Genomic DNA, 212,276 nt, shown 5'->3' on the forward strand with positions numbered 1-212,276 from the left:
CCTTAAAAGCCTTCCCTGTTTCAAGCAGGAGGGTTTGGGTACCTCGTGTGCATAAGGGCGTTTTGGCCAGTTCTTTCCCTGGCTTAAGAAAAGCACGCAGAGCAAAACAGCTTAATTATACAACCGCTGGGAATAAGTAAGATGTGTAGTGTGCGTGATTTAATGGCATACAAAAAATATCCTGCAGGCAGCTGACCTGGAGAGTGTAGGCGAGCACAATCTCGGAAGCTAAGGGCTACTTCCAAGGAATAGGGCTGTGACACTGGGGTAGGCAATGGGAAACCCCCTCTGAAGATCTCCTGCCTGACAGTCAATCTGACAATCTCCTAGCTATATTACACATATACCATAAAAAATACATAAAGTAATCTTACAGGTGGCATTGGGGAGATATATAAGATTCTGAGATTAGAAACTTGGTGGTATTTTCATATAATCTGTGTTCTGATTGGCGCAACTGGAGACTTCCTTTAAGCACTTTCCTTTCTGCATTCCCTCCAGAACTCCAGACTGTTAGGGCTTTCTTTTCTCTTTACATAATTCTTTTCTTAGTATTTTTCATTAGCCAATGCTCCAGTCCTGTAAATATTTAAATGCTGCCTACAAAACCTACTTCCTCAAGCAGAGAGAAATTACATGGATAGCAGATCCAGCATCTCGCATCAAATTATTAGACAGAAATCACCCAGGTGCTTTAGTCAAATCACAACAGTGTCTGCCTATATCTCCCAGAATCAACCATCCATCCTCTCTCTCTCTCCAGTCTGGAGCAAGATGTCCCATAGACGGAGGTCACTTCCAGGCCCATAGATGCTTGCGGAAGACCTACCTAGGAAGAGCCATTGAGATATCTACAGTTATTAATCCTGAAACGACAGTTTTAAGCATTTGTCATAGGCAATAATTCCTGCACGCAATAAACCAAAACCATAGATTTGACCCTCTTTATACATTCACAACAATACTGTTTCAGAGGTGGAACACACAGCCCTAACTTCAATGCATTTTGACTGAGAAGTAAATCCTACATAGTGTGATGGGGTTACTTATCATTATTTTATTTAGCAAGTGTGCATCAGACTGAAGCTTTAGGCTGCAAGCCTGCACACATTTATTTCAGAACAGGCCCCAAAGAACTCAGCTGCACTTCTTTGTAGATAAATATAAGATTGGGATCCTGGAACCAGCCAGTCAGATAATTTCAGCTGGAAAGTGTTCAAGAGTTCTTAAAAGTCCGGTTTAAATCAAAGAGGCAAAATTAATGACCTATGCACATGTATTTGAAAGTGAGTCATGCTGACTTTGATAAGATTGTCTCCTAATTAACTGAGCCCAGAATTGCAGCCTTGACATACAAAGCTACTGTTCAGAAAGAGGCTTGTCCTGCATTAACTCTTTCCATGACACAAAAAGGCTACTGAGAAATATTCTACTGCAGCCTGGTCCAAATTCAAATCTAAGGGACATTCCACACAAGGACCAATTTTGCTCAATGTTTGCAGTATGCAGAAATGCTATATTTAATAGTGAAATTTCATCATTCTGCATACCTTTATTTCTAGTGGAATATTGAAGTCCCAGTAGTGTTGTATCCATTATCCACAGGTTTCCGGTCTCGATGGAATTGCAACAAAGGAAGCAATATTTTTCTGCACTTCTTCCCGCTCCTGGCCGTCAATCCAACAGAACAGCCAATGAACTGTTGTGTTCATGCTCCCGAAAAGCCCCTTTCCCTTTAAAAACTGTTTTTTAAAACCCAAACACACCAGTTGCAACAAATATTTGTTCATTCATTGTCTCAGAAAGACCTTTTTTGCTGGCGTAGGAGCTGGCGCTTAATCGTTTACACGCTCTTCAAGTAAAAAAATCCCCCCCCATGGGTGCGATTTGTGGCCGAAATTACGGGCCGTGTCGAACGGGGCTGTATTGTGCTTGTGAACTTTAAAGACACTTGCAGTAGGGAGCTTTGTTTTACTGTTAAGCACTTCTGTGGAGGGACTTTAGCCGGAGAAGCCTCGCTCGTTCATTGTTTTCACCGGTCTAAGGGGGAAAAAATGGTGATCACGTCTCCGGAAGCTCGGGGGCGAGAGCAAGGGAGGGACATTCTACCGCTACATTGAGAATGCACATGTCTTTTTTGGATGTGTTGCAGGTTGTTCTCAAGAGTCTAGCTGCTTTTTAAGGGGGAATCCACTTTTCCGTATTTCCCAAAAAGCGCTACAACGAAGCAATTTTTGTGGGAGTGCTGCAGATTGTATACGTCATGCGGAACGTTGAATTAATAGCGTTTACCAAAGGTAAGACTTCTGCTTCATTTAAGTCGTGCGGAATGGCCCTATAGGTGCCTACCTCCTTGCTCAAATCCATGAGCTTAGAGCCACCTGAAACCTTGATACCTGAGGAAGTGTGTGTGCACACAAAAGCATACACCTTGAATAAATCATGGTTGCTCTTACAGGTGCCCCTGGACCCAAGCTTTGTTTCATCTAACACAACAATTTTATAGCCTTGGCCATGGTGTTTATTAGTAAAACAGTTTCTTGCTCAAAGCAAGAAAGGTCACAAGCAGAAAGCTCTAGAATTTTTGTTTCCTGCTTGTCAAAACTTGTGCTGTGATGAAGTATGTAGAAGAGCAGTGCTTTGCAGGCCAAAAGAAACATTTAATTCTTTACCTATTAAATCACAATAAAGAACCATGCACTAGAGAAGTGTAAATGAACACTAGCCTGCCCTCTGATTCCATTTGAACTCTGTGTCCCAAGTGGGATGCTATGCACATATACGTCAGAATCCTATGGATATTTACGATCTGTGAGACCCCCCCCCACGCACACACACAAACACACACGCGTAGGTGTGCAAATGATTTAAGCCACAGGAGACAATTCCCCTGACCTGGTATTTGCTTTGTGTTCCAGTGAAATAATTTTTCATGCCTGAGTTGCAGTTGATCAAATTAATTATTAACATTACAAAATAAATTCACACACAATAGTTTTACTTCTGCATCAACTGAGGCAGAGACAGAAAACCTTATGCAAAGGTCAGGTATTAGAAAAAGCACACCTGGGGACAAACCTTTGTTATGGATGGCTAGTTTGAGGGGGGAACACCTGTGTGTATTTGTACAATTGACCCCTGATGAAGATCTATTTGATCAAAACACGTTAGTTCAAGGTCAAAAAATTATTTGGCATTAATTTTGTACGCATTTAGATGTTTAATGTGAGCCAAATAGACACTCTTTTATGGCTTTTACACATTTGATATCCTATAATAAACAGTTCATATTTTTCTAAAACTGATTTATCCCTAACCTTTTTTGGTTCTCGTTAGAAAAAGCACACCTGGAGACAAATCTTTGTTATGCTGGCGAAGGCTGGTTGGAACAAACACCTGCACACACAGAGTAGTGATTAGATCAATTAACAGAAAGGCAGTCGCATTTAAGGCAAGTATTCATAAGGCAAAAGGGACGATGAGGTTGAAAAAGTGTACCTTTGGAGCCCTAATTTCTCCTCCTTCATAACTGAAAGGACCTTTTGCAAGCAACAGGGTGGTAAAACATAAGACTGTCCCACCTAGAAGTTCTCTGCATATTTTCTGAGCAGTAAGAAACCTAATCCAACTGCTTAGCCCTTATTTTCCTTTTGAAAGTCCAAGTATATAATGTCTACTTGGTTACCAGTGTCTACATCTTTGACCACTTCCTCAAAGAATTTAAAAAGGTTTGTAGATGTATTTATTAAAATAAGGCTCCAAGCTAGCTACACAACTCATACAGTATACAAAACTATAATATGGAAAAAATTAAATATTAGCCTTAATACAAAGTGCCGGCTAGTCAACACCTGTCTTCCCCATAACAAGCTATGGATGTAAAAGCTGGACCATGAAGAAAGAAGACAGGAGGAAAATAGATGCTTTTGAATTATGGTGTTGGAGATGAATGCTGTGAATACCATGGACAGCCAAAGTTACCAACAAGATAGTTTTAGAGAGGAGCAAGCCAACTATGTCATTAGAAGGCAAGATATTATGGCTAAAGCTCACTTACTTAGAATCATAGAATCATAGAGTTGGAAGGGGCCATGCAGGATCAGCCCAAAGCATCCTAAGTGTACTTCGGACACATCGTGTGATAAAACTCATTAGAAAAATAATTAATGCTCGGCGTGGTCAGCGGCAAAAGGAAACGTGGTCGCCAAAGGATCCGCTGGCTCGACACAATCAGAGCCGACACAGGGATGACCATGAACCAACTAAAAGAAGCAGTCATTGACAGAGATGTGTGGCGAAAACTTTCCTATAGGATCGCTGAGGGTCGGACACGACTGAACAGATTACATCATCATCAATCACGGCAGCCAAAAGGTTGGTAATGCGGGACTTCCTTATGCAGAAGCCATACTTATTTTTCCTCAGCAAGCTAACAATGCCAAACAATTCTAGTTTTGATTATAGTTTGTACTAATTTGCCTGGAACACAGTTGGCTGACTGGCCTGTAATTTCCTGGTTCCCCTCTAAATCCTTTAAAAAAATCAGCCTCTAGTCTTCCATGACAGCTGCTGGAATTTAGTGATAGGTAACTGTCTCACATTTGAATTCCTTAAGAACTCTTGGCTGTATGCCATCCGGACCTGGAGACTTATCAATTTTTAATTTCCCAAGTAGGTCTAGAACTTCATATCTGGTCACCTCAAGTTGGCTCAGTTCTTCAGACTCCCTTCCTGAAAAATAGGGGCTGTGGCATGGGTACAAACCCCTCAATATCCACGTAAAAAAGTCACTGAGATCCCATCACCTCCCCATCTTTCTTTAGCAATCCCTTCATTCCTTTGTCATCCAAAGGCCCCACTGCTTCTCTGGCTGGTTTCCTGCTCTGGATGTAATTCTTTGAAGTATATTGTTTGGCTTGATGTTTTTAGCAATCCACTCCTCAAAATCTCTTTTTGCATGTTAATTATTGACATGTATTTCTTTTATCAGAGCCTGTTGTCCCTTCTGTCCAATTAATTGGGACAGACCTTCTCCACTTCTTAAAAGTAGCTTATTTACTTTTTATGGCTTTCTTCCCTTGTGTTGTTAACCATGCAGGCTTTCTTTTAGAATTTGTTTATACCCTCCCTTTCTTCCCAATGGGGTTGCAAAGAAGCTCACACCATTCTCCTCCCCCTTTATTTTAGCATCACAACTCTGTGGAGTAAGTTAGGCTGGCCCAAGATCACTTAGTGAGCTTCACTGGAGATTCAAACCTGAGTCAGTCACTCTGAACTACTACTACACTATACTGATCTGGGGGTGAGCTAGCTGGCCAATGGGGTTTAGAATCAGGATGTAGTCTATTGTGCTCACTGAACTTGTATTGTTTTCTGAAATGGGATCCTCATTGGGGAGAAAAAATGAAGTAAAACAAATGCGTACACGCATATATGCACACTGACCCCTAAGTGTTCCTTGGAGCCCTGCAAAGTTTCCAAGATCAGACAGGGTCAGGTAATCAGATGAGGGTAGTATTGTAGTCATCTAACCTAGATGTCCTGAAAATATGGGTTAAGGAACAGCTGCAGCTGACATATCAGCCAAAATTGATTAAAAGTGCTATGTGCCACAGACAAAACCTGAGCCTCCAGCAACAGGTCTTAACCCAACCAATAGCTCTTTGAAGGGAAGTACCGCCCATCTTTAACAGGGGCGGTTTCTTCAATCCTTGACTGCTTGTTATTGACCTTCACCACGCCATTACTTTAAGAATTTTTCAGGGTTTCTACACAGTATAGAAAAGGAGTTAGGTTCCCTCTGCAGTTCAGGAGTATCAATGGGGATGCACTCCCCTTCAGTTTGGTTAGTCAGGGAGATCAGGGCTGTATCGGCCCCCACTCCAGAACGGGTCCCCATGATTTCTTTCTGCCATGTGCGTCAAAACATATGGCTATTTTAACAGTCTCCCATATGTCTGTTGCTTGGGCATCCCTGCCTAAGGGGCCGGTATGATGCATTGTAACAGCCCAACAGAAGAGGGGACTTTTGTCCGGCGCCGCCATTCATGCACAAATAAGGGAAAGGCAGCCCCTGCCCAAATCCTGTCTTCTGCACGACTTGGGCAGCTTTGCGTCCCGGTGGGCCCTGACCCGGCCATCGGAGGACCAGCCAGCCAGCCAGCGCCACGGCGGCTCTCCTCCAGCGGCCCTGCGCACCCCAGGCGGCCGGAGCCGCGCGAGATCCCCGGGTGGCGCGGCTGAGCGAGCGGCAGGGGGCGGCCTCCCGCAGCCAGTGGCGCCGGGGCCCTGCGCGCAGCAGCCCTATCCGCCGGGGCTCCCGGCTCCCGCCTCCTGGCTGCGCCCCTCCTTCGCCGCCTGTCCCCGCCTCTCCTCCCGGCCCCCTCGTTTCCTGCTGCTGGCGGAGGCCGAGGGAGAAGGTGGCGGTGGAGGCGGTGGACGGAGAGGAAAGCGCCCCGGAGACCGAGAGGCGGCCCGCGCCCCCCGCTTGCCCCCGCAGGACGTCCAGCGCCGCCGCCCCCGCCACCTCCTCCTCCTCCCGCGCCCGCCCGCCTCCCCTTTGGCTTTCTTTCCTCTGCCTGCCTCCCCGGCCACTTTCGCCTGCCTGCCAGCTTCCCTCCCTCCCTCCCTCCCCGGGACAATAGAGCAGGGAGATGTCCTCCTCCGGCGGCCACCAGCACAGCCAGAGCCGCGCCATCCCCACCAGGACGGTGCCCATCAGCGACTCGTCGCAGCTACCTCATGACTATTGCACCACGCCCGGGGGGACCCTCTTCTCCACCACGCCCGGAGGTAAACGGCAGAGGGGAGCGGGCCGGGCCGGGCCTGCTCGAGGCGCCCTCGCCCTGCGAGCCAGCGCGCCGGGGGGCAAGCGAGGGGCCGCGCAGCTGCAAGCGGGCCGCGGTCGGGGGCCTGGGGAGGGGGTCCCGGCTGGGGCGCAGCGGCGAAAGGCGCGTCTAGCAGGGAAGCGGCGCGCTGCGCCGTGGCTGGAGGCACGGCTCCTCGCAGGGCAGGCCCGCTGACCTCTGCGCGGCTGGCTCTCCCCGAGCGTGGCGCGCGCCCTGGGGCTCCTTGCGAGGGCAGCCCGCACCTTATGGCGAGCGCGCCAGGAAAGAAGCGCGCAACTTCCCTCGCCGTCGAAAAGGGGAAGCGGCCAGGGGGGTTACGTAAAAAGCCGAGGAAGTTCTCCTAGGGACACATGCTCGCTGGCGGGGAGGCCAGGCCTCTCTCGGGCACGGCGAGCGATTTGTAAACAAGGCCCCGGAGCCTCGAGGAGAAGCCCGTGACTGTTGCACAATAGGAGAGGCGAGGAGGCGCAGCGGTGGGAGGGGAGCCTTCGGCAGCTGCCGCTGCCGCTGCCGCCGCCGCGCCACGGAGGGAGGGAGGGAGGCCTTAGCGGCGCGGCCTCGGTGGGCGTGGAGGGTGCCGCTCCGTCGTGGCCCGGGAGGGAGAGGCCGCCCTTGGAGGCCTGGCGTCTCGCCCTGTCGGCGGCTCGTCGTCGTGAGTCTGTTAAGAACACGGAGAGGATGCGGAATGGCCTCGCTCTTGCTGTCCACGTAAAGGGATGTCACCAGGCTCTCTTGGCCACGCCACATCCGTCGCCCGAAATGCTGCCTGCAAGGGCGCTGGCGGAATGCTTGAGGCACGGTGGATCTGGTCTCGGAAGAACCCGCCCAGGGCCTGGGGATAGCATTTCGGTCAGGCAGGGGCTGCTTAGTTGGGCTGGCATTGCGGGTTGGTGTCTGAGGAACAGTGGCCTGTCCTTGCAGCCTCCAGACGCATGGAATTTTTTTTAAAGGTAGAAGTAGGCTCCATGTTGGTTTCCTACAGCACTCTAGAAAGAAAACCAATGTCTAGCGTTAGGAGCTTGCAGTTTCTGTTGTCCTTCAAATCTTACTTTTTTTTTTGTTGCCTCAAGCACAATGTCCAGTTGTTCTAAAAGAACACATTAACAGCCAGGTTTGCCTGCCGTACCTGCATTAATATGGAAGAGGATTGTGTATTATGCGTCCACACCATTTTCTTCACAGTTATACCTACTAACTTTTACTGCCATCTTGTCTTGGAAATCAATATGACTTGTATCTGTGCAGTTATACAGAAATATTCCACTTTTGTCAAATTTTGGGAGGCTCTTGGATTGCTAATATTTACCAGAAGAACTACTTAACTTTACCGTTGCCAACTTCTTTTACGTATTGCTAAAAACATGAGCTTCGTGTGAAGCTGCCAAAAAGTATTGATGACTTGTAACTTTCTTCTGTGAATAATGGATTTCCCTCATGAACCTCTTGCATTTTGTGCTACTCTTGTCTTTATTTGAAATTACAGGGGGAGAGGGGGGGCTCTTTTACTAGGACGCATACATTGTGTATTGGACTCAGACGTTGTTCTGCTGCTTTAGTCCAACACGGCGACCCACTTGAATTGGGGGGGGGGTGAGAAAAAACTGACCAAGAGCATAACTGGTGCATGGGGTCACATACAGAGAGAGAGAGAGAGAGAGAGAGAGAGAGAGAGATGGCACATGGCCCATCATACTTGACCTCTTTTCATTGCTGAAGAGGACCTTAAACGGATATCTGATTTGCCGTTTAGTTTTGTTTTGCACTTCAATATAGTTCTTTTCCAGAAGATAATCAATAGCCTTTTCATGTGACGATTGCTCAATCAGTGTTTTGTGAAACCCTGGAGTCTCTTGAAGTTCCTGGAAGGGTTTCCCAAATCGGTGGGAATTCATGAATTTTTATCTATTTTTAAAATATTTGCCAAACATCTAATCATGTGAGATGACCATATGTGGTCATGTCAACTTGCTTCTCCTCTCCCAAAATGGCAGATGATGGGCTTGGAGGAGGTGGGAAGGGGAGAGGCCCCAGGTGGGCATCTACACAGCTATGCTTCCCAGCCCTATCCTGCCTGATCACGCCACTTCTGGGGTTTCGTGAAGCCTGAGGAATGTTTCAACGGTAAAAAAGTTGAGAAAGGCTGCTATAATAGATAAGTAAAGGAGACAGAGTTTACGGAGGACAGAGTATCAGCCTGCTGCTTAGGGCTGCCAAGAGGAACTGCAGAGAGGCAAAAAGCAAAGAAACTTGGCAATGTTCAGCCTGGTTTCTCAGCTTATACAGAGTTCCTTCTGTCTTGTTAGGAAACAAGTATCATGCTTGGTCTGTTTTTGTTTTGTTTGAAAGCACTGAGTGTGCCTTCTTACCTGCCATGGACACTGGCATTCCGCCCAAGTCAATAGGGAGTTTACACTGCTGCCAAGAAGAAAAAGGCATGAGCATTCGTCCAAGAATTGACACTTCTGCTGAACCTTGCATTCAAAAGCAACTTCATAAAACATCTTGGGAGCTGCGCTGGCTGAACTCTTCAAAACTGAAGTGGAAGGCTTCTCCCAACTGAAGTATGTAGCTTGCCTGCCGTCTTACAAGAAGCAGGTCCTTGTTTCAAAAGGAGCTATGGTGCTTTCTGAAAGCAGCTAGGGAAAGGAATGGCATAGTTTCTCCTGCCTGCAGCCATCAGTTCCAGGAATATATATGGTTACAGATCATGCCTTTAATTCCTAATCACCACAGGGAGTCCTTACTCACTGTTTATTTACTCTTACGGCATAGTCCTCCGTATCACCTTGTTTTCAAGTTCAAAGGAACTATGTATTGCAGGCTCTTTATTTCCTTTGGATAGGAATTGCAAAACATAAAGCACCGTGTCTTGGTTTCCAGCTTCTGTATTTCCCAAGGCTGTCAAGATTAAGGAGTTGGTTTTGAGGCTGTTCCAGCACACAGAAATACTGAAAAGAGAATACTTAAAAAATCAAAGTATGTTTGTGGGATAGCGGTGCAAGGCTGAGATGCAGGCCATGAAATCAGAATCCTCCTTGTCATTAATTTGCATTGAATTTGGCATCTAGACCTTGCTGTCTTCAGGTATGAAGACTTTAGGTTTTAAAATTTTTGTTTTAACATATTTGTTGCCAAGTAGCCACCATTAGGTGAATAGTGAAAACGGAGTAAAATTGCACAGTACTGGGTAGCATGCTGTGTTCTGGCATTTGATCTAGAAACGTGGAATAAAAGAGTGCACAGATTTGATTTGAATATCCTGGATTTCATGGAGTTTTGCAGAGTAGCTGCCAAGGGGCTCACTGCCTTCCACCTGCTTATAGTCACCTGCTCATCTCTCTCCAGATACCAGCTATTAGTTAGGACCCTGTACTGAAGGGTTTCCCAACCAGTGTATCAGGTTACAGCAGTGTACCTCGAGATCCCTTCAGTTGTACCTTGGCATGATGGATTCCAAGATGGTGGCCACACGGAGCCGGCAGCCACTGCTGCCGCAGGACTGCTTCTTACCCTGTGGCTAGGGCATGTGGTTGGTGGGTCTTCTGGAGGGTGTTGGGGCTGTCTTGAATCGGGTGGTGGGATTTAAAAAGTTTTTTGTTTGCATATGGGGAATTGCAGGCAAAATGTGGTAGGGTGAGGAGATGGTGGGTGGTTTTTAATGTTTATTTGCATATTTTTTTATTTTTGCAAATATTTCATTTGCATATTTTTATTTTTGCATATGGGGCATGGCAGGGAGTGTGTCTGGCTGACCTTCTGTGGTACCTCGAAGCCAAAAAACATTCCAGGCATGCCTCTATGGTCAAAAGGTTGAAAGAGGCTTTATTGTTTCCAGAAGTATTATCCCACTGTGTATTTGCAGTTAGCTTAGTAAGCCCACCTCTCTGCAATTAAAAGGTATGTGGATGACAGACTGCTGTAGTTCGGTTTTGGGTGACACTTAGTGGTCTGTTGACTAGATGAAATAGACAAGACATTTATGCTATTGTCCAAACATTCAGTTTGCATACCCTGGATGAAAATTATTACCTGTCGTTTGAAAGCTTTCACTTAATTTCCGTTTATATCTGTAATTTAATGAGGTTCATGGCCAAAAGCATGATTATGGAACCGGTTCCTGTGCTCTCACTTATAGTAACAAATAACATATGACATAAAGGGAAACAAAAGCCCATCCTGGAAAACAGGTGAGAACCAGAAAGGTTAGGGATAAAAACCATATATAGAAAAATATAAACAATATAGATAGAATTAGAGATCAGAGTGTTTAAAAAAACACAAAAGAATACCATTATCTATTGGGTACATCTTATTATGGACATATCTATTTTTTGTATAACTGTGGATCTGTATATTGACCTCTGTGGAAAATCAGTATAATCAAAATGTGTTTGGTCTGAACTTGTTGACATTACTGGTGTATGCACCAAGATGTTGTATGTGTGTTCTATAAATGGTTTTATCCAGCCAAGACAGAGGTCCTCTGTCTGGGCTGGCATGTAGAGGGATGGGAAATACAGCTCCCAACACTTGATGGGGTACAATTAACACCAGTAGCAACTGTCAAAACTTTGGGCTTGATTTTGGACCCTTCCTTAACAATGGAGGCCAAAATAATGAAGACAGCCCGCCAGACAAGGCAGCTGGCACTGTAACACTCAAAGTTGGATCTAGCCAGAGTGATCCATGTGACAGTCAGCTTTAGATTAGACTTCTGCAATTCACTTTATGCAGGGCTGCCTTTGAGACTCATCCAAAGTGTAGTGGCATGAGTCCTGCCAGGGACTCAGAGTTATGGATCACGGGTACATGTTTAACACATTATATATATTAATTAGCACATCCGCATATATATATATAAATTAATTAGCACATCCGCTGCCATCCCCGACCCTCTCCCCTCCTCACCAGAGTTCCTGTCATTGGGGGCCCGGTGAGGAAGGGCCTGGGACCAGGAGCTGCAGCTGCAGCAGCCAAGAGCAAAGTGACTGCGGCGCCTCCCAACACTCCCTGTGGGGGGGGGGAGTGGGAGGTGCTTTGCGCCTCCTGACTGGCTAGAACTCCCAGGTTGCCATGGCCTGTCAGGGTGAGGGCCCAATCGGAAGGCGCTTCGTGAAGCATCTTCCAATTGGGCCATCACCCGGACAGGCCCTGCCCACTCTCCACCCCCAACAGCCTTAGCCAAATATGATACCGCTCCCCGAGCAGTTTAAAGATGGTGAGGGGAACTTAGTATAATGGAGCTGAAAAAATTCAGCATTTCCAAATATTTATGGAATCTGAATACCGTACTGGTATTAGGATTTGAGAATATCAGGAAATACCAATATTTTGGGGGTCAGCATACCCATCATGAAAAAATACTGTTTTGTTTAGGTTTGTTTTGGTTTTTTTGTTTTGTTTTGTTTTTTTTTTGCACATCCTGATCCTGATGGTAAATAAGTCTAAAATAGGTTTTCAAAGGCTCTCATTGCATGCCAGTCCTCAGTCACTTGGAGCTCTGTCGTGTCCTGAAAGAAACCAGCAAGGAACCAGTTCTCAATTAAGTTTGTAAAAGCTTCCGTGGCTGGGCTCTTTTAAATGATTGTTGCTTGCCAAAGATAACAACCAAACTGTCTTGCAGCATCTCTTGTCCTTAGTTTTTTGGTCCCTGCATTATTTGTGTCTCTTAGCTGTTGTGGTGCACAGCACACCTACATAATGTAATCTTAAGGGTGTGATGGGATGTAAAAAAACATTGCTTTATTTTGTTGGCCCAAGCCAAGCAGAGCTTTTAGGTCATAACAAAAGCCATAGTTTGGCTATTTATAGCACTTCAGCAGGCGTTCTGGTTGGTTGACTCTATAAGGGCAATGAAGGCTCAGGTGTGTGATTACAGACGAGCCAATCATGACAGAGACGAGCATTTCGGAGATCTGAGTTGAGAGAAATGATGAGTGGGAGTCAGAAGAACTCAGATGGAAAAGAAACAAATATCTCTGTTAAGAAGAGAAGTGGGGAGAGTGAAGAGACGGATCACTTCCTAACTTTTTCTGTCAGTATTTTTAGTCTTGATTCTGAAGTTCTGCAGTACTTATTCTCTTCTTCTTCCTCCCCCCCCTTTTTGCCTTACACAATAAAAATGAAAATTCTCCAGAATAATTTCCTTTCCTGTCCCTTACAGTCTAAAACTTTGTGCTTGCTTTGATTAAAACCAGACAAGATAACTTTCTTAAGCTGCAGTGATGCCACTCAGTTGAGTTAGAGCCAGCTTGGTGTATTGGTTAGGAGTGCCACTCCCCCATATGCAACCAGCTGGGCTCGCCACGGCACTGATAAAGCTGTTCTGACCAAGCAGTGATACCTGGGCTCTCTCAGACTCACCTCCCTCACAGGGTGTCTGTTGTGGGGAGAGGAAAGGGAAGGCAACTGTAAGCTGCTTTGAGAATCCTTCGGGTAGAGAAAAGTGGCATATACGAACCAACTCTTCTTAGGACAGCTGTTTTTATTCTGCAGTGCAATTAGATGGATATTCTCCTTTCAAGAGAAAGCTGAGCAGTAACCAAAAACACCTGCTTGTTTTGTTGGACCCCTGTTAACTATTGTTTTTGTTATGCTGTTTTGGGTACGTCCATGTTGCTAGGACACATTCCCATACAGAGAGGGAAGGTGCCACTCTATTGCACTTTTGAGCACTTGTGCAGGGGTGGTGAAGGAAGGTTACCAAGTTATGAAGAAGATTCCTCCATAGTCCTGACCCTTACTTTGTTCTTCAGTTTGATCCACCTTCTGGCCCTCAGTTTACGTATCCTGTTTCTGACTCTTGGTCTGCACCTCAAAGTCCTGGCCTTGACTCTGTGTCCCTTCTTCCTGTCACATTTGTTTGTTTGTTTTACAAAATTTACAACCTGTTGCTGTTATCTGGTATCTGGAGTCATACTAAGAAGTCCACAGAACCACTTTCTATAGTCCCTCTGGCATAGCTCTAGTAGAAAATAAAAATATCAGCAAATCGGATTGTCGCAGATCATGTGGAACATAATCTGTGAGAATCTGGCCCTCACTAGCAGCCACGGTGCCAGGAGCCACCCGAGGGATGAATGGGTGGTAGCTGGAGTTAACCAGCCAATGCCTAGAAGGTGCCAGGAAGGGAAGAGGTGGAAGAAGTGGACAACTATGTAGAATTACGATAGCCGGGGGAGCCAAGAGATGCAATGGAAGGAGCTGGCTGTGGCAGGCATGGAAGGATAGGAAGCAGCAATGTGTTCCTCTCCCCAGCTGATGCTCGCTGGCAGTCTTCAAGCAGCGGCTGGACAGTTACTTATCCTGGATGCTTTAGGCTGATCCTGCATTGAGCGGGTGGTTGGTCTACATGGCCCCTTCCAACTCTATGAGATCCAGTGTCAGAGAGGGGGCATTGGGCTTTGGAGAGCACCTCCCAAGTTCAAGTTGGCACGATCCTGTACCTTTCTCCTGAGCTGAAGAGAGAGCTGAATAATTGCCCCTGATTTTAAACAGTGCTTTGGAAGCAATTGAATTCAAAGTTCAATATGGTGACTGAGATTAGACCTTGCCGCTCTGTTATACAGTTGCATTGAGGGCAAACTTTGGGCCAGCTGCTAAGGTCAGCCTAATATTGTGGACCCCCGAGCATGTTGCCTCTGTACTAGGCTGTCCTACTGATGCTGAAACCAATGGCATCCTGAAAATAGTGGGAGGAAAAGTGTGTTTAGGGGTCCTCATCAGGCCACACGCCATACATACATGGTAGATTTCAGTGTCTTTGGAATACATTTTTGGGAAATCCGGCCTTGATCTGCAGCCAACTTAGTATTCATTAATTGCAAACAAAGCACTTGTTTTAAAAACAGCAAAAATGCATGGATGCAGAAATGAACGTCTTATGACTCCAGGCAGTTGGCTTACACACAGGTTTGTGCCTTACCTGACTGGTTGTGTTAAAACAAGTATTGTTTCTAACTTACACTAGAAGAGAGGAAAAAACCCTGCTGTGCCAATCACTCTTTCGTTCCCTTTTATCCTAGGTACCCGAATCATCTATGACCGCAAATTTCTGTTAGACCGCCGCAATTCTCCCATGGCTCAGACTCCTCCCTGCCACCTTCCAAATATCCCAGGAGTTACCAGCCCTGGAACTATGACTGAGGATTCCAAAGTGGAAGTAAACAATCTGAACAATCACGATGGGAAGCCTATCATAGGTAAGAGAAGATGGGTAGTAGCAGGACATATTTCTAGTGTAACTTTATCATGATAATTTGTGCTGTAGGATGCATCCATACAGATTGTTTACCTGCACGGAATGGGGGAAACCCCTGGATTTAAGAGGATTGTCCACATGATAGAGTCCTCATTCTTAGACTGTCTTGTGGCATTGCTGGAGATTTCCCTTTTAACTTGGAGAAAACCAAGACCTGTCTTTCTCTGGCTTAAAGGGGAACTGCAAGGTGGCACTTACATCTGGATGCTGTGCCCCTAGCCACCTTGAGAGTGGGGAGGAGCTAAGTTCTCCTTTTGGAACGGTATGGGGCAGCTTGATTCATTGTGCTGTTCACTTGCATACTCCCCCCCCCCCTTTAGCCATTTAGAGGAGTTTCCCACCCCCATTTCCCTGTTGATTTACACTGTGGGGTTGCAGTGAGGCTCAACAGAGAAGAGAAGGTGAGGGATTGGGGAACTTCTGAGCCATGGGGTTATCAAGTGTACTTCTGCCAAGACAAGATGGGGGGTGGAAGAAGCAGAGACTGCTCTGCTCATCCTGGAACCAATAGCCTTTATGAACCGCCTTCTCCCATATGAACCTACCTGTTTGCTGACCTAACCTGGATAGCCCAGGCAAGCCTGATCCCAACAGATCTCAGAGGCTAAGCAGGGTGGGCCCTGGCTAACACTTGGAAGGGCGACTCCCAAGGAATACTAGGGTCATGATGTGGGCACTGGCAAGCCACCTCTGACCATCTCTTGCCTGGCAGCCAGGCAATCTTAGGATCTCTTGGCTATACATGCCATATATATGATAAATAAAACTAACTTGCTTTCTCCAGTCTTCTTTAGAAACACCGCTTCATTTGCTCCCACCATCATAGGACAGTTTCACAGGGCCTGTAAAACAGAGTTGTTCCACCAGGCCTACGGCCTCCTTGCTCAAAACATCAGCCAAGCTATCACCATTCTGATAGATTCAAGTGGGTACCCGTGTTGGTCAGAAGTAGCACAACAAAAGCAGAGTCCAGTAGCACCTTTAAGACCAACAAAGATTTGTTCAAGGTGTGAGCTTTAGAGTGCAGGAAGAGTGCTTGCACTCGAAAGCTCAAGCCTTGAATAAATCTTTGTTGGTCTTAAAGGTGCTACTGGACTCTGCTTTTGTTGCATCACCATTCTGTGAACTTATCCTTACATCACCTTTCTCGCCAGAGGACAGATGATAGGGCGGCTACAAAATGATTTGACTTTCACGTATATTTTAATATTATGACTGTAATGAATGCCGTGTTGTTTTATTGTTATTGTGTATGTTGTTACCCACCCTGAGCCTTTAGGGAAGGGCAGGCTATTAATAAACTTTTATTATCCATCATCATTATCTCAAGAGAGACAGGTGGCAAACAGAGAACAGGCTTTCTGGTTTGTGGCACTAGAAATTTGGAACTCCTTCCGCATGGGAACTCCATCAGTGTTTTCTGCCAGCAAGTGCAGATTTCTTGTTTTGCTTGGTGCACTCCCAGTAACAGTTATTGGCCTTCCTCCCTGATACTGGTGTTTTTTTTTTTTTTTTGGGGGGGGGGTATTGGATTATTTTTAATTTTTAATTACTCGATATGTTGTAACGTTTACATGTCCTTTGCCATGGGGACCCTGATCTAGTGGAAAGGTGACATAAAATGTTTTAAACAGTGGTGCAGGAGAGCAGGTCCATGTGGCTGGTGTTTCTACCTGTTGCCGTGCCACCTTCTGTTGCTGCCACGGCAGAGGCTCATCTTCACACTCTCATCCGGAAGCAGACCTAATTATATAAAATTTCAATTTATGTGCTTCCAGATCTGCACCAAAGTTAGCTGCTTTTCCTGAAAGAGTAAGAGGTGGTGCTTGTTTGTCCCTGGTCTGTCTGTCTCTCTCTCTCTGGAGCAGGACAGTCACAGGTTTTTAGGGTAAATATGTGTGGCCTGTCTGAGTGTCTAGCAGGTGGGCTGAACAGAGCAACCTGGGAGTAGCCCAACCCTCTTTCCTGGCTTTCAAACTTGAGAAGGCAACTAGCATAATCACAGATGGCTTATAGTGACACTAGGGGCCAAGCCCGTTGCATTCAGGAATACAACGGGCGGTAGATGGGTGTGTGTGTGTATGGTAGAACTCTGTGGATGGCTTCTCCCTCGTCCCAGGATCTGGAAAGGCTGCAGGCAGCTGTTATGGAACTCACTGGCAGGAGCAGCTCTCACGCGGCAGGGATCGGCAGCCTCCAAGCCTCAGAAGGAAGTGGGAGAGGGTGGGCAGGGGTGAGGGATGGAAGGTGATTGGCTGGCTGCTGGAGAGACAGGCAAACCGGTTGGAGGAGGAGGCATTCAGGCCGGGACAGCCGCACCAAGTGGCACTTAAGCCATGAGACATGCTCCTCCTCCAGGGCCTTTCCAGAAATATTAAATGGAACAGATTTGTGCTTTCAATAGCCAGAGGGTTTGAAAAGGGATTTTGAAGTGGTGTATCTTGCTCACCTGGTGCAAATTCTGTGCCTGATGTGCCGCTTGAAACAGTTAAACATGATTGTGTGCAATGTTTGTCATCCAAAGGCTCTGTTCTGATACGTGTGTGTTTCCATACCAGGTGATGATGCTCAGTTTGAAATGGACATCTGATCTTCCTTGAAGGGTAACCATGGAGAGATAACCAACTCCTGACCACCTGCTCACACCTGATTTGGCCAACAGGATCAACAACTGAAGGATGGAAGAAGCAGAAGCTGTTTCCACTGGAATCCCCACTTCAGCTTTTGAAGTGCCAAAGGCTAAGAGGACTGTTCCCCCCTTTCCTTGACTCCCCCCCCCCCCCCAGCCATGCCATGCTATCCCTTATCCACTTTAACTTTCTTTTTTCTTTCTAAAGCCTCTCATCTCCCTGGTCTGTGACTGAAGCCCATGATAAATTGATATAGAGCTGAGGAATGAATCTTGGCTTCTCGCACTTTAGAGACAACCTACCAAATCATGCACACGCGAGGCCACACTCCCATCAATAATTGGATATTTATTGCAAGCCACACAAAAATAAGGGCCGTGAAACCCACCTGAAGGGGCATGGCACTGCTGCTGTTCTCTTCTCCTGCCTGTCAAGCCTAGTTCAGAAGCCAGTTGCTGTTTCTTTTACTGCCATGTGGAAAGCACTCGCATAAGGCCTGACCCTCATTCCTCCTGTTCGGTCAGTATATTCTTACAAATGGAAATGTGGCGAGGTTCTCCTTTTGCCCTCCTGCGTAATCAGTTCCTGTCTTGTTCCTTTGGTACGGAAGTACTTAATCTAGAAAGAGCTGTTGCGTGGTTTTACAACGTGCTGCTTCTTCCCAGGGAGTGCCTCCTGGAATATTCTGCTTACAAATGATTGTGCCCCCACTTCCAAACTTAATCCATCAGTATTAAAGGGGAACCTCGGCTTGTTCGGCTGTCATGCAGGGGTGTCATGGTTGATAGTCCTCTGTACTGCTCACTCTTGACCTGTCTTTAATTTTTTGCTGCTGTTACGTTTGCTGAATCCCTTGCAAGTCTACTATTGTGCCAAAAGGATTAATCGAAATAGCCTGGCTATGCTTGACTAGGAGGAGCTTGGCAAAAATCAGACGCTGTCGGGAAAGAGGCTTAGGGTACCATGATAATAGGTTATTGGGTGGCTGGGATGGGCAGAGCCGATTTCATGATGTGTGACTTCAGATAAACTAGTGGAAACAGTTCTCTGTAGCAAAACCATCCCTCTGCTACCTGATATATGCACGATTCTTGAATTCACACATTGTTGAATCAGCTAAGAGAGCCAATCGAGTCTCTTCAGAGCTGTGGCAATCAGAAAAGTGCTCTTAGTTGCCAAAGGCCTCTATTACTCCACTCATTTGGATTTCTCCCCTTCATATACTGACTATTTCTGAAGGGGGTGAACTTTTCCTCCTATTGACTGCTGCTAGCCTGGGGCTGACAGGATTGTTGCAGGAAGAAAGGACCCTTGTGATGGGAGCACTTAGCCCACCAGGCTGTCTTGTGTGGAGGGCAGTTGCTATGGGGAAAAAGTGGGCCGTTAGTATTCCACCGTAATTCATACCACCTGAGAAGCCAAACAGCATGAAACTGTTCTCTAGGGCTGCAGCGTTTTCTCTGTTGAATTGGTTAAATGAATGGATGAATGGGCATCTGATAAATCAGGCAATAGCTTTTGATGAGGAGGCGTTAGTTATTTTTTAACCCATGTACCTACAAATGCTGTAGGTGTTAGGCGTCCCCTTGGAACAGGGATGTCCACCCTTCTGTTCTTTCTCACACAGGGGACATGTGCTCCCCTTACAATTTCTAAAAGAATAATTGATTTGTTGATTTGAGCCCATGAAATTGGCAATGATTTCTTCTGTTAAGAGATGTTTCTGCCAGTTACCAAGTAGCCAGTCCCTGCCTCATATTACCTCATGAAGCTTCCGACAACGGAGATGATTCATGGGCTACTCATAAAGTGTGGTAGCCATTTTCCTGGGACTGAATCCCTCCCCCCCCCCCAGTGATGGTTGAAAAATGAGATAACGTGGGGGCAGGCAGATAATGTTGGGAACTTTGTCTCCACCCTGCAGGGCTGGAGGGAGATGTGGCCACTTAGGCCATGATGCTGTTGTTTAAAGGAAAGTAGCATGGCCTTGGACCCAGCTCTGGCAAATGGCTGCCACCTTGCCCTTGTCTCTTGGGGATTGGTCCCGAGACCAGCTTAGAGCGTGGGACCTCAGCTCAGTTCATTGACTCCCCTTCAGTCTCTGGCTCCTGAGGCAGAATTCTCATGACCATTGGCAATTTGATTTTGTAATTTTTTTTTTTTAAGGGAGGGCCACTACTCTGGTAAAATCATTTTGCTTTCTTTCTGCACGTGTGGTAGTTCAGAGGCAGGGACAGAGGAGGAAAACACAAAGCTGTTTGGGTCACTTTTTCTGTCCCCCCCCCCCTTTTGTTTTGTTCTTTTTGCCTCTACTAAAATGTGAATAATACGGAACTGCTTTGTAACTGTTGATCTCTCAGGAATAGGCTCTGTTTGCAGTGTTTCCGGGGGGGGGGAAGCAGCCCCGCTTCTGAGGTCGTGGTCAAAAAGCGGTTTTAAACTGTGATTCGTTGGAGGGGGCCACTCTTCTTAGGGCGGTGCCTGTGGGTTGTGGTTTGGGTCAGGATAATTCTGAAATGCAGTGCCAGTTCAGCCGGCAGTCACAACTGGCTGTGTTTCCATCATGTCTGCTTCCAAAGCACCAGCAGTGCTTTCTAGTGCCTCGCTCTCTAGTCCAGGGTTAGTTGACCTGTGGTCCTCCAGATGTTCATGGACTACAATCCCCATGAGCCCCTGCCAGCGTTTGCTGGCAGGGGCTCATGGGAATTGTAGTCCATGAACATCTGGAGGACCACAGGTTGACTGCCCCTGCTCTAGTCTGTTGAAGAGGCGGGACAGATACAGCTTTGCTCTACCGCACTGATGGCAGTGGAGGCCATGAACGAAACCAACTTGGAGGAGGAGGGCAGTGCTTCAGGTGTAGCTAACAGCCACTTCTCTCATCCTGGTAAAAGCATTTTTGAGTAGTTTTGGATTCGAGGGGTAACTTCAAAGCTATTTACCCCCACCCCTTCCAATATTTTAGCTGCTAAAAAGAGCCCCAACCCTTCCACCCCACAGGGACAAAATACAGCAAGATTTCCCACGTGCTGCTGTAATCTGTATCGCTGCTGCTTGTACTGGCTTGCTGTTGCCGCCATAGGCTGCGCTACAAACATGAGAGGGGTGTTCTGATAGACAAAGTGCTGACTTGGGACTTGGTAGATTCCTGTTCTTGCTCTGCTGCCAGTCTCCTAAGCAAGTCACTTACCGTGCCTCAGTTCTCCAGTCTGTAAAATGGGGGACGATAGAATCCTACCTCACAGGGTTGTTGTGAGGATACATTTTTGTTTTGTTTTGTTTTGTTTGTAAGGTACTCTTGATTAAAATAGGGATGAGTGCCATAAAGAAGCCAATCTTTGTTTTCTTTATAGAGTTGCAGGCTGGCTCAGTCACAACAAAAGCATCATTTGTACAGAGACTAATTTTGTAAAGGAGTGATAATTTTAATTGAGCAAAAAACAGTTAAGGGTCAGAAAGCTTAGCTCTGACTCATTCCTGTTGGAAGCTGAAAGATGGGGAAATTTCCTTCCTCCCCAGGGCAAACAACAATACAGGCTATTATGCCTTTCATCTGCACCATCCATTGCCCCGTTCCCCACCCACCCACCCATCCACATGCAACATCTGGGCTTGCATAAAGACATGAGCAGCTGTGGAACAGAAGGGAAGAGCTCTGGCAACACCTACTGCTGTTCACACTGATAGGTCAGTGGTTAAGAAAGCCGTTGGCCAAACTAGATCGTGAATTAGGGCTGTGGTCATCATGGGGACTTGCATTGAAACAGCACCTGTAAGTTCCCTGTGGCTGCAGGGCTGCAAGGACCCCATTTAGATTGGGACTGTAGCATGGGGGAGATTGGGAGGGTTCAGCCCGTGCTATTTTTCCAACCCTGGCAGTGGTGCCTACCCCTTTAGGGGTTAAGGACTGCCCAGGCATTGCATCAGGCAGCCACATGCTTAATGTCTAGTTTGACTCCACACAGGACATAGTGACTAAAGTACCTAAGGGAAGTAGGCTCTTTGGACTGGGTAAGAGGTCCAATTTGAACCACCTGGGCCATCTGTCCCCATTATGACAGTGTGCGTAAAATAATGCCAGCTAATACACACGTGAATGTCTCTAGTTCTACTTCTCTTGTTCCCTATGTCTGTTCAGTGCCTGCTACGTCCTATAATGTGACACAGAAACCATTCTGTGTGTGATCTCGACGTATCATCACCTTGCAATCTGCATTTCTGTGCTTCCAAGTCCTGCGCACTTGTATGTTGAACATCACCAGCAGTTGGGAGGGAGTGGACCACGCAAAGACTGTTTCTGCCAACTTATCAGCTGCGATTTGAACAATCAGAATGAAGCGGTTTGTGGTTTTAAGATGTCAATAGCAATGTAAGAGCAGAGATTTTTAAAATGTCCTTTCCTCTTATATCCCTGATTAATAAGGAATATGCTAATATATTTTTAAACATTTTTAGTATTTATTTACTGTTTGCAGTCGGGTTGCGCAATGGAAGCAGTTTGAAATCTGTTGGGACTGCGTCTTCTCTCATTCTCAGGCACCGTGCTATGTTGCAAAAGCTGCAGCACAACATTTTAATAATGTTTTAATAATATTAGTTATATTTACCTAGGGACTGCTTTGAACTCTGGTCTCAGGTTCAGTCCTTGGCTCCTGCAATTACATGGGTCAGACAAAAGGTGAATCAAATGACCCCCCTGTGAGACCCTGGGGAGCTGTCGCTACTTGCAGTAGAGACAGAACTGGCCTTAATAGATCTCCAGTCTGACTTGGTATGTGGCAGCTTTGCGTTATCAAAAAGGGAAGGGTGAGTTTGCCTGATGTCATAATTGAGACATGTGAGTATCTTCTTGAAATCTATTGTTTGTGGTCCAAGTTATCTTTCTGAAGTGGCTTTCCTGGGCTCAGAAAGCTTTTTGAACATGTTGGTGTTCCAAAAGCTGCCCAGAAGTTATTGCAGCAGTTATGTAACGCTTTAGGTTCTTGTTTTGGCTGGATGGAGAGAGAATGAGGCTTTTCCTACCTGCAGTCAAAACTAGGCAACTGTCACCTTCCAAATTCTGTAGGAGCATGTTTTGAAAACCGGCCTTTATTGCTTACAAAGGACATTGCTTTCAGCAGTTCAGCCTAGGATGGTGTTTTTTGAGATAGAGACACCTCCCCTCAAAAAACAACAGTCATTTTTAAAAGATTAAATCAGGGGGTTCAAGTTTATGGGCCCCCAAAGAGGATGCCCCCATCCTCCATTGTTTCCAGTGGAGGAAAAAACATTTAAATGGTAAAGGGAACAAAGTCTCTTTAAAATTTAAATGCCTCTTGCAAGTTGCAGTGCAAGTGATCTCCAAAGGCATTTAAATGTACTTCAGCTATCCAACGGCTTCATTTTGGCAGGCAAACAAAATATAAAAACTGGTATCCAGCTGAATTAATACCCCCAAAATACAGATAAGGTATTTTTCAGATATTTTCTGAGCTTGGAATAGTCTACTCTAATACACACCTCTAGTGTGGAAATGTATAACCAAGCCGGGTAGTAGACATTCTTGTGAGGCTACTAACTTTCCTAGAACTTGTCAGATTCGATTAGTATTATCAGGTAACACCCCAGCCCAGCCCTGTGCATGATCTTCTTCTTTCAGAAACCAATCCATTGAGCAAACGGCACAGGCCGCCATTTTAGTGGTGCTTGTTTTGAAATCATGTTTAATTCTTTTTTGATACGTAAGGAAAACTGCCCTTTGTGTCAAGGAGGGAACTTTATCAGTACAGCCAGCTGAAAGACAAACACAGCAGCTATCGCTTCCTCCTGTTCCTTTCTCTCCCCAGCACTGTCATTAATTGTGGGTATTAAATTACAGGCCTTTAAATTGTAAAAGGCCATTCAGTTTAAATTTAAAAAATGAAAATTGATGTGGGCCCCTGTGCATAAGGCACATGAATGCTCGGAAAAGGAGTTCGGTGTGTGGTTTAATTAGCCCCTTCCTTAAATATTGGTTATCATTCTTCCCCCTCCAGGGAGGGCAGTTCACTTTTGGGGGGAGGAGGTATGCACCTACAAATTAAATATCTTTTGTCCTGCAGGTCCTTGCTGCCTTGCCCTTTGGCGTTTCATGCAATTTGGGTAAAAGATAAAGTTGTTTTGGAAAGTGAAAAAGCATATTGGGGAGTCATGTAGCCATGATATGGCTTGTTCGTTTGTGGATGTAGCTGCTGCAGGAAATGTCTTTAGCCAGTGAACAAGGCCGAGAAAGAAAATTTATCCAAGTCCTGGCAATAGAGTCCTGCTGAGTTCAGCAGGCTCTTCTTGGGAAAGGCGCATTGGATTGCAGTTTAAACCCTTCGTCTGCTGCTCCTAATCTGCTTTGTGATTTTGAGTTTTGCACTTTAACAAGAGCCTAATGCACCACCAGTCCTTGGATAATCTTGAAACTGGGTGTCTGGAAAAGTTCATGGGCTGAAGTCTATTGCATCAGAACCTTCATCTTTCCCGTGACTTAGGCTAGCAGAATGGATTACAAACTTCTTATGGGAAAGTTGCACTTTCGGACTACGGTGCAATTTTGTTTTCTAGGAGATGCATTCAGGAGTGATCCCCAGCAGCTGCTTAAAAGGCTTGCTACTGGGTTTTGCTAGTTCTTGCACTGCAATGCCTTTACTTGAATTTCTGCCTGGGGTTGAATGAGTGGGGAAGGCCTCCTTCTGAAACCTGATAAAATAAAATAGAACTGTAATCAGCGGGGACAGCCTTCTGTTGTGTCTCTCTCAGAAAGAGACCGCCAGAGTTTTTGAATGACTGGCGTCTGATTTATCTTGCACTGTGCATGCTTGCTTTTTGAAAGCTCTTTTAGAGGCTGCCGCCAGAATTCCTCTACTTCAGGTCAGATTCAGTCATTAATGGATTTGTAGGACTGAGTTTTTCTACAGGCAGGCTTATGCAAGTTTAATCAGTTGACTGAATTATACAGGCCAAGGGACCTTATAGCCCAACAGATTCCCCCCCACCATCTTTATGATAGTAATTCTCCTCTAGAGTCACAGCCCTATGCACACTCATATCCAAATCAGAATCATTGAACACAGTGTGGATTACTCTGTACAGGCACAGGAGTACAGCAGGGGTGATCTGTGTTCTTGACTAGTTTAGTTCCCTAGACAGTGATTTGAGGGCAAGGCGGAGTTTGCTAGGCTGACCATCTTGTGGATGCCTAGACTGTGCTGCAATGTTCGGCACCATCTTGTAGTAAAGACTTCACAATTGTGGAAAAGATAAGATCAGGCACAGTTCAAGTATCATGTACAAAATCCAGATTTTTTTAAAGCTTAGACTATGCGTATTGAGTACAACTTTGAAACATTTCCCCCTTTTTCTTACTAGTGAAGTTCTGGGCAAACTTTTACTCAGTTTGATTCAGATTTGGTAGGCCTGCCTGGTGCAGTGGTATTGGCTCAGATTGGCCTGAAAGCCGCAGTGCCCTTCTGCTAGGAAGAAAGAAGGCTACCTTTCTTGCTACATTGGGTGACAAACTTGCTTTCATTCATGCTGAATGAGTGCAGCTGGCTGTTAGTTCATGTACAGGAATCAGAAGAACATTCTGGAAAGAAAAGGCACATTTTGCAAACGGTTGGTCTGATACTTTTTCAGCCTGTTGCCCAGAAGTACTTGGTTTTGTGATGTAGAGACTTGTTTCCATATTTTTGAGCTGCAAATGTGTAAAATAAGCTTTGTGAATGTTGGCACATTGCCTGCCTCACAGGCCTGTGTGAACGGCTTCATTTTGGCCACCCAACCAGCCAAATTTCTGGCTTTCTTGCCACTGAAATAAATTTGTGCCAGGAGGCTCTTTTCAGTTATTACACGCTGAAGTTTGTTTGTGACAAGCACAAATTTATTGTCATGCTTGCCTGTTCCTTCCCCTCACAAGCGGAGCACGGTTCCTGATTTCCAAAAGCTTCCAGTTAACTCAGATAAAACCATGGTCCAGTTTATCAAATGACACACGTTGGGAAGTCACAATTGGAGCTAGATTGAAGACTCCAAAATTAGGTAGTTACAACAGCGTTCTGTTTGCTTGTCGCAATCAAGTTTCTGTTTGATGTCTCAGGGCCACATTTTGTGTTCAGAACTCCATGGCTTTAAAGTCTTGTCTGTGCTTGTGTCTTTTTTTTTGCAATTGCAGGTGCAAATTGGTCTTGTCTAGGGGTTCTTTTTGTAGCCTAACATTTCAGGTCCTGAGTTTTCAATTAGCACAGTTGTTGGATCTTGACTAAAACTCTGATATTTGGACTTACTTTCTCTAAAAGAACTGTACAATTCACCAGAATAGTCTCTTTAAGCATCTTTTCATTCTCTTTTTTTCTTATGCACCTCTAGTTGGTGTCATCCGATCAGCTCTTGGAAATGGAAATTTGGTGATATCTAGCATAATATAATTGGAAAAGTGGACCACTATCCCCCCCCCCCCAAGGATAACTTTAGCTGAAAATTAGGGACAGTATTGGGAATATTTGTACTGGGAGTTTTTGTTTCTTGATACTTCGTTCTTCCTTCTTGAAATATATGCACAACACATTGCATCTCTTTCTGGGGCATAAATTCACACTAATAATGGTAACAGAATCGGTAATATTACAATGCTTTTAGTGGCAAATTTGCATTCTTCTGCTTGTGCTAGTAACACCTTCTGTATAGTTAATAATGATGGATGTATATATGTGGCCTTGAAATATGCCCAGCCTTATGCTGGAGAATCAAGATCCTTCCCCTTGGAGAGGACAGAAGCCGCATGGGGAATGCCCAGCCAAATCAGTGGTGGAATTTCACGTTCTGTCACCAAAGAGAGCCTGCCCAAAGCATCAGTGGTGGCCGTGCCGCCAGTGAAAGTGTTTCCAGGCCCAAAGAAAAAAACCCAGTTTTCTCACTATTGGCTGCTGAGTTGCAAATTGCTAGAGAGCTCCTCCCCCCTGTAAATCCATTAAGGGTCCCATTTTTTTAAACCATAAAGTGATACTGGCTTCCTTGAAAAATCCAAATTGGGAGAGGTCTCACATCAGTCCTCTTCTTACATTGGATCTCTTCAGGAAAGCTGGTACAATCTTCAGATCCGTGAGCAGCGCTGGATATTGGCAACTCTCGGTGTGCCATATGCTGTCTGCCACGCCCACTTTCCTACAGCTTCTGGAGCTTCTCACTATTAGTAATACTGTCCGTGATATTTCAAAAAATGGTCCCGTTTGCATTTTCAGTCCTTCTCCTTAGGTTTCAGGACAGTGTTAAACACGTTCTGTGTTAGTTTTGTTATCAGAATCTTTTGGCATCAAAGATGGAGTGGTTTTTGCAACTTCTGTCTCTTTCTGATTGGCTAAGACGGATGCCACCATGAATTTTAAACTTTATTCTTTCTCCCGGTGATCTGGGAGAACCAACCCTTGAGTTTTTAAAAATATAATTTGCTTAGTGATAAGGGGGGAAATCCCGATAGGCTTTTTGTAAGGGGTACCTCCCTTTAAACTAGGCTTATGCTCCTCCTTAACAAAGGGTGGGGTTTCGTTCTGTGCTGACCTTTAGATATGGCGGACCATAAAGTTCAGCCGTCACAGAAGAGGAACCCTCCATATGCAAATCCTGCGTGGTGATAAGCTGCTTGCCATTTGTCTAGACTTGATGCTGCACCCTGTGTGTGTCACAGTCATCTGGCAGGAAAAAAATCAGGTGACTGGAAAATGAGAGACTTCTAGTGTGGAGAGGGTGAGTGCAAAAACAAATAAGTATATGTATGTGGGTGGATGTTTATACACACACAAATATATATAAATATATATTTTAGAGAGAGAGAGAAAAAAATAAAAGCTATTGATTCTTCTCACGTGGGGAGAGATTATCTTCGGGCTGATGACTCGGTCTGTCCGCTTTAGCAGGCGGTCACATTTCACAAGGAAACCAAGCACAGCTTTACGACATCCAAGGAGAGTGCATCTGAAATGGAATGCCAGGAGGCGTGTACGGCAGAGACAAGATGTAGACATGGGGGCGTGAATCAGGCAAGATGGGGAGGGGGGATTAACGGGCACCTCAATCCCTGTAGACCTCAGGAATGGGGCTTTGGGAGCCCTCCTCCACCCTCCCCCTTGTGTCCGTCTGCATCAGTGCCTTTCTTCGTCTCGGACCGCAGAAGAACTATTTGTGACATCACGTGGCAGCCGCCTCTTGGGCCCATGTGGGCCTCCTGAGTCGAAATGTGGAGGCTGCTGCCAGGGAAATGACTGAATGTTCTTGTTTTAAAAAATGGTGAAAACTGTCCCCTTCCCGTTCATTGGTCCTTCACTTCCTTCCTCCCCCCTCCGTTTTTTTTTTTAATGTAATCATGTTTTGTTTTTTTTAAATGCAACAGAGGTGGTCTGAAGAATCCTCGGGCTTCTTCTGTAACATTCTGGTTTTTAACTGAAACAGGTGTTGGGAAAGCACTCTCGCCTATGGTTGCTGTTACAATGAGATCAATAAAGATCTTGATTATATCAAGGCTCAGTGTGTGGAGTTTTCTTCCTGAAAGGCTTCTGCTAATTGAGGATGTGGAGATAATGAATCATAGAGTTGGAAGGGACCTCCTGTGTCATCTAGTCCAACCCCCTGCACTATGCAGGACACTCACAACCCTATCGCTCATCCACTGTAACCCCCTTGAACCTTCACAGAATCAGCCTCTCCATCAGATGAGTTTTAATGTTGATATTAGGGCTACACGCTTTGGCACCGCCCCACCCCTCTGCTCGGGCTTCCATGATTGCAGGAGCAGCCGAAGCACGCAATCCTAGATTACAGTTGGGGTTGGGGACATCAATTCACGAACCACTTAACTTGTTTAAACTTGCATTCAAAGATGGTGTGCTGTTTAACTCCTTGCAAAATCTGTACGCCGGTCTGCTAAAGCACAGCGCATAAGCTCAGATCACCAGCAAAGAGAGAAATAGTAATTCAACCTACGGTTCTGCCTACAAGTTGCTTGGGTCCTGTTGACTTCAGTGTGGCTTCAGCAACTTGTACATGTAACTTCAGCCACAGTCATTTGAACCATGCGTACATGTGGCTGAGTGCATGGAATCCCGAGGATGACACCTGCGTGCAAACCTCCAGGAGTTGATTGTGTTTTTCGGTGAGAACAGTTCTGTTAACAAATGCCACAATAATGAAAGGGCCTAAGCAGGGGAAAGCAGTAAGGTTGCATGACATGGTGGAATCCATTCTGTTGTTAATATATGCTGCAGTCTGTTTGTCATAACTTCCTTTCTCTACAGAATCAATTTGAGGGATCTGGATGGAGATCTTTATCTATGCATAGCACCATTGCTGAATGACAACTTTCCCCCTAGACCCCACTTTATTTTTTCTTGGGCCTTGTCTGCTGGCTACAGAACTCATTTGCTTATCAAGTCTATAAATCAGCCTTAGTCAGCTTTGATGATAATGCAGTACAGAGGTCTCTGGTTTTCAGTTTACAAAAGGCTTAGGGCTTTTCCTTTGAAATGAGGGAGAGAAGCTGATTTTCACCCCACAGAAGGACTAAGCCAGTAATCACAAGACCCAAATGGAAAAAAAGACACGTCACAAAGGGATGCAGTAAGGAAGAGATTTAGGAAAGGTCTTCCCTCCTCTTGTATCAACAGATCCAGCCCTTCCTCTAGAACAGTGGTCCCCAACATTTTTATCACCGGGGACCGGTCAACGCTTGACAATTTTACTGAGGCCCGGGGGTGTAGTCTTTTGCCGAGGGACATTGCCACCGCCTGAGCCCCTGCTCCACTTGCTTTCCTGCCAGCATCCCTGACTTCCCGCTGCCCACTAGGGGGCACTGCCAGCAGCAGTTGCGCAGTGCCATGCTGAGGGGGAGCCCCAGCCATGGTGGCTACTGGAGAGCACCAAAGATGAGCCGGCGGCAGAGTGGCAGGGCAGCCCCCGAGGCAGCAGCCGGGGAGGAGGATGAGGAGGAGCCGCAGCCCGTTACTGACTGATCCACAGACCAGTACCAGTCTCCGGACCGGGGGTTGGGGACCACTGCTCTAGAGCAAACATTAAAAATTTTTGGACTGCTCTCAGAAATGTCGATAGCCTTTCCTGAACCAGTAGCTCTGAAAACATGGTCCACACACATCTCTGTAGAAGAGTTAGTTTTATACCCTGGTTTTCACTACTCAAGTCCCAAAGTGACTTTCCTCTCCCCACAACAGACACCCTGTGGGGTAGGTGGGGCTGGGAGAGCTCTGAGAACTGACTGGCCCAAGGTCACTCAGCTGGCTGCATGCAGAAAAGGAGTGGGGAATCAAACCCAGTTCTCCAGATTAAAGGCTGCTGCTCTTAACCACTACACCAAGCTGTAACTGTAAAAGAAGCCATGGCTGTCATGAGTTGCTGTGACCTGGATAACCCAGGCTAGCCAGATCTCATTTCTTTAAGCCAAGCATGGTCAGCCCTGGAGAGAATTTGAATGGGGGACCTCCAAGGAATTCTAGGTTGCTATGCAGAGGCAGAACATGGCGACCCACCTCTACATGCCTCAGCCCAGAAAACCCTATGAGGTCACGAAGACAGCTGAGACCGGTACTTCACACACACACACACACACACACACACACACACTGTCCTTGGACAAGAAGAGCAAAGAAAAAATAAAACCCAGGAGTACTTGGGAGTATCATGTGCATAAGACTCAGACAAGAAGTGTGCTTGCTTCTCAGACATAAAAAATGACCTTGCACCAGTCACAATTCTCTTTAGAGCTGTTTTCACAGAGCAGTTATCTCAGAGCTCTCCTAGCTGCACCTACCTCACAGGGTGTCTGTTGTGGGGAGAAGAAGGGAAAGGTATACGCTTCTTTGGGACTCCTTCGGGTTGTCAAAAGCAGGGTATAAAAAAACAAGCTCTTCTTTTTTCCTGTCTTCACCCCCCCCCCCTGCTATAAAGGAGCCTTGGAGAAAGGGAAGTTAAAGTCCCACATTCTGGCGTGCCTTGCTTGCAAGAAACCAGAGAGATCCCTCCCATCTAAGCCCATTCAGCTGTTTCCTTGGCTCAGCGTAAAAGGTTGCTCTCCACAGGCAAAGCTTGTACCCACGTAAGAATGACACACTGTGTGATAAGAACAAGTGAATCGGATGGTCCACGTGGAAAACTAAATACAGATTTCTGATTCACCAGTGACCAGCATCACCTGTACATCACCCCTCGGGGCATACCTGTTTTAATTCAACAGCTGCAAGAGCAACTGAGGGTTTGCATTGTGTGAAAAAGGTACCGCAGATTATCCTGCCTTGATACCATGTCGTATGCAGTGTTTTTCCATGGATGTACTTCACATCCCTGTGCCAATGACAGATATGCCCTTTATTTGCCCATTTTAAAAACACTGGGTCACATCCTGCCATTCTACTCTCAATGACTGGGTGGTGCATTCTGTTAATGCAAGTTATGCCTGGATGCAAAAAGCTCCTCTTTTGGTGGCACATGCCAAGCACTGCCAGGACATGTGTCTTGTCAACAGAATACCTCTCTAAGCTGAGTGCAGGTGATCGGGTGCAACCCTTTGTTTTCATTACTCTGTTTAAGGATTTCAACAGGAAACACTTTTGTCTGGAGCTTCTTTGTTTTCCACACCATTTTCAGAGACGTTCCCCTGCCAGATTCCAGACAGACTCGGAAAAGGTAACACAGTTTTGTAAGCCATGAAAATAAGGGTTTGTGGATCTAGAAAAAGAGAACATTGTAGCTTTTGGAAAGCCACTTTCCCCAACCAGTATGGAATCTGAGGAGATTTTCAAGGGGACGTCACATAGAGTGACAAGGAAGCAGATGTATGGTCCCTTCAGAAGGAAGTAAGCATTTCAGAATGTGTAGAAGATGGTGGCTGGCAACGGAGAAGGCAAGTTACACAAAGGTCAATGGCCTATGTCTGGCATTCCAAGAAAGGGAGGGGAGGCAACAGGGAGAATTAGAAAAAGTTCATAAGAAGTAGGTGATCTGATGCTAACAATATGCACACCCACCCACACTCTGGGAAGCCAGTTTAGAGTTACATAGTAGGAGCAGAAAAAGAAGTTAATAGCTCCAGGTCAGCACAGAAGAGTGGGTTTTTATATCTTCTCTACTCTAAAGATTCTCATAGCACCTTGCAATTGCCTTCCCTTTCTCTCCCCACAGCAGGCACTGTGGGAGGTGGGTGGGGCTGAGAGAGCTCTGAAAAAACTGACTGTTCCAAGGTCACCCAGCAGGCCTTGTGAGTCTCAAAGCAGCTGATAATTGCCTTCCCTTTCTCTCCCCACAACAGGCACCTTTCAAGGTAAGTGGGGTTGAGAGATTGTTGTGATAATTGTGACTGGCCCAAGGTCACCCAGCTGGATTCATGTGGAGGAGAAGTGGGGAATCACATTATCTCCTTTCTCTATATTTCTATAGATTTTTTTCCTTTTATCAATTGCCTCTATACATTTGCTTAAACAACTCTTGAATGAAAGCTGCTTACCAGTTGGCAAAGTGTGGAAGAGACTCTGCTTCAGGTTCAAGTGTGCATTTCAAGAACTCAGACCAACTATTCTGCTATCCAGTAGTTTAGCGAGGAAGCTAAATTTAGGGACAGATACGGTTTCATTCCCTGGAAATTCTCTATATGGAGAGTGGCCATCTTCTCTACACGTAGAACATGCCAGAGGAATAGTGATCGTATTTCCGAATGCACAGAAACTTAAAATACCTGTAACTTGCTAAATACAGTCGTGAGCCTTGGGGAAGAGGTGAAGTCTCCAGGTGGGGGCTTAGAGACCTCCCAGAATGATCACTACAGAGACCAGCTTCCCAGAAGAAAACAGCAGCTTTGGAGGGTGAATTGTAAACCCACCCTCCTCTGGCCCTACTCCCAAATCACTGGAAATTTCCCAACCTATGACTGGCAGCTCTAGGTACACCTGCCTCTCCATCCAAGGGGACTCGTGCACAAGACTCTCCAGTGTGAGTGAAATAGGTGGCCTGAGATTAACATAAATAAATGAATTTAATGATTAAGAAGAATAGGATTTTCTTGATCCTTTCTGCAGAAATCCAGGGTTTAGACTTGGAGGATCCTTCTGTTTGTGGAAGGGAAAGATACCTGTTGTTGTTTGAATCCCTAGCTGCTGTTAACGTACTGGAAGCTTTGTTATCTGCCTGTCACTTAGATGCTACATCATGACAAATTTATTTACTCAAAGCAAGCAAATCACATCGACTTTCTTCTCAGTGAATAACAGGCATGCCCCTCTGGGAAGCAATTGTTTGTTGAAAAGCTTCCCTTTCTTTTCTTTGAAGTTACTGTGGAAATAGGAGCAAATGCTAATTTTGAATTATCTGTTTTTTGCTGGCATCAGCAGCAAATGCAGTCTAAATGTGTACGATGCCTTGCCCTCAAAGCCAATTGGTTCTTGGCCAGTCTAAGAAGCTGAGATAAAAGAAGAAGAGTACGTTTTTATACCCTGCTTTTCTCTACCTTAAAGAGTCTCAAAGTAGCTTTTCCCTTCCTCTCCCCACAACAGGCCCCTTGAGAGGTAGATGGCGCTGAGAGAGCTTTGAGAGAACTGTGACTGGCCCGAGGTCACCGAGCAGGCCTCATGTGAAGGAGGAGTGTGGAATCAAACCCAGCCCCCTGCTCTTAACCACCAACACCACGCTTGCATAGCGTCATTATTTTCATGTATCTAAGATCAAGGCATTTATAGCCCACAAGAAATGGGCCAGATCGGTTCCTGACAGTTTTTCTAAAACATGGCAGATGTGATCAAGAAAGGACCCACGTTCAGAAGCCGTTCAGAAAAGGTTACCTCATGATGCAACGATTCTAGCTCTCCGGATGATTTAGGTCAGCTGTAGTGATCCTTGGAATCTGGTTACATCCAACTCACATTATTGCCTTCAGTCATGCGGATTGATTGCAGTTATAGATGAAACACTTTTGCTCATCCATAACGCTGCATTGAAGAGCTGGCTGCTTTCCATGCTGGAGTCAGCATGTTACTTTAACAACAGCTCCGTACGGATCAAAAGCACAAGAGCTGTCTTGTCAAATGACGTATCTTCTCTGCAGAAGTTGATCTTGCTTTATGGAGCATTTGTGTGTGTGTGTGTGGGGGGGGGGAGGCTTGGCTAACTTCTGCAGCTTTCTGAATGGCAGCCACATTCTTCTACTATCATATCTTCATGGTGGCTGAGACTTAGCCTTCCTTCTTCGTAGTAGAGTAAGCTTAGTGGTCGCAGTCCCACTGGTATGCAGCAAGAGGCAGGGATGCGTTCGGGGTCAAAATATTTTAGCAGACTCTGGAAAATAAATGTAAAAAGAGTCATATATTTTACAAAAGACAACCAGTCGGGGTTTCTCTGCCTTCAGAGTTTCATTAAGCGCTACTAAATGAAGGAGGGCTTAATTAAACGCTACCTAATGAAAGCCCCAGATTTAGGGAAAACAAGGCTTTAACGGGAACAGCGGAGCAACTTCTTTCTGCCACCGTGGACACAAGTTACATTCTCAATAAACACTCCCTGGAGCTTCCCATAAGGAGCAAAGCTGTGGAGATTGGGAGAAATTCTTGGATGTTTTTATACAATTTGCAGTAAAAAAAAATACATGTTCTGAGGTCGCTATACCTTCAGCACAACAAGGGCGCATGCATTCGACACAGAATATTTTTATACCTGTCTTTAAGAACAGAAGACATCACAGAAGGTGTACTGTTCAAAGGAAACATCACAGAATTATTCAGGTAAACACACAAATCACCGGGGAGAGAAGACAGAATTTCAAAAATCTGTCTCTCAACATATGAGCAAACCAGTGAGGAAAACCTCTCGTTGTGCCAACAGGAGGTACTCATTAGGAGACAAATATACTTAGTTTAAAAAGAAATGAAATGAAAACAAACCCAGAGGGTTCAGTTGGGCTGCCACATCCCCCCACTCCCCCAGGAAGGCCTGTTCTAGAAATAAATCAGTCAACCTTTTCACATAATGGACTCTCCAAGTCAGGCAAAGTTTCATTCTCTGCCTATTGTTCAGATGCTAAATTCACCAGAACCCTGCCAGGAACCACTATTGAGCATATGAGGGTACCTTATACCAAATCAAATCAATAGTCCATCCAATCAATATTGTCAAACACAGTCTCATCTGACAGAAATGCTGATTCTGTGAACAGGGGTCATTTATAAGGTAGTTAACTTTATGAACCTTTGATACTAATAGACCCAAATTATATGGCTTAAAATATAACGTATAAGGTATATAAAATATAAGAATTAGGAAGTGGGTTGAAGACTTTGTTTGTATCCCTGAAAAAAAAAATTAATAAATAAGTTTACTGAGGAAGTAAAATACGAAAACGAGGTTTAATACCTAGGAACTCATTCTGAATAATGGTTTTTGCCATCACCAGCTTGGAAATCTCTTTCTGTTGATTCTGTGAACTTAGGCAGATTATAAGTGGGTGGAAAGAAGGGACTGTATCTGAGCTTGGCTCTTGTGGTCCTTTCTTGAGTATCCAGGGAAATCCTGGATTTGGGGTCAGAAGGCAAATTTCCTCCAGACCAAACTGGCCAGGGATTATGGGGATTTTATTGTGGGGGGGGGCATCAACTGCATATGGAATTGGGGTATATATGGGTGGGCAAGTAGTTGTGAATTTCCTGCATTCTGCAGAGGGTTGGACTAGATGACCCTGGAGACTCCTTCCAACTCTATGATTTTACTCTGACCAATAGTGGCCTTCTTAGGTGATCAAAGTAGATCTGACATCTACTACCTAAGATCTTTTTTAGCTGGAGAGGCTAGTGTCTGGACCTGGGATTGGAACTGCCTCCTTGTTTTGTGGCTAGTTTCCACTGGAAGCCATTCTGTTGACTGCTCCTGTGCAGATACCTGAAAGCAATGTCTAGACAGAAGAGGTAGCTTTTTTGTATCATGATTTTCATTACCTGAAGGAGACTCAAAGTGGCTTACAATCTCCTACCCTTCCTCTCCCCACAACAGGCACCCTGTGAGGCAGGTAGGGCTGAGAGAGCTCTAAGTGACTGGTCCAAAGTCACCCAGACTGCATGTGGAGGAGTAGAGAATCAAACCTAGTGCTCCAGATTAGAGGCTGCTGCTCTTAACCACGACACCAACCACTAAAGCTATCCAAAGTACAGATCTCATTTGATTTGTACTTTTGGTTCTCTGGGAACAGCCTGGCTAGTAAGACTTTGATCATCCAACTGGCCTGTAATCGGTTCTGGGCAGGAATTCTCTACAAGGGTTAAAAAGAATTTCCTTGATTAGGAGGGAATAGGGATTGATAATCTTTTCCCTGGATAAAGGCTAAATGGAAGACATTCATGTCACCTTAAATTGAAAGGACAGCTAGCTACAGGATGTGGATTGTAAGTCTATTTGTATTTCTATAGGTGTTGGTGGCTGGGCCAGGGATCCCACGTTCTCCTTGTTTAGGTCAGTGAAAGAGTACAAAAGCCCTCAAAGCTGGAAGCAAAGTAAGCAGGTGGGTGGGGAACAGCACAGAGGGGTCCTTTCAGAGCCCTGCTCCCCAGAGTGGAGTTCACTCAGCCAGCAATGTGGATTGAGACAGCTGGGGCTGTCTGGTCAGGAGGCCTTGGAGGAGGTTTATTGGCTTCCCATAGACTTGTCTATCTTGGCAGGCGGATAAATTATCTCTGAATTCAACACTGCAAGGACCACCAAGAGCTGTAAGGAAGCCGGAAGGAACGTGCCAGAATGTGGTGAGCCGCAAGGATGACGGACTTTCTAATTGCCCAGTGGAGGGTCATGCCTGTCTGCTGTCTCTCTTGAAGCCGAGGCTGTAGTTGCTCCTTGCAGGCCTCGAAAGGAAGAGGGGAAAACCTGCACCAGCGTTCTTGGCTGGCTGGGGGAACTGCAGGGCTGAATAGGCTGCGTGTGGAGGCTGCGGTGGGGGGAAAGCAAGGAGCCTTTCCAAGGAAATATCTGGTGCTGCTGGGTATTCGCAACAGTGCTGCAGATCTGAGAACAGAGGCTGTGTGGCCTTGCCTCGAGTGAACAGCTGCAGAACTTAACGTGGATCTTGCTTAGTTATGTATTTGGACTTACTGCCTACAGGAAAGAAGAAGAAGAAGAGCTCAGGCTTATACCCCACTTTTCACTACCCACAGGAGTCTCACAGTGGCTTACAAACACCTCTCCCTCCCTGGGAGGTAGATGAGGCTGAGAGAGCTCTGACAGAAGAGCTCTAACAGGACTGTGACTAGCCCAAGGTCACCCAGCTGGCTGCCTGTGGAGGAGGAGTGGGCAATCAAGGCTGGCTGTCCAGATTAGAGTCCACCCCTCTTAAGGGAGCTGGCTCTCCAGATGGGCAACAGGAGAGAACCAGACTCTTCTGTTCATGCAATATTTAAAACGTTTCCATGGTATTTGTCTCTTCCCCCACCTTGGTGGCCATAAAGGTGATATTAACATTGTTGATATTGATGCCGAATGGCTAAAGGAAATCCCCTTGGAGAAGGCTAATACAATAGATGCTAGCACCACACCCCCATATCCATAACCTTTTCAGTGGGAGGAGAGGCTGTAGGTAAGATAAGGAGCTCAAAAGCTTTTCCAGTTGATGTGGTACTTAGAGTTAGTTAAAAAAAAACAACACCATTACTGTTTCTGAGTTTTTTAAACTAATCTGTCTACCCACAACCTTCGCCCAAGGCAGCAATCCTAAAAATACTTTCCTGGGAGAAAACCCCATTGAATAAAATGGGGCTTACTTCTGAGCACACAAGCTTAGATGGTTCCCCAAGTTACCAAAGGAAACTGTGAAAGGTTTTAAGTGTCAAGGGATGGAAACAGACAGGAATCCTTAAGGCCACTTGAGCACTACGCAGCAGTGTCAAACATTCAAAACAAAGTTATCCCAAGAAAGTAAAGCCACATGAAGCGGCCTCATACGGAACCACACTATCAATCCGTCAAGATCAGTATCCTCTACTCAGACTGGCAGCAGCTTTCCAGGGTCTCTGGCAGAGGTCTGTCACATCACCTACAAATCAATTTGCCGGGGACTGAACATGGGACCTTCTGCATGGCAAGCAGATGTTCTACCGCTACGCCACAGGTCCCTCCCAAACTACTCTGGACTTCTTCAAGCGCCATTAAGACAGGTACCAAAAGTAACTCAGCTGGGTTGGCTTATTCTTGCCAGTTGCCTATTCACAGAACTTCATTCAGGATGATTACAAGGGAAACATTAATCTGTATCTGCTCCATTCCACTCAGAATGAATCAGTTCTTTACACCGAGCTGAAACGGTTTAAGAAGTTGCCTCTGATAACTGCATTCAGCAAGAGATAGAGCCTCCCCATGAACAACTTAGCAGAGTCCCGAGTCCAGCTCTTTCTATTTATTGCAGGCAAAGTGGACATGCGCTTCGGGCCCCTGTCTGGGATAAGGAAGGAGAAAGACTACACAGGTTGGGACGGCTTGTAGGATGTAAAGAAAGGATGCAGAAGAAAGAAAAGACGTGCAAAAAAAAAAACGGAGGTTTTTATCTCTAGCTTTCAGTATTGTTATGAACTGGGGGAAGGGAATCCGACCATGGTTCATTCTGCAGGGATGGCAAAGTTTGAAAGTCAACCCTATCTCTTCTAGAACAAACCAAGCAAGGATGGGGAAGTCTCTGATGTGCTCTAGCAAGCTCTTGAAGAGGATTCCAAATTCTCATTTCTGTGCTTTCCCCCAAGTCTGTGTCAACAGAGTTTTAAATATGTTTAATTATTTGATATAAAATTCTATGTACGGCAAGTCTTGTGAATAAGAGAAAAATTAATATGACATCAGTGGAAGGATAGCAGCACTATATTCCTGTTAAAGCCAAAATAGGTAGTCTGCATTTTGACTCTTAATTCTGGCAGGGGTGAAAGCAAGCTGGAACAGGCTGGTACGGAGTACAGGTAGGAAAATGTCATCTTTCATCTTCTGATTTCAGCACCCCAAGAGATATAATAGAGGTGAGACTGCCAAAGTGGGCAAAGCTACCAAAGAATTGCAACAGATTCTTTGCAGAGATACTGGAACGGTTCCACAATAATCTCCCATAACAATCCCCTTATTAACATAAAACACAATCTGACTGTGGATTTAATTAGCACGGCAAAGACAGCTGCCATTATCTGCATATGACACTGTGTTTTATAAAGCTGAACTGATTGGCACAGAAAGAAATGCACTTCAGTTTAGTTTAGTGCATTTGATGTTTGGCATTGCTCTGATTTAATAGGCCGCTAGTATCCACCTCATGTGGCAAGTGCCGCTCATCCCTGGCAGATATTTTGGGCAGTGGCACCTACTCTTAATTTGGGAAGTGCCTAACTCAGCTGGGCACACTGGGACAGTTCCACAGACACAAGGACTACCTCACCTGGGCACACTCCCTTCCCTTTTCCCTTTGACTTTCCCTTGCTAGGGTTCTCTCGAGATCATCCTGAGCCTTCGGGGAGGGCGGTATATAAATCTAAATAAATAAATAAATAAATAAATAAATAAGGGCCCATATCCAGCCTGTGCTGAGGCAGCTGCATTGTCTACCAGTTAGCTTCTGGATCAGGTTCAAGGTTTTGGTTCTTACCTTTAAGTCCATCCACAGCCTGAGTCCCATATATATGAGGGACCGCTTGTCTCCTTATGCCCCCCGCAGGGCTCTTCACTCTGTGGGTTTGAATCTGCTGGTTGTCCCCAGTCCCCAAGGCCTTTTCAGTTCTGGCCCTGTCTAAGTGGAATGAGCTCCCAGAAGAGCTGAGGGCCCTGACAGAGCTGTCTCAGTTCCGCAGGGCCTGCAAGACTCTTCTGCCAGGCATTTGGTTGAGGTCAGGAGGTCAAGGAAGATCGGGTTCCTCTCTGCAGAAGCCTCACGTGCTGGACACCTGGGCAGGGACCTCTCCCGAGAGCGGTAGTGCGTTGTTGTCTTCGGGCATGGAGGGGGTGGCAGGAGGCTACAGACTGGTTTGTGCCATCAATATTGTTGTAGTTTTATGCCTTTTATGGATTTTATTGTAAACCGCCACTCCTGGCAGTGTCCAGGAGTGGTGGTTAATAAAAGCTAATATAAATAGATAAAAATAAGTGCTATTCTAAACCTCATCCAAGGGGGTAGTTTGTGCATCTTCCTTACTGAATGGCCAGTGCTTCCTGCCCTCAATATGAGCTTACCAGACACTTGCAAAGTGTGAGTATTATTCAATGGAGAATAGTTTCTGTTTGCTGCTCTCATTTTCACCACCACTAAGTCTATAACTGTGACTTGACACATTAGGGAAACAGAGAAAACTTTAATCTGTTTTTCACAAGTCCAGTATATTGAAGGTTAGTAAACAGGTCCACATTAAGTTAATGTATGCATACACACAGATTAAGGTAGTCATAGGCTTGTGCACATTGGAGAGTCATTTGCTTGGAAACGTGGCACAGCCTGTGGCACACCTTTGTCCCCTTCAAACCACCCAGTCAGCCAGCCCCCCCATTGATCAATTCCACTGTTATTCTCCCACCCCACAACAACAAGGAGCTCAAGCTAGTATAAGTGGTTCTGCCCATTTTAATCTGCACAACAACCCTGCAGTGTGGGTTAGTCCAAGAGAGAGAGGCCCGAGGTCATACAAGTGGGGAGGATTTGAACCTGGATCTCTTCATCCAGGACTCCAGTCTCCCAACCCCATAAGAACCCATTTTGCTGTAAAAAACCTCCACCTTTCCTATAAAAAAACAAAACCAGGAACCAATCCCTGGATAAATGTAGGATTTAAATCTCACGTTGACTATCACGTAGAAATCCCAGTGTACCCAGACAGGTGTCCACCCGCACGTGCAGGATGTACCCGCCTTCACTGCGAGGTGTGAACATGGCCCTACGACTCCTCGCACCCCCCATGCAGGCCGATGCTCCCCACGTGGCCAAGGGCACATCCCCTGCCGCGCTTCGTCCCAGCCCCGAAGGTGGTTTACTGTGTGGCTGCAGGCTCAGGATGATGTCTGCGCTGGGAAGGGCGTCCCAGGAGAGGCGGCACATCGCTTGTCCCTACCTGACCAGGTGCCGCTTCTGGGCCCAGCCCGGCTACCAGAAGGAGCAGGAATCTGCCCGGGCGCATGCTAGCCAGCCGGCTCTTCTGGCGGCAACTTCGCCTCTCCAGGCCCCGTTCTGAGAGGCGCATGAGCAGCGCCTTCCTGTGTGCGCCGCAAGAAAGCAGAAGCCCGGCAGAGGAGACTGCTGGCGACAGGGCGTCCCCTTGGCGGGCCTGCAACCAGCTGGGTGACCTTGGGCTTACCACAGCACTGATAGAGCTGTTCTAACCGAGCAATGATATCAGGACTCTCTCAGCCTCACCTCCCTCACAGAGTGTCTGTTGTGGGGAGAGGAAAGGGAAAACAATTGTAAGCCACTTTGAGACTCCTGGTTGAGAAAAGCAGCATATAAGAACCAACTTTTTTTCTAAGAGCCTTGCTATTTACTGTTTGTGTATACTGCTTTTCCTTTACTTACTCAAATTGTATCCTGACTGTATTTTGACCATTCTGTAATGTTTCTGGAATTGACATTTCAGCAACAATAGCACAACATTCTATCCAATTATGTTTTCCAGAGGGGGTGGGATCAATAGTCTCTGCACAACTAAAAAAGGAAATAAATGGAAATCATTAATATATTGTACAGACCCATTCATCCAGTTAAGTTCATTGGATGGGGGAAGGAGAAGGTAAGTCAGAGATGTGTTGTTCACCTCTATTGCCAAGCAGCACCTGAAGCAAGGCATGCTGGTAATGGAAAATAACTTTCCATGTGCTGTTTACAGCATGATAGACACGTCCTTAAAGACAAAAGCCTCTCCCAAGCAGCCACGTAGGGCCTTCTGCAGCAAAGGTTGGCATATTTCTGTCCTATATCTGGGATCCTCTGCAAAATAACTGAGTGTGTGTTTTCAATTCAGTACCCCCTTACTTGAGAGGATAATGAAGTGGTAAAATGGAAAGCACCACTTCAAAATGCAGGGGGTGCAAGCTTTGAATGTCCCTTTGCACGGAGAACGCCATGCAAACAAAGGAGAATGCAATTAAGGTTCTACCCCATGTCTTTGTTCACTGTGCTGATTTCTTTTTATTATTTTTACTGTTTGTGACAGTCTTCATTGGTAATCCACATGTCTCACTGACATCCAAGGTGGATAACACTGTTAACATTTTGCAATAAGAGCTGTATAAAACATCCAGCAGGGAATTTTTAACATGGAGGACTTGTCCAAAATGTGTCTCTCCATCTGCAGTTTGGACATCTATTCTTCTATCTACTTCTGCATGGCTGAACCAAATTGAACTCACTTTCTACTGAGAAAACTTGTACAGAACTGGGCTAGATTTTACACTTCTTTGTATTTGCTTCAGCAGTGGACACACTATCTGACAGAAACAGAATCCTTTTTACTTAATCACTCTGATCATCTGTACAGGATGTGCATAAGATTTTCAGTAAAAAAAAGGAAAAAGGAAAAAGATTCAAGCTGGCGATGGCAAAATGATTTATCCCAATGTTCAAAACAATTTCAAAATGGATTCCCAGGTATAATTCGTTTTCGATATCTTCATCAGTGATGTTCTAAATATAAATGTATAATATGTAACATTATATGTAATATATCCCCATATATCCCCATAATTCAATATAAGGATTAAAATAGCAAAAATAAAGATGGAAATACCTCAATATTGTTAATAACTCAATCTTCTCTAATTGTATTTTTATGGGTGGTGAAATTATAGAAAATATCCTACAAAGATAAATCATACATAGTATAAATCCTTATAAAATGTCACTAAAGGTTAATTCTAGTTAAATGGTGGATATTACCGGCTTAGTCTCTGATAATGCCTTGGTTTATGTAGTTCAGTCCCAAATTGGTCACATAATATCCAAATTTGTAAGGGTCTAATGAAATTCAACAAAAACAATATTAATGTCATATACCATAATGCCTATTAAATGTAAGATTATATATGTATATATTGCTGTTTTCTGAATTAAAATATTGTTTTAGATCAGCTTGTAGCATTTTATATCCTCATGTTTGCAAAGAGTGTGTGCAAAGTTCAAGCATAAATGCTGGGATACATCTTAGTTCCAATTACAATCTCTTGGACTAGACAAATTTGCTATACAGACAAATCGGCAAAGTTAGAAAACTCGGCCCAGTGTGTGAAATGCCTCTACAATACACTAAAATCTTGAACTGCTCAGTTACTGGCATCAGTTTTCTGCAGATCATTTCCAACACCTGATAGCTTCCATTTTAAAATTTAACTGTCTTGCTTATTAAATACAGCAGAACAGCAGCAGCCCTGTTAAAGAAGAGCGCAGTCACAATTCCTGTGTTGTACCTGGTAAATTCCATTCATTTTAATAGGATCTGCACATATAATCACATTTCGAACCAGGCCCCAAACCCGAACATCATAAATTATGAAATAATATTATATTATTCTCTCAATATTGCTTTATTGAGCAAAATGATGGCATCAGCTTGCATAGATTTATTTAGTCAGTCAGTCACTCCAGGAAAGTCCCTAAAGACAGGGACAGGTTTACAGTATCCTGGAGGGGCCACCTGATCCTCTCATCACCCGCTTTCACAACCCGTGAGGGTCAGAGGTCTAGAAGACATGTGGTCGGCCTCACAGAAGCTGGCACTCTGTCCACTTCAATCTGAGTAAGGCGCCTGAAACTGTCAAAAACAACCCCCAAGTCAGCCAAAGGGCTTTCAGTTCATTTCCTGTCTCAACATTTGTGGAGGACGCGACAGAGCACCAAGATGGCAGAAGATGGTCTGTATTGCCCCACTACGGACAAAGCCTGTTGCATTCAGGAATACAATGGGCGCTAGATTGGGGGTGGGGTGTCTTTTCCAGTGAGTCTTTGCTTGGTTGCCAACAACATATCCTTCACTAGTTCCTTAACTCAGCTAGTTCCCTTCTCAGTCTCCTCCTGATTTCTTGGTTGCTGTCTCCCTTTGGGTTGATAATTTCAAGCCAACCATGCTGATTTGATACAGGCAAATGTTTCCAAGTCAGTACTCCCAGACACAAAAGTCTGGCCTTTGAAGCATCTCCTATTCCAATAAAATAGAGGGAATCCAGGACTGGCTCTTTGCTTTGGGGGAAGAAGCAAGTGGTTGCCAAGCAACCTAACCAGCACGCACCATGGCACCTGGAGGGGGGGGGAATGGACATGGGGATGAACAACCATGCTCAGGAGTGCTTAGTAAAATATCTTGATGTTTACCATATTCAGGAATGGTCTAACTCTGAGTGAAGAGGGGGAGGAAGGTCTTAATGTGCAGATGATACAAATTAGGATGAATAGGTAATTTCTTAAAGGATGGAGATGAAATTTCTCCCAGATGTTGAAAAAATGGGCTCAGATGAATAAAATGAAATTTAATGAGGACAATGGATATATTTATATACTGCCCTCCCTTGTGGCTCAGGGTGGTTTGCATAGAACCGTTTTGGAACAGTGGGGAGGGGGGGTGTCACATTGAACAGGTGTCCAATTATTGTGCTATAGCCAGTCCTGTGGATTTAGGCACATGAGATTAGGAATCCAGGTGTAAATCAGGGTGGATTCCCACAACCGCCTTCTGCCTCTCATTTGCTTTGCATTTTTTCCATCTCACCCACTGAGCAGCAGATTCCTTTTTGGGTCTCAGTGTAACATTATGCCATGGGGTCTTTTAAATGTTTCTGGGAACCGTTTGGACCTGTTTCTGTTGGACGGATGGCGGTGAACGATCCAAATAAAACAACATCGTTTCTCCACAGGGCTTCTGCTCTCCCCTGCCTTTCTTTTCATCTTCATTGGGAAAGAAAGAAAGAAAGAAAGAAAGAAAGAAAGAAAGAAAGAAAGAAAGAAAGAAAGAAAGAAAGAAAGAAAGAAAGAAAACCAACCAGCGGTTGTGCCCTGGAGCAAGAGCAGTAGCTGAAAAGAGCCATCTGTCTGCCTGCCTGGGCTGGGAAACAGCTGCTGAAGCTGTGAACGAGCAGCCGGCTGCGCATGCCCCTCCGTCCCTCCCTCCCAGCCTGCCGGCGCTTTTGTGGGGTCCGTCGCAAGGCCGGCCCGGCCGCTTCCCACAGCCGAGAGAGCCGCGGGCGCGCTGTCGGGGTGCCGAGACCCGCGGGTGCCCGGGGAAGCCCTGCCGCCGGACCGCCTGCGCCAGAGGTGCCCGGAAGCATGCGGGGGAGCGGCTAGCAAGAGGTGGGATGCCGCGTTGCGGGGGAGCGGCTCTTCCGCCGGGAGGCTCTGCGGCGCACGCCCTTTGCACGGCTTCTGGCGAGCGGGCAGGAAGTGTGCGCCGGTCGGGGGGAGAGGGCGGGTGGGGCTCCGGGTCCCCGGGATCGCTGGCCTGGCTTAGAGGCGCCGGAGGGCAGGGAAGCTGCGGCGCGCGAAGAACTTGCCTTGCACGCCGGCGGCCGGCGCGCGTCCTTGCAGCCCGTCGGGGATGCCTGTTGACTCGTGAGTAACTTCCTCTGGCTCCCTTGGGACCTGCCTCTTGGTATCAGGGCTGAGACTGCAAGCCTTGCAGGGTGATCCGCTCTGGCGCACTTCCTGGGAAGCGGATCCCGTTCGTTTTAGCCGGCTTCGCTCCGAAGTCAGTGCGCATTGGACCGAGCTGTTAGAAGAACCGCCCTCGGTTGCGTCCTCCCCGTGCGAGGAGTCGCCAATAAACAAGGAACTATCTTTGTCCGCTCGTTGGGTAAAAGGCCAAGAAGATGGTTAAATTAGGCATCTGGAGTTACTTATAGAGGGGAAGGGGCAAATGTAGTCACTTGAGAGGTCCAGATCTAAGTGGGATAGAATCTGTGGCTTGGCTTTGCTTTAGTTTATTGTCAGTGGAAGGGCTCTGAGATACTTGATGAGTGCCTCTGAACGTGTACAGAGTGGCCCTCCTTTAACCTTGGGAAATGGCAGTTCAGTCTCTACAGGACAGGATTATTTATTTTATTACATTTTAATACTGCCCTCCCTTGCGACTCAGGGCAGTTTACAACATGGATTCACAGTTCACAGGTCTCATTGTAATGTTGGCACAGTGCAAAGAGGTTGAACTCTTGTGTTAACATTGTGGGCATTATAGACATTAACTATCTAACTGTATATAAGGAAACGCTTGCAGGATTGGGTGTCCGGACTTTGGGTTGCCTTGTGTTGTGTCTGATGGTTCTGGGGGGCTGTAATCAATTAGGAGAAAAGGCTTCCAGATAGGACATCTGGGCAGGCCGTTTCTAATTTTTGAAATCAAGCACTGCGGTAATGAAACTCCACCTGGCCACTGTTCCTAATTCTGTGTAGGTCTGGGTTGGACCATGAGCCTCACCGAAAGAGCTAATTCTGCTGCAGTTGGAATCCCAGGCAAGCCCATGACATGTAACTGGTGAAAAGAGGATATATACCATGGTTTAAAAGCAAACACACTCACACCCCTCCACACATACACAGCATTTCTATATGCCAGAGTGTGGCTACTTTCTAGAAATATAGTATTCCATGATTAAGAACCAAGTTTGAGCCCAGGGGCATCTACGAAGGTTATTTCTGGGTATAAACTATTGTGTGCATGCACCTCGAAGTTTATTAAGGAATATCAGTGATATATAGAGGAAATTGCTTAGAGGCTGTGCTCTGATATTATGTGCTCTGTCCAATTTTTCTGATTACTTGTCCAATTATTTTTCTGCAAGGACAAGATCATCCACAATGAATTTGTGTGTGTGTTTGGGGAGGAGGATGCCTTTCCCCAGTAGGTGAGACACTTTCTACCACAGTTCTCATTTATGACCTCCCCACTCCAGAAAATACACATCTTCCTAAAAATATCCTGAGGAAAAACATTCCCTTCCTTCCCAGGGGAGTAGCTGATAGAATCAGTACTCTCAAAACTAGAAGGAAAGTCTTTGCAGCCGGAGAAGGCGGTGTGCTTTTGGCTTCCATTAGGAAGGAATTATGTTTGCCTTGCATGAGGAGCAGTATTTAACATTTTAGAAGCTTTCCCTGCTAGGCTTGGCCAGCGACCAGACCACAGAGTACATTGACTATGTGGGCCTTCTGTAAATGCTGTCGGAATGTCCTTCATCTCCTTGCTGTGCCGCAAGACCTTTTGGAAATGGTTCTAATAACAACAAGCAGCTGAGTTGGTGCAGGCCGCGGTTGGTTTCCATGCTTTTGAACAGGATCTTGTTTTTGCACCCAGATGAGGAGTGACCAAGATGGCATCTTCTTATGTTTTCCCTCCCAATTCTTAAACAAGCCAAGAGCTATGTTCCACCCGACACGCTGCCTTTATTTCTGGCTGTTTCTGCCACTTTTAAAGTTCCCCGCAGGAAAGCTGGTATCCTGTCTAAAAGCACTTCCACAATTATTGAGGACAAGTCTGAATGATGGTTTTCTTGAATGGCTGCTGTTAATAGCTTGCCCTTTGGAAAAGTGATCTAGAAATGCTTCCAAGGAGTAGCTCTTGCACTGCACTGCACCTCAACTGTGGTTTTGTGCTGCTTCCTTCAGAACTTTTCCTATTTTAGGGGGGGGGGAGAAGTCATTGTGTGACTGCAATGCTTACCCAGAGATATATGCACCACTTCTGAGTTCTACATATCTAGAATCATCAGGACCAAGCAGGGGAGATCGTGGAAGGAGAATGATGGGAGGATAACATTGTGTGGGAACTTTGAAGAACCTGCTCCAGTTTTGAGACCTGGGGTAAAGCCAATTCTATGTGTAAAAGCAGCCAGGGGAGACAGCAGTGGACTGAAAGGATAAGTGGTCTGATGTGGCTGATGGCAGATGTTCTTAAGCATAGTTTAAATAGTTGTTTCAGCTGTCTAGGCTTCAAGTCTCTCCCAATTGTGGCAGGATTATACTTTATGGCATGTATCATCTATTTAATAGGAGGAGTGTGAATATGTGCTCGAGCTGAATGTGTCCCCTCCATTATAATGCTCACTCGAATGTATGATAATAAAATCAAGAGTCCAGTAGCACCTTTAAGACCAACAAAGATTTATTCAAGGCGTGAGCTTTCGAGTGCAAGCACAAGAAGTGTCTGACGAAGGGTGCTTGCACTCGAAAGCTCACGCCTTGAATAAATCTTTGTTGGTCTTAAAGGTGCTACTGGATTCTGATTTTATTGTGCTACTTCAGACCAACACGGCTACTCATTTGAATTGAATGTATGATGTCAAACTAAAATCACCCGCTTAACCGCACGTCATTAAAACCCATCACTGCAGGGTGCTACTTTTTCAGGAGTGTGAGTATTGAAGAAAGACACAGGAGGCGTGTCCCTCCACTTGCAGGGTCCATCCACATGTCCTTGCCATGTGGTCAGTGAACAGATGGCACAATAAAACTGGGAGCTCTCAGCAGGTCTTGTGGATCATCTGCTGTTTGCTTGCTTGGTTTGTTCTTTTGAAGCAGAAGTCTTTTGTATGTTCAGCTGCACAGTAAGAACAATCATGAGAAGGGCACAGTCGTAAACTTCTGAGGGTGCTGTAGAGAGCCTTATGGGATGCATGGGCTGTGACTTCCCTGAACCATGGTTGTTGCGGTTGTGAAAGATGGGTGTAATATCACAGGGACTAGATTGCCTGCCTTCTTCCGTGGAACCTATGGATGTCAACATATTAAATCTCACTGTGTAGTACAGTATCAGTATGGGGAAACATTTCTGAAGTATAAGCAGGAAGTGCCGTTGTTAGTAGAGAGTTTCTAGGCTTCCCTTTGTGCATCAGAGTTCTACTACAGTGGCTCCATCTTATGTAGACCGGAAAGAAGAGCCAGCTTGGTGTAGTGGTTAGGAGTGCGGACTTCTAATCTAGCGAGCCATGTTTGAGTCCCCACTCCCCCACATGCAGCCAGCTGGGTGACCTTGGCCTTTCCACAGTACTGATAAAGCTGTTCTGACCGAGTAGCGATATCAGGGCTCTCTCAGCCTCACCCCCCTCACAGGGTGTCTGTTGTGGGGAGAGGAAAGGGAAGGTGATTGTAAGCCACTTTGAGAATCCTTGTAGAGACAAGCGGCATCTAAGAACAAACTTTTCTTCTCTTCTATACACCCTGACCGGCCAGTCCTGGCAAGCTTGATCCCGTCTGATCTTGGAAGCTAAGTAGGGCTGATCTTGCCCAGTAGCTACATAGGAGACTTTCAAGGATTTGGATGGAGTTCCTCCAAGGAACATTAGGGGTCACGAAGCAGAGGAAGGCGATGGCAAATCACCTCTGAACTTCCCTTGGCTGGCTGCCAAGCAAGACTTCAAACCTCCTGGCTACACAACACCTGCCATGTGATATATAAATAGAGTTCTGTAAATTAGCATTGTGGAGGAACGATGGCCATAGACCTTGAGATAAATATATGTAGTTAATAAATCTCCAAACTGAGCCAATTAATAGTAACTTACAATTTAACAAACCAAAGGTATCTGCTTGGGAGAATGTTGAAAGGCATCTATGTTGAGGTTTAAATTAAAATAAAAGTGCGTTTTGATTTAAGGCTTTGGGTCACACCAATTAAAATGTTATTTGATCAGATAACGGCCTCCCATCACCTAAATGCCCAAATGCTACTGTATGGCACTGTCAGATTTGTATTATTAAAATGTTTCATTGATACAAACAAACAGTGTCCAGAGTTCCTGATCCGTCCAAGTCTTTCTGCAGAACGTATCCTGTACAGGGAGATTTGTGTCGGGCTGCACTGTATGAAGTAAGCCTTGATCACTTTCCCAAATTTTCCCAAGTCTAGTTGAGCCAGCACTGCTGCCACTAGGGTAGATTCTATTGACAACAGTGGTGGCATTTTGATGACTGTAACTATTGATTGGTTGGCTTTAGCACTGGGATTCCCAACCAGGGGTCCATGGGAGCTCCATAAGGGGTCCTCAGCCTTTCCCCTCCTGCCTTAATAGATTTGGCCACCTCTCCCCAGAAGTCTCAGTGGGTAGGCTATGGATGCAAAAATAAAAGAGGGCAAGTTGGTTGTGGTGTGGTATGAGGGGCGGGGGGTCTGGGCTGTTTTCTCAACTCCTGTCCTCCTTTCTGGTCTACATGAGATGGAGCCACTGTAGTAGTAGTAAAGGGGAGGGGAGCGGAAGGAGGACAAAGGATGTCATTTCTGGAGGCATGGCTGGGAGATGTGGCCAGCTGACGCTACTTCCGGGGGTCATCGAAGCCCAAAAATTCATTTCAGAGGCTCCTCCATGATAGAAAGGTTGAAAAAGGCTGCACTAGCAGGACACTTGAGCCTAGCCCCCTTCTTGGATGGAAAAGCCTTGGCAAAAGGCCCCATCACTGACCTTTAAAAAAGAAAAAGAGACCATTAAGAGAAGCTTCTCCCACCTGAGGTACCAGGCACCGGAGACTGGCCAGTGGCAGATACATGTACAGTGGCACAAACCACCATTAGTTGCAGAAGATTCAAAGGTTTAGGTGGTTCACAGCTGTTTCCCAGGTGCACAGGATTAACCTGGCCTAGACCTGACCTCTTGGAGTCTTTTACCTTTGTTGGTATCAAAGCCAGAAAGAGCTCAAGGAAGGGCCCCATTGCTGGTCTTAGAAAGAAGGTGGGGACCATTATGACAGGCCTCTTCTGCTTGAGGCTTCAGGTATCTGAGATTGCCACGGGCCTCCGTCTGTGTTGCCAGCTCCAAGACTTCAGGTCCTTCTGCAGCTGGCCCCCAACGACACTGAAAAAGCCCAGCAGAGCTCCAGAAGCTGAAAGTCAAACCTTCCCCCCCAGATACACAGAAGCAGTGGGATAAAGACATCCAACATGAACAAGAGGCTGATCCCAGCAGGGAGGACAGCACAGCAGAGCTGTTTCCCCTCCCTCTACCCCCTTTGAGGCCTGTCCCAGTGGATTTGGCAGCTCAGGAAAATGCCAACAGGGCTCGGGTTTCCCCCTTGCTTTTCCCACCCTCCCTCCACAGACTGGAGGACTCTCGTCTGGCCTGGGAATCCTCCAGTCTGTGCATATGCAACCAGGCATTGTGCTGACCTCTCCATGGCTAGGAGTACCTGGTCAAGTGGTGGCTGTGGCCAGTCTCATCCATAAGGACGCTGACGCCAGGGACAAGAGGACTCTTTGTGAGTGAGTTAAAATAGATGTGCTCTTTCTCCCTCAGCATCTGTGTCCGTCTTGGGTCTGAGAGTGAGGGAGCTCCTTTCATCTGTAGGATCTATGGCAACACATTCTGATAAAGAGTTGAGTGAGTGGTCAGAAAATTCTTCTAGGCCTTTCCATCTGGAACATTTCTGGAGATTTGAAAAGGTGCTTTTTCCTTTCTCTTAACTATGAATTGGATACAACAGAAAAACCTAGACCACTGGGTTCCATAGAGGTTTTAAGTGACCATCCAAATTTTTTGATTTCATGCTAAAGGCAGAATAGGCAGTTCCGTGCAATGTCCCTTACCTGCAGCCCCCGTTCCAGGATTAGGTATTCAGCATATTGAGAATCACTGAGTTCTGATTTTCCTTCCTGATTTTCCTTCCATCACCAGTCGTTGATCTGACTCCACACTGGTTCCAACTGCTTGAGGTGGTGGGGAAGGAGCTTTTGTATTTTAACCACCATTTTGATTCTATATAGTTTTGGGGATTTGTTTGCTGTAATATGATGTTTTAGATTTTGATTGAGGTTTGATGTATGGATGTTTTATCATATGTGTATTGTAAACTGCTGCGAGTCAACTGTGCTGCGAGCGGCAGTATAGAAATATAATCTATAAAATAATAAATAATAGAGTGGGGAAAGGTCTCCACGTTTCCAGCAGGCAACTGAGATCCCTCTGCTGGATGCCCCACTGAAGAGAAGAAACATTTAGGTAAGTTCCAATGTTTCATTCTGCTAAACCAGCCACTGCGATTTCCTGAAACATACCATATATTATAAGTAAATGTAAATCTGAGTCCAGTAGCATCTTTAAGACCAACAAAGATTTGTTCAAGGTGTGAGGTTTCATGTGCATGCACACAACATCTGAGGCCTTGAATAAATATTTGTTGCTTTTAAAGGTGCTATTGGATTAAAATTTTGTTGTGTTACATCAGACCAACGGGGCTACCCACTTGAATCTAATTAAATGTAGTTAGCTATTTGTGAATCCCGCGATTTGCCAGAAGAGGTCAGCATGAGACAGCTTTTTAAGATTGTTTAGGGGGATGGAATACCAAATCCAGTTGTTCTGATCTGATGAAATACGTAATACTGAAGAACAAAAAGCACTCCTGAGCTGGTTTGATAAGGACTCATAGGCAGACTCAAATATAAAATAGGTTTTGATACTTTAGGATGGGGAAACAGCACAATCAATTCAAATTAAGTATTGATTCTGCTGAAAGGGGTAGAGTTTGGGTAGAGTTTGGCTCTTCCTCCCACATCTTGCATGCTGCCTTTCTCCTTGGAATAACAGCAGTAATGAATTTTGCTGTCATTTAGACTGCTATCGGCTAATATATTCATATATGAATCCATGCTCCGACCTCGAGTGAGAGAAATAATCAGAAGTCATTCAGCACCTTAAAGATGATCCGATCTAGTGTGGCATCAGCTTTTGAGGACTAGAACATAAGGTGGTAAAGTCCCCCCAAATGGAGAAAACAAATACTGACTAGTGGGTCCACACTGTGCTTTGAGATATGGGCTGCCATTTTCAGGTTCCTAGGCAGCCCAGCGTAACCCATTGAGCTGAGAGTTGGGTGGCCTTTCATCGCTCTTATTCTATGGGGAGAGTTGATAAAGAGTGAAAACAGAGGAAGTGGGGCCAGCTGCCGAGGGTTTGTGTAGTGACTTTATCTGAGAAATTCTGTAGGTATACTTTTTGTGGGCACCCCCAGTGCTTAGAAAGTCACAGCTGCTTGGGTGGCCCTGGTGGCATTCTCTTTACCGCTCCTTAAGGCTCATAGCAGAATTTACATCCATCCTTGGGTAAGCTGAAACTTTCTGCCATTGGTCCCCACTTGTTATGTTTAATTTTAATGTCAAGATAAGCACAGTGACCATTCAAAAACTCCTGGTATTTGTTTCTAATGAAGAGATAATGAAGGGTGTTCCCCCCCCCCGAGGTATCTTCAGGCAAGGCCAACTCCTCCCCTTCCCCCAAAAAAGAAAACCCTCATAGACCGTTTACGCACTGGGAACTTCATTGCCCCAGCTCCTGTGCAGGAGCACAAATCGGGGGCAGATGAGTTGCACCGGGCCAAATGCTCCCCCCCTTGTGGATGCAGGAAGAGGTGGGGCAACCTGCCACGACAAAAACTCCAGCCTGTAGCCTGGCATGAAACATCCAGTGCGTAAACGGTCATATGGTATCTTTTAAGACAGTGGTCCCCAACCTTTCCGAGGCTGGGGACCGGCAGGGCATCGGGCCGCGCCCCCGCGGACCGCGCCCGTGCGGGCCACGCCCGCGGATCGGGCCGCGCCCGCGGATCGGGCCGCGCCCACGCCGCGCCCGCGGGCCACGCCCACGCCGCGCCCGCGGGCCACGCCCACGCCGCGCCCGCGGCCTGGGAAGTTTTTTACTGCGGGGGCGGGGCGGGGAGAGGGAGCCGCGGCCCGGCGCCATGGCCTTTGCGGCCCGGCACCGGGCCGCGGCCCGCAGGTTGGGGACCACTGTTTTAAGACAAACCAAAGTAACACTAAACAGTGTGCAAGCTTTGAGCCCCCAGAACTCTTCACCAGGATGATATTTTTCAAAGGAAGGGGAAGAAACATACAGCATTGAAGCTGTGTTATAAAAAAGTCCCCCTACCTTTAACATCCAACCTGATGAAAAGTTTTAGAGAACTGAAAACTTAGAACTCTATCATTTTGCTTTGTCCTAGTAAAAAGTACGAAGTAACTTTATTTGATTTTCCTTGGGCCAGTGTGACTACCTGTGACCTTTTCTAACTTGTGACCTTTCTGAACTTTTTTTACCATTGAAAACCCCCTAAAATGTTCTCCAGGCATCAAGAAACCCAAGAAGTGGTGCAATTGGATATGCTTGGAAAGCAGGCTCCTCATTGGCTGGGGGTGGGGTGGGGGTGTCACTGACATGACCATATATAGTCATATCACCCAATAAATGTTTAACACATTAAAAAAAATTCACTCCCACCCATTCAGGAAACCCTTCCAGGGCCGCCATGAAATCCCAGGGTTTCACGAAACCCTGGTTGAGCAAGCCTGTTGTAGGGTGCAGAAAGAATAATTACTAAGGGTCTCAACCCTATACATCTGGAAAGACATCCAATTTGGTAGGTAAGATTCCCCACCCCTCCCTGTCAGCTTGCTTTGCTTTCTCGAGTATGCTAAACATGCTAAATCAGTCATCGCAAGCTGGATCCCTAGAGAGTACAACTCTTCTCTCTGGGACCTAATGAAGGCTGAGGGTCACTTCCATGGAAACCCAAATGAATGTGAAAACTTGTGTAGGATGGTCATATGTCCCTTGCGGCAGAGGCCTTGTAAACACCATCTATGTGGTTTCCTTACAGAAATGGTTTCACAGAGCATAATTTTTTTGTGTTGAATTTTCCTCCTTTCCTTTCTTTTCATTAAGGATATTTAACTATGAGCCGTTTTCACTTTTCTATGCCTCTTCAGCTTCATAAATAGTAGTGAGACAAAAACAAGGGGGGGGCTGTGAGGAAATCTCTGTTGCTTGGAAACAGCCAGGCAACAGACGGTATTTCAAAAAACGTGGGGGGGGGGGGAGTAAAAACAATCAAGGCTCGACACCGTCGGGGTTAATGGCAGTGGCTGGGAAATGTGGGTTTCTTTCCTTTTAATTTTCCAAATTGTCGTGTGCCTACTGCTGTTCCAAAAATGTTAAAGATTGGATGTGCTTTAAAATTTTCTGCAAACTTCTACGCCTCTTGCATGTTTTTTTTAAATAAAAAAATTGATTAAATAATCTTGCTACATTTATTTTGCTGTAACGTTTCAGCTCTTTAATGCCTAAATATTGAATTCCTGTCCAAACCCACATGTTGAGAGGAGCGTTGTAAATCTTCTGACACCCACAGTAACATGCGTGCTTAGTGGAAAAATTGAGGCCTTTTGCTACTTACATTTTTGTGCACTATGGGAACATAGGATGCTTTTTTAGGTGCCTTCCCAAAATACCTGTGCTCTGTCTCCAGACCTCTCTCGGTCCTACACCATTTTCTTCCACCCAGTTTCTTCCTCATGTTGACAGAGTTTGAGGAGCAAGTGACATGACTGAGGCAGATGGTATGCCTGTGGCAGAAAATCCTCACACACAGCCCCTTATCTAGACTGTGAGCTTAAAAAAAGAGGTCAGACAAGAAGGGATGATTCACATAGTAAAGCCTTTTTGTCCCTAAAACTGGTAGATGTACTATGCACGCTTGGAGCTTCATTCTCAGGCAGGCATGGGCCTCATCAGGATCATAGTGTGCAGGGGAAGAGACTTAGCCCCCCCCCTCCAGTTTTCCATACCTAAAAGAGTCATGGGGAACCCCCATTTACTCCATTGGGAAAAATCAAATGTACTGTTGGCGAATGTAAATGTACCCAGCAGGGCAAACAGTGACTCTCCAAGGAGGAATGCATACGATACATGTAATTGGCCCCACACCATCTTTTATTATTGATTGACCAGAACATTGAAAGGAAGGTGTATATAGAAACACCACCATAGTACAACTGTATCTAACTGGGGCCTTCATTGATAGATATAGAGGCCCCTACAAGTCAAACCTAGGCCTGTGCCAGAGTTTCTACTGAGTCTTTTTCATTATTTAATATTAGGTACTATATTACTGGGGCCTGTGTATTTTACAGTTTATTTATGCTTATATGTATGCCTCACCATTGATGAAGACTGTGTGCTGAAATGCATTTAGTCTAGGCCACTTGGTCCTTGTTCGTGACTTTTAGCATTGATTTTGTAGTGAGGCTAATATGGGAGCCTCATAGTGTTCTTAGCTTTCTTGGTAAATAAATACATGTTTTTTTTTAAATAATATTTATTGGGTTAAGTAGTTTCTCCTCTTTTTCTCCTGACCTGAATTGGGCCTGGGAACTGAGGTTTGAGCACAGAGCTCCCAAATCTTGGTGGAGCATATTGTTGAGATAGGCAATGTCTGTCATACAAGGAAGAAGAGAAGAAGGCCCTGCAGGGGGCAGCAAGGTGACAATGAGACAGGATAGTGAGGTCAGCAGCGCCTTCTCCCAAGTGTCATTCTTTGTCTCCTGATTGCCACTCTTTGGGGGCGTTTCCTGCTTCTTCTTGAAAGCTACTGTTCAGGCTCTATCTCTCGGACGTGTGGTTAGACACTCCCCCTGTTTCGCCTCTGCACTATCAAATATATCAATTCCTGAATAAACCTTTACCTACTCTTCAATCAGGGTGTGCAACCTCACTGCCCTGCTAACACCTATGAGGACTTTGTAATGTGTGCCTTGGCCCTTGAGTCTTCGGCTGCTCCAAGGACGGAAAAGAGCCAGTTTGCTTTTTAATAGCCATGTAATATCCATGTCAGAGGAAAACAGTTTACCTATTACACAGCTGAAGAGCCTCTTGCGGCGCAGAGTGGTAAGGCAGCAGACATGCAGTCTGAAAGCTCTGCCCATGAGGCTGGGAGTTCGATCCCAGCAACCGGCTCAAGGTTGACTCAGCCTTCCATCCTTCTGAGGTCGGTGAAATGAGTACCCAGCTTGCTGGGGGGTAAACGGTAATGACTGGGGAAGGCACTGGCAAACCACCCCGTATTGAGTCTGCCATGAAAATGCTAGAGGACGTCACCCCAAGGGTCAGACATGACTCGGTGCTTGCACAGGGGATACCTTTACCTTTACCTTTTATTGCACTGCTGTAGGACTCCTTTCTAGAAGTGTGGCTACAATATCAGATGCACAGAATGTACTTCCCTCCCTACTAAGGGTCTGAGATAATGGTGGAGGAAGAGTGTCCGGTCTGAGTGATACCTGTCATTTCCAGCCTGACTGGAGCTGCTAGAGAAGCTAAGGATTAAATGAGGATCCCGGAAAAGAGATGAGAAGGCTGGGGGATTGAGCTAGTGGGACAGAAGCCCCCAAAAGATTGGGACTAGTGATGGACATTTGGTGGAGAGGAAATAGAGGAGCCTGTTTGCTTTCATTGACACATGGGACTTGAGGGGAAATGCAGGGAAGCAAGTCAACAATCTGGGGCTTGGAGGGAGATTGTCCACCAGAGAAAAACAGCCGTTTTTGCTACGTTTGCCAATCCTTGGCCCTGATTGGGGGTGGGAATCTCCTTTATCTACACAAGAATCTGTGCTGTTGCTTTTTCAGGCAAAGCGGAAAGACATTGCTTTTAGTTAACTTCCAATCACTATCAGTGAGATAGACAATCTCTCTTCCTGCACCCGCCATGCTCAGATGTTACTTAGCAGGGTTTTCTCAGCTCTTCCTATCCACTGGCAGGGAAACTAATGTCTTTATCTAGGACTGAAGTTAAAAAATAATGTCTGCTAGGAACACAAGAGAACTGCTGCTCCATTGTTCTCTTAGCTGAATATGCAGTGTGTTGCTTGGACATGTGTTGGTGTTCATGACTGGTCCCTCATCCTGGAAGCCAGCCCTGATTTGGGTCCTGGGCAGAACTTCTGTACGTATGTACAGTAATTCAGGTGAGGTTTGTTAGTTCCGTTTTTTCAACTGGAGCAGAGCAGGTGTCTGGTGAACACTATGAACCGCACCTCCATTGAGGGAGGCACTTGTGCTTAAGTGACCACGGAGGTCAAAACCTCTTCAGTAGCACAGTTGTGAGTTGGAGGGCTGGTTTTATTAGACTTGCTGTCTTTGGTTTTGCTGGGAAAACAGAAACATTGTAAAGCTTAATGGACAACGAGTTGAGCAAGGCCAAAGTCCAATTAATCCCTTTGGATCAGTTGTAAGGTGCAGATGAAGTCTGGTCATTATATCCATGGCCAACATGTTATGTTCAGATTTAAAGACCCGTCTTCAACCTTTACCATTTTCGGACACTGGCTGGGTTCTGTTTACATTCCTGCCTTCTAGCTCCTCTTGACTTTGAATATGCCGAACACTATTTTTCTTTCCCTTCGGCCTGATAGTATCCTATAAATATTTGGCTTCTGCTCGGCAGCTGTGGTGCAAGCTGACAGTGTTGTCAGAGGAAGGATAATATCTAAAGAGCATGTTTCGTTTATGTGCAGTTGACACTTTTCCAAATGCTTCCTCGGGCAAAGCATGTTGGCCATAAAAGTCTCTGAAGGGTCTTACCAATTCAACATCAGCTGCTTCCACTTTGTTTTTGGGAGTGAAAGAGTGAAATGATTTGGATTTGGGATGTGCACCTGAAATGCAAGGAGGTGAGAATGCTGTCGAAATAAGACTGCCTTCCTCTAGGTGTGCATTTGTGCTACACAGCATGGAAGTGAGCTTAGATCTGAAATTTGTGTAAATCTCTGCTTTACTCAAAAGCTCTTAGGCCACTGAAATTTAAAGCACTAATCTGTTTGGTTGGGATTATGGAATTGGTATGGCTTTTTCTGCCTACCAGTTTTCTGCTTTTCCCTAGTTATCCCCCATCCTAACTATATTTCTCGATTTAAGACTCTATGACTAGCCCTGCCACATGGATTCATGCTGTGGTTACTGACTTTGAAGCTAGTCTACTGTACTGTGACCTATATAGGTCTGCCCTTAATGTCAACTTGGCAATTCTCATTTAGTGCACAATGCTGTAGTTCTGTTACTATTGTGAGCTATGTGGAGAATGACAAGCGAAGACATGCTGTCGAATAGCTGGCTCCAACTGCTACACCAGGCCTAGCACCCCATTGCCAAATCTGAAATCACCAATGTGTTCGATGCCTGAGGGTAATGTCCTGCCATATACGAACAGGTGCACACTCTGATGCAATGGCCATCCCATTCCTACCTGAGGCATTCTAGTTATCTAGAGCTGTGGTCCCCAACCCCCGGTCCGGAGACCGGGACCGGTTCGTGGATCAGTCGGTACCATGCCGTGGTTCCTACTTGTCCTCCTCGCTTGCTGCCCTGCCACTCTGCCGCTGGCTCACCTTTGGTGCTTTCCGGCGGCCGCCATGGCTGGGGCTCCCCCTCGGCATGGCACTGAGCAGCTGCTGCTAGCAGCACCCCCCAGTGGGTGGCGGGAAGTTAGGGGCGCCGGCAGGAATGCAAATGGAGCAGGGGCTCGGGCAGCGGTGTCGACGTCCCTTGGCAAAAGACTACCCCCTGGGCCTCAGTAAAATTGTCAAGCATTGACCAGACCCTGGTGATAAAAAGGTTGGGGACCGCTGATCTAGCGAACAATATATTTGAACTGAGAGAGTTCAAAATTGCATTTCCAATTTTGAAGGGCTTGGAAGATTTAGCCCAGGACATTTGGCAGTAACCTGCTTCTATATACCCCACTTCAAAGATGGTTGAACACTTCTACAGGGTCAAAAGGGAACCTTTTAATTACATCTCCACACCCCTCCCCCCTCATGACTGAGGAGATACAACCCAAAGGAAGGCTGGCTACACCCACCAGTTGTGAGGGGGGAAATGTAGAAGTCTTGGGTAGAAAGATCTATTTTTCTTCTGCTCCACGATTTAAGATTGCAAATTACCAAACAATTATGGCTGGATGGACACCAGGATGTTTCTTTGGCAATGCATGATCCTGTCTATTGAATTGCTTCCAAACGATAGGTCTTTAGCACAGGTCTTACAAAACAAGACTATAAAGTTGTCAATGTGACAAACAAATACAGGAAAACACTCTGCAGATTCTGTCTTACATGCCATGGCCAGTTCAGTGGTCCTTAGGTGTCGTTCCTGATTGTGATCTACTGCCGTTCCATTAGAGATAAAGTGCAAGGTCGAGAATCGTCCATTTGAAGGTCCAACCCTGTTTTCAGTTAAGACTGACAAAACATTGTCAACTATAAAAAAAGAATAAGCAGACAGCAAAATTCCTGACTTCACAACAAGGACATCATAGAATAATCAGAAGCATTTATTGTGTCAACAATGGCATCCTTACCAGAGGGAGAACAGATACAATGATGCTCAACAGGGGTATTCCGTGTAGAAGTGTTATATTTCTGCTGGGTCAGAATGTCCATTCTACTAGAATGTTGGCTGTGTCTGCTGTATTCCATGATGGTGTTCCACTCCTGAAGATCTGCAGAGCTGTAATGTGGTCTTTGGCAGATACTTTTGTCTCTCACTGTGTGCTGGACCTCCAGGTTCAACAGGAAATGCAAGTGGAGAAGGCTGTCCTGTGTTTGCTCTTTAAGTGAATGGAGCATGCCTCGCCTCCTGTAGAATCCCCACGTGGGATTGCACAAAAGATGGATGACAAAACCCGTTCCTTATTGAGTATCTTCTCTGCAGGTACACATACCCTCCCTGCTGCACCACTACATGCTCTCTACTTTGGCATTGTTAGAGATACAGAGGTATTGCATAGGAACACGTGCTCCCTGTGCAAGAACAAAGGCTTTGACTTCAGCACACAGTGCCTCTCTGATGGTAGGCCTGTTCATGTTTCAATATGTGCCTGCTCAAAAGATACTTGATGAACAACAGTTACTAGTAAGTAACCCTGTTTTCTATCATGCAATCTTTCTGCATTTATGGTGTACCATGCCTTAGTAGACAGTTTTTTAAATTCTAAGATCTAATCCTATCACTAGACTTTTTTGTTGTTTTCTGAGTGTATAGTTTTTGATATTTTGTAATGCGCTTTGAGTCTCAATGAGAAAAGTGGGATATAAAGTCAAACAACTTTTGCCAAGCAAGTGAATTAGACATGCTTTTCACAATATTGCTTTTTGTGGTATTGTGTCCTGGAATGCTTATGGGCAGTATATGTGTGGCACAGTCTCAGAAGCGTCTTAGCCAGCCGTGTCAGTCACAGTCGGCAACATGGCTTCAGAAGGGAGGCTCCTTATATCCTGCTGATGCAAGCAAGATGCAAGCAACAACGACCCTTTCTAACCATCTGAAGCAAAGCACAATTAAAAGATGTTTTGTTGTTGTTGGAGAAGAATGGTCTTTCAGTTCCGAGAGGCAGAGAGAAGGAGCTGAAGCGTTAATTATTCAAAACTAGGAATAACAGGTTTGCATGTGGGGCAAGAATTCCTGTTTTTACCCAACTTTCCCTTAGAAGGTGGGGCCCTGTGTAGGTTTCCTTCCCCTATGATCCTGCTGTACATTGTAACCATTTAAGGCGGTAATTGAGAGGACTTTTAATAGAAAACAAGTCCCACCGAACAAGCATAGAATTGGCATGTATCAGTCAGCATTTTGCTCATATTTCTGTTTGCTCTCCATTGTAGTTGCTCAACACTTTGTTTTAAACATACAAACTTTCCTTTTCTATAGTTTTATTTCTTGAATATTAATTTTCCTTTTGAATGTTGATTTCAGAGGCAAGCAAGTTGCTTCTGGCAGGAACAAGGGATCTTTAACACACACGTTTTCTTTATTCTTCTAACCCAGTGGTTCTCAACCTTCCTAATGCTGCGACCCTTTAATACATTTCCTCATGTTGTGGTGACCCCCAACCATAAAATTATGCAAGTGTTCTTTCACAGAAATTAAACCAAAGCTGACCAATGGCATGAAGATCCATTGTTCATGATTGTATATAAATTGGTTTTTTTCCGGGGTTTCTCAGTTCAGCTTTGCTCTTGTCCCACCATGCCGATCTCGCTCTTTTCTGCTGCTCCAGACAGATGAACGTTCTATCCCGATCTACCCCGCAAGGCTGTTGTGTGGATGGTGACCCCCCCCTCCCCCAGCTAAGCTGCTTGTCCTCCCGCAACCCCTATGAAAGTGTTGTTCGACCTCCAACAGGTCCCGACCCCCAGGTTGAGAATCACTGGTCTAACTTCTTAAAAAAAGAAAGAAAAAAGGCATAGTCCTAGCTGCAATGTGGTGTAGAGGTTAAAAAGTGGTGTCTTCTCATCTGGAGAACAGAGTTTGACTCCCCACTCCTCCTCCACATGCAGTCAGCCAGATGATCTTAGGCTAGTTACAGTTCTCATAGGGCTGTTTTCTCAGAGCTCTCTCAGCCTCACCTATCTCACTGGGTGTCTGTTGTGAGGAGAGGGAGGAAAAGATGTTTGTAAGCTGCTCTGGGACTCCTTTGGGTAGCAAAAAGCAGAGTATAAAAAAAACAGCTCTTATTTTGTTTGCAACTGAAACTTGAGTAGGATGAATGGGAAAGTCCAACAGCAAACGCAACAATACCTCTGCAAGTAATCACCCCAGTTCACTGTTTTATCCGCAGGACCTTTCATCATGTTAAGGTGTGCCATTGGCCACTGTTCCCCTTCAGTGTGGTGCTGCTTTTTACCAAAAGCTTGGGAGGGAAGGCAGGGTGAGGATGAGGGAATGACCAGTTTGTGGGTGCTTTGTGCATGCAATGAAGTGGTGAAAAGGTGGGTACAAAGTATGGAGCACTTACACTTCCTAGTAATGTGCAGGGAACTGGCTTAATTCCTCCACTGTCAGAGGCACAAGTCACTCCTACGCCCCCCTCTTTCTTTCCCTTTGTGAAGCAGCTGAGTCAACATTCTGTCCCCCCTGCTGGGCGTCAGATACTCTCCTGCTGCTGGAATGGCTAACCCTTCATCTCCGTCCTATGGGCAGTGCAGAGGAGCTAGCGGCATTGTTGCCTGTTCCAGATCAGCACTTATCTACTTGCCACGTCCAGCAGAAGGCCAAGGAATCCTGAGAGGGGAGGAAATTTTATTTATGCGGCACAGATCGTGTTGGCATGGCTTCCGAGTCGCCCAGCAAGAAAGCCAGGTCTTTGAATGTGAATTTTGAGAATGCAAGAACAAAGTGAGGGAGAAGCCAAAGCAGCAAGGGATGAGTGAAGACAAGAGCAAGATGCATGCATTTGCAGCTTTGTATGTCAGTGCAATTAGGGGAGGGGGAGGGGAAGGAGGAAATCAGTATTGCCTTGTAGTTCGTCAGCAGCAAATAACCTCGAAGCCTTATAGAGCCACCCATTTTGTTGCCTTGTGCAAGCATAGAGAATCAGCCAGGCCTTCTGCCCCTGTTTGCGTATACATTGAGAAGAGCAGCAGGTGGGCTGTCACTCAGCCGCCAGAACGTATTCCTGCACGGCTGTGGCGCTTCCCTTATTGCTGCTTATGTTATAACTCCAGGTGCTCGGCTTGTGTTTCCTACCCTTGACCCTCTTAGTTTGCTGCCAGGATATTGGCCACATTTATATCTCCAACATCCTTTCTTCCTGTCATGTGATGGGAAGACATCAGTCACCTGACTTCCTGTCATATGCTTGCCGTGCACTGGTATGGAAGGGTTGAATATCACCAAAGGAGGGAACGATGCTAAGGATTGACAATGTTCTTATCACGCAGGAGCTCAAAGTGAGACTATGTAATACTCAGGTGGCTTGGATCCAGCCGTAAATTTGTGTGGATGGACTGGTTTTCATTAGGGCAGTGAGACCTCTTGGCCTCCTACCCCCACCATGCTTCAGCCCCAGATGATCCCTCATCATGATTGGGGGACAGGACTGCCAGGAACAGCATGAGGGGGTAGCTATGGCAAAGGGGGGTGGGATTAGTGAAATTCCCTCCCCTCTCTGCTCGTGGAACGTTTCCGGTCTAGATCTACTCTGCTGATTGGCCCAAGGTCACCCAGTGACTGTCATACCTAAGTGGGGATTTGAATCCAAGTCTCATCAATGCTGTGTGTGTGTAAATGCTCTTAAGTCATGGCCGACTTATGGCGGCCCAGTTTCCAAGGCAAGAGGTGGACAGAGGTTCTTTGCCCTTGCCTGCCTCTGCACAGGGGCCCTGGACTTCTTCACTGGTCTCCCATCCAAATACTAACCAGGGCTGACCCTGCTTAGCTTCTGAGAGAGGCTGAGCCAGGCCCATCCAGGTCAGTACCAGCGCTGGTCAGTGATCTGGGGAGGGAGAATTAAAATCACTGGGAGAGTGGAAACAGCTGCCGTGCCTTACAACCCTCTCCCCCCTTCCTCTTCCCTTCCAGTTTGGTCGATGCTGGGGCACCTCCTGAAGAGGGAATAAGTGTGAAAACCAGAGGCAGCAGCCAGGGGCCTCCCCATCACTCTTGCCGAGATTGTTAGAAGTTTCAGGCGTGCTGGAAGAAGCACGCCCAATGGTTGGTTTCTTGAGGAAGAAGGTCCTTCTCCTTTCCTCTTTTCCTGATCAGCTGTATGAAACCACCGTGTGCTTCTGGGGCTGTTTGGGTGCCCTGTGGTCTCCTAGCACGGGTGGCTCATTGGCCGGGAATCCCAAGCTTCCCATTGGCAGAGAAGCCCATGTAGCTGGCCCTCTTTAAAGTCCACCCCCACCTCCTCGGGCTCACAGACAGCGCAGGCTGTTCCTCTCGGAGGGTGTGAGCTGCTGCCGCTGCTGCCACTCCACTCGCCTGTTTTTCCTGGCAATCTCTAGGATTCTGTCTCTGCAGACAAAGTCCCACAGTCTTGGCTTTCTGCTGCCGGTTCCTCATTGATCGGCTGCTGTCCTGTCCCCCCCCCCCCCCCCGAAGATGGGTTTAACTGCTTAGCCGCTGAAGCACCAGCTGCAGGCTCTTGATGGATTGTCCTGAGAATTTGCAAGGCGAAAGGAGAACGCCCTCCTTTAAAATCACTGCGGTGGACTGCACGTCTCTGTCTTTCGCTGAAGCCCGGAAGGTTTGAAGATTTCCCCCCTTCTTCTGAACAGTGGAGAGGAACCTGGATGCCCTCCGCTGCTGCTCGAAATCAGGTACGGGAAGAGATCGGCTGACTCCTGCTGCGCTCTTCAGTTCTCACCCGCTGCCTGCCTCATTCTAGAATGGGAAAGTGAAAAGGGGAGGGGAAGAGGCACCTGTATTGCATCGTTTTTTTCCTAGCCTCCTTGTTACATTGGTCTTTCTTTGCTGTGGACTGGGTGGCTTTATTCTTTTATCTGATCCTTTCTGGAGGGGATTCTTCCATGCTTTGTTAGTGAGTCACACGTACTTGACCTTCTGCTTTAAGTTTAGGATTATGGAAGGTTTCCCTGTCTCACAGTCTTAGTTCTTAACTGTTACTCCAGTGCTTGTGTATATCATCTGCTGAGTACTGAGGATCCTGCTGGAAAGATATCAGTGCTGTAAAGTTGCAATTGCACTGCATACTTTAGAAAAAGAATTGGTTTTTATGCCCTCCCTTTTCACCATGCAAAGGAATCTCAAAGCGGCATACAATCGCCTCCCCTTCCTCTCCCCACAACAGACACCTATGAAATGAGTGGGGCTGAGAGAGCTCAGACAGAACTGCTCTGAGAACAGCTCTAACAGGACTGTGATTAGCCCAGGTCACCCAGCTGGCTACATGTGGAGGTGCAGGAAATCAAATCTGGCTCTCCAGATTAGAGACCTCCGCTCTTAACCACCACACCAAGCTGGCTTTTGCTGCATGAAAGTAACAATTTTTTTCCATGAATCTGGCTCCTGCTTTATGGGAATGGGGGTGGGAGGTGGGTGGAGCAGCTGGCCTATCAGTGCCTGGATGGTGAAAGTGTTATGCTTGAAAGGAGAAAAGTTGGCGTTGGTTCTTTGAAAAGAAAATAACAGCGCTTTAAACAAGCTAGAGCATGCTATATAAAACCGGTGGTGGGTATAAGGGGATTTAACCTATTTCCCCCCCTTGTTTTAAATGGAATGGGAAACATCCAGTCTGCAGTTGAGAGGGCCAACAGCTTTATTAAAGCGCTAAAATCTAGATGTTAAGCATTGTGCATATGCCCTAGTGGGCCATCGGGCCGCCTGTGCATTGCCCACACTACTTCTGAGGCTTGCAGAATAGATCTGCATTATGATTTTAAATGTGTCTGTTTGGAAGGGAATGCTGATGCCAGCAGAATGCCCTCCCAAGTGTGTTTTAGAACTGAAGCCTTAGTTGTATTTCTTGTGCAGCCAGATTAGGAAACTCCCTTGAAGCCAGTTCCTTGTTGGCCCTTGTCCCAAGCCTTTGTGCCTCTTCTGGCTTATTTTGAGGACTGCTTGGCTTCATCACTATGCTGCAGTTCTTCTGCTGCTTTTGCTGCTTAGGCTTGTGTTGTAGGGGCTATACTTTTTCATATATAAGATTTGCTGCTTTTGTTGTTCGGTTTGCCATCTTGAGACAGAAAGGTGAGGTGAACATAATTTTTTTTGCCACCTTTTGCATCCACCCTGTTTTTTCTTTCTCTGAATTTGCCTACCCCGCTTGAAATGTCTTTCTCAATGCAGTCCCATGCTGTGCTTCTCCACTGAGTTCAGTGTGCTTCAACTATTAGTGTAACCTGCATAGGCTTGCACTGTGAATAGTATATCTCAGGGGTCCTCAACCTTTTGGCACATGGGGGCCGCATTAGCATGTAGTGAGCAGAGTCATCTGAAACTCAACCTCTCAATGGCCACCTCTCACTACTTACTCCCTTATTTAGATATGTGTTTGGGAGGGATCGGAGAATTTAATAATACCGCCATGTTTTTGTTCTGTTTGATTTTATGGTATGACTTTTTATGTCCCTGTATGTTTTTAGTGGGGATAAGTTGTAACCCACCACAAGCTGTTCTTGGGAGTGGCGGGAAATAAATTGAAACAATAATAATAATAATAATAATAATAATAATAATAATAATAATAATAATAATAATAATAATAATAAATTATTAAGAGGGCCACATCTTAAACTAAAATGTAACACAATTATTAGCCTATTTAGATCAAAAGTAAACATTCATAGGTAAATGAAGAAATGTTAACTTTAATGCAGTCCATTTTGGAACAATATTTTACTGTGGAAACCTTTCATTTAGCTACACATGCTTACCCAGTCAGTGTGATTTTTGTGGCTATTTTCTGTTAGCCAAGGCATTGCTGTCCAAGTCAAGGTTTGTGACAGACACTCTTAAAATATCATGTAAATGTTCATCTGTAAGCCTTGACCTACACTTCAATTACATAATTTTCATCTTGGAAACGGTTTATTCACAGATGTGTTCGGTGCCAAAGACTGTGAACATATCTGCAGCAGATTTCTTTAGGTTGATAAATAGATCAGGTAGACCAGAATAGAAATCGAACAGACTCTTTTCTTTGTAAATGTCTCTGAGATTATTCCTGGCTTGCAAATCAATTAATTCTAACCGAAAAAGTTACTTGCATCTTCTGGTGCTGCTTCAAATGGGTTCTCAAACATTCTTATTTCCTTTCCAAACTTATGACAATCAGTGAATCTGTTCTGAAATTCCACCTGCAATAGTTTCAGTGCATTGATGTGTCTTTTAACATTGAATTGTAAATTCCCATCCTTCTCAAATTTTAGTCCATTGCAGCATGAGAAGTTTGAAAAGTTACCATCATTAACTTGCTCCACAAAAATGTTTAGTTTTGCTTCAGAAGATTTCAATTCAGTATACATGTCACATACAAGCTTTCCTTTCCCCTGCAACCTTGGATTCAATGTGTTCAGATGCTCAGTGATATCCTTTAAGAAAGCCAAATCAGAAATACATTCAGGGTCAGAAAGTGCTTCTTGACCTTTTCCTTTGTCCTTAAGAAAGACGTCAATTTCATGATGAAGACTGAAAAAACGTTTGAGGACTTTGCCTCTGCTAAGCCACCTTTCTGCATGGTACAATACATCCCCATATTCTGAATCTATCTCTGAGAGAAAATTTTGAAACTGACAATGAGCAAGGCCATGACACCTGATGTAATTAATGCTGTATACCAGTGGTCCTCAACCCCCGGTCCAGGGACCGGTACTGGTCCGTGGATCAGTTGGCACTGGTCTGCAACTCCTCCTTGTCCTCCTTCCGGCTGCTGCCTTGGGGGCTGCCCTGCCACTCTGCCACCGGCTCACCTTTGGTGCTCTCTGGCGGCTGCCATGGCTGGAGCTTCCCCTCGGCATGGCATTGCACAGCTGCTGCTGGCAGTGCCCCCCCAGCAGACGGCGGGAAGTCAGGGTCGCTGGCGGGAAAGTGGAGCAGGGGCTCAGGCGGCAGCGACATCCCTTGGCAAAAGACTACCCCCCGTCCGGGCCTCAGTAAAATTGTCAAGCATTGACTGGTTCCCGGTGATAAAAAGGTTGGAGACCACTGCTGTATACAACAATACGCATCATGCTTTCTCACTGAAGAAACTTTCTACATAAGAGTAGCTGATGGATGATGCAGTGAAATTGCATGGGGCTGCAGCATGTGAAGAAGAAGAATTGGTTTTTATACCCTGCTTTTCACAATTCAAAGGAATCTCAAAGCAGCTTACAATTGCTTTCCCTTCCCTTCCCCAGAGTTTGGGATACTTCTCTGGCTGCACGTGAAGGAGTGGGGAATCAAACCCAGTTCGCCAGATTAGAAGCCACTGTTTTTACCCTCTATAGCAAGCTGATGTCTTTGTTATGGATGGTGTCACCAGCTGTCTGAGCAGGTTAGCCATTCCCCCGTGTGTGAAACCAATTGTTTTGAATCTGTTTGAAAGCAGCGGAAAGAGTCTGTACGATCATACAATCCTAGCCTTGTTTTAGTAAGGTTACCACTTCTGCCAAATCTGTCTACATGATGTCACGCTCTCCTCATTGGCTGGATCACAATATAAAAAAGGATTTTTAAAACAGTCTAGTGAGGAAGAAGGGAAATTGACCACATGAATAAGTGAGGACAACCCCCCCCCTTTCTTGGCCTCCTTAAAAGCATTAATTTCCCCCTGAACATGTTCTTGTGTAGTAGGCTACAGCCCTGATTTGGCTAGCCCAGGCTAGCCCAATCTTGTCAATCTCAGATGCTAAGCAGGATCAGCCCTGGCTAGTATTTGGATGGGAGACTTCCCAAGAGTAGCAGGGTTGCTTTGCAAAGGAAGGCAATGGCAAACAATGTCTTGCCTTGAAAGCCCTATGGAGTCGCCATTTTTCACCACCAGCATGCTACAAAATCTAATACACTGGACATCGGAGAGATACTATAGAATCCATCCATTAGCTCTTGGTGTGTTATTGGAACCTCTTGCGTGGAGAGAATCCAAACTGAGGATTGTGGTGCATTTCTTATTTTAAAAATCTGACCAGCCTATTATGTGTGTGTGTATATAATATACAATGCGTTTGCTAGGTAAATTCAGATTTGTAACTATTGGCTGCAGAACATGGTTTGGGCTTTGGCTTAAAAAGCTACATTGATAGGACCTGTCATCTGTAATAAGAAAAATGAAGCCCCCATATGCAGGCACAGTATGCAGAAAGCTTGACAGCGATGTGAAAAAGAATTCGGTGTTACTACCCCAGTCATTTCTGACTCTGTCTTGCCTTAGTCCAGCTGCCTTTGAACACAGTTTGGGATACTTCTCTGACACCGATTTCCTCTTGGTCCAAAAGCAGTGGCAGACTGAATTCTGAATAAACAAACCTGGGGGAAACCCTGCAAACTTCTTTAAGTCAAGACACAGGCAAAGGAGCTTTAAAATGACTCTGAGATCAGCAAAAGAGGCTTTCACAAAGTCCTCCTTCCCTGTTGCACACTCTTAGTAACTTGTTTTCCTATGAAAAAGAATTTGCTTTCCTCTGTGAGCCAAGATAGAGGGACTGGAATGAGAGGCTGAGCTGCGGGAAGAGAGAAATCGGTGAAGCCCAGCAGCGTACTTTGGATGGCTCCTTGTGGCTCATGTAGGGAGCCCTTTAGCTCGCAGGGAAAAGGAGTCCTGCTTCTTATACTTCACAGCCATTCTCTCCTAAGGAAGAGGCGGATTTGTGGGGCCCGAGAGGCAAATGGGCCTCTTTGGTCTATTTTGCTGCAAAGCTGCTGCCAGCCTTCGTCTGCTTCCCACCCTTCAACTTGCAGCTCCTGAAGTCTGTATATAAATAGCTGTGCTGTAAAGGCTGTACCAGGGAGACTGCAAAAACAAGTCCAAAGTTGGGTATTGGGTTAAAAGCTGGGAGAGACCCTGAGGACCTTCCACTTGGTTCCTCCGTTGCGAGTGAGGCCGTCTGTGAAACCAGTGACTCTTTGGTCTGCATTGCCATTGATATGACCGTTCCCTGCGTTAAGGGATTGGGCTGGGGGGTGCTGTGTCCTGGTGCCTGTGGAACAAATGGCTTGTTTGCAGTAGACAGAACTAATTGCAAATGTGATCGGAAGGCAACCCCCCAAATAGCTGTGGTGTTCCAGCTTTCTGGACTCAGGAGCCAACCTGCATGGGGCTCACTGAGCCGCAAGCATGGAATAGAAAGTTGCACGCCATCATGTGATACCAAGTCCTAGATTATGAGCAGCAGACCCTGAGAGGTGGGAACAGGAAACGAAGGCTGAGTACCAGGGTATGAAGGGAAGCTAGAAGCAAGTCAAGGCTCAGAGCCAGGAAGGAGTTCTCTGTGCCGTTGAATAACCTCACCGCAGCATCTTGTGGCACCTCTGGGCACAGAAACAGAGAGGCCTCCTTGCTGCGCTGTTCTTCAAAAAAGCAGCACAGAAAATATGGTGGCTTTGAGGGGCCTCATGACCCAGCATGCCAGGGTGACGTCTGTGACCTACCTGAGGCTCCTGACTCACGGATTGAAGACCGGTTATAGAGATTGTATTAAAGTAAGTGGATGCTCCTAATGAGGGATATGTAATCGTATCCAGGTTACATACATACTAAAACCAGTAGGTTCAGGATGGACTAAAGCACAGAGAGTCATTAAAATGTGGAATTCGCTGCCAGAGGAAGTAGTGATGGCCACAGGAATAAACAGCTTTACAAGGGGATTAAATAGATTCATGGAGAACAAGTCTGTCAGTAGCTACTAGCCATAGTGATTGAAGGGAGTCTCCAAATTCAGAGGGATCCCAGAGCAAGGAGGCAACATCAGGGGTAGGCCTTGGCCTCTGTGCCCTCTTGTTGGCCCTCCAGAGGAACTGGTTGGCCACTGTGTGAGACAGGATGCTGGACTAGATGGACTATTGGTCTGATCCAGCAGGGCCCTTCTTACTTATTGCCTAACTACTGGTGCCTAGGTTGGTGTCAAGGGCCAGTCTGGGTGGGGAAGGCCAAGGGGGACTGCCTCTTTCCCACCCCACCCCACCTCGTATGCATTCAGAGGGGGAAAAATTGGGTAGAAAGCAACCCACCCAACCTATTTTGCTCTTCAGGAATCTGATTTGTCGAACCCTGCCCCCTTATAAACTGCTGTCCCTCTTAATTGCAACAATATGGAAAGATTACGAAGGCTTTATGCATTTGATCCTTGTTGCTTTTGGGATTCTCTAATTGGCAGGAAGACTGGTGGTTTTTGCTATGAATAGAACTAAAATCATAGTGTAGGGTTTCCAAATGTAAGTCCTTTTGTATGGTGAAGTCCTGTCTCCAGGCCAGGCCTTGTGCATGCCAATGTTTCATGTTATCTTAAGTGGTATTTAGCATTTGGGGGTTTGCATGGGTGTTTCCACTTACTCTGGGTCATAAACCTCATGTTGTTTCTTGCGTTCTTCCTTATTTTTGGCCTGGCCTTTTTTGGCATCTATACTGAGGGGTTTCTAATCCCAGGGGTGAGCAGCCCTTTGCAGCACTGGCTTGGCTATAGATGGCAATTTTATTATTTCTTATGTAGCATTATCGTTAGACATGGTGCATTACAGAATAACACGGAAGCGGAGAGAAGACGACTTTACAGGCATGTCAAGAAGGGAAAATGAAATAACTCTATCCTGTTCTGAGCTCACTGGAAGAATGTGGGGAGATTTAGGTTGCCAGTTATGGGTTGGGAAATACCTGATTTCTTTTGTGGGGGGTAGAACCTGGGGACCACAGGGTTTGGGGGAAGGGAGGAGTCCTCAGCATGGTATAATGCCATAGATCAGCCTTTCTCAACTCTTCTACCATTGAGAAACCCCTGAAACATTCACTAGGCTTTGAGAAACCCCAGAAGTGGTGCAATTGTTCAGAATATAGTTGGGAAGCATAGCTGTGTATATGTCCACCTGGGGTCCTTCCCAGCCCATCATTGACTGTTTTGGGAGGGGGTGGGTGGGTTGATATTGACCATATGGACATATCACCCAATAAACACATTTTAAATGTATAGAAAAATTAATTCACTTCCATCCATTCAGGAAACCCCAGGGTTTCACGAAGCCCTGGTTGAGAAAGCCTGCCATAGATTGTCTAGCATCCAAAGAAGCCATTTTCTGTAGGGGAATTGACCTTGGTTATTTGGAGGTCAATTGTAATTGCCAGAGATCTTCAGGTGCGGTGGCAGTCCTAAGGTGATCACAGCTTGCTATGTTATTTATTTATTTATTTATTTATTTATTTATTTATTTATTTATTTATTTATCATACTTCTATACCGCCCTCCCCGGAGGCTCAGGGCGGTTTACATTATAACAGAGACCATACATAAAACAGTCTGTAGAACATGTACATCAATAACCAACAATTGCAACCAAACACAACATAGTATAACAATAAACAATCATAATACAAACAGGTCCAGGGCTTGTTGATGGGATTCTGAGGGGGGTGGCTTATTGATTGAATTCTGAGGGGGGGGGTGGGGGGAGCAGGGGCCCTTGGTCGCTGTAGATTACATCTGGTCTCGGCCAAATGCCTGGTGGAGGAGCTCCTTTTTGCAGGCCCTGCGGAACTGTTTAAGCTCCGTCAGGGCCCTGATCTCCTCTGGGAGCTCGTTCCACCAGGTAGGGGCCAGAACAGAGAATGCTCTGGCCCTGGTCGAGACCAGAGGGACTTATTTAGGGCCAGGGATCCTTAGCTGATTGGAGGCAGTAGACCGTAGAGCTCTTTTGGGGGCATAGGCGGGGAGGCGGTCCCTCAGGTACACTGGGCCCTGAAAACACTGGGGGCCAAGCCCGTTGCATTCAGGAATACAACGGGCACTAGATTGAGGGTAGTGGTGCAAGAACTCTGTGGATGTCCTCTAGGTCCCTCCAGGACCTAGAAAGGCTGCAGGCTGGTGGCCCCCGGGAAGGGAAATCACTGGCAGGGATCTGCAGCCTCTGAGCCTCAGAGGGAAGTGGAAGGAGGAGGGGTGGTCTAGGGTGGTGGATGGATGGTGATTGGCTGGTCTCTGGACAGACAGGCAAGCCGATTGGAGGAGGAGGCGCTCAAGGGCGGGACAGCCACCCTGAATGGGTGTTAAGCGCAGATTGGCACTTAAGCCATGAGACATGCTCTTCCTCCAAGGCCTTACCAGAAATATATTATGTGAAACAGACGATACAGATACTTTTGAACGTTGGTGTCCTTTAATAACAGATTTATGACTCAGATCCCAATGTAACTCTAATACTGAGGGAAAAGAATTATCTCCTTGACATCCCCCGACCGAATGTTAGAACATCCAGGCAGTCCAAGTTCATTGCTCTCTTGTCCTTCCAAGTAGTGTTCTGTTTTCCCCTCTTGAGATCAAGGGTGTGTGTTCACCTTCAGAATGGCATCTCTCGCCTAAAATTGCCCCTCTCCCCACAGGATTTACAGCCCAGCCATTAAGTCACTTTTAAAATATGGAGTGATATATCTTTTCAGAACAGCATTTGAACGGATGCTTGGAGAAGCTACTGGAAATTGTGGCTTTAGAAATCCATTTGGCTAAGTGTTTGTTTCGCTGTTCATAACAATATCATAAATTTGAGGAAAAGAAATTTAATCTGCCCTCCTCCATGTAAACACACTGTAATTCTAATAAAGTGTGCAGATTCTTTTGGCTTTTGGCAAGCAGCTCTTTGCATATATTTGACGAAAATTATATCTGTTATGTCTAGTTTTCTACCATTTCTCCTTACACTGAAAACAGATGTTGTTCTACAGTGTTGTCTCAGTCGCTGAATGCCTCTGTTAATTTAGGCCTTGTTCCTGTGGTACCAGGAATTATTGTTAAAGAAGCCATTATGGGATTTTTTTTCTCTTTAAGCATTAGGATGTAGGGCAGTGGTCCCCAACCTTTTTATCACTGGGGACCACTCAACGCCGGGGACCACTCAACGCCTTTTACTGAGGCCCGGTGGGGGGGGGGGCTAGTTTACTCCTCTACTCTCAGCCACTGCCCTAGCACTCTCTGATCACTATGGTAATGTTTAAACATCCCTTCAAAATAAGATACAGACACGCCACAACAATGAAGTGTGTTGTAAAGGGCTGGGGGGGGGGATGAAGTAAAGGGCCGGGGGGGGGAGAAGGCGTCCTTTGGGGTCCACTTCCAATTAGTCGAAGGACCACATGTGGTCCGCAGCCCACAGGTTGGGGATCGCTAATGTAGGGGTTGAGTGGCATATTTCCCCTTGCTAGTGGGTTAGTGACATAGGCTGAAATAGGGTTACCAACTCTGGGTTCGGAAATACCTGGAGACTTAGGGGGGAGGAGTCAGGAGTGAGCAGGATTTGGGGTGGTCGAGGGACCTCATTGGAGTATAATGCTATGGACTCCATGTTCTAAAGCAGCCATTTTCTCCAGGGGAACTGATCTCTTTAGTCTGGAGATGAGCTTTAATTCCAGGGGATCCCCAGGTCCCACCTGGAGACTGGCATCCCTGGGCTGGAAGGTTTAAAGGGAAGAAATCTCAACTTGATTTCCTTAAAAAAATCTTTTGTTGTTGTTTTTGTTTAGCAGCTGTACAAAATTCCCGTTGTCCTGTGTTCAGGGTCAGGTTGCTCACATGTGTGCCTCAAAGAAATGAATATTTTTCTGGTTTCAGTGTGTACCTATATAAGGTGGGTCACCCACATTATGGTCTTGCTACTGTCAAAAAGACAAGTTGTCAGCCTGGCAGGCTTTGCCTTTGTGTTTCTACAATGGAAAAACCTCACTATCTATTGTACTATCTCCCTTGTCACTTAAATCCTTTCCTGCAGTTTTGGTGGTATAAACCAGTGGTCCCCAACCTTTTTGAGTCTGGGGACCAGCGGCAGCAGGGAGGGCGATTGCCCGACCGTGCATGCCGCGCATGTGCAGCTGCGCACACACATCATGCATTCGCAATGCCTGGCCGAAAGTGCGAATGTGGGACCTGGGAAGTTTTTTACTGCGGGGGGGGGGGGGAGAGGGAGCCGCGGGCCAGTGCCAGGGCCTTCACGGCCCGGTGGTTGGGGACCACTAGTATAAACTATATAGTGAAGAAGGGAGGGGAGAGAATAAGTGTCATATAAACTAGTAAGTGGCAAGTGAGCTGTCTAAGTGAAATGCCTGATAATTTGTTCAAAATCATTTTTATCATTTTGAACCACAAGGCAGCTTGAATGCAATGGCAGAAAGGCTGCAGATAAATGAATTGAATATATCCCTAGAATAAGAAATCATGGTTAAGAGCGGCAGCCAGCTGGGTGACCTTGGCCTGGTCCAGGCTTTCTCAACCAGGGTTTTGTGAAATCCTGGGGTTTCTTTATGGCCCTGGAAGGGTTTCCCAGGCGGTGGCAGCACAGTCAGTGGGGCTTGTGCTGGCCCTAACCAGCCTTTGCCTCAGCTATTATGTGGAATGTATTCCACATAATGGCTGAAAAGCTGCTTGTCGGAAAAATTTATTCTAAAATCAGATTTATATTCCACTACTCTCTTGACAAGTGAGCCTCAGTGTGGCTTACGTCAAGGTAATATAAAATTCAATTAATAGTCTCAAAAGCAGCAGCAACAACAATAATAATGGTAAACTATGGTATATAGTTTAAAGGGAACTATATAAAACTTGTATTGAACATGGTTGCAACCAACTACCCCAAAATAAAATTATCTGATGGAAACAATACAAGAATACCAGGCATTTGCAAATGATTAATTAAAAGCCTATTGGAAGAGCTCCATCATGCAAGCCCTTAGGAAATTAATAGACCTTTTGCCGGACACACACATCCTCTGATAACTCATTCTACCAAGATGGGGCCAATGCAGAGAAGGCCCTTGCCCAAGTCAGCCACTTGACGGCTGAGCACCACCGAAAGATTGTGCAATGAAGAATGTAGGCAATGTAACAGGATGTGGACCATTTAGGGATTTCAAGGTTAAAACCGGCACCTTGAATTTGATCTGGAAATTAATTGGCAGGCAGCATTCTCATCAGTTTGTTTTGGGCTATTCAGAGCCAGTTTGGTGTAGTGGTTAGGAGTGCGGACTTCTAAGCGACTGTAAGCCGCTTTGAGCCTCTTTTGGGTAGAGAAAAGTGACATATAAGAACCAACTCATCTTCTTCTTCATTGGCTACTTCTCTGTCTCTGTCTCTGTCTCTGTCTCTGTCTCTGTCTCTGTCTCTGTCTCTGTCTCTCAATAAGCTTTCGCTGATGCAGCATTCAGGTTGCCTTGTGTCATCTCAAACAAGTTGAGTTTTCCCAATGGCTTTGTATTCCATGTCCAGCAGTGAGTTGCTGGGTGGTGTATAGGGTTGCCGGTCTTCAGGTAAGGCTCAGAATTACAACTGATCTCCAAATGACAAAGATCTTTGGAGGGTGGACACTTCGGCGTTTTACTCTGCTGAGGTCCCTCCCAAAGCCCCAGCTCCAAAGTTCCAGGTGGCGGCTGGCCTCCCACTCATGTCCCTGCCGATGTGAACTGCACTTTGTCTGCCTGCAGCATGCCATTGTGGCTGCCACCTCTCACGCAGCTGCTTCAGGCCTGTTCCGGCATGGCACTGCTTGTCAGCGGCTTGAAGTTTCTGAGCTCATGCGCCTGAAAGGAATTACGAATTAAAATCTTCTGTGTATCGGAACCTCAGTCGCAGGATTGATTAATGTGCTGTAAAGTGATATGGTAACAAACATTCTAGGATCACGGGGAGATCTGACAGAGAGGTGTTGCAGATTGCAAATGCTCTCCTGCTGCACAGGATGTGTCTCTTGGCTGCGATCTGGTTTAACTAAACAGACTGCAAATGCTGCTGCCACGACTTGAGGGGAAAAACAGGAAGATGGAAGGGAATTGTTTCTCTCTCCCCCCTCCCACCCCCTGCGAGAACTGTATATCTCATGTTCCTTTCCTGCATGTATAAGGGGTGGTTTGTTTACTTCCATACCCACTCTTAATTTTCCTGAAGATTTTATCACTGCTTCTTGTGGTTTGTTAATTAATCCTCAAATCATAGAATCGTGGAGTTGGAAGGAGCCATATTGGCCATCTAGTCCAACCCCCTGCTCAGTGCAGGATCTGCCTAAAGCATCCATGACAAGTATCTGTCCTGCTGCAAAGACTGCCAGTGAGAATCTCTCATTCTAGTGAGAACCAACGTAGTATAGTTGTCAGAGTGTCAGACTAGGATCTGGGAGGCTGAGGTATAAATCCCACTCTGCCATCGAAGCTTGCTGGGTGACCGTAGGCAAGTTTAACATTCTCAGTCTAACCTACCTTACAGGGTTGTTGTGAACATGGAGGAGAGGAGACCAATGTAAGGTGCTTTGGTGTAAATGAAGTAAGAAAATAAGCAAACGAAACACAGTTCCTTGAAAATTACTGGGTTAAAGCCTCTGGAAGTCAACCTCAAGAAGATTGTAACTTTGTTTAGGATTGTCCTGGATCTCTCTCTGTCTTTTAAATATTGTGTTTTATAGATGAGGAAAACAAGCTTGGAAACGTAGAGTATTTATTATCTGGGTCTTGTCAGATCTTGGCTGCATGGGGAGGAACAGGCAATCAAACCTGGTTCTCCAGAGTGGAATCCACTGTTCATAACCACTACACCAGGGGTAGTTAAACTGCGGCCCTCCAGATGTCCATGGACTACAATTCCCATGAGCCCTTGCCAGCGAATGCAGGGGCAGTTTGACTACCCCTGCACTACACCATGCTGACTCTAAGAAAGGCATGCAGCCTCATTTTGGAACCCTGAGGCAGCATGAACGGCTGTGGCAACTCCCAGCTTATCAGTGAGGCTGCCATTGAAGCCAAGGGGTTCTCCTTGACTGCTGCGGACAGGGTTGTTCCAGTGCTGAAGCAACAGCGTAGCTCCTCCCACTCGCCTTCCCTCTGTCTCACCAGTTGCTTGCGGGCCAGATAAGAGCCCTGGAGGGGTCAATTCCACCCTCCAGGCCTGAAGTTTGACCCCACCTCTATGGCATTATTCTTATTAGCACTATTAACCTCATATGGTCACCAAGGCGGTTTACAGATTAAAATCAACAAATGTTGTCTTAAAACCAACACATAAATGCATCACTGAAAACCAGAGCTTTAAGAAGCACAGGAGACAAAAGCAACAGTGAAAACATTGAGGAGGGAGAAGGGCTCACTGGTGGAATGCCAGAATATAAAGGTCTTCAACAGGTAACCTTTCCTGGGAAAAGAGTTCCAGAGTTTGGAGCCCTTAGTGAGAAGCCAGGAACCTGAAGGTTGAGCAACAAAGTATATTAAAATTCATATACAAATATTATTAGGTGCACATTAAGAAGACTAAAAGCAACATTAAAACTGAAAAATCTGAGTCTGTGCAATATTGCACGTACAGTCGCAATGATTGCACATGGGGTGACCACAGACCAAAAGCTTTTCAACCAAGAGGACTTTCAGCAGTCGTCAAATAAAATGTATGCACACATATAATGCTACAACATTACAATAAGACCTGGTTGGTGGCATACGAATAATAAATGTGAGGCTAACAATTTTTAAAAAATGAAAAATTGTCATTTTCTTCTGGTTTACACATGTGGATGTACACTTTCAACAGTTTTGTAGGCACTGAACTCAAGAATCTCCATATCTTGCTTTCTGTAAGAAGAAAAACAGCCCTTCCTTGTTTTCCGCAATTTTGCATCTGTATTCAGAATTACTCCAGCTGCAAGCCCAGTTCTTTCCCCCAAAACTCTTGTCTCTCTTCCTTTTGTTTGTTCTTTGTTTGAGTTGCCCACCCTTGGCCTTATTCTATAGATCTTTGTTAGCCCACCAAAGTTCTTCAAAACAAGAAGTTCAAACTGGTGGCTGAAAGAGCCACAATAAAGTTCCGTGAAAAATCCTCTCTGCTGGAGAGAGCCTTTAAAGATACTCCTCTTTTGACATTGGACTGGAAAGGAACATATGGGGTGTTCTGTCCATTCACTAGGAAATTCCAGAGGACTGCCTTCTTGGAGAAGTCACTTCCTTCCTTGTTCTCTTAACCTCTGGCTGAAGTTTTCTTCCACAATAACATTTCCTTTTTTTTACGTCCACTTGCCATAATCCCCTTTTGCTCCAGCCTTCAGGTCACAAACAGATGTAACTCTGGATCTGCACACTGCCCTTTAGGACGGAAATGCCTTTTGTCCGCTTTGTATGGCTTCTTTTTCCTGTCACATTAGGCCAGGCTTTCCCCTGGAGAAGTTAGCTTTGATTTATTAATACTTAGTTGTTCTGGGAAAGCCCCATGTGGTGCCTCAGAGAGTGGGCCGTGTTGGTCAAACCTCCTGGTTTGTTTAAATTTCAGAAAGATGAAGATACTGAGCCTCATGAATAAAATCTAAAAATGCGGGCCTTGCTTGCTAAGGACTAAGCTTGGTCAGTCTTTGTATCCATTTCTGAGGGCACAGGACTTGACTCCAGAACTTTCTTGCTCTGTGTTCCAGTTTGGTGTAGTGGTTAGGAGTGCGGACTTCTAATCTGGCATGCCGGGTTCGATTCTGCGCTCCCCCACATGCAGCCAGCTGGGTGACCTTGGGCTCGTCACAGCACTGATAAAGCTGTTCTGACAGAGCAGTGATATCAGGGCTCTCTCAGCCTCACCCACCTCACAGGGTGTCTGGTGTGGAGAGAGGAATGGGAAGGCAACTGTAAGCCGCTTTGAGCCTCCTTTGGGTAGGGAAAAGCGGCATATAAGAACCAACTCTTCTTCTTCTTTCCTTTTCCAAAGCCAGGCCTAAGAAATTAGAACTTCCTCACCCCCCCCCCCCCTGAGAAGTGATCCACATATAGTCTTGCCAGCTCTGTGTTGGGAAATACCTGGAGACTTTGGGGGTGGAGCTAGGAGTGGGCAGGATTTAGGGCAGGGAAGGACCCCAGTGGAGTACAATGCTATGGGAAACTCCAGGGGAACGGATCTCTGTGGCCAGGAGATGAGCTGTAAAACCTAGGGATCCCCAGGTCCCACCTGGAGACTGGCATCCCCCTTCTCATCCCAAATGAGCTGCTCATGAATAGGTGTGTGGAACTGTAGTCCATGGACCCCATTCTCTTCTTCCCATGGAAAGACTACAAGATGTGTGTGACAAGAACTGGTCACGATGAATTATCTTCTTGGTCCCTCCCCCCCCCCCACAAATTACAACCATGTTGCATCTTAAAGAATGCCCGCCAGCCAATCTATAGGCCTGAAAAAGTTAATTGATACATTTTTTCCTGGGCCTGCACTACTTCAGCATTGAGGTGAAAGATTGCATCTTTAAATGCCCACCCCTCAAAAGAAAGAAACAAAAGCAAAACAGTGCCTGTGCATAGATACGGCAGACCTGTGGAAAGTTACTGCATTCCGTGCCTGATGGTTTCAGTGGGTAAAGGCTGGATTGCACAGGCCTGTACTGAGACATTTTCAGCGCCTGCAGCTTGAACTAGCACAGCCAGCTAATAATCTTGTAAGTTTGCAATGTTATATGATGCCTGTTAATAATCTCTCAAAAAGTTTGCAATGTTCTATGATGCCAGTTAATAACCTCTTTGAAGTCTGCAATGTTATATACAGAATAATCAGATCTGAGAAGATGCTCTTGTGTGGTGAATGTGTCTATGTGTCAAATAGTCCCCTCTCATATTAAATAGTCATTTCCTAGTGGGCTTTGTGCGCTCTTTTCCCTGCTAAAGGATAGGAAGGAGCTTAGTTAGCATTGGTGGGAAGGGATGGGCGGAAAATAATTTTTCCTGCCTGCAAGTTGCTGTCTGGCTCCCTTGTCATCTCCAGGCTTCCAGGGTATGGCTTGGACACAGACTTGTCACTCGGAAGACTTATTTGTGTTTAGCTCTTGGAGCGGTTGAGCAGTGCCTTATGGGCAATGATTCCCCCTCTTTCCCCCAGCCCTGAGAAGAAAGGAAGGCGAAGGGGATGCTTCTATCTAATGTGCACAGTCCTGGACAGATGCATCCTGCAGCTGTGGATCTCTTTCTCTTCCCTGGTAGACACACTGTCTATATTTAGCCCCATTGTTAGGTCTGGCTTTGATTCCCTGCCAAGCTCCCTACTTTGGTGGAATGTAAATTCAAGATGTGTGAATAATTGTGGCACTGGACAACTTGGGATAGGCATGAAGCCCCAATGGGAGGGGATTAGCAGGGAATCTTGCTATCTTGTTACCAGGAGTGGAGAATCCAAAAATGCAAAATCTAGCATTTGGGAATGCTTCTCTGTTTTGTTGTTGCTTCTCTGCATGTCTCCTGGAAGGGGGATTCTGAGGTGCGGCAGAATCGGGAGCCGTGGACAAGCCCTCCTTCCTCTTTCTACCTTTTTTGAAAGAAGAAGAAGAAGAAGAGTTGGTTCTTATATGCCGCTTTTCCCTACCCGAAGGAGGCTCAAAGCGGCTTACAGTCGCCTTCCCATTCCTCTCCCCACAACAGACACCCTGTGAGGTGGGTGAGGCTAAGAGAGCCCTGATATCACTGCTCGGTCAGAACAGTTTTATCAGTGCCGTGGCGAGCCCAAGGTCAGCCAGCTGGTTGCATGTGAGGGAGCGCAGAATCGAACCCGGCATGCCAGATTAGAAGTCCGCACTCCTAACCACTACACCAAACTGGCTTTTTGAAAGATATCTTATGAAAAGAGGGAACTGCCCATCAAGGCCTGCAAGGAAATGTACTGATAGAAATATCCCTGTACCAAGGGACAGCTCCTGCTTTGCAGGAGTGTGGAAGATGGCAGAATGAGTTAATAACAGTTCTGGGTTTTTGCATGGCTGTCTGCTGCTAGTATCATGCCCTGGGGAGGTGGGGGGTCTCTGGCCCCATGGCATTCCATATCTGTTGCCCACATCCTCTGTTGGACTCAGCCAGCCCCATGCCCCACTCCATGACTTGCACCAGTGCTTCAGTCACTTGCATTTTCTCCCGTGCCCCCTTTCATCCCACACTTCATTTGTTAGTGCTGGGTCAGGTAAGTGATTACCGCTGCAGAAGTGCAGATGTTAAGGCAATAACCAGTGGGAATTGCATCCCTTAAACAGATGCCATGTTTTGCCACGTAGATGACTTTCAAATGTAGAAACCCTTGATTCAAGCCCTCAAAGATCATCAAGCGGGCCCAGAGAATCCTTAAGGGAGGGGGAATCACCTCCAGAGTTTCTGTGTTGAATCAAAGACTTTGAGAATTTGTGGGTTTTTGTGTCACACTATTAAAGTATTTAGAAAGCAAGCTAACAAAATGGACATAAAAACCTGTGTGTTAAGAGCACAGGGAGAAAATCTAAAATGCGCTCTCTGACACTAAGTGATACATGTTCACCTCGTGAAATAATATGGTGGTATGTTCTGCACTGAGAAGTTCCGTGAAGAAAAAGGAAATTACCCTGAGAGTAGCAATTTGGGCACAGACAAAAGGCACATGTAAAATATAGAAAGGTCCTGAACTCTCTGTTCTATCTAACAGTCTTCTTGCTGCCCCCTTCAGGGTCTTTTCTTCTTAACTTTGTACACTGGGCATTGCATAATCCAACAAGTTCAGGCTGTACAATTCACTGCGACAGAATATGGTGATGTCCACTAACTTCATCCAATCTCTTCATAACAATATAATGATAATTTTTTATTTATTTCCCGGCCTTCCAATGCTCAGGATGGGTAATAATCTTAAGACATATACAAAGATTAAAATATAAAACTATTAAAACCATTTTCAGTTTATTATAATTCAAGGTCGCCCCCCCCCCCCACCGCCCCGGGCAACTAAAATCCCAAACAAGGATGGTTTGGCAGAAGCTGATCTTCCACTTCCTTCTCCCTTTCCCCCGACCCCCAAGCAGTGAGGTCAACATACTATAATAGATGTTATTTTTGGCCTCAACCATAAACCCGGTGGAATAGCTCCATTTTATAGGCCTTACAGAACTGATTTAGGTCCCACAGGACCATGATCTCTTCGAGGAGAACATTTCACTAGGCTGGTGTATATCTTGTGGACAGTGGGTGTTTCAAAACTTTCCAGCCATGTTGCATAAAGTTCCATGGTCAGAGTTGCTATACTGAAGGTCGCTGGACCCTTGGGGCAAACAGCAGAGAATGAGGGTGGGCTTTATGGAAGCTCCTGTAAAGTCTCTGGCTGTTCTTGGTGACTTAACAGTGCAATCTTATGCAGATTTCCACCCTCCTAACACCACAGGCATCCCTGGGCCTGCAACATGCATTGCATGTGGCTGTTTGAACTAAACCACCAAGGCAATTGTTTTGTGGGATCAGTCAGTCACACATTCCCTGCATTTGTGGCTGACAGCACCTCAGTCCTTCAGGGAGACTCACAAACCAGGCGATATGACGGCAACTGTTAGACACACAGGGAGTCACTTAGTACTTGCTCTGATCAAGAAGGCTGTCCTGCTTATGGTCATTGAAGAAGCCCTTCTGTGCAAGTGGCCATTGCAACATCATTTCCGAACAAATTTCATTTTGCATGGTGTGGGGTAAATGGCTTAAACTTGCTGTGTTACTGGAAACCATATATAATTTACAAAAACGTAAGCTCAGGCCTAATGCCGTGGCTCTGTAGCACAGGTTGCCATACATGTACACTGCCAAGGAGACGCGAACCTTTAATAAATTGTAAGCCATAATCTTGGGACATCTCATGAAGCAGCACAGTGACTGCACAAGCCATCTCCCCTTGGAGCTATGGTGCTAACTCCTGAATTGGAACAAGTTCAGAGCAATCACCAAGATCGCCCGCGGGATTTTGTGTCTGTTTTATATCTTTATCTGACTGATGGGGTTTAGATTAGTTTGGCTTTAGGCTTTTATTAATTTTGAAGGCCGGCTTTGCATTTTTAGAGTAACCGGAGAAAACACACAAGCGTGTCTGGTTTCTGATGAGAAGGCTGGAAGGCGACTGCTGATTCAGCAGCTGAGGTTACGGCTGATCCTTTATATTCGGAGAGCCCTAGCTTTTAAATCTTAGGCGTGGGGAGCAAAAGGGAACATCAAGAAAGAACTGCTTTATATTCCTTGTAGCAGCCTTCTTAAATCTGAGAATCTTTGTTCCAGTGACCGGTGTTTCATTTGCAAAAAGGGCACGTTTGTCTGAATTGACTTTTCTCATAGTCTTTGTTTCTTAGGGTGTTGCCTCCCTGCCTCCCCCACCCCGTTTCTACTTTTTTATCTTTCGCTCTCCCAGCTTGGCCATCTGCCTGCTCATCCTGCCTTTGTTAAATGTTGCTTTCTAAGAAAACAGCATAGAACACTGTCAGTCTCCCAAGAACTTAAGAAAAGTGGGTTAGGAAAGCAAGCAAGCCATTATCCACTTCCTGGCCATTTCCCCCTAAATTGCATTTCCATCTAATAATCTGCGTTCTCAAATATTGCCTTTCCGGACCTCAGCCAAGTTCTTCCTTATATTCTTAGCTAGAGGGCTTCCCCTCCTTGCCAGAACAGAACCCTTGGTTGCCCATGGGAAAGTACAGAAAAGAGGGTAGGGCACATTAAAATCCGGCAAGATTGACAGGCTTGGTACATGGATCGTTACAGAATTATTGACCAATCAGAGACTCCAGAGGTCAATAGAACTCCAAATACTGGCTTCCATTTTTAGCATTGTAATGTGAAGTTTTCTGCAGACCTGTGTCTTTGCCTCTTTGTTTGTTTACCACCTCTCCTGGACTAGCCAGCTCGTGACTGTTTACAATGATGAAACAATCATCAAATACAGTAAAACATAAAATTAGAGTCCAATAAGGGGGGAGGGACTCCGGGGAATGGTAGAGGACAGGAAGGCCTGGAGGATCATTGTCCATGGGGCCACGATGGGTCGGACACGACTTTGCAACTAACAACAAGAACAAGCGGGGAGGGGAGGCATTTCATAGATGGGATAATTTCTTGGCTTTCACATTTGGCTTGATGATAAGGAGAAAGTGAAAAAAGGACTTATTTAAAGTGTTCCATTGTAACATAGCAGCTAAAGCTTGGTGCATATTTACTACGATTAAGTTGCTTTTAGGGGTCCCAACAAGCAATAGTGCATCCTTAGTTGGTGCAAAGATAGTGTTGCTTTGCTTCCCTGATTCCCCTTTCCTTCTCCCCCATCCCTTGCAGAATAAAACTAGAAGTTTGGAAAGCCTTAAATCAAGCTTGTGACTTTTGCCTGACATGCAGAAATTAAATGCTGCGTTTGAGATTCGACAGCATTTGGCTTGGGAGGTCCCAAATTCATGCAGTTGTGGAGGCAATGGAAAAGAACTGGGATGCTTCCCCCTGATTTTCTTCTCTCCTCCCTACTGCAGAGGTTACACATTGGTTTCAGCACTTTTGCCTCCAGAGAAAATGCCAGGTTTCTCAGTCTCTTTCAGGGGGAAGCTAGGAAATACTAATGGGCCTTCTCCTATACAAATGTAAATGTGGCCCATTCATTCTTCTGTCTTCGATGGAGGACATTTGGCACTCTAAGCATGCTTGCTTTGCCATCTTCACTGAAAGCCGTCCCAGACAGCCCTACATAATTATAGCTTACCATGTTGGATTGACCGATCAGAAACCTGAATGAATGAAGCAGCATTATGCAGCAAAGCAATTCAGCCACAAGTCCATCTTCTCCAGCACAGCAAGTTGATGCCTAAAACCAGCTGCTAGTTGCTGCTAAATTTCCTGGTGATGATACGAGAGAGGCAGGCTTTTATGTTCTCATTTCCCATTGGCCTAATATGCCAATAAAGGCATTGCTGTTGTTGTATTAATCTTTCCTCAGTAGACTTGAACCTAATATGTTGTAAGAGCCAGTTTGGTGTAGTGGTTAGGAATGCGGACTTCTAATCTGGCATGCCAGGTTCGATTCTGCACTCCCCCACATGCAACCAGCTGGGTGACCTTGGGCTCGCCACGGCACCGATAAAACTGTTCTGACCGGGCAGTGATATCAGGGCTCTCTCAGCCTCACCCACCCCACAGGGTGTCTGTTGTGGGGAGAGGAATGGGAAGGCGACTGTAAGCCGCTTTGAGCCTCCTTTGGGTAGGGAAAAGCGGCATATAAGAACCAACTCTTCTTCTTCTTCTAAAACAACTGGTTCTCCCCCCCCCCCCCTTTAATAAAAGCTTTTTTGGACTTTTTTTTTGGGGGGGGGGAATATTCCACATGTCATATTCAGAAAATGTTTGTATAAAACCTGGTTTTATTTTTGTTTTAAGTCTTAAATAAAACAACCTATAGTTTTACAAACTTGTGGGACCTTAAAGTATCTATGGAAGTTTCCAATATTTCAAGGACTTAGGAGTGACAGTCATGTGTCTTTTTTCATCTCCCTCCTCCCCGTGTTGTTGGTTGCTAAAGATACGTGCTTGCTGTTATGAGCTCACTTCCATCCAATTAAATTGCTTTGGTCTTTGCTTTGCATAGTTACATGGAAAAATCCAATGGAAAATTGAGAGAGTCGGCTGCTTGACTTCCTGGCATTTATTGTATTCAGTGAGCTCAGATTGGACAGTTGATTGAGATGGGATCTTTCATAACTGTGTAATGATTTTGCATTTTATAATCTCAAATCTATGGACCAACATGACTGTCTACAGCAGGGGTAGTCAAACTGCGGCCCTCCAGATGTCCATGGACTACAATTCCCATGAGCCCCTGCCAGCAAATGCTGGCAGGGGCTCATGGGAATTGTAGTCCATGGACATCTGGAGGGTCGCAGTTTGACTACCTCTGGTCTACAGCATGGATTCCCAAACAGGGTTCTAAGGGGTTATGCTGTTGACGTCAATAGATGTCACCAGAGCCCACTTTCCCTATTGATCCACGGGCTTAGTCTCTTTCTTTGCAATGGAAATGGTAAATGATCAATTGATTGGCTGGCTCCCACATCTTACTTCTGTGTCCACTTCTCTGGAGGGCATGTCACCACTTCTGGGGCTTCCCGAAGCCTGAATAATTTTCAGAGGTCCCTCCACAATCAAAAGGTTGATCTACAGACTTTGTCGATATATATTTTGTTCACTCAGTGCTGTTCCCTGGGGGCACTGCCAGTAGAGGGTGAGGGGAAACAGAGAATTCAAAAATACTATCAAGGATTAGCTGGAGTGATAGTTTCAAAGGGGGAGCCATGTTGGTCTGAACCGGAATGGGTAGATTCTAATCCAGTAGCACTTTAGAGACCCACAAGATTTGTGGGCTATGGGCTTTTAAGAGTTCAAGCTCCCTTTGTCAGATGGAAGAGTGATATCCCATGATGGAGTCGTGTCTCTTGATGAATCCTTGAAAAAGTTGTGGTCCTTGAAAAAGATGCATTGGGCTACCTTTGTTGAAAGGTAGGGATAGAATTAGAGCCTCTTGTGGCGCAGAGTGGTAAGGCAGCAGTCTGAAAGCTTTGCCCATGAGGCTGGGAGTTCAATCCCAGCAGCCAGCTCAAGGTTGACTCAGCCTTCCATCCTTCCGAGGTCGGTTTTGAGTCTGCCATGAAAACGCTAGAGGGCGTCACCCCAAGGGTCAGACATGACTCGGTGCTTGCACAGGGGATACCTTTACCTTTACCTTTAGGAATAGAATTGCTAGCTCTGGGCTGGGAAATACCTGGAGATGCTGGGGGTGGAGCCTGAGAAGGGCGGGGTTTGAGGAGAGGAGGGACTTCAGGTGTAATGCCATAGAATCCACTTTCCAAATCAGCCATGTTCTCCTGGTGTATTGATCTATGTTGCCTGGAGATCAATTGTAGCAGCTGGCAATCTCTGTCTGCCACCTGATGGTTGGCAACCCTTGTTGGGGAAAGTCAGGGGTGTAGAATTGTGAGTTCCAAACAAAACACTGTTAACAATACAAATATGTTGCTTGGCAAGCTCTCTCTTTTTTCTAGACTCTAAGAAGCAACAGCAGCAGAAAAGGCCTATGGAAGAAAAGGCCTTTGTGAGAAAAGGGCCACTCTTCTGCCAGCTGCCCTTCTCACTGTTTCACAGATTATCTTCTCTGGAATGGTTTCCACAGAAATCTTCTGTTCCCTCAAGAAAGCACAAAACCTCACAGTGCTCCCTTCAGTTGTCAACTGCCAGCCATTTGATCATCCCAAGATGTCAGCCCCTCACAATCCACGGAGCTGCCAGCATAGGCTTTTGTGGTGTCATATATGTTTCCATCCTCCCTCTCTCCAGAGAACTTGGCCTTGAGAGCCAGCTTGGTATAGTGGTTAGGAGTGTGGACCTCTAATCTGGCAAACCGGGTTTGAATTATTGTGTGATATCTTAGAGTGCTTTTAATGCTCAATATTTCAAGATTCGGATTACCTCCGTGGTAGAGACGCTCTGATTGGCCAAAGATGGCCATGTGACAAGCTTGCCTTAAAGGAGAAGTCCCTAATTTCTTTCATCATCTGTCGGCCTTGGATTTTTTCTCACTCCTCTGCCTTCTTCGATCCTCTCCCCCCCGCATCCAAGAAAAGAAAGAGGCTTCCTGCTTGGCTCCTCTCCCCCCCCTTCAAGAAAAGAAAGAAAGAGCCTTGGCTCCCCCCCCTTCTAAACTAGCCTAACCACATGCAGAACTAGCCTAACCACTTTCCTGTTTCAATGGGGGGGGGGAGAGGAAGACCCGAGTTCAATTCGATCTGAATTCAACAGGGTTGACAATGGAATAAACAAAGTAAGTGCAGACTCTGCCCTGGGGACCCCCCAGAAGGGGCCATGTGACCCCCAGTGACGTCCCGACCCACAGGTTGAGAACCACTGCTTTATATTAACATATACTTCACAAGAGAGCACTCCCAGCATGCGCCATGGTGGGCCAGGCATTTAAGAAATCCCTTTCCCTCTTGAACCGGGTCCTTGTCAAAAGATGTGCAGTTGAGACTGTCACCAAAGGTGGCATCGTGCTCCCAGAGAAATAGCAAGGGAAGGTGCTGCAGGTCACCGTGGTGGTAGTTGGGTCAGGCTCTCAAGGAAAGGATGAGAAACCTCAGCCAGTTAGTGTGAAAGTTGGTGGGAAGGTGTTACTACCAGAATATGGTGGCACAAAGGTGGTATTGGGTGACAAGGACTATTTCGTCTTCCGAGATGGTGATATTCATGGGAAGTATGTCGACTGAATTGTTCCTGTTGCTGCAATATTATAAAGTTGTCATTCCACCAGTGTGCTCAAAGGACTCTTCCCTCCATCATCATGTAAATAATGTCCTTATTTTCTAATAAATATGAAGTATCTCAAATAACCATGTTGTATGACCTAAAAATAAATAAAAGTAAAAAAAAATTAAAAATCTGTAGCCCACTTTTCTCCCCTATGTAGACCTAAAGTGGTTCACAACGTCTTTTCCTTCTTCATTTTGTCTTCACAACAGCCCTCTGAATTATGTTAAACTGGGAGCAAGCAAGTAGCCCAAGGTCTCCTGGTGAGCTTCCACAGAAAAGTGGGGATCTGAACCTGGATCTTGCTGATCCAAGCTCGGCAGTCTAACCATTGCCCCATGAGGAGTGCAGAGTTGAGGAACAGCGATGCCAAAACTATCCTGTCAACTTCATAACTGAGAGGATTTGAATTTAGGTTTCCTGGTGCTTTGTTTGCAGTACCCTTGATAAAAAGGCAACCCTGACCTCTGCAAACAAAAAGTTCTGTGTCTCAGTTTTTAAAAAGATCCTACGCAGATGTAAACGTGGACCAAATAGTACTTACCAATTGAAAGAGAGAGGTCTGTTACAAAAGCAGAGTTGTCTCTAAATAGAATATGTCCCAGCTTTGCCTAAAGCTTCAGCTGTTGTTTTGAAGGGCATCGTATTTCTGTGTGAAGGAGTCCTCAGAATGCTTCCTGCAGCCATGTTTAACGTATTTCTGGTGTTTCACTTCTTAACAATGTTTGCTGTCTTAAGGCGTCCAGTACCCAGCTGTCTCCAGAAAGCTTTCTTAAGTCACGTCAAGGGAATTGTAGTCAAAAAAAGGCTGACAGCAGAAAGAAATTCTCTCCAGAGTTTTTAAAAGAAAATTTGTCTAATCCTCCACTGAATGGCCTTTGGTTATGTTACAGCACACTCCTTAACCAAGACGCGCCCTTCTAAACCCGTTGACTTCAATGGAGTTAGAAGGGTGTGACTCTGTTTAGGATTAAGCTTCTGGAATATTTGTGGCACTACTCCCCCCCCCCCCCCCCGAGTGGAAAAAGGCTTTTCTCTAGCATGAGATTTAGAACTTACTCTTTGCCTTGGAAGCATTTGGGTAGGTGTTTTGCCTCGTGGTCAGTGGAAAGAATGAGATACTTTTGTTCTATTTTCTTTAGAAAGCAGTTCAATACCTTTTATAATAAGGAACAAACTCATAGCAATTAACTAGAATTTCTCCACAACAGAAGTCGTCAGATCTCAACACGAGAACACCTTTTTGACAGAAGCATTTTAAGGTCTCCCTCCTTTCCAGCACATGCCATACACCAGACAGCCACTTTGCCTAGAACAGGAGAAAAAGTGGATTCTTTGCCACCTAGTTCTTATTTTCTCTTCTTTATCCCTGCCTGCCATTCACCTGGGAAAGAAGCACAGTTTGTCTTGCTCCGATGCCTCGTAGCTAGAATAGCTAATGTCCAGATAGGTTCTGAAGTTCATTGATTTCCATACCACAGATACCAGTTCAGAGAGTAGATTCTAGGGCAGGAGTGGCCAGACTGTGGCTCTCTGGATGTCCATGGACTACAATTACAGCAGCCGGAGCTCATGGTATTTGTAGTCCATGGACATCCAGAGAGCCACAGTTTGGCCACCCCTGTTCTATGGCATCTCATCCCCAGTGACTTCTTTCTCACAGGCACCACCCCCAAATCTCCATGAATTTCCTGTCAGAGTTGGCAACCGTACTCCCAGCTATTCTCAAAGTGCGCTGGAGAGGCCTTAATCTCCTTGTGAGACCCTGAGGCTCTTCAGAAAGATAGGAGGCCCTGGAAGCTCCTTGGCCAACATCCTTGCCATTTCCATTAAAGCACTACTGATGAGTACCACAGGGACAGTGCCCTAATGCCAGGGTAGTCAACCTGTGGTCCACCAGATGTTGGTGGACTACAATTCCCATGATCCCTTGCCAGCAAATGCTTGCAGGGGCTCATGGGAATTGTAGTTCATGAACATCTGGAGGACCACAGGTTGACTACCCCTGCCCTAATGGAAAGTGGTTGCCCCCTCCCAATTCTTCTTTCCAATGACATGATCAGTCTCCATTTATTTGAGGTGACTCACAAGACTATTTGGGATCCCTGGTCCCTAACATGAAAAATGCTGTTCTACAGCATTCAGTATATTGTTAAAACATTTCTACCACCACCTCTTTCACCACGGTGACTCAAGGCACAGTTCCCCAAACGCTAAGGCTAACAGTTTTTGAAGACCGAAATCAACGTGTAATGCTGCTAAGGTATGGCATACCTCTTGCTTTTATGAGGGCCAGCTGGGTCCCAATTGTGAGCTGCCACCACTCCTTTCCCATTTCCGTATTGCTGCTTGGTCTGATTTTCCAGTTTCCCTCAGGCCTTGTTTTCCTCTCCAGATATCTTCCTTCTCATTTTTCTGTACCACTCCCTCATGTCTTTTTTATTCCTTTTAGGGTCTCTGTTTCTGTCTTCTTTGGCCCCTTCTGTCTGCCTCCTTCTTTCACCGAAGGAACTAAACACTTAGTTGAGGCTCCCAAATAAGCTGAGATAAATGTGCTTATTCAAAGTTATCGCTGAAAACAACACTGGTTGAATTGGTTTTTTGATGGACTTCCTCAGCAGCTGATATCTACTAACACAGTCTTTCTCAACCTTTTTATCATTGAGAACCCCCTGAAACATCCTTCAAGCTCTGAGAAACCTCAGAAGTGGCAGAATATGGTTGGGAAGCATAGCTGTGTACATGCTCTCCCATGCTCTCCAGGCCCATCGTTGGCCATTTTGGGAGGAGTGGGTGGGTCAACATGACCATATATGATCATATCACCCAATAAATGTTTAACAAATTCAAAATATACATATAAAAATAATTAACTTCCCACCCATTCGGGAAATCTTTCCAGGGTCATTAAAAAACCCCCAAGGTTTTATGAAACTCTGGATGAGAAAGCCTGTACTAACAGAACTTCATCTATGAAGTGACTTTCGGTCTACCTCGAAGAGATTTCAAACTGTAGAACTGTGTCTTCCTCGAGGATTGCATTTTCGTTACTTTTAGATATTGGCTACTGAGGAAGTCCATCGAAAAACCAATTCAACTGGTGTGGTTTCAGCCATTGCTTTGAATAAACAGTGACATCACAGCTTATTTGGGAGCATCAACTTGATGTTTTGTTCCTTGGGTTGATTATACTACAACTGAGCGGTCATCTGTGTTTTCCTCCTTTCATCCAGCAGCAGCTTAGGCCTCTGTCTCTAGTGCAGAAATCCCCAGCCAGGGCTCTCTGGGGCTCTGTGAGAACTCCCACAGGTATGACAAGACACATTTCAGTAGGACGATAGGGAGCTACTTCTGTTCTCAGGAGAAAAACTTGAATTCCATATGGGATTCTACCTTCTGAAAAAGGCTCAGCAAACATAATAATTTCTATCTAATAATAATAAAGGAAGGGTAGAATGGCTCTCTGAATTACTTTTAAGACTTTGCTAAGAATCTGTCTTGCTTAGTTCAACCCAAAAATAAATGCCACTTGAATGCTAATTCATAAAGACAGAAGGCAATAAACCCCCCAGCAGAAATCTATCCCTAGGCGGCCAATTATTCTTCTGTTTTCATGCAACATCTGGAGTTAACTTCTCCTTAAAAGAGAATTGAGGTTTTTGAGGATAAAAAGGGGCCTTGCCTTTTATAAAGCTATTTCTGCAAGTAGCGTGCTGGCCAACTTGTGCCGTATCTGTATCTTTTGAAGCGGCTTGGAATATGAAACATGACTAACCGTTATCTGTCTTCTCAAGTGACAGCACGTTAAGTCTCAAGGTTTACAAATGGGATTTTTCCTAAACTAATTGTGTAGGGAGTTATTCTCTCACATTGGCTGTTTTGTTGGAAAAGTTTAACCATTTCTGGCTGGATTGCTGCATGCCTCGCTGATGTATATAATCATTACAGAGGATTTGTTACAATGGACCCAATCTGGTAACCATTTCCCAGGGATGCCAGCAGGTAAGGCAGATACTGCAAATATGTAATTCATTGGACTATGATGAATTTGGGTTGGGGGGGCCATGCCTCATTTGCTCGATACACTTGTTTGGGTTACTGTCTTTCAGTCTTATGGACCACTTGACAAAAATGAAAGAGCTTCTGTCCTTCCAGGAGGGTTGTGCAGATGCCCAAGTACAGGTTGTATATCCTCCAGCTTGCATACTTGGCCACTATGCTGTGCCAGCTTTCAAGAAGTGGTTATGGAACTTCATAGAGTCTCATGTAGAAATGCTATAATATCCTCATTAGATTTCCCACAACCGTGCGAAGTAGGATCTGACTTGTAGTGGGATATTACTGCAAATATAGGAGATGGAGGTCATTATCTTATTAAACATCCATATTATTTGTTTAAGCATGGTGGTTGGTCCGTATGAAGAATAATGGTTCTGTGCAAATATATTGGTTGACAAATGGTCTTTGGCAGAAAATAAATTTCGTTGGGTAGGTTTCTCAAAATTTTTCACAAGAAATCATAGTTTCAGGGCATCAAAAGGGGCTATTTTTCAAGCTTATTCCTGCTGTTATGCCTTCTGAAGACCATATTAATTATAAAATCAAGAACGGCTCAGGAACATAAAATTTGATGTGAAGAACCTTATACAAGGTGACTACATTGATGGATATGCTACTTAGGCTGCATTAATGGGTAAATGGATAAAGTCAGAGTCCAGTAGCACCTTTAAGACCAACAAAGATTTATTCAAGGCGTGGGGAGAGTTTTCGCACCCTCCCCACGCCTTGAATAAATCTTTGTTGGTCTTAAAGGGGCTACTGGATTCTGATTTTATTGTGTTACTTCAGACCAACACGGCTACTCATTTAAATGGATAAAGGAATGAAAAACATATTCTGGAAAAACTTTCTATATGGCCTCCCTCTCTTCTCTTAATTTCTTAAAGGAATTTTTATAGGAAGCCGACTGAGTGAGGGATAACGTACCCTCTATCCATCAGTTGCCATATTCACATAAAGTATTTGTCCTTTTGCTAGGATAATGAAAGTCTTTGTCACGTTTTTCCGTTTCAGATTCTAGCACAATACAAATAAGCAAGAGTGTTGCATCTGGAGGCAGATATCTCATTAATAAAGTACTGCACAGTATTGATTGATTGCTGGTATGGTGATTGATCATGGATCAAATTCCAAGTCAGTGTTTCAGACTCAGCTTTTGTGAAATCTCTTTTCCAGCTACACACAAGTGGATCATGGAAAAGGAGAGGACAGGAGGATTATTCTACCTACCTTGCCTCAGTCTAAGGAATTAAGTGTTCTGAAATTACTGTATTTAGCAATCTGTCTGCCTCCTATCTGGCTCATGTTTTCTTTTGGCAGCCAAATTAAATGAAAAGAGCTAACCATGTCCTCTTGTAGTCTGCTCCCCCCCCCCCCACCCAGGAATCTTGTAATCAGGGTCCCTGGTCTTGTTGAGCCTGTGGGCATTTTTAGTGTTTTGAGGATGGGGGGTGGACACCACCACAACATGGCAGCTACGTATGGCATGATCAATTACAAAATGGCAGTCACGGTTGGATAGAGCCAATCAGGAAATGTTGGGTGGTTGCAAGCCATACATCCTCCTACGATAGGTTCCTTTGGGTTCTTCCTGGGTTCTTTTGAAGCAGCTCCTCTTTTGAGGCAGAGAATGACTAGAACAGTTCTTTGGAGCCCATGGGTATCACATTGGTGATCATTGGTGTAAAATAATCTAGTGATGGAAGAAACATGTTACTGGAGTTGGAAGGTGGGAAGGAAGGGCTTATCCTATTTAAGAACTGTTGACTGTATTATGTTGCTCATGCTGTACGTTCAGGGAAGAAAACCCTCAGGCCAGAGCCATATATTATGACAAGCATGGAGTTATCATTGAACAACTGTGTCCCCATAGCTCATTCTTGCTTCCTCCTCCAATTTTCTCGTGTTATAACTAGTAAAATAGAACATGTGACATGCTTGCTTTGCGAGTTTCGTCATTCATACCAACTGTAATCAGTGAGGTGGCTTGGGGTCTGGTAACAATGGGATGAAGTTGCATAATGGGATGTCATCTGTTATCTCACGTTACCACAGAAGGGGAGAAGATGAAATGCAGGGTTTCTGTGAGTTGGTGGTATGATTTCTCATTGCAGTTGTAGAAGAATTGTTCCAGGGAGGGAAGTGCAGAGAAAGAAGTTGGGTTCTGCCTTGATTGGCTGGCTGAATCTTAAAGGCAAGAGGTGGTGGGGGGGGGGGAGATTTCTCCAAGCTAGCAGTTCCGTGTACCTTTGTTGGAGGACTTGGAGTTGTAGACACGACTCTCCATTGCTTCAAAGACAACCAGCTGCAACTTGTTGCAGTGAGTATGTTGTGCTAGACATCAAGAGAAGGCTAAGGAATGTTGCTTTTGCACAAAAGCTGTCAATTCTGGGATTAAACTACACATTGAAATAAAAGTGGTTCACAAATTTCAAGTGATAGAAGGGTGGAACATAATCTGGTCAGACTGCATATCTGGGCACACTCACATATTAATATGTCACTTTGGAACATCCAGATTATGTTGTATCCCCGTATACAGGTCTCCTCTGTGGCACCTAGTGCCTTTTATGCAGCTTCAAGTTGGTGTGCTGGCTTTGGCTACTTTGCAAGGCATGATCTGGCCACAGTTGTCCAAGCTTTGATCACATCCAGGTTAGACTACAGTGTGTTGGCTTTGAGACATATGACCTGGCCATAGGTTTCCAAGCTTTGATTACACTCAGAGTAGACTACTGCAATATGATATATGTAGGACTGCACTTGGAGGCTGGCAAAATGCTTCAGCTCATGCAAAATACAACAGCAAAGTTGCTTTTTGGAAGAGGTTTTGGGAACACAGTTTGCCCAATTCACAGTTAGTTTCCAGTCTGCTTCGAGGCACAGGTTCTGGTTCTAGTAACTAAGCACTAAGGCTTTAGAGTACTTAAAGGACTGGCTACTGATATATGAGCCTGTACATCCTGCCATATGAACCTGTTAGTTTATGAAATTGGGGGAATGACCAGAAGAGTCACGGCCTTTCCTTCTGGAGCAGACTATCTGTGGAACCACCCCTGCAGATAGATGTGACATTAAGTTTATTAGATTTTGGTGCAGTACTGAAATATTTTTGTTCTCCCTGTTTTTTAATTGTTGCTGATGATTTCTACTCCCTTGTGTGTCTCCATTGTCATATTGATTGTTTTAATACTGCTGCGAGACAGGATTTGTTTATTTTGGTTTCTAGGAGTGTTATTCCTTGTATTGTATTTATTGTTCTGTACTGTTTTAATACTGAAAGCTATCTTGAGAGTAGTGACACAGAAAGACAGTGTGTAAATATCCTGAAATAAGTAACTGATTAATCTCCCTGAAGGGTATTATGCTCTGCAAGTACCAATAGGCTGGTGATTCCTGACTCAAGAGAGGTATGTTTGGCCTCAGCCATGGCCAGGACATTTTGGTCCTGGTTCCCATCTGGTGGAATGAGCTCTTGGAAGATCTGCGGGTCCTGTCAGAGCTGACTTAGTTCCTCAGAACCTGCAAAACAGAGCTCTTCTACCAGGCATTTGGTAGGGGCCGATGAACCTCACCAACAATAGCATCTAGAACAGTGGTCCCCAACCTGCGGGCCGCGGCCCGGTGCCGGGCCGCGAAGGCCATGGCACCGGGCCGCGGCTCCCTCTCCCCGCCCCGCCCCCGCAGTAAAAAACTTCCCAGGCCGCAAGCTTGCGGCCCGGGAAGCTACTTACCGCGGGAGGGCGGGGAGAGGGAATCAGGGCCGGGCCGCGCCTGTGCGGGCCACGCCCTCTCGGCCCGATCCGCGGGCGCGGCCCGTGGGCGCGGCCTGATCCGTGGGCGCGGCCCGGGCGCGGCTCGGGTGCGGCCCGATCCGTGGGCGCGGCCCGATCCGCGGGCGTGGCCCGCACGGGCGCGGTCCGCGGGGGCGCGGCCCGATGCCCTGCCGGTCCCCAGCCTCGGAAAGGTTGGGGACCACTGATCTAGAACATCGCCTGTGTCCCCTCCGCATGGACTCCCCCCAGAATGTGAAACTTGAAATCTGAGGACTGAATTGAAAAAACAAAAAGCAAAATTAGAACTATGCTGACAAACCATAGAACAGCTAGGGCCATCAGCTGAGTTGATTGTTTGTATAGGTTTTAATATTGTTGTAATGGAATGCTGTTTTACTGTTTCTATATTGATTGTATACAGGAATGTTGCAAACTGCCCTGAAATGCAAAACCAAAAAGGGTACGGAAACCCAACCTTAACAAAGTCAGGAACTCAAAAGTTGAGCTATAAATCAATATAAAAATTATAACGAATATTTAAGTGCACCAATATAATGTTAAAAACAAAGTACAAACAATACAGATCTAACTGCACATGAACAGACCAAACGCATTTCGACCCTCGTGGGTCTTCCTCAGTGGTCAATATCATTATACAATGCACTCCTATCTAAAACCAATTCTGAAGTTTAGCTGGGTGGTCAAGGGAAATCTGTTTGGTGTAGCCCCAACAAATACTTCTATAGCGTTTCTTTTTGGAGTCCACCTTCTAAGATTATAATGTCTAGGATCACCACTCTCAGCTATTGTCTTATTCTGCATAGACAGTGCATTACATGGGTGTCAGAAAAAAAGGTCTGCCAATGAGCCAGGGTCTCACATTAAACAAATCATCAGAGTTGCAGTATGGTAAGAATATTGACTTCCCCCTTCCTGCAACCAGTCTGGTGTAGTGGTTTAGGAGTGTGGACTTCTAATCTGGCAAGCCAGGTTTGATTATGCACTCCCCCACATGCACCCAGCTGGGTGACGGCACGGATAAAGCTGTTCCGACCGAGCAGTGATATCAGGGCTCTCTCAGCCTCACCCACCTCACAGGGTGTCTGTTGTGGGGGGAGGAAAGAGAAGGTGTCTGTAAGCCGCTTTGAGAATCCTTCGGGTAGAGAAAAGTGGCATATAAGAACCAACTCTTCTTCTTCTTCAGTGACAGGTTATCTTGATTTATGCTCATGCACACAGAGTGAGCATCAGAATGAGAATCACACAGCACTGGAAGAGACCACAGAGGGCCTTCCAGTCCAGCCCCTCACCTTCTTGGGGACACACACATTAGAACTTACATGAGCTGGGGAGGGGTGTGTGTGTGTGTACTTGCGTGTGTGTGTGTGTGTGTGTGTGTGTGTGTGTACTTGCATGTGTGTGCCATTTGCTTTGGTCTGCTTGCAAATCCTCCATTTGCTCAGATGGGCCACCTGCTGGCTGATAGTTAACAATTTCTCTGGCTCTTGATGCCAACAAACCCTTTTGAAGCCAATTGTTAAAAATTGATGCCACAAAATTCATATTGGAATTCAGCCAAAAAGCAAATTTAAAAAAACAGACTGCATTGCTGCATTCTGCTTGGGAAGCTACATTTTGTGCCGAAAAATTACTCTCTTTCAATCCAAGGAGAGCAGCAGTATTAATTTTGCAGCAGGATTAATCTTTGCAGTTCTTTACAGATAAAGATCAGTTCTGACCTTGATAGACCAAAGCTGTTACACAGTGCTAGGTAGTTTCATGTGCTCACATAGGCTAGGTGATGGTATTCATTCTGAGGCAAAAGTGTTGATACAAAGGAGGGAGGTGTCATGGAAATCTATGCAAAAGTCCTAGCCAAGGCCAATTCCACCTCATTCAGGCCAGGGACCCTGAGCAGATGCTGAACCAAAGAGCTTAGCGTGCTTGCAGGGAGGGGTTGTAAGGGGTTATTTCATTATAAATGCACTCCTCATCTTAAACAAATAACAAACTGGTCTTGATGTTTGGATGTATTTCTTTCTCTCCTTCTGATTTATATTCGTACAGTTCCCTGTGGATTATGGGTACAACTGCTAGCACAGCTCAGCAGACAGTGGCCACAGCGACGTTTGAGAACATTCACGGCAACGGAACCATGGAAGACTGCCATTCCCTCAGCATCCACTCCTTCCAGACCGTTGGTCTCCACAACAACAAAGCCAAATCTATTATTACCAATAAGGTGGCACCAGTAGTCATCACGTGAGTTTCTTGGCCTTCACAACACGTATGTCCTGCTTCTCAGACCTAGGGCTCCTGATGCCTCGAACCATCAGGCAATAAAACCATTTTAAAATGTATTAAAGCCCAACACCATCAAATTAACAAACAGGCATTACATACAAGCTACAGGCTACCATGTGTGACCTATACCTGTGGGTATAAATGCTTTTCCCTCTGGGCTATGGAAGAGGTCTACTACTATGGAACACACTTTCTCTGGTGTGAGGAACTGCTTATACAATTCCAGTGTTTTCTAATGACTCAAAGTGCTCAGTACAAGCTCCACAGCAGAGGATGGTGTCCATGTCACCTAGAGAGAAGCTCTTGCAGAGCAAAGGCATAGGATCCAAGCCTAGGAATTTGTAATGTTATTTCTTGAAAATACTAAAGTATAGATGAAGGAACAAAGCAAAAAGACCCATACAGGCCAATGTCATACTTAACTGAAGACATGTTTCAGCCTGAAATGTGCATCAGATTGGTATACATGGAGAGGGGGCCCATCATTGAGATGTCACCACCAAGAAGACCCTTTCTCAATAAGAGTGGACACATGCAAGGAGGGTCATTGTGGAAGATCATAATTGTCAGGCAAAATTGCATGAGAGTAGATGGCCACAAGTACCCCACTCTCCAGTGGTCCTCAACCTTTTCTAGGCTGCGGACCGGCAGCGGCGGGGAGGGCGATCGCATGCCATGCATGCGCGGCCGGGCCGCGAATGCGCATTTGCGGCCACGCATGGCGCAAACGCGCATACGCAGCCCAGTGCAACCCTGCGGAGGCAGGGAGCCATGGCCTAGTGCCAGGGCCTTCGCGGCTCGGCACCAGGCCACGGCCCGATGGTTGGGGACCACCGGTTTAGGACATTAAATGCAATAACAATAATTGCAATAGTTTGAATTGTGCCTGGAAGTGGATGGGTAGCTTGTGCAGTTCAAAAAAATGGTAAGATATATTACCAGTAACTAATACTGATCAGTGATCTTGCTATAGCACTTGTACCAAATGAAGCTTCCACACGGTCCTCCAGGGGACCTCATGCAGACATCCCCATTTTTTTTACCCTTCCTTGGTTTCTTTTGTGAACATCTTGGTAATCGGGGAAACAGAAGAGGGGATAGTACATTATTGGATCAGACTGAGTAAGAAGTAATCAGCCTGTACAGAATACTGGCATATTGATCCAGTGCTTGAAAATGCATAAGAACTATTCAATTGGAGGGGGCGGGGTGTATTCTATTAATTTATTTGATGTGGTTTTCACAGCTACAATTGTAAAGAAGAATTTCAGATTCATGATGACTTACTAAAGGCTGGCTATACTGTGGGCCGGATATCAGATTCTGCTCCAGAGCATTACCTTGTACAGGTGAGAGCAACAGACCTGCCTCTGCAAAAGGTACAGGGAGGCCAGCAGATTTATTATACAATTTCAGAGTGAGATTGCTATGTGATATCAAAGTGTGGCTTAATTTTGATTTTTATTGCTCTGTCCTATGTGTACAAATAGGAGGACAAGTCCACTGTTACATGCAGGATTCATTTTTCAGGTTCAGCCCACTGTAGAGCTGTAGCTTTCTGTCACATAAACTATGGTTTTTGGAGTCATAGGATTTTTATGCTCTCCTCTATATATTCCTCCCCTTACCCTTGGAAAACTTGTGGCATCCTTTCTACCCTCTTGCTGATTCCCCTTGAAGCTTGCATGGTAGACCTGTTCAGGAGACGGCCTGATTCAGGTCCTTGGTATCCTCCCCGTGATCAGCCACAGAAGTATTTGACGGCTATCAGCTGAGTCACTGTCCAGCAGGTAACTGCAAGGAAATATCAGTTTTCTGAACTGGTTTCTCCCTGCAAGATCTGGGAGTCACAAATCGCTAGTTGCTTGCATTTGCTGGCCTCTAAGGGGTTGCATATCCACTGCTGCTGTCCCCTCCAAGCCCTGGGTACCCTTTCTGGGTTCATGTGACCTCCTTGTATAAATAGCCACCTGGTACTGAGGAGGAGGAGGAAGGGGGTGAAAATGCCAAGCGATGCTGAAGCAAGTATGATTTCTCCCACATGCACATCTGCACAGCTGTTACTCAACACAAGTCCCACCCAACCCCAACAACTACCTTTCTGGCAATCAGAATGCCATAGAGTCCACCTTCCAACACAGCCATTTTCTTCAGGTAAACTGGTCTCTTTCACCTGGAGATCAGTTATAATCCCAGGAGATGTCCTGTCACCACCTGAAGGTTGGCAACCCTAGCTCTCCCTGGTGTGCAGTTGGTGACCCTGCACTGTCACAGACCTGAGAGATGGTGGTTTCCTGAAGATGTCCTGGATTCCATTTTCCCCTTAGTGTTGCTTCCTTAGTGTTACAACACAAAAGGAAATATAAGTGAGTTCTTTTATTTTACTTCATCTTTGATTAGCACTTTTATGTAAAAGTGGGCCTTGAAGTGTTACCCTCTCTTGTGTGAAATTCTGGTGGAAGTCTGAGAAACCTTTTTCCACATCAGTAGCTGGCTTTGCAAAGGCTTATGGGAAACACCTGGAGCTGCGTGTCCTTGATGAGGGCATAGCTGATGGAGGACAAGCATAAGAGACAGTGATATTTAGTGAATATTGAGTCAAGAGGTGGTCCAGACTTAGTTAAGACTACTGCTTCATTTTCTTCACTTTTGTTTGCATGTTCACATTAATGTGTTGTCCCATCTCTGTTTTACAGGGGAAATATTTTATGGTCCGTGATATATACAGTAAGTTGGATGTCCTCACCACCACCGGCAGTTGTGGTGCTCCGAACTTTCGGCAGGCCAAAGGGGGCTATTCGGTGTTTGGCATGGGCCAGCCCAGCCTCAATGGATTCAAGCAAGTCCTCCAGAAACTCCAGAATGATGGCCATAAGGTACGCGTGCACTAGGAGGTAAAACCTAGTATATGTCCTTCTGTGTAGGTTTCAGGACACAAAAGGTGGATTCTTGGGTATAGTTTAGACCAGCCATTCTCATAATTTCTTTTTTTTTTTTTTATAGAAAGTTTTTATTTTATTTTCCAGAGTTGAAAACAGTGAGATACATGCAATCTACATTGTTAGTACAGAAAAGGAGAGCTATACTCTTCATTTGATACACTTGGTTCCCCATTTTTAATCCCTTTTGTAAATAGTTCAGGTAAGGGCCCCATTATTCTTGAAAGGCCTCTTAGTGTCAGTTTGGCTATCTTGGTAAGATCAGCTAGTTTATTCACCCAGTCTTCTGTCGAGGGTAGTTCTTACGTTTTCCATTTCTTGGCCAATTCTAGTTTTGTTGCCGTCGTCGCATAGTAGAAGAAGCTCTGTATGTGGGTTAGGAAGCGCTGTGGAAAAACATTTTGGTTCCCTGTTTCAATCTTACAAACCCTCTTCTCTCCATTTAAGATTATAGACTGGCTACAATATTATGGACTTTTACCCAAAGCTTATAGACTTTTTATAGACTTTTTCACGTTTGCACCACATTTAAAAAGAGAAGTCTACTTTGTTACCATCATTTCAACATTTGTTTGCATAGTTTCTGATAGTTTTAACAATCATAAACAGTTTATACTTAACATAGTCCTAGAGCCCTCCACATTTTCACTAGAAAAAGGGAAAAAAGAGAAAAAAAATACTTAGTTGTACGGAAAGAAGGGAAACAAATATATATAAGTATACATTGTTGATACCAGAAATAATAAAATGGAGTCTTCATTAATTAATAGAAAATATTTTTCGTTAGTTATATATACACCTCCTCAGCTAGAAACCTTTTTTTAGTTATGCTTTAAATTTAGGCTGGAAGTCACTACATAGATATGCTAGATAATTCAAATTCAGCTATCATAGGAAATCTCAAACCCCACACTATAATGTAAGCCCATTCCATTAGGTGTCTCCTTTTAGTTATGCTTTGATTTTGGGCTGGTAGCCGCTGCGAAATTAGGTTTAATAATACAAATTCAGCTTACTTAAAAGATCTTAGACCCCAGATTAACTTCTTAACTAGTTATATTGCCTATATGGCTACATAAAGGAGGTAAAGGAGGAAAGGAATTTCGACCACTGTGTTGCATTTCCATTCCCCAAGCTTCTTAGGGAGGTCTCATTTCGAGGCTTATTACGTCTTGTGACTCCCGTTGACTGATGTTCTGTCCCATTGGTCTTTGGCTGGGAAAGTATAGTTGTAGTCTTTCCCTCGGAGTATACATCGATAAATCTTGAAGCAGTTGTACCTCCTGGACTCCAATATCAGTACAGATGTTTTTCCATGATGCTCCTTTCAATCGATTGCTTTCACCGCAGATCCATATGTCTTTCTTGAGTATTGTTGCTTTGGAGTGGCTGTATATCTTCTCAGGCAGGGTGTCCTTATCTGAGCTGCAAGACTCTGACATCCCCTTTTCTATCTCCATAATTTCAGATTCCTCTTCTGCTGGTAATTTTCCATCTTGTTTAGAGCTATCATCAGCCACTACTATTGGTTCATCATTCCTGTTAAAGACTTCTTCCTTAATGCCTTTAAACTCCATGAGCATATTTTTAAGTGAACCATTTAAAGATTCTTTCAAGTCTTGTGTTTGTTTGTCTAGAAGATATGCAAATTTTTTAAACGAAAACATGTTCCAGGTTTGGAATTTTGTTAGACTTAATATTTGCAATTTTGCAAGTAGCCAGTAGAGGTCCTACAGAGTCCTAACGAAAGCAACAGTGTTTTTAATTAAAGGAATGTCTCTAAGGCTTAGTTCTCGCGAGATTCCATGGCTCTAATCTCTCTTATCTTCGAAGACGAAAAACAGATATAATAAAACAGATAATAAGAGCTGTTACTTATTAGATTGAGTTGATTTAAGTCCTTCTCCTGATTAGAAAAGAAAATTAGCCTGCCTCAGAATGAGGTGGCATCAAGCAGAGCCAGAAACGGGGGAAAAGTAAAGACGGAGAAGCGGAAAAGCACTTGCATCTCTGCGTTGATTAATGATTCAGTATCTTGGAATCTGGCAGCTTCCCCCCCTCAGTATTATCAGACAGTCCTGTCAGTCTGGCTTGTTTGGATTAGCGAGAGCAACTCTCCACGCCGAGAGTTCATTCCAGGGAAGAAGGTGCCGAGGGAAACCCCACTCACTGTTTGCAGGCTCGATCTGATGTCTGCCAGATGTTTTCACTCCAGAGTTGTGGTGAGTCGAAGGTCTTGCTGGGAGGTATCCAATTAGCTTTGTAGATTAAAATAAGCTTTGTAGATTGCAGAGTTGAAAAAGGAAGAAAAGGAAAAAAGATTTTAAGATGGCGGACGGCGCTTGCTGGACCCTGTGCACACTGAGCTTACGTTCCAGTGGGAGATTAATTTCCCTGCGGAACAGAGAGGCCCCAGAGATTCACAAGGAATTCCTGAGAAGATTTAAGGGTGGGTTATCGTACCCAAAACCCGATTCTGTCAATCACAGCAGCGATTGACCCTCAGTGGAACAGGAGCTCGAAGTATTCGAGCTATCCAAGTGCCATGGCTCCGCCTTCCCCCATTCTCATAATTTCTTGGGCCATAGACTTTTTAGGAGCTCTTTTCAGGTCCCAGAGCCTCTTGCAGTAGGCTAGCCACTTGTACTATGGGTTAGACTAAAAAAAGCTAAGAGTGAGCTAACGATACTCAACATGCTTTGTCTTTATGTAAACAAGACAGATTTCTAGATAGTTTGGCCAAGAGAAGTATGTTTGTTCATTTTTTTCCTTGAAGGCATTTATTCAGGCACTCAAAAAGGAATGGATTACATGATTTTTTTCTTTCCCTTGACAAAGATCAAACTTTCTAGGAAAAGTTTCATACATGGCAAAAAGGGTATTTCATTGGTTCAGTTACCAGCACCCCCCTTCTCACATTTTTCATGCTGTGGCCCCCTTCAAATGTGCAAGGGCACCCCAGGAAGCCATATGGCCTCCATTAGGAATGGCTGGTTTAGATGGACAATTTATACTTGGAGGAAATTCTATTCTGTCTTATCAATGGAAGGTTAACACATGTTTACAGATTTGATGAAGGAAGCTTGGTCTCTTGGTCTTTAAGGTGCTACTGGACTCTTCTTCTTCTTCTTCTTCTTCTTTGATAGGTTAGTCTGAGAAGATGAAATTTGTTGGTGGCCTCTTGGTGAATTTCAGTTGAAGTTTATCCTATTCAAGCCCAGTACTTCAGTTGCTATGTTGCCATATTGTTTTTGCAGAGCAACCTAGTAAATAACCAATGTGGTATTAGTCCTTTTTTTGCTGGAGTAAGGTTAGGGTTAAATCTGGGTTCAGTTCTTATTCTTCCATGAACCTCACTGGGTGACCTTGGGCTGGATCCTCTCATATTAACCTGTCTCTCTGGGTAACTGTGATCATGGGAACAACACATGATTCCAATCTCCTTAAATATAGATAAACAGGGTAGATTTATACTTTCTGTACACACATTCTTCATGAGCCTCTTGTGGCGCAGAGTGGTAAGGCAGCCGTCTGAAAGCTTTGCCCATGAGGCTGGGAGTTCAATCCCAGCAGCCGGCTCAAGGTTGACTCAGCCTTCCATCCTTCCGAGGTCGGTAAAATGAGTACCCAGCTTGCTGCTGGGGGGTAAACGGTAATGACTGGGGAAGGCACTGGCAAACCACCCTGTATTGAGTCTGCCATGAAAACGCTAGAGAGCATCACCCCAAGGGTCAGACATGACTTGGTGCTTGCACAGGGGATACCTTTACTTTTACCTTTACACACATTCTTCAGATTAACGACAGAGTAGCAGAGTCTTTTTGCTATGCTTGTGGCGAGACAGAATGGCTTCCAGACTGGTAAGCGGCAACCATGTCGCTCGGCGACTTCTGTGTGGGCACTTTCCTTTTCCGTATTTTCGCTTTGCACTCGGAAAGGACTTGAGCAAGTTGTGTTTCTCTCTGTCACAACAGGAGTGTATCATGTTCTGTGTACGTGAGGAGCCTGTGGTTTTTCTGCATGTGGACAATGACTTTGTGCCCTACACCCCCAGAGGAAAGAAGAATTTGCATGAAAATCTACACAGCCTGCAGAGAGGTGTCAAAGTAGAAAACCTGGAGCTGGCCATTCGAAAGGAGGTGACTGTGGGTGGTGAAAGGAGGGTGCATTGTATTGTGGGTCAAGCTGGAGACTGGGTAAATCAGTTGTCCTTTGACTTGCTTCTTATACAGCATCAGAGTCTCTTTGTGGCATGAATGTGACTTTTATTTAAGTCACTGCTTTTAAATTTTTTTCCAGGTGATATCTTTTTTCTTTTTTTGTTCGCATGTTGTTATTTTTGACTATGTTATATGGTTAGGTTGTTCCATGTATCACCCCGTGATGTTATACGTAAACCGCCCTGAGCCATATGGAAGGGTGGTATAAAAATACATACGTACATACATACATTTTTTGTTTTAATCCCATAATGTAGTGTGCTAGTATTGATCTGGAAATAAGCTTTGTTGATGGGGAGCCGTGTGAATAGAAAAAAATGAAACAATGATCATTTTATTGCAAACCGCCATGAGACCTTTTGGCGAATGGCGGTATATAAATCCAACTACAAATAAATAAATAAATTTTGGGAATCCTCTAATAGTTATGAGTTGTTAGGAGATCTATACACTGTATTGAAAAGCTGAATTCATACGCCGCCAGTACAGGATCCACTTCCTTCTTGTGTGGTCAAATGCTACTCTGGTCAGATCCAGATGGACAAACCTTGTGGGTGGAATAAATAAAGCCATCCATGTCTCCAGCTAGGGCTTACCAGAGCAGTGCTGAGCCAGGAAGATGTATCCCTGTACCTCTGTGGTGAAATCTGAATCAGGCCAATGATGAACTCTAGGGAAGCAGCAAAAAATCTGCCTGGAGATGTTGTGGAGGTGTGTTTCCATAGCGGGACTCTTCTGAGGTTGGCTTGTTGGATTTATCTGTTTGAAGATACATGACTTTGCCCAGCTGAGAGAGAACACCTACTACGTCTACAATGACATTGAGCATTTCAAAGATGAGCCTCATTCGGTGAGCATCCACTGTGAAGAAGACATCCACGTGACTGAAGAAGTCTACAGGAGGCCTGTGTTCCTGCTGCCCTCTTACAGGTAACCTTTTGAGGGAACTAGACTTGTGCCTGCTAGTGTATTTCATGTGATGACATGCCCTCTGCAAACACTGTTAAAGTAATGCTTGAAAAAAACACCCTATTAAGTACAGATAATGTGTAGACCAGGGGTAGTCAAACTGCGGCCCTCCAGATGTCCATGGACTACAATTCCCAGGAGCCCTTGCCAGCATTCGCCAGCGAATGCTGGCAGGGGCTCCTGGGAATTGTAGTCCATGGACATCTGGAGGGCTGCAGTTTGACTACTCCTGGTGTAGACGCTGTATGGTGTGAAAAACAAGAGGGAGGACCTGCTCAAACTACAGCAGGAAAGTGGTCAGAGGGAGAAAATGGGACGGAGGCATAATGATCTGTGGCTTGTCGTAGGCCTTCTTCTCCCCCATGTCTTTCTGGATGTCAGTATTGGAGGGTTGTGTCAGTTTGCCTGTCTTCAAAGCAGATTCAGTCAATTTCCCATCCCATTAACAAGCTCTCTTTGCTGGCAGGTACCATCGGCTGCCTTTGCCTGTGGATGGAGCACCTTTGGAAACACAGTTTGATTCTTTCATCAGTTTTCTCAGGGTAAGGGCTGCTGCCAGATGTGAGGTATCTTGTGTTTAACAGCCTCATTGGGAGGCTAAACTGCAATAACTCGGATAGCAGGGCTCTGTAATTACCGTGGAAATAATTCCCATCAGGTGGAAGTCAGATAAGTTTCTTTTGTTGTTTGCTGCTGCCATGCATAAGATGTCGCAGGGGGTGTGGATGTTTCTGGCTGGCTGTTTTTTGTTTCTGAAAACATGCGTGAGTTTATATTTGCTTTGCAAACGTTTTTCAGGGATGGCTCAATAGACGTTTTTGAATATTGGCCAAACAAGGGTCTTTTCCAGTTTCCCAGTCATCCCTGTCTCCCTTGACACTGAAAGTAATTCTCTTTCTCTGCCTTTCCCCCAGGCCCCGGTCTACCCTTATGATGTTTTATTCTGGATTGTATAAGATTTTTTCCCCAAAAATATATTGTTCCATCACATCTGTTGTGACCTGTCAAAGGAATGCTCAATCAATGCCAAAGCATTCCTTGCTATTTGAATGTGTTAGACAAATTTAAAGGGAGGGGAACTGACCTCCCCCCCCCCCCGACAATTAACCATTTTATTATCATCATCTGCTGTCATTACTTTTGTCAGTCATATTGTAGTGAAGTATTCAGTTTTGGCGAATGAAACATTGTGATTTCCTACAATTTTACCTCTCGGCTATATCTTTGAATAAATTACTCATAGACTTGTAATCCTGCATGGAGTGTCATGAATAGCAATTCCACTGTGTGTTTTGCTTTGTTTAATGAGGCTTGTTAGTTTATGCTTACTTAAAGCAAAAGACTGTTGTCATGACAATAAAGGTCCCATGAGGCCAAAAAATCCAGATGGCAGCCATTTTGATAGAAATGCCACCACACCACTACTGCCATGCCAAGGATTAGCTACTCCTACCCGTCCCCCTCTTGAACTAGAAACATCTGAAATATTTAAAAGCAGCTTTGAGCACTATCAGTTTGAACACCATAGCTCATGTGCTTCTTATTTGGTGGTGTTATGTGTTGAATGTGTGATGAAGTCTGTAAATGTTTAAGAGAATGGAAAAAGAGAGGAAGGGAAGGCGATTGTAAACTGCGTTGAGACTCCTTTACGGAGTGAAAAGCAGGGTGTAAAACCCAACTCTTCTCCTTCTCCTTCTCCTTCTCCTTCTCCTTCTCCTTCTCCTTCTCCTTCTCCTTCTCCTTCTCCTTCTCCTTCTCCTTCTCCTTCTCCTCCTCCTCCTCCACCTCCTCCTCCACCTCCACCTCCTCCTTCCTCCTTCCTCCTTCCTCCTGTGGGGCTCCCTCCTCTCCTGTCTTATTATCCCCAAGAGTTAGGAAAATGCCCCTTTCCTGGTACCACTGGCTTGCCAATTGTTTGTGGAGCTGGCAGCAGCCCAAGGAATGTTTCTGCTGTGTTTTGTTCTCCAGGAGAGTCCAAACCTGCTCCTTCTCCAAGACCCCAGCAGGCCACCACCTGCTCTGCTCTTCAGCTGCCAAACTGGAGTGGGAAGGACCAACTTAGCCATGGTCTTGGGCACTCTGGTGCTTTATCACCGCAAGGGGGGTTTGCACAAGCAAGAGTAAGTGTGTCTTCTCACTCGGAGCATGCATAAAGGCGCAGGAATGGTGGCCGATGGATCTCAGAGAGTCAGATGCTTCCCTCCAGTTGCTTCCTTACTTTTTAGGAATCTGTTTAAGAGTCCAAAAGTAAACCCTAATGTCAGCCTGCCCCACAGATGAGTCCTATGCCTTAAATAAAACTTTGTCAGCCTTAGTGGTGCCACAGGGCTCAAACACTGTTCTACTTCTTCTCACAGTTTGCTGTAAGCAGGGAGCAGGTGTGATGGCACCAGCCAGAGTGAATAGTTGCACTTGGCTAGAGTGAACGGAGCCATGGATGGGGAAGACCGTGCAGGGTTATTAGCCTTGGTGGGCATGTGCAGGAATTAGAGTGTTATACAAGGGGAGCATTCTTTGATATTATGTAGAAGTGGCAAGTATCTTCCAAAATGTAAAGCATCTAAATATTTACAGGCCTATGAAGACCTTGGGTTGAGAGATGTCACTGACTCTAGGGCCCATTCCACATACGTTGGATAATGCACTTTCAAGGTGCTTTTACAGCTGGATATTCCTATGTGCATACAAAGAACATTACCCAACATGTGTGGAATGGCCAAGGAGCATATGGGGTGAAAATTAGGCAATCGCTCTTGAACTAGAAATATCTGAACTGTTTCAAAGCAGGTGCCACTGCTTTTGAGTGTAATCAGTTTGAACACCACAGCTCATGTGTTTCTTATTTAGTGGTGTTATGTTAATGGAATGTGTGATGGTCAGTGAATTTTTAAGGGAATGGAAATTGAAAGCTTTATACACTTGGGAGAACTAATGTGCATACTTTGCAATTTTTTTTTAAAAAACAATAATCTGAATTTGGCTTTCTCTACTTACAGCCTTCCACAGCCCACTAAATGCCCACCAAGGGATCGATTTCGCATTATTCAAAACTTTATTGACAGGGTGTCAAAAGGCCAGCAAATAGTGGAGGAGGTAAGTGACTTCCATAGGCTTATGCTGACTGTGCATTACTGTTTTGGCAACAAGCACATCAGGGATGCGCATCTCCACCCTTGCTTGTACTTAGCCACTCCTTGGCCCTACCTGAGCAAGGTGTTGTTATTTCCTGAGAGGGAGGTTAAAATCCTTGAGGCCAGGACAGCAGTGGGGTAGAGATGGGCACATGGTGGCTTGGATCCAGCGGAACATTTCCATGGATGGAAGGGGTTCTGCTCACAAAGTATAACTTTCTCACCTTCCTCCTGCTGTTGGAACTCTAAATTCCCCTTGAAATGTTGCTTCTTAGGTTGCTGGGGGGGGGGGGGGGGTAGATATGACCAGGAACAGCATTGCAGAGGCAATGGAGATCTCCACTGGAGATCCAATTCTTGGTGGGGAGGTCTTTTTGCTTACTTAGCACAGAAGGTAATCTGGTCTTGAACAAGGCTGATGAAAATTCTTGAAAGGGTTTTCTGAGATCAGAAAATATAACTGTCCTTTGAGGCTCTTATTTGGATTCATGTATCAGTGGGCAGAAGGGTCATACAGCCGTTTTAATGAATAGTGGATGAGTTTAGTGAGTTTAGCTGCCAAAGGTGTGACCTTTCTCTTTTTGAACAAGAAGAAAAGCCATGGAAGCCTTGCGGATTTTAATAGCCTTCTTTGTTCCCTCTCTTGTTGGATTATACGTGAACCCACAAGATTTGTGGGTTGTCCAGAGAGTTACTACAGAGCAGCCAGGAAGGTGTGTTTAAACAAAATAATGCATTCAGGTAGGAGGCAGATGCAGAGATGCAGCAGGTGTAAGGGAACAGAGACCGGTTACCTTGACTAAGTTGACAAGTTGATTGCTTTTTGATATGCAAAGGTGGATACTGCTATTTCCTTGTGCTCCGAAATGCACGACATGAAGGAAGCTATCTATGAGAATAAGAAGAAATTGGAAGGCATTGGAGAAGACTACAAGATCCAGGTACTGGCAGAAGCTGAGCCACAGAAATGGTTAACCTCTTACAGCTTGAGTTGATGTGCTGATTAAATGTAACACATGGAATGTGGGGCTGCCTTGAAGACCATTTGGAAACCTCAGGTGCCACAAAATGTAGCAGGCAGAGACCAGCTGCACGTTATGGCAGCATTGAAACCACTTCATTGGCTACCTATAGACTTCTCAGTTTAGTTCAAGGAGCCCTTGCTTATCTTTCGAGGCCATTCACAGGCATCACCCGCATCCCTGAATGGCTGCCTTTCTCTATGCAATCCTGAATTCCAACTTCCCTCTGCTTAACAACTTCTTTGGGTAGTGCTTGATCAGTCAATTTAGGTGGATATTTACAGGAAGCAGCAAAGAGGATGAATGTTGTGTCAGGAGCATTGTGGGAATTAAACAGAGGGCTATTTAATTTAAAGGGAAGTCTCAGAACTACAACTCTACATTTTGCCAAGAATATTAAACTGGCTTGCATTCATCCACGAAGTATTGGGTTTGTTAATATGTACTTATTGTGAGCTTCACCAGACTCTTTATACCATATTCTAATTTTTGAATTATACCAATAATTATTCCTATAAAGAGCTAATGTGGTGTAGGGGTGAAGAGTGGCAGAGTCTAATCTGGAGAACTGGGTTTGAGCCTCCTGAAGAGGCTCAAGAAGCCTGCTGGGTGACCTTGGGCCAGTCACAGTTCTCTCAGAACTGTCTCAGCCACATCTGCCTTATAAGGTGACTGTTCTTGGGAGAAAAAGGGAAGGTACCTACATACTCGTGTATAAGCCTAGTTTTTCAGCACCCTTTTCACACTGAAAAAGCCCTCCTCGGCTTATGCGCGGGTATATACGGTAATTGAAATCAAAACCTGCTCCAGCCAGCCAATCGTTGCTCTGGCAGCTTGCGGGACATCAACGGTTTGACTGAGAGACTCTGATCTTTTTTCCCCCCCTTTTGCCTCCACTTATTCCTCTTCTTAATCACTTCTTCCAAACTATTATTTTGGATCTTGTGGATGAAAAGCGGGGTACAAAGCCAGCAGCTATTCATCCTCTTGAATTTTCTGTATTTGTTAGGGGGAGGCTGGATGGTAGAGCCTGTGATGATGGGGCATTTCCCACCCTCGGTTTATATGCGAGTCAAGAAGTTTGCCCAGATTTTGTGGTAAAATTGGGTGCCTCGGTTTATATAAGGGTCAGCTTATATGTGAGTATATACGGTAATAGTAATCTGCTTTGAAACTTCCTAGGGTAGAAGAGGAAGAAGAAGAAGAGTTGGTTCTTATATGCCGCTTTTCTCTACCCGAAGGAGGCTCAAAGCAGCTTACAGTCGCCTTCCCTTTCCTCCCCCCACAACAGACACCCTGTGGGGTGGCTGAGGCTGAGAGAGCGCTGATATCACTGCCTGGTCAGAACAGTTTTATCAGTGCCGTGGCAAGCCCAAGGTCACCCAGCTGGCTGCATGTGGGGGAGCGCAGAATCGAACCCGGCATGCCAGATTAGAAGTCCGCACTCCTAACCACTACACCAAATTGGCTCTCTCTAGAGAGAAGTGGGATATAAAAACCAACTCTCCTTGTTCAACAATGAAGTTCCAAAGAGACTTACATCTTTCTAAAACCACTAATTCTGCTTAGGATGTAACTGTAAATGTTCTGAGCATCTGTTTTCATATATTGTCTCAGTAATCCTTAAGCTGTAAGACAAGTCAGTGTTAGTATTTTGCATTTCAAACAAGCTGAGTTGAGGGCATCCTGGTTCAAACTTAGTGTCTTCATGAGCTTCATTACCTGCACTGTTTTCAGTGGGGTTATATCCAAATTGGACTGACCTTGCAGGAACTTTCAGACAACTGAGGTCTAACTAATTAAGCAGAGAGTCCCCCCCCCCCTCAAGTCTCAGCTGATGTATGGTGACCCAAGGCAGGAGACATTCAGAGGTCATTTTTTTGCCTCTGTAGAGCAACCCAGCCTTCCTTGGTGGTCTCCCATCCAACAATTAACCAGGGCTGGCCCTACTTAGCTTCTGCGTCTGGGCTAGGCTGGGCTGTCCAGATCAGAGCAAGCAGGGTTATACCCCTTAGTTCAGTTGATGTTAGCAGTTAGAAGAATATAACTCTGTTTAGGATTGTATTTCTAATCCTTTTAAAATCAGTCTTGATCTATGATAAAAGTATGCTCAGCAAAATTTCAGTTAAAAGTTTCCTACTTATTAAGAGCCTATTTAAATGAATGATTAATATGATTTATCTGCATGTTTTATAAGCTAATTGAACCAGAGTGTTTATGTGCTCTATTGATTTTTTTAAATTGCCTGATTTATATGCGGAATTGTGCAGCCCTTCTAATTCCATTGATTGGAATGAAAAGGGTCTAACTATTTGGGAAGACAATTTGGCCTTCTCTTCTTAAACCGTGCAGTGCCAATATTTTTATGTGACCTGTACTTTTTACATCATGACCTGCAGCTTCTTCCTAACGGTGGACAAGAAGCTTGAAGAATGGCAGCAGGAAAAATAAAGATACAAGGTTTACTACATCAGTGTTCCTTGTGAAAATCTCCTGTGCCTGAAATACATAAACAGGATAGGCCATAAAATTCTTGAGGTGTAAATGATCACTATAAACAAGGACACGGTGTACTAAAAAGTCGGAAAGCTTTCCACAGGACCATTGTTTATTCAGAAAAACAGAGGGATAACTTCTGTTCCCAAGAGAACGTTTGGACTCAGAAATAGATTCAGATGGACGTGGAAATAAAAGCCCTAGCTCCTAATTTGGTTGTTATTTGTCATATCTGTACCCTGTCCGTCCTGTCAGGACTCACAACTTGACCAAGGGCAGTTGGGGAAATCCATTTAGGTGCCCCCAAACAGATCTGGCCAAAGAAAGGAACTGCAGGACGACTAGCCACAACAGCTAAGGATGCTTCTTTATTGCTATAGGCCAGTGCAAGTCACAGGGTATTTCCTAGTCTGGCTTATTTTTCTACCTTGGTCCCTTCTGCCTTTTTCTCACCCACCTCTTAACTGAACAGCTGCCAGTCTGACAGGATATCCCATCAGAACCTCCAAGCAACCTCTTGGAGTAGGTTAGGCTGAAAATGGCGGTTTGCCTAGTGCTAACAGGCCTGGAGGGGAAAAACAATCATGTTTAATTTGATTTAATGTGTGAACAGCTGAGGTTTTTTCATGGTATGGAGAACATCCTATTAAGCCTCTATGAAAGGAGGCTTTTTTTTTTCTTCAGGTAGCTGACAGCCCTAATTGAGTCCAAATTCCACACTGTTCCCAATGCTAGCCTTTCTCATTGTTGACATCTGAGAGGCAGGCAAGGTTGCTCATGGGCCAGGGAAATAGAAATGGTTTTCACAGAGACCTGATGTAGCATCATGGCTAGGTGGCAGAGTTCTGAGTCAGGTCATCTCTGATTTAAATCCCACCTTTTCTGTGAACTCATTAGGTGGTCTTAAGTGTGCCACTCTCTGTAACCTCAGCGTCCATTCTGGACATGATAATACTTGCATACCTTTAAGCTTTTTCTAAGGCGAAGATAATTAAAGTTAAGAACCCCTGAGAGATCTGGCTAACCTGAATGAGCTGCCAAAGGAGATCTGGGCCCTTACAAAGTTGTTAGGGTTCCACAGGGCCTGTAAAACAGCGCTCTTCCACCAGGCCTATGGTTGAAGCCAGTGTGTTTCAGAAACACACAGAGTCTTCTCCTATTATAACCCCCCACCCCACCCCCGTGCCTACTACAACTAGAAAATCGCCTGCAGGGTGATGGTGGTCTGTATAAAATGGTGGAATGGTGGAACATTTCAGATACCAAATTTTCAAAACAAATTTACTCATATTTTACTATATTTTATTGAGTGTTGGTTTCAAATGTTAAGCAGTGTTGTAAACCTCCGTGTGCCTGCTTGTAGGAAGGTCAAGAAATCAAAGTGTAAAGTATAAATAAACAAACTAAGCCTTAGGATTTGAAAGAGGGGAGGCAGGCCAACCATGCATAGAGAAGCCACTTTTATCGGAAGCTGGATACATACAGGAGGACCATCTCTGTGGCAGACTTTCTTCAGAATGTCGGGGCACCTGTGTAGCCACTCTTGTCTGGCTGGTGGTGGAAATGGCCATCAGTTCACAGCCGACTTACAGCAACCCTGTAGGGTTTTCAAGGCAAGAGACCAACAAAGGTAGCCTGGCTCTGCATAGCAACCCTGGTCTTCCTTGGTGGCTCCCATCTCCAAGCACTAAGGCTAACCTGGGTCATCCTGGTCAAGACATCAGCTGGGTAGATGGACCTTTTTCCTGACCCAGTAAGGTGATTATTATGTTTTTGGTCTTGGTACTCAAATCTTCTTCCCTTCCTACGAAAACAGGTTTTACAACTGAGTCCCTCCCTCTCTGTCCCCATGCATCCTTTGTCTCCTTAATATTGGCCACCACTCCACATTAGGCCCTCCTGCGCTCTCATGGCAGGTTTGTCTCCTGGGCTGCTGTTTTGCCTCTTTGCTTTAGCTCACGGTCCTTCCTCGTGGTTCAGCTGCTGTGAGCTGTCATGTCCTCTCTTGATCTTCTCAAGCGGCAGCTTTGTGAGAGCTCCTCCACAGTTCCTGTCAGTATGACTTGCCCTCGCAGGATGCGGCTGATGTAGGCCCTTTGCCGGCGCTGGGAAAGCAGCGTTTGGAAGCAGCTCCATGTTTAAACACAGGCCGTGTTTATTTGAAACTGAAGCACAGCAATAGCTCTCTTAAACAATGGAAAAATTTCTGGGAAAATGTTCTTATTTGGACAAAACACATCAGGGTGGAAGGAGAAGCCAGATTATGCAAGGTAGGATTGTCTAGGCCTGCACCATGGGTCAGGCTCCACCTGCTATGAAGAGTTCACCACTGGTGGAAGGATCACCGGTCTCTTGTTTTACTGCCTGCCTGGGGCTGCAAAAATGGGGGGCCTGCTGTGCGACTATGGGGCTGTTTTTGTGTGTGTGTTGTACAGCCCAATTCTATTTTATTGAGTTGGGGAGGGAAAGGGCCCCGTCATGCATTATGGTTGCCCCAGAAATCATCCTTGCTGCATGCATCTTAAAACGTTTGAGGGCTCATAGATGGTTTGTGTGCTCTCGTGTTTGTGTGCACTTTGTAAGGAGGTGTAAAGTATGCAAATCTCTCCCATCGAAGCATGTGGGACTTCACAGTACTTAATGCTGGCTGGAGCAGTGCCCAGTGATCCCACCTCCCACCCCCAATGTGTGGCTGGAAGTATTCCATGCAAGAATATTCCAGCTCAGTCCTAAACATCTTTCTTAATCTTTTGACAAATGACTCCAGGCCGGATTTCTCTAAGGGATAGCAAGTAAATATTGATGAAAGGCGATTGCATAATGTTAGAGGTTTCCAAGGGACGCCTGCCAAGTTCTCCCTACTCGGGGAGAGAGAAGAAGTTTTTTTTTTAATAAATAGGGAGTTAAATGATGGTGCTCTAAGTTTTTCCATCAGGAGTGTTGGTGTGTTAGAGTAGACTGGGGAGGCTTGTGATCGAGTCCTCACTCAAGCATGAAATACATGTTTAAGCAACATTCTGTTGCTCAGATGGGTCCCCATGTTGGGTTAGGCATGTGTGGGTATCCCCTACATATGCTGAAGCAGACACTGATACCAAGAAGATCTCTTGAGGCTCTTGTATATACAGTTGCTAGCTTTAGAAGAAATAGTTTTTATACCCCGTTTTTCTCTTCCCTGTGAAAGGGGCTTATAATTGCCTTCCCTTCCTCTCCCCGCAGCAGGCACCTTGTGAGATTGGTGGGGTTGAGAGAGCGAGAATTAAATTCAGTTCTCCAGATGAGAGTCTGCCACTCTTGAGTGCTGTATCACACTGGCTCTCTTTAGAGCAGTGGTTCTCAACCATGGGGTCGTGACCCCATTTGGGGTCACCTGGCCCCTTCCGCGGGGTCCCCAGGTTGGTTGCTGCGGCAGCAGCTGGTGGCAGCACTGGTGTCCAGTGGCGGTAGCAGCTGGTGGTGGCTGGCGGCAGCACTGGCACTGGCCACCTCCAGATTGTTGAGCACCTGCGCACGCCACCCCTGCAGCTGGGGTTGTGGCTTTAGAGCGGTTGAGAACTGCTGCTTTAGAGCAGGGGTAGCCAACCTGTGGTCCTCCAGATGTTCATGGACTACAATTCCCATGAGCCCCTGCCAGCAAACACTGGCAGGGGCTCATAGGAATTGTAGTCCACAAACATCTGGAGGACCACAGGTTGACTACCCCTGCTTTAGAGGAAATAAACCTCCTGGGACAGAAAAGAGGAAAGGGGGACAGAGGCTTAAGCAAAAAGTAACTTCAGCAACCAACGCAGGATACAGAATAGCAAAGGAAAGTAAAAGAATAACCATACTAGATGGGTGGTATGACTATTATGTGCTGTTGTGTCATTTTATGTGCTGTTGTGTGCTGTTATGGGAAGCCTGTGAATTAATGACCTCCCAAACTTCCTATCGTTAACAGCTTCACTCAGGCCTTGGAAACTGAAGGCTGTAGCTTTCTTTAATCAACCCATCACATGTTGGATTTTCCTCTTTTTTTACTGCCTTCAGCTTTCCTTAGCCTGTTTTTTTCCATTGCTTCTTGTCTTCTCATAATGTGACCACAGTATAATAGCCACAGTTTAGTCACCTTTAACTTCTAGAGGGAATTCAGAATTCAGGTATGACTCACGTGGTCAGGAGATGGACAGACAGTCCTCCTGTAGCACTTGGCTATCCAGAGAAGTCTGAATAATTTAAGAAATCCCGAGAGGACAGGTTGTTGTTACTCATTACGAGCTTTAGAGGACAAAAAGGAGAGCTTTGATTAAAGGTGGCCTCGGGGGGGGGGGGTCTTATAGTAGCTGGGTTACTTCTTTTTAAATGAGACTAGGGCAGGCTTTTTCATCCTGTTGATCATGGAGGAATCCTTGAATATTGTTCAGGCTTTGAGGAACCCAGGAAGTGTTGTCATGTGCCTTCAGAAAAGTGGGTGGAGAAGTAAGATATGAGAGCCAGCCAATCAATTGATCAACTAGGCCTGTAGAGGAACAGGGGAAGTAGGCTCCAGTGACATCTAGTGATGTCAGCAGCCATCTGAACGTCTGGGAAAGGCCAGGTGACCCCTGGGGAGCTTTCGCGTAACCTCAGGGTTTCCCAGAACCCTGGCTGGCAATCCCCAGACTGGGGAAATACAGATTTGATTCAAGAGGCTCTGACTAGGTATGAAAAATGGGTTTATCCCAGCCAGACCAGAGGCTCTTGTTATCTTTATTCAGTCAGCAAGTCTGTCAGTCATCATTACACTGAGAACATATACAGTTTAAAAGATGAAGTAGAAAAGATATGACTAGAGGTAATGGAGACAGAGTTGCTGTCAGCCTACCCCACCTAACAAGGTTGTTATTAATGAAGAAGGAGGGCATATTGTGAATGCTACTCAGAGTTCTTTGGAAGGAGGAAGGTGGGATAAAGATAGAGGGGGGGGGGCGGACCTTTCCCGGAACTGGAGCTTTCAAACTAAATGTTTTGTCAATCTTACTGGAGTATTTTGATTGATTTATTTTGACTTTAAACGTGGGGAAATGTAAAGGGAGTTTGAAAGCTGAGTGAGTGCAGAATTGGAAATGGTCCTGGTAGTCGGAAGTAAGTTTGCATGCAGGTATGGCAAAGCGTTGCCCCGAAGATGGCTTCAGGTGAGAACCCTTTGGCAGGCAATATTTCCTGGGATGGCTGACCAGCTTGTGAAAGTGCAGATGGGGACCTGGGTTCACAGTGGGGAGCCGTTGTGTACCTTGGGGCTCTGTGCATCCCACAGGCCTGCCTTCATGGTACTTGAGAAGAGATGCCCATATTGGTTCCAGAACTCAGCTGGTTGAAATCCATTCTTTTAAAAAAGCATGTGTCTAGTGGTCATGGCGTAGTGACTCATTGCCCTCCTGGCACCTCCTTGATGATGCACAGAAGAAAAATAAGGACACACTCAAATGTGCCTTAATCATACAAGCTGCAGAATTTTTTATCTTAAACCAGAATTTGAATATTTTAAAAGACTGCACACAGCTCTGTTTTTACTCCCTTAGCTGGCATATGTTTATGCAGAATGTGAATCTTCTCATAAATTAGGTACCATATTTGTCGGCGTATAAGGCGACTGGGCGTATAAGACGACCCCCCAACATTTCTTCTCAAAGCCGTGAGCCCAGTGGGGGGGGAGCCGCCGCCCGCCGCCGCTCGCCGCTCGCCCAGTGTGGGGGGGAGCTACCGCCGCTCGCTGCCGCCGCCACTTGCCCAGTGGGGGGGGAGCTACCGCCGCCGCCGCTCACCGCGGCTCGCCCAGTGGGGAGGGAGCTACCGCCGCCGCCGCTCACCGCGGCTCGCCCAGTGGGGGGGGGAGCTACCGCCGCCGCTGCTTGCCGCCGCCGCTCGCCCAGTGGGGGGGGAGCTACCGCCGCCGCTCGCCGCCGCCGCCGCTCGCCCAGTGGGGAGGGAGCTACAGCCGCCGCCGCTCACCGCCGCTCGCCCAGTGGGGGGGGGAGCTACCGCCGCCGTTGCTCGCCACCGCCACTCGCCCAGACTAAAGTGCACCCGGCGTATAAGACGGCCCCCCCATTTGGAGGCATGTTTTTTAGAGGAAAAAAGCCGTCTTATACGCCGGCAAATACGGTATGTTTTTGTTTAGCTTAGGTTAATTGCGAATAGTTTTCCCACTGAATTGGCATTGTGCAGTTTTCCAGCTGAGCATGCTAACTTGTGGTATATTCCTAAACATCTATATCCGTTATTGGTTTTCTGTGCCTTCCAGGGAAACAGCACCAAAGAGTATTTCCTTCAGAGGACGTTGCAGAGCCTGGAGCGCTATTTCTACCTGATTGCTTTCAACTATTACCTTCATGAACAGGTGAGCACCTCTCCTAAAACTGTTAGTGAAGAAGGCACACTCTACTGTCCTTTGGGCAGAGGGAATCTGATGTTGCTGGGTTCTTTTGGGGAATGAACAAGGGCCCTCTGCTCACTTGTAGCAGCCACAGAAAGTTACTAATATACAGTGTTAAAAACTACCTGAATTAAGTGGTTGTGGTTGACAGGAAGGCAACAGAAACAATATTTGTAAAGGTTACTGGGATGAAATTCATATCTGGTCTTGGTGAGTAGCATTTTACCAGCCTGAGAGGTGAGATTCATAAACTATGGCTTTTAATGAAAGCTTGGGAGGGAGCCCCCAGATGGATTGAATGAAATCATCCATTTGTGTGGCTCCTTTTTAGGCTGTCAGTGGCAATATGCGTACTGCAGGGAGCTTTTTTGCTTATAGAGCCAGAAATGAAAACTGCAGTGGCCGAATTTGCAGATGTGAGTGTGCTTAAAGGTGACTCATTGAACAGGTCATACAAATTGCAGCCAGTGAAGCAGGAGCAGCTTCGTAATTTCATGATGATTCACAGTTTATGTCTGGGTCTGTTTGTTGGACTGGCCTCCAAAAGGTTCTTCAGAGAGGGTAAGAACCCAAGGCTGCCTGTGAAAAAGGGCAGCTGTGTGTTGTGTTTTCCCCACCCCCTCTATAATATGCACCTCAGTCTATCCAGCATCTTGGCATAATTCAGGGGTGCATTTTCCCACCTTTGCCAGCTGTAGCAAGTGATGTGTGGTGGGGACACACGGATGGTGCCATAGCACAGAATAAACTGGACTAGGTATGGTGGAGGACATGGGGACTCCTTGATACAGGGCTTCTGGAATGGGTGGCAGCCCTGTGACCTTAGAAGTACATCGTTCTGACTGTAGAACAAGTCCATCTGGGGCTGGCAGGAGTGTTCCCACTGTTGAGATTAGCATCAAGTAAGTAGTAAGCTAGTTGTCTTTCTCAGGAAAGGGATTTCTATGAGCCAGCATGGTATAGTGGTTAAGAGTGGTGGACTCTTAATTTGGAGAATTGGGTTTGATTCCTCACTCGTCCTCCATGTAAAGCCTGCTGGGTACTTTGGGCCAGTCTTAGTTCTCTTAGAGCTTTCTCATAAGGGGCCTGCTGTAGGGAGAGGAAGGGAAGGTGATTGTAAGCTGCTCTGAGATACCTTAGGCTAGACTAGATAGCTGTAATGAACTCAACTGAACCGGATTGCTGTACGCTGTTCGGTAACGAAAATGCAAAATTGCTCAGTGTTCTTGTCAACAGGATTAGAGTCCGATAGCATCCTAAAGGCCAACAAGGTTTCTACAGTATAAGCTTTCAAAAGGAAGAACTCCCAGGGAAGTCTTGTTGATCTTTAAGGTACTGCTAGACTCCATACAGTAGATTATTTGCAAATAATGATAAAAAACTGAAAATGTCTTGCAATATGTAATAATTATAATGGTGTTTGTTTTGTAAGCGGAAAAAAACTTGCTTTATGAAATATTCGGACTAACAAGTTCAAAAGAAGAGAGTTTAAGTATGTGAAATTTGATAACACGGCTCAATTTGATAAATTGAGCTTACATAAGAATTAAAAGATTGGTAGTTAAATATTGTATTAATTAGATATATGATGAAAGGTAGTAGTATTTTAAGCTAAAGTTCAAGGAGAATTTTAAGATTCGCTGTTAAATGAGAATGAGAATGGATAAAGAGGGGAAACGTAAGTATTGTTCACAATTCTGCATTTTGTTAGACCCTTAAGATAAAAAAATACTGTATTAAAAAAGGTGCCACCGGACTTGAATCTTGCTCTTCTACTGCCGACCGACTCGGCTACTTCTCAACTAGGTTTCCCTGTGCATTTCTCTCTATGGCTTACTTGTGATGTGTGCAGTCCTGGATTTCACAATCATATTCCTGAAACTGGCCCTGCCTCTCTCTCTCTCTCTTTTCTTCTTGACTGGCAGTACCCCCTGGTCTTTGCTCTCGATTTCAGCAGATGGATGTGTCGGCATCCCGAGCTGTACAGGCTGCTGGCGAACATGAACCTGTCAGAGAATACAGTCACAGGAGATCACATAACTAAGGGCTCACGGGTGCTGGTGAGTTAAAGATGGATTTTCTTGGACCACAGAATGTATCAAGAAGCATGCCTGTGGCATTTTAATCAAGATATTTTACCCCATCAGTCTGCTTTTTAAAAATATAGTCTCTTATAAGTAGAGTAATTCTGGGAAATAGCCCTATAAAATTGTACTTGTGGGTCTTTTCCCTATGTTTAGAAGGACTCTCTCTGTTCTTCTCCTGTAAGTTATTTTTTGTGGTCTTTTGAGTACGCCATCAGATCACATGCAGCCAGGTGGGTGACCTTGGGCTAGTCACAGTCTTGTTAGAGCTGTTCTCACAGAGCATACTTTCTCAGCTTCACCTACCTCACAAGGTGTCTGTTGTGGGGAGAGGAAGAGAAGGTGAGTGTAAGCTACTTTGAGACTTCTGCATGGTGCAAAGCAGGATATAAAACCCAACTCCTTCTCCTCCTTCCTCTTCCTCTTCATGAAAATGCTGTAGTTCATGTTCTTTTTTTTGGGGGGGTGCTCAGTTTGGGAATATCTGTAACTGAACCAGAATTTTCTGATCCGTGCCCTTGCCTAGCAGGGCTTGTTTGACAAGATAGGTAAGTTTTGGAAGTCTTGCTGGCACAGAATAAGCAATGGCCAGTTGCCCTGATTTGTGGCTACAGTCTCTTGTGTTTTCACCTCTGCTGAAGGTGGTGGATGAACGGTTTTCTCCAGATGTGCTCAGCACCGTCAAAGAGATGAGTGTGGCCAATTTCCGGAGGGTCCCCAAGATGCCGGTGTATGGGATGGCACAGCCGAATTCTAAGGTAAACAAATGCTACCATATAGGTTATGAAGAGGGAGAGATGAGACCAAAGAGCACCCAAGTAAGAAAGGGAGCTATTCTCAAGAAAATTTGCATCCCTGTGCATCATGCAACCCACTGGAACCAATAATAACAATATGAAAACAGAGGAGGGATAATTGAAATATCCTGAGGGACTTTGTGGGGGGGGGGTAATAGGGTGAGAGAAGGTTTAGATTAGGGTTGTGCGTTTTGGACCCCCCCCCCCCCCCAAGTTTTAACCTGAACTGAAAATCCCCAGTTCGGTTCAGGACCCAAACTGTGAAAATCCAAATAACTACTTCTTTTGATTCACGTTCCCAAATCTGCCTGGCGATATGCTGATCCGTGGAGAGAAGCCTCAAAATAACCTAATTTGTTTTTTAATTGCACATCCCTGGTTTAGCTCCCCCTCTCTCCTTGCTGCTTGTTCTCCCTGGCAGATAATCTGCTCCTTCATTAACAAGAGTAACACCAGAGGTTGAGGGAACTGTGCATTCCCTCAGGCTCTGGCTGCACCCTCTGTTATTCCTGCCTTTTGGAAGGTCCTTCGGCTTTCTAGACACCCCCCCTACAATTTCCTAATATCCAGTGCCATAGAAAGTGAAGACATCATTGTACTGGAGAAGTTCTGAAGAATCCCAGGAGTCCATGTGGCATCTGCCAAGAGAACTGTGCAGTTTCTGTGCAGCTTTCTCAACTCCACCATCCTCACAGGGTATCTGTTGCAGGGAGAGGAAGGGAAGGCGATTGTAAGCTGCTTGGAGACTCCTTTGGGCGGTGAAAAGCAGAGTATAAAAACCAAGTCTTCTTTCAAAATCCAAATGTGTGGAGACACCCAAAAAGCCTGTTTACAGCAATGACTTCCTCTTTAACCACAGGACCCGACTCTGATTGAAAGTGGATTGTTTTCTGCAGTGCGGTTGTGATTTTGTGTCACCATTTCTGTGTAGGCTATTGGGAGTGTCTTAAACTACCTGACTGATGCAAAGAGGAAGTATTCACACATTTTGTGGGTTAATCTTCGCGAAGATGTGGTGCTGGAAGGAAATGAGCAAACCTGTACTCTCCGGGAGGTCGGCAACCTGGAACAACAGATAACAGTGCCCGTGACGTCTCCTGAACAGCTAGAGGTGAACTCTCTGATACTGTTTTAACCTACCCTTAATTCTTCCCTGCAGTGGAGGCTGATTACCGTGGACAGCTTTCTTAATGCTAAAGAGGTTGTCAGAAGGGGTCTGGACTGTAAGAAATGTAAAAACAAAACAAAAAAAGGGAAGGGAAGGGAAGGGAAGGGAAGGGAAGGGAAGGGAAGGGAAGGGAAGGGAAGGGAAGGGAAGGGAAGGGAAGGGAAGGGAAGGGAAGGGAAGGGAAGGGAAGGGAAGGGAAGGGAAGGGAAGGGAAGGGAAGGGGGTCTGGCCTGCAATACTGGCTAAAAGTTTGGGTGGTGGGAATTCTGGAATGAAGAGTGACTACTTCTCTCCATCTGGGCAGGAAAAAGGGGAGAGAAAGTAATTTTTCAAAGGCCACATACTCTCCTCCTCTTTAGAAGTAGGCTACCCACTGTTTTTTTTTTCTCCAGCAAGGGACTAGAGCAAGAAGGCATTGCTCATTGGAACTCATTTACCACACTCCCATCCCCAGCATCAAATGCAAGAATCTCCCATTGATTGACGATTATAGCTTATTTTTAATGCTTACTTTATAGACAGATCATAGCAGGTTGTATTTGCATGTTATGCTGAGACAAACCCAAATTTATAATTGAGTCATCCTCAAGCTTCCTCGGCCTGTTTCTCCACCTCATCCTCATCCTCCTCGGCTTCACAACCCACCTGGAAGAGAGTCACAGCCCACTTCTGGGTCCCAACGCACTGTCTGAGAAACATTGCCTTGGTAGTAAGAAAGCAGCTGCAGGTTTCTGCCAAATGGTAAAGGGGCATCTCAGCAACAGCTCATAGGTTGGTTTACCAATTGAAAAAGTCAGTGGGCTCCTCACAATGATCAGACCAATTAATGACACACATCACAGAAATAGAAGTTTAACAGGCCTCTGACTTGACTACAGACAGTTTCTAGGTACCCAGAAATATACTGTGCTCTTCCAACTTCCAGCATGTAAATCAATGGTCCTCAACCTTTTTCGGGCTGGGGACTGGGGGGGGAGAGGTGGAACCGGGGGGGGGGGGAGAGGGAGGTGCGCCAGCATCTGCAAACCAGTAGGTGCGCCTCCCCTCCCCCTGGCACAGCACTCGCTGCGTTGGAAGCGATTTGTTTTATCAAGGAACTTTCCACTGTTGGACTCAAGTAGTATTCAATTTTATAATCCGCTTGCTGATTGACTCCTTAGCTTTGTTTGATGAGGAATCATAGATTCCACCCTTGTTACCGTCCAAGTCATATTATGTTTTGTACTCGGCTTGTCGGTTGACTGAATATTTCCATCATGCTTGTAATCTGCCTTGAGTCCTGCGAGAAAGACGGACTACAAATGAAAATAAAATAAACACGCTTACCACGACGTCACCTGTGCATCCCTTCCTTAGAAACTGGAATCTGTTTTCAAGAATGACGTGCTGAAATCCCAGAAATGGCTTGAGGTTTACCTGGAACAGGAGAAGCAGATGAAGATGTTTAAAACCTGCCTGACTATGCAAGAGATATTCAACCAGCATAAGAGTACCTGCCAAGGACTAGCGTACAAACGGATCCCAATTCCAGACTTCTGTGCTCCCAGGGAACAGGTAAGCTCACCTGCAAAATCCCTCCCAGGTCTCTGAGCCAGTTGGTCCTAAGCCAGTCCTGCAACGGGGCTTTTGTGCCTCTGAGTTCCAGGTGGTTGGGCAGCAATTACATAGGAAACAATTGCTTTCTTCTTTGACTTTGGTCTAATTGAGGTGCTGCCGGTTCCCATGCAGCTACTGGTGAGAGCCAGTGTGGTGTACTTAAGAAATCTGGGTTCATATCTCCACTTTGCCTGCAGAACTCATCATTTTGGGCCAATCCCCCATGGCCAGCTTAATCTTCCTCATAAGGCCAGCTGTGAGATTAAAACAGGAAGGGAGTGTGGGTGGCATTCCAGACAAGAGGACCCATAGGTGTTGTTTGAAGCCCCATGTAGGAAGAGCAGACCAAAAACCAAGAGCACTGCCATGAATGGGCTTGCAGAGGTGTCTCCATGTGGGCAGATGGTTGCTGCCACTTGTGTCATGGTGGCAATTTGCACAGGGACTTGTGCAATGGCCATGGCCACCCAACATAGGAGTGTGCTGCATGGGAAGTGCCTCTAACAATCAGCAGTTCGGTGTGCTCTTGTGGGTCTTTTGTACAAGGCCAAGGAGCAGCAGAAACCCTTAGAAAATTAACACTGGGACAGGGGCAGGAAGGGAATTCTTGTTCTTGGTAAAGAGTTACAACTGGCTTTGAGTAACACCCACAAGTGTGGTCAGCTGGCCCTACCTACAGCCTTGTCCTTGGTGGCCTCATTTTTGCCCCTTGTAAAGCCACTGGATTTCAGAAATGCCACATCATGATTGAAAGAAAAACAGGAAGACAAATGACTTCCTTCCCATTCATCAGAGAGAAAAAAATAGCTTAATTGCCTTCTTCTGCAAAGCTAAGCAGCCAAATCAGTTTTAAACTCTGGCTTAACTCATTGCATGAGGGAAATTGGCTTCTTGGCAGCAGAAACACAGTTTTCTGTTTTCCTTCCATTCTAGCCACTGGGCCTTTTGGATCTTAAAAAGAAAGCCCAGAATTCTGTATAAAACTGCAATTCCAGTGTCTGGTCCCCCCCCCCCCCTTTGAATGGTGATTTTAGGAAGAACCAAGGCACATGGGGAAAAAAGACTGACCCATATATGGATCAGGGACAGTATATGTAAGTCAGGCTATGTTTTTAGACATTGGTCTCACTATACTTGCTTGTTCCTTGTATCCTAATCTCATCGGGTGGCCTGTGTGCAGCAGTCTCCAGCTAGATCTCATGGTTTGTAGTTTAGTTTAGTTGACACAACTTTTTTAAAAAGCTGGTACGTGCTGTGCTACAGGGTGCGCATAAACCTTCTCGATTTGGGTGTTCTGAAAGACAGCTCTTCTCACTCGGTGCTCTTTGCACTCCATCTCTAGGATTTTGATCAGCTTTTGAAAGCAATGAAGGATGCTCTGGCTGAGGACTGCCGAACAGCCTTTGTCTTCAATTGTCACAGTGGGAGAGGAAGGACGACGACTGCCATGGTTATCGCAGTCCTCATGCTCTGGCATTTCAACGTATGTACTGGCATGGAAAGGGGTGTTCCATTCAGTGAAGGGCCTAGCATTCTCAGGGGGAATGGCTCTAGGATATCCTTGGGAGATATTCTCAGGGGCTGAGCTCATAGCCCTTGATGTGGAGTGTATAGTTCAAAGGCCAGAGATCAACCTTTGATGCCCTGAGCAACAAAGGTATCCCATACTTTGCAGGGCATCTCTTCCCATTCACATCCCCAGGCATGATCCTGGATAGGCCACTCTTGAGGGGGGCCGTGAACAGGGGGTGGCTTTGAGGTTGGCCCCCCAGATCTCTGTGGGATCCCATCATTTTGTGGTACTGTTAACTTTCATTTCCTGCATGGATTGACAATCTAATTCTCACTGTTGTAGGGAATCCCTGAGATGACGGAAGATGAAATTGTGAGTGTGCCAGATGCCAAGTACACAAAAGGGGAGTTTGAGGTGAGTGGGACCATTTCCACTGCAGCATCTTCCAGTTAAATCCTGCAACTTGGCTGATTCTGAAGTCGTCTTCAGGAAGCCTTTGCCTCTGCATATAAAATAACGCATCCCGCAATCCCATTGAAGACTGGCTTGATGTTTGGTGACTGGGAGCGAAACTAAACAACTCTAGACCTTCACCAGTCTGCCACTGCCATTTAGCAGTGATTTTAAAATGCAGCATGACCCTGATTGGACATGGCCTCTGGGCGCAGTGCTCTCTCCTCCCACCTCATGTGGGGTGGTGAGAAGAAGCTTAATGCTGCAGGCCCATGCCGGATCAAGGCCTTGTGGCATTTTGAAATCGCTGCAAAATGCCAGCTGTGAACTTGTGGGCAGGTGTGACCTCCCCATCACCTCTCATCAGGGTTTTTGTTATGGGTCCCCAGTTCCTGCCACTTTTCTGCAGCTGCCACTATAATCTTCAGGCATCCCATCACCTGTAGGACTCAGCAGTCGGGAGGAGCAAGCTCCTTGGTGTCCCTTTGCATTGTGGCTCAGAGGAGAATGGGGAAAGCAAAAGACGATGTCTCATAGAACCATGAGGTTGAGATAATTCATGCAGACATTGGAAGAATATGCTGACCCCTGGTTGCATCTGCCATTCTTCTTGCTGGCATATTATAATGCCTGATCTGCTATGTATGTGATGTGAATATCTGCCCAGATAATGTTTTGGGAGCTTTGCCAGGTGTGGGTTTTGTCCATGCATTTGACTTTGTCCATGTTAAGCGTGCCGGCTTTTAACCAATTGCTGTCTGGGCATGAATTTTAAAACATAAGCAGAGGGATGTAATGTCCTAGGTGGCCTTAGAGGCAAACAATGGTTTCCATTTTAATACAAGATACGGCATGGTTTTGGGATTTCCCTCTCTTTTGTGCCTTTATTTAATTTCTCTCCCCCCCCCCAAAAAAAAAGAACGAAATATTACCAGTGGTGACTCACAGGACTCAAAATCCATTTCAAATGAAACGAATAAAGCATCCTCCCAGATTAATGTTTAGTGGCTCCAAAGTCAGCCCTCTTCTGTGTCCAGAGTCCAGAAAAGTGTGGTTTCACAAGGTGTGCTGCTGCTGTTGCCTGTCAGGTGGTCATGAAAATAGTCCAGATGTTGCCGGAAGGACACCGGATGAAGAAGGAGGTCGACATGGCGCTGGATACAGTGAGCGAGACGATGACACCCATGCATTATCACCTGCGTGAAATCATCATCAGCACCTACAGACAGGTGAGGCGGCCTCTTGGTGAGAAGGGCAAGTATGCCCTGGTGGGAACGCCTTGGACTTTTGCACAGCGTTGACTGTCCCGCTCTTCTCTGAAAGGGCAGCATGAAATAGTTTGAAATCCAGACTTGGTGATGTTTGGCCACTGGGCAGGGCTGAACATGTAAACGAGAGTGCAAGGGAAAGGAAACGACATGGTGGAAATTAAACTGACCTTGACAATTGTAGGTTGGAAATGGCCCTGCTGAGAGCTCTCTCTGTGTCTGATCCCATCAAGCAGTTATAGACAGGGGGCTTTGGTTCTGCCTTAGGTGCTGGAAATCCTGATTGTAGGCTGGCTAAATGTCAGACTTATCAAGTTAGGAACCAAAAGCTGCAAAAATCATCTTTTAAATGTTCCAATATTTATTACACAAAGTGAACTAATTCAATATATTAAAAATATAGCCATCATAATTTTAAGACATCACATTTCTAATTGCACATAGAATAGACCAGGGGTAGTCGAACTGCGGTCCTCCAGATGTCCATGCACTAAAATTGTTGTCCATGGATATCTGGAGGGCTGCAGTTTGACTACCCCTGGAATAGACCAACAAAGAATGGAACAAACACGTTTTGACCCTGAGGGATCTTCCTCAGTGGTCAAATTATTGTGAGGAATGCACTCATGTGTACAATCAACATCAAAAGGCTTGCTGGGTGGCAAAGAAAAATCTGTTAGGTGCTGCCCCAACTAGTCTTTCTAATGTGAAGGTATCTGATTTGGAGCCCACCTTCTAAAATATGCACTTCCAGAGGCCCCCACTCTCTGCTTTTGCCCAGCTCTCCATTGCCAGTGCATTCCCACGTGTGTCAGAAAAAGCTTTGTCATATCAAGACTAGTGACATCATTGGAAGTGACATCACCATTTGCACCCTTTGCCCTCCTTTTGCTCCCTTCTCCCACCTTTACTATTACAACATCAGCTGCACCTCATGTTGGCTAGAAAAAATGGCAGGAGCTGAAAAGGCAGCCTGGACCATCCATATCACAACCCAACCTACTCCCCCTCTGATTTTGACACTGATGGTATAGCCACTGAGCCCTCTTGGCAGAGTCAGCCAGTTCCCTAGCTTGTGGCCAAATCTGTTTTGTTTGTTTTTTTTAAAAAAAGCTCTCATCCAAATTCTCTGGCCAGGTCTGTTTTTTGCATTCCTGCAGATTAAAATCTAAAAGCTTGCTGTGTAGCAAAGAAAAATTTGTTGGGTGTAGCTCCAGCTCGTGTTTCTAAAGTATTTCGTTTTGTAGCCCACCTTCTAAAATATGTATTATCTGATGCCGCCGCTCTCGGCTTTTGCCTAACATCAAGAGTGCATTTCCATGTGTGTCGGAAAAAGCTTTTTACATATTTTAGAAGGTGGGCTCCAAACCAGATCCTTTAGAAACACTAGTTGAAGCGACACTGAACAGATTTTTGATCTTAGACAAGAGAGCATTTCACACAGTATATTGACCACTGAGGAAGACCCCTGTGGGTCGAAACGCTTTTGGCCTATTCTGTCATGTGCAGTTAGATACGTGTTGTTTTTATTTTGTTTTTAATGTATTGTTGGTGCACTTTGTTTAATAAATATTTGCCATGATATTTTAATATTGTTTTGCAGCTTAACTTTTGGGTTCCTGACTTCTGTTCAGGTTGGGTTTCGGTTCCCTCCTTGGTGGTTTCCCATCCGAAGACTATCCAGGGCTGACCCTGCTTAGCTTCAGAGACCCACCAAGATGGGACTAGCTTGGGCCATTAGTTTTCATGAATGGACTAGCTGATACTGAGCTTCCCTTGGCCTCCAGGACCCAGATTTGCACCTCCTATGTAAACCAAAAGAGGGCAGGCAAGCATCAACAGTTTCCTATCCATATCCCTGGAGAACGTTCCTTTAACTGGAGGGACATATTGCTACTGAAGGCTCAGGAAACTTTTACAGTTCCTTGGCCAAAGTCTGTAGGGATCTTTCATCCTTCCAGACACAGGCTAGCAGAAATACAGTGTATACAGATTCTCAATAGATGCACATTGCAAGCATCCCAGCTATGTAAGTATCATCATTAACAGGCAGGCTTGAGAACTGAGAATGCGGGGAGAGAATGGGTATTGTTTACGGTGGGAGTAGGCATGCAGGCTCCGTCCTCTCCCAGGCACATAAACCATGAAAGAACTCATACAAGGGGTGGGGAGCAATGGAAGCAGTCAGTTCCCTAGCTTATGGCTGAGCCCATTAAGGTAGGAGGGGAAATGCAGCGGACCCCCTCCGGAGCTATCCTGGGCCCCTGTAGGTCCGGGGATCCCTGGCTGGGATTCCCTGCTTTAAGGTGCCACTGGAGTTCTTTTTCACTTTGCTGAAAGTAGGCTTCGTTATATTCACTGATGTTTACTCCCAAGCAAATATGTGCAGGATTGCAACCTCACAGCACATTCCTATGCATATGTTCTCAGGAGTCTGTCCAGTTCTATTAAGTGGCTCTTACTCCTCAGGAAGTGTCCATAAGATTACAGCTTATGTCTCCTTGATGCTTGACCCCCTTCACTTCTTAAACTGCTAGCATTGGAGTTCAGCTTCCAAACTAGAATATGTCTGGACTTTACCCCTGTTTGTGCTCCTTCTTTACCTCTCCAGTTCTTTGCCTTTTTGGATTTTATGTGTGTCGGTGAACAAGGACTGCCACTAGAGGGCAGTCTGCAACAGTCAAACTTCGATCTAGGTTGTGAAGGTGCCTTTCAGTAAAAATAGGAAAACGATGATTTTTACAGGGTTTTTGTCAAGATTTCTGCATCTTGGACTCTTAAAAGCGAGTAAAAATGTCTGTGATTATACTTGGCTTCATATTTTGCACTGGGAATCAGTTGCATGTGGTTTTTATATTGTTATTTTTAAGCTTGGTTTCTGCAAGAGTTACCAAAATTTTAGTAGCTGCCCTCCTGTGATCCTTGGGTATATTATGCAGTATGCAGGCGTCTCTCTAGCTAACAGAAGGGTGCCAATTGCCCATCAGAAGGAACTGGGGAAGTTTGCTCACTTCTTAGGGAATGGCTGTCAATTGGCTGTTAATAGTCACCTGTTCCCTGGTGTGAAGGCAGCCAGAATTCCACAAGAAGCACCCTGTGCTCTCCTGGTTGCAATACACACACAGTTTCCCTCACATTGTTCTTGGGGAGAAGAGCAGGGTCCAAACTGGAGGGCAAACTTCATCTGCATGCCCTCGCCCAACTGGAGCAAAGTTATTTTATGCTTGTCAAGCGTGCCAAATAGACACACATACAAAACACATCTAAAACCCACAATGAAACAAAATACACTAAAATCCAAAAAAACTGTAGAAGAAGAAGAGTTGGTTCTTATATGCCGCTTTTCTCTACCAGAAGGCGTCTCAAAGCGGCTTACAGTCGCCTTCCCTTTCCTCTCCCCACAACAGACACCCTGTGAGGGAGGTGAGGCTGAAAGAGCCCTGATATCACTGCTCGGTCAGAACAGCACTCTCAGGGCTGTGAGTAGTCCAAGGTCACCCAGCTGGCTGCATGTGGGGGAGCGCAGAATCAAACCCAGATCTAGTGAGTGGGAACCCGCTGTGGGCCTTATTTGCAATGACTGTAACTTAACAACTTTAAAGTTTTATTCCAATTTGGCTGTGTTCTGGGCCCTGGGAAGCAGCCAGGTCAGGAACCTCCATGAGGACTTAGTCCCTGAGGCTGTGCAGTGTTGGTGGCTCCTAGGAACTCTGAGGGAGGCTGAAACTCCACAGCTTCAGGGGACCCAGGATATCACTGGCCAGTTCCTAGTGCAATTCTACCCATCCCCAGCTGGGCTTGGAAAGGGACAGGAATCTCATTTGTCTGAGTGCAAGATAAACTGGGCCAGAGCTCAGAAGGGTTTGGGCTTGGCTTGTCATGGGTTCAAGGTGTTACTGAATTCCCCCTAATCTTGTACTTAACTCAAAACAGCAGCAGCCCAAATGAATAAATAAAAGCCCTGAAGTTTTAACAGCATGGGTATGATTCCTCAGGCACAGTGATAGAGCGAATGGCCTTGCGTGTCCACTTGAAGGGCAGCGTAAAAGTTAGGAAAAGGCTGTTCACAAATCGATCAGTATTAACTGAAGGGGACCAGAGGGGCTTTCTGAATTCTCCCTCTGCTGTGGGCTTTCAAAACAGAACTTAAACTTGGATGTGTTTTGTTCCTTCAAAACAAAAAGCAGGAAGGGTTTATTTATTTCTTCAAGCAAAGGTTGGATACACACTTTTCTTGGATGCTTTAGTATGCTTAGGGCTGATCCTGCGTTGAGCAGGGGGTTGGGCTAGATGGCCTGTATGGCCCTTCCAACTCTATGATTCTATGATTCTATTTTCAGTCTTTTAGCCCACTTTTCTCCAAGGGCTCAGGGCAGGTTACAAAAAATTAGAGATACATTCTAACATTTAAAATCTCAGCACTGAGTTAATTATAAAATAACATTATCAAATACATTATCAAATCCAAACTAAATATATAACTAATTATACAATTTGCCCTGTTCTGCCTCCTATCTAGGGAGAGAGAGGGGCAGTATATAAGTTAACTCCTATAGAACTGATGTGATGGAGTCTGGACAGGGATCAGGCAGAGAGACCAGCTGACACCAGATGTTTCCCAGGCGTCAATCATAGGCCTGGTGGGACATCTCTTATAGGCCCTGCGGAACTCCTTGAGGTCCCTGATCTCACCCAGGCAGAGAGTTCCACCTGGCCAAGGCTAGAGCCAAAAAGGCCCTGGCCGAGACCAGTGTGATTTCTTTGGGGCCAGGAATCCTGTGCAAGTTCTGATCCCTGGGTCCAAGAGCTCTCTGGGGGACATAATGGGAGAGGCGGTTGAGAAACTGAGCTGTTCTCAGTGGGTTGAATAGTTTCTCATGACTGCAAGCATTTTCCCCCGCCCCCATCGTACTAAAATGCTGGCTTGCCCAGCAAAATAGATTTATAGTAGGTTCAGGACATGTAAAATAAGTTCAGAGGATAACACGGCTCATGCAATTCACTGCTTCTAGGGGGCTTTAAAAATTATGATAATGGGAGGAGGCGGGTCTGTCCACAGTAACTGAGCAGTTAATATGGTGTGGCACCTTGAATATGCTCTAGAAAGTAGTCTCTGAAATATGCATATAGATCATTATAAATTAGCCGTGATAGTTAAATGGAGTGTCCATGTTAAAATGCAGTGTGCCTGTGAATATTGGCGGCCTGGGTCTGTGATGTCATTGCCGCTCCCTGCTTGTGGGTGCTTTTGGAGGCAGCTAGATGGCTTTTTCTGAGAGCAACATGCTTTTTTATTATTATTATTATTATCTTTCGATTTATTGCCCGCCACTCCCTTACGGCTCGTGGCGGGTTACAACATTTTAAAACCCCCAATAAAATCCATTAATTTGATGGATTTTGATCTGATTCTGTTAGGCAGCTATCCCCTACAATGGAGAACAGGGGGGGAGGGGGCATATGGAAGACAGGGTCGTTTTGTGGAAGCTGAGTAAAGCTAGGGATCCCAGCCTCTCTTTAGAGGCCAGCTGGTCTTTTTGTGAGGGCCTAGCCTGCAAGAGCTTAGGCACAGGGACCTGGGTTTGTTGTTTCTTTGCTGCATCCTTGCCACTCAGAGCTTCTGTACCTTCAGGTCTTGCAGTTTTTGCAGGCTGGTCTAAAATGTAAATACCAAGGCCAAGGGACATAAGGCCTGTGTTCTTGCAGGTCCTTCTTCCCCATGTCCAGTGAAAGAGTCCTCTTTCCCCATGACCTTGACTCAACCCTGCTCTGGCGTAGTGTTTTTGGAAAAGGAAAGCAGAAACCTTCCAAAATAACAAGTGTGCACCTCATGGGCCTTCAGAGGAGGCAGGCTGGGAGCCTGAGCTCTCTCTCTCTATAGGATTTGTGTCTAGGAGCTAAATAGGTTAAAAACAGTGAGTGTTGTTCTGGGTAGCAAAGTACTCTGTGCTGTTTTTTAAAAAATATGTATATTCTCACCCTTTCCTAGGCCTGCAATTAAATATGAAAATATGTGTCTGCCGCTCCTGCCCGGTGAAAACACAGAAAATCACTTGCATGCAGCTATAGCTCTGTTCAGTAGTTTCTAGATTCTCTGCATGAGACTCTGTAGTTATATAGATATATATCCGTTAATATTCTTACTGATAGTAATATCATCTTTCATAGTCATCTCTCATCTGAGAGTTCCGTGATGCATCGCAGCATTTAAAATTTATACAACCAAGGTACGACTTTAATGCACAATTAATCTGTGGTAGGTGATCTTCCTGAGTGTGACTTACCAAGTTCTCCCCGGCTGAGTCGTCATTTTTAGCAACCAGTAAGAGCTCCTCCAGAAACTGTCCGATGGTCTGCCTTCTGCCCACCTCTGCTGTAGAGTGTTCCAAGAGGTTACGTACATTATTTCTGTAATCCCTGTCTTGATCCCTGTAAAATAGGATAGCGTAAAGCAGAGAAGCGATACTCCTCTCTTATTGCTACTCTGTATACGCTCTGTCCTTCTAGGGCAGGGGTAGTCAAACTGCGGCCCTCCAGATGTCCATGGACTACAATTCCCATGAGCCCCTGCCAGCATTCGCTGGCAGGGGCTCATGGGAATTGTAGTCCATGGACATCTGGAGGGCTGCAGTTTGACTACCCCTGTTCTAGGGCATTATCTTCTGATATTCATTCAAGGAACTCATTCCTATGTTATCCTTACAACAACCCTGTGAGGTAGATTAGTCTGGGAGAAAGAGCAACTGGCTGAAGTTTTATATCCTTCCGACTCCTTATCTCCCAGAACTCCCAGCACTCCAACAAATGCACCACACTGACTCTACTCTTCACCTCGAACTAGTAATTTTGTGGCAGAGGTTATATTCGAACCAGCTCCTTCTCTTAGCCAGAATCCTTCACGAGTTGACCAGTTATCTGCGGTGCTGCTTTGGTGAGCAGAGCAGGAATGTATTGAGGAAACAATGTTTGCCTTGAGGTCAGTATGGGCTAGAAGTCAAAAAATATGAATGAACCGACTGCCAGAAATCCAACTTCGCGGCTGACCTCCACTGCTGAATTTGTGGACTGCTTCCCTCGGCTACACCCCCTCCTAGCTTTATAGGAAACAGGTTTAGGAATTCCGTAATCATATCGTAAGTGTAGCAAGCAAGCCTGACCTTTCAAGTGTCTTCTCCCCCCCCCCTTTTGCTTCCCCAGAACTTTTTCTTCCCCCATTTGTTTGACTTATCTGCTGCTACTGCTTTGGCATGGGTGGTGGAGAGCTCCGTCAGATTGCTGCCAACTTGTGGCGATCCCAGTTGTGTTTCTGAGGCAAGAGACAAACAGGGGTGGTTTGCCATGGCCAGCCTCTGTGCAGCCACCCCGGACTTCCTTGGTGGTCCCCGGTCCAAGGCCTTTTGGCGTTATTTCTAGACAATACTTTTTTCTTCCCCGATTAGTCACACAGGCAGGCCCAACTAACAGAGACCGCACAGTCAATGGGATGATGTCATCGGGTCAGAACGGGCCGTGCGGTGACATCATGGAGGGTGAATGAAGTTGATCGAGACAGACAGCAAATGGGGAGAATGTAAATGGAACAAGTTAACGTTTTCACAGACGGAGCAGAACTATCATGGTGAAACGGGGAGCGGCCGGAAACTGGAAAAAGTCCCTGAGCTCCTTTAGGCTCAGCCTGGCTTGGTGTCTCGTAAACCTTTTAGCCTCGGTTCAACACTTCAGGTGAGAAGTGCCACAGCCCTTCGGAGGCTAATTGGCATGTGGTGTACAAGCATGGAGAAATTTCACATCTGCTTGGTACTAAATCACGGGGCATGTTTCTCCAGTCGGGCCATGTAAGGCCTTCGATCTTTGCACTCTTGAACTGCTGCTGGTTTTGCCCTGAGGATCCAGCGAGGCTGGCTCTGGGGGCCTGGAATGTGGTTTTTTCGTGCCGCAGTTGGTTTTCGTTTTGCTGGACTAAATGGGTTCCAGGTGGCAGAGGGAAAAGCCCTGCCTTCGCTGCGTCCTGAAACGCTGGGGGATATTTTGGGCTTTTGCTTCCCCCTCTTGATTTCCCTTACAAAAAGCGAGCTCAGGTGCCTCTTAAACTTGCGTGCCAAAGTTCCCAAACAGCCGCCTTCAAACCTTGCCACAATCTTGGCACAAAGCCCCCTTTCTCTAGCTCGGCAGGGTCGGCAAAAGGTGAAGGGAAAATGACCGAGGCCCCGAGCTCTTAATTTGCCATCAGATAACTCCCCCAAAGGGTCTGCTGCTGTCCTTGTTATCTCTCCCTTTCTCTTACTACATCTGCTCTTGCTCAACTCCTCGGAGCTCGCCAAGGACTTCAAGGTCGTGTGCCCTCCCTCCTCACTTTGTATGTGTGCAGCCGGGATCACTGACGATCACAGCCAGATGTGGCCTTGCCAACCTTACCAAAGTGCCTGTCACAGTCTCTGTTTATAAAACAACAGGGCTCTTTGCTTAATCTCATGGGTGTTGCTGCCTCTTCCTCCTGATCCCATCTCTGATGTTTGCCAGGCTTCTAGATTTGTTTGACTGGGGCATGAGTTTTTGCTGCTCTGGTCTAATCATAACCGAAAGCTCAGAATAGCTCCATGGGGAGATGCCTATAAACCAGGACTCCTTGCCATATAGACGGGGAGTGGGCACATAGTAGATGCTCGTGCACTCACCGTACGTTCTCTCCTTTTCAAGCAGGTGATATACTGGAATACAGACTGTTTCAGCAAGCTGTATGGCTTTTTGTAACATGCAAGGGATCTTGATCCCAGGACCTTGAGAAACATGATCCTACTATCTTACTTCCTGTACTGCTGCAGACAGGCAAACCAATCTGTTGGAAACGGAAGTGAGCCATGGCCCTTCTATTGGTGGTTATAATTGTCCAATCAGGGGGCTCCACTTAGGGCCAATTGCAGGTTTCGGTGGGAATCCCTAAATTGTATATAAGTTTAGGCAGTGGACTGTTAGTTCATTTGTATGTGATCGATAAAGAGCTGATGTTTTGGCACACAAGTGACTCAGTGCCTTATTGAAACCACTATTCAGTAACCTCTGCCTCCGTCTTGAAATTATTGGTACCCTGTTGTACTTGCTCATCCCTGACATAATGCTTGTCCCAGCCCAGCTTTTACACTCAGGCTTGAGATCTCAGTTGACGATGCCATTGGAGTGCTGATGGCCCAGGGCTAGAGTGATCTCAGTCAGAAACAGGCTGTATTCTCCAGGATGATGCCTTCTCATTCTAGCTGTACAAAGGGCTCCCCACCACTGAGGCATTCCCAGATGAGGTAGAGTTTGCCACCAGCCTGGAAGGCACAGATGAGGTCCATAGTGAAGGAGTGCTTGATGGCCTCCAGGATATTTCTCTTGGCCTTTATGTGGGCTGCATTCTTGGCATTACTGGTAATTTTGGACTTCTTTAGAACTTTCATAACAAAAATATTCTCAGCATTGGTTCCCTGAACTTTCCGTATCTGGAACACCTTGCCCAAAACATGGTGCTCAGACCAGTGGGGTCCAATGTGCTCTGGACCATTGTTGGCACTACTCTCAGAGCTTTCAATTTCTTCATCATATCCTGGTATCAAGTCTGGGCTGCTGATGCACAGATCTGGGTCCACCTCTGTGGCCCCCAGTTCAGACTCCTCCCTATCACTCCCCTCCTCTATTTTTAGGTCAATGTCAAACATGCCGGTCATAGCAGGGGTTCCCTGATATCCCAGCTGTCTAAGTCAGGCTGACCCACGTACTTTTCTAAAATTGGGGATTTCAAAACTTTGCAGGGTACTAGCAGCCTGCCTGAACTTCAGAACGAGGCTGCTCCAGCATGAACTGAACAACCTCATCTGTAGGTTTTGAACTCTATCCTTTCTTTTTTCCAGGTGGTGACAATATTAGGGTCATGGAAAGTGAAGCTTTCTGTTGACTGGCCATACAGAAAGTACTGCCACAAATTCAGGTTTGGTGCAAAATAGGAACCAAGTTCTCAAGAGCATAGGAGTAAATCTTTTCAACAGAGAGTCCCCGTGGTTTCTCATCATTTTGTTGGCAAATCCCAATTACCGTCTTCTGAAATGCAAGTTTACCCAATCAGCAGGAGTCTGCATGCCAGCTTTCTGGGCACTCGTGATGTTTTGCAGGCAGTTCTTAAGTGCAGAACGGGGACAAACATTGCTGTAATGGTTGTCTTATAAATTGCATCTCTTCCCACTAGATGTTGTCAAAACGACCATTGATGGCATGAGCCTTCTGAAGGCCATACATGTGAAGAAACCTTTTGATCAAGTGAACTTTGGGGTAGTGAACTACTTCTTCCCCTGCTAAGTTTTCATTTGGCCCATTGCGTGTAGTGAGGCCAAGAGCAATATTTGCAGCTCAGAGATGCGGGAGGTGTGTGGTCAGGTGTTTATTTGGCAAGAGAACAGTTTACTGTTGAGTATGGCCCTCATCAGGTGAACATGATCTCCAGGTTGCATGTGAAGTTATGTTAGTTGACCTAATGACATTTGGATTGTTTTTCTAATTGCACAGGTAATAGAATTACTGTATTTTTGTCCAGCCATAGTTGGGGTTTCTAATTACTTGGATGAGGCATTAAAAACATCTTCTAGCACCTGCCTAGAATAAAGCTTTCTTGAAGTGAGTATGCTTTTTAAAAAATTATCAAGATTTTTCATTTTTCTAATCCTTTGAATTCCTTTTTGATATTAATGCAGATTTACAAGACTCAGAATGAATAAGAATGAATGAATAGGGAAATTCTGATTTTTCTGGCTATTTTCTGCCTGTTCTTTTATTTTCTTACTTTGCTTCCCCTGATTTTGACTTCTGGCAGAGATCTTTTTGATCTGCGACCTTTTCTTTCTCTTTGGAGATCTTCAGCTTCAGGTTCTCCATCAGTATGGGACTTTTTTCAGAATAATTTGTAGAGAAGACAAAGATTCCCCATTTTTCACTATCCAAAGGAGTCTCAAAGCTGCTTGCAATCACCTTCCCTTCCTCTTCCTACTACAGACTCTTGTGAGATAGGTGGGACTGAGCGAGCTCTGGCAGAATTGCTCCATGAGAATAGTTCTCTGTGGCTAGCCCAAGGTCACCCAGCTGGCTGCATGTGGGGGAGTAGGAAATCAAACCTGGCTATCTGCTGCTTTTAACCTAAATACCCTAGAATCCACCCCAGTAATCCAACCATTCAGTTATACCGTGTCTGTGATTCTGGGGCCTCTTTCCAAATATGGGGCTGGCAGAGGGGACAAGCACCTGGAATGATGCATCTGTCTCCCAAGCACAGAGCACTTCCGATCTTGTTTATGCAAATAGAAAGCTAGAGAAACAGCAAAGGGTTTGAACTTTCACACCTTGCAAGAATATCGCACCTGGGGGGACAAAGTTACAGACAAGAAAATCAGAAGGGCAGATTCTTCAAATGGAGATTATAAATTCTGTAGCTGAACAGAAAGAAACTGTTGTCTTACACGTTTATGACTAGGAAGGCACAAGGTTTGAAGGGCTGAGTCTTTTATTAGGAACTCCACCTTGCCTAGGTGACAAGAGACAATGGGAAGACATCCAAACTCTGAGAACTAAGGCAATACTGAATTTTAAACTAGTGCAACTTCAAGTAATATTAGCCTGTGCTAATTAAACGTCATATAGAATATGTGTGCAGGGAAAGATGATTATGCATTTGATCTTTTCTTTGTATCTTTCCTCCACCTGATGCTTGAACAGATCATGCGTACTCTTTATTTTTGTTAATTGAACTTACTTACATTTTGAATGCTCTAAGCCTGGTGTAGTGGCTGGTGTAGTGGCTAAGAGTAGCAGCTTTTAATCCGGCAAGCTGGGTTTGATTCCCTACTCCTCTTCCACATGTAGCCAGCTGGGTGACCTTGGGCTCATCACAGCCTTGATAAAGCTGTTCTGACCGAGCAGTAATATCAGGGCTCCCTCAGCCTCACCTATTTCTCAGGGTGCCTGTTGTGTTGTGGGGAAAGGGAAGGTGATTGTAAGCTGCTTTGAGACTTCTTCTGGTAGAGAAAAGCAGCATATAAAAATCAGCGCTTCTTCTCCATACATATTTGGTCTTGAAATGCAGTAATCGGAGAAGCAGCAGGTGAGCTTACCACTCTTTGAACCCTGTTGTTTGAAATGGTAAAAATCCCCATGCTTGCTTGCTGGAGCAATGCAAGAGACAGAGCACTTAGGAAGGGTCTCTGAATGGCAAAGTGCTGAATGTGCAGACCCATCATGGTTTGCCCCAGTTGGTCCTCCCAGGAGCACAAGAAAGGAACAATGCTGCCAGAGATTTGGGATGGCTGGGAGGGTTTTCGACCTCTGGGGAACCTGAAGGAACAGGACTGGTGAGTCCATTCCTTTGCATGGATGTCTTCTACTTCCCCAGCTCTGGTACTGTTTAGATATTTGAACTTGTTCTGACCTCATTTCAGTAAGATTCTTATATTTAGTTTGCCGACACAGTCCTGACAACGTTGAGTTATCTTTTGTTATTTAGAAAAGGATTGGCAGGGGATTTTGTGAGGTACGAACTATCGCACCTGTAAGGAAAGGATGAAGAAAGAGAAGAGATGGGAATTGAGGGCAGATTTACTCAGAGGTCTGAATGAGGCCTTGTGAGGCCAGAAGCCGAACAGGTGTCTGTAGCAGCTACCGATTCTGACAGCTGAAAGAGCCACCTCCTCTTCACCGTTCTACCACCTGCCTGTTTGCTAGCCAGCCCTCACTTTGATTAGGGCAAATTCCTACTAGGAATTGGATCAGCAGAGAAGGGCAAAGAAGGGCAAGTGGATTGCTTATTCCACTCACTGATTCCTTTTTAATAAGCAGCCAGGGCGACAGGGGAGAGAATGGGCAGGGAGATGTCGAACGGTGCAGAGAAAGTTTAGAAGAAGGCCTTGGTGGCTGTTGTGAGATTTCTTAACCTATGGAGGCTCGCTTACAACTTCCTGTAGGAGCTGGGTGGCTGCATTTGTGTAGAAAGAGCTAGAAGGCAACACAATGGGTTCCAAGCTTATAACATGCAATTGGATGATAACTTAAGTGGTAGGTTTGGGTCGAGGATGGATTTTGTGGCTGCTTATAGGAAATATTTAAGGATGTGGGTTGTTTAAAAAATAGAACTTTTAAAATGGCCTTTTGGATGATTTGCTCCACAAGGGCATGCCCTCGTAACCCAAGTCTCTGGCGGTGACTAGCAGCAGAATCCCAATCACAAGGAAATCCACAGCAAGCCTCTCGCCAAATCTGATTTCGAGGGGAATCCAGTTTGAATCCAAATTGCCCTTTGAAAGTCCCCCCAGTGCGAATGGCTGTAGAGGAAATTGCAAGGTCATTGTGTCCACTCCCGCTTTTATTTACTGGTGAACTGGTAGGGTGTGTGGATTAGGGGGAGGGGGTTCTGGTTCTGGTTTAGGAGGGCTTCCTCCTGACAATACAGAACTAATTAAATGACTCTAATTGATATCTGTGAATGAGGTTTTCTGGATAAAGAAAACCAGAAATATAATTGTACTGTAGCATCGACTGATTCATGTCAGTTTGACCCTTAATTTTATTTAGTCCTCTGATTTCCTGCCCAAGCCGGTTATTAAAGAAAAGTGAAGGACAAGCATGACTTTTCAGTAGAAGCTCTTAAATGCGATTTTTCATTCACGTAAAGGAAAAGTACATATGGAGCTGCATGACTTCTATTTTAACTCTGTTCCATTTTAATGCAACAACAAAAGGATGTGCAAACAAAGCCTCCCACATTTCAGTCCAGCTGTGTATGAAGACTGACAGGGCCCAGCACAGTCCTGGGGGGAGGGGGGGTGAATGTTGCTTGTAGCAACTATCTGTATCTCCAGCAAAAGCTGTTCTTTATGCTGTGAGAATACCTCATGCTAAATTTGAAAGACATCTCACAAGCCAGCCAGTTAAGCTCCTTGCTTTGATGGAGATTTTTAGAACTAAGCCAAACACAGCAGATGTTCAGTAAGAGAATGTAAACAGTGCCCAAACTACAATTCAAGCGTGTTGTTTTCTACAAGCAACTATTTCCCTGCTGTTGTCCATCTGAACATCTAGAGCAGGTCTCCAACTTTGTTGAACTTTAGGGCAGATTTGAAATTTTGAGAGCAGGAAGTGTGCATCACAACAAAATGGCTGCCAGAAAGCAGGGTGGGCCCAATCACAAAATGGCTGCCATTAGGGCTATGGCCTATCTCAAAATTTTATGTTAGGCGATCTCAACACAAGCTTCTTTGTATTGTGATGGCAGCTGTTTCTGAATGGTTGCTCTCTGAAGACACAAAGTTGTAGAGATGTCAGCCTCCTGGTGGGACCCGAGAATCCTCTGGAATTACAGCTCGTCTCTAGACTACAGAGATCAGTTCATTTAAAGAAAATGGATGCTCTAAAGCAGAACTAGTCAAACTGCTGCCCTCCAGATGTCCATGGACTCCAATTCCCATGAGCCCCTGCCAGCAAACACTGGCAGGGGCTCATAGAAATTGTAGTCCATGGACATCTGGAGGGCCACAGTTTGACTACCCCTGCTCTAGAGGTAGACTGAATGGCATTTGACCCCACTGAGGTCCCTTTCCTCCCTGGGCTCCATCCCCAAATCTCCTGGTGTTTCCTAACCAAGATCAGGCACGCGCTACCCCCACTATCCCCCACTCATGGCTAGGGGGGACGGATGAGTCTCTCTGGGGAAAGAGTTCAAGAATTTCGGTGCAGTGACCGAAAAGGCCCATTCCTGGGTCACCATCCATCTAATGTCAGAAGAGCCTCGAAAGATAATTGCAATGGTTGTGTCACAATGGGAAAGGTGGTCTTTTGGGTATGAAGAAGAGAAGGATTTTTTGGTACCCCGTTTTTTTGCTGCCTGAACGAGTGTCAAAGTAGTGTGTAATTGCCTTCCCTTCCTCTCCTCACAGCAGACATCCTGTGAAGTAGGTGAGGATGAGAGAGCTCTGAGAGAACTGCGATGGCCCAAGGTCACCTAGCAGGCCTCATGTGGAGGAGGAGAGGGGAATCAACCCCAATGCTCCAGATTAGAAGCCGTCACTCTTAACCACTACACCGAGCTTGTCCTAAGCTATAGAGGGCTTTAAAAGTCAACACCAGCACCTTGAATTATGCCTGGAAGCTTGTATAGATGGGCCAAGACTGGAGTGTTATGTTTCCTGCATCTCACACCAGTCCTTGCAGCAGCATTTTACACTAGCTGAAGTATCCCAGCACTTCTCAGGGGGCTGCTCCACCTAAAGTGCCATGTATTAATCTAATCCAGATGGAACCAGTGGCCAGATCTTCTCTGCCTAGGAAAGACTACTGCTGGCTCACCAGTTGAAGCTGACTCCTTATCCAGCAGCAGGCCTGGGTCTAAGACCATGCCAGACGGTCGGCCTGTTCCTTCAAGAGGTGTGCAGCCCCATCCCCAGTCAGGCTTTCTGCTTACCAGTAGCACTTCTGTCTTGTTGGATCACTCTTCAGCTTAAAGTACCTTAGAGGGCAGCACTCTGTTGTGCTTTCTCCGGCTGGTGTTGGGTCTATCCACAATTTCATTGGTAGAACAACTTTGCAGTGCTATTCTAAACAGAGTTACACCCTTCCAGATCCAGTGACCTCCAAGGGCTTTAAACAGCATGACACCGCTTGGGATTGCACTGCATGGCATTTATACTTTTAAACTTTCATATGTTTTCTAAATGGTATAAAATGTAATAAGCCAAGGAAGTTATCAATTATGCATTTTATATAAGCAGTAAACTTAGTTTAGATTAGCAAAGAAGTGTTGCATGCCCTTCATTCCCATCTAAAAGTTTTCCATTTTAAAATAGAGAAAAATCTTCAGGCTCCCCCCATGGCCCCCTGCCATGACGTCAGAATTTCTGGAAATTTTACATCTCTGTGCTTGGCTGCCTGGGCCTCTGTCCTAAGAGACTAATTCTGGCTTTTGATGCCATCACACGGCATGCATCTTTCATGCTGTTTTGGGTATTCCGCTGCCAGAGTATTGGGGTGGGGGGAATTTTTGCAGACCTCTGTGTAGCTTTGACACGACCACATCAACGTGTGGCATCTACAGTGGAAATTGGCATGCATGGCACCTGCCATGCCAGGCAGGGTTGCTTGGACAGGCCTTGGCTCAAGGAAAATACTGTTCCACCCACAGTTGTGGAGGCTTCATCGTATATTTAACGTTTCTCGCTGGAATCCATTACCAGTTTGAATCCTAGCGTAAACTCTACGCGAGCTTTTTGGCAGGTGGGCAAACCGAAGTGCAAATGGGGTTGGAAAATATGCCAGCTTAGAAGCATAGCAATTGCTGGCTGCTCCTCTGCAGTCCTTGGTCTGTTTTGCTACCCTGCGGCAAATAAAAGAGCAGTAAAAACGTTTGGGTTGGTTTGGGTTTTCCTCCGCTTCTGCTTGGTGCCTGTCTTATTTTTGGTATTGCAAGTGCTGATGTCTCTTTGATTTATACTAGATATATTCATTTATACCCGCCTTTCTCCCCAGCAAGGGATCCAAATCAGTTTAAGATTATCGTCCTTCATTTGATCGTCACAGCTGAGGGCACGTGACTGACCCAAATAACCCAGCAAGCTTCCGTGAAAGAGCGGGGATTCAAACCCGAGTCTGTCAGGCTCTAGTTCGACACTCCAGCTCAGCCTTTTTCAACCTTTTGACCGTCGAGGAGCCCCTGAAATATTTTTTCAGGCGTTGAGGAACCCCGGAAGGGATGTCAGTTGGCCACACCTCCCAGGAAGTGGCATGTCACCGGAAGTGACATCACCATCCATGTTAACAGGCAGGATCGAGGAGGACTGAGGGGCTGGGGAGACAGGAGGGGGGTTAAGGCAAAGCGTGGATGTGCAAACTCCACTGCCAGGTGCAGAAACCACAAGAGAACTCAGTGGAAACAGCTGGTTCCCTAGTTTGTGGCTGAGTCCATTAAGGCAGGAGGGGAAAGGCCGTGGACCCCCTCTGGAGCTCCCACAGACCCCCAGAGGTCCATGGAACCCCGCTTGGGAATCCCTCCTCTAGCTCCTACACAATGCTGGCTAATCCACACAGGGCTTGCTTTTAAATTAGTATTAAATCTTCGGCGGTTTCTAACTTTGTTAAATCAGCTCTCAGGAATCCTGATAGTTATCCGCCCCCTGCCCCCCCCCCCCCCGCTGGTAACTGCCTCTGAAGTGGCCCTTTGACCAGTCTTGATGCACTTTGGGATGTGTGTAATAAATACGCTGTCAAGTCACAGCCAGTGAATGGGGATTCTGTGGGGTTTTCAAGGCAAGAGACGGACAGAGGTGGTTTGCCGTTGCCTTCCTTGGCATAGTGATCCTGGACTTCCTCGGTGGTCTCCCATCCAAGTTCTAACCAGGGCCGACCCTGCTTAGCTTTTGAAATCTGACAAGATTTCTTTCTAGAGCCTGGTAGATTCTCCTTTCTAGAGCCTTTCTAGAGCCTGGTAGATTCTCTGGATGCACTGTAGTCGGTGTGTACATATTGACCAACGCACTGAGACCGAAGAGCGCTCCGAGGTAGACTCTTAAAGAGCACGGTGGCAGAGACAACAAAACAGAAAGGGGGTGGGGAGGTGACAGGAAAGACCGGGGCATGGGTTGCTAAAGAGAAGTTAGAGGCTTCCAAGTAGAAATGGCAAGGAAAAGAAACTGTTGCAAGAAACGCAAAGCAGCAGCTGAGGTTGGCTGATAACACACATGATGTTCAGTGTGTCTACTTTTCTAGCATGGAGTACGAGGGGGACGGGGTGCACATGCTTATGAAACAGTTTATAAAACTGTTTACAAACAGCGTCTCCCTTTAACAAAGGCTTCTTTTCTTGAATAAGGGGCTAAACCAGTGTGGAATGATGACTCTGACCAGTACTCTCCTGCTTTGCGCTGTCTCCACCCCAGTGTCTTTGGCACAAGGGCTTTCTCCCCTCCTCACCTGGGACCCTTTTAAGCGGGAGGTAGCAGGGGTTGAACCTGGAGCCCGCTGGGCATGATCCTGGGTGGGCAACACACATGATTCACCAGAAGGAGTCTCAAACTGGCTTACAATTGCCTTCCCTTTCCTCTTCCCACAACAGACACCCTGTGAGGGAGGTGAGGCTGAGAAAGAAGAAGAGTTGGTTCTTGCATGCCGCTTTTTCTCTACCAGAAGGAGTCTCCCCTTGCAGTAATCCTGCCTGAGACTCACCCAGCAAAATGTCCCTGGCTCTTCCGAGTCTTACGCAGAGCCCTTTCCTGGTCTTGCCACTTGAGAAGCTTTTAACGGGGAACACTGTGAATTGATCCAGGGGCCCTGCATCGTTTTTATCATGCAGTGTTGTCCCCAAATGATCCTTTGTCTTGAGCAGCTGGTAATGCCGTGGCTTCGTCTGTGACAAAACATGCTGGAACTAACCGTGCTCTCCCCCCGCCCCCATTTTCCTCCCAAGTGAAACCAGATGTGTGTGGCGTGTGCTGAATTGGAGTGCTTCAGATAGTGAGGAAGCCGTGAGTGCCCCGCCGTACGTATTTTATTTGTATCCCGAACTTTCCTCTCAGGAGCTGAGTGTAACATGCACGAGTTTTATGTCACTGGTTGGTTTGCTTTTTAAAAACCCTGATGACAATACCGTGAGGTAGCTAGATGAATTGTCACGTTCACTCATTTGTTTGGAGGTTTTTAAAAGTATAAACGATTTCTTCTATAGCCAGTGAGATTCACCACAGTTTAAAAAGGGTTTGAACCGAAGTTGTTTTTATACCCTACTTTATTATACCCTTTGAGACAAAGAAGTCTCAAAGTGACTTGCAATCGCCTCCCTTCCTCTCCCCACAACAGACACCCTGTGAGATATGTGGGGCTGAGAGAGCGCTGACAGAATTGCTCTCTGAGAACAGCTCTAACAGGACTATGGTTAAAAGAAGAAGAGTTGGTTCTTATATACCGCTTTTCTCTACCTGATGGAGTCTCAAAGCGGCTTACAGTCGCCTTTCCTTTTCTCTCCCCACAACAGACCCCCTGTGAGGTGGGTGAGGCTGAGAGAGCCCTGATATCACTGCTCGGTCAGAACAGTTTTCTCAGTGTTGTGGTGAGCCCAAGGTCACCCAGCTGGCTGCATGTGGGGGAGGCAGAGTCGAACCCAGCTCGCCAGATTACAAGTCTGCACTCCTACCCACTACACGAAGCTTGGGCCAAGGTCACCTAGCTGGCTGCAAATGGAAGAGTGGGGAATCAACCTTGGCTCTCCAGATTAGAAGCTGCCGCTTTTAACTACTCCACTAGGAAAACTGGGGATTTCTGTGTCAAGGTCCTGCTGACTAGCCATTACATTATGCTTGCTCTCAAAAACTGCTGCCACTGTCCAACTATCCCCCGTAATAGTTGATACACCTGATGGTTTTGAGAGCTAGCAAGTGTGGGGGACTAGGAGACCCGGGTTCAAATCCCCGCTCATTCCTTGGAACCTTGCTGGTTGGCCTTGTGCCAGTTATACTTTCACCCCTAGCGTACCTCGCAGGTTGTTGAGAGCATAAAATAGAGGAGGGCAGAATCATGCAAGCCACTTTGTATCTCCATTGGTGAGAAAACTGGAGTATAAATCAAGTCAATCAAAGGAAAGAAATAAATGTCACCTAAAGGCCAAATTGTGGCTTCCAGAATTGACTTTGGCTTGAGCTCAATGGAAAACTTTGGTGGCCAGCTGGCTCCATGGGTCCCACAGGCAGCACAGGTGGAAGCTGCGGACAGGAGCAGGAGAGGCCATGGGGAGAGCTGGGGCTAAGGATCAGGCTCAGCACCTTTGTCTGCTCCCCATCGTTGCCCACTCCACAGTGCAGGGCTCTGCAGAGAAAATCATCCCAAGGCCCAAGAGGCTGCCCAGTGTGTGCTACATTGCAACCTTGTGACACACTCCTCGTACTTCGTGGAGAGGACCGTTGGCAAAATGTGTTGGCTACCAACAGCTTTTGTCTGATTTGTGTTTGTATTTATTTAAGGCAGATCTATTGCTCTTTTTCCAGCTTAAAAAAAGCTTTCCAGTATTTTAAAGGGGGGGGGCATTCATATCTCATTAGCATTGCTAGTCACTGAACTGGAGACCTATGTGGAAAGCTCATGCTCTACCAGTGAGGCACAGCTCAGTATCTCTAGCCTGTGCCAATTTAACAGGCCTAGCGCTAGAAGAGCATTCAGTCCAACAGCTGAGAAAAGACAGAGCTGTCCACAGACCAACTGCTGAGAAATGAAATCTGTGCCACAATTTTCCATGGAGAGAACCTCGAAGGGAGCGTAGCATCATCCAGGATGTATCTGGAACACTCCATTGACTGCGAAAAAGCCAAAAGTATACTTAAGTTGCCTCCATGCAAGAGAAATAGTTGGGCCACTCCTTTCCCTTAACAAAAGTATGGTGTCCCCCCCCCCAAAAAAAAAAATCAGTTTAGAAGTACAAAGATATAGGGAGATGTATACTGTTTATGGAGTGCCACCAAAGCCAGCTTTGGGCAGCGGTTAAGACTTCCAATCTGATGAGACACATTCGATTCCTCGCTCCTCCACATGCAGCCAGCTAGGTGACCTTGGGCTTTCCACAGCACTGATAAAGCTGTTCTGACCAAGCAGTAATATCAGGGCTCTCTCAGCCTCACCTCCCTCACAGGGTGTCTGTTGTAGGGAGAGGAAAGGGAAGGCGACTGTAAGCCGCTTTGAGACTCCTTTGGGTAGAGAAAAGTGGCATATAAACCAACTCTTCTTCTTCTGTTCATGACTGATTCAGAGAAAGAACAATAACTCTGTTCCCTGAGATTCCAGTGTTATCTTTGATTTGCTTCTTTTGGGTGCTAGACAAATGCTCATTCCCTTGCAAATTTATATTGTCTTTCCGGTTAGGTGGTGGGGTGATAGGAGTTGATACAGCTTTTTTAAAGGGTGCAGACTTTGGTGACCTCTGCAGAAGGCTGCTGACAGTCGTATATCCACCCTACCTTTTAAAAATAGCGGATGAACTCTTGCAGAGCGAGCCCAGCTATGTCATGCTTAGCATTGCTCTTTGGTGAACTGAGAATTTTGTGCAGGGTGCAGTTGGTCAAATGGGATCCAGCCACGGACTGCGCTGCATGTTTAGGAAACAGTGCTGGAACACAAGGACAGTTTTGGGCATTCATCTTAGCACAGCCTCTGGAGTTTAGTTACAGCTCAATTGTTGGCACGTGCCACATCTTGGCTGAATTTGCACTTTATACCCCTCTCTTCTCTTTTCCTAGTATTTTGGGTGGGGGGGGGAATAGTTTTTGGGAGCCCAGCTTAAGCATCACAAGACGCTCTGACTCACATTGAAGCTATCAGCTGTATTATCAAGTGTGAAGCTTCCGCAGACGATATATGATTCCCCAGATAGGTTTACACCAGCATCTTTATCTTGCTTGCAGGTGAGGTATATAATGCTATCCTTGCCCTAAAGTCCTTTGAGAATGATGGATTGGAGGACCCTCGGAGGGGGGGGGGAGAATGGAGATTCTAATGGCTTCCAGCCCATTTGGGTAAAAAGACATATAACTCCAGTGTGCAGAAGACAGATTGTCTGCTAAGAGAAATGAATGGCTTTAGCAGACTTGAAAGAATACAAGACACTAAGTGCATGCTCTAAATATCCTCTGCCTTGCTTGCCTATTTTGGTTCTTTAAATAAATCCTTTAGCCTGATTAATTTTTAACAAATTGCCAGGATACTTTCCCTCCCTCCTGGGATGGGACTCTCTTCAAATCTCCTTGAAAAATCCATTTTTAATGCAACAAGCTGAGACCAAAGTGAATGTCTTCTTACTTTCCATTGATTCAAATTCTGTTTGTGTGTGTGGGTGTATATTTCTTTACATGATTTTAAGGTAAGTTGGAAAGCCTCTTGTGGCGCAGAGTGGTAAGGCAGCAGACATGCAGTCTGAAAGCTTTGCCCATGAGGCTGGGAGTTCAATCCCAGCAGCCGGCTCAAGGTTGACTCAGCCTTCCATCCTTCCGAGGTCGGTAAAATGAGTACCCAGCTTGCTGGGGGGTAAATGGTCATGACTGGGGAAGGCACTGGCAAACCACCAAAACACTGGAGGGCGTCACCCCAAGGGTCAGACATGCCTCAGTGCTTGCACAGGGGGTACCTTTACCTTTTAAGGGAAGTTGATGGAAGATGTAAGCTCCTTGCTTTAGACTGCAAATAAGGGAAAGTAATAAGAGCTATCTTAAACCTTCTCCCCTATCTGTTTACTATATTCAGATAACTAGTCGACATGGAGGAGCATTCAAAAATATGAGCCCCCCCCTCATTCACTGTCTCAGGTTCCAGAGTTCCGAATTTTGCTTAATTCCTTTGTTACCTCGTGCAAGTTTCTATTTCTGCTGTGAATCATTTTTAGAATCTCCTTAATTTATTCTTTTGCACAGGGCACACTTGAATTTTGCAGCGTAGACTCTCCAGGGTATTTGAGATAGAAAGGTAATTGTTCACTTTACAATAAAGCTCTCTCGAGCAACCCTCAAGAATACCAGGAGAGGCAAAAAAAAAAAAAAAAACCCTGTACAAATTAGGATGAAATGATAGATGGAATTGAGTGGCAAAGGCTATGCAACTGAGCTCAAACTTTTCAAAGGATGGGATAAGCAATTGGAAGTTTTGGAATTCTGAAATCTGGAGCGAAAGTACCTGGCTCTTTCTTTTGCTCCACCCATACAAACTATAAGTGTGCAAGTATCTATCTGTCAACAATACACCTTATTGCTGGATGTAAAGCAGAGATGCTAAGGCAACTATTTCCCTTCAAAAAAGGTTATGTGGGTTTTTGAATAGCCTCACCCCCACTTTTGATAATATCTGAAAATTATAACTGCTTGTGTGCTATGGATCACTCAGGTTTCCTAACTGAGATGTTTTACATCAGTGGTCCCCAACCTGCGGGCCGCAGCCCGGCGCCAGGCCGCGGCTCCCTCTCCCCGCCCCCCCCCCCGCAGTAAAAAACTTACTTACTGCGGCAGGGCGGGGAGAGGGAATCAGGGCCGGGCTGCGCCCGTGCAGGCCGTGCCCGCGCGGCCCGATCCGCGGGCGTGGCTCGCGGGCGCGGCCCGATCCGCGGGCGTGGCTCGCGGGCGCGGCCCGATCCGCGGGCGTGGCTCGCGGGCGCGGCCCGATCCGTGGGCGCGGCCCGAAATGTGGGTGTGGCCCGCGCGGGCGCTGTCCCCGTGGGCGCGGCCCGATGCCCTGCCGGTCCCCAGCCTAATAAAGGTTGGGGACCACTGTTTTACATAATAGAGATTTTTAGAAAAAATTAACAAGCCTGCAGACTCTAAATTGGAAGTATTGTGGTGGTGTAATTGTAAACCAATTAACTGTAAGCTAGGTTTCTGACATTAGCTGTGGGTAATGAATTGTCTGTATGGTTGCAGCCACATAAATAAGTTCTTCTGGTTTAAGCAAGGAAGAAACAGGGCATTTCCACACATCAGCAAAAATAGCGATAGTGCTAAACATAATCGCGCCTTCTGGCCTCTCCTCACCTTTTTGCTGTCTCACTCTAGTATGCTGCCTTTTTGCGCTTCTCATCCTCTACGAGCACTGCTGGAAATGGCGGAAGAGAGCAACACGCTTTATACACAACTCTCTTCTATCTGTCAATGAAGCCAGGGAGCCAATCCCCCTTCTCCTTGTTTTAAAGGTCCCGCGATGCCCACTATTTTTTTTTAATTCATGGTTCTCAGTTGAAACATCTATGTATAGAATCATAGATGCATGTAATCATAGATGCATAGTGCTTTTTGAATGCCACCCTTTATGGAATCACGAGTCTTAATACTTTAAAAAATTAATCTCATTCCTGATTTTTTTTGGGGGGGGGGGCTTTAGAGTGGCATGCTTTGTGTAACAATTTTAGGGAAAACAATTATTTCTGGTGTCGCCTGCACGCTTGTCTCCCTGTTCATTGCTCCAGGAAGTTTAACCTTTAAAAAAAGACATTCCTGTCCCCGGGAACAAGGGAGAGGGAGACGGGTGCGAGGGTGAGATGAGACAGGCACCTTTAGCATGTTTGAGCCTCCATACCTTCCCTCTGCTGGTTGCTCTCCTGTAGGTTGTGCTAAATAGGTTGGGGAATCACTTTATGCGATTCTCCAGCTAGTGCTTTAAAATGGAGGAGGTAGCCGGCTGGTAACTGCCCAGAGGCTGGATGTTGGAGGGGCTGGAATATAATGACTATGCAAGGTAAGCATTTAACTATATTTAACGGCTGTGGAAATGCCTACAGTAATGGGCAGGGTCCAAAGAACTGTGTAACTATTACTCAACCTGAAACTCTTCTCTCCTTGCTGCACAGCAAGCCACTTTGGAAACCAAAACTGGCTTGTATGTCCTCAACCATTGACGTGTCCATGTCTTTAGACATTCCTTCAGCACCCAGCCAGCGTTTGTTAAAAAGTATCTTTGTGGCATGCATAGAGTCCCACAGCTGATGAGCTGTACAGGATGCAGCACATCAGGGTCATGTTGCATTTTTATGCAATTTTAAGGTTTAGGCCAGGCTTTCTCAACCAGGGTTTTGTAAAACTTTGGGGTTTCTTGGTGGCCCTGGAAGGATTTCCTGAATGACTGGTAGTTAATTCATTTGTATATATATATATATATATATATATATATATATATATATATATATATATATATATATATATATATATATATATATATATATATATATATATATATATATATATATATATATATATATATATATATATATATATATATATATTTTAAATTTGTTAAACATTTATCTGGTCATATGGGCATATGATCATGTTGACCTGCCCCCGCCCCCTTGCAAAATGGCCAATGATGGGCCTGGAGGAGTTGAGAAGGGGAGGGACCCTGGGTGGACACGTCCAGGGCTCTGCTTCCCAACCACATTCTGCACAATCACACCACCTCTGGGGGTTCTCGAAGCCTGAAGAATGTTTCAGGGGTTTCTCAACAGTAAAAAAGTTGAGAAAGGCTATTTTAGTCAGTTAAGCTTAAGAGGCCCTTTGGACATGGGCTTATCTACGGTAATAGAAATGATTAAGTGTTATTGGATAGATCTGGATATAGTGGCCTTTGTTGCAGTCGACAAGCGGAGAAGAAAAACCAAGGCTGGCCTTTTCCAGCATCTGGCTAAAGTCGGAAGGTGGTTTTCCAGCTGACAGCACTCCAGGCACAGAGCAGTTAGCAGCTCTTGTGGGGAGGCCCTGCCATCAAATGTGGGAATGCCTCAGTATATAATCAACTCTGAGAGGACTGCTAATCCCATCTCTGAACTGCTGGTCTTTGGAAAGCAAATTCAAAACACTGTATTAATGGACCTGAAAATCAACCATGTGTTTAAACATGTGGTTTTGGTAAACTTTTACACTGCAGAGAGAAACCTCAGTTACAAAACAACCGTAAGGGTTTGCAGAGGGGTGTGTGTGTGTGTGTGTGTTTATTTATTTATTTATTTATTTAAAGGCTCATAAGGATTGTGAGTTTCCCCCTCATTCTTCCTTGCTTCATAGCAAGAGGCCTTTATTTAACTCAGACCTGCAAACTTAGTACTTGCCCCTGTATCCCTAAAGTTTGCCTTTGCAGGTACCGTAAAGTTAACTGTAGAGCCCACCTGGCAATCCAAGACTTGAACCGTTGCATGAAAGGAACCAACCTGACCTACTGTTTCACTTCACGAAGGAGCCTCAAAGTGGCTTACAATCACCTCCTTCCTCTCCCCACAACAGACACTCTGTGGGGTAGGTGGGGCTGAGAGACCTCTGACAGGACTGCTCTGTGAGAACAGCTGTAAGAGGACTGTGGCTAGCTCAGCTGGCTGCATTGGAGGAGCAGGGAATCAAACCTCGGTCTCCAAATTAGAAGCTGCCACTCTTAATTATTATATCAAGAACATAATGGAGACTGCTGGATGAGACCAGTGGTCCCATCTAGTCCAGTTTACTGTTTTACACATTGGCCAACCAGTTGTCTCCAGAGCCAAACAGACAGAGGGTGAGATACTTGTTTTGGGGGATGTGCATGAGAACATTTAGAAGAATGCTACCTCAGGTTTCTAGAACATAGCAGGGAAAAAAGTATGGGGGTGGGGGTGGGGGATGTGAAAAAAACTTAAATTCTGGTACAAACTCAGATAGGATTGCTGTTTTGAATCCTTAGAAGTGGACTTTAAAACAAATTATTGTGATTTTAAAAAATCAAAGTAGTTATTTGCAGAGATGTGCTGGCCTACATACTACTGGGATTAACAGCTCACAAATGCAGTGCCTAGAAAGAACAGAACAGGCTATTCACCTAACCTCACTGTTTATGCAGAGAGACTCTCTTGGGTTTCTTTGTGTACTCCAACTAGTGAAGCTGCAGGCTTCCAAGTATGAATAACATGAAATGAGGGAAGTGTGAAACTTGAAGGGCAATGGATGCCTCTTTATGTGTTGGGTTTTCTTAGGAACAAGGCCCTGACTCCCACTTCCCCCAAGAGACGACAATGACCATAAATCTGTTTGTAAGCTCCATGCCAAGCAAACACGCTCACACTCGAAGTAATCTGCCATTTCAAACCATCAGTTCCACCAGTTTCCCCAGGGATACCTTTCTGGTAGGTGAGCGTATCTGAGGTCCAACCGCATGTAAACAGAGCAGCCTTGGAATGCTGTGAACTGTCCAATGAATGTGATTCAAGGAAGAGTTGCCATCCAAGGCCTCTTAACACCTGTCTTAAAATAGATCCAATAGGTTGTTCTTTTTGGCTGCCGGGATGAGAAATCCTTGGCTGTTTCTCATACCCTGCAAACAAACACACGTGCACACACCCTTGACGGCGTTCTCTTCATTTCAGTGGTCCAGGAATACAAACTTGCATTCCTCACGTTGTTATTCGTTTTGCTGGTGATGTCATATGGGTTGCTTGGGTAACCAAACACATCACATTATATGTGATCTTTAAACCACTGTGCCAGAGATGGTCAAACTGTGACTCTCCAGATGTCCATGGACTACAATTTCCATGAATCCCTGCCAGCATGTAGGGTCATCTCTGCACTATGGGATACTGGGCTGGAAGGAGGAGAGGAAAGAAGAGGGATCAGATTGTGAATCAATACTGTGAACATTATTGCATCTATATTTATCCTGTCCTTTTTATATAAAAATGGGTTTTCAGTTGGGTGAAGACTAATTACTCCAATTATTAGTTAAATGCATGTCAGTACTTATTAACAGGTAGCAAATCTTGCAATCCCATATTTAGTCATATTTATCTTAAACCTAATTTAGACAGGGCAGGTTATAAGCTATTTTATAAGGTATCTGGAAGGAGTTGCATAAATACTAAAGATCATGAGACAAACTAGAGGAAATAGGCATGTAGGAACATTTTTAACAGCAAAATGTCAAGAAAAAAGGAAGCCCAAACTAATATGGCGTAGGAGAGAAAGAAAAAACAAAACACAGATTAAAACCCAAATAATAGCCCACATAAGGCCTCACATCCTTATCTTTGATTACTTGTGGCCAAACTGAGGAAGGAACTGGTTTATGTCTTCCCTATTTGATTGCTTGAAGACAATTCACCGTTTCTTCAGGGCACTAGGTGGCTGGCTAAGTTGAACTCCATTGAAATTTGCAGTTAAAAAACGAGACAGAATTCTGCAGATGGGCAGTTCAGTGGGAGAAGGAAATGGCAGATGCTCGGAGCAGGGGAAGACAAAGCAAGATCAGATTGCCACAAATGATGAATTTTATTTTCTCTCCCTCTGATATTTCATTGTAATATTCTGGCGGCTGTCCCATGGGTCCATTAATTTTTAGGGAAGAGAGATCACAGAATACCCCTGCTGCAGACTTTTAAATTTGTTGCATTGTAACACTGTCATTGGACGCTGATATTTTTAAAATTATGTATGTTGCAGGTGTGTTTAATTAGAACGAAATGTCTCTCGGAAGTCTGGGTTATAGCCCATTTGGGTAGTTGTCGGGGAGCATGTTTTCCAGCTGTGCAGCGTCTGACTCCAAAATTGGTTAATTTGTTTGCATTAGAGACCTACAACTTTCTGGCAATTCTTGGGTTGCCTGTTTTTCCTGTCTGCTTTAACTTTTGCAAACTAAAGAAAGTGATTGCTGTGAAATGCAATCACACCACCAGTCAAAACAGATGAATAATGGCAGATTTTTGCAGCTTCTTTCCATATCATTCAATGTGTACAGCCTTTTACTGATAAGAGTTAGGTACTGAAGTCCTATTGATTGCAGTAAGAAGCTGTTTATGTGTTTCCTGAAAAATGTAATGAAGCAAAGCTCTTAAGTATCCCAGGTGCCCACTTTGAAGCATCACGACTGGCTACAGCTCTCTGCATAGGATGCTTTTGGTGACTGAGTAGTTGGAATTATTAAGTGCCCACAGCCCTGTGTGTGTGTCCTGCTCTAATATTTCAGTTGTTCTTTAGCTTTCTAACAGGAAGATAAGAATTGCAGTTTGTGGATGTCCTCGGGATACAATGCTATGTTCACACCGCTGCTTTTCCTGACAGTCTAGTGGTCAAAGGGTGAAGGGTGCTTGGGAGGACATATAATGCCTCGTTCTCTTAGGATTCCACTGCCATTGGGAGCAATCATGTCAGTGATTGGCCCTTACCCTTTAACAGCCAGAGATGGTGTGCACTGTTAGGAAAGCCCATAACAAAAAGGAGAAAAATCTTAACCCAAATGAGAGTCCAGGCACCAAAAAGGGAAATGTCTGCAGGCCTAATGAGGGTGTGCTGCAGCATTTCTAAAATGGGATATAGTTATAAAAATACTGGAATTTATTGATAATGATACCTTTATGAGCTTAAAAATTCATATTGTATTTTTTTATATGTTGGCAAGCCAGCTTTTATTGAATTTTCAAAAAAAAGGTACAGAAGAAAAAACAAAGTATATCAAGCAGTTCTTACAGGTATTTCCTCGCTGCTCCGCTAGTACAGATAAAGCTATTTGTCTAAATAACGTATTAAATAGTTCCAGTGATCTTAAAATTCATTTGAGGATCTGTTGTTAGTTATACCTGTAAGTTTTCCCATCTTGTATTATTAATAATACATAAATGCATGCATGCTTGCATTACACACACACACACACACACACATGCATGCATACACACATACATACATAATAAGCTAATTCTGCACTGAGTGGGACTAGATCGTCTGTATGGCCGCCTCCACCTCTGGGATTCTGTTATTCTAAGCCACCTCTTTGCCTCTTGCCTTGTAAACCCTAGGGGGTCACTATACGTCAGCTGCAACTTGGTGGAACTTTCCTCATAACCTTTTAATTTCCAGGTTACTTCTGAGCATGTAGAATTGTTTGTTCCCACCATAAGGGGAACCTTGGCCAGTCCTCGTGTCCCCTAAAGTTAGGGGGAAAGACTTCTCTCTCTGCCTTCTCACTCTGCGTTCAGCATGAGGGAGAACAACTCAGGCAACAGAGTGAAACTTTCTCTTTTCTCTATGGCCAACATAGCTTGGGTGCTGGGATGAGAATGTGGAGGCAGCAGATTGCAGGGGGGGCATTGTAGAGGATGCCCCCCCTTACATAATGCCTGAAGCACTGATCTTACACATCCTCTAGTCCCTGGGACAGCAGCTGCTTCAAGGTGGGAGCCACCTGCCAAACACAGAGCAAAGGGCTTGTTTACTTTTTTCTGGGATGTGGGGCAGGTGCTGCATTGAGGAACAGTGTCTAGAAGAGCTACTTGTGGCATGCCAAAGAGTCACATGTGGCTCCCGAGCTACTGAGTGAGTATTGCTGCTTTAAATGATTGTTGTGTGCCTGTAGGGTAGCTCTGTGACCCTCATGTTCTTTGTCAGGAGGCAGGGTTTGTTTCATTAATGAATTAACAAAATAAGGTCTCCTATGAACCCACAGTATTCAACTATGCAGGAGAGTGTTCACAGCTTCTCAGTGTGGCTTACGGGTCTGGCTTTGCATCCTTCCAGTCCACCTCTGTCTCTGTATTTCTGCCATCTCTCTGCTTTGGTTATGATTGGATCACTCACTTCTGATACCAAGGCGTGGCAGAGTGACCTGGCTTCACAGAAGCTAAACCCAGAAGAGATTGTTAGAAACACAAAAGTGTACCCTTACGGAGTTTATAGTTCTTATTCTTATGCATGTTATGAATATCGATAAATTATCCCTGTAACCGATCTTGAGAATAGTCTGGTTACAGCATTTTGGACCGACGGAAGTACCCAGAGTTTTCTAAAAGCAGCTCCACAAAGAGTGCATTAACATGGTTCTCTGTGGCCATATCATGTTTTTCAATGCATGGATGGAGCTAATATAAGGCACTATATCTTATAAGAACTTAATATTCCTTGAGAATTTAGCAGCACAATAAACCGGGTCACCAGCTGCCTTAAGCTAAGACAGAAATAACAGATTAGAGTTGACTTCTTATGTTAGCTAACTCTGCTATTTTCTCAAGCTGCTAATTCTGTCTTTTTTTTCTAGTTCTGCATGGTGTTTCTATTCTGTAAAGCTCTAATTGCTCATTTCTACTTATAGCAAAGTGGTCACTTAAATAACAGTTCAGTCTGAAAAATGGGTAGCATCTGCGCTCCGCTGGACACTATGAATAAAACCCCAAACACACCTTAGGTATCTGCCTCGGTGTGTACGGTCATGACTCAGATGAGGTCAGGGTAGGGGCAGAAGTTGGGAGGGGGCTAATTCGTGATTGTGAGCCTGTCAGAAAGAAAAACATCATATGAAAGAGTGGTGCCATTTATAGCCTGAAATCTCTTAGAATGCCTATTCCTAGCCTTGTTGTGTATATATAATTTTTTGCATATGTATGGGATAGTAGACAATACTGTTTTTTTTCTGTATGAGAAAGGTTTAAAAGTGGAAAGATTTTAGCCTAAGCCACAATTTAATGAGAGCTTGGATTGCCAAGTTCAAAATATGCTCCTGCTCTAGACATCTTCACAATGAGGTTGGATACCCAGCACAAGAAGAGCTTCCTTCTCAATGTTGGTGTTTTCACACATGTTGGATAATAGACTTTCAATCCACTTTCAGTGTTGTTTCATACAGGAAAATCCAGTTGAAAGGTGCGTTGGAAGTATTTGGCATGTGTAAAAGCAGCTTGGTTGCCAGGGTTGTTTCATATGGTACAAGTATGGAAGCTGCCAAAAACACCTGGGGGTTGTAGTGCTTGTAAGCATCTTCTCATACTAGCCCAATGGCACAGTCTCTTCCCATCACTGTCCACCAGATATATGTAGCCATAAGCTACTGTTGTGGAATGGTGGTACTACAAAAGTTATACCTGGTTGGTAAAATGTGCCATCGGGTCCTTTCATCTTTCCCCACCCCCCACCCCCAGTATCTTTCTTCCAATCTACGATTCTGGACAGATCAACTGGGCAGTCATTGAATATTTCAGTACTACAGTATTCAATTTAATGTTTCATGGGCTAGATTGTTTTTCTTTACAAGAGAAAAAAAAAGCAACCTGTGTTGTGACCAGTACATAATTCCATCGAATGCTCAAGGAGATATTGATTGATGGTGTATACTGGAATACAGGGAGTGAGATCTTTAGTCTGGGCTGCCATGCTTCAACAGCAAGAGCTTTTGTAGAAGTACGGTTAATACGGTTGCCTTTTGCAGGTAGCCTGTGCTGAAGCACTGGCTCTTTCACTTACATACTTCTTTATCTCCTGACAGGATACCTCATTGTCCCTTACTGCAAAGCGGGACCAGGAGTTAGCTGTTCTGTTCCTACTCATTAAGCTTGCCTAGAAGGTTAGGTGCCTGGCTGCAGGCTTGAGGCCTAACCAACATAGATAGCAGTTTCTTGAAAGGGAGAGATGGGAGATATTGCGATGGAAGCTTGGCTTTGCCCCTTTCCCTTTTCTGTGTTACCCATATCTGTAGATCACTTTCTCCCGGGCATCGGGATCAGTCCAAAAGGACAGGCATCCAAGATAAGCCCAACTTCAGATGTTCTGCTCTCCATGGCTGCCTTTCCTCCTGCTCCTCGTTGAACAGAACTTCATTAATTTTGGGTTTCTACTCCAGCACTGCTCCCTTCAGTAGGAAACGGCACAAGGAATATTAGCTCTCAAGTCCACAGCAGGGATTCTGCTGATACTAGGCTGCTTAACAGGAACGGCTTCCTACGTCATGAAAGTAGTATCAGAAACCTCAAGTCATACTGAAAAGGGACTCTTATTGTGGCTACTTCCCACACGAGCTTTGCTCCTCCTGGAAACTGGGGTTGCCAGGTGGGTTCTTCCCACAGGATCAATGCCTTCCAATTTTTGCCTTCACGTTTCAAGAAGGAGCTGCCCTAGCACTGTATGGTAACCTCAAAAAAGGCCCTGAGGTGTTGCATTTGATTAAAGGTGGGTCAGCTTGAATGGTGGGGAAATTCTGCTACATGATATCAGGACTCTTTGAATCTTTGACAGCGGCGGTATATAAATTAAAAGGAAAAAAATAAGGAACTGTCTGTTTTGTTACAGGGCAAAACTGCCAAGGAAGAAAAGGAGATGCAGGCATTGCAGCTGAAGAGCCTGCAGTACTTGGAACGTTATATCTATCTCATCCTATTCAATGCATACCTCCATTTGGGGAAAAAGGACTCCTGGCAGAGGCCATTCAGCATCTGGATGCATGAGGTAAAGTAGTGGATATTTTGAAGGCCCCATCACCATAGATTTGTGCCTGCATGGCCTAGCAGGCCAAATGCTGCCAATATATTGCAAGGAGGATTTCATATACTTTGTGCATACCTTCCCCCCCTCCCCCCACCTCATTACAAGATAAAGTATTCCAAAATCTATACCTTAGGCCTATAACATGTAGTTTTTGAATGATACTTTCAAGCAGCTTTTGACAGCTTGAAGTAGACTTAATTTTTTTTGGAAAGCCAAGATTCATAGGGCAATGACTTTTGTAGCTGTTATTGTATCCTGATCTTGTATGGTGAAATTGAAGAATTTCAGAATAAATTTCAACCAGATGATGAGTTCGAAGGACCATGGAAACATGCATGTTTTGGTTTGTTATGAAGAGGAGCTTCAGGAAGTTATTAAGCCGTGCTCCTTTTTCACTAGGGCATGTAATAATATGTGCACTGTGGAACTGTTCACAGGTTCAGCTGTAGTGGAATAAGTTTTTAAACCAGGGGTAGTCAAACTGCGGTCCTCCAGATGTCTGTGGACTACAATTCCCAGGAGCCCCTGCCAGCATTTGCATTTGCTGGCAGGGGCTCCTGGCAATTGTAGTCCACGGACATCTGGAGGACCACAGTTTGACTACCCCTGGTTTAAACGTTTGCCCACCTAATTTATTGGGTATTGTTAAAGCTTAATGCTTTCAGAATTCTGGCTGTTTAGCTTTCATGTTTTTAAACATATTTGAAGCGGCATTGCTTTCAGCCTGTGCTTGAGAAATTGAAAATCCAACGTGTAAGATGGCAGCTAAGGGATTTTAATCAAATAACAGCCTGTACAAAAGTACTTCCAGCACGCACATATAGCGTAGGAGCCAATTTCCACTCTTTTCTCTTTTGCGAAGTCATAGCTGACTTAAGGTGACTCATAAGTGTTCAAGGAAAGAGATGTCCAGAGGGGGCTGCCATTGCCTGCCTCTGCGTCACAACCCTGCCATTACTTGGGGGTCTCCCATCCAAATACTGGCCAGGGCTGATCCTGCTTACTGCCCAAGACTGGCCTATCCTGGGCTGTCCAGGTCAAGGCAATTTGGTTGTGGCACAGTCTGCAATATATTCCCTGTCATGTGAGGAGATCATAGTCTGACGAAGGGTGCTTGCACTCGAAAGCTCACGCCCTGAATAAATCTTTGTTGGTCTTAAAGGTGCTACTGGAGTCTGATTTTATTGTCCACCTACCCCTGTTTGACTCAGCCTTCCATCCTTCTGAGGTCGGTAAAATGAGTACCCAGCTTGCTGGGGGGTAAACGGTAATGACTGGGGAAGGCACTGGCAAACCACCCCGTATTGAGTCTGCCATGAAAACGCTGGAGGGCGTCACCCCTGTTTAAGTTCAGAGCTGGAAAGGTTTGCTGAATGGTATCTCTTGACTGTCGCATGACAATGGGTAAGGTTTACAGGGCTCTCACATTACTGAAATGGGAGATTCTTCAGTAACTTAAATGTTTAAGTCAGGGGTAGTCAAACTGCGGCCCTCCAGATGTCCATGGACTACAATTAATGTTCGTGGTCCACGGGAACCTACATTTTAGGGTCCTCCGTTTCTGTCAGCCAGGCTGGCTTTTCTTTCCTCTTAGTTTCAGCAGTTGTTCACAGCTACTTCTAGCTGTTCAACCAGCTGTCACTGAGAACCATGCCAGGCCCCAGGGGACGGCGTTTTCCTGCTTGTCATGCTATGCGCCACTGTTAAACCCTGCAAAACACAACACACACATACACTGTTGCTGTTGCATTCCTTCAGGAACCATTCCCATGGAAAACAGCTGTTTCCTTATTTTTCGGTTCATTATTCTGAGCATATCTTCACTTATCTTAAAAGAGAGCAAGCCTCGGCTAAGTGGGAGAGGTTGAGAGCTTCTGGTGGGAAGCTGTCCGGCTTCAGCAGCTGGAGACAAGGCAGGCAGGGAATGACTCTTGGTCACCCACATAAGCTCCATTTTGAGGAGGTAGTGTGGTGGGGAGACCGATCAGTTGGGTATTGTGTACTCCGTGTGTTCCCATAGTGTGCATGTAGCCACTTGGTCAATGGACATCTCTTTCCCTCCTAAGACAAGAAGTGCTTGTAACGCAAACAGAAAATGGAGTTGGTTTTGTTTTCCCACTGATACTTCCAAGCAGTCCAATAGTAGTACAGCAAGCTTGTAGTCTCATTTCTTGGGAGTTTTTTGCAACAGATTGGAGCAGGAATCTGGGAATGATTAAGGGCATATAATATCCCTGAAGAGCGAGAAGGAGGAATAGAACCGATCGTGATGCCACGAGTGACACAGGCAGCAGGATTATATGGCATGCCTGGGCAGGTTACATGAGAATGCCCCAGGGGGTATGCAGCTTTCCCCAGAAGATTGGATGGCTGCTGACATAACTGGGACCCACTTTCCCTGTTGCTCTGCAAGCCTAGTTTCTTTTTCCACAGTGGAAACGGTAAATGATCAATCAACTGATTGGCTGGGTCCTCATCGTACTTCCATGCCCACATTTTCTTAAGGGGCAGGTCACAACTTCTGTTGTTCCTCGAAGGCTCAAAAAATATTTCAGGGGTTCCTCCATGATTAAAAGATTGAAAAAGGCTGGCTTAGAATCCCTCCTGCCTCCCTTTCCAGTCCCCTCATTAGAAGAGAGGGAGGCTAAATATATACTTGAGCATGCCCTGCTGTGGCATTCATGCTTCTGGGCTACACTGGTGGCACCCTTGCCCAAAGAACTGGCTGCCATTTGCCTAACTGATCAGTGGGTTCCCTTTGAATTCTTAACGTGCAGGACCCCACATGTCCCCTATGAAGAGTGGGGAGGTAAATTATATACTTAGGGAATTCTGAGACAGGTGGAAAACACAGACAAATTAAAGAATTCATCAGGTGTTTAAATGGAAAGATATCTGAACAGTAGATGCCCCATAGTGTATTGGCATGATGGCAGTTAAAAGCAGCTCACAGGATCTCCACAAGGCCCCTGATTTAGGGTTGAAAGAGACATGGTGTTTAGAACAATAAAATCAGTAGCACCTTTAAGACCAACGAAGATTTATTCAAGGCGTGAGCTTTCGAGTGCAAGCATTTTCCTCAGTCTGACTGAGGAAGAGTGCTTGCACTCAAAAGCTCACGCCTTGAATAAATCTTTGTTGGTCTTGAATAAATCTGTGTTGGTCTTAAAGGTGCCACTGGACTCTGATTGTATTGTGCTACTTCAGACCAACATGGCAGCTATCCATTTGAATCTATGGTGTCTAGAAGTAATTGAGAAATACTGCTGCAGTTTGGGTCAGACCCAGTGCAGAAAGAGATGAGATTTAACTCTTCAACCTCCACTGAGTTTTGTGAATAGAATGGAATCTGGGCTTCTTTCATTGCTGCCAACATTTTTTTTGGGGGGGGGGGACTTCTTTTCCCCCTCAAAGCTTTTAAAAAGATCAAAAAGAGCCCCTTACACACAGCCCTGATCCAAATCGCAGCTTCTTATGACAGCAGTTTGTGTTTTACTGGTTGGAGATCCATGATCGTCATCAGTCAGTAAGAGTAAATTGCATGATCTCTGTCACATCTGTTGTGTTTTGTTCTGTAGAATGAATCATTCAGACATGGGATTGAAAGGCCTTGTGGGTGTTTCTTTTGTGTCGCTTAAAACTACTGTTTTAGGAGCTTAAATAGCAACTTTTATGGGCTGGAAGGGTGCCATGCAATACCTCTAGGCTTCTCCACCTCTCCCTCTAAGTCTGCTACCCTGTCATGTTCTCCCCTGGAAATATTGGTTTTATTTTTTACTTCCTCCTTGATTATGTTCCAGTACTGCCCTGTCCTGTTTTCTCTACTTCTATAAGCACTTTCCATATTATTGTATTTTCCTGGTTTCTCCAGATTTCCCTTGTGTTTTTCTTCTGTCAGTCTTTTTTTTTCTTGTTGAGGTAGTCCAGTTTGGTGTATCTGAAATCTAATTTTAACCTGGAAAGAAAGAATTGCAGTTCATCCACGTATCAACTCCCTTTTGTTTCTGTGTTTTACTTTTCTACTGTTCTACCAAGCAGCTTGGAAGGCAGGAGATCCTTTGATGAACTTGTCAGCACTAAGTTTTTCAGTGGCCCAAAAAGTAAAAAAGCATTTCCCAACATTTAGTTCTCCCCCCTCCCTCCGATTTAGTTCTTCTCTCTCCTCTTATCTCCTTATTTGTACACCTCAGCAATCCCTTTCAGAGCCAAAGGAAATGCCTGGGTCCGTTTTCTGGATGACGTTTCGTGAACTCCGTCATATTTGACACAAAATAATCTCAAGCAACAGGATTCATTTTTTTCCTGGATACCTTGAGCATATCCAGACTCCAGATTGGGCCCCTAGACCCTGGTGTGTAGCAACAATATTTCCACACTCCGAGGCCTTGGAACTGCTAGTGTCTGCTGTAGCATTTATACTATTTACATTCCGGTCTACCTTGCTTCATGCTGAGGAGACTTGTGATTCCCTCCCCCCTATAGAAACCAGAAGCCAGTGTGATATAAGGGTTAGATCAGAACTGAGGAGACCCAGGTTCAGATCTCTACTCGGCTGCAATGTTTACTGGGTAACCAGGGGGCTTTCAGCCTCTCTCAACCTAACCTACTTAGCTGGGTTCTTGCGAAGATAAAACAGAAAAGAGGGGTATCATTTTCATTGCCTTTCTGGAGGAACGGTAGGATTAAAAAATTAGTTGGAAACTAGCACATACTGACCCAGAATGCAATGAAATTTAAGAGCGGAGTGAAATGTAAGGCAGCATCTGTTTCCTTTCCATTCCGTAATACTGTGGAAGGGACTGAAACAAAATTTCCGGTGTTGGAACATACATCTGCCTCTTGAAAAAAAGATGAAACATTAGCCTGGTTATCTCTCGGGACTCCATTCTAGAGCCTTTATGGCTTATTGTTGAAGAGGTCTGCCAAAAGGAATAAATGCAGCTGAGCTTTGTGTGATGTGATTCTTTTCAGCAGCAACATATCTAGGGTATGGCAGCCGTGGCATGTGCCCTGGGTTCCCCTTGGTGGTGAATGCTACTATTTTCAGCCCTCCAGTCCTTGGGGAGATGCTGCCACCACCACAGGCCCTGTCAAGCTGCTGCTGGCAGTGGGAGCCTGGCCGTCCCAAGCTGCCCTGATGCCCCCTCCGGCTGATCCTGAGTGCAGCTGCAGAAGAAACTGGCTCTCCCAAGAGAGGAGGGGGGTCTTGATGCTGTGGGTGGATTGGGCCTTCCTGAACACTCCTTGATGTGTTGTTTTTCTCTGTTTGCCCCCATGTGGGGAGGATGGTAGATGGGCCATGCCCTGCCTGCCTACAGCAGTGGCTGCATTTATTTGGCACTTCTTCCAGAGAGGCAGAAGAATAAGCAGATCTTAAAAGTATTATCAGGCTCATTTATAATTTTTGTAACCTGTTTTACTTCAGTTTGCACTGCACAGCGAGTACAGGAAGAAAAAGGGTACAGAGAACGGTATATTCAGGTGACAGTGAAGCCATGAGCCATTGACTGGGCTCTTTAGTGCTGTATCTATTTCTGTGTCTATAAGTGCATTCTCACTTGGGCCTGTGGAAAACACGGCATATCAACTTGCCATTTTTGTGTTGATTTTAAAACCTCTTTTTCTTCCTAGACTTTGACTGAACATCTTCAGAGGCTAATGTTTGTACCTTTTCTTTTTTCTTTTTCTTTTTCGCCTTGGACTTAAGTTCATACCTGAAAGGGATTTCTTTTATCCTTTTTGTTAGCTAGCTGCTTTACCTCAGGGTTATTTTGAGGATGCTGGGAGGCTAGATAAAAGCTGGATAATTAAAATACACTTTGCAGGGAGATCTTTCCACTCTGAACAAACAGTGCCACCTCATAAACCAAAAAAAGAAAAAAAAGGGGGGAAAAGTGCCAGTTGAAATGACAGTTTCTCTCTTTATGCATTTCTTCTCCTCCTCCTCAAAAGACATTGTCCCAAAGGAATCGCCTGGTGTGAGGTGGTTTGGCCATTTCTACCTCTGTAGCCAATCAGGACAAGAAGTCATATGGCTCTCTCTCTCAAGGCTGGGTGGAGTCCCATCCCAGGAGGATGAGGTCATGTTGAGGGAGCCATAGAGATGGACCGAGTTTGCCAGTGAGGCACAGAGTCTCTCTTTCCCACCCCCATTCTCTTTCATGAGGTATCAAAGCTGTCCTTTGCAAGCATCCTCTTTCTCCCCATTGTTCCCCGGGCACAAAGAGCTTTTTCAGGCCTTCTTTTTCATTGGGCTTTTGGCCTGCTCTCTTTCTCATCCCCAGGCAATCAACTCTTTCTGGGCTGCCACTTCCCCACTACTGTAATTCGAAAGGCTTTGTGGAGGCGGCTGGTAATGGCAGCAGAGCTGGGGTGGTCCTTGACGGTCTTTCAATGAGGAAATTATGGGGGGGGGGAGGAGAGAGAATGTCTGTACAGAGAACTGGGGTGGTCAGGAGAACGGTTGTCTGGTAGAATGGTGTGTGTTCTTTGCAAATGGGAGATTCTTCAGAAATTCTTAGCAAATTAACTGCCTTGTTCCTCCCAGAGGCAAATAATACCTCTGTGATTTCTATGGCAAACGTGATTGCGCTATGCACAGCTGCATGATGCCCATAGCTGCTTCAGGAGAGATATAACATGTGGACAGTGGTCCTTCCTTAAACACCCTTTCAAGTGCATCTGGGAACTCTAGCTGGACTAAGGGGTCCTGTGTATAGGCTGGCGATATGTCACAAGTTCTCAACAAGGATTCCCCCTGCAAGGACGGAAGCATTTGTGCAGGCTTGCCAACAAGCTGAACACAGTTTCTCTGCTTTGGCCTCCTCTTCAGTGCTGCCGCCTTCTTTTCTTAATCTCTTGGAGTCAAAAGTTGTCCACTGCAGATTCCAGGAACAGAGAAAACTTTCATGTCCCCCACAGTGTGCATTTCATTCAATTGTTTTTCTTAAATGACAAATGAGAGCCTAACCACAGGTAGTAATCTGAATTTCAAAGGCAAGAAGGTGGACTGGGCCCCTTAAACGCTGCTGAAGGCTTCCTCTGTTTTATTCCTTTACCAAAAAAGCATTCTCCTGTCATCCTCTACCCCAACCTGTTTTCCTTACCATAATTTAAGTGCTAGAATAAACAAAATCCCTTGTGATATCCTGACGATGCAGCAAGAGGTGGGATTGGGGCAAGGTGGAGGGTAATAATTTCTGCTAGCAAGAACTTTACAACTGCTACAAAAGATTTTTGTGATGTGAATTTCCTAAAGGTAAAAAGAGTGTTAATGTTCTCCCACCCAGTCCTCTTTAAAAAAAAATTTTTTTCAGCTACATTTTCTTAGGCAAATGTCAAGGCCTTCCAGTCTTGCTTTCTCCAACCCTTCAAGGCTTTCATCAGTAAGCCATCTGAATGTGCACTGGAAGTGGGCACTAATCAATACTGAATGCTTCTTTTTCGTGAGGTGTAGACAGAAATATACACTCCCAAGAGAAAGCCATACTTAGTTGCCTCTAAAAGAAGCTCTTAAAAACACACACACATCTCTGAACAGGGATTTCGGTAAAGATCTCCGGGTCCCAAAGTTTCTTCTCGTGAGCAGGGCTTCTTGTCCAAGAAAAAACTCTCCTGATGTGAACAGCTGGAGCTAGCCATGGGCTGAATTCTTCCCAGAGAGACAGGAAAACAAAAACTAGCACTATTTCTTAAATTCCTGCCTCCTAGGCTAGGCTCTGAGCAGCTTCTAGAAGAGAACAGCGCCTTGTATGCAAACAAGCCTGCATAGGGAGAGAGATGCCAATCAGGAAAAAAGGGGGAAAAATACCCTTGCATTTCCTGGCCTCACATTAAAAACATAAACATCCATGCAAATCCAAGGATAAACCCAAGGGGGAGGGGGAAGTAGCTGCCGCTGCTGATATTCTGCTACTCTGTAGACAAGGAATTAGCATCTCTGAGGTCCACATCTGGTCTGCTGAGGATCTGTATGCAAACCCTTTTCCCCTGTGGCCCAGCAGAAGTTAAGATAAGTATGTGGCAGGAGTGGGAGCTGTGACTGCAGGACTTTGTGGCAGTTTACTGGGAGGACTGGTTTCTCCCCCCCCCCCCCCGTCCTCTCCAGGAAGTTGCTCTTCAGGATTCCAGTCAGGTCCCATGAGACAGTGCAGATTGAAGAGCCAGTGTAGCATCATGGCCAAAGTATCATACTAGAATCCGGGAAATTTGTGTTATAATCCCCCCCACCTGCTGTGGAAGCTGCCTGGGTGACCTGGGGCTATTCACATGCTCTCAGCCTGGCCTACTTCTCAGGGTGGTTGTGGGGATGAAATGCAGGAGCGGAGAAGAATGTAAGCCCCTGTGGGTTCCTTTTGCGGTGACAGGCAGGCTGTAAATAAAGAAAACATAAATAAGTAAATAATAACTAAATGAATAAGGTGGCTTGATTAGGAAACAGCTGAGGTGTCAGATTTCAGAAGCTAAACAGGACAAACCCCGGCCAGCATTTGGAACAAGCAGAACATCACGTTGGAGCCCCCCTTCTCTCCTCTCCCCTTCCCACCAGGGGAAATATTAGATCTTTAAAAACTGAACTTGTTTGAATTGTGTTTTTCTGTTTTTAACTGTGTATTAAATCTTTGATGTAAGCCACACTGAGCCTGCTGTGCAGGGAAAGGCAGCCTAAAAAATCAAATAAATAAATAAATAAGCCAGAGGGGGAGGGGGTATTGGATTCCGCTTGCCTGGAGATTATTCTCCGGCAGTTAAATTCATCATGATATAGTAAAACAACAGGGTTCTGCTGCTCAGCACAGTGACGGGTGATGACGGAAGGCGGAACTGTGCAGGAAGAGGGAGGAAGAGGTGTGTTGGTCCCCTTTTTTATCTGTGCCTTGGAGATGAGCTTTCTCTTGTCTGGTTCCACTGCAAGCCTCAGGGAGTGGCTGGGTGGCGTGTGATGGGAAAACCTCCTCTCCTCCCCGTCTCGGTTAGCTTTGCTGATGCGTATTGGCATGTTTGATCTCCTTGGTGAGAGATGAAAGGGAGATCTGCCAACTGTGGTTATGCTCAGTGCCTGGCTGCTTTCGATTGAAGGGACTTGCTGGAAAAGGGCGTTGATCCGGTTGGGGAAGTGTGTGTTGGGTGGGAGGCGGGAGAGGAGGGGAATCCAACAGTAATGCTGCCAGTGCCACGTCCAGGTCATCCGTGCCCTACGGGAAGGGGGATGGCTAGGGGACGAGGGAATGCTGTTTGCATCCACTCACTGCTGCTTTGGATTGGAAGTTCACCCAGAACTTGATTGGAAGATGGAACAGGAGCCGGAATGTGCTCAAAGGAAGCCTTGAGATAGGCAAAGGTCATAGCACTCGCCTTATTTCCTGGTTTTTGCTACCCAATGGGCAGGAGCTTGGAGGGGCAGCTCAAGTTCAGGGCATTCTCTGTAAGCAAGATTTTCGTAAATCATAGAGACAATCTTTCATTGTCATCATGGGCCCACCCATCTTGCAACAGTCTGTAGTGGTGGTCCCACCGCTACTTAGCATGAATACATTTGACCAGGGCTTTTGTCAAAAACAATCGGCGGCCATCTTGCTCTGGTGACCTTTCTTTGGCATATCTGATAAGTGAATGTGAGCGGTCAGAAATCTAGGCAGAGCCATGGGTGGACAGCTCTAGGCCTAGAGGGTGCGGAGAATGGCTAAACATTGGAGGAGACCTACAGAAAGAGCACAGCTTCTCAACATTAAAATAGTTAAGAATTAAGGCTGAAATTGCTACATTTGTTTGGCTAGAAGGCTGTATGGCAAAATAGAGACGGTTTCCTCCAGGGAACTTTTGGAATGTATTTTGTGATTATGAGCTGGGTTTTCTAAATGGACCAATTCAGTAAGTGAACTGGAATTTGACTTGATCCTTCTTTGAAATTTCTGCCGACTGCCATACCTGGTGCTCAAGGGACAGCTCACTCAAAGTATGCCATCTGTGTGCAGGTTCTTTGACCCCAACCCTTGACCTTTTGCCTATGTTATGAATCTTAGATTTGCCCTGATTTTGTGCACACAAAAGCGGTCTTGCAAAATGTCATTCTAGTTGGCATTGCACACATGAAAAACTAACCAGAATGAATGAACGAACGAACGAAGCTTACTGCATTACTCACTGTGAACTCCTAGGCAGAGTTACTCTTCAGTTCCTTTGCATGTGTGTGAAGCCTCATCAAACTGTTTCTGACTTATGGCAACCCCCTGAATTAATTAATTGTTGTTAACAGTCTGCAGACTTAGGGCCCTGGCTTTCTTCATTTTAAATGTGCTTAAAATGGCGTGACTGCACAGGGTTGTCTTATTGGAGTCATAAGAAACTAACATTGCAATCCTAAGCAGTGATACCCTTCTGAACAATGATGCCCACCATGGATTGAGAAAAGAGGGTAACTCTGTTTAGGACAACACTTTACCAAAGCGAGGTAACACTGGACTTCCTGAACTCCATTCCTTTGTCAGTACCTGGCATTCTAGTTTTAAAAGGCAAAGATAGGCAGTAACTCCTCCTACCCTGCCTTTTATGCTGGACAGTGTCTGGGGTTCTGGCGACTTGTTCCAGATACTGAGGTCAGCTTGGGAGAGAGGGGTTAAGGATGAAAGTTTCACAGAAATGTGGGTCGTGCCTTTCGGAGCTCTTGGGGAATCTGGATTGAGAACAGGCTTGGAGAAGCGCATGAGCAAACAGCTGTTTGCCTAATAACCACTGCTGCATCACTAGATGAAACGGACGCTGAAGTAGTCTCCGAACTCTGCTCTTGTACATATTTGACGTGGGCCAGGGGGGACAGAGCAGATGGTCCAGGGACAATGTTTTCTTAACCATTTCTTCTCTTTTTCACTTACGGGGAGGAGAACAGCGGGGTAAAAGTTAACCCCACTCTCAGTGCCAAGGCCACGAACCAGAAGTAGGTTTTCCTGCGTCACACAGGAAAATCCAGCTGCAAAAGCACATTGAAAGTGCATTATCCCATGTGTGTGGACTGAGCCCAGATCCTCCTTCCTTCTGTAGCTTCTGTCTGAAGGTAACATTCAGATCAGGGGATCTGATCATAGATTCCAATCAGGCTCACTTTACTTGGCAAGCACCTTGGCCCTTTGTCAGCCCTAATACAAGGCATTATTCTGCTGTTGCAGAGGAGCCCAGTGGTGGAGCATCTGCTTTGCATGCAGAAGTCCCCAAGTTCAGTTCCCCCGCTAAAAGTCCAAGTAAGAAGTGTAACTGACACGCTGGAGGGCCACTGCCAATCAGAGGAGGCGATGCTAACCAATGACCCAGTTTCATGTAAGGTAGCTTCAAGTGTTCCTAATGGGACTGACAAACACATTTTTAAGCAAATGCCAGAAGTGTGTGAGCCCTGATCAGTAGGATGGCCATGTGTCAGTTAATGGCAGGCAAACTCCCAGTAATTATCAATGCTCAGCTGGCCAGTGAGCAGAATCCGGCTGACCAAATTGGGGGCAGCTGTCTTCCTCTCGTGCATTGACATCACCTCTGGCATCACCTGGAAGCACCAGGGCAAGGCTCTAGCACAGCGAATGGGAATTGTACTCCATGGACATCTGGAGGGCCACAGTTTGCCCACCCCTGCAGTCTAGCACTTGCCCTCAAACTCAGTATAGAAGTGGTTTATCCTAGTAGCACCTGCGACGGGCCCATGATTCCAGGGCTCCTGCAGTGCTGTACTGTTAGAGGATATGCACACTGTGTTTGTTAGAGGACGACAAAAGGGCTGTACACTTGCTCTGTTAGGAACTGAGCGTGTGCATCACTCACTGAGCGTGCCCGTGGACCACAAGCCTCATAAGTATGAGGGTCCCCTTAGGCATTGGAGCATGGCGCTTGCACATCTCACCAAGGGTCAAAAAATGTTTTCAGCAAAATGAAGCAGTTAGTTGCTTCCAAAGTTAGTTGATTCCAAATGACCCCCCTCCCAGTTATTTGTGCAGCAGTTGTGCTCTGCTAAGGCCCCACGAAACCTTAACCTGGTTCTGATGCTACAGGCCCCGCAAATCCTTAAACATGGCCTCCAGAAGTGACATCACTGTATGTGGCAACAAAGATTGCTCCCCCTCCCCCCCTCCAGCAGTAAGTACCTGCCTGCCCCACTTCCTGCTGGCTGCCATGCCTGGAAACCCTAACCACATCCTCCTCCCCCCCTCCCCCATGACTGCTGTTTCAGCCAATCAGAACTGCTGCCTTTTGGACTGTGTTTCCATCCCGTCTTCCCACTCCTGATTTGCTTTTCCTCTTTTTACAAATTATGGGGCGAAGGGGCTAGGAAAGTTAGAGGGATAGCTCAAGGGTGTTTGTTAAGAACGACGGCTTTAAAATCAGCCCTCCGTTCCCAGTGCTGTCGAGGGCCTTCGTATTGCTTTTGCTTTTTTTTTCATAAGCTTTTTAGCACAAACAAGGCCACATTGTAACTTTTGCCCACCCGTCTGCCAAAGCTAACAAATCTTGCAAATGCTAAGACAAACAGCTTGAAAAGTGGCTTATCAAATGCTTGAGCACCAAATGCAGAAAAGCAAGAAAGGGTTTTCGAGGGGCTTTGGGGGTGGGGGTGGGGGTGGGGGTTGTTGCCCTGCTTTTGTTAATTTGCGTGTCTACGGAACCTTTTGTGGTTTCTTGGCATTAAAGACTGGGATAGGTCAAAGAGAAGGGTGACTAATGGAAGGGGGTGGTGGATTAGATCACTCTTCAGGTTCTCCTGCAAAATGTTGACGGTGTCGCCGGCTAATGTTGGGGGAGGAGGCATTCAGAAGGAGGCTGCTGGAAAGGCAAAATGGTTGAGTCAGGCCAGCTGGTGCCAGACAGCAGACCAGGAGGGTGCCCTTCCCAGGTTGCCCGAAGGCAGGGTTAGAAAGGTCTCCATATGTGGCCTAACAAGGCTGTTGAGCATCTCTGTGACCATTCACACACTGGGAACTTCACTGCCCCAGCTCCCGTGCAGCAGCACAAATCGGGGGCGGATGAGGTGCACCAGGCCAAATGCTCCCCCCATGTGGGTGCATGGAGAGGTGGGGCAACCTGCCACAACTAAAACTCCAGCCTGCAGCCCAGCATGAAACCTCCAGTGCGTAATCAGTCTGTGTGATGGCAGTGCTGTGGACAGATCCAGGCAACCGTGTATGTGAGGTGTGACCATGTCTTGCTTGCCAAGCAAGCTTTTCTGGGGTGAGAAAGCTCTTGCTGGATGGTATAGTGTCAAAACCATATTTTATGCTTTTGCCGTGTATTTCCTGTATTGCTTGAATTGCCTTGGTTATTTGTATCACTTGACCTGCTTTGCCGCATTTTATTTCCCGTCCTATCTGCATGGTGGTCTTTGATCCTAAATGACTTGACTTCCTCACAGTCCTTGGTGTGGACTTGCTGTAGGCCTAGAAAGGGTGAGCACTGTTTGGGGCAAGCCCATCTTCAATGTAACTGTTCTAAGAAAGGCTTAGAAAGGCCCTGCCATTAGTAACTGTGGTCAAGCTGGGTACCAAAACCCAGAGAATGAGAAAATGAAATCCTGCATAATCCTCAAACAGAACCTTTCTCCCCTGTCCCCAGTAGGAAAGGTGCTGTCTGATTCCCTCTCTCCTGTCCTCCATGAATTTTGCTGCCATTGATCCCCTGGCTGCCCTACAGAGCCAGCGCTGCGTCATGTTCCCTTTTTAGCACAGGATGCAAGCACTTCTGCCTAGGGCCACCAGCTCTGGATTGGGAAATACCTGGAGGTATTAGGGATGGAGCCCTGGGAGGAAGGAGACCTCAGCAAGGTGTAACGCCATAGACTCCACCCTCCAAAGCAGCCATGTTCTCCAGGGGAATTGATCTTGATCATCTGGAGGTCAATTTTAGTGGCATGAGATCTCTAGGGGCTACCTGGAGATTGGCAACCCAGTTTCCTCCTAATAGCAAAGCACAAGTTGCCTTTTCCGCTCAGAACTATTGGAAACATTCTCCCTCTTTTTTTCCATTTCAGGTAGCAGCCAAAGCCGGCGTCTACGAGATCCTGAACCACCTGGGCTTTACCGAATTTGAGAACCTAGAGAACAAACCGCTCTCTCAGCTTCGCTACCGCTGGCAGGAGCAGAGCCGGAGTTCTCTGCCGTTCCGTGGGGAATTTATTTAGGACCCAGCATCATGGAGGACCAAGAGAATTGCAGTATTTCTCCAGAGGCGGCTGAGTCTCTTTCTCTGTTTGCTTTGGGGGGCGGGGATGTTTTGGGTTTTTTAAAATATATATATATAAATATATAAATAAAATGGAGAAATGTGCCTTAAAAGGAAGGACTGTGATTCCAAGAAGACGTTCTGCTGCCTTGAAAAAGACATTTCATGGAGTTCTTTCAGACACAACAGAAACACTGTACATTCGATGGATATTTTGACCGGCGTCATCACAAATGCTGTGTCCGCTTCCCATGTCCCCAAACATTTCACAGCACAACTGTGACTGGGCCGGGCATGATCTTTTTCCAAACGACTTTCTCCTTGAACCGTTGCACTGCTCTCTCAATACTTGGTCTGTATTATGTATGCACGGATGCGGGGAATGCATGCTTAGTGTGGCTGTGGTGGGAAGTATTGGGTGGGTGACTCAAGGTTCCTTTGTTACCTCTTTAGACTTGAATTGCATCGTATGGATGGCCCACTCCTTGAATAGCATGGGGAGCTGCTCCTGGCGGATAATCACCCTCAGTCTGGTGATTCGTCTGTGGAATCCCTGTTGTGCCGTGTGCACACAAGAGGATTGTGGAAGGGGAGAATCCTGTGTACCCAATTCCTGGATTGTGTGCATGGAGCTTTCTCGGCCAGGTTGCTTACCTGCTGTTTGCAGTCACGGGTCCTCCTCCTCTACTAGTGTGGCTGGAATTAAGGCAACTGGGAATTGTGCTTTGTCAGGTGTATTAGAAACCTATAGGTTGAATGGGTTTTAGCAACTGCCCCATCAAGTCCCAAGGTATTGTTATGATGTCCAGTGGCCAAATATAAGGAGCTACGAAGCTGACTTATGCGGAGTCTGATCACTGGTCCATCTAGTAAATTTCTTGGTAAGTTTATTTGTCCTGACCCCTCAAGCACCTGCCCATTAATCTGGATGATCATATTGCTCCTGGTAATACTGTCAGTGTGGTGTCGTGGTTAAGAGCAGTAGCTTCTAATCTGGAGAGCCAGGTTTGATTCCCCACTCCTCCTCCACATGCAGCCAGCTGGGTGATCTTGGACTATTCACAGTCCTCTCAGAGCTGTTCTCCCAGAGTAGTTCTGTAAGAGTTCTCTGAGCCCTACTTACCTCACAGGGTGTTTTGTGGGGAGAGGAAGGGAAAGCAATTGTAGGCCACTCTGAGACTCCTTTCTCTCCTCATGACAGGTATCCTGGGTGGTTAGTGGGGTATAAAAGTGTGGTATAAAAACCAACTCTTCTCTTCTTCTTTTGGAGTTTTATATTTTAATTGTAACTTGCCATGAGACAAGTCTCGATAGCGGCAGGATATAAATCTAAATAATAATAAATTCTGCAGGTAAAACTAACTATCTTTTTGGGGGGAAGTTCTCTTCCAGGCTGTCTTCCTTCCCTCCGCTATCCTCAGCTGCCCCCTGAGAGGCTGATGAGTATTGCAAAGAGGCTGCTAGGTTTGTTTGTCCAAACAAAAGTCTACTGGTACTTTAAAGACAAACAATATTGATTTCAGTTTGAGCATTCATGACTCACAGCCTACAGGTGACAGTGGGTTGTGACCCACAAAAGTTCAAATTGAAATAAATGTTTGTAGTCATTAAGAAGACTAAGAACTGGTTTTTTGTACCCCACTTTTTACTACTCAAAGGAGTCTCCAAGTGGCTGACAATCACCTTCCCTTCCTCTCCCCACAACAGACACCTTGTGAGCCAGGTGAGGCTGAGAGAGCCCTGAGGGAACAGTGAATGGCCCAAGGCCACCCAGCTGGCTGCCTGTGGAGGAGGAGGGAGGAATCAAACATGGTTCTCCAAATCAGAGGCCCCCATTCTTAACCACAACACCAAGCTGGCTCTCCAGGTACATGAGTATCGCCAAGAAGCAGTGGATGTGACCCAGAAGTGGGGTGAAACTGCTTGATACTGCATCAGACCAGTGATCTGTTTAGCACAGTAGGCTACTCCAAGGAGCCACGGCTCTCCGAAGGGCATTCCAAGCTGAGATTTTTCGGACTTAAAAGTGAATCCTGGCACCTTCTGCACACAAAGAATGTGCTCTGACACTCAATGCTTGTCTCATATCTGTCCATTCCACCCCTGTTTTTCGTGCAGACGAGTGGTCATTGCTTCCACCAGGAGGATTTAAGGGTTGCTCCCATTTCCTCTTAAGGCACACCTTTCATTCAGAAGTAAGAGCCAAACGCTACCAAAGCTGGTTGGAGGGGGAGCAGTTTGGCATGACATCATTGTGGTTGGTGGTGGAATGGGGGCTTGGACTGGCACTGGGGGATCGCCACCTATTTATATTGCTGCCCAGGTGATTGAGATAAGTTCCCCTGGAGAAGCCTCCTTTTGAATGGAGACTCTGGTGTTCTGTCCTGCTTAGGTCCTTCCCCTCCACCATACCCCCGCCCTCAGCCCCACTCCCCCAAAATCTTTAGGAGTTTCCCAACTCCAAGCTGGCAACCCTAAAGGGGAGCTGTGCCCTGAACCTGGAGCATCCGAGTGAATAAAGTCTCCTGTTTGCACGGTTGGTCGTGAGGAAGAAGAATTGGATGACCGTGTTTTGCCGAAAGCTGGTGCCAGAATAAAGAATGTATTCACACATTTTTTTTTAAAGCCCAGCTTCAGGGATATGAGGAACTTCTCATAATGTTAACGGACTGGCTTGAGAAAATGCCATGGGTGTCGGGAAGAATTAAATGCAAAATCTGAGCCTGGAAGTCCAGACCAAGAGGACCCTGTGCAGAAGAACGCCAAGCCCTTGCTGCACGCCTCCTGCTGTCTTTCCTGGCCAGGTTGCAGATCCTTGCATTGCAGCATAGTCTGTAGCATTTTCCCTTGGAGTTTGATCCCATCTTTCTTTCAAGGAGCTCAGCTAAAGATTAAAAATCTCCTCCTCCCCTGGGTCTTCTTACAGCAACCCTATGAGAGGGAGAGAACATTTGGCTCTGGATCACTGACTGATCTTCATGCCAGTGGCAATTTGAACTCTGGTGTCCCCAGTCACAACTTCACTTTCTGACTCACAGGCGCACAGTGGCTGGGGTACAACCATAAGGACTAGAAATGTATTTCCTTTTGACAGTGAACACTGATATTCTCAAGAAGCTGAATTCTGTCCCCGAGAGCTACATGATGTGCATATTCCAGAAACATGCTACCCTACATTTGAATTTTGATCGATCTCTTTGAATTTTGGTCTACTACTCATGGTTTAGGGAATGGTGTGCTGGAAATTGGGGGAGAAAATGGAGGTTTCTGAGTAAAATATCAGAATCTGGTCTCTTATTCCACTGCCACAAACACCCTTCTACAATGTCTGAATACCGAGACTGTTTGCCAGGAGGAAGCAATGTACAGGGGTCTTCCCCCTCCCCACGTGCAAAACATCTGATGTAGAATTTTATTGCTCTAGTGGGAATAATTTACAGGTGACATCATTGAACAGTAGACTTAGTACAACATATAAGAGGCAGTCCCTGCTAGCTGTTGCTAATAAAACTATTTGAAAACTAAGAAGTCCCCAGGGAGTGGAAAGGAGGCTATTTTGAAAAGGCAGAAAGGATATTTTATCTTAGGACTTGAAAGAAGCTGCTGTACCTCATTTCTCGAGATATCTTGCAAAAAAAAAGGCTGCCATTTTTAAGCATGTATTATAAAAGAACTAGAGATCCTTTTGCATGTTTTCCCTTCCTTGGTCGCTGAAATGGAAATGATGCTGTAATTCTTTGCAAAGCTACTGTATATTTTGTATGCCGTGAATTTTGTCTCCCTTTTCGTAACTATTATTTTGGCAATATCTTTGTTTCCCAAAATCGTTTCTGCTTCCTTCTTTCTTCTTGGTGACAGCCGTTGCCAGTTTTTTCTAAAGATACCGTAGCAGAGAAGGCTCCTCAATGCGCACAATGCTGGAACAGCTCCCCCTTTAACCCAGTAAAAGATATAAGTTGCACGTTTTTGTTAAAGATACTGTAGCACAGAAGGCTTCTCAACATGCACAATTCTGGAAAAGCTCCCCCTTTAACCCAGTAAAAGATGTCAGTACTCCTTTAACCCAGTCATCCTACAAAAATATGAGGAAGTTGGTTGAGTATAATTTCAAGAGAGGATCTTGCTGTGTAAAGGGCTTTGGCCATCACCTGTGATGATAAGTTAAACAGCCTCAAAAGCCAGACATCTCATCCTCTGAGATAAACGTGTTTGTGTGTACAGAAATGGAGAGTATCCATGAAATGTCGAAGCAGACTGTTGCCCTTGGAATGGCTGTCTCCTGAAGGAATAAAGGAGGAAGCCAGGTGGACAGGATTCTCAAGCAGTCAGTTAAATATTGGAGTAGATTATGAACCCTTTCGACAATGGCACTCTTATGGAATAATTCTCCACCTCCCCTCTAGATGTGATCTTCGGAAACTTTGCTCCAGAGGTGAGGGAAGCCTCCCTGTGCAATTAACCAAACTGTTGTTTATTTATTTTATTTTTAGATTTATATTCCGCTGCTCTCAATATATTTATATTCCACTGCTCTCTCGCAGCAGTTTACAATAAATTATGTCAGAAGACCACTTTGGATCTCAAATGGGAGGCTCAGATGACACTTCCTAAATTGCTACATGAAGCCTCGTTTTTGTTTTTCTTAGCACCAGCTTGCAAAGTATTTATTTATTTAAGTTTTAAAAGAAAGAAATAAGGAACAAGGAAAAAAAACCCTTAAAATCCTGGTACTAAATAAGATTTTTTAAACAGGAGTAAAGAAAGGACATGAAGGGTCATTTTTTGTTGACCATCAGTTGGCCTCCAAGAGACAGGCAGATAGTTTAAAAGTACATAAGCATCCTCAATAATCCATGAGTATTTTAACGCCAAATTGATATAACTTCTTAGTAGAGAAGCCGAATGACTGGACATGCCCAAAGCATATGTTTAAGGAATGCGTCCTGTGAGTTACAACAGTTAGACACTTTATCCAGTTCTTTGGTCAAGAGTTGCTGTGTCTAATGTGTAGCGGTTGAGTGATAGCCTCTAGTGTTGGAGAACTGGGTATGATTCCCCACCCGCCCACATGCAACCAGTTGGGTGACCTTCAGCCAGTCACAGTTCTCTCAGAGCTCTCTCAACCACACTTACCTCACAGGGTGTCTATTGTGGGGAGAAGAAGGGAAGGCAATTGTCAGCTGCTTTGAGACTCCTTTAGGGAGTAAAAACGGGCTACAAAAGACCAGCTCTTTTTCCTTTAAACATAATTCTTTGCTGAGTATTTCTCAATTACCTGCTTGCAAAGTATAAGGTAGCTTTAATAAGGCCTGTTCCTAGAACTTTGAGCTTTGTTTTCTTCTAGATATTTTATACCCTATAAAAATACCACTGCAATCCACTGGTCATCTAGATTTGAACAGAAAGGCTTAAAAATATAAAATGAGATCCTAATTTTTTGCATTATTTCAGTGTTAACAATCTTCATGTAGCCATTTAACTAAACAGGAGGGATGTAGTTCTCTAATTTCACCCATCTGCATATGTCTTTTGCCATTCTATGTTATCAAAACCAATTGGTGCTGCACCAAGTTCTCACCATCCTGCTGGTGCTTCTGTTATGAGTAACTCTTCTGCCTTTCTTCCATTCAACAAATTGCAGCTCATTACAAACCTGCAGAGGGAAGAAGGGAGTGTGAAAACATTTAAGAATATTGAAGCCTAGAGCAGGGGTAGTCAAACTGCGGCCCTCCAGATGTCCATAGACTACAATTCCCAGAAGCCCCTGCCAGCATTTGCTGGCAGGGGCTTCTGGGAATTGCAGTCCATGGACATCTGGAGGGACGCAGTTTGACTACCCCTGGCCTAGAGAGTCAAAATGTTTCCCAAAGCTTGAGCATTGCAGCTCTCATCCTTAAGGTGACAGTCTTAAATAACAATATATAACAAATTTAATTATTTTTTATATGTAGAGCACATAAACCGGGGTTTCATGAAACCCCAAGGTTCTGGATGACCTTGGATGGGTTTCCCAAATGGGTGGAGATTAATTCTTTTTTCCTTATTTTTAAAAAATTGTTAAAACTTTTATCAGGTGATATGACCATATATGGTCTTGTCACCCTGCCCCCCCCCCAATTACCAATGATGGGCCTGGAGGGGGTGGGAAGGGGCGGGGCCCTGGGTAGGCATGTACACAGCTGTACTTCCCAACCATATGCTGCATGCTTGTGCCACTTCTGGGGTTTCTCGAAGCCGGAAGAATGTTTCAGGGGTTTCTCAGTGGTAAAAAAAGTTGAGAAAGGCTGATGAAGAGGATGGAAATAAAAATACTCTGTCTGCCAGCACTCCCATCTCTGGTCAGATGGATGTTTTTGCATTTGGCTTAGCCACTGAGTTAACTCAAGTGCATGGCAGCTCCTTGCCAATGATCATTCTTCTCTGTGGATGGTCATTGCCTTCCCCCACCCCAGCAAACTTCATTACAAGATAGCTTGAACTGCTCAAGAAGTCACAGCCGGGCTAGCACTGGCAGAATTCAGCCTTCCAGTTTTATGTATCCAGAATTTGGACCAACCACGCTTTCATTTAGGGAGATGCATGTGTTCATATGCATGCGCGCACACATGTGTGCCTTGCTGTTCATACAGTGAAAAAGTGTGCGTTGTTAGCGCTTCCTGAAAAGTGTGTTTAAGCCCTTCAGCTGCTGATCCTCTGTATCAACTGAGGGAATGAACCGAAGGAAGGGAGGAGAAGTGATCCACAAGTGGCTGTACAGCTGAGTTTCTCTGCATTTCTGGAAGAGTCGGGGTGGGGAGCCATAAGACCCTGAAAGAATCAGAGAGAAGAGAGAATGTCCGTGGTGAAACCTTCACATCAAGTGCAAATGAAAGGCCTGGTGGTCTTTTCTGTCAGACGTAGTTCTGTCGGCTGAAGGAAATCTCTTTAAAAATAACCCCTGTAGAAGGATTGGTGTGATCTCACACTGGATTAACAACATGCTTCAACAGTTTCTGAGCTCTTGGAGGATCACATCACTGACATGAATATCTGACAGGAAGGAACTTCTGTGCTCATCCAATGCCCCCCCCCCACTTACTCACACGGAAGAGCCAAGAAATTAGGTCAGGTGGCTCCAGGCCAAGGGGAAGGCAAGGAGGACTCCTAAGCAGATGATATTTCTCCTGACATGTAGCGCTGGGCAAAACGCTTCAGAAATGGGCTGTCTGTAGACATGGTAAACCATCTCTTCCAGTCTTCCAGTAAGCCTCTGTGCTAAGTGTGAAAAGTGTCTTTACTGTGCACGCCCCCGAAAAGTGTCCATTAGCAGCATGCCCAGAAAACCTCTTGGCAATGGAAGTTCTGTGGCTGCATAGAAGAAGAAGAAGAAGAAGAAGAAGAAGAAGAAGAAGAAGAAGAAGAAGAAGAAGAAGAAGAAGAAGAAGAGTAGTAGTAGTAGTAGTAGTAGTAGTAGTAGTAGTAGTAGTAGTAGTTCTTATATACCATTTTTCTCTACCTGAAGGAGTCTCAAAGTGGCTTACAGTCATCTTCCCTTTCCTCTCCCCGCAACAGAAGGTATGAAGCAAACGGAAGTACATGCAGAATTCACATATGAAGAAACCATCAACCCCATAATGCAGCTCCCACTACTCATTTTGTAACTGGGATCTATGGAAGAGCAGAAAGGTGGGATCCCTGCAGGGAGGAAGCCGGCTGGGATGGGCATCTAGTTTCCATACTACTAAATACTTGAAGCCAGTTTGGTTCTTCTTTATTGTCTTCTAATTACATTCCATCACACAGTCCTGCCTCCCTGGAATTCACAGCACTCCCTGCCCAGGATAGTTAGCAGCGTTACCTGGACCAGTGCCTATATCCTCTGTCCCCACCTTCTCTGTATACTGCCTCCTAACTCTGCTGCACCACCTTCTTCATCTACTGCCCCAAGAAGTGGCCATGCTCTCCTTTCTTTAGCCACTGCTTTCCCGGACACCATCCCCTGTCCTCCTCTTATTACTATGGTGTGTGCAAGCTGCGCACAGCACTTAATTTATTGCCTCCTTTTTATACTTCTTTTCACTTTCAGTTTATTACGGCAATTCTAAATAAAGACAATGTGTTGTTTTTATTGGTTTTATTGTATGTGTCGTTTTGTTTTGTTGTTTTTATTGTTTTTCATTATTTAAAAAAATGTTTAAAAATATCCCCACGTTTCTCCCATAGTTATGTTTTTTTAGGCTGCGCACAGCACATACTGTCAATTTTATGATATTTTCACAGACTGCCAGTTATTTCCCAAGCCTTATGAAAAAGGCCAACTTTGACTTTTATGTGTCTAAATGATCTGTTTGCAGAGCGCCTCAATGACCCGTTACTCTCATAGGAATAAAGTGATGTTTTCCTTTGATAGCCTGATCTGAGGTTCTCCATTATCTGAGGTATGGTGGATGATTACTCAGAACAGGGCCTTTGCAGCAGTGCGATGATACGATGCCTTCCGCAGTTTTTAGATGCCCAGTGAGGTTTATTCCCTTTCTGAAGGTTTTGCAGGGTCCTTTCAGCTTGCAAGCTGCTTTTTCAGTGATGGCTCTGTTTGCTTATGCTGCTAAATTGGATGTGTTGTGTTTGGGGTCCTGGGCTCATTCTGCACACTTTGGACAATGCATTTTCGATACACGTTGAAAGCCGATTTCCCTGTTTCACACAGGGAAATCCAGCTGCAATAGCACATTGAAAGTGCATTATCCAACATGTGCAGAATGAGCCCTGGTTTGGCTTATTATTGTGGCTTATAATTTGACAGGTCCCTCATGAGTTTTCAATCAAAAGGCAAGATATAAATGTTTTAATAAATAATGCCTTGGATTGAATCCGGCACCGGAAACAAGCTGGAAGTTCAGCCCTGCTGATTCCTAGTGTCAGCTGACCCCTGCATTCAGATTATACCCCAAGCTGATACTAACCTTATGATGGGAAGTGATCATTCTTATTGTCCCTGTTCTCTTTAGCTGTTCCTGTAGATTTCAAGCCACTCATCTGCCTTAGCCTCTCAGCACTTGAGCTGACATTTAACATTTTGCCAAGGCTAAAATATCAGCACGAGGAACAGTTGAGGATTATGGTGGAGACGGGAAAATGCCCTAATAGCACACAGACAGGCCCTCTGTTTCAGAAATACGCAGCACAGGATGGTATGCCAGGAGCACTGTTTGGCGCTCATCCTGTGGAACTGCATTTCGGCAATCTGAGGGCGGCATCTGCACTTCTAACCCATCAGGAATGGAGCTTGTGCTTGGCAAGAAAAGTTGACATTAACTTGCTAAAATCCTGGAAAGATGATAAGGCCAGTTCCTCCCCCCACCTTCTGATTTTTCAGCCCATGGGTAAGTACTCCTAAGCAGTATTTGTGGCCCACACTGTTTCCGTTTGCTGGGTGCATACTGTTCTAAAGGATAAATAAACCTACAGTCTAGGCATGCACTCTGAAGTCACAACACTTTTTTTTTAAAGATGAATATCCTGTGTTGATAAGGTTCCTATAGATATTGCTAGTGCGGTGCCAACAAATCCTTTAAAAACACCCTGGGCTTAGGTGGGTCAGTGTTTTTATGCTTTTGTGGGGTGGGGGTAGATTTGTGCTGCAAATGCAGGCTTATAAATCTTAAGGAGAATCTTGCTGTCTACCATCCCCACTCAAAATCCCTTGGCTTTCTTGGCAACTTCTAAGAAAAATGTGAGCCTCTGGAAAAAAGAAAAGTCCAGATGCACAGCCATATTCTATATAATGTTAATGTTCTATAACAGTATTTGCTTTCCAACAGGTCTACATTTGTTATTTCTTTCCCCAGTGTGCACGAGAGAAGTATTTATTTAGCTGGCATCCTAGCTGGGTTGAGCAGGCCCCTGTGGGAAATGGGCAAGGTGCTCAGGAGCTTTGCTGGACTCAAGGAGTCAGATGTCACTAGCAGGTGGCGGGAACTGACAGGCTGCAGTAGAAGCAGACTGCAGGAGAGGTGCAGGTGACAGAGAGAATCTCAAGTCAGACATATCGTCTTACCTCATAGGCCCTGGACAGCTCCAAGGAGTAGAGAATAATGGATCGTTCTCCTTTGCCCAATAGACCAAGAAGGCTATTCCCCTCCTCAGTAGAAAGGGCATAGAGCTTAATGGGACAGTGTTCTGGCTTGTAACCTACTTTTGAATACTCTTTCACCAGCTGCCCTAAGCAGAGTTCCTTCCTCTTCTGAAATCATTAGTCTCAAACGATATGATTATCGAATTCTCAATAAGCAGACTTGCTGTTGAAGAAAAAAATTCTTTATTGAAGAAAGCAGCAAACAGCATGAGGTGCTTCCTTGCTATAACAAGGATAACTTCTATGTTTTCCCCGAGGGGGAAACTCCTCCCCCCCCCCATATGAAAATAGGCATGCTGAACAAAGGATCAGCCATGAAAGTTTCCCAGACAAAGTTTTCCATGCAAAGTACACACGGGAACCTACATGCCACAAAGCATTCCTAACCTATGCGTACACAAGGTCAGAGCAATAAAAAACACTCTGGTGTGTGGATAAATACTTGACAATAAAGCATGCTAACATGTAAAGGTAGAGAAGGAACTATGGGAATAAGTAACGAACATGGCAAGACCATGGGGACAAGTAAACTGGTAACATGTGAACAGGCTCTTGACAATGATTCTACTTAGGTGGACTGTACCAGTAGGGTCTTGTGCAGCCCTAAGCAAAATTATCCCTTTGTAGACTTGGGAGGCTGTAACTCTGCTTAGGACTCCACTGTTAGTCAAGGATTTATAGACTGTTCCTCTGAAGGCTCACTGCTTCTCAAGAGGTCTTCACTGAGTCGTATGAAATCTGTGGACAGACTGGAATAACTGCATGTGAATGTGCTGTAAGTTTCGGATCGAAGGTAACAAGGCCTTCTTTCATGCAGACCTCTCTGGCTGCTGTGGTTTGGATGGGTCTAATATTTCCTTTAGAACATGGAAACTTTCAGAAGCTTCCTTCTCAGAGTTATTACTTGGGGTTGAGGACATTCTGGTTGACCATCAGTGGCCACAACAAATCTCATCACTCCTGTGAAGGCTAGTTTCAAGAGGCTGATTTCATGAAGAATAATTGCATTTAACAAAGAACCTATCCTGACTCCAGGTCACCCAATGAGCTTCCACAGCAGTTTTTCTCAATGTTTACCATTGAGAAATCCCTGAAACATTCTTCAGGCTTCGAGAAACCCCAGAGGTGGTCAATTATACAGAACAGGGTTGGGAAGTGTAGCCCCCTCCATCTCATCCCCTCCAGGTCTATCACTGGCCATTTTGGAAGGAGGGGCAGGTCAACATGTCCATATATGGTCATATCACCCAATAAATGTTTAACATTTTTAAAGAAATATATTTTAAAATAATTAATTTCCACCCATTCAGGAAACCTTTCCAGGCTCATCAAAACCCTGGTTGAGAAAGCCTGTTCCATGGGATTCAAACCTGATTGTCCAAGTTCACATTCCAGCACTCTAGTCCCTGCTCAAACAAAGCATGTGAAAGAAACAAGAGGGGACTGCTGCAATAAAGGTGATGTTATAACATGTTACCATTTCTAGAGCCATGTCTGAAGCAAACCATGGCTAGGGAGAGAATGAAAGGAAGACAAGATTCTGTCTTAGCACCATGACTCTCTGCTGGTTCCATTCTTGGGGCTGCCTGGAGTCTAGCAAGAGTTCAGGCCAACTAGGGATGCCAGCCCCCAGTTGGGATCTGGGGATCCCCCAGTTTTACAGCTCATCTCCTGGAGACAGATATGATTCCCCTTGAGAAAATGGCTGCTTTGGAGAGTGGACTCCATAGCATTATACTCCATTGAGGTCCCTCCTTGTCCCAAATCTCATCCACTCCCAAATCTCATCCATTCCCCAAAGTCTCCTGGTAGTTCCTATCCTAGAGGTGGCAACCTTATGGCCAGCTGTGATATTTGTGTGTTTGTTCTTCATTTGTGACAGCAGTCCATCCTTCATTCTACAGAAACCTCAACAGTCAAATGACTGCAGCTGAGCTAATGTTTGATCTCTAAGAAATGGTTAAATGAAGCAGTGTGTGTGTGGGGGGGCGGGAGGCTGAAAGGGCAGTGTCTAAGTTTGAGGACGTTTCTTTCTACTTACACCCATGCTCCCTTTCGGAGGCCACCTACTTTCTTTTTCAGATTTGAACTCTTTGTTTGGTTTTCCTTTTCTATTTAGGATCCTTGTCCGAAAGTCAATGCAGGGATAGAGTTGTAGCCCTTTCTTTCTCTTGGTCAAGCCATGCCAGGTCTTAGAAGAAGATGTCTTTGCCCAGAAGTTGTCCTGTTGTCCACTGGATTTTGGATTCTTCTTGACTGAGGGGGTTATTACGCCATCTTCACATATTTTTAGGTGTAATTCGGGGATTATAAACTGGGCATCTAAAGAATATGATGTGGGGAAAAGCAGGGTTTGTGGCAGCTCAAATATGTTTTGTCCCAACTCATGGTTGCTGCCACAAAGAGTTGGATCCGGTGACTTCTTTCTGTTAAGCTATGACACTCTTCCACTAAGTCTTTGATGGAGAATAGCTTCTTCGAGTGGAGAAAAGTCATTCCACAGACTATAGGTTGGATCCTCTGACCTTTTCCCTCTGACACAGAAAACCTTTCTCTGATGGAAAGTCTTTCACCGTAGGAGGCAGCCTTTCTCTGTTGGAGGAACTTGCTGGGTCACATTTTATGGGATGGCCCTAAAGCTCTTGAGCAGGGGACGACTGTCATTAGGGCAAACTGGATTTGGAACACTAAGCAAAGGCTTTTATTTCTCCATCACTCTGGACTGGCCATCTTTAAAAGAAATAATTTGTTCAGAACACTGTCGTCAACACTGAAACTCTGAATTGGGAAAATCTGTTGTATTTAGAAGAGATATGCAGAGTGGGATTAATTTAGAGGAATTCCAGAAGTTACTGCATTCATTTATCATTTATTGTAATTTATAAAGCTCAAACAGGTTGGATAATTCATTAAAAGCACCGTAAACTGCTGAGGCCAGAACAGATAAGCTCTCCCTTTTCCCCCATATGTTTGACAAGATGGACTTTGGGCCTCAAAACATTTATGTCAGAATAAACAGTGGGCTTCATTGGGGTTGCAAACTGAAAGCAAACCACAAACATCTCAGTTGACTAGAACCAAGTAAGGCAGTAGAAAATAGTGGGAGAGGCAATCCTACAGATCTGTGGGCTCCAGGCCCTGAAGGGCTTCACAGGTAATAACTAGCACCTTGAATTGAACTTGGTGTCCCTGCAGAAACTATTTCATATGTTCACTCCTGCTAACTCCTGATAGTAACTGAACTGTGGCATTCTTTACCAACTGAAACTTCTGAATTGTCTTCAAGGACAATTCAGGGCAGCTTCAAGGGCAGCTCCACGTAGAACATGTTACAGCTGTTTAATCTCAGCTGGGTCATGATAGGGAGCCATCTCTATGCCAGAGAGAAATGGAAGAAAGCATTTTTCACAATGTACTTGCTTCTCAAGTATCAATGCTGGATCGAGTATAAATCCCAGGTTTTTAACCAACGGGATGAATCCAATCAAACGTGAAAAGCATAAGATCCTCCAAGATCTCACCCTTACCATCCAGGTTCACTTCCATCTTGTCAGGACTCAGTTTCAACTTGTTCACACTGGACCACAGTAGTTAGGCACTGGTTCAGGCTGGCTACAACATCAGGGGGCCTAGACAGAGAGGTGGGTGTTGTCACAAACTCGGTCTAGCCACTACACCACGCTTGCTCACAGGAGTGCTAGTGAGGATCAAACCAGATGTGATAAAAGAAATATACAGGATCTCTTAAGGGATTGCTTAACTTTAAAAAAATGTGGTTGCTTTGAAGATCAGGGAAAGAGTGAGAGCAGAGATATAGACGTTTTCTTCCCAATCTACTTCATTTTTTTAAATTACCCCCCTGAAACTGCAGTTCGTTCTTCAGGAAGAAAAAGACAGGCACAAGCCACATGTCTGACTTTCTTCTCTTTCAGAGCTAACAGTGACTTTAGAGGGACAATGTAAGTGATTGAAGGGCCAACTGAGGAAAAATCTGTTCTTCAACACAGCCCCAAAGGGTTGCACATTAACTTTGTTAAAAAGTGAGAGGTCCTATTTGTGGATATCTCGCATGAAATGGAGTTTGATCCATTCTTTCTCATGCTGCTGATTAAGGACCACCAAGTCAGATCCTTATTCAAATTCCCTTGCCAGCAGAGCCTGGTATTTATGTGAGGCCTTCACATGAGATGGCAAGAGTTGGTATTGAAAAAATAGCATAGAAGTGTTATGAAAACAGGTACTAAGAACTGGGTGAGTTTATGAAGCATTATATGTATTCCCAGATGTTGACGATATGTTCGAGCAATAAACAACACTCTTCTTGCCAGTGGCCAGATGTGGGACACTCAATGTTCTTTACTAATGGGAACATGGGAGGCCATTGCTATGAAACAAGTTTTCAGTTTTGGCTTATGTCACAACCATGTTAAAAATATTACAAAGAAACTAACATCTCTCTGTCTTTGACTTCACTTTACTGACTTCTTCGGTGTTATGCAATGGCAAACTTCTATTTTAGACCAGATTTGGATCTGGCCAGCTTTTTCACTCAATCTTGTTCAATTCTCCTCCATTCTACAGCTCTTCTTCCACATTTTTGTCTATGTAAGTGTCATTATGTCCACCAGAGCCTTTTTGGGCAGTCAAGGGGGACCTGTCCATCTTTCATAAGAGGAAAAATTGGCTGGGCCTAGCTCCATGTATGAAAATGACAGGAAACATACTTGCTGTCAACCATTATGCAAGATTAAATGCCATGGTGCACCAGCTTTCTGGCATACTAAACAAAACTACAAAAAGAAAAGAGATGGTTAAAAAAAGCTTACACAGTGTCAAATACAGATAATCAATATTCAGCGACTGTTCAGTAGTCAGAGAATATTTGAGGGGTATTAATTGTTAACCTATATAGAGGAGAATCTAGTGGAGAATATTTTGGGGTGCAAATTAGTTCGTCTGGTCTGAAAATAGATTGGATCCACACACTGGCTAAGGAACATCCAGGATCTTACTAGTCTTTCTGAGCCTCCAGAGATGGAGACTGCTATTAAAACCTCTTTCCTTTGAATGATGGCAGCAAGTCCTGCCTCCTAATGGTCCAGCCCAACTTCTGAAAAACTTGGTGGGCACCAGGGGAAGCAGTGGGTGTGTGGGTGTTAGGGTACCCACAGGGCCCACGTTGGGAAACGTTTGACCTACTGGGACGAAGAGGTCTGGCTATAGAAGCAGGAATTGCAGAGTAAGTTGGACATCCATATTCAGCTGTCTTCCATAATATGTTCAGTGGGAAATGCATTTGCATGTGTCTCCACTGGCACATCTTCACTGACATTCTGGTGCAATTAAGTGCTATTTTTATGTGTCGCTAGAGCTGGGTCAGGGCATTTGGCCATAATCAGGAATGAAGCTTGCTAATTTCAAAGGCTATTTGAAAACATCCAAGAGCTGTCCAAAGGGTTCTATGGGGTAAGAACTGGTTGTGATGTGGTTTTTGACTGTGCAAAATGGCCATTTGTGCTGCTGCGCTGTGTAGGAGTTGCCTCAGAGGATATCTTGCTACGTTAATGTTTTGCCTCCCCCCAGTTGAATTTTTCAAAAGAGCATGTTTCAACTGCCAAGAGTGTGTGTGACAAAGAAATATTTGGGGGGATGTTTGAAGTAAAGTATTCCCTCCCCCATGTAGTAATTTATTTGGCAGGGAGGGGATTTTGGGGGCCAGATGTGATTGTGATTCCACTCCCAAGATTTTCTTGTTTTCCCTCCCAGTCAGGAATTGAACAGATACAAAAGACGGGTAAAATGATTGTTCCATTTTCTTGCCAGTAACAGGACAACCTGCTACCTGCTGGGGACTGTGCAGAACAAGGCTTGCAGGCTGATGGTTTGTAAGAACTCCCCCAGGGGTCTGTACCCCCAGGTACAGACCCCCAGGGGTCTGTACCCCTACCATTGTGGGAACCTAAACGAATTTCAGGGGTTACGTGTACGGCTGCCCTACTGAGCCTTAATGGCACGTGCATAAGAGCCATGCATTTCTGCAAGACCTAGGGTGGACCTCGGCTCCTGGCCAGGTTCCACGGTGGTGAGGAGGAAGGCGCACAAACCCTCCAGGTTGATAATGGCATCTCCATGTGTCGCCCTGACACTCCAAATGAAAACATTCACTCATCCCCCGGAAGGCACACACTGGCTCCGAGCCACGCGATATTGCTCCAGCAGGACTGGTCTTTAAAAATAATTTCCATGTTTTTATTGCTATGATGTACCACCATACATGAAGCCCTATTAAATTCTTGGCCCACAGCACAAGAACACCATCTGGGTTTCATTGAACAGTGAAAGAATATGGTAATTAAGAAACCTTTGTGGAGCCAGGGCTTGGGAAGCTAAAAATAAAATCAATTTAGGCTTGATACTATACCGCCGAGTTTCATTAATTTCTCTCCCTCTGCCTCATTTCGTCCCTCCAGACCCCCCTCGCCCTACTCCCGGCTTGACTCCCTTCCCATAATAATTCATTTCTTCCAAATGTAGCAATGGCTAGCCATTTCATGATGCTGGACAGTAAAATTTAGAGAATGCCCCAGGTTGGAAAGCAATTTTTAAAATGCCCTATCTATCTATCTATCTATCTATCTATCTATCTATCTATCTATCTATCTATCTATCTATCTATCTATCTATCTATCTATCTATCTATCTATCTATCTATCTATCTATCTATCTATCTATCTATCTATCTATCTATCTATCTATCTATCTATCTATCTATCTATCTATCTATCTATCTATCTATCTATCTATCTATCTATCTATCTATCTATCTATCTATCTATCTATCTATTTACATTTGCTTTTATTGACCACCACACTCAGACCCTGTTGGCTAGTGGCAGTCTACAGTGAAATCACAAAAAACCCATAAAATGCAAAATACAAATTTCAAATACTGGCAGCAAAATCCAATCTATGCCCGCCCTCCACGTATTCATGCCTGACAGCAACCAAACACCAATGCCCTGGCGGGGGGGGGGGCAGAGGCTCCTGCCCAGATGTTTGGCACGTAGGGCCTATACAGGGAGGGACTAAAGTTACCCAGCTGGCTGCATGGGGAGAAGTGTGGGTTCAAACTTGGTTCTCCAAATTAGAGGCGCTGAACCACTATGCCAAGCTAGTAGATCAGATCTACAGATAAACTTAGAGAGATTTGGAATATTACTATGCAATAATATTATTACTAATTATTTTTGGTGCCATGGAGTAAATTTAGACTGAATACTAATAGCCTGAATAGCTCAGACTTGCCTCCATTCATGAATGGCTGGAAGCTAAATGAGTTGGCCGTGGCTAGTAGTTGGATGGGAGGCCACCATGAAAGACAAACGTTGCTATGCAGAGGAAGACAATGGCAAACCCCCTCTGTTCCTCTCTTGCCTTGAAACTCCCATGAGGGGTTGCCATTTGATCCCCCCCCCCCATGCTATGAAACAAGACATATTTATGTCAGGAGCACTTGCCCACTGCAAAGGTGGGTTTTTTTGCAGACAAATGCACAAAAGTCAATGGAGCTGTTTTGCAGTCAAAAGACTTTTCTAACCCAGACCCGGAATGCTTGGTGGGAATCCTCAGCCTGCCAGCAGGAGCCATGCAAAGCTTCTCTTTGCTGGGAGCTTAGTCTCTCCTTTGTGCATTGCATCCATCCCTGATAAGCAGTAGCCACAAGAAAGGAGAATGACAATCTGTAAATCGGTTGCTTGGTTGTGCCTGTGGGGAGATAGATGTCTGGGCTGGCCTTGGTTTCTTAGCCATGAAGGGATCATGTTTCCCCATCCCCCTCGCCCCCTCAAATTGAATCCTGACTCATCTGGAGTCTCTTTTCAGCTCAGCCATTCCAAAGACTTGTGTGGGCCAACCTCTGCCTGCTCATAGAAATCATAAGAATCTCAGCATGAGCTGACCAACAGGTTTGGGAAATGAGAAGATAGAAGACCAGTGTGATCCCAATGTGTACCACCTGCATTATCCTCAATAACTTCTGCATCCCTTTCATGTTAGGAAAACAAAGTCTGCTTTCTGACAATGTCTTCATCCCATGCGGTTTGCAGTCATCAGGAGGTTCGTGCAACATCTGGGCAGTCTTCCCGACACATGTTTTAAAATCACATAAAGAAGTAGCTCTATATTCCCAGCAGCTGAAATGGACCATTTAGCATTGTGGTGGAAGTTGACTTTGCCCCTTAGTTGACCCAGGTTTTAGAAACTGATGATTCATGGTCGAGTCAGCATAACTTAAGGTCGAGTCAGCATAACTCAAGGTCGGGTCAGCATAACCATTCCTCCTCCTCCTCTTCAGCCAGTAACTGCAAAACGAGTCCAGCTGGAGACTGGCCCCTGCATTGGGTTTCCTCCATTCATTTATTGGTCCATTGCCACTCAATATCCCTATTCATTAGCATCAAGGAATGTAGACTGGAGATTGTGCTGATCAAATTTGTGGCTGGTACAAAACTTAAGAGGGATCTTGGATTCTTTGGAAGATAACAACCGGATTAAAACCCCAGTAGAAATACTTTTTCATAAATGAGAAAACTGGGTCGATTATAAATAAATCAAGACTCATGTAAGAGGTTTGCATGAGACTGAACTGCAAACCACAGGCACAGATATAGACAGGGGGTCAAAAAGAAGGGCTGCAGAGAAAAATGTGAGGTTGCGGGGGGGGGGGGGGATACACTGGGCATGAATCAGCAATGTGAGGCCATGTTTTTAACTACTCCCCAGAGAATTCTATAGTCCAGTTATGCTGGACTACAAAAGCAGGACATGTTTTCAGCATTATAGAAATTGGAAGAGAATGTAATTCATATAACTTTATTATTTTTTAAAGGGCAGAGAGAAAAGGTAAATAGGTGTAGTCAATGCACTAAAAGAAGTAAAAGGATATAATGGGGGGGGAGAGGAACGAAAATGGAAAAACCCCTGTCAATGCAAAGCTAATGTCTCTTTTCTCCTAGGGGAGAAGATAGATTCCCTTAGTTGTTGGTAAGAACATTTTAATCTTCTTTCAAGGAATGTAGGTATAAGTCTTACCAAAAAGAACAAATGAAAAGAATAAAACAGTCCTTGAATCACAGATTGAAAACTGCCACATTTTTCTTTGTACATCTCAGAGATTCAGTCAAAGAACCAGAAGGGAGATGACAAATTGCGACAAGCACAACTGAGGTTTTACACCGAAATGATTGTAGAGCTTATACAACAGGCACAAGAGCTGCTGCAACTGCAGATAAATTTGATCTTAGCACCCATGATGGACAGCATCAAGTCTGCACCTGGCATGTGTCACCATTTCAAAGGAGGGTTTGCAACTGGGAACTCCTTTAAAGCACTCCCCAGGGCCCCACTTCAGGTTGGGACCAGAGTGGTGTGTTAGGGAGGATTTATTATTATTTATCATATGGCATGTGTGTACTGTAGCCAGGAGACCCGAAGATAGCCCAACAAAAGATGTTTGGAGGTGGTTTGCTGTGGCCTGTCTCCACATCATGTGTTCCTTGGAGGTCAACCCTGCTTAACTTCTAAGATCTGTTGAGATCCACCCCCCCCATACTATTTTTCCTCCCTAAAATGTTGCTGATGCATTATTTTCCTGTGTGCCCTCAGTGCTGTTTTGGGGATGAAAAATGGTACTGTATTCCAACTCTCCTGTTGGAATAGAGAAGGCGAGGAAGGGAAGGTGATTTTAAGCCACTTTGAGACTCCTTTGGGCAGTGAAAAGCGGGGTATAAAAACCAGCTCTTCTCCTTCTGCGGTCACTGTTATAGGTAAGAAGGCCCCACGATGCTTTTTGCAGGTCTATGTCCATTTACACAGAAGTGTGCAAACAATTATAGCATAGCAGTGGATAGTTTGAGAGAGAGTAGCTTTTAGGGTCTGCAACAGCTGAATAGGATAGCACTTAAGTGACTGACAAGATTTTCTGGAAGGAAGGGGGTCCGGAAGGAAGATTACTTCCTTCAGAGTAATTCCCATTGAACTAAATAGAGCTTATTACTGAGTAGGATGCAGCAAATCTGAGAGCCCTCCTCTAGCAAAGCTGCGTTTCATTCCCATCTCTTTTTAATTTAAAGTTTTCAGCTATCCTTGCTTGCTGGTGCTCTTCAGGGTGAAATAAAACTTGCAATAAAACCTCTTGGTTTTCAGGCCGAAGGTCCTCTGAATGCCATAAAACTAACTGGGGCCATTATTCATTTTTTACTTCTTCTTAGAGATTTAAGACTTCCTTTAAGTTTTTGTTGGAGTCTTAATTTATGGCCATGCCCATTCCTCTCGCCCCCATTCCCCTTTCTCTTTTGCTGCTTTTATAATTGGCAAGCAAGTCGTGACTGATTGACATCAAAGCCAAGGGTAGTCTTTTGATGATGCTTGTCTTGGTACGCAAGGATGCTTGCCTTCCCAGGTCTTTAAGCTGTAAGATCAGAGCATCAATTCTAAGCTTCCTTTAGTGGGCATATGTATGTTTCTAAAGGGATAAGAGGTTAGTAGACCACTGGTGATAATCAGAACCTGTCCCCTTCCAAGCAGGTAATGTGAGTAGCTGGTAGGATTAAGGCTGCCAACTTAATTTCCCCAAAGGAGATTAAGATCTAGTGAGCAGAGCTTGTTCAACATCCCGAGCCCCCAAAAAGTTAACCTGGCCTCAACCAGGGTCAGGGCCTTTTTAGCTCTGCCTCCAGCATGGTAGAATGCCCTACCTGAGGAGACCAGGGCCCTGTGGGACACAGGACATTTCCACAGGGCCTGCAAAATGCAGTTGTTCTGTCAGGCCTATGGTTGAGGCTGGGAATAAAGCCAAAATGCTGGCCTTCCTGTTCAAAACACCAGTCAAATTACCAACACATTTTTGTTACATTTACATCTGCACCACTCCTCTCAGTAGAGAGTGAAGGAGGTGGTTTTAAGAAGCTGTGTTCTTAAACTGGAATATTAATTAATTTTTTATTTTAATATTATGATAATAATATTTTATTATTATATTTAATTTTATTATAATATTAATATTTTAATATTATGACTATGAATATTTGATTATTTGATTATTATATTGTATTTGTATTGTTTATACATTCACTATTACCTGCCCTGAACCTTTGTTAAAAATAACAACAACAACAACAACAACAATCATAAAAATTAGAAGTTTGGTACGTAATCAGGGCCTGGGGATAGAGTTCCCAGCATCCAGGTGAGGCCTGGAGACCTCTGGGAATTACAACTGATCTCCAGATTGCAGAGAGAAAATGGCTGCTTTGGAGGGTGGACTCCATAGCATTCTATTCCACTGAGGTCCTGTCTCCAGGTATTTCCCAACCTAGAGCTGGCAACCTGACTAGACTAGAGATATTTCCTTATATTTAACCATACTAGGGTGGAGGGATCACTTGGGCATGAAATCGGGGTCACTGTGGGTGGGCAGGTAGTTGTGAGTTCCTGCATTGTGCAGGGGGTTGGACCAGATGACCCTGGATGTCCCTTCCAACTCTATGATTCTGTGATCCTACCTGGTTCTTTGAGGACATGCCCCAAGACCCCATGACTTCAGTGAATTCTACAACGAAGCTAAGAGGCTGCTGTTGTAGAAGATGTTTTCATTGCTCTTCACATTAAAGTTGTCTTAAGCCAATCTTTATACTGGATTATATGTGGAGCCAGAAATATGACCCTACCTCCCCACCCCCCAAATTTCTCTGTCCCCCCAGCCATTATTTTTTCTCAGTATATGACAAAGCGACCCTTCATTATGTTGCAATTGATGGCACAATATGTTTTATTCTCTCTGCAAGGGAGCACCATCACTTTGTACATGAAGCCTGATCCTTAATTTATAGTTTGTTCTCAATGAAAATATTCCTAGAAGGAGAATACACAAATGCACCCCTCTGCCTGCTCTCTCTCATTAGCTGTTTACAACAGAGGCTGGAAAGCATCCAGGCTTGTTTGTAGAATTCCAGATGACCCCATTTCAGCATCTCTTGGCTTGCAATGAAGTTTGTCATCCACTGGAGTTGCATGTGTTTCCTCTTTCCCCTCTTGTTTCATCTCCCTGGCCTTGGCTTTCCAGGGTTTTTGCTCTCTTCCATCCTCCCATCACTGCCTCCTCTTTTCAGTGACAACACTGTGGTTCATAGGTCTTAAAAGATGTAGGAGAGAATAGTGCAAAGTCACTGAATGGTTTTCTGGAGTTATTTCTGTGCATTAGCCATGTGTACTAGGGGCCTGGCTTGTAAAATCCAAGTTCACAAGGGCTCTAATGTCACGGTGTTGCCATGAACATTTAATGAGATTTAGTGAGGAAGAGTTGGTAGGGTACTGGATTTTGATAGAAGAAGAAGGAGAAGAAGAAGGAGGAGGAGAAGGAAAAGAAGAAGAAGCAGCTTTTTACCAACTGAAGGAGTCTCAGTGGCTTACAATCCTCTCCCCACAATGGGCACCCTGTGAGGTAGGTGAGGCTGAGAGAGTTCTGAGAAAACTGTGACTAGCCCAAGGTCACCCAGCTGGCAGCATGTGGGCGAATCGAACCTGGTTCTCCAGATTAGAGGCCACCACTACACCATACTTGTTTAGTCCAAAGTTTAAAAGTGACCTAGGCTGGCCATCATCTCTCAACAAACCCTATTTAGGGCTGCGAGCTCCATTTTGGGAAATACCTGGATATTTTGGGGGTAGAGCCTGAGATTGTTGGGGTTTGGGAAGGTTGACTTCAATTGGGTCTATTTCCATAGAGTCAACCTTCCAAAGGGACAATTGTCTCCAGGTCAACATTGATTTCAGTTTTCTGAAGATCACTTGTAATAACGGAAGATCTCCAGCCACCATCTTGAGGTTGGCAACCCTAGAGGGATTAAAGAAAAAAGAAGCCCATAGAGTGTTAGAACATAAGAGAAGCCTGTTGGGCCAGGCCAGTGGCACATCCAGTCCAACACTGTGTCACACAGACCATTTCCGTACTAGCAATATCGCTCGGATTTGCATTTCTAAAGGGCTGACTTTTCTGTCCATTTCCGCATTAAAACTCACCTTTCCAGGTGCAGACCCAAATTGCCCTCTCACTTACTGTGCAATTAAGGAATTCCCAGTTACAGTGATTCCATTTTTAAGGCAGAAACTAATTCAGGGCTGCCTAATGGAGGAAGGCTTGCATTCGGTTTTTTCCCCAAGGCTGCCATTTTGAGTCATTTGTGCATGCCCCTTTCCTTGTTGCCAGAACTCCAGAAGCCCTCTACTGTGGCTCCCCGAGCACCAAGAATACAAAGCATCATTATCCCAAACACAGTGTTCCATCTATACCATATGGCTAATCAGCCACTGAGAGATCTCTGCCCCACACGTTTATCCAATCCCCTCTTGAAGGTCTCTATGCTTGTAGCGGCCACCACTACCTGCAGCAGAGAATTACGTGTTAATTACTCTTTGGGTGAATAAGGACTTCCTTTAATCTGTTCTAAGCCTTCTGCTCATCAATGTCATTGAGTGTTCTTGTATTGTAAGAAAAGTACTTTTCCCCTCTCCCATGTCTAATTTTGTAAACCTCTATCATGTCACCTCTCAGTCATTGTTTCTCCAAGCGAAGGAGGCCTTACCTCTTTAACCGTTCTTCATAGGGAAGGTGTTCCATCCCCTTAATAATTTAAGCTACCTTTTTTTGCATCTTTTCCAATGCTATAATATCTTTTTCGAAATGCAGTGACCAGAACTGTACACAACATTCCAAACAATGCCATACCACAGTCAGGGGCATTATGATACTTGCTGATTAAATGCAGTTCCCTTCCTTATACTTCCCAGCATTTTAAAAAATTGCAGCTGCATACTGAGTTGACTTCTTCAGTGAATTATCTACCATGAATCTTAAGATCTCACACCTGGTCAGTTTCTGCCTGTTTGGGTCCCATCAATGTGTATTTATAGTTGTTATTTGTGGCTCTAATGCGCATGAGTTTACACTTGCCTATGTTGAACCTCATTTGCCATGTTGACACCCCCTTGTCCAGACTTGACAGATCCTTCTGTAGTCCTTCACAGTTCTCCCCCTTTTTCATCGCCCTGAACAACCCCCCCTCCCAAAGTCACTGGTGATCAAGTTCAAGATAATCCATACCACAGAATTCCTGATTATTATGTATGGGTGTGGAAGTTGGACAATGAAGGAAGCTGACAGGAAGGGAGTTGAATTATTTGAAACGTGGTGTTGGAAGAGAGTTTATGGATACCATGGATAGATCAAAGCAAGCTTGAACTCTCCCTAGAAGCCAAAATGACTAAAATGCCGTTATCGTATTTTGGTCACAATATAAGAAGAGAAGAGTTCCTGGAAAAGAAAACGATGCTAGAGAAAGTGGAAGGCAATAGAAGAAGAGGAGGACCCAACATGAGATGCATTGACTCTATCAAGGAAGCCAGGGTCTTCAGATTTCAAGAGCTGCTCAAATCTGTTCCTGCTAGGATGATTTGGAGCTTGTTAACTCACAGGGCTGCCATAAGTTGGAAGCAATTTGATAGCACTTGACACAGAGACGTGCTACCATTTTGCCAAGTACCTCTCTGTTCCAGCGCATGAGTATTCATGACAGCACACAGTTATAGAGTGGAAAGGTTATTGTGCAAATTACTCTCAAACCATATCTGGATCCATATAAGGTATAAATTTTCCAAGCAAAGCTGAGTGTAAATCTGCAATGCAAACTAAGTTCAAACAGTTCCAGGAACATCCGTGGCTGACTTGCTAGCTCATGCTATTCCTGTCAGCCGGCAATACTCCCCGTATCCCCTCCAAGGAGAAAAGCAAGAATGCAACATGTGCAGGTCTAGGTGGAAAGGACACAAAACCATCAAAGAGAGATAGTTGGTTCACATTTCATGTTGCCAAAGACCAGTTTGTTATCCATTGAGAATGCAATATTGTGCTCAGGAGAGAAAACAGTTTGCATAGCATGGAGCTCTAGATGGAATTCTTGGCGGGGAGGGGGGTTCTTGAATGTACATGGCCTTATGAATCAATTATCCCCAAACTTCTGCTAGCTGCAGCAACACTTCTTTTCTGAATCAAAAGCACATCAGAAGAATGCATGTGGCCCTACAGAAGCTCACAGAGACAGAAGTGGGGAAAAACACCTCAAGAAGCAACAAGTTGAGTGCCCAGAGGTCGGGGGAGAGAAAACAATTTTTTCTAAAAATTGACCACTGAGGAAGGCCTTGTAGGCCAGAATATGTTTGGTCCTGGTTTAACATGGTCTAAGACTATCAACCTAATTATATTGAGTTATTGCTCTTCAATGGTTCCAGGTTTTTAACCTAGTAACTTTGATAGTGCATTGTTCTACAGATTCAGGACTTTTTCACAGAATCACAGAATCATAGAGTTGGAAGGGGCCATACAGGCCATCTAGTCCAACCCCCTGCTCAATGCAGGATCAGCTCTAAGCATCCTAAAGCATCCAAGAAAAGTGTGTATCCAACCTTTGCTTGAAGACTGCCAGTGAGGGGGAGCTCACCACCTCCTTAGGCAGCCTATTCCACTGCTGAACTACTCTGACTGTGAACTTTTTTTCCCTGATATCTAGCCTATATTGTTGTACTTGTAGTTTAAACCCATTACTGCGCATCCTTTCCTCTGCAGCCAACGGAAACAGCATCCTGCCCTCAAACATTCATAGTTTTAAGGGTAGCATGTGCCAGTGTTTTTTAATGTATAGTTTTAATGCACTCTGTAATAAATAGATATATTGTAGTTCAATCTGTTTTTTAAAGATTAATTTTCTCTCACTCAGCCTAAGAGAAGCTCACCCATGCATTTCTGCAGGTGCCTCATTGCTCTAGCCATGCTGCCTTTCAGGGCAGGTAATCCCACTGCACTTCTCTATCAGGAGTGAACAAATTGCCCATCTCTTAGTAGAGGATAGTTCTGCAGAAACAAGGCCAGAAGAGTTAATCATAGGGAGAGGCATCCTCTTCTATATATTGGTACTTCTGGCTCACAGACGTCTCCAACTCTTTCTTTGCAACCCCTCTTGGAGTACACAGGGTTGAAACTGTGACGTTAAAGACTTCTTCTTGACCCAGGTAGACCTCCATTCCTATACTTATTTTGAATTGTTCAGGTAGCAGATCAAAGGACAAGATTCCCTTCCCTTTTTTGCACATATTGACTTCTGGTCAAGGGCCCTCCCTTCTCCCCACTGTTGGTGCAGCAGTAAATATTTTCCATTCTCCTATAATCCTAGCCCCGCGTCTGGGGGATGAGATCATTGCCGTTCATGGGTAGAGTGCTGCTGGCAGCTTCACTGCAGTCCCTTCAGAGTGGATATACTTTCTCTAGGCTTGGCAAGGCTTTTAGGCTGGAGAGAGGCAGTGAACTGGAAGGCCGCCTGGCAGGTAACCTCCACAAGAGCCCTTTTAAACAGACGGCAGCATCTCATCTTCTGATTTCCTCACTCATAAGCTTTGACCTCTCTTGTTGGGTGTTGCAGTAACAGCCCCTCATCTGGAGAACTGAGTGACAGCCCCTCATCTGGAGAACTGGGTTTGATTCCCCACTCTTCCTCCATGTGCATCCAACTGGATGACCTTGGGCTAGTCACAGTTCTCCCAGGGCTCTCTCAGCCCCACCTACTTCACTGGATGTTTGTTGTTTGCCTTTTGAACTTGTCCACTGGGTTTTCATGGCAAAGATACTGGAGTGGTTTGCCATTTCCTTCTCCAGTGGATCACCTTTTATCAGAGCTCTTTGCTATGACCTGTCCATCTTGGGTGACCCTGCACGGCATAGCTCATAGCTTCACTGAACTACGCAAGCCCCCTTGCCACAACAAGGCAGCGATCCTTGAAGGAGGGGATGTTTGTTGTAGGGAGAACTAAATTTGAGTCCAATGGCACCTTAAAGGCCAACAAAATTATATTCGAGGTGTTAGTTTTCATGTGCATGCACACTTCCTCAGACAATGAAATTGAAATGATCAGCGTGCATATATAAGGAGAGGAGGGTGAAGAAGGAAAAGTGATTGTAAGACACTTTGAGACTCCTTCGGGTAGTAAAAAGTGGGATACAAAAAAACCAACTCTTCTCCTCTCAGATATATATATACACACACACACACTACACTTGCAAACATACATATCTGTATCTATCTGTTTCAGACTCACCACTTCCGTAAGTGGGAGGCTGTTTCAAGCCTTTAAGAGGTAGGTTTCCTTCTATTGGAGACTTGTGCATTTTTAGTATTATCTCTGCTTGCCAATATAGAAGTTGAGTGGGGTGGAACCAAGCAGAGAGGCAAAGACCTGGACATGTTACTTTTGTGGCATCAGCCTTTTCCAGCCCAACAGTGCATGTGCGTAGCAACCGAAAGCTGCTTTCAGACAGGTGGCTTTTCCACCAAGAAGTAAATGTGCTGGGGGTTTCTTCTTTTGATCCCTATTTGGGTGGGTGGTGAGCTAAATCCTAGTAGCTTAGAGAAGCCCCCAACCATCAAAGTCCACTAAGCAAGCATTTTCCACTAATAAATAATACAAGCCCATCAAGACAAGGCAAGTTTGCACATCCAAAGAGCAAATGTGAAAAGCCAACACAGTCTAGGGCAATTAAGTAATTCAATTCATTTCTACTATATATCTTTCTGTTCCTATTTATCCACACATGATAGCCGGAAGGCGTGCTATTTTATCATGCATAGCTGATTCCTTTAATGAATACTGTCCTATAATTGATTTTTCCTGTTGGCAAATTTCCAACATACTGAAAAAGTATCTTGTGACCTAATCTCTTTACTCATTAGGAACCATCTTTCTCTTAAGTTATATCAGTCCTCATTCCCTGGCTGCTAATGAGTAAGAAGCTTAGACCGATACATTTTCAGTATCTTGAAAATATATGTTGAAAATCATCATCAATAAACCTTATAAAATCCAAATTGACTGCTCACTCACTACCTGACTGGCCCTCCCTGGGGGTGTGCCACCAACAGAGACAGAGTACTCTGCCAATGAGGGCCAGTCAGTTCAAATTGCATTCTGCCAATGAGGGCCAGTCAGTTCAAATTGCACTCTGCCAGTGACGGCCATTTAATTCAAATTGCACTCTCTCAATGAGGGCCAATCAGTTCAAATTGAACTCTGCCAATGAGGGCCAGTTAGTACAAACTGCATGCAGAGAAGTCACTCCCTACCTGGCTGCCCTCCCTGGAAATATTCCCCCAATAGGAGATGGCCCTCAGCCAGGAATGGCCCGCCCTGGTAATTTAGCCCCAATAAGGAAGGAGATTTCAGCCTGGAAAGGCTAATAACTAGTCAGCTTTCCACCTGCTGGTTGCTCACCAGTGGGTAGCTCTACATATGTTGGTGAATCTGCTTTAAAATGGAGGATGTAGCTGGCTGTTGATTGCTCAGATGTTGCATGTTGGCGACGTCATGCGGAGGGGCCAGAATATAACGTCAACAAAAGGTAAGTATCTTTATTTTTAAAGGATGTGGAAATCCCCACTGTTTCCCAGTAGCACCTTCCCAGTGGAAGAAGAGTTGGTTTTTCTATTCTGCTTCTCACTGCCCAAAGGAGTCTCAGAATGGCTTATGATAGCCTTCCCTTCCTCTCCCCACAACTGACAACCTGTGAGATGGGTGAAGCTGAGAGAACACTGAGAGAAACTGCTCTGTGATTCTATGAAAAGATTAACAATATTAACTTTCTGATAGGGTAAGTTTGGCTCAAATTTTCCTTGCAGCCAGTGCAAACCATGGCACATTATAACTAATCAAAGGATTAGTATCTGATAACAGAAAGATCAATTTGTTTGTGTCAATGTGAAAATTTGTCCCAAGAAAATCTAATTATGAATTTAGTCCTCAGTTCCAAATATAGAGGACAATCTAAAAGAATTTCCAAAATACTGAAAATGTATATTGTGTGTATGTTATAAGCACTTTTCTTCTGTTAAGCAGGAGGAAGTTTAAAGAAAGTCTTTTTCAGTGGACTTAAAAAAATGCCTAGAATCGAAGGAGCGAAGTGTTAGTCTGAATCAACATTAAACAGGAGTCCAGTGGCACTTTAAAGACTAACACAATTTATTTCAGCCTGAGATTCCATCAATGAGAACTAACACCTTCTGAGTGAGCTCTGACGTGTGAGAGCTTATTCTGGAATAAATTGTGCAAATAGATTCCTGTTTAATTCTTCTAACTAGCACAGATGCCCATCTGAAATTCAAATTAATATGATTAATGTGTAAATTTTAGCACTTCTCCATAATATTTATTGGTCCTCATGCCTCCTTAGTGGAATGCAAACCCATCTGGAATAGTTGGCCTCTTTATTGCTGGCTTAGACCTCCTGCTCACCCAAGAAGTACTTCTATCTTGTCATGGTTACACTTCAGTTTATTAGCCTACATCCATTCCAAAACTGCCTCCAGGTGCTGGTTCAGGGTTTCTACAGTTTCCCTGGGATCAGCTGGATTCACAAGATAGAGCTGGTGGTCATCCATATATTGATGACAGCTGATTCTATTTCCCTTGATAACCTCATGAAGAATTTTCAAGTAGACATTAGAAATCATAGGGGACAAGAGAGAACCTTTTGGGAGCCCAAAGGTCAAGGGAATAGAGTCCCACTGCCTTCATCCATCTCCTGGTGCAGGTTATTCAATCTCATAACTAAGCCTAACAGAACAGTTCTATTAGAGCTCTCTCAGCCCCATCAACCTCACAGGGTGTGTGTTGTGACAAGAGGCAGCAAAGGTGATTGTGGGCTGCTTTGAGACCCCTTCGGTTAGCGAAAAGGAGGGTAAAAAAACAAACTCTTCTTCTTCTCCCCCACTGGAAAGGATTGTAAACCTTGTGATTCATCCAGGAATGCTCATAGGACCAAACAGGACAGGCTGAGGGACTTGGGACTTCTCAGCCTGGAGAAGAGGTTGAGAAGGGACAGGATAACTCTCTTTAAGTATCTGAAAGGTTGTCAGAGGAGGGCAGGGAAAGGTCCCTCTTGGCAGCAGATAATAGAACCCACAGTTTAAATTACCTGTAGAACAATATCACCTAGATATCAGGAAAAAAATTTTCACAGTCAGTGTAGTTCAGCAGTAGAATCGACCACCAAAGGAGGTGGTGAGCTCCCCTTCATTGGCAATCTTCAAGCAGCATCTGGACAAATACTTATCCTGGATGCTTTAGGCTGATTCTGCATTGACCAAGGGGCTGGACTAGATGGCCTATGCCCCAACTCTATGATTCTACAATTCTAAATTGTCCAGCACCACATGGCCAGGTACCTTGCTCAAGAATGGAACTTCTGAGATTGGTCCTTTGTTAGTGTGATCCCCTGGGTCCACAGTAGCAATTTTTAAGTATGGATTTAAGCATGTCCTCTTCAGCGTTGCTGGTGACTTAGCAAACATGCTTCTCAGTGATGAAAATTTAATTTCAAAAAAAGCTTTCCATGGCTGCCAACTATTATCCATTCACTTTGTGGTACACAAAAGACTTTCCGAGACGGAAGAGTGTGTTTGGCATGACACCTTGGGCACTGCAGTTTTGTTATGATCTCCAAGGAGAGATTCTCAGGTTGCCAGTTGGAAGTTCCACTTACCATTTTCATAGTGGAGGTCTAAAGAGGTAGCCTTCTATTTGTGACTCTGTTCCAAGTAGAAAAGCAATTCTCAGCATTGTTAGAAAGCATTTCCACACCTCATTATTGGAAGCTTGTGCCGCTGTCCTTGCAGAAGCCAATGTGCTTGAACGTCATAGTCAAGGTGGCGAATATATATAATATATATTTAATATATAATTTATATTTAATATATAATTATTATAGAATTTCTTTCAGTGGTTCTGAAATAGACCTTTGGTAAAAAAAAAATGTGGCATATGCAAAATACATTATAGCACTACATTGAATGTCTTTTTATTAATGCTCATTTGGAACACATTCAGATGACCCAGATTTACAGCCCAGAAGACCCTCATGAAATACCATCGCACAAGAGCTCTAAAAACCTGGGTGAGAAAGCACTTAATATTTATAGAGCTGTATGTATTTATAGACTTTATGGAATACATTACTTACAGATGAGGGTTGAGGACAAAAGGCATGTGGAACAGTAGAGAGTGACAGCAGTATTTAAAGTGAGCTCAAGCCAAAAAGACAGGCACGAGCCATGTGCCACGCCCTTGAAAGACATTTGTGTCCTGCAAACATAGAGGCACATTCTTGGATGCCACTGGAAATACCCCCCCCCCTCCCCGAGGCTGTTTCAAATATTTGGAGGGGTGCAAAGCTTCTAAAGCTGATCATTCCACACTTGTATGTTACTGTTTGCTTTCTTCAAGAGTATTGCCCTCAGTTTGATAAACTTCTTGAATCTGGATTGTCTTGACATTTGAGGTAGAAATGGTCTGTCACCCCGAAAACCTTCCTTGTAGATAAGGGCCCCATTTTCATATTTGCTGAGTAATTAAGATGTTTGGGACTATGAACCAAATTTCAGCTGAGTCTTGTGCAACAGAGCAAGTGAGAAGGATAGAACCAGAAAGCCCATCTGGGGGAGAGAAAGGGCGAAGTCATTGGGCCTTGTCTCAGGAATGTGTTCTGTCCTTCTTCAACAATGTTGCGTCTGTAGTAGAGCTCGCACCCACCTTGGGAAGGCTGCATTCCCGTTCTGAAGGAAGAGGAAGCATAGCCAACTTGGAGACATCAAGGTCAGGTCAGAAGTGGGCGATAACAAGACCCAAGGGCCTCGTCATGAGGTCAAGGGAGGTGGCATGGTAAAACCTAATAGATCTTGGGGTCATAGTTAGGAGCACCGGCTTCTAATCTGGCGAGCCTGGTTTGATTCCCCGCTCCCCCACATGCAGCCAGCCGGGTGACCTTGGGCTCACCACAGCACTGATAAAGCTGTTCTGACTGAGCAGTAATGTCAGGGCTCTCTCAGCCTCACCTACCTCACAGGGGGTCTGTTGTGGGGAGAGGAAAGGGAAGGCGACTGTAAGCTTCTTTGAGACTCCTTCTGGTAGAGAAAAGCAGCATAAAAGAACCAACTACTCCTCCTCCTCCTCCTCCTCCAGTTGGTATTTGGAGACCACCAAGGAAGGTTCTGCAGGGAAGGTCAGTGGCAAAAAGCTCCATGCTTCTCACTTGTCTTGAAAGCCCACAGTTGGGATTGGGATAAATTTGTTGCAATTTGATGGCACATACATACATACATACATAAAAGCCCGATTATACAGTACTCTTTGTGAACAAAGAGATTCTCCAAGCTCGAATGCATGGAAGGGGCCAGAAATATTTACCTTGGGCTCACCAAGGCACTGATAAAACTGTTCTGACCGGGCAGTGATATCAGGGCTCTCTCAGCCTCACCCACCCCGCAGGGTGTCTGTTGTGGGGAGAGGAATGGGAAGGCGACTGTAAGCCGCTTTGAGCCTCCTTCGGGTAGGGAAAAGCGGCATATAAGAACCAACTCTTCTTCTTCTTCTTATTTTATTATTTATTAGATTTCTTACCCGCCACTCCCATACGGCTCACGGCGGGTTACTAAAGTCTGTTTAAAACCCCAATAAAATGTCGGGAATGACCAACAAATCTGTGCCCACAGTGCGCAGGGCCCTGCGGGGGGCATAGGGCGATAGTTTGGAGGACTAGTGAAAAGGGCCTCAGTAGTGTAGTAAATATGAATGGTCACAGAGAGCTGGCAGAATGTGTATGTTGTGTCCGTTCCTGAATTGGTTGGTGCGTCCGTTCCTGAATTGGCTGCTGTTTTCTTGTGTTATCCCATCCCAAGCTCTTTTTTGTGTTACTAATCATTTTATATGTTTAATCTGGAGAACTGGGTTTGATTCCCCACTTCTTCAGCCAGCTGGGTGACCTTGGGCCAGTCCTAGTTCCCTTACCGCTGTTTTGGCATTCTGTTATCCTTCTTTCAGCCCCTCTCAGCACGTGGGGAGAGGAAAGGAAAGGTGTTTATAAGGTACTTAGGGGCTCCTTCAGGTGATGAAAACTAGGGTATAAATGACCCAGTTCTTCTTCTCCAGTTCTTACCTTCTGTGCCGTCCAGCCTGCTTCAAATTCAGACACCAACCCCATCAGTTCCTGCTGGGATAAAGATACTTGGATTCTAGAATTGTACTAAACTGTACCAAGGGCTGATGCTAATGGATTCCCTTCCAAAGGATTAACCTTATTCCAAAACACTCTGTTTCCATATCACCCTGCCACATGCTTATTTCAACATGTTTGTTCCGGTAATCCAAGGAGCTGCAAAATTCCTAGTGGGATTCCAGGGACCCCCCTGGAGATGCCTCTGCAGCCAGCTGTTTGCACTTATGACTGCATGGCAGTTTTCCTCTTCCTTTTTAATGAGTCATATTGTAGAGGACAGATGTTGTACAGTATCACCATAGGAAAAGACATGAAAATGGAGATTTCTGTCATTCTGGATTGGAGGGTTTTTTTTTTTTTTTGGCAGCAATCAGAGTACCGGAAATGGGGGCGGAGGGCAACGAATATGCTTATTCAGAAGTAAGTCCTAATGAGTGAAATGAGTTCTACTTGAGTTATGCAGGCATAGGATCACAGAGTGTTGCTTTCACGACAAGCATTTTATTTAGCATTTTGAAAACTGATACACCGAAATCAATAGATACTTCCTTAGTAAATAATCTTGTGTGACCGAACAATTTATTTCAGTGCCTGACGTGAGTTACTGAAGGCAAGGTGTGTTCAAGAGCAGATCAATTATAGCATCTTCAAAATGGATGAGAAAGGAGGTACACTGGAGTTATTAAAGAAATACCAGTGGTTGATACAGTGACAAAAGTCATTCCAGGAGCAGAATGTTAGGTTGCCAGCCTCCAGGTGGGGCCTGGAGAACTTCCAGAATTAAAAGTAATCTCTAGACTGCAGAGATTAGAGGCCCTGGACAAAATGGCTGATTTGGAGGGTAGACTCCATGTGAGGGCAGGTGAGGCATGGAGAAAATTATGAGTAAGTTATTTGGGGGGATACTTTCAGCAATGCCAAGCTGGACCTTTTAGAGAGCCAGTTTAGTGTTGTGATTAAGAGTACGGACTTCTAATCTGGTGAGCCGGGTTTGATTCCCGCTCCCCCACATGCAGCCAGCTGGGAGACCTTGGCCTCGCCACAGCACTGATAAAACTGTTCCAACCGAGCAGTGATATCAGGGCTCTCTCAGCTTCACCGCCCTCACAGGATGTCTGTTGGGGGGGAGAGGAAAGAGAAGGCGACTGTAAGCTTCTTTGAGACTCCTTCAGGTAGAGAGAAGTGGCATATAAGAACCAACTCTCTCCCTCTTCTCAAACATAAAACCTCCTACATAATGTTTTCTCTTTCAGAATGAGTTGTGCTTTTTAAAGACACGTTTTTTCTTAACATGGGTCATAAGAAGACATTTATGTAAGACAACTTATAACACATTATAATCATAATGACGGAGCTTAAACAGTTCCGCAGGGCCTGCAAAAAGGAGCTCCTCCGCCAGGCATTTGGTTGAGACCAGGCACAACCAACAGCGAATGAAGGGCCCCCGCTCCTCCCCCTCCCCCCCTCTCCCCCTCTCCCCCCTTCCTCCCAGAACTCCATCAGAGCGCTCTGGACCTGTTGTGGTATTGCACCGTTCCATCGTTATATTATTTTATTATATTGTTATACTGTTACATTATTCTGTTATATGGTTACAACCACTGTTATTAATTACTGTATGTTTTAACGAAGACTGTTTCATGTATCGTTGACTAGTTTTAATGTAAACCGCCCTGAGCCTTCGGGGAGGGCGGTATATAAATCTAAATAAATAAATAAATAAAATAAATAAATAATGCCTGTATACAGTGTAGGCATATATAATATGTCCTCAAACTATATTTTTACTATTAAAATGTGACTAATTTTGCTTTGTTTCAAGTGGGTTTCACAAAACCCTGGTTGAGTAAGCCTGCTCTATCTGTCCAAATAATTCTCTATTTTGTTTACTACATAATTTCTTTGTTTTTGGCTTTTCGTTTTTCCTCCATCTGTGATGCACAGGATTCAGCTCTTTGCAGTGCTCTCTTTATCCAGTAGTGGGTGCATGTGCATTTTCGTGTGTAGAAAGCTAATTGTGCAATCCTATGCACATTGCTAAACCCACCGAAGTCAATGGGCTTAGAAGGGCACAACTCTGCTTAGGATCACACTGGAACATCCAGATATATAGGCATGCATGCATTGATAAATTAGTAAAGAGTAAGGGCCTGGACTCTTTTAGATTATTTTTCTTTGGCATCATTCCCACAATCACACTTTGCTTCCCAAATCCGTCACTTCAGCTCCTGTGCTCTGAAAGAAGAGTAGGATCATGACATTTTCTAATTAAGGAAATATGGTTATAGTATTGGGGGGGGTGCTTTTATAAATGGAACATGTTTACTGTTTACTGCATTTACTTGCTTTTAGAACATTAGGAAGAGCCTCTTGTGGCGCAGGGTGGTAAGGCAGCAGGAATGTTGTTTGAAGCTATCTGCTCATGAGGCTGGGAATTCAATCCCAGCAGCCGGCTCAAGGTTGACTCAGCCTTCCATCCTTCCGAGGTTTGTAAAATGAGTACCCAGCTTGCTGGGGGGTAAACGGTAATGACTGGGGAAGGCACTGGCAAAATACCCCGTATTGAGTCTGCTGTGAAAACGCTAGAGAGCGTCACCCCAAGGGTCAGACATGACCCGGTGCTTGCACCGGGGATACCTTTACCTTTAGTACATTAGGAGAAAAAGAAGAGTCGGTTTTTATATCCTGCTTTTCGGTATCCGATGGAGTTTCAGAGTGGCTTACAATCGCCTTCCCTTCCTCTCACCACAAGATACCCTATGAGGTAGGTGGGGCTGAGAGAGCTTTGACAGAACTGCTCCGTGAGGACAGCTCTGACAGGACTGTGCCTAGCCCAAGGCCACCCAGTTGGCTGCCTGTGGGGGAGGAGCAGGGAATCAACCCC

The 212,276-nt window shown here is 45.3% G+C and overlaps 2 protein-coding genes and 1 pseudogene across 6 annotated transcripts; all 3 read left to right on the plus strand.

The window, feature by feature from the left end:
* The first annotated feature begins 6,371 nt into the window (after positions 1-6,371).
* EIF4EBP2 (eukaryotic translation initiation factor 4E binding protein 2) lies at positions 6,372-28,254 on the plus strand. Of its 2 annotated transcripts, XR_013233704.1 has the most exons (4): positions 6,372-6,792; positions 14,873-15,049; positions 17,667-20,350; positions 20,468-28,254. XR_013233704.1 is itself a non-coding variant. In XM_077350487.1 (3 exons), exons 1-3 carry the CDS (start codon positions 6,654-6,656, stop codon positions 17,696-17,698), a joined length of 348 nt encoding a protein of 115 aa, XP_077206602.1. In that variant the 5' UTR covers positions 6,372-6,653; the 3' UTR covers positions 17,699-28,254. The 2 variants fall into 2 exon arrangements, 1 of the variants encoding a protein (XP_077206602.1); XM_077350487.1 differs by having other exon boundaries at positions 17,667-28,254.
* Positions 28,255-44,859: 16,605 nt separating this feature from the next.
* PALD1 (phosphatase domain containing paladin 1) lies at positions 44,860-178,227 on the plus strand. Of its 4 annotated transcripts, none has more exons than XM_077350489.1 (20): positions 44,860-45,042; positions 98,891-99,085; positions 100,374-100,476; positions 101,824-102,003; positions 106,041-106,205; positions 107,056-107,216; positions 107,722-107,797; positions 109,224-109,375; positions 110,252-110,348; positions 111,223-111,327; positions 120,167-120,262; positions 122,224-122,358; positions 123,024-123,140; positions 124,111-124,290; positions 125,704-125,901; positions 127,286-127,426; positions 127,799-127,870; positions 128,998-129,138; positions 161,751-161,906; positions 175,945-178,227. In XM_077350489.1, exons 2-20 carry the CDS (start codon positions 98,904-98,906, stop codon positions 176,092-176,094), a joined length of 2,607 nt encoding a protein of 868 aa, XP_077206604.1. In that variant the 5' UTR covers positions 44,860-45,042; positions 98,891-98,903; the 3' UTR covers positions 176,095-178,227. The 4 variants fall into 4 exon arrangements, with proteins under 4 accessions (XP_077206604.1, XP_077206606.1, XP_077206603.1 ...); XM_077350491.1 differs by having other exon boundaries at positions 44,986-45,006; XM_077350488.1 differs by lacking the exon at positions 44,860-45,042 and adding an exon at positions 45,128-45,300.
* Positions 88,640-89,011, plus strand: LOC143842673 (10 kDa heat shock protein, mitochondrial pseudogene; annotated as a pseudogene).
* Positions 178,228-212,276: the final 34,049 nt, after the last annotated feature.

Source organism: Paroedura picta, chromosome 8, assembly GCF_049243985.1.
Source record: "Paroedura picta isolate Pp20150507F chromosome 8, Ppicta_v3.0, whole genome shotgun sequence".
NCBI classification, from domain to species: Eukaryota; Metazoa; Chordata; class Lepidosauria; order Squamata; family Gekkonidae; genus Paroedura; species Paroedura picta.

Excerpts from the sequence above, each read along its gene's own strand:
- PALD1 (XM_077350488.1), top strand. Across the intron at positions 107,217-107,721 it reads TTCCTGCTGCCCTCTTACAG|GTACCATCGGCTGCCTTTGC; the intron begins GTAACCTTTTGA and ends CTTTGCTGGCAG. Across the intron at positions 109,376-110,251 it reads GGGGGTTTGCACAAGCAAGA|CCTTCCACAGCCCACTAAAT; the intron begins GTAAGTGTGTCT and ends CTCTACTTACAG.
- EIF4EBP2 (XM_077350487.1), top strand. The coding sequence starts at position 6,654 with ATGTCCTCCTCCGGCGGCCACCAGCACAGCCAGAGCCGCGCCATCCCC. Across the intron at positions 6,793-14,872 it reads CTTCTCCACCACGCCCGGAG|GTACCCGAATCATCTATGAC; the intron begins GTAAACGGCAGA and ends CTTTTATCCTAG. Across the intron at positions 15,050-17,666 it reads CGATGGGAAGCCTATCATAG|GTGATGATGCTCAGTTTGAA; the intron begins GTAAGAGAAGAT and ends TTTCCATACCAG.